At 38.3% G+C, this 288,358-nt stretch overlaps 2 protein-coding genes, 1 long non-coding RNA gene and 4 pseudogenes across 3 annotated transcripts; 3 read left to right on the top strand and 4 right to left on the bottom strand.

Moving 5' to 3' along the window:
- The first annotated feature begins 21,207 nt into the window (after nucleotides 1-21,207).
- LOC143664390 (glucosamine-6-phosphate deaminase 1 pseudogene) lies at nucleotides 21,208-22,065 on the top strand (annotated as a pseudogene).
- A 14,473-nt stretch (nucleotides 22,066-36,538) lies between these two features.
- On the bottom strand, nucleotides 36,539-75,760 carry LOC143664253 (uncharacterized). The gene is made up of 7 exons (XM_077137933.1): nucleotides 75,267-75,760; nucleotides 74,971-75,077; nucleotides 48,991-49,074; nucleotides 47,465-47,591; nucleotides 46,594-46,689; nucleotides 46,031-46,113; nucleotides 36,539-45,576 (listed from the first exon to the last, which is right to left on the bottom strand). The coding sequence occupies exons 3-7, from the start codon at nucleotides 49,000-49,002 to the stop codon at nucleotides 44,293-44,295; spliced, it is 1,602 nt and encodes a 533-aa protein (XP_076994048.1). The 5' UTR covers nucleotides 49,003-49,074; nucleotides 74,971-75,077; nucleotides 75,267-75,760; the 3' UTR covers nucleotides 36,539-44,292.
- LOC143664389 (ataxin-7-like protein 1 pseudogene) lies at nucleotides 69,692-75,551 on the top strand (annotated as a pseudogene).
- A 49,955-nt stretch (nucleotides 75,761-125,715) lies between the features above and the next one.
- On the bottom strand, nucleotides 125,716-201,236 carry LOC143664264 (uncharacterized). The gene is made up of 4 exons (XR_013166397.1): nucleotides 200,196-201,236; nucleotides 199,573-200,096; nucleotides 151,622-151,699; nucleotides 125,716-126,169 (listed from the first exon to the last, which is right to left on the bottom strand). It is a non-coding gene; the product is annotated as an uncharacterized LOC143664264 (long non-coding RNA).
- Nucleotides 126,300-127,221, bottom strand: LOC143664677 (Golgi SNAP receptor complex member 1 pseudogene; annotated as a pseudogene).
- Nucleotides 149,247-151,382, bottom strand: LOC143664676 (keratin, type I cytoskeletal 18 pseudogene; annotated as a pseudogene).
- Nucleotides 200,792-235,412, top strand: LOC143664254 (uncharacterized). The gene is given in 7 exon segments (XM_077137934.1): nucleotides 200,792-201,253; nucleotides 224,980-225,060; nucleotides 230,618-230,703; nucleotides 232,117-232,243; nucleotides 233,039-233,134; nucleotides 233,643-233,710; nucleotides 234,167-235,412. Coding segments are annotated over 6 exon segments (1,596 nt in total). The 5' UTR covers nucleotides 200,792-201,253; nucleotides 224,980-225,032; the 3' UTR covers nucleotides 235,358-235,412.
- Nucleotides 235,413-288,358: the final 52,946 nt, after the last annotated feature.

Here is a 288,358-nt window from a genome sequence, read left to right as displayed (position 1 = left end):
GAGGTACCAGATGTGGTAAACAAATCTGTAGAGACAAAAATTTAAGAAAATTTGACACTGAGGATCTATACATTTAAGCATTTCACCTCATCTGATACATAAATATAGAAGGTGAAATGTTTTCATAGTAAAATTGAAGACATGAGAATTATGTCTGTTTTCACCACTATAATTCCCATCTAATTTCAATTAAAGACTGAATTATTTACCTGTAAATTTAATGCTTGGCAAGAATGACTTCTCACTATTACAGCTCAATCATGCATGTTATTGGAAGTCTGAATCTTCTATTCAAGGAGAGGATACCTTTCATCACTGCATTTAATAAATAGTGGAGGACATAGAGAAGTGAATCAGAGAAGAAAAGGATAAAGCTCAGTAGAGGATAAGAAAAATGTATTTATTTGCTGAGGACATGGGTGAGTAGGTAAAAAACCACTATTACATCAGCAAAAATCTTTGGAAGTAGTAACTTATGAAAGTTACAGTGTACAAAATAAAAATAAAGTTTTGCTTAATTTTTACTAGCAATTAAAATGTAAAATGAAATACAGAAGCATTTATAACCTATCAAATGTGAGACAAAAGTGATTTTAAATGAAGATGTTTAAAACTCTATACTGTAAATTAAAATATTACTTAGATAATTTTAAAAAGATCTACATATATGTAAGATAAATGCACACATGGATTCCATCACTCAGTATTCAGGTATTGGTTTTACTTCAAATTATCTAGAGTCTGTGCATTTCTAATATATATCCATTTTGTCAAAAAGTATGGAAAGTATTAGTTCTCCAAATGGCACACAGATGTACTTTCTATAAATATATGAATACTAAAGAAACAAAAAGCACCTACCAAAAGCAAAGTATTTGTCAATGACACAAGTTTATTGGAGGAGCATGTAAGCATCCATCTCCTGCAGTGGACTCTGTGCAGATGGAAAAATTCCTAGTTTTTATTATCAAGCTATGATTTATAAATCCACACTATGAAATAATTTTCTTTGAATAAAGTTAAAAAGTGGAATATATATATAAAAAAAAGATATCCCTTCTAAGGGCAGCATCTGGCCCCACCCATGACCAAAAAAGGAGGCACAATGCCTAGTTGGTCTCTTTAGATTTGGGCCACAAAATATTCTTCATTTAGGTGTGCTATTCTGGTGCATTTTGAGTGACCAGAAAAGCTAATTTTGAGTGGGGGCCTGAACAAAAAGAGGCTCTGTGACAGGTCCAGGTTGCTGTTCAAGCTACTCTGCCACTTGGACTATAGGATCCAACGGATCTAATGGTGCTGGAAGTGTCAGTGACAAATGGTGATGTTGTCTGGAGCCTTTGGCAGGCCTCTATAGAAGAATCACAATACAGACTCTTAGGATTTTGGAGCAAAGGCTTACCATCAGCTGCAGATAACTACTCCTTTTGAGAAAGAGCTTTTGGCCTGTTATTGGGCCTTAGTAGAGACTGAATGCATAACCAAGGGCTACCAAGTTACCATGAAACCTGAGTTGTCTATCATGAGCTGGGTATTGTCTGACCCACCAAGCCATAATGTCAAGCATGTATAGCAGTACTCCATCATAAAATGCAAATGGTATATACGAGATAGGCGCACAGCAGGTCCTGAAGGCACAGATATGTTGCGTGATGAAGTGGCCCTTCTCTTTCCCAGACCAGAGCTATGGCCATTTAGGGAATTCTTTACAATGAGTTTATTGAGCAAAGAGAAACTCAGGCCAGGTTTACAGATGGTTCTACATGATAAGTAGGTACCACCTGAAAGTGGACAGCTGCAGCACTGCAACCCCTTTCTGGGATTTTCCTGAAGGACAGTGGTGAGGGGAAATCCCCCTAATGGGCAGAACTTTGAGCAGTGCACCTGGTTGTTCATTTTGCTTAGATGGAGAACTGGCCAGAGGTGCATTTTTATATTGAGTCATGGACTGATGATAATGGTTTGGTTGGAAAGTCAGTGACTTGGAAAGAGCATGATTGGAAGTTTGGTGACAGGTCTGGGGAAGAGGTACATGTTTAGATCTTTTTGAGTGGGCTAAAAACATGAAGATATTTGTGTCCCATGTGAATGCACAGCAGAATGACTTCAACAGAGAAAAGTTTTAATAATTAAGTGGATATGATAACCTGTTCTGTGGATATCGGTCAGCCTCTTTCCCCAGCAACTTCTGTCATTACCCAATGGGCTCATAAACAAAGTGATCATCATGGTAGGAGTGGAGGTTATACGTGGGCTCAGCAACATGGACTTCCACTTACCAAAGCTGACCTGGTTACAGCCAAGCCACTGCTGAGTGCCCAATTAACCAGCAGGAGAGACCCACACTCTGGGTCTCAACCAATATGGCACCATTCCGTGAGATGATCAGCTGGCTACATGGAGGTAGATTGATTCCGTTGGACCACTTAGATCATTCAAGGGGCAGTGCTTTTTTTCTAAGTGGAATAGATACATACTCTGTATATGGGTTTGCTTTCCCTGCACACAATGCTTCTGCCAAAACTACCATCCATGGCATGGACTTATGGAATGCCTTATCCATCATCGTGATACTCCACACAACATTGCTTTTTTTAAAAATTTATTAATTAAAAAAAATTTAACAACAAACGAACTAAAACATTAACGTGATCATTCCATTCTACATATATAATTAGTAATTCACAATATCAATTAGTTGGATATTCATCATTTCTTAGAACATTTGTATCAGTTCAGAAAAAGAAAGACAACAGAAAAAGAAATAAAATGAAAACAGAAAAAAAGACTATACATACCATACCCTTTACCCCTCATTTTCATTGATCACTAGCATTTCAAACTAAATTTATTTTAACCTTTGTTCCCCCTATTTATTTTTATTCCATATGTTCTACTCATTTGTTGACGAGGTAGATAAAAGGAGCATCAGACACAAGGTTTTCACAATCACACAGTCACATTGTGAAAGCTATATCATACAATCATCATCAAGAACCATGGCTACTGGAACACAGTTCTACATTTTCAGGCAATTCCCTTCAGCCTCTCCATTGCATCTTGACTAAGAAGGTGATATGTACTTACTGCATAATAATAACCTCCAGGATACCTCTTGACTCGGGAATCTCTCAGCCATTGACACTTTGCCTTGCTTCACTCTTCCCCATTTTGGTCGAGAAGGTTTTCTCAATCCCTTGACTGAGTCTCAGCTCATTCTATGATTTCTGTCCCACGTTGCCAGGAAGATCCACACCCCTGGGAGTCGTGTCCCACCTAGACAGGGGGAGGGGCACAGCATTGCTTTTGATCAGAAAACCCTCTTCACAGCAAATGAAATGTAGGAATGGGCCCATGCACATGGAATTCTCTTACCATGTTCTCCATCATCAAGAGGCAGCTGGGTTGACAGAAGGGTGGAATGGTTTTTTGAAAACTCAATTATGGTGCCAATTAGGTGGCGATACATTTCAGGGCTGGGGTGATGTTCTCCAGGAAGCTGTGTATGCTCTAAATTAGTGTCCATTGTATGGTGCTGTTTCTCCCATAGCCAGTACTCAATGGTCCAGGATTCAAGGGTTGGAAATTGGAGTGACACTACTCACTATTACTCCTTAGTGATCCACTAGGAAAATTTTTGCTTCCTGTCCTGCAATCTTTTTTTTTAATTTATTAATTTAAAAAATAGAGACAAAATAAGACAACATACATAATCAGTAATTCACAATATCATCACTTAGTTGCATATTCATCATTTTTTAGAACATTTGCATTAATTCAGAAAAAGAAAAAAAAGCAATAGAAAAAAATAAAACGAACACAGGAAAGGAAAGAAAAAAGATTATACCTACCATACCCCTTACCCCTTGCTTTCATTGATCACTAGCATTTAAACTAAATTTATTATAGCATTTGTTCAGCCTATTTATTTTTATTCCATATGTTCTACTCCTTTGTTGACAAGGTAGATAAAAGGAGCATCAGACAATGTTTTCACAATCACACAGACACATTGTGACAGCTATATCATTATTCAATCATCCTCAAGAAACATGGCTACTGGAACACAGCTCTACATTTTTTTTTTATTAATTAAAAAAATTAACACAACATTTAGAAATCATTCCATTCTACATATGCAATCAGTGATTCTTAATATCATCACATAGATGTATGATCCTCATTTCTTAGTACATATGCATCAATTTAGAAAAAGAAATAGCAAGACAACAGAAAAAGAAATAAAATGATAATATAGAGAAAAAATAAAAATAAAACTAAAAAATACAAAAATATATAAGAAAACAACTACAACTAGCTCAGATGCAGCTTCATTCAGTGTTTTAACATAATTACATTACAATTAGGTAGTATTGTGCTGTCCATTTTTTTTTAGAAATCATACCATTCTACATATGCAATCAGTAATTCTTAACATCATCACATAGATGCATGATCATCATTTCTTAGTACATTTGCATCGGTTTAGAAGAACTAGCAATATAACCGTAAAAGATATAGAATGTTAATATAGAGAAAAAAATAAAAGTAATAATTGTAAGAACAAAACAAAAACCTATAGCTCGGATGCAGCTTCATTCAGTGTTTTAACATGATTACTTTACAATTAGGTATTATTGTGCTGTCCATTTTTGAGTTTTTGTATCTAGTCCTATTGCACAGTCTGTATCCCATCAGCTCCAATTACTCATTATCTTACCCTGTTTCTACCTCCTGCTGAACTCTGTTACCAATGACATATTCCAAGTTTATTCTTGAGTGTTGATTCACATCATTGGGACCACACAGTATTTGTCTTTTAGTTTTTGGCTAGACTCACTCAGCATAATGTTCTCTAAGTCCATCCATGTTATTACATGCTTCATAAGGTTATCCTGCCTTAAAGCTGTATAATATTCCATCGTATGTATATACCACAGTTTGTTTAGCCACTCATCTGTTGATGGACATTTTGGCTGTTTCCGTCTCCTTACAATTCTAAATAATGCTGCTATAAACATTGGTGTGCAAATGTCCGTTTGAGTTTTTGCCCTTAATTCCTTTGAGTAGATTCCCAGCAATGGTATTGCTGGGTCGTATGGCAATTCTATATTCAGCTTTTTGAGGAACTGCCAAACTGCCTTCCACAGTGGTTGCACCATTTGACATTCCCACCAACAGTGGATAAGTGTGCCTCTTTCACTGCATCCTCTCCAGCACTTGTCATTTTCTGTTTTGTTGATAATGGCCATTCTGGTGGGTGTGAGATGATATCTCATTGTGGTTCTGATTTGCATTTCTCTAATGGCCAGGGACATTGAGCATCTCTTCATGTGCCTTTTGGCCATTTGTATTTCCTCCTCTGAGAGGTGTCTATTCAAGTCTTTTTCCCATTTTGTAATTGGGTTGGCTGTCTTTGTTGTTGAGTTGAACAATCTCATTATAAATTCTGGATACTAGACCTTTATCTGATATGTCGTTTCCAAATATTGATTCCCATTGTGTAGGCTGTCTTTCTACTTTCTTGATGAAGTTCTTTGATGCACAAAAGTGTTTAATTTTGAGGAGTTCCCATTTATTTATTTCCTTCTTCAGTGCTCTTGCTTTAGGTGTAAGGTCCATAAAACTGCCTCCAATTGTAAGATTCATAAGATATCTCCCTACATTTTCCTCTAACTGTTTTATGGTCTTAGACCTAATGTTTAGATCTTTGATCCATTTTGAGTTAACTTTTGTATAGGGTGTGAGATATGGGTCTTCTTTCATTCTTTTGCATATGGATATCCAGTTCTCTAGGCACCATTTGTTGAAGAGACTGTTCTGTCCCAGGTGAGTTGGCTTGACTGCCTTATCAAAGATCAAATGTCCATAGATGAGAGGGTCTATATCTGAGCACTCTATTCGATTCCATTGGTCAATATATCTATCTTTATGCCAATACCATGCTGTTTTGACCACTGTGGCTTCATAATATGCCTTAAAGTCAGGCAGTGCAAGACCTCCAGCTTCGTTTTTTTTCCTCAAGATGTTTCCAGCTCTACATTTTCAGGCAGTTCCCTCCAGTCTCTCCATTACATCTTGAATAACAAGATGATATCTACTTGATGCATAAGAATAACCTCCAGGATAACCTCTCGACTCTGGAATTTCTCAGCCATCGACACTTAGTCTCATTTCCCTCTTCCCCTTTTTGGTCGAGAAGGTTTTCTCAATCCCTTGATGCTAAGTCTCAGCTCATTCTAGGGTTTTTCTCAATCCCTTGATGCTGAGTCTCTGTTCATTCCAAGATCTTTGTCCCACGTTGCCAGGAAGGTCCACACCCCTGGGAATCATGTCCCATGTAGCCACACTGCTTGTGATAATATCAAGAATTCAACTTGGGGAAGTTGAATTTCTCCGTGTTCTCACCACTCCCCAAAGGGGGCTTTGCAGATACTTTTCCACTCACTGATCGAATCACTCTGGGATTCATCAGGGCATCACTCTGGACAAACCAACAAAATCTCATGTCCTACCTGAGATTCCAAGTACTTATGGCACTCAATCAAACTATCTACATAAGTTATATTAGGAAATGTACTACTCAAAATATAAATTTTGTAACTAATAAACATTTTTTGCTTTAGTCTCACACAGAAGGTGACATTTTAAAATATTAATTACCATCGTTTCAGTACTCTGCTATAATGACATTCCTTTGTTCTTCCTCGTGCAAAAACATTTTTAAAATTGTACCTTGTACATTTCACTGTTATTATACACTCTAGGCATTCCTAGATTATACCATCTCAATCTTTCACATCTATCTTTTTTTCTGATTTCATTTATGTCCCTAGCCCACCTCCCTCTATCATTCTCACATGCAGCTTCATTTAGTGTTTTAACATAATTATATTACAGTTAGGTAGTATTGTGCTGTCTATTTCTGTTTTTGTATCCAGTCCTCTTGCACAGTCTGTATCCCTTCAGCTCCAATTACCCAATATCTTACCCTGTTTCTATCTCCTGATGGTCTCTGTTATGAACAAAATATTCCAAGTTTATTCACTAATATCAGTTCATATCAATGAGACGATACAGTATTTGTCCTTTAGTTTTTGACTAGTCTCACTCAGCATAATGTTCTCAAGGTCCATCCATGTTGTTAGATACTTCATAAGTTTATTCTGTCTTAATGCTGCATAATATTCCATCATATTATATACCACAGTTTGTTTAGCCACTCATCTGTTGATGGACATTTTGGCTGTTTCCATCTCCTTGCAATTCTAAATAATGCTGCTATAAACATTGGTGTGCAAATGTCCGTTTGTGTCTTTGCCCTTATGTCCTCTGAGTAGATACCTAGCAATGGTATTGCTGGGTCATATGGCAATTCTATATTCAGCTTTTTGAGGAACCACCAAACTGCCTTCCACAGTGGTTGCACCATTTGACATTCCCACCAACAGTGAATAAGTGTGCCTCTTTCTCCACATCCTCTCCACCACTTGTCATTTTCTGTTTTGTTGATAATGGCCATTCTAGTGGGTGTGAGATGATATCTCATTGTGGTTTTGATTTGCATTTCTCTAATGGCCAGTGACGTTGAGCATCTCTTCATGTGCCTTTTGGCCATTTGTATTTCCTCTTCTGAGAGTTGTTTGTTCAAGTCTTTTTCCCATTTTGTAATTGGATTGGCTGTCTTTTTGTTGTTGAGTTGAACAGTCTCTTTATAAATTCTGGATACTAGACCTTTATCTGATATGTCATTTCCAAATATTGTCTCCCATTGTGTAGACTGACTTTTTACTTTCTTGATGAAGTTCTTTGATGCACAAAAGTGTTTAATTTTGAGAAGTTCCCATTTATTTATTTCTTCATTGCTCTTGCTTTAGGTGTAAGGTCTATAAAAATGCCTCCAATTATAAGATTTATAAGATATTTCCTTACATTTTCTTCTAATTGTTTTATGATCTTAGATCTGATGTTTAGCTCTTTGATCCATTTTGAGTTAACTTTTGTGTAGGGTGTGAGATATGGGTCTTCTTTCATTCTTTTGCATATGGATATCCAGTTCTCTAGGCACCATTTATTGAAGAGACTGTTCTGCCCAACTCAGTGAGTTGGCTTGACTGCCTTATCAAAGATCAAATGTCCATAGATGAGAGGGTCTATATCTGAACACTCTATCCGACTCCAATGGTCAATATATCTATGTTTATGCCAGTACCATGCTGTTTTGATTCATAATATGCCTTAAAGTCAGGCAGCGTGAGACCTCCAGCTTCGTTTTTTTTCCTCAAGACACTTTTAGCAATTCGGGGCACCCTAATAAATTTGCTTATTGGTTTTTCTATTTCTGCAAAGTAAGTTGTTGGGATTTTGATTGGTATTGTGTTGAATCTGTAAATCAATTTAGGTAGAATTGACATCTTAACTATATTTGGTCTTCCAATCCATGAACATGGTATGCCCTTCCATCTATTTATGTCTGTGATTTCTTTTAACAATTTCTTGTAGTTTTCTTTGTATAGGTCTTTTGTCTCTTTAGTTAAATTTATTCCTAGGTATTTTGTTCTTTTAGTTGCAATTGTAAATGGGATTCGTTTCTTGATTTCCCCCTTCAGCTTGTTCATTACTAGTGTATAGAAACACTAGAGATTTTGGAATGTTGATCTTGTAACCTGCCATTTTGCTGTACTCGTTTATTAGCTCTAGTAGTTTTGCAGTGGATTTTTCAGGGTTTTCGACATATAGTATCATATCATCTGCAAACAGTGAGAGTTTTACTTCTTCCTTTCCAATTTGGATGCCTTGTATTTCTTTTTCTTGTCTAATTGCTCTGGCTAGAACTTCCAACACAATGTTGAATAACAGTGGTGATAGTGGACATCCTTGTCTTGTTCCTGATCTTAGGGGGAAAGTTTTCAGTTTTTTCCCATTGCGGACAATATTAGCTGTGGGTTTTTCATATATTCCCTTTATTATTTTGAGGAAGTTTCCTTCTATTCCTATCCTTTGAAGTGTTTTCAACAGGAAAGGACGTTGAATTTTGTCAAATGCCTTCTCTGCATCAATTGAGATGATCATGTGATTTTCTGCTTTGATTTGTTGATATGGTGTATTACATTAATTGATTTTTTTATGTTGAACTATCCTTGCATACCTGGGATGAATCCTACTTGGTCATGATGTATAATTCTTTTAATGTGTTGCTGGATTCAATTTGCTAGAATTTTGTTGAGGTTTTTGCATCTATATTCATTAGAGAGATTGGCCTGTAGTTTTCTGTTTTTGTAATATCTTTGCCTGGTTTTGGTATGAGGGTGATGTTGGCTTCATAGAATGAATTAGGTAACTTTCCTTCCACTTCAGTTGTTTTGAAGAGTTTGAGCAAGATTGGTACTAATTCTTTCTGGAATGTTTGGTAGAATTCACATGTGAAGCCGTCTGGTCCTGGACGTTTCTTTTTGGGAAGCTTTTTAAAGAATGATTCAATTTCTTTACTTGTGATTGTTTTGTTGAGGTCATCTATTTCTTCTTTAGTCAAAGTTGGTTGTTCGTGCCTTTCTGGGAAGTTGTCCATTTCTTCTATATTGTTGTATTTATTGACATAAAGTTGTTCATAGTATCCTGTTATTACCTCCTTTGTTTCTGTGGGGTCAGTGGTTATGTCTCCTCTTCCATTTCTGATCTTATTTATTTGCATCTTCTCTCTTCTTTTTGTCAATCTTGCTAAGGGCCCATCAATCTTATTGATTTTCTCATAGAACCAGCTTCTGGTTTTATCGATTTTCTCAATTGTTTTCATGTTCTCAATTTCATTTATTTCTGCTCTAATCTTTGTTATTTCTTTCCTTTTGCTTGCTTTGGGGTTAGTTTGCTGTGTCCCTGAAATCTTGAGCTCTGCTGTTCTACAGCTTTGAAGTCCCGAAGGAGGAATGCTTACACCAGAAGAAACAATGATTCCAATGAACTGGAATCTAAAACTTCCACCTGGTCATTTTGGCCTACTCATGCCCCTGAATCAAGAAGCTAATAAGGGGATTACTTTACTGGTTGGTGTGATTGATATAGGATTGCAGATATGCAATAGAGGTAGAGTTTTCCTGGAATACAGGAGATCCCCTAGTGTGTCTTAGTACTACCATGCCCTGTGATTAAAATCAATGGGAATCTACAACACTGCAATCCAGGCAAGAATACCAATGGCTCTGAAACCTCAGGAATGAAGGTTTAGCCCCCCCCAACCCCAGACAAAGAACCACAGCCAGCTGACGAAAGTTGGCTGACAGTAAAGGGAACATGGAATGTGTTGTGGAAGAAGGTAATGATAAATATGAACTATGACCACATGATCAACTACAGAAATGAAGACTGTAAATGGTATGAATGTTTCTTATTTGCTTTTTAATTAGTATCTATGTATTTATATATAAATAAAATCTTTGCTTTTCTCTTTGTTGTGTCCCCTTTATTATATGACATAAGCTGTTTTGTTCATGTTATAATATTAAGATGTAGGATATCAAGTTTAATATTGAATGTTACTCAAAGACTTGCACCATATTCTGGAGAGATTTATTGTGTTTCTGGTTGTATGCAGGACACTTGCATATTGGGCAAGGAAAATGGGTTATTTTTTATTTAGAGATTAAATATGGTTTAAAGTGATATGTATAGCTGTCAAGTTGACCAGGGGTGGACTGTGATGGTCAGGTCAATATGTCAACTTGGCCAATCATGGCGCCCAGTTGTCTGGTCAGGCAAGGTCTGGCTTGTCTATTGGACATTTCATGGACTTAAATCATGACCAAATTGGCTGCACCTATAGCTGATTGCATTTGCTATCAGCTAAGGGGAGTGTCTTCTATGAGTGACGCTGTTTAATCTAATCACCAGAAGGCTTTTAAGGAGGATTCACAAGAGACAATAACTCCTCCTGCTTCAACCAGCCAGCCTCTCCTGAGAGTTCATTGGGGACCTTCATTGGAGCTGCCAATTTGTGGCCTGCTTTATAGATCTTAGGCTTTTACATCCCCATGGTTGCATGAGACACATATAAATTTTATATTTACAGATATCTCCTGCTGATTCTGTTTCTCTAGAGAACCCTAGCTAATACAGGTGGCAACACTGATGAAGGGTCTTGAACTCCACAAGCTCACTGGCTGAGGAAGTGGTGAAAATTTTATCTATTCAAAATTCTTTGGCTGATTGGATTAAATCCAACTGATTGGACTATCTTGTTTGCAGGAGTCATGCTCTTAGTTTATTGTAAATGTGATCAGCAGCAGCTGAAATAAACTGGCTGATGATTTAATAAACCAGCCTTCCAGTTTATCAACCAGCTACAAAATATCCTTGCAACAACAGGCCTGTGCTTGCTGACCAGACAACTGGGAATCATCATGTGGGCAAGGTAACACCAAAACCTAACCATCACACAGACATTTCTAGCTTGATCAGAGATGAAAGTGGGAAAGGGAGAAGGGGTGCAGGCCAGGTGAGCCTCAGTAGGAAGGATGGCAGATGGAGAGGTTCTTCTGGGAAAAGGGACAAACCCTGTTGCCCAATGGAGATTAGAGGGTACTGGATGAGAAAGGGAACTATGGGGAGAAAGTGGAGGTGTGGGTGGGAATAAGAAGAGGGATAGATCTCTATATAAATTAGTTTAATTTTGTTTGTAATGGACCAGATCCAGGAGATCTATATAGATATCTATACCTCTGGCATGTAAGCTTTGAGATACACCCCAGGAGGGAGTTTTCAATTTGTTACTGGGGAGTCCCAGCATGAGTAAAGGCCCCACTCCCAAGAGTTTCCATAGTTCTGCCCCTCACCTCCTGCATTTTCTCTCTAGGTCAACTGCAGATCAGCAGTGTCAACTAAAATAAATTATAATATGAAGGGAAATTACATTTTGCCTTATTAAATTATTAATAAATATTGTGGCTTGAAAATATTTCATACAATGTTTATAAAACATTTCCATTTTAAAAATGAAATAAGGAAAAATAGTGTGCTCAACTCTCAAGTTGTCATATAAATACTCCAGGCTTCTCTATTTTCAAACACCCTTATGATACCTACTATGTATAATAGCATGATATACACAGTAGGAGCTCATTAATACTCATAACCTCAATAAATTAAATGCTTTGAATCTTATCTCCATTTTATAGCTGAGGAAACTGAGGCACAGAAGGATTTAGTAACAAGGTCACAAGGTGGTAATGGTGGAGATTAGAACTCATGGGGATTCTTGCCAGGGTGGGGCCATGGATTGCCAACTTGTTTTCTGCTGATAGTCTGTCAAGCCCTGGATGAAGGTGCCAGGGTGGAAAATTGGCTGTTGATCGTCCTTACACATGACTTGACATTTTTCTACCCTGACTGCACCATAAATTTTTTTGTGGAGTTTCTCAAGCCTCACCCCAGGATGTTATTGGTTAATTGGCTTGGTGTGAGACCATTGTTTTGGGATCCTATCAGTTTGGAGAGAGGACAAGCCAGCTCAGTTCACCTGGGAGCACTTCCCTTTGAGGTCTAGATGAATGTGTTGTGTATTCTGGTTGGAGAGACAGGAATCTGGTGAAGGGAATATATTGTCCCATCTCTGGGGAAAAAACAGATACACCTTTAGTGAAACCTTTCATAGTGTTCAGTAATATCGCATTAACAAGGGCTTATAAATTGGCTTAATGGGGAGGGGATTTACTTTGCTGGAGATTTATTTTGTGGGCTGCTGTGTTGGGAGTCCAGTCTGTGGATGCTGTTTGGGGAGACTGGTGGGTGCCTAGTTCATGACTAACCTGGGTGAGGTGTTGGATATAGTCTTGGGAGGACATGCTGTGCTTTTCTGTACTATTTCAGGAATACTGTAACAATATCCAAGGTATTTTCCATGTCTGAGTGCAGAAATGCCTGTCTCTGGACTTCCCAAGGGCTAGGGCCACCCATAGATCCACCATATGTAGGTGGATCTATGTATATTCACCACCATGAACCTGCTAGTCCAGGGGCCTGGCACTCTGAGAACATTTGCAAGTGGGGCTGAAAGTAGTGTACCCCCAGGGCATGGATGGAAGCTGTTCTTGGTAAGAAGGAATGAGGGGGAGGTTGAGTTCTGTTGGAAGAAGGGGAGTCTTGAGATTGGAGGGGGATATATGCCTACAGGCTAGAAGGGAAGAATCTGGGGAAGCAGCTTTACAGGGTTGATAGAAGTTTTAGACAGTTCCCCCAGGAAAGTGGGATCTGGTGGGGGAAATCAAGAGAGGACAGAGTCAAGAGGGGAGCAGTGAACTGTGGTGTAGTGACAGGGCAGACTGCAATTGAGTAGGAGAAAGCTGAACTGAGGTGACCTGAGCACTGGGAGGTAAATGGAGAGGAAGCGACCTGACTCAGAAGAGAAGAGGGGTAATCTGTGGGAGAGAAGGAAACAAAATAAGGAGGGGAAAGGTGGAAGAAGTAGGGAGTTGTAGGGAATAGGGGGGAGGGTAAATGAGGAGAGATATGAACTTAGAGAAGAAGACCTGAGGAAAGCTGAAGAAAGGAAAAGGAAAAAATAAGAAGCTAGGGGATATCAGGAAGAAAAATTGAAGGGAGTGCAGGAGAGAGCAGGAGGAAGAGAGGAAGGGAAGGGAATTAGTGGGGCAAAAGCTGACCATGGGTCACTCGCTCAGGCTTCCCTGTTCAACTTGGGTTGGTCCCCTCCAAGGAGGTACTTATAAAAGTCTAGATTGGCTCATCCTAAATCTGGATGCCACCCATGCTGCAGGTCACCTGTGTTTTTCCTGTCTAACTAGGGTCTATCTCAGCCTCTAGAGGGAAATCTTAAAAACCTTTTAGGGATGTGCTTTCAATGATAGAAACATATTCAGGCCCATGGTCTTGCCCAGCACCTTCACATGGCCTCACTGGCCAGCAGAGCTACTTACCTTCACAGGAAAGAGACACAGAAAGATCTTTGGGGAGCATATTCAGTAATCAGGTCCAAAATGGGACCATGCTAGGGTCCCAGGTATCTGCCTTGCTCACTGGCTGACCCAGGCAGAGCTCACACTCCCGTGGGAGACTGAAAAAAAATTTTTAAGAGGCACATATGGAGACTAGGTCCCACCTACAACATAGCCTAGGTGCAGCTGCCCTCCCTGACTAGACCACCCTTGGCCAGTCCTGGCATCCAGAGAGGAAATTAAAAAAAGTTTTCTGGAGGTGCTTGCAATGACTGGAACTGCTGACTGGCTCAGAGGGCACTCCCTAAACAGCCTTGACCAGTCAAGACTGATTTCCACCTCCACAGGAAGATGGAATTTTTCAGGAGGTTCTTTTGGTAACAGGCCCCAACATGTAACCAAGACCAAGCCCCATTCCTGAGTGGCCTCCATGGGCATTTCTGCCTTGTCCAGGCTGGTACTTGTTATAAAGCAGGGAGTTATAAATGTTCTCTGGGTGGCTCTTTTCATAGCTGGGCTCCACAAAAGCCCCATGGTGGAGAGGTTTTTGTGGTCCTAAAATATGTAAGACTTGGGCTTGCCTCAGTGGGAGTGTTTGTTGATTTGGCATACAGAGACCTGGGTCTTGGTGCATACCCCATGAGCAGGCAGTAATTCTACACTCTCTAGGGTCTCTTTAATACTGGCAGGTTAACCAAGTCAAAGAGAAGTTTGCAGCCCTTTTTTTATGAGGTGCTTATATGAGAAATAATTGTCCAGTGTCTCTGTCAAAAATATCCTACTCATTACTAGGTTGGGTTTCTATTACATTGGTGTGCATTGAAAAGTAATACACCCTTTGGGCCACATGAGCTTTCTGATCAGTGAGACCATATGTGGGATAAGCAGAGAAGGGAAATTCAATGCTCTCAAGGGTTAAATAGAGAAAGTAGAGTCAGACTCCTTATGACAGTGGTATGTATGAGAATAAGCCGAGTCACACAGTGATTTCAAAGGTAAGCCAAGTTAGCCAAATGAAGATAAACCAAGGTGCAACAGGAGTGCATGAAGTTTGAGTCGAATAGCCCACAGTGAGTATGCAATGAGTGATTGTTGAATCAAGTAACCATAGATGTCACTGCCTGACTATGTAACATGTGCATGATGCATAGCCCAGAGAAAGGACACAGTATGTTGAAGTAGAAGATGGTTTACAGAGGATGTACAGAATTTTTAAAAATTTTATTAGATAAATTTGGGGCTTACAGATAGTTTAACGTAGGGTTCACTGTTGGTGTGGAAACATGGATTTAAAAATTTTTTATTCTATTATAGCATTTTATTCTGTACCATCTAATATTTCCCCTTTTGATCACATTCATATATATGTTTCAGTGTATTAATTAATTTTCAGAATTTTTTGGTACCATCATCACTATCCACTAACAAAACATTCATATTATTCCAAATAGAAAACCTGTGTATTTTAAACCTTCACTTCTCAAACCTTATTCCCATGCCATCACCTGGTAACCTATACTCTAGATTTGGATTTTAGGAATTTGCTTATTCTAAAAGTTTCAAATGAGTGAGATACAGGAGGACAGTGTAGTGGTTCCAGAGGAGACTAGATAGGGTTGTCATAGCATCCTGGAACACTTTAATAGGTATATATGTGGAAGAATTGAAAGCAGGAACACAAGTAGACATTTGTACACTGGTGTTTGTGGTGGCATCATTCATGATTAGCAGTGGATGGAAGTGGCCTGAGCATGCATCAAGTGATGAATGGAATGGGGAACTGTGGTATATATGCATGCTAGAATATTGAGCAACTGCAGGAAAGAATGAGGTGAGGCATGTGACTAGGTGAATGAAACTTGAGGACATTATGTTGAGCGAAATAAGCCAGAAACAAAAGGACAAAAATTGTATGGTTGTACTAATATAAACTAACTATAATGAATAAATTCTGAGTATTGAATTTAGGAGCATAGGTTAACAGGGGATAGGAAGTGGAAAGAGATTGAGCAATTGATGATTAAGAAGTGCAGAATGTTCAATAAGCCTTATTGTAAAGGTTCCTAGACTGTAAACTCTTACAGCAGTCACATCTATTACAGAGTTTTAACTGTTATTCCTAAATTCTGAGATGCTATGCTCTTTGTGTATAATCTGGTAGTTTCCCGGAACTTTGGGTATCTGTGTGACACCTGAGACTTGGGATTAGAACTCTGCAGATCTGAAAGTCAGCATTACTCCACATAGCAACTGTTAAAGAAGCTGAAAAAGAGATCAGACTTCAATTAGAAATATGAGTGAAACAGCCCCTTGGTTGTACTAAGGTAAATCAGAATACAGGGTAAAAGATGATATTGTCTGTATTTTATAACCCCAACTTCTGCGTGAGATCAAAGGAAGTGATGTTTATTTGTTCCAAGATTTAAATTTTCTATGGCAAATAAGCTAAGTTAACCTATCTTGTCAGCTTATTTAAACAACATAACTACATGGAACTTAGAACAGGAAATGAGGGCTTGTTATTCTGTACAAGTACAGGTACATAAAATGCTCCTAGAGTATATTAGGCAGAAAATAAATGGTTTTTGTAAAGTCCTCTTCAGGGGCTGGAGAAAAAAATGCAGAAATATTAAACTTTCCCACTGGGGGAATTCCTGATATTCTCGCAATCATTAGGGACTCACAATTTAATAATCAAAGCCTTTGATCTTGAGGCTTGCTCTTAGGAAACTTATTCTGCAATGGTGAAATTATGCCTAAGAGTCACCCCCAGAAAAAAAAACTCTTTTCTTGCCCAGATCTGGCCTCCATCTCTAAGCCAAATTCTGCAAATAAATTCACTATTCTCCCCCTTACATAAGACAGTTTTTCTAGTGGGGTCATGTCTCTCTGACAACATGGGACACAGCTTCCAGGGATGAGCCTGACCTTGGCATCATGGGATTGATAATACCTCAACCAAAATGGGGAAAATAAATGAAACAAAGTAAAGTTTCAGTGGCTAAGAGATTTCAAATAAGGCTGAGAGGCTATTCTGAAGGTTACTCTCATGCAGACTTCAGCCAGGTATTGCAAATTGCCACAGTATGCCAAGCCACAACTGACAGTATTCCTGAAAATCCTAAAGAATACCCTGTGCTCTAAGATTCCATAAATTTTTTTCTAAGTAAGTTTATTTTTTTCAGAAACCTAAGGCCTCCAGATTGTTCCTATGCCAGGTAAGCTCTGAAACCCAGATGTACCAGTCTCTCCAAGAATATCAACTAGTTTCATGCCTCTACCCCATAAGGTCAACATCCCTTTCCAGCATGATGAAGACAAAATTATCATTACTCAGAAATATTCCTGAAGATTGAGAGAATGATTAAATGAAGGGGAGGAGGTATAACTGAGAAATTAGGATTTAACAAATGGTTATAACTACTGACTCATCATATAGATATTTCTTTTTAATTTGTAGTGTATTAGAGTAGTTAGAAAGAAATACCTGAAACAGTTGAACTGTAATCCAGTAACCTTGATTTTTGATAATTATTGTATAACCAGATAGATTTTATCATGTGACTGTGTGATTATTCAACCTTATGACTGACACTCCTTTTATTCAGTGTATAGGCAGATAAGTAATAAAATAAAGACAAAAAATAATAATAAGGGAGCCTAGGGGGGAATGGAATAGTTGGGGTTTTCTTTTTCTTTTTCTTTATTTTTTGGGAATAATGAAAATGTTCCAAAGTAGTGGTGATGGATTTACAACTATATAATGATACTGTGAGCCATTATTTGTATACTTTGGATGGATTATATTATGTGTGAATATATCTCAATAAAATTGCATTAAAATAAGTGAGATAAAACAATGTTTGTTCTCTTGTGTCTTGACTATTTAACTAAGCATGATGTCTTCAAAATTCATTCATGTCATTGCATGTATAATGTATTCCTTTTTGTGCTTGAATAATATTTCTCACACTTTACTTATCCTTTCAACTGTTGATGGACTCTTAGATTGCTTCTATTTTTTGACAATTGTGAACAATGCTGCTAGGAATGTCAATTTGCAAATATTTGCTTGATTCCCTCCATTCAAATATTTTTGGGTATATAGCTGCTAGTGGGATTGCTGGGTCATAAGGTAGTTCTACACCTAGCTTTGATGAAACTGCCAAATCAGTTGTCCACAGCAGCTGTGCTATTTTACAGTGCCACCAGCAATGAATGAGTCCCTATTTCTCCATAGCATTTCCAACACTTATGCTCCATTTTTTAAAATAGCAGCCATTCTGATGAGTGTGAACTGGTATATTGTAGTTTTGATTTGCATTTCCCTGATGCCTAATGATGTTGAACTTCTTTTATTGTGATTTCTGGCCATTTCTATGTCTTCTTTGGGGAAATATCTATCCAAATCTTATGCATATTTCTTAATTGTGCTCTTTGTTTTTTTTGTTGTTAAGTTATAGGATTTCTTTATATATTCTGGAATATAAACGCTTATTGGAATTGTGGTTTCCAAATACTTTCCCCATTGAATAAGGTATTATTTTACATTCATGATAAAGTTTCTTGAGGTACAAAAGTTTTAGTATTGAAGAGGTCCAAATTATCTATGTTTTCTTATGTTTCTTGTGCAAAGATTTTAAGAGAGAAGCATATAGTGAATATAAAAATAGTGGTAGCCATTGAATTCTGCCATTCAAATAGTGGTAGCTGAATGGCAGAATATGGGTGTACAAGGAATGGAAAAGAAATTCACAAAATGGGAGTGCATAGGTAAAATGGAATTGTGGAAAGTGCATAGGAAAGGAATAGAAGTGAATGGAAGCATGGGGTTGTGCAAAAGTATAAGTTAATTAGCTCAAAATCAATGCAAAATAATTGGAAGTTTCCTGGCTCTTAATGGGAGTGCAAAATAATAACATCACACTGTGGGTTTTAAGATTGATAAAGAAATGGATCAGGTCAGTTTGACAGGAATTGATTTAGAGGATGAAATGGGTGTGGTAGGAATTCTTGAATTGAAAAAAAAGGTGACTCTTCAGAAGAGGCAGGGCAAGATGGTGGCATAGTGAGGTGCGGAATTTAGTTCATCCTTTTCGGCAGCTAGTACATAGCCAGGAACTGTATGGAATCACTGCTGGGGTGACATCAGTGACTGGACACACGGCAAACAACAGTCTGGAATGAGTAGAATGGCTGAGATCCCCCACAGAATTGCAAGTTCCCCAAGCCACAGATGTTGGCACCCCTACCCCATGATCATGGCAGGCTGGTTCCCCAAAGGGAAAGGAAACAGACTTTACTAGTATCAAGGGCTCAGCTCAACCAGGCCCCAATTGTGGAACTAATTAACAAATTCTGACTACTGAGGACAGGTTCCAAGCACAGATAAGCCTGGAATAAGCAATGAAGGAACCAGAAGTTTCCATCCCAGTAGAGAGGGGGCTGAGCTGATGGAGAAAAAAACAGATGCTTTTTTTAGTTGGACAACACAAAATACTGGAAAAGGGTTGGATCCCAAGAAAAGGGGGCACATAGAACCTGGGGACACATACAGACACATACCAAATCCAGCTTTTGATTGGCAAACTCAGGGAGCTGAGATCAAGCCCTTAAAATGCTTTTTTTTCATCTCTTAACAGCTCATTAGACAGAACTGCAAGCACTCTCAGGCTTTAGCCCTGCCCCAGGCAAGTGTGGAAAGAAGGCAAATTTGAGAGACAAAGCAACTAGTCAGGAGAAAGTAACTTATTCCTTAAAGGGCTTATCTTCACCAAAAAAAGGGAGGATGGAGTCCAGCTCAAGTGGAGGTACTCCTTAGGGAATTCAGGCCCCAGGGGCTAGAAAACAGAAGAAATCAAAGTCCACCTAGCCTCTGTCTCATCCATGCTCCTGGCAGAGTCTGCTTAAATTAGAGGCATCACATCACTTTATGTTTGTGGGAAGCTGTGGGCAGACAAGCATCACATGTTTGGTAGGATAGGGAAAGCAGAGACTTTATAGGAAAGTCTGAAAACCTGCTGGGTCTCAACCTCAGGAAAAATTGATGCTGGCTAGTCTCTCCTCCTGAGACATGGATCTATCTGGTCTGAGAAAATCTGACTGGGGTCAATAATATCTGAGGAGACCCTCCTGAAAAATAAGGTTCCATATAGTCAGGGTATGAGGCAGAAAAACAAGAACTGAAAAATTCTGATCCATTAAATGGAATCTATCGTAGAGGTCTAGAATAAGTTGGACCAAATGTCAAAGAACAGACAGAGAATAAAGCACCCAGCAAGAAGACTCTAGGTAAAATAGTGAAAGCAAGGCCCAGAATAAACTAATTAAGGAAATCAAATGTTAAATGTCAACAGAAAATGACAAGCCCTACTAGGAAAATCAAAGATATGGCCCTTCAAAGGAACAAACCAACACTTCAAATGAGATACGGGAATCGAAACAACTAATTCAGTATGTTTGAACAGACATACAAAATCTCACCAAAAATCAAATCAATGTGTTGAGGGAGGATATAAAAAAGGCATTGGGTGAACATAAAGAAGAACTCAAAATTTGAAAAAACAGATCACAGAACTTATGGGAATGAAAGGCACAACAGAAGAGATAAAAAATAATGGAAGGCTAAAACAATAGGTTTAAAGGAGAAGAAAAGATTAGTGAGGTAAAAGACATGATATCTGAAATCCCACACACACATATGGGAAAACATAAGCAGAACCTCAGGCAATTGAGTGACAACATGAAGCATGCAAATATATTTGTTCTGGGTGTCCCAGATGGAGAAGAAAGGGGGAAGAGAGTAGAAAGACTAATGGAGGAAATAACCACTGAAAATTTCCCATCTCTTATGAAAGACATAAAACTACAGATCCAAGAAGTACAGCATATCCCAAACAGAATAGATACAAATAGACCTACTCCAAAACACTTGGTAATCAGATTGTCAAATGTCAAAGACAGAAAGAATGTTGAAAGCAGCAAGAGAAAAGTGGACCATCGTGACAAGGAAATCTTGATAAGGCTATGAGTGGATTTACAAGCAGAAACCATAGAAGTAAGAAGGCAGTGGTATGATATAATTAAAATTCTGAAAGAGAAAAAGTGCTAACCAAGAATTCTATACCCAGAAAAACTGTCCTTCAAAAATGAAGGGGAGGGGGTGGGACATCAGTGTCATTGCTGCAGCATCCAGTGGAGATGTCCTCAACATGATGATGCTCATCATTCTCAACAATATTCTCAGGCCAGTTAGTGAGCAGCCATATATATCAGGAACCACATCATCCAGTTTAACCTACAGCCAAACAGGTACTTCACCTTGGGGCTCCCCACTGGGAGCATACCACTTGGCTGCTACAAGAAGCTGATTGAGCATTACAAGAACAGGGACTGTCCTTCAAATATGCAAAGACCTTCAACATGGAGAAATATGTGGGCCTTCCTCAAGATCAGCCAGAGAGTTACCACTCCTTCATGTGGAACAACTTCTTCAAGCACATTGACATCCATCCAGAAAACACCCATATTCTGGATGTGAATGCAACAGATCTGGAGGTAGAGTGTGCAGTCTTTGATTAAAAGTTCACAGCTGTAGGTGGCATTGAACTGTTTGTTGGAGGCATTGGCCCTGATGGACACATCACCTTCAATGAACCTGCCTCCATCTGGTGTCCAGAACCAATGTGAAGACACTGGCCATGGACACCATCCTGGCCAATGCTAAGTTTTTGATAGATCTCATCAAGGTCCCCACCATGACTCTGACAGTGGGTGTAAACACCATCGTGGATGGTGATAATCCTCATCACAGGTGTGCACAAGGCATTTGCTCTGTATAAGGCCATCGAAGAAGGGGTGAGCCACATATAGACTGTGTCTGCCTTCCAGCAGCATCCCCACATAGTGTTTGTGTGTATGAGGATGCAATCCTAGAGCTGAAAGTAAAAACCATCAAATATTTCAAAAGTTTAATGCTTGTTCAAAACAAGTTGGTGGACCCCTTGTCAGTATCAAAGAGAAGGAAGCAGAGAAAAGCCAGTCTTCCAAGAAACATTACAGTGATAAGCCTGTGTCTCACCTACTATCCATAGGTATGGGCAGGTTCTTCTGGAATGGTCTTTAGGAGAACATAACTGTATTTCATTAATCTAGTATTAATATTACAGATAAATGGGTAAACCTTTTGTTCTTGGCTATGAGGTTTGGAGCCTAGTCCTTTAGTTTGTTTACCTGGAGAATGACTTGTTTGTAACCTACTCTGATTCAGAAAAAAATCTCTGAAAAAAATGTACTCCATCATTTTGATGTCTGCCACACCTAGATTAAGAGTTTTTAACTTTTTCTTCTGCCTCTGACACTGTTCACATGAACAACATACTGTTTTAGGAACCTCTATCATTTCATGCACTTATTCTCAATTGAGAGGGAATTAGGGTCTTATGTATACTGGACAGAACTTCTTTGTAGATGAAATGGACAACTTCTTAGAAAGGCACGAACAACCAACACTATAGCCAACAGCTCCCAAAAAAGAAAAGTCCAGGATGAAATGGCTTCATAAGTGAATTCTACAAAGCATTCAAGAAAGATTTAATACCAATCCTGCTCAAACTCTTCAAAAACATTGAAGAGGAGGGAAAGTGACTTAAATCATACTATGAAGCTAATATCATCCAAATATCAAAGCCAAAGATACTACAAGAAAAGAAAATTACAGACTAATCTCTCTAATGAATGTGATGCAAAAATCCTTAACAAAATACTAGCAAATCAAATCCAGCAGCACATTAAAATAATTATATACCATGACCAAGTAGGATTTATTCAGGGTATGCAAAGATGGTTCAACATAAGAAAAGCAATTAATGTAATAGACCATATCAACAAATCAAAGCAGAAATATCACATGATAATCTCAATTGATGCAGAAAAGGCATTTGACAAAATTCAACATCCTTTTTTGATGAAAACACTTCAAAGGATAGGAATAGAGGGGAACTTCCTCAACATGATAAAGGAAATACATTAAAAACCCACAGCTAGGGGTACAGGGGGATTCAATGGTAGAATGCTCACCTTGCATGCAGGAGACCCAGGTTTGATTCCTGGACCATGCACCCCCCCTAAAAAAAAAACACGGCTATAATCACTTAATGGGGAAAGACTGAAAGTTTTCTCTATAAGATCAAGAAGAAGACAAGTATGCCCACTGTCAGCATTATTCTGCAACACTGTGCTGGAAGTTCTAGTCAGAGCAATTAGACAAGAAAAAAGGCATCCTATAAAAGGCATCCAAATTGGGAAGGAAGATGTAAAACTCTCACTGTTTGCACATGACATGATACTAAATGTCAAAAATCCCAAAACAAAAATCTATAGCAAAGCTACTAGAGCTAATAAATGAGCACAGCAAAGTGACAGGGTACAAGATCAACACCCAAAAATCAGTAGTGTTCCTATACCCTTATAAGCAATCTGAGGAAGAAGTCAAGAAAAAAAATTCCATTTAAAATAGCAGCCAAATATATCAAATATTTAGGAATAAATTCAACTATGGATATAAAAGACCTATACACAGAAACTACAAGAAATTGCTAAAAGAAATCATGGAAGACCTAAATAAATGGATGGGCATACCATGTTCATGGATTGGAAGACTAAATATAGTTAAGATGTCAATTCTACCTAAATTGATTTATAGATTCCAATACCAATTAAAATCTCAAAAAGCTTACTTTTCAGAAATAGAAAAACCAATAGTCAAATTGATTTGTTAGGGCAGTGCTCTAACTTGCTAGCTGCCAGAATGCAACACACGAGAGACAGATTGGCTTTTAATAAAAGCAAATTTATTTTGTTAGTTTTTCAGAGGAAAGGCAGCTAACTTTCATCCGAGATTCTTTCTTATGTGGGAAGGCTCAGGGTAGTCTCTGCTGGCTTTCTCTCCAGGCTTCTGGATTCTATCAACTTTCCCTGGGGTTATTTCTTTCTGCATCTCCAAAGGCCTGGGCTGAGCTGCGAGCACTGAGATGAGGTATGCTGAGCTGCTTGGGCTGTGCTATGTTGCATTCTCTCATTTAAGCACCAGGCAATTAAGTCAAACATCATTCATTGCAGCAGACATGCCTCCTAGCCAACTGCAGATGTAATTAGCAACAGATGAGGTTCACGTACCATTGGCTCATGTTCTCAGCAACAAAACTAGGTGCCTTCACCTGATCAAGTTGATAAATGAATCTAACTACCATAGGCAGGATGCCCTGAATAGTTAATAATGTCTTGAGAAATGAATATGAAGTTGGAGGTCTTACACTATCTGATTTTAAGGCATATTATGAAGCTACACTGGTCAAAACTGCATGGTTCTGGTATATACATATACTGACCAAGGGAACAAATAAATTGTCCCTGTCATCTATAGACAATTGATCTTTGATAAGGCAGTCAAGCAAACTCACTGGGGACAGAGCTATCTCTTCAAAAAGGTGTTTTGGGAATTGGATATCTTTATGCAGAAGAATGAAAGAGGATCATATCTCACACCTTGTACAAAAATTAACTCAAAATGTGCCCCGTTAAATCCCAGAGTGATTTGAACAGTGAATAAAAAAGTTTTTGCAAAGTCTCATTCAGGGAATGGTGAGAAAGGTGGAAAATTCAACTTTCCCAAGATGAATTCTTGATATTCTCACAAGCAATGCGGACAATCAAAGCTGTAGGCTGAGCCCACAATCTTGGGGTTTGTTCATATAAAACTTAACCCCACAAAGGATAGGTCAAGCCTACTTAAAATTAGGCCTAACAGTCACCCCCAAGAGAACCTCTTTTATTGCTCAGATGTGGCCTCTCTCCAGTCAACACAACAAACTCACCACCCTCCCCCTGTCTACATGGGACATGACTCCCAGGGGTGTGGACCTTCCTGGCAATGTGGGACAGAAATCCTGGAATGAGCTGAGACTCAGCATCAAGGGATTGAGAAAACCTCTAGGATGAGCAGAGACCCAGCATCAGGGGATTGAGAAAACCTTCTTGACCAAAAGAGGGAAGAGTGAAATGAGACAAAATAAAGTGTCAATGGTTGAGAGATTCCAGAGTCGAGATGTTATCCTGGAGGTTATTCTTACACATTAAATAGATATCACCTTGTTAGTCAAGGTGTAGTGGAGAGGCTGGAGGGAATTGCCTGAAAATGTAGAGCTGTGTTTCAGTAGCCATGTTTCTTGAAGATGATGGTATAATGATATAGCTTTCACAATGTGACTGTGTGATTGTGAAAGCCTTGTGTCTGATGCTCCTTTCATCTACTTTATCAGCAGATGAGCAAAACATATGGAATAAAGGTGAATAATAGGGGGAACAAATGTTAAAACAAATTTAGATTGAAATGCTTGTTACTGATGAGAGCAAGGGGTGGAGGTATGGTATGTATGCATTTTTTCTGTTTTCTTTTTACTTCTTTTTCTGAATAGGATGCAAATGTTCCAAGAAATGATCATGATGATGAATATGCAACTATGTGATCATATTGTGAATTACTGATTATATATGTAGAACGGAATGATCAAAAGTTAAGAATGTTTGCATTTGTTTGGTGTTTTTTGGTATTTAAAAATTTTTTTAATTAATAAATAAAAATAAAAATAAAAAAATTAACTCAAAATGGATCAAAGACCTCTCTTATCTTGGAGATAAGACCATAAAACTTTTAGAAGAAAATGTAGGGAAATATCTTATAAAATTCATAACAGGAGGTGGTTTCATAGATCTTACACCCAAAGCATGAGCACTGAAGAAAGAAATTGATAAATTGGAACTCTTCATTTTACTTTTGTACATCAAAGAACTTTGTCAAGAAAGTAAAAAGGCAGCCTATGCAATGGGAGACAATATTTGGAAAGCACATATCAGATAAGGGTCTAGTATCCAGAATATAGAAAGAGATTCTTTAACTCACTAACAAAAAGACAAACAACCCAATTAAATATTGGGCAAAAGACATGAACAGACATTTCTTAGAATAGGAAATACAAATGGCTAAAAGACCCATGAAAAGATGCTCAACTTCCCTGGCTATTAGGGAAATGCAAATCAAAATGACATTAGGATATCATCTGACACCTATTAGAATGGCCAGTATCAGAAAAAAACATAAAACAACTAGGGCTGGAGAGGATGTGGAGAAAGACTCACACTTATCCACTGTTGTTGGGAATGTAATATGGTACAACCGCTGTGGAAAGCAATTTGGCAGTTCTTCAGGAAGCTAGGTATAGAACTGCCATATGATCCAGCAATCTTATTGTATAACAGAACTGATTGTAAACATTCAGAAATGGATAGTGGAATACTATCTGATGGTAGCAGAATAATGCAAATACACTGAGTGAAGCTGAATGTGAGAATTAGAGAGAAGGGCTGGGGGCAGTTATGAAACCAGAAGGAAAGATAGACAATAAAGACTGATACAATATAATTTAGGAATGCTTAGAGTGCACAATGCTAGTGACTAAATGTAAAAATTAAAAAGTGTTTTTTCCATGAGGAAGAACAAAGGGATGCCAATATTGCAGGGTGTTGAAAATAGATAATCATTCATATCTTAAAACTTCTGTGTGTGACTAAAGTGAGAAATATTTATTTGATACAAAACTTACATTTTGACTAGTGCATTTCTTAATTTAACTTATATGGACAGTTTAATTGAACACCATAAGTACATGGAACCTGGAATAGGGCATGAGATTTTGTTGGTTTGTCCAGCTTAGGGTCATGCCCCAATAAATCCCAAAGTGATTTGAATAGTGAATAAAGAAGTACCTGCAAAGTATCCTTGGGGGAATATGGAGAAATGGGGAAAAATTCAACTTCCCCATTTGGAGAATTCCTGATATCCTTGCAAGCAGTGGGGACAAACAAATCAATAAGCCAAGCCCTCGATCGTGGCATTCACCCCCATGAAACTTATTCCTACAAAGGATAAGCTAAACCCATTTTAAATTAGGTCTAAGAGTCACCCCCAGAGAACATCTTTTGTTGCTAAGATGTGGCCTCCCTCTCTCAGCTGACATGGTAAATGAACTCACTGCTCTCTCCCCCTCCCCACCACATGCATCATGACTCCCAGGGGTGTAAACCTCTCTGGCAATGTGGGACAGAAATCCTAGGATGAGCTGGGAGTCAGCATCAGGGGACTGAGAAAAACTTCTCGACCAAAAGGGGAAAAAGAGAGAAATGAGACAAAAGAAAGTGTTAGTGGCTGAGAGATTTCAAATAGAGTCAAGATGTTATCTTGGAGGTTATTCTTATGTATTATCTGGATATCCCCTTTTTAGTTTATGGTGTATTAGAGTGGCTAGAGGGAAGTACCTGAAACTGTAGAGCTGTGTTCCAGTAGCCCTGATTCTTAAAGATGATTGTATAATGATATAGCTTTTGCAATGTGATTGTGTCATTGTGAAAACCTTGTGTCCGATGCTCCTTTTATCTATGATATGGACGGATGAGTAAAAATTATGGGTAAGAAATAAACAAATAGTGGGAATAAAAGTTGAAATAAATTATGTAGATTGAAATACTAGTGGTCAATGAGATGGAGGGGTAAGGGGTATGGTATGTATGAGTTTTTTTTATTTCTTTTTCTGGAGTGATGCACATGTTCTAAGAAATGATCATGGTTGATGAATATGCAGCTATGCAATGATATTGTGAGTCATTGATTGTAAACATGTCAAGAATGTTTTTATGTCAAGTATGTTTGTATATTTGTTTGTTGTTTACAATAAAAATACTAAGAAAAAAGTCTCAGAAGGAATGTCCCTTTCTGGGATGAGAACAAATAGGATAATCTTTTTGAAATTGAAATATAGAGATTTCTGATTCCAGGTAGGGTGTTGTGGTAGAGGCAAGACAAGTTGATAAATGCTTCAGTAAAACATGTAAGCTTTTAGGACTAGAGAATTATACAGAGCTACATGAACTAAGATTCCAGGAAGTGAAGAAACCTTATGAAGGGATGAGTGACCCTCAAACATTTCAACACATAGAAGAATTTACTTTGTGTAGACAGTGAAAATCAGAAGCAGAAAAATACTACTAGAGCATTAAAACTAGCAGATGGACAGGTGGACTGTTGTCATGTCAAGTTTGGATTGAAATCTAGAGAATCTTCAAACTTAGTGATGATTTTTGTGGCATGCTATGTTAACTGGGAGCTGGGCAAGAAAGCATCATACTCTTGCATTTCCATGGTTCTGTGGCGATAACATCCAACTACAGGAACATGCCTGCAATAAGTCAATCAGAAAATGAGCTTAAAGGTAAGTAGATTGACCGTAGTTAAAGCTGTAACCCACAGTGCAGTTCAATCCTGAGAGGAAGAAAGTGATAACCCCTGCCTTCTTCATTTAAGAGAGGGAAAAGCCACCTTTTTTGAGAAAAAATGACCTCTTCAATCCTGCCTGTTAATTAGACATTGACATATACTAAAACGTGTGCACAGCATCAGGGAATGTGATAAAAGAATAATAGAAAAAAGAGACAAGATTAACAGATAAGTTATATCTTGACATTGTCATTAGAAGAGAAACAATGTAAATTAATTGCTGTATCTGTAGCTGAAAGAAATGTTCTTAATCATAATCCATTCCTGGGGGTGCAAACCAATTCTAAAGAGGACCTTTTGAACATGTCATTTTCAGTTAAATTTTTGCAAATTGAGTGAGATTCAGCCTTAATCCTATTACTGGAGACTTTAGAAAAATGAACCCATGTGGAGGAAAAACTGAACATCATTAGAACCCATAAAATAAAGGAGAAGAAACCAACATGTGACAGTAAAGCCAAGGAACAGCAAAGATCAACAAGCCAGTACCAGAGCACCACAGCCTTTGGGGAGAAAGCAAAGCTTTTAACCTCTAAAGCCATGATCCAACAAATTTCTGTTGTTATGTCAATGCATTGTATGGTACTTCTAGCAACCTAGAAACCGGACAGTGGTACACAAAATTGAGCAAACGATTGAGATATATGAAAGAATGGAAGAGTACAATAATGAAAGGTTTACCAAACCATATTTTATGGATAACTCAATGGATAAGTTTAAGACATTACATATATACAACAAGATTACTGAACTTGAATATCCACCAATATGAAATATTCAAATAAAAAACACATAAATATAGGGAAGGCAGATGAGGGCATTGCACAAATCTTCATATGATTATAACTTCAAGGTTCTCATTTTATCACATGAGAAACAAGGATAATTATCAATTACAAATAAGTGCAAGAAACAGTTCTCTTTCTATCCTGATGGTAGAGAGGGATCCATCATTTTCTTTTCTAGTCTTCTGCATATGTGTATAGGAGGGCCTGGGATCACTCACAGGTGATATAAGGATTTATGAGTTCTGTTTCTCGGTAACATACATAACATTTTGTTGACACTAACCCTTAAGCTACAAACTCTAATATATGGGAATGATACACTGCCAGATTATAGATTCTGACAAATATTCTTGTCAATGTATGCATATTCTCTCCAGGGTTGAAACATGTTTATACTTAGATATTGTTAATTCTTTCTGAAGTTTGATGCCAATATTAAATCGCATTTGAAACATATATGACTTCTGTATAATCAGACTACAACCCTAATTTGCACATACATGTTGTAAGACAACATTTTATGTTCTACATCTTTCAGCTTATATTCAAAGTTATTTTCTGACAACAAAATATTTATTTAAAGCTACATAAAACTAAAACTTGCCCAAGTTATTAGATTTTAATGACTTTTGTTGCGTCCACGTATGCAAATACTAATCTAGTGAATAGAATCTCATTTCATAGTCTTGCAAAATTCTCCATTCAATATTCACATTCAATATTCACTTCAAAATATTACACTGCTTTATTACATATATTCAATCATAGGCTGTTTCAAAATTTTGGATTCTTTGCACAATTAGGTACCTATAAACTACATTATTGTCCAATCTGAATTTTCTGATGAGAAATTAGTCGACAGTTTACCTATTTCACCTTCAGGATGGTTACTTCCTCAGAGGAAGATTACTAATGCTACCAGGAAGTGAGTTCTCACAGATTTCTTTACTTCATTTGTGACCCTGGGAGTGCTTTAAATGTGAATTCCTACATGTCCTACAAAATGCTGGTGTATGAATAAATGATTTTTCATGATTTTCACTGAATAGCTTTTTTTAGCATGAATTATCTGGTGCTACCCTTATGGGTATTTTCCTTCAAATAGGCATTTCATGATTTTTTTTCAGTGCTTTTCTTACACTATTTTCTTTTGCACAAGGATGACCCACAACAAAAACTGTTGTACCAAATTGACTGCAAATTGAGTTTTTCTTTCCTATTGTTTTTACTCATTTCACTCATTACCCTTTTTTTCTTGATTAAAAATTTTATTAAATGGCTTTTCAGTAGTCTTTGAGGGATGTTTGGCACTCTTTTCCAGCTTGCAGTTGAAACAATCTCACTTCGTTAGAAGTTGTAGTAACACAAATATTCACGATTTTAAGAGAACAAGTACGATTTTCACTGAAATAATATTAACTTTTGGTTTATAAGAATTTAAGCCATGACAGCTTTCAGACAAGAATCCCTTGTGCAATTTGTGTTTTCTATTGTAATTAGAGCAAACATAAAATATAGAACACGTATTAATATTTATGGCAATTCTTTTCTGAGAAACACACTTAAAGGAAATGGAATGGTGAGAGGTTTGTCAGGATATTTTCCTCATTATGTCCAGGAAAACAGGAATACATAGAAACAGTTGTTTAAAGGAGAGTCTTAACTTAAAGCTAAGGGAAAGCTTATCTAAGATATTTCCAATGACAGCTCTGTAATATTTCAATATTCCTCAATTACTATGCCCATTAATAGATCACTCAATTAAAGGGCTTAAGTCCTTTGATTTTGGTGTTCAGATAAAAGGGTGTGGCTCATGGTTTGCTAAGGAGCACTATCATGCCAATCCAGGCAGGGAGCATGTGGGCACACTGGGTTTATATCATTAGCTTCAGGTTTTTCCTTCCAACCATTCTTTGACTTCATGAACTAGTTAGCAAACTATCCAAATTTGCATTAAAAATTTGGATTTAGTGTTAGAATATTTGGAAAAATAGATGGATGATTTTCATCCTTGAGAGACTCATTTGTGCAAGGGTGTGTTTGCATGTGAGGGGTGGGTCTGAAACAAAAATTGAACAGCTCAGGCATCACACTTCACAGTTTTCATAATCAAATTAACATAACTGATTTTGTAACATAGTTATTGTGAAGTTGTTGTGAAGGTCAAATGATATATTTATAAGGAGGCTTGTAAATTGTTTACACCAGCCATTCTTACAGGTGTGAGGTGGTATTTCATTGTAGTCTCGATTTGCATTTCCCCTGTAGCCAATGAAAATGAACATCTCTTCATGTGCTTTGAGCCATCTGTATTTGCTCTTCAGAAAAAGGCCTATTCATATCTTTAGACTATTTTATAATTGGGTTGTTTGTTCTTTTGTTGTTGAGTCATTTGATTTCTTTGTGTACACAGAATATGAAACCTTTTTGTCTGATATGTGATTTCCAAATATTTTCTCTCATTGAGTTGGCTGCCTGTTCACCTTTTGACAAAGTCTTTCGAGGTGCAGAAGCATTTGATTTTGAGAAGTTCCTATTTATCTGTTTTTTCTTTCATTTCTTGTACTTTGGGTGTAAGGTTTAGGAAGCTACCTCCTATTGCTATGTCTTGAAGATGTTTTCTTACTTTTTCTTCTAGAAGTTTTATGGTGCTAGTTCTTATATTTAGGTGTTTGATCCAACTTGAGTTCATTTTTGTACAGCGTGTAAGACAGGGGACCTCTTTCATTTTTTTGGCTATTGATATCCAGTTCTTCCATGCCCAGTCATTAAAAAGACCATTTTGTCCCAGTTCAGAGAATTTGGGAGCCTTGTCAAAAATTAGTTGGTCATAGATTTGGTGGTCTATTTCTGCAATCTCAAATCTATTCCATTGGTCAATGCTTCTGTCAATGCCAGTACCACATTGTTTTATTTATTTATTTTTTAGTACCATGCTGTTCTGACCACCACAGCTTTTTAATAGGTTTTAAAGCCAGGAATGTTAATCCTCCCACTTCATTTTTTCTTTTTTTAGAATGCTTTTAGCTATTTGGGGTTGCTTTCTCTTCCAGATGAATTTGGTAAGTAGCTTTTCCAAGTCTTCAAAGTAGGGTGTTGGAATTTTGGTTTGTATTGTGTTGAATCTGTAGATCAATCTGGGTCAAATTGACATCTTAACTATATTTAGTGTCCCTACCCATAAGCAGGGAATGTCTTTCCATCTATCTAGATCTTCTTTGATTTCTTTTAGCAATGTTATGCAGTTTTCTGTGCACAGAAAAAATCTATGTCCCTAGTTCATTCCTAAGTACTTGATCCTTTTAGTCGCTATTTTGAATGGAATTTTGCCCTTAATCAACTCCTCAATAAGGTCATTGCTTGTGTATAGAAATGTTACTGATTTTTGCACATTAATTTAAAATCCTGCCAGCTTGTTGAATTTATTAGCTTGCATAGGAAATTTTTTCCATTCTTTCACTTTCAATCTATTTGTATCCTTGTGTCTAAGTCTCTTGTAAGCACCATATAGCTGGATTATATTTGTTAATACATTCTGCCAATCTGTATCTTTAATTAGCATGCTTAGTCTGTTAACATTCAAAGTTATTTCTGAAAAGGCATTTCTTTAATTCACCAGCTTATCTTTTAAAATTTTGTTTGTCAGATCTATATATTCTTTTCCCTATTTCTCTTTTTATCCTTTAAGTTACTCTTACTGGTACCCTTCAATTCTGTGCCCTCCTCCAGACCTCCCTCTCCTGTCTTTTTTTTTTTTTAACTGGCAGAACTCCCTTTAGTACTTCTTGTAGGGCTGGTCTCTTGTTGACAAATTCTTTAAGGATTTGCTTGTCTGTGAAAATTTTAAGCTCTCCCTGTTTTGAAGGGCAACTTGGCTGAGTACAGAATTCTTGGCAGGAAGTCTTTTCCTTTCAGGATCTTACATATATCATACCACTGCCTTCTCACCTCCATGGTGCTAGTTGAGTAGTTTGAATTGTCTTATGTGGTTTCCTTGTATATGGTAGGTTGTTTTTCTCTTGCTGCTTTCAGAATTTTCTGCTTCTCTTCAACACTTGACAGATTTGTATGTGTCTTGGGAAAGGCCTATTTGGATTTATTGCTTGGAGTTCATTGGGCTTCTTTGACATGTATATTTATGTCCTTTATAAGGGTTGGGAAGTGCTCCCCCATTATATCCTCAACTACTCTTCCTACACCTTTTAATCCTCTCTTTGCTCCTTCTGGAATACCAATGATTCTTATATTTGCATGCTTTGTTTTGTCTATCAGTTCCCTGAGATCTAATTCAAAATTTTCCATCTTTTTTGCCATTTGCTGTTTGGAGTGTTCCAACTCAGTTATCCTGTCCTTTATATCGCTTATTCTTTCTTCTGTCTCTTCAAATCTGCTGTTGTGTGCTTCCAGTATGTTTTTTATTTGGTTAACAGAGTATTTAATTTCTGTGATACCTACTGTTTTTCTATTCTTTCAAATCCCTCATTATGCTCTTCTACTATCTTCACGATCTCCTTTATGTCACTAGTCATCCCACTTATTTTATTAAGTAGAGTTATATGAACATCTTTGATTAGTTGTTCCAGCATCTGTGTCACCTCTGGTGTTTTATTTTGGTCATTAAGCTGGCCTATATCTGCATGCATTGTGATCTGCTTAGTGATCTGTTGTTTTCATCACATGTAAATATGTTGATGGATTACTTTGGAACCTGATTTCCTTCAGTAGTCTAAAGCCTTGTGTTTGCAGGGTGGTGTTTAGCTGGATGCAGGGTACAGGGCGTGCACAACAGTGATGTGTTGCAGCGCATGTATAGGCACAGGTTGGGGACCTTATGTTGGTGCTGATGAATGTGGGCACCCAGCAGCCAGGGAGGATGTAGCTACACGGGTGCACAAGTCTGGAGGGCATAATTCTGGTGTGCACATGCAAAGAGTTATGGTCGCAGGTCAGCATTATGTTTTTCTGGGCTGGGGGCAGATGTGACTTGGCTGTGCAAGCGTTCTCAGAGCTGGGAACTGTGACTAAGGGCCGTGTGCATGCATGAGTCTAGGGGTGCCATAAACTGATGTTCCCAGAGCTGAAAGATGTGACTGGGGGCCATGTGCCTGCACAGGTCTAGGAGTGCTGTGAACTGATACCCCCAAAGCTGAGAGATGTGACTGGGGGTTGAGGGGATGCGCAGGTCTAGGAATGATGTAAATTGATGCACAGAGCTGGGGGGCGGGGAGGTGAGATTGTGCAACACTATGGGTTGTGGGCAGGTGTAGCCGGGGTATGGAGATTAGTGCCCAGAGCCTTTATGAGCTGGTAACAGACTGCAGGGAGCAGGGAGGGGGAAGTAGTGCTCTGAAGGGGTGCAAGATAGGTGGGTTGGGCTGCACTTGGGGTGGGGGTGGGGGGTGGGTGCATTCACTGGGGGTTTGTGGGTAGGAGCACTTGGAGCAAGGGGAGTGGGTGCAGGTGATGGGGTTTAGGTGTGGGGTGAGTCACGGATCATGGGGTTATGCTGGTGACGGTAGCACATTCAAGGAATGTGGCTTTGCTTACTTTCTAGTCTTCATCAACCTGTCCAGGCACTTCTGTGGGTTCCACATTTCTGGATTAGGCTACAGTTTTCTGCTTCTCAGCTCCTCAGTTGCTGCAACCAGGGCTGCCCTATGGGGTGCAGAAGACTCTCCCAGGTCAGTTGCACTCTTGAATCACCATCTCAGTTGCCCTCTGTCCCTTCTCTAACTTTTCCTTGGAGCAGGGCTAAATTCGACCTACCTATTAGGCTATCTTCCCAGCACCTCACTCACTATCCTTTAAAAGATGATATAAAAGAATTCCAACACTGATGAGAGATATAGAATTTCTCTCACACACCATTTCTCTGGTTTCTTTGTAAGTTAGAATAGTAGATGAAGACTCTTCCACTTTTATCAAATATATTGTTAGTTCACTCAATTTGTATATCATCAATCAATAGAAGGTTTTGTTTTGTTACATAAATGATATTTGTATGGATTCCAGTACGCATTTGCTTAGAATAGCTGAAATAGTAAAGATGATGCACATAAATACCATGCTGATTAAAATCAGTGTTTCTTTAGTGTGTGAGTTCAGTGGTTCCTTTTTAAAAAAATCTTATTGACATTTTTTATTGTGAAATATTGCATATATACAAAAAATTAATAAATTTCCAAATGCATTTTATCAAGCAGTTATAGAACAGAGTTCAAAGTTTGATATGGGTTACTTTCACAATTTTAGGTTCTCCCTTCAAGCTGCTCCAAGAGATTGGAGACTAAAAGGAATATCAATATAATGATTCAGTAGTCATACTCATCTGTTAAATCTATCTTCTCTGTTATGATCTTTTTCCTTTGATGCTTCTCCCAATCTTTAGGGATATTGGGCTATGCACATTCCAACTTTTCATGGTAAAAAGGGGTGTCAAAAATATAGGATAAGGAGATTGAACTAGTTGATGTTCTTGGAGAGGCTGGCCCCTCGGACTTTCAGAATTTATCTTAGAGCTTCACCTACTGAATGAAACCAAAGGAAGAGATGGTTATTTTGTCCACAACTTAAATTTTCTGCAGCACATAATCTAACTCAACCAGCCTGGAAAGGTTATTCAAACAACCCAAACACATGGAGCCTAGAATGGGAATGAGGGCTTCTAATTCTGTATAGCTTAATGTAATACATGGGTACATCCCAGAATATGGCCTAGAAACCATCTGAAGTAAATTTCTGCATGAAACTTCTGTAGAATCTCAGACAAGCCCTAGGTATTCCTTGGGGTTAACAGGAATTTTGTTGGTTGGGGGTTGGTAAACCAAAGAGCAATATCTAGCTGAAACTTGCATTAAGAGTAGCCTCCAGAACACCCTCTCAACTCCAGCTGGAATCTATGAGCCACTAATACCTTATTTCATTTTTTTCCTCCCTTTTGCCAGGAAGACTTTCACCTCTGGGTGTCATGTCACATGTACAAGGGGGATGGGGGTAATGAATTTCCTAGAAGAGTTGGGGTCAGAGAGAGGCCACATCTGAGCAATAAGAGATTTTCTGGAAGCAACACTTAGGCCTAGGTTTTCCACTACAGAAATAAGCTACATAAGAGCAAGCTTCAAGATTAAGGGCTTGGCCTATTAACTTGGGAGTCCCTAATGTTTGCAAGACTATTAGGGATTTCCCATTGGGAAACTTAATAGTACCATATTTTTTCTCCATCCACTAAAGGGACTTTTCCAATACTTTATCTGCTCAACATATTCTGGGATGTACCCATGTATTACATTAAGCTATACAGAATTAGAAGCCCTCATTCCCATTCTAGGCTCCATGTGTTTGGGTTGTTTGAATAACCTTTCCAGGCAGGTTGAGTTAGATTATGTGCTACAGAAAATTTAAGTTGTGGACAAAATAACCATCTCTTCCTTTGGTTTCATTCAGTAGGTGAAGCTCTAAAATACAGAAAATATGTTCCTTTGCACTGTATTCTGATTTACCTTAGATAATCTTCATTCTTACCTCTAATTGAAATCTGGTCTCTTTTTCAATTTCTTTAACAGTTGTTGTATGTGGCAATGCTGACTTTCAAAGCTGCAGAACTCCAACTTTATATCTTATGTGTTACACATGTACCCAAAGTTAGAGGGAAATACCAGATTATACACACACAGTACAACATCTGAAAATCTAGAACAACAGCTCCCAACTAAATGTAACTGCTATAAGAGCTTACAATCTAGGCCCCAATTTTCTCATAAGTGTTTTCTAAAAGAGACCATACAATATTTGTTAGTTTCTGGCTCATTTTATAAAATGCCTCCAAGGTTTATTTACTTCGTTGTATGCCTAATCACTTCCTTTCTATAGCTACACAATATTCCATCATATGTATACATCACAGTTCACCTTTCTGCCCCTCAGTCAATGTGTCCTTTGGCCACCTCCATTCATTTGGCATCACGGATAATGTCCAAAATAAACAATTCTGTATTATAGTATCCTAAGTTGTGCAATCATCAGCACTCTCAATTTTAGACAATTTTCATTTCTCTAAAGAAAAAATAACAGATAAACCCTCACCAAATACCAAAACTACACCTCCTAACACAAACATACATACACACATAATTATTTATCCTTGGTATTGCTGTAGTAGTTTTGATGTCCTCCTGTTAACTATAGGTCATAACACACAACAGTACTTTTCCCCCTACAACCCTCTATTACTGATGCCTTGTACAAGATTCATATCTTTGAAGTCATGCAACATTTTTATATTTGTGGTGTTAATCAGTGAGATACATGGCTCTAAAGAACCCCTTTCAATCATATTCACCTTCTATATAGCAATATTACTTATAATCCCACTAATGAACTATTATCACATTTATCCATTTTCTTACTAAGTGCAACTTCATTACGTAACCATTCACCCATTTTTAGCTTCTGTGTATCTCTAGGTCACCTATATTCTATATTATAGGTTTCTGAGTATACCTTTACACAGTCATAATGAAACCATACAGTATCTATACTTTTGCATCTGCCTTATTTCACTCAGCATTATGTCTTCAAGGTTCATCCATGCTGTCAAATGCTTCAGGACCCCATTTCATGTTTCTGCTGCATAATATCCCATCATATCTATATACCTCATTTTGTTTATCCACTCGTGAATTAATGGGCATTTGGATTCTTTCCATCTCTTGGCAATTGTGAGTAATGCTGCTATGAACTTCAGTGTGCAGATGTGTGGTTGAGTCACTGCTTTCAACTATTCTAGATATATATTGAATAGTTGCCAGGTCATAGGGAAACTTATTTAGTCTTCTGAGTAACTGCCAAACTGTCTTCCAAAACAGCTGTACCATTATACATTCCCACCAGCAGTGAAAAATGTTCCCATTTCTCCACATCCTCTCCAACAGTTGTAGTTTCCTGTTTATTTAATAGCAGTCATTCTCATAGATGTGAGGTGATTCATTGTAGTCTTGGTCCATATGTCCCTTATGGCTAATGAAGATGAACACCTCTTCATGTTTTTTCGCTATTTTATTTGCTCTTCAGAAAAATGTCTCTCATATCTTTACCCCATTTTATAATTGAGTTGTCCTTATGTTGTTGAGCTGTATGATTTCTTTATGTATACAGGATATTAAGCCTTTATTTGCTATGTGGTTTCCAGATACTTTCTCCCACTGAGCTCTCCCATTCACTTTTTTGACAAAGTCCTTTGAGGCACAGAAGCATTTTATTTTGAGGAGTTCCCATCTATCTATTCTTTTGTTGCTTGTGCTTTGGGTGTGAACTTTAAGAAGGTGCCTCTTATTATTAGGTCTTGAAGATATTACCCTATATTGTAAGAATTTTATGGTACTGGTTCTTATATATAGGGCTTTCATCCACAGTGACTTAATTTTTCTGGAGTGTAAGGTAGGGTTCATCTTTCATTCTTTTGGCTATTGATATCCAGTTCTGCCATGCCCATTTGTTGAAGACTGATCTGTGCCAGTTCAGTGGCTTTGGGGCCTTGTGAAAGATCAACTGACCACAGATTTGGTGGCTTGTCTCCACACACTTGATTCAATGGTCAATACATTATCTTTGTGCCAGTATTGTATTGCTTTGACTACTGTGACTTTATAGTAAGCCTTAAAGTCAGGAAGTGTCAGTCCTCACATTTTGCTCTTCTTTTCTAGGATATCTTTAGCTATTTGAGGTCTCTTTTCCATTCAAATAAACTGGATAAATAGCTTTTCCAAGTCTTCAAAGTAGGATGTGGGAATTTTGATTGGTATTGCATTGTATCTGACAGTCAATTTGTGTATATTTGACATCTTAAGTATAGTTAACCTTCCTATCTATGATTAGAGAAGGTCTCTCCACTTAAATATCAAAATGTTATAGTTTCCTGTGTACAGATTCTTTATATCCCTGGTTAAGTTTATTCCTAGATACTTGATTCTTTAAGTTGTCATTTTGAATGGAATTTTTTCCTTGTCTCCTTAATTAGGTCATTAATTGTGTATACAAACATTACTGACTTTTGTACATTAAGCTTGTAACCTTCCACTTTGCTGAATTTATTACAAGTAGCTTTGTCATAGAGGATTTTCCAAGTATAGGATCATGTCATCTATTAATAATGAAATATTTACTTCTTCTTTTCCAATTTGGATGCCTTTTAATTTCCTGCCTGATAGCTCTAACTAGAACTTCTAGTACAATGTTGAATAATTACGGTGGCAATGGGCATTCATCTGGAGTTCCTAATCTTAGGGGGAATGCTTTCAATCTCTCACTGTTATGTACGATGTTGGCTATGGGCTTTTCATTTTTGCCTCTTATGATATTAAGGAAGTTTCCTTTGAGTCCTACCTTTGAAGTGTTTTCATCAGAAAATGATACTGAATTTTGTCAAATGCTTTTTCAGCATAAATTGAGATGATCATGTGATTGTTACCTTTTGATTCATTACTCTGCTGTATTTTATTAATTTTGTGTTGAACCACCCTTGCATTCCTGGTATAAATCCAACTTGGTCATGGTGTATAATTCTTTTAATGTGTTGTTGGATTCAACTTGCTTGTATTTTGTTGAGAATTTTTGCATATATATGTTCACTAGGGAGATTGGTCTGTAGTTTTTCTTTCTTCATATGGTTTTGGTTTAAGAGTGATGTTAGCTTCATTAGGTAGTGTTTGTTTTTCCTCAATTTTTTGGAACAATTTGAGCAAGATCGGTGTTAGTTCTTCTGGGATGTTTGATAAAGTTCCCCTGTGAAGCCATCTGGCCCTGGACTTTTCTTTATAGGAACATTTATGATGACTTACTGAATCTCTTTGCCATTGGTTTGTTGAGATCTTTTATTTTCTCTCAAGTAGGTTGTTTGTGTGTTTAAAGGAATTTGTCCATTTCATCTAAGTTGTCTAGTTTCTGGGCATGTAGTTGTTCTTCATATCCTCTTATGACTTTTTAATTTTTTCAGGGTCCATAATAACTGCCTCCTCTCATTTCTGATTTCGTTTATTTGCGTCCTCTCTTTTTCTCTTTGTCAGCGCAGTTACCAGTCCATTGATTTTATATATCTTATAAAAAAACTTTTGGATTGATTCTAATATTTTTTGTTCTCCAATTTATTTCTGCTTTAATCTTTATTATTTCTCTTCCATTTGCTTTGGGGTTAAGTTTGCAGTTCCTTTTCTATTTCCTCCATGTGGGCAGTTAAGTCTTCAATTTTTGTGTTTTCTTCTTTTTTCCACATGGGCAGGCACTGGGAATTAAACCTGGGTCTCTGGAATGGCAGGTGAGAACCCTGCCTGCTGTGCCACTGCAGCTTGCACTTTCTTCATTTTTAATATATAGTAATAAATTTGCCACATCCCACAAGTACTTATATGTTGTATTCTCATTTTCCTTCATTTCCAGGTATTTATCAGTTTCACTACCAATTTCTTATTTGACCCCCCCTGGTTATGCTTAAGAGTGTGTTATTTAATTCCCAAATATTTGTGAAAGTTCTGGTCCTTTGGTGGTTAATGATTTCCAGCTTATTTCCAGCTTATTGTGGACAGAGAAAGTGCTTTGAATAATTTCCAAATTTTTAAATTTATAAAGACTGTTTTGTGCCCCAGCAGATGATCTATCTTAGAGAACAGAAGGAGAATATACATCCTGCTGTTTTTAGGGTGTAACTATCTATATATGTATGTTAGGTCTAATTCATTTATCATGTTGTTCAAGTTCTCTATTTCCTTGTTGATCTTTTGGTTATTTTACCTATAGAGAAGAGTGGTGTAATGAAGTTTCCCTTTATTATTGCTGAAATGTCTAATCCTGCCTTCAGTTTTGCCAATGTTTGTCTCATGTATTTTGGAGTTTCTTGATTAGGAGCATAAACATTTATGATTGTTATTTCTTCTTGGTGAATTGTCCCTTTTATTAACATTAGTGGCCTTCCTTGTCTCCTATAATATCTTTACAATTAAAGTCTACTGTGTCTGTTAATTACTATAGCTACCCATACTTTCCACTGGTTACAGGTTGCATGGAACATCCTTTTCCATCCTTTCACTTTCAATCTACTTTTATCCTTGGGTCTGAGATAAGCCTCTTGTAAGCAGCATACAGATGGATCATATTTTAATCCTTTTTATCCATCTGTGAATTTAGTCCAGTAACATGCAAAGTTACTACTGTAAAGACAGTAGTTCTTCAACCTGCCATCTTATCCTTTAGTTTTTGTCAGATCTATATTCCCACCTCCTTTTTTTTCTGCCTGGGCAGGTGCCAGGAATCGAGCCACCATGGCCCCCCTCTCCTCTTTCACTTTTTATCCTTTAAGTTACCCTTTCACAATGTGACTATATGATTGTGAAAACCTCGTGTCTGATGCTTCTTTTATCTACCTTATTGACAGACAAGTAAAACATTAAAAAAATTTTTCCTTATTGAAACTTCTCAATTCTGTCCCCTCCTGAAGACCCCTGTCCTATTTTTTTTCAGCTGACAGAACTCCCTTTAGTATTTCTTGTAGGAAAGATCTCTTGTTGACATATGCTCTTGACCTTAGTTTGTTTGAAAATTTTAATCTCTCCTTCACTTTTGAAAGACAACTTTGCTAGATAAAGAATTCTTGGCTGGAAGTCTTTCTCTTTCAGGGCCTTAAATATACCATACCACTGCCTTCTCAGAGTCATGGTGCCTGTTGAATAATCTGACCTCAGTGTTAAAGTTTGCTTTCTTTTCTCCTGCTGGTTTCAGGACTTTCTCCTTCTTTTCAACATTTGACAGTCTGATTAGTATGTATCATGGTATAGGTCTATTTGGCTTTATCATATTTGGGGTTCATTGGGCATCTTTGATTTGCATATTTGTATCTTTTATAAGGGTTGGGAAAATTTCCTGCATTATCTCTTCAACTAATCTCCCTAGCCCTTTATTCTTCTCTTCCCATTCTGAGACATTGATGATTCTTATATTTGCACACTTCATTTTGCCCATCATTTCCATGTGATCTAACTGAATTTTTCCTGCTTTTTGCCATTTCATCTTTTGTGCACTCAAATTCACTTGTTCTGTCATCTAGTTTGCTAATTCCTTCTTCTATTTCTTCAAATCTGCTGTTGGGTGTCTATTATCTTTATAAGTTGGTGGACAGTATCTTTCACCTCTGTAATATCTGCTATTTTTCTTATTCTTTCAAATTCTTATTTATGCCCTTTTAGTGTCTTTTTGATGTCCTTTATGTCATTAGTCAACCCACTGAATTTATTTAGTAGAGTTGCAGGAACATCGTTAATTGTTACAAATCCTGTGTCTCCTCCAGTGTTGTAATTTGGTCATTTGGCTGGGCCATATCTCCCTACATCTTTATGTACCTTGTAATTTTCTATTGCCTTTGAAGTATTTTATTATCTTGATAAGGTTTTTTGAAAGTTGATTTCCTTCACTCATCTAAGGTTTTGTATATGCTTTGGTTTGCATTTGAAAGTCTCCTTTTAGCACTTAGTCAGTAATTCCCCACCAAACCAAGGCTTGAACCTCATTGCAGGGGATGCAAATCTACTTGAGGATCTGTTCAAAGATAGTCATACAGGTAGCTTGCCAGACCGCACATTCTGATTTTTCTGAGAAGACAGTCCTCTTGGGAAAACACTTCTGCTCTGGTCCACCGCTCCCTGAATGCAGCAGCCAGTTGAGCTGAATGCAGAGCCAGTGCAATTCTAGCTAGTCACTAAAACACTGGTTTTAGTGTGCACTGAAAGCCACCAACCTTGGAAATGGGGGGGTGGGTAGTATGCACCACTTGTGGGCCAGCTGAGTCTGTTGCCCCCCAGGTTCCCACTTGGAATGAACTTGGGATACAGGATTGGGTAGTTCAGCTGCTCCTGCCCACAGTAAACCCAGAAATGCCTACTGGTTCTTGGCACAGTGTAACTCACAGTTCAGCACATGTCTTGGCATGCTGTCTCATTCCTGCCTCTCCCTTCATTCACACCTGAGGTGTCTGGTCCTCCATGAGGAAAGAGGCATAGTATCAGGACCCAATAAATTTCTTTCACTGGCTACACTCTGCATCTCCCCATCCTCCCAAAGGGAGGGTCTCCAGTCTCTCCCACAAAACCAGGCAACCAAGCAGCTTGTCTCAGAGGTCAGGATCAGGCACTGTGCACTGGCTGAATGGACTCTGTACACAGGAAAAGCAAGTATCCTGGCTTCCAGGTTCCCAACACATGATCAGTTCAAGTGTCAACTTGGCCATTGTTCTGTTGCCATAGACTTAAATCATCAGCTTGTGAAACTCATCTATAGCTGCTTATATCTGCAGTTGACAAAAAGGAGTGCCCTCTGCAATGAGTGACATTTAATTTAATCAGTGGCAGGTTTTAATTTAATTCAATTAGCTGGAGGCTGCAGAAGGGAATCACCCTGGGGAAAGCTGTTGGAACCCAGAAGCCAGGAGGGAAACCCAGCAGTCATCCAGCATGTGAGTTCCCATGTGACAAAGAAAGCCAGAGGAAAGTCACCTGTCTTTCCTCTGAAAAACTTTAAATTTGTAACTAAATAAATCCCTTATTAAAAGCTGATCCATCTTGTGTGTTGCATTCTGGCAGTTTTAGCAAACTGAAACACTACAGGAGCTCCTGGCTGCAGAGCTGTGAGGGTAGATTTTCTAAGCTAGCTGTAGGAGTAGGCTAGAGTACAGGGGTGCTCTGCTCCATCAGGTCCAACACTTTCATGCATGCCACCAACTGTCACTAGTGGGATTACAACCAAGCACACTCACCCCATTCTCTCTGTCCCAATTTCTCATTTTCACCCAGGGCCTCTCTATATAGTATAGATGATCCTCTCCAGCCATTTACACCTTGGAACTCTCAGTGGTTTCTTAAAGGTTAATTTTATAGCTGCAATCAATTCTATATGCAAAACATTCTCAGTGCTGTCATAATATATAAGGTCAGAAAATTTTCTCATGTTGTTTGCCTTATATGCCTTTAAACAGTTTCCCTCCAATTTGAGTTTTTTCATGTTTAGGTTTACAAAAATAAGTTTAAGGATTTCACACTCATACAAAGACATTCATACATTTCTTTCCTGTGTGAATCCTCTCATACACTCTGAGAACAGAATAAGACAAAGCTTTCACACATAGACCACGATCATGTGATTCCTACACACTGTGAATTTTCTCATGCTTTCTAAGGTCAGAACAATTTGTGAAGGCTTTCCCACATAGATGGCATTTATAGGGTTTCTCTCCAGTATGAGTTCTCTCATGGACTCTAAGATGCGAACATGTAGTAAAGGCTTTTCCACACAGATGGCATTCATAGGGTTTTTCTCCAGTGTGAATCCTCTCATGCTGTCTAAGACCAGAACAACCAGTGAATGCTTTCCCACATTGATGACATTCATAGGGTTTCTCTCCAGTGTGAATTCTCTCATGTTCTCTAAGGCTAAAACAGTGGGTGAAAGCTTTCCCACACAGATGGCATTCATAGGGTTTTTCTCCATTGTGAATTTTCTCATGTTGTTTAAGGTAGGAATGATGAGAGAAGGCTTTCCCACATCGATGACATTCATAGGGTTTCACACCAGTGTGAGTTCTCTCATGTTGTCTAAGGTGGGAACGATTGGTGAAGGCTTTCCCACATTGATGACATTCATAGGGTTTCTCTCCAGTGTGCGTTCGTTCATGATTTCTAAGATACGGACATGTCCTAAAGGTTTTCCCACATACATGGCATTCAAATGGCTTCTCTCCAGTGTGAATTCTCTCATGTAACCTAAGAGTAGAATGTTGAGTGAAGGCTTTCCCACAAAGATGACACTGATATGGTTTCTCTCCCGTGTGAGTACTCTCATGTTGTCTAAGGCCTGAATAATTGGTGAAGGCTTTCCCACATAGATGACATTCATAAGGTTTCTCTCCAGTATGTGTCCTCTCATGTTGTCTAAGGCTATAGCAGTGTGTGAAGGCTTTCTTACATAAATTGCATTCATATTGCTTCTCTCCATTGTGAATTTTTTCATGTTGCCTAAGGTAAGAACGATGCGTGAAGCTTTTCCCACATTGAGGACATTCATAGGGCTTCTCTCCACTGTGAGATATCTCATGTCTTCTAAGGGAAGAACAATGAGTGAAAACTTTCCCACATAGAAGGCATTCATAGGGTTTCTCTCCAATGTCAAATGTAGAACCATTGTACTGTCTAATGCCAGAGGCTTGAATAAAGGTCTTACCACTTACATGATATTCATATGATTTACTTCTAGTATGAACTTGCTTATGTTGAGTAAAAGATGACTGGTCAATGAGGGCTTTTCCAAACAGTTTGCCGAAATAAGGTTTCTTTCCTTTCTGAATTGACACAAGTTGAGAAACTGTGGATCTGAGTGTGAATTCTTCTTGCAAATCAATACAGTTAAGGAGATTCTTTGGAATGTGAGATCTCTGCATTTGGGAAATAGATGAGAGATTTAGAAGAGTTGTCCATATACATTCATTAAATGTTTTTACATTTTCTCTACATATGAATCTTGACAAATTTCTCCATGATACTCTACAATTAAAATCTTCCCCATGTTAGCTATATACACACACATCATTCTCCTGCATATACAGAAAAGTTCTCTTTTGTAACCACTGTACTCCAGAGCTATCAATTTAATTTTGAACATTGCATGATGCTTCAATGATTAGGTATATAAGCTATATTTATGCAATTGTCTTTTTATATAAACTCAGGTTAAGGTTCTGTGTTCAATTTCTCCCTAAATTCAAAATATAAAACTTTTTAATCAATTAGCTGTTAATACCAACTCCAATTACTTTGGTAAAGGATTCCCAACTTATTCCTTTTCAGTTAGCAATACGCAAAATGAAAATTTGCACTCATAAATCTTACCAATGACATGATGGTAGATGCATCTTTCTGGTAACTTTTTTGTATGGTTATTATTTCTTGTTTTTTATAGCCACTTTTCCTACCTGAGATAAAAGGAAAAGACAAGAAATTATTTGGGTAGTATCAGTAGAACAAAAATGATGAAAAGATTAAATCTCCCTGTGAGTATGTTTCAAACAATGACCTTCAGAAACAAACAAATATCAAATTAAGAAAAACTCAAAGAAGTAAAAAACATTATAGGACAACTAGAAAAGATTTTAATTTTGAAATATGAGAGAATAAAAAGAACATAGGATGTTGCAGAAGTAAAGGAAGGAAAAGCATTCAAGGAGCAGGACCAGGAAAAAGACCACTATGCAAAATCTTAACTCCAATAGTACACCATTTCCCTAAAGCCAAAGACACACAGATATTGATAAGTGTGTTGAAAATTTCTATAATATTCTCACCAAGACTTCTGAAAAAGAACTTAATTAAGGAATTCCAAGATCGATATTTCTAAAAACCCACTCAACTCAGCAGATTTCTCCTTGTACAGAGCATGGATTCCTGGAGCTCACCTGAACTTTGGTTTTGACAAAATCCTACTCTTTCTCTCCACAGTTCCTCTCCTTGCTTCAATTGGGAAAGCACATCTGATTTGCAGGCATGAAATCCTGATTCCAGGAAAAAGATAAATGGATTTGAGTTATGTGCAGATAACAATGGATGATTGTCAACTCCACAGCAAGCTACTAAAGAAGAATAAGATAAACATTCAAAGTCAGTCAACAGAACTGATCCTGGAATAGAGAATCATGATAATCCTTCACCATCAAAAGGCTAACACTTGATCTTGTGTCCAAATACAGTGAGGACCTCTGGTTGACTATTCCCATGCTCAAATTCATAGAGACTGCAGAATCCTCAATATTTCCAAACAGGGTGAAATTCTATAGCTCCACCATGGTTGGTTATTATTTTCAACATGAACCCAATAAACACAATCTCCACCAGAACTCTATAATTTCTACATGGAAAAGAAATGCTTGTTTTTACTACTATGGTATTAAGTCTAAGCATAGGCCACCAACACCCCCCAAGCAGAATATTTGTTGGAAAAATATTTAATCCACTTATTTATAATTTTAAAAACAATTCATTGAGTTCTCAGCCCTGTTATGAGTACTGGAGATAGAGTAGCAACAAAGACATGAAATTTTGGTCAAAAAGATCATATTCTAATGGGGTGAAAAACTACATATAAGTAAAAAACAAAGGAATAAATCACCTTAGGTAGCAGTTCATGTTATAGAATAATATTAAAATAAAAAATACATATTAAGATAAAGACTGTAAAACTATGGAAAACTGCTTTAAACATTTTCAGAAAAGATAATAGATGATACATAGATGATAAGTGGATACACAGATACATTTTGAGAGACTTACCCACTGAAACCAGATGATTGATGATCTCTGCCATCACATCTCTGAACAGCATTCTCTGTGATGTATCCAGAAGAGCCCATTCCTCCTGAGGGAAGTTTATAACTACATCTTTAAAGGCCACAGACTCCTAAAACATGATGGACATTTGGGTTCAGACAGAGTAACACCTACTAATGTTCTGAGCAGGATGTTCAAGATGACAGCACTGAAGAAGAAGAGACTGTATGTATATAGGAAGCTGAAAGTGTTTTGTGGATTTCAGTCAGATCATTCTTGGTGCTGAAGTGCCATCTGCATTTCAGATACATGCATGGACACATATACACAATGAATTTTTAAAACTCCATTATAAAGAAATATCACAAGATATATAGTGTGGTATATGCTGGAAAGTTCCCAGTAAGTGTAACCATGACCTCCAGATGAAGATTATGCAATTTACATTTGAGCGTTCATTAAAAAATACTCTTTTCCACTGATTTCATTTAAGTTTATAGACTCCTCATAAGGTGATCAATATCCAAAACATGCCACTTTTAAACCATAAATACAGTTAGGTTATTCCTCTAGATCATCTCCGTTTCCTCTCATTGAGGAAATTGTTTTAAAACATGTTAGAAATTTTGAAAGATCTATTGAGCTAATGTGCAAAGTACTTACTATCTAACAGACCTCACTGGTCATCAAAATGGCTGAGAACCTAGTAGGAAAGAACAGTATTCTGCATAACTAAACAGGTTCATATACAACTTGGAATTGTTAGGTGTTGCCTCACTCAGTTCTACAGAACTCAGATAATCAACATAAAATGGAAGTATGGACATCTCCCAGCACACGTTTTGGACCCTGGAGACTGCTCTACTGAACAACGGACCTAGACCATTACAGTACCATACAGTAGTATGAGACATTCCATTTTTGACTGTTCCTTGGGACCTCCAAACACCACTTTTCCTTATCTCTATTGTTATCTCACCTATTTTGTCAAGAGCAATAGAAATCCCTTCGTTGGTTCTGATCTCTCCAATGCTTCAAAAATTTTCCCAGGGACATACAATTTTTTCTAATTACTATAACTCTCCTGAATGCATAAACAAAATAAAGGAAACAATATCTCTTATTCATCGCTTTTGTTTATAAAATGTGAATAAAGTTATATGCAAAATTGGAAATTGGGCAATTAGGAGCAAGTGAGTAAGTAGTATTGTAGTTAACAGTTTTAACTTTTTCAAAATGTGCAAAACATTATTTAAAAAACCTTAAGAAAATTAAAGTTGAGGAAAATAAATGATTCTTTTTTACCTTCTATAACATAACCCTTAAATAACCTCTTTATAACAATGCATAGCCCTCTACCCCATCACCTGTACACTGGATTGATTAAACTCATCTGGTGAAACAGCTTCCATACTGATTGCAATCTTTTCTTTATCAGAGCCTTATCTAGCCTGTGAATGACTTTAGAACACCCAAACCAACAGGAACCTGACCATGCAATTTCAGTTAAGAAAGAATCCCATACTCACCAGTGGTTGCATTTCCAATAGCTCAGCAGATAATTGTCTTCCTCTGCACTTCCATTACAACCAGAAAATCAGTAGCAGAACAAACTGAGAATGGAGAAAGAAGCCATAAGGCTCCAGAATTGTTCACAATTACCAGACCCAATTGTCATGAATCCCAAGCCACTGCCTTCAAGTAACCATGTTTAATCAATAGAAACATGAAGTCTGCTCCAATTGAAAGATGGGGAGGACCCTCCTCTTCCAGGGTCAAAAATGAAAGTCTTAACCACTCTGGCTAATAAAGAAGATGTATAATTAAAAAAAAAATTAGAGAATTTTTTTTAATTAGAGAAATTGAAGATTTACAGAAAACTCATGCAAAAAGTACAGTGTCCATTTACCACCATATAACACACATAGTTGTCTTAATTATTTGTCTTATTAGTATGTAGCATTAGTGAGACACTAGTTAAAATCAATGATACAATGTTCACATTAGGTTTCACTGTTTTTGCTGTACAGTTCTATGATTTTTAAAAGTTTTCATTATGGTAATATATAAAAAATCTGAAATTTCTCATTTTACCTACTTTCAAATATACAATTCAGTGGTGCTAATTACATTCACAATGTTGTGCTACCACTGCAACCATACACTACTAAAACTTTTCCATCTCCAAAACAGAGATTCTAAGAATAATCTCCCAGTTCTCTACACAAATTTCCAGCCTCTAGTAATGTGTGTTCTGGTTTCTGAATTTATGCACATTGAGCTCTTACAATAGTTATCCTTTTCTATTTAGCTTATTTCACTCAACGTGCTGTCTTGCAAGTTCATCCCTATTGTAGCATGTAACATTTTATTTAGCTATTCATTTGTTGTTGGGCACTTGGGTTGCTTCCATTTTTTGGCTATTGTGAACAATGCTGCTATGAACATCAGTGTACAAATATGTTTGAGCCCTTGCTTTCAATTCTGTTGGGTACATATCCAGGAATGGAATTGCTGGGCCATGTAGGGATCCTACACTTGGCTTTCTATGGAACTGTCACACCTTTCCACAGTCACTCCATTTTAAATTCCCACCAACAATGAACCACTGTTGGTTCTATAAGCCACACTTCCTATATTCTGTTATTTTTAAGTACCTTTTGCCAACTGAATCATTTCCCCCACAAAAGGCATATTCAGTTTCCAACCCATGACCCTGCTCTTAGTATTGCTCACAATTTGCAAATAGGACCTCTGAAGAGATTATTAGTTATAGTATGCCCAAGCTGAATGAGGGTCTTGATTCAATATGGCTGAAGTCCTTATAAGCAAAGGAAATTGGAAACAAAGGAGGAAGTCAGGAGGAGCAGCCAGAAGCTTTAAGAAAATGAAGCACAGAGGATAAAGGAGAACACTCTGCTGTGTGCATTCCTATGTGATGGAAATGCATAGGGACCCCAAGAGTGCCAGTCAGCCAGCAAATACCTACCTGAGAGGAAGCAGCCCTTTTAGTTTCTGAAATTGTGAACCAATTAAATTTCTGTTATGCCAATCCATTTTATAGAATTTGTTTTAGGAACTAAGGAACTAACACAGTAGACATTTAGTGGTTAGGGAACTAAGACAGACATTTTAAAGGCTATTTCATTTTGGTTTTAACTTACATTTCCCTAATGGCTAACAATGTGGAGAAATCTTACACATGCTTGTAAGATTTTATTTGAACAATGCAAATAATACCAAATATTGTCTCCCACTTATTGGGATGCCTTTTTACTTTCATAAAATAGTCCATTGATAGGAAGGCTTAGTGTCATTAAGATGTCAATTTTACTCAAACAGAGCTATAGCTTCAATGCAACACCAATAAAAATTCCAACAACTACCTTGCAGAATTGGAAAAGTTAGTTATCAGATTTATTTGGAAGGGAAAGGGGTCTTGGATAGCCAAAAGCATCCTGATAAAGATTAATGAAGCAGATGGACTTCACTTCCTGAATTTAAAGATTACAAAGTCACAGTGGGCAAAACAGCACAGGCACAAAGATAAATATATTGATCAATGGAATCAAATTGAGAGTTCAGAAATAGAGCCTTAGTTCTATGGTCAATTGATTTTTGACAAGGCTCTCAAGTCCACTCAACCAAGACAGAAAGTCTCTCCAATAAAAGGTGTTGGGAGAACTGGATATCTATAACCAAAAGAATGAAAGAGGAACCCTTTCTCACACTCTATAGAAAAATTAAATAAAAACGAATCAACAGCCTAAATACAAGAGCTACTACCATAAAATTCCTAGGAGAAAATATAGGAAAATGTCTTCAAGACTTAGTACTAGTAGGTAGCTTCTCAGACCTTACACCCAAAGCACAAGGAATGAAAGGAAAAAAAACCAGAGAAATCCTCAAGAATGAACACTTCCATGCTTCAAATGATTTTGTCAAAAGGGTGGAAACACAGCCAGCTCAATGAGAGAGAAAACGTGGTAGCCATACACCTGGTAAGAGTTTGCTATCCAGTGCTGAGTGAAATAACCCAGACATGAAAGGACAGATATGTATAACTCCACTTTTATGACCATCGTAAAGGTAAAATCAGAGGCTTATAATACAGAATACAGGGGACTTTGAGATACATAGAAACTAGAGATGGTTGAATGGTTAGCTAATGAGATTGAACTCCAATGTAAGGGAATAGATAGAAGTGAAAGTGGTTCTCTAATGGGTCTATAAGTAATATTACCACATTGAAGGTGAACAAGTTTGAAAGGGGTTGTATAGACCTATGTGTCCCAATGATTAATGCTAGAAATATAAATGAGTTCTTGCAAGAACTACTTCAAAGGTATGATTCATGTTCAAAGAGTGTTTAAGTCCAGGGTAAAGGGGAAAAACTGCTATTGGATGCTATGAGCTATGTTTAACAGAAAAACATTAGCAATATCACAGCAACAGCAGGGGTAAATAATGGGTGGAGGGACAAGAATTAAGGGGAAGTTTAGACTTCCCATTTGGTGAGGATGTGTTCATTGGTTATCTTTCTCTGGGGAACAGTGAAATTATCTAAAACTGAGAGTACTGATGGACTGTGGACTTCAGGCATTATACATGATGTCTAATGAATGCAGGTGGCTAAAGGATGTACTGACTGAGAAGTAAATTGGTGAACAATGATGTATACATATAATCGAATATTGTGCTGCTACAAAAAGGAATGAAATCATGAGGCATGCAAGGATGTGAATGAAGCTGTGGGACGTCTGGTGAGGCAGAATAAGCCAGAAACAAAAGAACAATTACTGTATGGTCTCCTTTAGAAAATGCTCTTAAGAAAACAGGAGCTTAGATTGTAAAAGCTCTTATAGCAGACACATTTATATGTGGATTTTGAGAGGCTGTTTTGTATGTCTATGGCTTGGTGTTTGGAGATGGGAAAGAGGTCAATTAGGTTGGGATTGCGGTGTTTCACAGTGCAGGGGTAGGGAAGACTTTGTCTATGTTTTGGAGTCACATCTACTCTTTGATACAAGGGGAAGGAAGGGCTGTTTTGCCTGGGGTCTGGACTTTCTATAATGCATAATCTAACTCAGTCTGTCTGGATAGCTCATTTGAACAATTTAAACATGGGGAACTCAGAATGAAAAATGAGGGCCTTTAATCCTGTATAGCTTGGTGTAGTGCCTGCATACATCCTAGAATATATTAAGCAGATAATAAAAAAAAAAAGGCAAAGTCCCTTGGGGGATGGGAGAAACAATATGGAACTGTTAAACTTTACATAGGGGAGTCCCTTGATGCTGTGTCAAACATTAGGGATGCTCAGATCAGTAGGTCAAGCCCTTGATCTTGAGGCTTACTCTTGTGAAGCTTATGTAGGTAGTACAGAGGCTTAGCCTACCCATAGGTGTGCCTGACGGTTGCTTCTGGAGGACCTCTTTTATTGCTCAGATGTGGCCTCACTTTCTCTAAGCCCAACTCTGTAGGTGAAAGAATTGCCCTCCCCCATGCATGGGACATGGCATCCAGGGGTGAGGGTCTCCTTGGCGGTGTGGGAGATGGCTCCCAGGGATAAGTCTGGCCCTGGCACCATTGGATCAACAGTTTCATCTTGACCAAAGGTGGGGAAAGGTGTAACTAATGAACTGTCAGTGGCTGGGAGAGTTCAAATGGAGTCAAGAGACTGAGGGGTCACTCTTGCACAAGCTTCAGTTGAATATTGCTACCTATTGTGGCTTGCCAGACCCTGGCAAAGGCCATTCCAGCCAATTCTAGAGAACTCTTAGGGTGATATGTAAGACTCTGTAGAAGTTCCATACACTGGGGTGGCATTCCAGAGACTTGCAACCTCTGGGTGGGTCCTTGGACCAGATAAGTCCTGAAACCTAGAGGGCCCAACCTCTCCAGAACATTGGTGTGTTCTATCTCCCTATGCCAGATTGCTGACAGCCCCTTTCAACATGAAAAAGTTGGAATGGTCATGGCCCAAGTATCTAGGGAGTGGGATAGAAAGACCGGGGGTGATGGAGTTGTGCAGAGAGGGTAGGGTTTAATGGACAAATGTGATTGCTGAATTATTGAACTGATGTTTCTTTTGGTCTCCAGTGTCTTGGAGCAGCTGGCAGTAAAAACCTAGAGTTGTGGAGTTGCAGCCCATGCCAAACTCTGGAATCTGTTTTATGACTATTGTAGTGTGCTTTGAAATTCGTTGCTTTTTTGTAATATGGTATTTTTCACAAAAAAAGAAAAAAATTTGATGGTGATGATGAAAAAATATTATTCCTTCTAACCTCCTATATTCTGGAGTAGCTAGAAGGAAAAATCTGAGAGGATGATGTGGTGGCCCACGGCAAACTCTGGGATCTGTCCTGTGACAACTAGTTGAAGATTGCTTTGAAAACTATTGCTTCTTTTTTCTTCACTTTGTATATGTTATATTACACAATAAAGAAAGTTAAAAAAAAAAAAAGAATTATATGCAATGATCAAATGGAATGCATCCCAGGTATGCAAGGGTGGTTTAACATAAAATCAGTTAATGTAATGTATCACATTAATACAACAAAGGGGAAAAATATAAGAATCTCAATTGATACTGGAAAGGGCTTTTTAAAAAATCTAGCACCCTCTCTTGATAAGAGCCCTTACAAAACTGGGAACAGGAGGAAGCCTCCTCAACATGATAAAGCGCATATTTGAAAACCACCGCTGAACATCATACTAAATGTTGAAAAACTGAAAGCTTTCCCCTAACAGCAGGAAGAATATAAGGATGCCTACCATCACTGTTCTTCAACGTTGTCCTGGAAGTTCTAGGCAGAGCAAATAGGCAAGAGAAAGAAATAAAAGCATCCAAATGGGAAAGGAAGAACTAAACCTCTCAATATGCAGATGGCATGAACTTATACAAAGCTTTCCCCTTCCTCTCCCCATAGCTTTTACTACAGTTCTACAAATCCTTCAGATCACTCATATACATTTATTTGTTGTTACACATTTGTTTGCAAGTAGACTGGTGGAGGGCCAGTTTAATTGCAGAAAACTATTTCTTGAATGATATTAGGCAGGTTTCCCTATGAAAATTAATAAATAATGAAATCAGGGAAATTATATATCCACAATAAACTAGGCTGACCTCAAAATGCCTGGACTAAAACTTGTGCACTCAAATTCAACAATTAACTTCTGATTAAAATTCTTTTGTAAAATAAATAAGGGCAGAGTCTCCTGGTTAAAATTAACTCCTTTTCTCATCAGAACACCAAAAGAACATAAAGGCAAGCAATCTACATCTTATTGAGGATACTTTTATCACACTTCAGAGCTCAGAGTTTCTTTCTCTCTAAAAAAGCATCATTTTAGTGGTAGAGCTCTATCTATATGCAGCTCATAATATCATCAGTCCTATAATCCAAAATAGACACTGAGTAACTCAGGTCACAGTCAAGACAAAAGTAACTGAAGCATGCCTTATTGATCACAATCTTTTCCTTCAAATTAGGTAAATCACATAGCTACAATTAAGGAGAAAGACTGCCTTTAAGTCTTTATAAAATTCTCAAAATCAACTTTTGTCCCTTTTCCTAGAGTTCCTGCATTGTATAGTTATTGTTTGTGGTGGGCAGCTCTTTAGGGAATTTACAGCAAGAAGATACCTGCTACTCTTTATTTCTACCAGGACTTGAAATCCACTAATATTCCTCAGGTGGTAGAGATCACTGTATCTCTATTAGTAGATATATGTGAGCTAAAAACATATATTCAAGGAAAAATATTCTCATTGTTTTGAAGCATGCATATTTTACTACCGAATAAAGGAAAGACTATTGAGTGTACATGTCTTCATGTCAGATATAGCAGATGATCTAAGAACTGTAAAACCTAAGAAGCATCAAAATATATTTTACTTCACAATGGGAGGCAACATTTGGAAACGATATATCAGATAAAGGTCTAGCATCCAGAATATATAAAGAGATTGTTCAACTCAACAATAAACAGACAGACAACCCAGTTACAAACTGGGCAAAAGACTTGAACAGACACTTCTCAGAAGAGGAAATAAAAATGGCCAAAAGGCATATGAAAAGGTGCTCAACTTCCCTGGCTATTGGGGAAATGCAAATCAAAACCACAATGAGATATCATCTCACACCCACCAGAATGGCCATTATCAATAAAACAGAAAACGACAAGTACTGGAGAGGATGTGGAGAAAGAGGCACACTTATCCACTGTTGGTGGGAATGTCAAATGCTATAAATGCTGTGGAAGGCAGTTTGGCAGTTCCTCAGGAAGCTAAGTATAGAATTGCCATATGATCCGACAAAACCATTGCGAGGTATCTACTCAGAGGACATGAGGGCAAAGACACAAACAGATATTTGTACACCACTGTTTATAGCAGCATTATTTACAATTGCCAAGAGATGGAAACAGTCCAAATGCCCATCAACAGAAGAGTGACTAAACAAACTATGGTATATACATACAATGGAATATTATGCAGCTGTGAGACAGAATAAAGTTATAAAGTATGTAACAATATGGTTGGACCTTAAGGACATTATGCTGAGTGAGATTAGCCAGAAACAAAAGGACAAATACCGTATGGTCTCACTGATATGAACTAACATTAAAGAATGAACTTGGAGAATTTCAGTTAAGAACAGAGGTCATCAGGAGATAGAAATAGGGTAGATATTGGGTAATTAGAACTGAAGGCATACAGATGGTGCAGCGGGACTGATTGTAAAAATTCAGAAATGGACAGCACAATACTACCTATCTATAATACAATAATATTAGAACAGTGAGTGAAGCTGAATGTGAGAATAATAGAGGGAGGAGGCCTGGGGGCACAAATGAAATCAGAAGGAAAGATATACGATAAAGACTGAGATGGTATAAATCTAGGAATGCCTAGAGTGTATAATGATAGTGACTAAATGTACAAATTTAAAAATGTTTTGCATGAGGAAGAACAAAGGAATGTCAATACTGCAGGGTGTTGAAAATAGATGGTAATTAATATTTTAAAATTTTAACTTATGTGTGAGACTAAAACAAAAAATGTTATTTGGTACAAAATTTATATTTTGTACCTAGTGCATCTCCTAATATAACTAACTTATGTGGACAGCTTAATTGAATACCATAAGTACATAGAACCTTGAGTACAGCATGAGATTTTGTAGGTTTACCCAGAGTGTGCCTCAATAAATCCCAAAAGGATTTGAACAGTGAATAAAAAAGTATTTGCGAAGTTCCCATGGAGGAATGGTGAGAAAGGGGGAAAATTCAACTCCCCCAAGTGGAGAATTCTTGATATTCTCACAAGCAGTGGGGACAACCAAAGCAATAGGCTGAACTCCCAATCTTGGGGTTTGTTCATATGAAACTTAATCCCACAAAGGACAGGCTAAACCTACTTAAAATTAGGCCTAAGAGTTACCCCCAAGAGAAACTCTTTTGTTGCTCAAATGTGGCCTCTCTCTCTCAGCCAACACGACAAGCAAACTCACTGCCCTCCACCTCTCTACCTGGGGCATGACTACCAGAGGTGCAGACCTTCCTGGCAACATGGGACAGAAATCCCAGAATGAGCTGAGACTCAGCATCAAGGGATTGAGAAAATCTTCTCGACCAAAAGGGGGAATAGAGAAATGAGACAAAAATAAAGTGTCAATGGCTGAGAGATTCTAAACAGAGTCGAGAGGTTATCCTGAAGGTTATTCTTATGCATTAAATAGATATCATCTATTTAGTTATGGTGTAATGGAGAGGCTAGAGGGAACTGCCGGAAAATGTAGAGCTGTTTCCCAGTAGCCACGTTTCTTGAAGATGATTGCCTAATGATGTATCTTATGCAATATGACCATGTGATTGTGAAAACCTTGTGTCTGATGCTCCCTTTCAACAGACAAAATCTAAGGGTTAAAAATAAAGAATGGTGGAAAAATGTTAAAATAAATTTAGTAGAATGAAATGCTAGTGATCAACAAAACAAAGGATAAGGGGAATGGTATGCATGAATTTTTTTTTCTGTTTTCTTTTTATTTCTTTTTCTGAATCAATACAAATGTTCTAAGAAATGATCATGATGATGAATACACAACTACATGATGATTCTGTGAATTACTGATTATATATGTAGAATGGAACGATCATATGGTAAGAATGTGTTTGTCATTATGTTTAAAAAATTAGGTAAAAATATCAAATCAACAAATAGAGGGAGGATATAAAGAAGGCAAGGGATAAACAAAAAGAAGAAATCAAAAGTCTGAAAAAACAAATCACAGAACTTATGGGAATAAAAGGAGTAGTATAAGAGATGAAAGAAATAATGGAAACCTACAATTTTAGATTTCAGGCTGCAGAAGACAGAATTAGTGAACTGAAGGGCAGGACATCTGAAATCCAACAAGCAAAAGAAAATATAGGGAAAAGAATGGAAAATATGAGCAGGAACTCAATAACTGAATAACAACATGAAGGGCATGAATATACATGTTATGGATGTTCCAGAAGGAGAAGAAAAAGGCTAGGAAGGAGAAAAACTAATGGAGGAAATTATCACTGAAAATTTCCCAACTCTTAAGAATGACTTAAAATTACAGATCCAAGAAGTACAGTGTACCACAAACAGAATAGATCCAAATACGCATACTCCAAGACACTTATTAATCAGAATGTCAGATGTCAAAGAGAAAGAGAGAATCTTGAAAGCAGCATGAGAAGAGCAATCTATCATATATGAGGGAAGCCCAATAAGACTACGCATAGATTTCTCAGCAGAAACCATGGAGATCAGAAGACAGTGGCATGATATATTTAAGATACTAAAAGAGAAAAACGGCCAACCAAGAATTCTAAATGCAGCAGAATTTTCCTTCAAAAATGAGGGGGACATTAAACATTTGTGACCAAGAGGCCGCCTCTGCAAGAAATACTAAAGAGAGCACTAAAAACAGATAGGAAAAGACAGGAGAGAGAGGTGTGGAAAAGAGTGTAGAAATGAAGACTATTAGTAAGGGTAAAAAGAAGAAAAATTAGATATGACATACAGAATCCAAAATGCAAAATGGCAGAAGAAAGTACTGCCCTTAGAGTAATAACACTAAATGTCAATGGATTAAACTCCAAAATCAAAAGTCAAAGACTAGCAGAATGGATTAAAAAACAGGACCCATCTATATGCTGTCTACAGGAGACACATTTTAGACCCAAGCATAAACATAGGTTGAAAGTGAAAGGTTGGGAAAACGTATTCCATGCAAACAACAATCAGAAAAGAGCAGGAGTATCTATACTACTATCCAACAAATTTGACTTCAAATGTAAAACAAAAGAGACAAAGAAGGACAATATGTATTAATAAAAGGAACAATTCAACAAAAAGACATAACAATCATAAATATTTATGCACTGAGCCAGAGTGCTCCAAAATACACAAGGCAAACACTTAAAAGAGAAATACACATATCTACCTTAAATACTTGGAGACTTCAATTCCCCGCTCTCATCAATGGACAAAACCTCTAGACAGAGGATCATTAAAGAAACAGAGAATTTGAATATTACAATAAATGAGCTAGACTTAACAGACATTTATAGGACATTACACCCCACAACAGCAGGATACACCTTTTTCTCAAGTGCTCCTGGATGATTCTCAAGGATAGACAATACGCTGGGTCACAAAGCAAGTCTTAATAAATTTAAAAAGACTGAAATCATACAAAACACTTTCTCAGATCATAAAGAAATGAAGTTGGAAGTCAATAATAGGCAGAGTGCCAGAAAATTCACAAATATATGGAAGCTCAACAACACACTCTTAAACAACCAGTGGATCAAGGTAGAAATTACAAGAAATATTCAGTAAATATCCTGAGGCAGATGAAAATGAAAACACAACATATCAAAATTTATGGGATGCAGCAAAGGCAGTGCCAAGAGGAAAATTTATTGCCTGAAAATGCCTATATCAAAAAAGAAGGAGCAAAAATCGAGGAATAAACTGCCCATTTGGAAAAACCAGAGAAAGACCAGCAAACCAACCCCACAGCAAGCAAAAGGAAAGAAAGAATGAAGATTAGAGCAGAAATAAATGAAACTGAGAACATCAACAAAACCAGAAGTTGGTTCTATGAGAACATCAATAAGATTGATGGAATCTTAGCAAGGTTGAAAAAAGAAGAAGAGAGAGGATGTAAATAAGTAAAATCAGAAATGGAAGAGACATAACCACTGACCCTGCAGAAATAAAGGAGGTAATGAGAGGATACTCTGAACCACTTTATGCTAATAAACTAGGCACTGCAGATGAAATGGACAACTTCCCAGAAAGGTATGAACAACCAACATTGACTCAAGAAGAAACAAACAACCTCGACAAACCAATCACAAGTATATAAGTTGAACTAGTCATTAAGAAGCTCCCAAAACAGAAAAGTTCAGGTCCAGATGGCTTCACATGTGGATTGTCCCAAATATTCAAGAAAGAATTAGTACCAATCCTGCTCAAACTCTTCAAAAAAACTGAAGATGAGGGAAGGATACCAAACTCATTTTATGAAGCCAACATCACCCTCATACCAAAGTCAGACAGAGACAGTATAAGAAAAGTAGAGACCAATCTTTCTAATGAATATAGATGCAAAACTCAACAAAATTCTTGCAAATCGAATCCAGCAGCACATTAACAGAATTATACACTATGACCAAGTAGGATTCATCTCAAGTATGCAAGGATTTTTTGACATAAGAAAAACAATTAATGTAATACACCATATCAACAAATCAAAGCAGAAAAATCACATGATCATCTCATTGATGCAGAACAGGTATTTGACAAAATTCGACATCCTTTCTTGTTGAAAACACTTCAAAGGATAGGAATAGAAGGGAACTTCCTCAAAATGATAGAGGGAATATATGAAAAACTAAAAGCAAAAATCATCTTCAATGGGGAAAAAGTGAAAACATTCCCTCTAAGATTAGGAACAAGACAAGGATGCCCACTGTCACCATTGTTATTCAACCTTGTGTTGGAAGTTCTAGCCAGAGCAATTAGACAAGAAAAAGAAACAAAAGGGAGGAGGGGCAAAGATGGTGGCTTATCAATGTGCATGTTTTAGTTCGTCCTATAGAATAACTACTAAATAACCAGAAACAGTACAGAACAGCTCCCAGAGACACGTCAGTGACCGAACACATAGCATACCCCAGTCTGGACAAGCTGGACCAGCTGCGAGCCTCCCCAGAACCATGAGTTCCCCAAGTCGCAACAGCTGGCGCCTGGCGCCCCTCCCCCACAGGCGGCTTCCCAGAGGGAAAGGAAAGAGATTCTAAACCTGGTCAACTCAGGGGTCGCTCATTGAGCTAATGGAAAAAGAGGAAAGGGGAGGAAATGGAGGTTTTTGTAGCTGTCTTTCTACAGACGCTTGGCTGATTCTGGATTCAGCGTCAGGACTTCTTGGGCTGCAACTGCCCCAGGCAAAGCAGAAACAGACTGCTTTCAGGGCTGTCTCCCACCTGTGGCTTCCCCAGGGGTGGGGTGAAGCCCAACTCAGGTGTAATCCCTCCCTCAAGGAATTCAGACCCCAGGGCTTGGCAATTTGAAGCCATTAAAACCAGTCTACAGCCTCTCCTCTGTTCCCACCATGCCCCCAGCAGGGAGAACCTTCCAAACTTAAAGGTGCTGCAACATCTTTTGCTGGTGGGACCTGCAGGCAGATAAGCGCCACATACTGGGCAGGATAAGAAAAACAGAGCCCAGAGACTTCAAAGGAAAGTCTTTTAACCTGCCGGGTCTCACCCTCAGGGAAAACTGACAGAGGTGACTCCTTCCCCCTCATAGGAGGCCAGTTTAGTCTGGGAAAACCCGGCAGGAGTCTATAATACCTACGTAGACCCTCCTAAGGGTGGGGAGGGAAAAGGAACCATAGAAGCAGGGCAAGAAACAAGAAAACAAGAACTGAAAAATTACCCTCTGTTAAACAAAACCTAAACCAGAGGTCCAGAAAAAGTTGAACTGAAGGTCAAAGAACAGACAGACAACAAATTCATCTAGCAAGAAAACTCTAGGTAAGAGAAGTGAAAGCAATCTCCAGAATAAACTAATTAAGGTAATTAAATGTCTAGACACCAACAAAAAAATAAATCACACCAGGAAAATTGAAGATATGGCCCAGTCAAAGGAACAAACCAATAGTTCAAATGAGACACAAGAGCTGAAACATTTAATTCAGAATATACGAACAGACATGGAAAACCTCATCAAAAACCAAATCAATGAATAGAGGGAGGATATGAAGAAGGCAAGGAAAGAACAAAAAGAAGAAATGGAAAGTCTGAAAAAACAAAGCACAGAACTACAGTAGAAGAGATTAAAAAAACAATGGAAACCTACAATGGTAGATTTCAAGAGACAGAGGTGAGGGTTAGTGAACTGGAGGATGGAACATCTGAAATCCGACAAGAAACAGAAACTATAGGGAAAAAAATTGAAAAATATGAGCAGGGACTCAGGGGATTGAATGATAATATGAAGCGCACAAATATATGTGTTATGGGTGTCCCAGAAGGAGAAGAAAAGGGAAAAGGAGGAGAAAAACTAATGGAGGAAATTATCACTGAAAATTCCCCAACTCTTATGAAAGACCTAAAATTTCAGATCCAAGAAGTGCAGCGTACCCCAAAGAGAATAGATCCAAATAGACGTTCTCCAAGACATTTACCAGTCAGAATGTCAGAAGTCAAAGAGAAAGAGAGGATCTTGGGAGCAGCAAGAGAAAAGCAATCCATCACATACAAGGGAAACTCAATGAGACTATGTGTAGATTTCTCAGCAGAAACCATGGAGGCGAGAAGACAGTGGGATGATATATATAAATTACTAAAAGAAAAACTGCCAACCAAGAATTCTATACCCAGCAAAGATGTCCTTCAAAAATGAGGGAGAAATTAAAACATTTTCAGACAACAAATCACTGAGAGAATTTGTGACCAAGAGACCAGCTCTGCAAGAAATACTAAAGGCAGCACTAGAGACAGATACAAAAACACAGAAGAGAGAGGTGTGGAGAAGAGTGTAGATAGAAGGAAAATTAGATATGACACTTGCTTTGTGACCCAGCATATGGTTTATCTTTGAGAATGATCCATGAGCAGTTGAGAAAAAGGTATATCCTGCTGTTGTGGGGTGTAATGTCCTATAAATGTCTCAAGTCTAGCTCATTTATGGTAATATTCAAATTCTCTGTTTCTTTATTGATCCTCTGTCTAGATGTTCTGTCCATTGATGAGAGTGGGGAATTGACGTCTCCAACTATTATGGTAGATGTGTCTATTTCCCTTTTCAGTGTTTGCAGTGTTTGCCTCATGTATTTTGGGGCATTCTGGTTTGGTGCATAAACTTTTACGATTGTTATGTCTTCATGTTGAATTGTTCCTTTTATTAGTAGATAGTATCCTTCTCTGTCTCTTTTAACTGTTTTACATTTGAAGTCTAATTTGTGGTTCTATGAGAAAATCAGTAAGATAGATGGGCCCTTAACAAGATTGACAAAAAGAAGAAGAGAAAGGATGCAAATAAATAAGATCAGAAATGGAAGAGGAGACATAACCACTGACCCCACAGAAATAAAGGAGGTAATAACAGGATACTATGAACAACTTTATGCTAATAAATACAACAATGTAGATGAAATGGACAACTTCCTAGAAAGGAATGAACAACCAACTTTGACTCGAGAAGAAATAGATGACCTCAACAAACCAATCACAAGTAAATAAACTGAATCAGTCATTAAAAAGCTTCCCCAAAAGAAAAGTCCAGGACCAGACGGCTTCACATGTGAATTCTACCAATCATTCCAGGAAGAATTAGTACCAATCCTGCTCAAACTCTTCAAAACAACTGAAGTGGAGGGAAAGCTATTTAATTCATTCTATGAAGCCAACATCACCCTCATACCAAAACCAGGCAAAGATATTACAAAAAAAGAAAACTACAGACCAATCTCTCTAATGAATATAGACGCAAAAATCCTCAAAAAATTCTAGCAAATCGAATCCAGCAACACATTAAAAGAATTATACATCATGACCAAGTAGGGTTCATTCAAGGTATGCAAGCATGGTTCAACATAAGAAAATCAATTAATGTAATAAATAATATCACCAAATCAAAGCAGAAAAATCACATGATCATCTCAATTGATGCAGAGAAGGCATTTGACAAAATTCAACATCCTTTCCTGCTGAAAACACTGCAAGGGATAGGAATACAAGGGAACTTTCTAAAAATGATAAAGGGAATATATGAAAAACCCACAGCTAATACGATCTTCAATGGGGAAAAACTGAAAACTTTCCCCTAGGATCAGGAACAAGACAAGGATGTCCACTATCACCACTTTTATTCAACACTGTGTTGGACGTTCTAGCCAGAGCAATTAGACAAAAAAAAGAAATACAAGGCATCAAAATCGGGAAGGAAGAAGTAAAACTATCACTGTTTGCAGATGATATGATACTATATGTTGAAAACCCTGAAAAATCCACAGCAAAACTACTAGAGCTAATAAACAAGTACAGCAAAGTGGCAGGTTACAAGATCAACATTCAAAAATCTGTAGTGTTTCTATACACTAGTAATGAAAATCTGAAGGGGGAAATCAAGAAATGAATTCCATTTACAACTGCAACTAAAAGAATAAAATACTTAGGAATAAATTTAACTAAAGAGACAAAAGATCTATACAAAAAACTACAAGAAACTGTTAAAAGAAATCACAGAAGACCTAAATAGATAGAAGGGCATACCGTGTTCATGGATTGGAAGACTAAATATAGTTAAGATGTCAATTCTACCTAAATTGATTTACAGATTCAATGCAATACCAATCAAAATCCCAACAACTTACTTTGCAGAAATAGAAAAACCAATAAGCAAATTTATCTGGAAGGGCAGGGTGCCCCAAATTGCTAAAAGTATCTTGAGAAAAAAAAGAAGCTGGAGGTCTCACGCTGCCTGACTTTAAGGCATATTATGAAGCCACAGTGGTCAAAACAGCATGAGACTGGCATAAAGATAGACATATTGAACAATGGAATCGAATAGAGTGTTCAGATATAGACCCTCTCATCTATGGACATTTGATCTTTGATAAGGCAATCAAGTCAACTCACTGAGTTGGGCAGAACAGTCTCTTCAATAAATGGTGCCTAGAGAACTGAATATTCACATGCAAAAGAATGAAAGAGGACCCATATCTCACACCCTACACAAAAATTAACTCAAAATGGATCAAAGACCTAAACATTAGATCTAAGACCATAAAACTTTTAGAAGAAAATGTAGGGAAATATCTTATAAATCTTGTAAGAGGGGGCAGTTTCCTAGATCTTTACACCCAAAGCATGAGCACTGAAGAAAGAAACAGATAAATGGGAACTCCTCAAAATAAACACTTTTGTGCATCAAAGAACTCTGTCAAGAAAGTAAAAACACAGCTTACACAATGGGAGATGATATTTGGAAATGATATATCAGATAAGGGTCTAGTATCCAGAATATATAAGAGAGATTGTTCAGTTCAACAACAAAAAGACAGATACCCCAATTACAAGATGGGCAAAAGACATGAACAGACAATTCTCAGAAGTGGAAACACAAATGATTAAAGGGCCCATGAAAAGATACTCAACTTCCCTGGCTATTAGGGAAATGCACGTCAAAACCACAATCAAATATTATTTTACACCCATCAGAATGGCCATTATCATTAAAACAGAAAACGACAAGTGCTGAAGAGGATGTGGAGAAAGAGGCACCCTTATCCACTGTTGGTGGGAATGTCAAATGGTACAACCACTGTGGAAGGCAGTTTGGTAGTTCCTCAGGAAGCTAAGTATAGAATTGCCATATGACCTGGCAGCACCACTGCTAAGTATCTACTCAGAGGACATGAGGGCAAGGACACAAATGGACATTTGCACACCAATGTTTATAGCAGCATTATTTACAACTGCTAAGAGATGGAAAGAGCCCAAGGGTCCATCAACAGATGAGTGGCTAAACAAGGTGTGTTATATACATACAATGGAATATTATGCAGCTTTTAAGACAGAATAAAGTTATGAAGTATGTAAGAACATGGATGGACCTTGAGGACATTATGCTCAGTGAGATTAGACAGAAACAAAAGGACAATACTGTATGGTCTCACTGATATGAACTTAATGAACTTGGAGAATTTCTGTTAAGAACAGAGACCATCAGGAGATAGAAATAGAGTAGATATTGGGTAATTGGAACCAAAGGGATACAGATTGTGCAACAGGATTGATTGTAAAAATTCAGAAATGGATAACACAATACTACCTAACTGTGATACAAAAATGTTAGTACACTGAATGAAGCTGAATGTGAGAATGATAAAGGGAGGAGGGCTGGGGGCACAAATGAAATCAGAAGAAAAGATATACAATAAAGACTGAGATGGTAAAATCTAGGAATGCCTAGAGTGTACAATGATAGTGACTGAACGTACAAATTAAAAAATACTTTTGCATGAGGAAGAAGAAAGGAATGTCAGTATTGCAGTGTGTTGAAAATAGATGGTAATTCATATTTTAAAACTTAAACTTATGTATGAGACTACAGCAAAAAAAAATATTTGGTACAAAATTTATATTTTGACTAGTACATCTCCTAATATAACTTATATGGACCCTTGAGTAGGGCATGAGATTTTGTAGTTTTGTCCAGAGTGATGCCCCAATAAATCCCAGAGTGATTTGAACAGTGAATAAAAAAGTATTTGCAAAGTCCCCTTGGCGGAATGGCGAGAAAGAGGGAAAATTCAACTTCCCCATTTGGAGAAGGTCTGATATGCTCGCAAACATTGCAGACAACAAAAATCAATAGGCCAAACCCTCAATTTGGGGGTTCATTCATATGAAACTTATTCCCGCAAAGGATAGGGTAAGCCTACTTTAAATAAGGCCTAAGCCTAAGAGTCACCCCCAAGAGAATCTCTTTTTTGCACAGATGTGGCCTCTCTCTCCAGCCAACACAACAAGCAAACTCACCACCCTCCCCCGTCTATGTGGGACATGACTCCCAGGGGTGTGGATCTTCCTGTCAACGTAGGACAGAAATCCTAGAATGAGCTGAGACTCAGCATCAAGGAACTGAGAAAACCTTCTCAACAAAAAGGGGGAAGAATGAAAAGAGACAAAATAAAGTGTCAATGACTGAGAGATTCCAAACAGAGTCGAGATGTTATCCTGGAGGTTATTCTTACATATCAAATAGATATCACCTTGTTAGTCAAGATGTAATGGAAAGGCTGGAGGGAATTGCCTGAAAACGTAGAGCTGTGTTCCAGTAGCCATGTTTCTTGAAAATAATTGTATAATGATATAGCTTTCACAATGGGACTGTGTGATTGTGAAAACCTTACGTCTAATGCTCCTTTTATCTGCCTTATCAACAGACAAGTAAAACACATGGAATAAAAATAAATAATAGGGGGAACAAATGTTAAAATAAAATTAGACTGAAATGCTAGTGATCAATGAAAGGGACGGGTAAGGGGTGTGGTATGTATGAATTTTTTCTGTTGTCTTTTTATTTCTTTTTTTTGAATTGATGCAAACGTTCTAAGAAATGATCATGGTGATGAATATGCTCCTCAGATGTGGCCTATCTCTCAGTCAGTATAGCAAGCAAACTCACTGCCCTGTCCCTCTCTCTATGTGGGACATGACTTTTAGGGGTGTAAATCTCCCTGACAACATGGGACAGAAATCCTAGAATGAGCTGGGACTCAGGATCAAGGGATTGAGAAAATGTTCTTGACTGAAAGGGAGAAGAGAGAAATGAGACAAAATAAAGTGTCAGTGGCTGAGAGATTTCAAATTGAGTTAAGAGGTTATCCTGGAGGTTATTCTTATGCATTATATAGATAACCCCTTTTTAGTTTCAGGTGTATTAGAGAGGCTAGAGGGAAGTGCCTGAAATTGCTGTGTTCCAGTAACCATGTTTCTTTCAGATGATCATACAATGATATAGCTTTCGCAATGTGACATGATTGTGAAAACCTTGTTCTGATGCTCCTTTTATCTCCAGTATGGACAAATAGTAAAAAATATGGATTAAAAATAAATAATAGGGGGAACAAATATTAAAATAAATTGGTTAGAGGGAAATACTAGTGGTCAATAAGAGGGAGGGGTAAGGGGTATGGTATGTATGAGTTTTTTCTTTTTTTTTTTTGAGTGATGTAAATGTTCTGAGAAATGATCATGGTGATGAAGATACAATGATATGATGATACTGTGAGCCATTGATTGAGCACCAAGAATGTAATGTTCATACATTAAGAATGTTAGTATTATGTGTTGATTGGTTTTATTAATAAAAATTTTTTTTAATTAGGGGGAGCAGATGGAAGTCTCCCTCAAGACTATACCCTCCACTCCTTCTTGAGTTTGCAGCCTAAGGAATGGCCCAGCATCACTCTGACTAGTATTTCCAGCCTCCAGCCTGACCCACAGGATTCGAACTTGTGAACACCCACAACTACCAAGAAGATGGGGCAATGTGCAGACCTTCTCCCTCTCCAGTGTCTCCAGCCTCCAATCCCAGGATATCACTAGTGCAGATGAAAACAAAAACCTGCCTCAGTGCCAATAAGTCTGCCAGCAGCACCTCAAAGCCATTCAAAATGCCCAAAGACAATCTATTTACCGCCAGCAGCAAACAGCAAACAGTCTTTTCCATGAAAGGATCAAGGGATAAACCATGCATTCCAGTCCCTTAGTCAGTTTAGAGAAAATCCCTAACCTAGTAAAGGCAGATGCTGCCAATGTCAAAATTAACTCTCCAACCACTACCACATCCTCCTCCACCTCATCCTCTGCTGTCTCCACCCCACCTTTAATTAAGTCAGTTTTGATGTCCAAGTCATGCCACCTTCACAAAAGAAGATCTTAAATAGCAAAGGAATTCTGGCAGCTCTAATAGACTAGAAACACCAAAATGGTACCTGTTCTACTTTGCCAAAGCTGCGAGAATGCAACACACCACAGATAGACTGGCTTTTAATACAAGGGGATTTATTTAGTTGAAAATGTATAGTTCTTCAAAGGAAAGGCAGCTAACTTTCATCTGAGGGTCTCTCCTACAAGGAAGGCACAGGGTGATCTCTGCTGGCCTTGTCTCCAGGCTTCTGGGTTCCAACAGCTTTCCCTGGAGTGAATCCTTTCGGCATTTCCAAAGGTCTGGGCTGAACTGCAAGTGCTGAGATGAGGTATGCTGAGCTGCTTGGCTGTGCTGCATTGAGCTCCCTCTTTTAAGCTTGCCATGAATTAAACATCACTTATTGTGGAAGGCACTCCCCTTAGAGACTGCAGATATAATCAGCCATAGATAAGTTTCACAAGCTAATGATTCAAATACACAGCAACAGAACTAGGTACCATCACCTGGCCAAGTTGACACCTGAACCTAACTACCACAGTACCCAAAACAGCAACAAGCCTTACAGGAGACTTTCAGAGAGAAAATTTCACCCAAAAAAAACCAGAGTGGAGTATTGAATCCTGAGACATAGAAACCTTGCACAAGATCCCCCACCTGCAAGACACATTCAGTAAGTCATTGGAGGGCAGTCCCAGGCTGGAAACAGCAATTTGACCTCCTCCTGGTGGAACACAAAGCCAAATCCCAGGATAAAGAAGTTAAATACAAAGAGTGTCTCCTGACTTCAACAAGGGGAATATTTCCAAATCAATCTGGGCCCACACAGGATTCTCTTCCAAGATCTTCAGGGAACTCTGGACTAGAATTTAAAGTTGTGTCCCCTGAAAATCAAGGCCACCTAACTCTGCTTCTTAGACCATCATCTACAAATAGCATCAGTAGCAGCACATCTTCAAGTCACAGTGACTACACTCCAGAACTCCCCTTACATCCCATTGGAGGTAACCTCTCCAACTGACTGTCCAGTGATGAAGGGGAGATGGATGGAGCCAACAAATCTGGTAAATTAGACTGCAGTTCTCCACACACCACACCCAAGACCTCTTGCATTTTGCTCATTTAGGAGTCACCTCATGGGACAAGAGTACTATGTATTTGATAGAATATGGGATCGGTTTTGATTCGCACTAAACTCCACGGTAAAAAAAAAAAAACACTTGAATGCACAGATGTGGGAGATCCCTTCTGCAGCAGATAGCCCTCTGCCCTCACAGCAGCCCACATCACCACCCCTGTTCCAGCATCCGTTTTACAGCATTTCAGCAACCCCAGTGCAGTGTGTCTTCCTTCAGCTCCCGTCAGCTCAAGACCCACTTCTTCTTACATAATGACATCTGCCATGCTCTCAAACGCAGCTTTTGTGATATCGCTGGACCTGAGCACCCTCGTTTCACACACCAGTTTTACCTCATGTGGTTACAACCCTCAGCATCATGGACTCAACTTTCAAGGCCCCATTCACCATGTCCCCAATACCAGCTGTCAACTTTTCTGCATCCTACAAGCCTTCCAAAACCAAAACCAGCAAATCTTCAACAAAGACCTGCACCCAGAGAAATGAATCTCCAAGTAACAAAAAGAGGAAACCATAGTCTTCGACTTCCTCCTTCTTCTCTTCCTCTTGCTCCTCCTCCTCTTCCTCCTTCACATTGTCCCTGCAGACCTCCCTTGTGTCTCCATTATCAGGGCCGCGCAAAAAGAACTGTGTTTTGAATGCCACTTCAGCTGTGAAATCCTATCAGGCCACTCCTTCCTATAACAGTCTACTTGTGCACAACTCAAAGCCTCAGGATGGACCTTGCTGCCCGGCAGCCTCGCAGACTCAGGAAGACACATGCGTGCAGTGGGTGGCAGCGGTGATCCCTGTTCCCTCTCTGCACCCTCCCTCACACTCCATGCAGGGGACCTCACTTTGGCCTCACACAATGCTGTGTCTTCTCTGCCCCTCTCTTTTGACAAATCAGAAGGAAAAAAGTGTAAGAACTCGAATTCTAGTAGCAAAGTCTGTAAAATCAGTAAAATGTCAAGTATGAAATTTAATGGCGTTTGCCCTGCAGGTTTTCAAAACTGCTTGGGTCCAATATTCCCTGTGTTGTTTCCAATTTCTCCCTATGGAAATGGGAATTTGCATCCTATGACTGTCCCTCCATCGTACGTAGGCAGTAAATAACTTTGTGTTTTACAGGTCCAGAGCTAGAGCAGAATTTTGCCTCAGGAGAGACATGCCTATAGCTGACTTTGATGAGATTTTATACGATTTCTGACCTTGTGGTGTATTTGTATTGTTACCGAAATGGTTTAAGGCTTTCTGATATTGTTATGGAATGAATATATTTTGCATTTGGAAAGAAACATTTCTTCTTGGGGCCCAAAGGATGGAATGTGCTGGTGTGAAGTGATTATGTACCCCAAAAAAGCCATGTCCTTTAATCCTCATTCAATATTGCTGGGTGGGACCTTTTTGATTATTTCCATGGAAATATGGCCCTCCCAATTATGGGTGGTAACTTTTAATTAGACGGTGTCCATGGAGATGTATCTCCCCCCATTCAAGGTGGGGTTCCTTACTGGAGCCCTTTAAGAGAGAACTATTTTGGAAAAAGCTTTAGAGCCACCAGAACCAACAGAGCCCCAGGGAAGCCACTGAAGATTCCTAGAGAAAAAGCTAGCAGACTTCACCATGTGCCTTTCCAGTTGAGAGAGAAACCGTGAACATTACTGGCCTTCTTGAACCAAGGTATCTTTCCTGGAGGCCTTAATTTGAACACTTTTGTAGGCTTGCCTTCATTTGGACATTTGGATGCAATCAAGTAAATGAGTTCCTGAGGAAAGAAAGTGGTTCAAGGACAGAAACCTGGAAAAAATGCTTATACGTTTTAGAGAAAAAGCAGACAAGACAGAAAAGGAAAGGACAGTGGGGACAGATAAAAATGTAATATGAGAATGTGGTTAACCGGAGGCTAACAGATGGGAGCATTTCAAAAAGTAAAGAGGGAGCAAGAGTGTCAAATGTGTCTGACAAAGTAAATTAGAAGAAAACGAGAGGGAAAATTGGACTGTAGTGAAGGTTTCTTAAGTCTGTACCACTTACTAAAAGACATGAATTGTATAATTAAAACATGTAAATTTTAGGGCATGTAAATTATATCACAATACAGCTGTTCAAAAAAAATTGAAACCAAAACAGCCATGTGATTAATCTTTTTTATTCCCTGGTATTCACCTAGGGGAAATAAAATCATGTGTTTATAGCAAGGACTTGTACATGAATATCCAAAATATCCTTATTCATAATATCTCAAATTTTTAATGTTCACCAAGAGGAAAATGGATAATCATTTAATAATATCAAACGTCAATATTCAAAATACTAGTAATGCCAAAGTGAATCCATCAAGTAGCAGATATCTACAAATATACATGCATGGAAAAAAAGAAACAAAATGTATGGAGGAAAAAACTGACAGAATTGAAGGGAACAAGAGAGTTTCAACTGTCCAATTTCAAGAATGGATAGAACAAGACAAGAGGTCAGTAAAGAAGTAGAGGTCTTAAACAACACAACAAACCAATTAGACCCAGCAGAATATTTTTTTCTATACACATGGAACATTCCCTAGGTTAGACCATGTTACCCCACAACATATATAAAAAACTGAAATCCTAGGTATCTTCTCTGACCAAAATGGAAGGAAACTAGTAGTCCGTAACAGAAGGGCAACTGGAAACTTATAAATACGTGGAAACTAAACAACACGTGCTTAAATACCAATGGGTTACAGAATAAACCACAGGGAATTTAGAAACTACATTGAGACAAACAAATGAATATACAACATATAAAAACTTACAGGGTGCAATGAAAATACTGCTTATGGAAAAGTTTATAGCCATAAATAACTATATTAAAAAAAGAACAACTATCTCAATAATATAATTTTACACCTGAAGGAAATGAGCAACTTAAATTGTACACCAACGTAATACTTAGAAAAATTCCTAGAAATACACCAGACTTCTTTATAACATTTTACCCATGAAAATTTTTCATTCTAAATATTTCGGTGGATGATGAATGTGATTAACAGTAAAAACATAAAAAATTTCTTCCATGAACTAGAACAAATGTATGCAACAACTACAAGTTAATAGAGTGGTATATGGGGGGAAAATCCACCTATGGCAAAATTTAGACTATATTTAACAATAATATCTTAATATTATTTCATCAACAGTAATAAATATACCACACCAATGCTAGGGATCAATGATGGGGGAGAGTAAAGAGTATAGGATGTTTTGGGTTTTTTCTTTTCTTTTTTTGAGTAATGAAAATGTTTTTAAATTGATTGTGGTGATGAATGCATAAATATGTGATGACATTGTTAGCCAGTGATTGTAGACTTTTGATACATTGTACGGTATGTAAATATAGCTAAATAAAATTGCATTAAAAAAGAAAAAATCCTTAGACTAGAAGCCAATTTAATTGTAGAAACATATTTAGTTAAGAACCTTAGGGAATTGCATCCTTGATTTATTTCCTCACTGTACTCCAATCTCAAAAAGCCAAATTAACTGAACTTCTTAAAAATTGTAGGATGGCAGGTTCTTTAAAGTTTATTAATGACAAGAATTAAAAACACCATTTCCACTCTGATATTGGCTTGATGAATCAGTTTTCATTGTATATTAAAGCTGATTTTTTAAAAATTACTGTACTGAAAAAAAATGTAGTAGGTATTTAATAGCAGCTATTTTAGGTAATCGTGTATTACATTTTTATGTTATCTTTTATCTTGCCTCTCTAGTTACTTTGCAACATTCTGAGGCAAGAGAATGGGATTGCATTGGCAAATCAAATGATCAATCATCTGCCCTGCAGATTTTAAATTTAGTTTAGAAGTGATAATTTAGAGTAAAATGTCAAGTTAACTTTTGTATACAATACTGAGGGGCTTCATTTGTGGAGATGGGGAAAACCTCTTGGAAAGAACAAATATGTTACCTAAAACCCTAAGGATTGTCTAAGACTTAGGAACTTTGCTTGGGATAAGAATTAGCTTAATGGACACAGGTATAAAATTCCAGTGACAACAGAGAACGGGCTCTTCCCAGAAAGTGAAAGCAGAATGCACTGCAGTTCAGCTGGACTGAAAGGGATCATTCATCATAAATCCTATGGTCCTTGTTCTAAGGCCAGTGGAATCTACCTACAAAGCTAATGCAGGACAGACATGATGTGCTTTCTATTTCAAAGAGAGCCCTGTATGTGCAGAATTCATTGAAGTAAGTAAATACAACCAGGGAAAATTTTCAAATTTGAAAATGAAAATGAAATGATTTGAAAGAATCTGAAAATGGTGCACTGCCAGAGGAAAATACTGATTATATAGGGAATGAGGCATATAAAAATTGAGATTATATATGCGTTAATTTTGCCATTCAAATGGAGATATGCAAAATTAAACTAGATGATTTCAAATTTGGAATTTTTAACAGGAGAAATTTTGTTTTAATGAATACATCTGATGTACAAAAAGCCATCACTGCCTTGATTCTTTACACTATAATACAATTAAAGTCCTGGAGAAATTTCATACAAAATACTTTTAAGCAATATGCAATAGTATGTAAACTAAAAATCATCATCGTTTGATTTTCAAAAAATGATTTCACTTAATGCACGAATTTCATTTTGTGCAAACTTACCCTTGGAAGTTGCATATATAAATATATAGAGAAAAAGAGATGAGTTAAGTATATTTCAAAACTTTTATTGACAAGAGAGGATATAAATAAAACAAAATGGAGTAACTATGGCAAAAGATTTAAAATGGAGTCGGGAGGTTTTACAGGACATTACTCTTAGGCAGGTCTGAGCCAGGTTAACACAACTTTTCTAAGGTATGTAAAACCTTTCTGAAGACATCTGGATTCCACTAAACAAGAGAGAGAAATAAGTAAACTGTCTAACTTGAAGGACATCTGTGAAACCCTAAATATACCTACATAATTCTTTAAAAAGTTAACTAATCCTTTTCTTTAAAAATCCTTGCTTGGAAACCCAAAGACGGGACCAGTTCGGGTTGCTACAGAATCTGTGCTCCCCGAATTGCAATTCTAAAATCCAGAATAAACGCTTTTGTTGCCATACAGCTCAGTCTGTAATTTCTCGGTGGATACAAGTTTGCTTACATTAAATCCAGGAAAGTAAAAGTAAAATTATCGTAAATTTTGCTTTCCAAGAGTCGAAAAGATGTTTAAAATTAAAATAATTGGGAATTATAATACTCATATTTGCACATTTTTCAAATTTGTTTCAACTACCTCAGCATTATAGGATATAGTAACTGATTAAAAATTAATAAAAGCGCAGACAAAAGGGCACCATTTTCCCTTCTCTTGGGCTGCATCGTGTCTCAACGAAGACCATGCCCCAACTTACCCAATTGGCAATTTCCAATATTCTGCATATTCGTTTCAGTATTGGATATGCTTCTCCCCTTTCTCTGGATCTATGTTGGAACGATCTCCAGGAACAATCCTGACTCGCTAAAAAAAATAAAATAAAAATAAAACTAGAGTATGCCAGATTTTGCTGGTAACCCCTTCAGTAAAAACGGATACTTACGTAAACCAAGTCTAGCTAAAATATTACACAAGAAAGTAAATAATTCGCATGGCAACAATGAGGGAAATGAAGGTTCTGTTCTTGCTTTTTAAGGAAAAAAAACAACAAACCAGCTCGCAGGGGCCGCTGCGCAGCAGCCTCCCCAACGCCAGACTGCAAACAGGAAGCCTTCTCCCTGGGGACGTCCCGGGACTCGCGCCGACAGCCACCACACTCCCGGGGTGCGTCCGGGGAAATTGTGGGAAGGTCTGAGGCCGCAGGAGGAGAGCCCGAGGCTCAGGGTGCACAGGGCAGGCAGCCTCCGGCTCTCTCGGTTCAGGGTACCCAGCCCCGGCGCTCGGGCTGAACCCCTGAGACGGTGTCCGGTTACTCAGAGCGAGCGGCTGAGCCGGTGAAGGAGACACCTCAGCAGATTCAACATGGAAGGTCTGGAAGTAAAACTCAGCGGGGGAGTCTCCTCTCCGCGCCCAGATTTCTGGTGTCTCATCAATCCCGAGACCTGAGCTTTTCTCCTATCCCACGTCCACCTGGACAATCCCAGGATAAATCTCCGAACCCATTACAGTGGGCGGCTGTGAGCTCCCACGTGACTTCCCGCAGAAGCCCCGCCTGCTCTGCGTCCTCCCCTCCCCCATCCCACCGACCCTCCACCGGGTCCAGTTAGGCGATGTCCGCAGTTTATTGCTGAATTTATTGGGACTCAAGGAGAGTGACCTGTCCAGGATCTCACGGCCTGCTGGAGTTAGTGCTGGCCCAAGCCAGTGTTCCCAGCTCCAGGGGTAGAGAGCTGAAGTTGCACAAGCCCAGCAGGGGGCTGCTTAAGGACACGGTTGAGGCCCCTCCTCCCCCATATGCTCCTGGGAACCAACCCGAAGAACCCGTCAATGCGCTTGTTTGTGTGTGGATTGGGGTTTGGGGGGTGTTTCTATGCTGAGAGGAAAAGACGCTCTTTTGCATTCTTATGAATATCTCTCATAGACTCCTACTATGAAAAGTGAACATTGTCCCCAATCTGTGAAAAATTAAAAAATTAATTGGAATTGCAAAATTTGTTTTACACCAAGAAAATGAACTATGCTGCTGAAAGACTCCCATTAGGGGCTCTGATCCATCCCGCAGCACCTTGGAGCACACCCTGCAGGGTGTAATCAAGTGTCTTAGTAGCTGGACTGCTTGAGTATTGTTCTCCACCTGTCCCGGAGTGTGGAGACTGTCTTCAGCTTTCTCTGCCCCTCTGTCACCTCCTATATAAACAAGAGGAAAGTGGAACCTGTCTCAGAGGTTTGTGTGTGAACCAAAGAAACAACTGAGAATAACAGTTATGACCCCTATTACCTCTTTTATGATCAATTCTTATTTTTTTAAAAAACCTGTGAGCAAGTTTTAAATTAATTTGCCAAATAAGAGCTCCCCCTCATTTCATTTTGCTGCAATCCTTAATTTGGAGGTGTCATTTGTGGGGCTCATTAATGTTGCTACATCTTCCTCTTTGTAGTAGTGACAAGGCAAATGAAATCACTTAATCACATTACTGATATAGGTGTTTGAAAATTAACTAAGGATTTCCTATGGGAAGCAGCTGGGAGAGTGAGAATAAATCATTTAACTTGAATATTAATTATAAAAACCTGCACACATAGCAGTGTGTTGCAGTAACAGTAAATTGGGCCCATAACCCAGGATTGAAGAGTCAAGACAATATTCTACTAAGTCTTGGTCCTTAACACTACACTTCTATGTTTAACTAGACAAAAATGAGGGGCTGAATTGGCCGTGCAGCTCAGTGTTCCCTGATACCCTTCAGTTTTCCACCTGCAGTCTTGGACTGGGATACTTGAAGACAGCCCTTTAATGGAGAACAGCTTGAGGCTATATCACAAGATCCAACATGAGATTCTACATTTCAATACTCTGGATTTAAATAAAGTGATTTAAAATCAGCTGTTGGATTTGGGTACAAAGACAAGACAGGTGATCTTAAGTGGTGACGTAGACCTCTTTTTCACAGATAAACATCCACTGGAAGCTATCAGACAGGGTTAGAGCCTGTTCTGGAACTTGAAGTAAACTTCCTTGACAGCCTTCCATCTAAGCTCAGCCACTAAAGGAGTATCAAATAAAGTACAATAGCAAGACCTCTGGAGATAAATAATCCCTGTGTTGAATGATCACAGGAAAGGGAAGCCTGATGCATCTACCTCTACAGCTGATTTCCTTTTATCAGGGCACACAGACACCCAACTCCACCAGAAATCACCATGAAAGGAGAGAGATTCTATTTCCTGTGAAACGGGAGCATACGGGACTCCACCCAAGATATACTTGAGACCTGTTGAAGGCTGAAACATTTTGTGACTGAAATTCATGTAGTGTTTCAGTTTATCATTCAGTAGAGACACCTAAAGAGAAGTCAACCCACTCCAAGTCAGGCCTTTGAAGTCAGCCACACACAGCTATGGATACCATATCCTCACACAAAGGACACAGAGGAAGGGCACTTTGACTAGTAAGCATTGGTTCCTCATAGTCAGTGGATTTCATCCCACGGCCCACTCGGTGAAATGTTCTCTGTGGCAAGCAAATCTTTTCTTGGTTTGTGTGCCAAAGTGGAGGAACCAAGGCGGGCCACAGTGGCTCAGCAGGCAGGAATGCTTGCCTGCGATGCCAGAGGACCCAGGTTCGATTCCTGGTGCCTGCCCATGTAAAAAAAAAAAAAAAAAAAAAAAAAGTGGAGGAACCCAGCTCCCTCCCTAACCGAGGACAGATATATCTTAGAGTGAGAGCTGGATGTCATCAAACATGCTCACCAATATCAGACATGAATGTTTATATAACCTAGGGACAATGGGGAAATGAATATATTGGCAGCCTCTTATCTATAAGAAATGGTGTTTTATCATCCCAGGCCTATACCATAGTCTTGAGAATAGCATGTATTTCTGGGCCCCAGGGAAAGGAAGCAGCATTAGGCCTTTCTCCGACCATACAGGCAAAGTGGCTATAGTAGTGGGATATTTGGGCATGAGATTGATTCTGGGAAATCCCTTCCAGATTTCTTCCACTCTTCTACTAATGGGTTTTTCCACTTTGACTTTGAAAAAAGTGCAAGGGAGGCTTAGGACGGAGGTGGGACTTAAGAAATTGGAGGGATGTAGAGCCGCCACAACCTCAACCATGGTATCCTGTAAAGTATAAGAAAAAGGCCGGAGAGGAGGCAGCATGGTATCCATAGGTCCCCAGGTAAGAAAGAAGGGAGGATGGGATGCCACATGTGATTTTATATACACAAATGTCAAAGTTTTTATTGAACAGAAAAAAATCAAGGAAGGACAGATTAGCCCAAAGATACTTGCATTTTCTACCACAGCTCTGCATGTACTATATTAAAGAAGGTACACTAAATGTACCATGTGAATGCACTGTCAAGACACCACTTCTGCTGTCAGAGCTGAGCCACATAGGAGGAAAGCTAACCCAGAGGTGAAGCAGTGTGTACTATGACTCAGAGACCAGTTGTATGTTCTTTCCTTGTGGTGTGAAATCTCAGGATTGGTCTTGAAAATTTTATTTCATAGCTCACTTAACAGAGCATCGAGTACAGCTGACACTGAACAAGTATGTGAGAAAATGAAATAGAAAATATATATACACGTGTGTATTGTATGTGCAAATAAATAAATAGATAAATGTATACGTGCATGGATATATGTATGTATTTTGGAACAAAGAGTGAATCATTTTTACACCAGGTGATTTTACCTCTTTAAGATGAAGAGTATAGAAGATGTCATTTCCACTAATGTAATGGAGGGACTTGAAATTTTCACCCTACAAAGATAACAGAATACCTGGGCCATCCAAAATCATGCCTGGAACTTTGTCTCTTAAACATCCTCCTGACTTGACAATAAAGGAAATGCTGGGACCATAGTGGTATCTCTTGGTTTCTCCCTTTTTTCTGGGTTCCATTAATGTTTAGCTTCTTGCTTCCTGTGGCTTTTCATCTCTCTCAACTTCATTCCACTTATAAAATATTCCAGTAGCAAGATTAAGGCCCATTCTGATTGAGGTGGGTCACACCTCAACTCAAGTAATCTCATCAAAATTTCCTCCTCACAGTGGGTTCATACCCACAGAAGTGGATTAAATTTAGAGTATATTTTTTTATGGGACATATACAACTTCAACCCCCCACGTGGTGTTTCATAGATAGACTGGCATCTATAATCAGTTTATTGCATCTCGCAGATTGCATATTCAACCAACCAAGGAGATTGCCCTCAGCAATGTGGGGGACTGTCCTCATACACTCAGTTGGATTTCTTAAAAAGAAGAACTGAGGATTTCAGGACTCATAAAGAATAATTTCTGCCTCTACATCAGCAAGCCAGTTGCCCCTGGGGAATTCAACCTCACAGTTATTGCGGTTTTCAACTTTCAGCTCTCACAACAGAATTCTTATTTGCCAGTTCCCATAGTTCCCATAGTTGTATGAGTCAATTCCTATAAAAAAATCTCTTGATATTTGTATATATCTTGGCATTATTTCTCTGAAGAACCATAAAAAATACAGTCCTTAAAAGATCGAACAATGAGAAATGGAGGAATAAAGCTCCTACTGGACAATTAGGAAGTATATTCAAGATCAAGTTAAGAAAAAATAAAGAGGGTATGTTGGGAAGTAAAGAGAAGGGAATTCGTCACAGTTGAGGACAAGGACAAATGCCATTATGAAATAGTCAACTCCAGCATGTACATGTACTTTCCTTTCCTAAGGCCAATGTATTTACAGAAGGACATATTAATAGCAAATGATATGAGCTAAATATAATGATACTGTCTTTAAAATTCCACCCCAATGTCCTCGGTGATAATTCAGAAAATGTTATTCACCCAAGGATATCTAAAATTGACACTGCCAAGGTCCTGCATTGCCAATAATGAGGCTCTACTCATATTGAATCACAGATTCCTGGATTTCACCTGGACTCTTGTCTTGGCTAAATCCTCTTCCTTCCCTCCACAGCTCATTTCCTTGCTCCAATGGGGAAACTACATGTGTTTTACAGATTGGTACCCTGTACATAGATTGTGAGTTCAGTACTGAGGGGAATGCATGATCTTCAAGTCCCAGGCCGGCTACCAAGGAAAAATAAAAAGGTGAACATTAGTAGTCAGCATAGGGAGAAGCACCTTGAATATACAAAACCTTGATGGTCTCTCACTTCTGAAGGAAGCACACCTGGCAGTGTTCCAAAGATAATAATGTCCTCTGGTTGATGATGTTTACATCCAAATTCAGAGATATCATGTTTAGTCCTCAGTAACTTTAACCATGCAGAGGTTAAATTATTTTTAAAAGAATCCAATAAACATAAGCTCCACCATAACGCTATAAATTCTATGTGGGAATGGATATGACTGCTATTTTTACTAGTGTGAGCTCAAACCCCAGTTTAGTTCTTAAAGCAATAAAGTAACTTAATCTTAAACCCATTTACCTTTTTATTCAAAAAATATTCATTGATTTCCCAGCAAAGTCCTGGGTACTGAAGATTGAGGAGCAGGTAAGATCTGGCATTCTGTCAGGAATACTACATTCTAGTGAGGTGGTAAACTACCTCTAGGTAAATATGTACAAAAGAAATTTCCTTCATGTAGTTGTAAGTGTAAGAAAACCATTAGGGCAAGGAGTGAAGTGGAATATGGGGAAGCTGTTCTAAATATTGATTGATATATATGTATGTATATTTAGTAATTGACAGAATTACAGACAGAGACAAGATGGCATGTTTTCCAGCATCAGCATCACATCTCCAGTTTTTAGTTTTTAGTTTTTTTTTTTTGGCTGCATGGTCCAGCAATTGAACCTGGGTCTCTTGCATGGAAGGCAGACATTCTAACCACTGAACTACCCGTTCACCCCCTACCAGCCTCACATCTCTGCACAACTTTCTTTTGGATCTGCCAAGCGGGCCTACTCTTCCTGGGTGAAGTCTATCCCAGGCCATTATCAAAGGCCATTAACTCCTAAAACATAGTGGACATGGTAGTCAATCCAAGGCCATGCTTACCAAAGCTTGAAAGAGCATGATCATGATGATGGCATGGGGAAATTGTGCTATATTTATAGAAAACACAGACTATGTTTGAGATTCCTGTCAAATGTTTCTCTGGACTGATTTGGGACATGCATATTCCAAACAGATTTATCTTCATTATAAAGGAATTATACCTGAAATATTGTGTACTGTGTGAAATATCCTAGCCATTCCCCTAATAAACTTCCAATAAACCTATATCTTCCAAAGTATTGGTAATAAAATTTCTAATTTAAAATCCATAATTGATATATTCCTGCTCATCAATTTCAAGGAAATATAAATTTTCATCATAAGGCAAGCAGCATCCATGTCCTATAACTTGTATCAATTTCCATGGGTATATTTTTAGACTATATGATCCTCAAATTCCTCATTTGTGAAATGCTTTACCAATTTATTAAAACATTGAGAGATCCCATGAACTAATATGTAAAATGCATCCTATCTAATAGACACTTCCTATATAGAAGTGATAGGTCTCATTATTTTAAGTGGTAAAAACGCTGAACCAATATTCAGCATTCTTCAGACGTGAACAGATTTCCTAAAGAACTTTTTATCAACTGGTTTTCTTCTCTCATGTCTACACATCTGAGGTGTTCGTATTAAAGTGTAAGGGCAAAGAGCTTAGAAGTACAAGGCAGGGGCTCATCAGACTGCTTACTGAAAGACTGCCCTAGCTTAATGTAGTATGACATTTGCCATACTCAATTTTTCTGGGACCCATAAGGATCTATTAACATTGTTTTTCTGGCATTTTACTCCCCTATCTCTGATGAAGGATAATAGAAGTTTCTTGATTGGTTATGGTCATGGAAGTCTTCAAAAACTGACACAAGACCTTAAATTTTACTGTACCAACTATACTCTTTCTTTTCAATACCCATTCAGATTTAAAGAAATAGTACTCCATTTCCATTTCTTGTAGGTTTCAAGTTTGAATGAAGGCTAATAATAAAGAGTAAAATGTATGATCTTGGCCATGGGTAATATCAAGGATTGTCATTTGTGTTGCATTTTTTAAATTTTGAAATGTTCAAATATATTCTATACAAGCATTAATAAATTTAAAATTGTTAAAATAAATGATTAATCATGAAATTCTCTGGCATAAACTGCTTTCATGCTCCCCCCAACATGATACAGTCCTCTGACCTAACACCTGTAACATTAGGTTGGTTGAACTCATCTGCTGAAACATTGGCCTCCAAACTGACTCTAAACTTCTGCTCCTACTTATTTCTACATAAGTAAGTCCTAGAAATTAAGAAACCAAACTTCTAATATTTCCAAGTAGAAAAAGACAATTTGTAGAATTAAACCCTTATGTTTTGAAAGATTCAAGTTCACATATATCATATAAACTGTTTTCAATTTGTTAAGCTGCCAGAATGCAATACACCAGAAATGCAACAGCTTTTAAAAAGGGAATGTACTAAGTTACAAGTTTACAGTTCTAGGTCTATAAAAATATCCAAACTAAGGCAACCAGGGAAAATACCCAAGTCAAGAAAGGCCAATGGATCTGGAACATATTTGTTAGCTAGGAAGACATCTGGCTGGCTTCTGCATCCTCTTGTTTCTGGGTTCCACTGCTTTCAGCTTATGTTCCTGTGGTGGTTTCTCACTTTGTTACTCTGGTGCTGGCTTTCATCTCTTGGCTTCCCTTGGCTCTTTTCAGGTTCTGGCTTGCTTAACATCTCATGGGAAGGTTGATGGTGATGTCTGCTGGGCTCCAGGCATCTCCAAATATCCGTATCTCTTTTCTCTGAAGCAACTGCTCTCCAAGCGTCTACATCTGCTCTTTCTGCCAGCTCTGAGCTCTCTCCAAAATGTTTCCCCTTCTAAAGGACTTCAGTAAACTAGTCAAGATCCACCCTAAGTGGGGAGAGGCACACCTTGTCACATCTCCATGGAGATAATCTAATCATCTATTTTCAATGTACAGTGTTGAATTAGTATTAAAAGAAATGGCTGTGACCAGACACACAGAGCATGCCAGTTTGAACCAGCTGCACTGGCTATGAGCTCACCCAGAACTGTGAGTTTCCCAAGCAGCAGTGGCTGACACCCCTCCCCCACGGGCTGCTTCCCAGAAGGGAAAGGAAGGAGAGTTTACCAGCAGCAGGGGCTGAACACAACCAAATTCCAATTGTGGAATTAATTAACAAATTCTGACTACTAAAAATAAGCACCCAGCTCAGCTGAACCTCCAGTAAAAGCGGAGGTCACTGGAAGGTTTTTGCCCTGGTACAGAGGGGGCAGGGCTGATGGAAAAAGAAAAAAAAGAAAAAAAAAACACAGAGATTTTTTTGGATTTGAAAAGTTCTGGGCCCTGAAGGAAAGGAGGGGTCACATAGAACCTAGAGATACACAGAGCAACATACCAGCTTAAGCTCTTGATTGACAAACCCAAGGAATGGGGTCCTGCTCAGAAAAGGACCCCATTTTTCTCTTTCATTTTGGTGGCTGTGTTTCTATGGCTTGACTGCTCTTTGGATACATCTGCAAGACTTCTCAGGATCCACTGCCCTGGGCATAGGTAGAATTAAGCTAGTTTGAGTGTTGTTTGGAGACTATGCCTTCCCCAAGAGAGGGGTCAGGCCCAGCTCAGGTGGAATCCCTCTGTCAAGGAGTTCAGACACCAGGGCCTGGAGAAATGAAGTGATTAAAACCAGACTACAACCGCTCATCTGTCTCCACCACAACCCAGCAGAGAGAGTCTGTTGAAGTTAAGATACTGAATCACCTTATGCTGTTGGGACCTGCAAAAGAACAAGTGCCACATACCGAGCAGAATATCTAGTCAGAGAATCAATAAAGAAATAGAGAATTTGTATAATACAATAAACAAACTAGACTTAACAGACATTTAAAGAACATTACACCCCACAATACCAGGATACACCTTCTTCTCAAGTGCTCATGGATCATTCTCAAGGATAGACCATATGCTGGGTGACAAAGCATATCTCAGTAAATTTTAAAATATTGAAATCATACAAAACACTTTCTCAGATCATAAAGGAATGAAGTTGGAAATCAATAATAGGCAGAGTGCCAAAAGATTCACAAATACATGGATGCTCAACAACACACTCTTAAAAAAGAGTGTGGGTCAAGGTAGAAATTACAAGAAATATTCAGTAAAAATCTTGAGGCAAATGAAAATGAAAACATAACATATTAAAATTTATGGGATGCAGCAAAGGCCGTGCTAAGAGGAAAATTTATTGCCTTAAATGCCTATATCAAAAAACAGAAAAGAGCAAAAATCGAGGAATTAACTCAATTAATAACTGTCCACTTGGAAGAATGAGAGAAAGAACAGCAAACTAACCCCAAAGCAAGCAAAAAGAAAGAATGAATGATGATTAAAGTAGAAATAAATGAAATTGAGAACATGAAAACAATTGAGAAAATCAACAAAACCAGAAGTTGGTTCTATGAGAAAATCAATAAGTTGATGGACCCTTAGTAAGGTTGACAAAAAAGAAGAAGAGAGGGGACGCAAATAAATAAAATCAGAAATGGAAGAGGAGACATAACCACTGACCCCACAGAAACAAAGGAAGTAATGAGAGGATACTATGAACAACTTTATGCTTATAGACTCGACAATGTAGATGAAATGGACAGCTTCTTAAAAGGCATGAACAACCAACATTGACTCAAGAAGAAATAGACAACCTCAACAAACCAATCACAAGTAAAGAAATTGAATCAGTCATTAAGAAGCTCCCCAAAAAGAAAAGTCCAGGACCAGCTGGCTTCACATATGAATTCTACCAAACATCCAAGAAAGAATTAGTACCAATCCTGCTCAAACTCTTCCAAAAAATTGAAGAGGAGGGAAAGCTACCTAACTCATTCTGTGAAGCCAACATCACTCCCATACCAAAGTCAGACAAAGTTATTGCAAAAAACGAAAACTACAGACCAATCTCTCTAATGAATATAGATACAAAAATTCTCAACAAAATTCTTACAAATCGAGTGTATTTTTTTACATTATTTTTACATTATTCTTTTTCACATTAAAAGAATTATACACCATGACCAAGTAGGATTCATCCCAGCTGTGCAAGGATGATTCAACATAAGAAAATCAATTAATGTAATACATCATATCAACAAACTAAAGCAGTAAAACCACATGATCATCTCGATTGATGCAGAAAAAGCATTTGACAAAATTCAACATCCTTTCTTGTTGAAAACACTTCAAAGGATAGGAATAGAAGGGAACTTCCTCAAAATGATAAAGGGAATATATGAAAAATCCACAGCTAACATCATCCTCAATGGGGAAAAACTGAAACCTTTCCCCCTAAGATTAGGAACAAGACAAGGATGTCCATCATCACCACTGTTATTCAACATTGTGTTGGAAGTTCTAGCCAGAGTAATTAGGGAAGAAAAAGAAATACAAGGCATCAAAATTGGAAAGGAAGAAGTAAAACTCTCACTGCAGACGATATGATACTATATGTCAAAAACCCTGAAAAATCCACAGCAAAACTACTAGAGCTAATAAATGAGTACAGCAAAGTGGCAGGTTACAAGATCAACACCCCCAAATCTGTACTGTTTTTATACACTAGTAATGAACAATCTAAGGGGGAAATTAATAAAAAAAAAATTCCATTTACAATTGCAACCAAAAGAATAAAATATTTAGGAATAAATTTAACTAGAGAAACACAAGACCTATACAAGGAAAACTACAAAAAATTGTTAAAAGAAATCACAGAAGACCTAAATAAATGGAAGGGCATACTGTGTTCATGAATTGGAAGGCTAAATATAGTTGAGGTGTCAATTCTACCTAAATTGATTCACAGATTCAATGCAATACCAATCAAAATCCCAACAACTTACTTTTCAGAAATAGAAAAACCAATAACCAAATTGATCTGGAAGGGCAGGTTGCCCTAAATAGCCAAAAATATCCTGAGAAAAAAAAATGAAGTTGGAGGTCTCACACTACCTGACTTTAAGGTGTATTATGAAGCTACACTGGTCAAAACAGCATGGTACTGGCATAAAGATAGATATACTGACCAATGGAATAGAATAGAGTGTTCAGATATAGACCCACTCATCCATAGACAATTGATTTTTGATAAGGGGGTTAATCTAACTCACCAGGGACAGAACAGTCCTTCAATAAATGGTGCCTTGAGAACTGGATATCCACATGCAAAATAATGAAAGAGGATCCATATCTCACACCCTATATAAAAATTGACTCAAAGTGGATCAAAGACCTAAACATTAGCTCCAAGGTCATAAAACTGTTAGAAGAAAATGTAGGGAAATATCTTATAAATCTTATAATAGGAGGCAGCTTCCTACACCTTATACTCAAAGCATGAGCATTGAAGAAAGAAATAAATGGGAACTCCTCAAAATTACAGACTTTTGTGCATCAAAGAACTTCACCAAGAAAGTAAAAAGACAGCTTACACAATGGGAGACAATATTTGGAAACGATATATCAGGTAAAGGTCTAGTATCCAGAATATATAAAGAGATTGTTCAACTCAAAAACAAAAAAGACAGACAACCCAATTACAAAATGGGCAAAAGACTTGAACAGACATTTCTCAGAAGAGGATATACAAATGGCCAAAAGACACATGAAAAGATGCTCAACTTCCCTGGCTATTAGGGAAATGCAAATCAAAACCACAATGAAATATTTTCTCATACCCAGCAGAATGGTCATTATCAATAAAACAGAAAACAACAAGTGCTGGAGAGGATATGGAGAAAGAGGCACACTTATCCACTGTTGGTGGAAATGTCAAATGGTACAACCACTGTGGAAAGCAGTTTGGTAGTTCCTCAGGAAGCTAAATATAGAATTGCCATATGACCCTGCCCTAACCCTAACCCTAACCCCTAACCCTTGTTAGGCATCTACTCAGAGGACATGAGGGCAAAGGCACAAATGGACAATTGCACACCAATGTTTATAGCAGCATTATTTACAACTGCCAAAAGATGGAAACAGCCCAAATGTCCATCAACAGATGAGTGGCTAAACAAGCCATGGTATATACATATGATGGAACATTATGCAGCTGTAAGACAGAATAAAGTTATGAATTATGTAACAACATGGATGGACCTGAAGGACATTATGCTGAGTGAGATTGGCCAGAAACAAAAGGACAAATACTGTATGGTCCCACTGATATGAACTAACATTAATGAATGAACTTGGAGAATTTCAGTTAAGATCAGATGTTATCAGTAGATAGAAATAGGGTAGACATTGGGTAATTGGAACTGAAGGGATACAGATTGTGCAACGGGACTGATTGTAAAAATTCAGAAATGGATAGCACAATATCTTACATAAATGTATTCTTCAATACATGGTTCAATAATGTTAGTACACTGAATGAAGCTGAATGTGAGAATGATAGAGGGAGGAGGCCTGGGGGCACAAATGAAATCAGAAGGAAAGATATATGTTAAAGACTGAATAACCTAGGCATGCCTAGAGTGTATGATGATAGTGACTAAATGTGAAAATTTAAAAATGTTTTGCATGAGGAAGAACAAAGGATTGTCAATAATGCAAAGTGTTGAAAATAGATGGTAATTAATATTTAAAAACTTTAACTTATGTGTGAGACTAGAGCAAAAAATATTTATTTGGTACAAAATTTATATTTTGACTAGTGCATTTCCTAATATAACCTAAGTGGCCAGCTTAATTGAACAGCATAAGTACATGGAACCTTGAGTAGGGCATGAGACTTTGTAGTTTTGTACAGAGTGATGCCTTGATAAATCCCAGAAGGATTTGAGTAGTGACTAAAAAAGCATTTGCAAAGTCCTTGGGAGAATGGTGAGAAAGGGGGAAAATTCAACTTCCCCAAGTGGAGAATTCTTGATATTCTCACAAGCACTGGGGACACCAAAGCAATATATTGAGCCCCCATCTTGGGGTGTGTTAATATGAAACTTAACCCTGCAAAGGATAGGGTAAGCCTACTTAAAATTAAGACTAAGAGTCACCCCCAAGAGAACCTCTTCTGTTGCTCAGATGTGGCCTCTCCCTCTCAGCTAACATGACAAGCAAACTCATTGCCTTCCCCCTCTTTATGTGGGACATGACTCCCAGGGGTGTGGACCTTTCTGGCAACATGGGACAGAAATCCTAGAATGAGCTGTGACTCAGCACCAAGGGATTAAGAAAACTTCTTGACTGAAAGGGGGAAGAAAGAAGTGAGACAAAATAAAGTGTCAATGGCTGAGAGATTCCAAACAGAGTCCAGAGGTTATCCTGGAGATTATTCTTATGCATTAAATATATAACACCTTTTTAGTTAGGGCATAATGGAAAGGCTGGAAGGAACTGCCTGAAAATGTAGAGCTGAGACTTCCGGGTCAAGATGGTGGCTTATGGGTGGGCCACGGTGACTCAGCAGGTAAGAGTGCTTGCCTGCCATGCCCGAGGACCCGGGTTCAATTCCCGGTGCCTGCTCATGTAAAAAAAAAAAAAAATGGTGGCTTAACAATGTGTGCATTTTAGTTCGTCCTCCAGAACAACTACTAAATAACCAGAAACAGTACAGAACAGCTCCTGGGGCCACATCAGTGACCAGACACACAGTGTACCCCAGTCTGGACCAGCTGGACTGGCTGCTAGCACCCCCCAAAACCGTGAGTTCCCAAAGCTGCGGTGGCCAGCACCCCTCCCCCACAGGCTGCTTCCTGAGGGGAAAGGAAAGGACTTTACCAGCAGCAGGGACTGGGCACAATCAAATGCCAATTGTGGAACTAATTAACAAATTCTGACTACTAAAAATAGGCCCCCAGCTTAGGTGAACCTGATCAAAGCAGAGGTTGCTCATTTTTGCCCTGGCACCAAGGGGGCAGGACTGACAGAAAAAGGGGGAAAAAAGAGAAGGAAACAGAGGTTTTTGTGGCTGTGTATCTACAAAGGCTTGACTGCTTCTGGATACAGTGGCAGGACTTTTCAGGCAGCAACTGCCCCAGGCATAGGCAGAAGTGAGCTATAATGGAGGCTTATCTGGAGCCTGTGCCTTCCCTAAGCGAGGGGTGAAGCACCACCCAGGTGGAATCCCTCCATCAAGGAATTCAGACACCAGGGCTTGGTAATTTGAAGCCATTAAAACCAGCCTACAACCTCTCCTCTGTCTCCACCATGCCTCCAGCAGGCAGAGCCTGCCAAAGTTAAAGGTACCGCATCATCTTATGCTGGTGGGACCTGCAGTCAGACAAGCACCACATACTTGGCAGAATAAGAAAAACAGAGCCCAGAGACTTCAAAGGAAAGTCTTTCAACCTGCTGGGTCTCACCCTTAGGGAAAACTGACGCAGGTGACTCTTTCCTCCTGATAGGAGGCCATTTTGGTCTGGGGAAATCTGGCTGGGGTCTATAATATCTAAGTAGACCCTCCTAAGTGTGTAAGGGGGAAGACACCACACATGCAGGGCAAGAAACAAGAAAACAAGAACTGAAAAATTCTTCTCTGTTAAACAAAACTTAAGCTAAATGTCCAGATAAAGCTGAACTGAATGTCAAAGAACAGATAGACAACAAATTCATCCAGCAAGAAAACCCTAGATAAAAGAAGTGAAAGCAATCTCCAGAATAAACTAATCAAGGTAATTAAATGCCTAGATGCCAGCAAAAAATAACAAATCACACTAAGAAAATTGAAGATATGGCCCATTTAAAGGAACAAAACAACAATTCAAATGACATACAGGAGCTGAAACAATTAATTCAGAATATACAAACAGACATGGAAAACCTCATCAAAAACCAAATCAATGAATTGAGGGAGGATATAAAGAAGACAAGGAAAGAACAAAAAGAAGAAACTGAAATTCTGAAAAAACAAATCACAGAATTTATGGGAATGAAAGACACAGTAGAAGAGATGAAAAAAACAATGGAAACCTACAATGGTAGATTTTGAGAGACAGAACATAGGATTTCTAAACTGGAGGACGGAACATCTGAAATCCAACAAGAAACAGAAACTATAGGGAAAAAAATGGAAACATATGAGCAGGGACTCAGGGAATTGAAAGACAATATGAAGTGCACGAATATACATGTTGTGGGTGTCCCAGAAGGAGAAGAGAAGGGAAAAGGAGGAGAAAAACTAATGGAGGAAATTATCACTGAAAATTTCCCAACTCTTATGAAAGACTTAAAATTACAGATCAAAGAAGTGCAGCGTACCCCAAAGAGAATAGATCCAAATAGACATACTCCAAAACATTTAATAATCAGAAGTCAGAGGTCAAAGAGAAAGAGAGGATCTTGAAAGCATCAAGAGAAAAGCAATCCATCACATACAAGGGAAGCCCAATAAGACTACGTGCAGATCTCTCAGCAGAAACCATGGAGGCAAGAAGACAGTGGGATAATATATTTAAATCACTAAAAGAGAAAAACTGCCAACCAAGAATTCTATATCCAGCAAAATTGTCCTTCAAAAATGAGGGAGAAATTAAAACATTTTCAGACAAAAAATCACTGAGAGAATTTGTGACCAAGAGACCAGCTCTGCAAGAAATACTAAAGGGAACACTAGAGACAGATATGAAGACAGAAGAGAGAGGTGTGGAGAAGAGTGTAGAAAGGAAGACTATGAGTAAAGGTAAAAAGAAGGAAAATTAGATATGACATATAAAATCCAGAAGGCAAAATAGTAGAAGAAAGTACTACCCATGCAGTAATAACACTGAATGTTAATGGATTAAACTCTCCAATCAAAAGACATAGTCTGGCAGAATGAATTAAAAAACAGGACCCATCTATATGCTGTCTCTACTCAAAGGACGCGAGGCCAAGGACACAAATGGACATTTACACACCAATGTTTATAGCAGCATTATTAACAATTACCAAGAGATGGAAACAGCCAAAATGTCCATCAACAGACAGTTGGCTAAACAAACTGTGACATTTACATAAGATGGAATATTATGCAGCTGTAAGACAGAATAAAGTTATGAAGTATGTAACAACATGAATGGACCTTAAGGACATTATGCTGAGTGTGATTAGCCAGAAACAAAAGGACAAATACTGTATGGTCTCACTGATATGAACTGACATTAGTGAATAAACTTAGAATATTTCCTTGGTAACAGAGACCATCAGGAGATAGAAATAGGGTAAGATATTGGGTAATTGGAGCTGAAGGGATACAGATTGTGCAACAGGACTGAATACAAAAATTCAGAAATGGACAGCACAATATTACCTAACTAATACAATTATGTTAAAACACTGCATGAAGTTGCATATGAGAATGATAGAGGGAGGAGGACTGGGGCATAAATGAAATCACAAAGAAAGATAGACAATAAAGATTGAGATGGTGTAATCTAGGAATGCCTAGAGTGTATAATGATAGTAACTAAATGTACAAATTTTAAAAATGTTTTTGCATGAGGAAGAACAAAAGAATGTCATTACTGCTGTGTGCTGAAAATAGATGGTACTTAATAGTGTAAAATTTCAACTAATGTGTGAGACTAAAGCAAAAAATGTTTATTTGGTACAAATCTATACTTTGACTAGTGCATCTCCTAATATAACTTATGTAGATAGTTTATTGAACACCTTAAGTACATGGAACTTTGTAAAGGACATGAGATTTTGTTGGTTTGTCCAGGTGATGCCATGATGAATCCCAGAGTGATTTGATCAGTGAGTGGAAAAGTATTTGCAAAGTCCCCTTCGGGGAATGCTGAGAACGGGGGAAAACTCAACTTCCCCAAGTTGAATTCTTGATATTCTCACAAGCAGTGTGGACTACCAAAGCTATAGGCTGAGCCCCCAGTCTTGGGGTCTGTTCATATGAAACTTAACCCCAGAAAGTATAGGTCAAGCCTACTTAAAATTAGGCCTAAGAGTCACCCCCAAGAGAACCTCTTTTGTTGCTCAGATGTGGCCTCTCTCTCCAGCCAACACAGCAAGCAGACTCACCACCCTGTCTACATGGGACATGATTCCCATGGGTGTGGATCTTCCTGGCAGCATGGGACAGAAATCCCAGAATGAGCTGAGACCCAGCATCAAGGGATTGAGAAAACCTTCTCGACCAAAAGGCGGAAGAGTGAAATGAGACGAAGTGTCAATGGCTGAGAGATTCCAAACAGAGTGGAGAGGTTATCCTGGATATTATTCTTATGCATTAAGTAGATATCACCTTGTTATACAAGATGTAATGGAGAGGCTGGAGGGAACTGCTTGAAAATGTACAGCTGTGTTCCAGTAGCCATGTTTCTTGATGATGATTGTATAATGATATAGCTTTCACAATGTGACTATGTGATTTTGAAAACCTTGTGTCTGATGCTCCTTTTATCTACCTTGTCAACAGATGAGAGGAACTTATGGAATAAAAATAAATAATAGGGGGAACAAATGTTAAAATAGATTGTTTGAAATGCTAGTGATCAATGAAAGGGATCAGTAAGGGGTATGGCCGGTAAAAATTTTTTTTCTTTGTTTGTTATATTTTTCTGTTGTCTTTTTCTTTTTCTGAATTGATGCTAATGTTCTGGGAAATAATCATGATGATGAATATGCAACTATGTGATGATATTATGAATTGCTGAGTGTATGTGTTGGTAATGTTTGTGTTTCTTGTAAATTTTTTTTAATTAATAAAAAAATTTTTAAAATGTAGAGCTGAGTTTGAGCAGCAATGTTTCTTGAAGATGATTGTATAATGATATAGCTTTCACAATGTGACTGTGTGGCTGTGAAACCTTGTGTCTTGTGCTTCTTTTATCTACCTTATGGACAGATGAGTAAAACATATGGATTAAAAATAAATAAATAATAGGGGGACTAAATGTTAAAATAAATTTAGTAGATTGAAATGCTAGTGATCAATGAAAGGGAGGGTTAAGGGATATGGTATGTATGAATTTTTTTCTATTTTCTTTTTATTTCGTTTTCTGAATTGATGCAAATGTTCTAAGAAACGATCATGATGATGAATATACAGCTATGTGATAAAAAAGAATGTTCATATTGTATATTTATTGGTTTTATTAATAAATTTTTTTAAAAACTGAAAAAAAAAAAAAAGAAATAGCTGCCTCCACAAGATTGGCTCAGAATTAAACATGGCTTTTCTGGGGTGCATAATAGATTCAAACCAGCCATTATCCTTTGACAATCGGGACTAATTTAAAATTGTTAGTTAAATAAAAGCAGCTGTCATCTGAGTTATTAATGTTAAGTGGCATAGAAGCAAACAATTTTATTCTAATCAACTTAGGTTGTTTTGAAAAACTTTAAGTATAATTTTTTGTTTTATGGAAGGAGGTTTGACAACTGTTTCCAAGGTCCTTTTTGGTAACTTAAATATGTAAGACATAAGGAACGTGCTTTTTTTAAGGAAAAGGAGAACAATTTTCTTTTTCTTAAGTAAAATGATTGCTTGCTGCAGAATGAGAAACAGGAATGTGTAGGATAAAGCCGGAGAGTGGATATAGAAAGTTGTAGAAGATTTCTGGGAAAGGGATTTTATTTGTTGGGGTCAAGATTGGCTAAGATTCAATAGGTTTTTAAGATTTTTAAGAGTTGTCTTAATAGACTATATATTCAGGCAAAAGTAAGATTTCTTTTTCTCTGTGTTAAAATGGCAGTTTTCTTGGATTATTTGTTTGCTCTTAGTGAAAGGTTGTAAAACACTTAATCACCTGAGTAATCTGCCTAAAAGGAAAAGTTTCTGTTCTTATCAAAGTAATATCTTCATTGATTTTTCTGTTGACCTTATCATCCTTTATGGTTTTAGAGAACATGTGTTCTCACTTTTAAAAGAACTAAGTCTCCTCTACTTACTCTCAAAATCTTTTTCTTGTCACTTTGTTTAAATAGAAAATCAAATATTGTTTAAGAGTGACTCATGATCCTATTTAACAACATGTTTAAACCTGACAATTTTTTGGCATTTCGTCTCCCAAAACTCAAAGCCTAAATGATGTCTTATTGATCTCAAACTGTATTTGGGATTTTCTTTGTGGAAAATTACAAAGGATTTGTTCTTTCACTTAAAGACAGGTACTAGAGCTAGGTTTATTTGATATGCTATGAGTTGCATGGGTAATGCTGCCAAATTAAAAAGGATTTTCTAACTTTCTGTTGATTAAATTTGTATGGGTAAAATATTATTAATATAAACATTTCAGAAATTATATAAAGTTCTTAGAGATTTTCTAATGTCCTCACTAACCATGAAAGGTTGTAGTGTTAATTTGCTTGACTTAGACAAGAGTATAAATGTTATTGGTCATAATTTCAGTTTTTATTTAAAAGTGTTATATATCACAGAAACAACTGAATTTCTTCTCAAATTCTTTTTTTCTTTCTTTCTTATTTTTTTGCATGGGCAGGCACCGGGAATCAAACCCAGGTCTCTGGCATGGCAGTCGAGAACTCTGTCTGCTCAGCCACTGTGGCATGCCCATTGCATTTATTTTTGTAAGGAAATTTCATCAGAACTTTTACTTTCATAAAACAGTAATAAGTTAACCATGTCTTTTATCATCTAGAGAAAAATTTTATTTCCCCTTTTCACAGAAATCACTTCCAATCAACTACAGGCAAGAGTGCATCATGGTCAACAAAAGGGACTATCTCAGAAACCTTTGGAAAGGGCTCTTGCAGGTACTCTGGGACTCAGGCTTCAAATGACCTTTCTTAAATAACTTTGAGAACATACAGCTAGACTGAGTTAAGATTCAGAATCCTAATAAAGAAGACGAGGGGTTCAGGACGTTGCTAACACAACATTGAGCAAAACTAGGACTAATACCAAGAACTGAATAAACTGATAATGAGTAATTATTAGTTTAGATTACTACTGATGTTTTAATATTCTATTTTCTTATTAGACGATATTTTCAGGCAAAACTAGGATTTGGTCTTCCTTTAAGTGATCTATAATTCAGAAATTGTTTCTCTCTTTCTTCTTGCCTGGACCTTCCAGAATTTGGAAATTCTTATTGAATACTCTTATCTTAAGGGATAATAATTGTTTATAGAGGTTCAGTCAGAGTTCATCCTTCTTGTTAACAGGGCATAATTGGAGACACTGGTTATATAGCCAAATCTGGACTGGAATGTTATGTTTGAGAATGATGCTCATCAGGTCAAATGTGACCACACTTTTTTTTGAAAAATTTTTTATGAGAGATTAGGGTTTATAGAACAATCAAGCATAAAATACATGATTCCCATACACCTCCCCACCATCAACACTTGTGTTGGTGAGGAAATTTGTTACAATTGATGATAGCACTTTTTAAAATTCTATTTTCATAACAGTTACATTTATTTTACAATTGATGAAATATTATTAAAGTAGTACTTCATTATCCATGTATGTAGGGGTATTTCCCCCCATATTCCTATTCTATTTCTTTCATGCATGTCTTTATTTTGTTATTCATATACCCATTCCCTGGATAAAAGGGGTTTCAGTCACAAGGTTTTCACAATCATAAAGTCACACAATAAGAGTATGTAGTTATACAATCATTAATGTTCAAGAGTACTGAATTACAGTTCATCAATTTCAGGTGTTTCTTTCTGGCCACTCTAATAGACTAGAAACTAAAAGGAAATATCTATATAATGAGTCAGTACTCATAATCATTTTTAAATCCTAAGTTCTCAGTTAAAACTCTTCCTCTCATTTCATCATTCTCATAATCTTCAAGGATATCTGGCAATGAGCATTCTAGTGTCTTCATGCTTAACAGAGGTGTCAATATTATGAGGTAAATGAATGAAACTGGTTGATGTTCTTGGAGAGACTGTTGCCTCTGGGTTTCAGGGCTTGTCTAATATAGGAGCCATCTTGAGGCTTTAAATTTCTGAAAAATCTGAACGTAATAAATTTTTATAGAGCCTTAGATACAGCCCAGGGTATTCTTTGAGGATTTTCACTGTATGCCAAAGCCCCAACCTAGGGCTTTGCATACAGTGAAAATCTGCAATATTGGGCTGAAACTTGCATAAGTGTAACCTAAAGAATGACCTTTCAACTCTATGTGAAATCTCTTAGTCACTGAAATTTCATTTTGTTTCATTTCTCTTCCCACTTTTGGTCAAGAAGGCATTGTCATTTTAGAACTTGACCTACTGTATGAGATCAAAGGAAGAGAGGTTTCTTTTATCCAAAACCTAAATTTTCTGTAACCTCACAAGCAAACCTAACCTGTCTGGATAGCTCATTTAAACAACCCAAATACATAGAACTCAGAATTGGAATGAGGGTTTGTAATTCTGTATAGCTTAATGTAATACCCAGATATATCCCAAAGTATATTGGGATACTTTGGCCAAGTCCCTTAAGGGACTGGAGAAAAAAATATGAAACTATTTAACTTTATCACCAGGGAAAACCCCTGATACTGTCTCACATATTAGGGACTCCCAAGTCAAAAGGCTGAGCTCTTAATCTTGAGTCTTGCTCTTATGAAGCTTATTTCTCTAGCAGAGAAGTTAAGCTGACCTATATTAGGCCTAAGAGTTACTTTCAGAAAACCTCTTTTGTTGCTCAGATGTGGACTCTTTCTGAGCCCAGCCATGCAAGGAAAATCATTACCCTCCCCACTACATGGGACATGACATCCAGGGGTGAAAGTCTCCCTGGGAACATGGGACATGACTCCCAGTGATGAGCCTGGCCCTGGCACTGTGGCATTGACAATACCTTCCTGATCAAAAGGGGAATAAGAAATGTAACAAAATAAGGTATCAGTAGCTAAGAAAGTTCATATAGGGTCAAAAGGCTATTCTGGAGGCTATTCTAATGCACATTTCAGCTATATATTGCTAATTACCAAGGTCTGCCAAACCTCAACCAAAGCCATTCCTGTTGACTCTAAAGAACACATAGGACCCTCTGAGATTCCACAAAACTTTCATGTACTAAGATTACTTTCCAGAAACCAACAACCTCCAGATGGTTCTTAGGCCAGATAAGTCCTGAAACCCAGAGGGGCCACCCTCTCCAAGAACATCAACTAGTTCCATCCCCCATCCAATATTATTGACACCCCTTTCCAACATGAAAAAGCGAGAAAGGGAATAGTCCAAATTTCCCTAAAGATTATTAGAAGGATCAAAGGAGAGGGAAGAATTATAACAGAGAAGATAGCATGACTGCTCAATCACTATACTGATTTTTTTTTTTGCAGTTTGTTAAGCTGCAACATGCCAATACAGCAGAAATGGAACAGCTTTTTAGAAGGGAATTTAATATGTTACAAGCGTAATGTTCTAATTAAGAACATGTTCTGTGAAAATGTTCAAATTAAGGCACCAGCAAGAGGTTACCATCACTGAAGAAGGGCCAATGCCATCTGGAACACCTCTATCCGCTGGCAGGGCACATGGTTGGTGTCTGCTGGTCCTTGTTCCTAGTTCTGGTGCTTCCAGCTTCAAATGCCAGTGGTTTCCTCTCTAAATGTCTGTGGGCCGTCTCTTGACTCCTCTGGGACACAACTGTGGTCTGGGTTGCTTAGCATCTCATGAGAAGGCATATGAGGACATATTCTGGCTCTACTTGTGTCTAGGCATATGCTACCTCTGTCAGCAATCCAAGTTTCCACAAATATCCATGTCTCTGTCAGTTCTGAAGCAATTATTCAGCAAATGTCTGCATCTCTGAGCTTCTTGTTACTTCTGAGGTTTCTCCAAAGTATTTCCTTTTTTAATGAACTCTAGTAAACTAATCAAGACCTACCCTGAGTGGGTGGAGTCACATCTCCATCTAATCAAAAGGCCAAGCCAACAATTGCACACACCACGTATTCATGGAAATAATCTAATCAAAGTGTTTCTACCCTACGATATTGAATCAGGATTAGAGGATGCAGTAGTTAGGTTCAAGCGTCATCTTGGCCAGGTGAACATGCCCAGTTCTGTTGCTGTGGATGTGAGCCAATGGTACATGAACCCCATCTGTGCTCACTACATCTACAGTCGGCTAAGAGGCATGCCTGCTGTAATGAATGATGTTTGATTGAATTGGCTGGTGCTTAAATGAGAGCTCATTTAATGAGAGAGCACAGCCCAAGCAGCTCAGCATACCTCATCTCAGCACTCATAGCTCAGTCCAGGCCTTGGATATGCCAAAAGGAATCACCCTGGGGAAAGATGTTAGAACCCAGAGGCCTGGAGAGAAGGCCAGCAGAGATCACTTTGTGCCTTCCCACATAAGAAAGAACCTCAGTTGAAAGTTATATGCCTTTCCTCTGAAGAACTAATGAAATAAACCCCCTTTTATTAAAAGCCAATCCATCTCTGGTGTGTTGCATTCTGCCAGCTAGCAAACTAGAACAGATTTGGTACCTGAGAACTGGTATGCTGCTGTGGTTTGCAAATACCAGATATGTTGGAATGGTTTTCTGGATGGATAAGGGGAAGATTTGGGAGTAAGTGTGAAGAGAATGATGGAGAAGTCCTGGAGTGCTTGAAGAAGACTGTATAAATAGGACCACTGCCAATCTGGACAAAGGGGGACACAAAGGGTCGAATTGGAGTTTGCAGAGTGAGGATCATGGAAGCTCAGGTCTGAAGCCAAGAAATCTTGGCCAGGAGAGTGGATTCACCCACATACATGGAGAGGATGAGTCTCTCATCTTGTTGCAGTGGAAGAGTTGTGCCACCTCAGGCCTTAGAAAAGGTACAGCATGCTCCTTGGGGACAAGGGAGAGCCTGGCTGCCACCACATGGAATGGTTGAGCGTGTGCCCCAGAAATGGCAGAAATCCCAGGTGTGGCCCCGATACCTGGAGAGAGTGGAGCTGAGAAAAAAGGTGTGTTAGGGTTCTCTAGAGAAATAAAATCAATTACAGACACTCACAAATATAAAATTTATAAAAGTGTCTCATGTGACCATGGAACACAGAGCCCAAAATCCGTAGGGCAGGCTGTGAAGCTGACAATACCAAATGGAGGGTCTGGATGAACTCCACAAGAGAGGTTTTTCAGCTGAAGCAAGAAGAGAGCCTGTCTCTTCTGAATCCTCCTTAAAAGGCTTCCGGTGATTAGATTAAGCATCACTAATTGCAGAAGACACTCCCATTGGCTGATTACAGATGGAATCAGCTGTAGATACAGCTGATGTGATCATGACTTAATTCTATGAAATGTCCTCATTGCAACAGACAGACCAGCACTTGCCCAACCAGACAAACAGGTAACACCACTTGGCCAAGTTGACACATGAACCTGACCATGACAGTCCACGCCTTGTCAACTTGGCAGCTATACATATCACCTTAAACCATACCTAATTTCTAAATAAAAAACAATAAAACACACACTTTTTCTTTCACCTAACAGTACTCAACTGTCCTGCATATAACTGGAAACACATTAAATCTCTTCAGAAGAGGTGCAAGTCCTTGGGTAATATTCATTCTTAACCTTGATATCTTACAACTTAAATTGATTAACAGGAACAAAACAGCATTACAGTCCCCATTTCTGTAACTGATTACGTGATCATGGTTCATATTTATCACTACCTTCTTCTACTACTCATTCCATGTTCCCTATCCTCAGCAAGCACTTCAGCTGGCCGTGGTTCTTTGCCTGGTTAGGTGACCCAAACCTTCATTCCTGAAGATTCAGAGCCATTGGTAGTTCTGCCTGGATTATTGCAGTTTTCCATTGATGTTAATCACGGGGCATGGGAGTACTAAAAGATGCCCTAGGGGATCTCTTATATTCCAAGAAAACTCTTCTTTACCTCCATTGTTTAGTTGCAGTCCTATTTCCCCCTTAATAGTCAGGGTCAGTCACCCCAGACAATAATGTAATTCCCTTCTTGGCTTGTTGATCCAGGGGCATAAGTAGTCCAAAGTGACCAGGTGGAAGTCTTAGATTTCAGTTCAATGGGATCATTATTTCTCCTGGTGGAAACACTCCCCATTTTGGACCTAAATTCTGTAGACCAGCATGGCTCAGGGTCACAGCAACAGGAAGCAAAAATTTTCCTAGTGGATCACTAGGGGTAATAGTGAGTGGTGCCACTCCCAGTTTGACCCCTTGGTTCCTGGACCCATGGATCCTGGCTATGGGAGAAATAGCACAATACAGCAGATGCTGATTAGAAGTATAGAGCTTCCTGGAGAACATTACCCAAGCCCTTCAAGGTATTGTCACCTAGGTGGCACCATATTAGAGTTTCCAAAAGGCCATTCCACCGTTCTATCAATACAGTTGCTTCTGGGTGATAGGGAACATGGTAAGACCAGAGAATTCCATGAGTACCTGCCCATTCCTTCACTTCATTTGCTGTGAAGTGTGTTTCTTGGTTAGAAGCAATGCTGTGTGGAATACCATGACGATGGAAAAGGTATTCTGTAAGCCCATTGATGGTAGTTTTGGCAGAAGCATCGCATGCAGGGAAAGCAAACCCATATCCAGAGTATGTGTCTATTCCAGTTAGAAGAAATCACTGCTCTTTCTGTGAAGGGAGTGGTCCAATGTAATTAACCTGCCATCAGGTAGCTGGCTGGTCACCTTGGGGAATGGTGCCATATTGGGGGCTGAGTGTGGGTCTCTGCTGCTGGCAGATTGAGTACTCAGCAGTGGCTATAGTCAAATCAGTCTTGGTGAGTGGAAGTCCATGTTGCTGGGCCCATGCATAACCTCGATCTCTACCACCATGACCACTTTGTTCATGAGCCCATGGGTAATGACAGGAGTTGCTGGGGAAAGAGGCTGACTGGTATCCACAGAATGAGTCATCTTATCCACTTGATTATTAAAACCTTCCTCTGCTGAAGTTACCCTCTGATGCACATTCATATGGGACACAAATATCTTCATATTTTTAGCCCGCTTAGAAATGTCTATCCACATACTTCTTCCCCAGACCTCTTTGTCATTAATTTTCCAATTATGGTCTTTCCAAGTCCCTGACCATTCAGCCAAACCATTAGCAACAGCCCATGAGTCAGTATACAAACGCACCTCTGGCCAGTTCTCCTTCCAAGCAAAATGAACAACCAGGTGCACTGCTGGAAATTCTGCCCACTGGGAGGATTTCCCCTCACCACTGTCCTTCAAGGACAACCCAGAAAGGGGTTGTAGTGCTGCAGCTGTCCACTTTCAGGTGGTTAGTACCTGCATATCATGCTAAACCATCTGTAAACCAGGCCCGAGTTTTCTCTTCCTCAGTCAATTCACTGTAAGGAACTCCCCAAGAGACCATAGCTCTGGTCCAGGAAAGAGAAGAGAATGTGGCAGGAGTGGAGACCATGGACATTTGGGCCACTTCTTTATGTAACTTACTTGTGCCTTCAGGACCTGCTCTGGCCCTATCTTGTATATACCATTTCCATTTTACAATAGAGTGCTGCTGTGCATGCCCAACTTTATGGCTTGGTGGGCCATACAACACCAGGTCCATGATAGGCAACTCAGGTCTAAACTTGATGGCCCATGGTTAAGCATTCAGTCTCTACTAAGGCCCAGTAGAAGGCCAAAAGCTGTTTCTCAAAAGGAGAGTAGTTATCTGCAGCAGATGGTAAAGCTTTGCTCCAAAATCCTAGGGGTCTGCGTTGTGATTCTCCTATAGGAGCCTGCCAAAGGCTCCAAACAGCATCTCTATTTGCCACTGACACTTCCAGAACCATTGGATCTGCTGGATCATACAGCCCAAGTAGCAGAGCAGCTTGTACAGCAGGCTGGACCTGTCGCAGAGGCTCCTCTTGTTCAGGTCCCTACTCAAAATTAGCAGCTTTTCTGGTCACTCGATAAATGGGCTGGAGTAGCATACCCAAATGAGGAATATGTTGTCGCCAAAATCCAAAGAGACCAACTAGGTGCTGTGCTTCTTTTTTGGTCATAGGAGGGGCCAGATGCAGCAACCTATCCTTCACCTTAGAAGGGATATCTTGACATGCCCCACAGCACTGGACACCCAGAAATTTCACTGAGGTGGAAGGCCCCTGTATTTTTGTTGAATTTATCTCCCATCCTCTAACACACAAATGCCTTACCGCTAAGTCTAAAGTAGTTGCTACTTCTTGCTCACTATGTCCAAACAACATGATATCACCAATATAATGGACCAGTGTGATATCTTGTGGGAGGGAGAAATGATCAAGTTTCCTGCAGACAAGATTATAGCATAGGGCTGGAGAGTTGATAAACCCCTGAAGTAGGACAATGAAAGTATATTGCTGACCTTGCCAGCTGAACGCAAACTGTTTCTGGTGGTTCTTACTAACAGCTATTGAGGAAAAAGCATTTGCCAGATCAATAGCTGCATACCAGGTACCAGGGGATGTATTGGTTTGCTTAAGCAATGATACCACATCAGGAAGAGCAGCTGCAATTGGAGTTACCACCTGGTTGAGCTTATGATAATCTACTGTCATCCTCCAAGACTCATATTTTTTTCTGCACAGGCCAAATAGGAGAGTTGAATGGGGATGTGGTGGGAATCACCACCCCTGCATTCTTCAAGTCCTTAAGAGTGGCAGTAATCTCTGCAATCCCCCCAGGAATCTGGTGTTGCTTCTGATTTACTAGTTTGCTCAGTAGGGGCAGTTCTAGTGGCTTCCACTTGGCCTTTCCCACCATACTAGCCCTCACTGAATGAGTTAGAGAGCCAATGTGGGGATTCTGCCAGTTGCTCAGTATGTCTATTCCAATTATACATTCTGGAACTGGGGAAATAAATACAGAATGGGTCCAGTGGCCCACTGGACCTGAGCTAAACCTCCATTGATCACCTGGCCTACACAAGCCCCCACTCTGATGGTGGACCAGAGTGACGTCTTGGATCCCCTGAAATTAATGTTATTTCTGAACCAGTGTCTAATAATCCCCGAGATATCTGATCATTTCCTTTTCCCCAATGCATAGTTACCCTTGTAAAAGGCTCTCAGTCTCCTTGGGGAAGGCTTGGAGGAATATTAGGAGTATCAATTTGTGACAGTGTAACAGGGTTCTCCCCCAAAGGGACCTGGCCTCCCCTTCATTCAAGGTGCTCTGGGTCTGTAAACTATCTCAAGTCTGGAAATTGATTAAGGGGCTGTGACTCTGTGTTTTTATAATTCAGATTAGACTTCCATTCAGTTGACCTAGAACTCTTTTATTTATACAGCTTGAATAAGAATTTAGTAGACTACCCTTCTATTATGTTTCTATGTACCCCACGATTTACTAGCCAATGCCACAAATCTCTGTGAGTCATATAATTTTGACTCCTGCTTTGAGTTTGCTATCTATTATTATAGCCACGTCTACCCTGTCTTTGGCGATTAAGTGCTGCCACCTTGCTTCTGCCAACTCAGGATCCAGTCATTCCCATTGTGTTTAAGGATTCCAGCTCAGTTACAGCAGTTCCTACAGTAATATCTGACTTACAGAGAAGTGCAACGACAGAGCTCTTCAGGGATGATGGGGCTAGTCTCACAAATTTATTTCTCACTGTCCTGGTAAAAGGTTCATCCTCTGGAAATTCCTGGGGTGTAAGAGCAGGCGTTGCATGATAAATCCACTCTAACATTCCAATCTCTCTAAACCTCTGGATCCCCTCATCTACATTATACCAGGGCAGTTCTGAAACTTCAGCCTCAGGTAATGTTGGCCACCTTTTGTTCCGTGTTTCAACCAACCATCCAAACAAACTGTTAATACCTTCTCTAACCCCTCGAGCTATAACACTGAATGCAGAATCTCTGCTTAGTGGGCCCATATCAATAAATTCAGCCTGATCCAACCTTATATTCCCACCATTATCACACACCCTTAAAATCCATTGCCACACATATTCCTCTGATTTCTGTCTACATAAATTGGAAAACTCACACAGTTCTTTTGGAGTATAACATACCTCCTCATGTATGATACTTTGTACCTCACCTTTAGGGGCCTCTTGGGATTTTAGTCTAGATATAGGTCTGGAAGGAATGAGAGGTAGTGGGGATGGGTCATGAAAAGAATTAGAAATATCTTCCAAGCCATTTGCTTCAGGGCATTCATTTGCAGTTTCATCTGGTGAAACAGGATTTATCACTCCAGAGCTAATCCTTTCATGAGAAGGTTGGGTGGCCAACTCCTCAAGGCAGGCTGGAGGTGGTGGCCGTGTCCTCAGGGCAGACTATTACAGGGTTATCTAGAGAAGACTCAGCATAACCTAGGGTTTCAGCCTCACCCCCGACATCATCATCAATCCATATGTCACCATCCCATTTTTCAGGGTCCTGCTCCTTTCCAATCAATGCCCTCACGTTAATGGCAGATACCATGCAACGCTGAGATTTCAGTTTATGTTGTAAAGTTGCTACTCGAACAACAAGATTCTAGTCTAATTTTCAGAGATCCCAAGTCTACTGCTAAAAGAAATATGATTTTCCTTCAGGATATTCATAGAAACTTCTACATCTGTCAGACAATGCTTAATTTCTCCTTTGAAACCTTAAGCCCATCCCTTTCACTCTGTAATGTATCCAGTGTATCTAACAACAACCAGCCAACATCTCTATAACTCTTATTTCCACAAAACTCTGTAAAGCTGTCAAAAACATTATCCCCCAGTGCCTTGCTTCATACAAGTGAAGCTTTAGGAGAATTGAAGGGTGATATTTTGACTATCTCTTTTGCCAACTCACTCCATGGATTGGCAGTGACATTCTGATTATGGGAATCAGAGTCCTTAGTGCCTTTGAGTCCAGTCAGTTTAGAAAACCATTCATAAAAACCTATTTTTAAGATTCCGTTTCTTAAAACCCCACTCTTGGTACCAAATTGCTTTAGTTAGCGTTCTCTAGAGAAACAGAATCAACAGGGAACACTCACAAATATAAAATTTATAAAAGTATCTGACACGACCATGAGAACACAGAGTCCAAAATCCACAGGGCATACTGTGAAGCCAATGATTCTGCTGGAAGATCTGGATGAACTCCACAGGAGAGGATTGCCAGCTGAAGCGGGAAGAAAGCCTTTCTCTTCTAAATCCTCCTTAAAAGGCTTTTAGTAATTAGATTAAGTGTCACTTATTGCAGAAGACACTCCCCTTGACTGATTACAAATGAAATCAGCTGTGGATACTGCTGACGTGATCATGATTTAATTCTATGAAATGTTCTCATTGCAACAGACAGGCCAGCACTTGCCCAACAAGACAAACAGGCACCACCAACTTGGTGGTACCACTTGGCCAAGTTGACACATGAAATTGACCATTACAGGTGGTCTCCTCAATGTCCCCTGAGATTGATTTGGAAAGAGAGGGGCCACTGCATAGGCCCTTGTAAGAGTGGTACTGCCACTTTCTAAAGCTGAAGGAAAAATGACTTTCAGACTTTGAAATCCAATGGTGTTTGCCCTCCAGGTTTTCCTTCCAATTTCACCCTATGGATCCTGTGACTGTTCCTCCATTGCATATTGACACCAGATAACTTGTTTTTGAGATTCATAGATTCACAGCCAGAAGTGAATTTGTGCCACTTTAATATAATTTAAGGTGATGCATATAGTTGCCAAGTTGACAGGGGGTGGACACATGGTAGGCAGGTTCAGGTGTCAACTTGACCAGGTGAACATGCCTAGTTCTGTTGCTGTGGCCATGAGCCAATGGTATGTGAACCGCATCTGTTGCTCATTACATCTGCAGTCATCTAAGAGGCATACCTGCTGTAACGAATGATGTTTGATTTAATTGGCTGGTGCTTAAATGAGAGAGCTCAACATAGAACAATCCAAGCAGCTCAGCATACCTCATCTCAGCACTTTCGGCTCAGTCCAGGCCTTTGGAGATGCAGAAAGGAATCACCCTGGGGAAAGATGTTGGAATCCAGATACCTGGAGAGAAGGCCATCAGAGATTGCCTTGTGCCTTCCCATGTAAGAAAGAACCTCAAGTTAGCTGCCTTTCCTCTGAAGAACTAATGAAATAAATCCCCTTTTATTAAAAGCCAATCCATCTCAGGTGTGTTGCATTCTGGCAGTTAGCAAACTAGAATAGAGGACATGTTTTTCTAGGGTAAACAACACTTTCAAATTAGCACAACATCCCATTTTCAACACCTTGTAACATTGAAATTCATTTGTTCACCCTCATGCAAAAAATTCTTTGTACATTTTATCACCATCATTATCCACTATTGGCATTCCTAAGTTATACCATCTCAGTGTTTATCCCCTATCTTTCCTTCTGGTGTCATACATTCCCCTAGCCCTTCTCTCTCAATCATTATCACATTCAGCTTCATTCAGTGTACTATTATTGTTGTGCTACCATCAGATAGTATCAAGCTATCCATTTTCGAATTTTTACAATTGGCCCTGTTGCACATTCTGTCCTCATTCAGCACCAAAGGCCCAATCACTACCCTCTATCTGTCTCCTGGTAACCTGCATTCTTAACTTTAAATACCAAAGTTCACTCAATAATGTTAGTTCATATTAATGAGACCAACAGTTTTTGTCCTTTTGTTTGTGGCTAATTTTACTCAGCATAGTGTCCTCAAGGCTCATCCACATTGTTACATGCTTCATGACTTCATTCTGCATAGTATTTCCACTGTACATATATACCATAGCTTGTTTAGCCACTCATCCATTGATGGACATTTGGGCTGTTTCCATCTCTTGGTAATCATAAATAATGCTGCTCTAAACATTGGGTGCAAATGGCTATATGTGTCTTTATCTTCAGTTCCTCTGAATATATAGTTAGTAATGGGATTGCTGGATCATATGGCAATTCTATACTTAGATCCCTGAAGAACCATCAAACTGCCTTCAAGAGTGGTTGAAAGATTCTAAATTCTCACCATCAGTGGATAAGTGTGCCTCTTTCTTCACAAGCTCTCCAGCACATGTCATTTTCTTTTTTTCTTTTATAATGGCCATTCTAGTGGGTGTGAGATAATATGTCTATGTGGCTTTGATTTGCATTTCCCTAGTAGCCAGTGAAGTTGAGCATCTTTTCATGGGTCTTTTAGCATTTTCATTTCTTCTCCTGAGGAGTGTCTGTTTATGCCATTTGCCCATTTTTAAATTGGGTTGTCTTTTTGTTGTTCAGTTGAGAAATCTATTTATATATTCTGGATACTAAACGCTTATCTGATAGGTGGTTTCCAAACATTGTCTCCCATTGTGTAGGCTATCATTTTACTTTCCTGAAAAATTTCTTTGATGTGCAAATGTATTTAATTTTGTGGAGATCCCATTTATTTATTCTTTTTTCAATTTTCATGATTTGGGTGTAAGGTCTAGGAAACCTCCTCCTATAACAATATTTATTAGATATTTCCCTATATTTTTTTCTAATAGCTTTATGGTCTTAATTCTAATGTTTAGGTCTTTGATCCATTTTGAGTTTAAATTTTTATAGGTTGTGAGGTATGGATCTTCTTTCATTCTTTTGCATATGGATATCCAGTTCTTCAAACACCACTTATTGAAGAGGCTGCTCTGTCCCTGGAGAGTTGGCTTTACTGCCTTAACAAAGATCAATTGTCCATAGATGAGAGGGTCTATTTCTGAACACTCAATTTGATTCCAATGTCAGTATATCTATCTTTATACCAGCACCATGCTGTTTTGATCACTGTAACTTCTTAATATGATTTAAAGTCAGGTAGTGTGAGACCTCCCACTTCATTTTTCTTTCTGAAGGTATTTTAACTATTTTTTTCTATTTCTGCAAAGTAAGTTTTTGGGATTTTAATTGGTATTGCATTAAATCTATAAATCAATTTGAGTAAAACTGACATCTTAACTATATTTAGTCTTTCAATCCATGAACACTGTATGCCCTTCTATTTTTTTTTTCAGGTCTTCCATGATTTATTTTAGCAATTTCTTATAATTTTCTATGTACAGGTTTTTTTGTATCCTTAGTTAGATTTATTCCTAAATATTTGATTCTTTTAGTTGCTATTGTAAGTGGATTTGTTTTCTTGATTTCCTCCTGAGATTGCTCATCACTAGTGTATAGAAACACTACTGATTTGGGGGTGTCGATCTTGTACCCTGCCACTTTGCTGTACTCATTTTTTTTTTTTTTAGCTCTAGTAGCTTTGTTGTAGATTTTCCAGGATTTTTGTCATGTTGTTCTTTTAATGTGCTGCTGGATTTGATTTGCAAGTATTTTGTTGAGGAGTTTTGCATCTATATTCATTCAATAGATTGGTCTGTAGTTTTCTTTTCTTGTAGTATCTTTTTCGAGCTTTGGTATCAAGGGTGATGTTGGTTTCATATGAGTTAGGTAGCTTTTCATCCTCTACAATTTTTTTGAAAAGTCTGAGTAGTATTGGTACAAAGTCATTGTTTATGGCTGGTAGAATTTACATGTGAAGCCATTTGGTCCTGGAATTTTTTTTTGGGAGTATCTTAATGACTAATTGAATCTCTAATTATTTGTGACTGGTTTGTTGAGCTTATCTATTTCTTCTTCAGGCAATGTTGGTTGTTCATAGTTTTCTAGGAATTTTCCATTTCATATATGTTGTCTAGTTTATTAGCTTATTGTTGCTCATAGTATCTTCTCATAACCTCTTTTATTTCTGCAGGGTCAGTGGTTATGTCCCCTCTCCCATTTCTGATTTTGTTTATTTACATCCTATCTCTTTTCTTTTAACCTAGCTAAAGATACACTGATTTTATTGATTTACTCAAAGAACCAAATTCTGTTTTTTTCTCTATTGTTTTCATAATCTCAATTTCATTTATTTCTGCTCTAATTTTCATTATTTCTTTCCTTCTGTGTGCTTTGCATTCTTTTGATGTTCTTTCTCTAGTTCTTCCAGGTGAACAATTAATTTCGTGAATTTTGCGATTTCTTCCTTTTTTTGAGTTTTTAAAGTAGTTTATTTTGATTGTACAGTCATGGAAACAGTTATTTTCCATTTCTTTGTATCACTGCAATGTTAAAAAAAGGGAAAAAAAGGAACAAAAATGACAGAAAAGAAAAGCAAGCAGAAAAAGAAAACATTCTAAACATACTTGAGACACCACAAAGGTTACTGATTGAAATATCAATTCTTACACATTCCACAACTAAAACTGGCAACGTAAATGGGATGGAGGCTTACATGTCACAAGAATTAAGCTACAAGCAGGGCTTTTAAATCAATGACATGATCTCTCATAACCAGTAGTAGTATACGGGAGTGTTTCCTAAAGGCAGGAAATAATCACAGCAAATGCCCCATTCAAAGTTTAATGAGCAGGACAACCAGTGACCCCCAATCCTGAGTCATTGTGACTCTGTTTCTTCTCTCCAGGTACACCGGGTGCTGTGCTGCCATCAATAATCTGCAGACATGAGTTCCGATGCTGAGATGGCCGTTTTTGGAGAGGCTGCTCCCTACCTCCGAAAGCCTCTCTGCTGAGTTTTGATTGTGATCGTGGTTACTGCTGCATTAGATTGACTTCTTCCTCTGTTTGGTCCTGACAGTGGAGAATCCGGGGCAGGAAAGACTGTGAACACCAAGCGTGTCATCCAGTACTTTGCAACAATTGCAGTGACTGGAGAGAAGAAGAAGGAGGAAACTACTTCTGGCAAAATGCAGGTGAATATGATATTAATCAAGGTATAGTTGTTATTTATTTACATCTGATCCAAGTACCTTCTGACATTTCTGCGTCTCTCATAGCATGGGGATGATTTGTGACTCTTCTTTTCTCCAGGTTTTCTTCAAAGCTGGCCTTCTGGGTCTCCTGCGATGCCAGAGGACCCGGGTTCGATTCCCAGTGCCTTGCCAGGTTCTGGAAGCTCCAACATGAACTGGAAGAGGCCGAGGAGCGGGCTGACATTGCTGAGTCCCAGGTCAACAAACTGCGGGTGAAGAGCTGAGAGGTTCACACAAAAATCAGTGCCGAGTAAACACACCTATCTGATGCTGTCAAGTGGAGCAACTTGGATGAATCTCAAAATAATTAATCTGGGGTGGGCCACGGTGGTTCAGTGGCAGAGTTCTTGCCTGCCATGCCAGAGACCTGGGTTCGATTCCCGATGCCTCCGCACCGACCCGGCCATGATGAGGCCACTTCCGGCTTTCTCTTCCCTCCGTGGGGCAATTCCCATGATCTCTTCCTATTTAATATAAACATTTAGGGCAATAATTTTCCCTCTCACCACTGCCTTTGCTGCACCCCAAAAGTTTGGGTATGTTGTGTTTTCATTTTCATTTGTCTTAAAATATTAAGTGATTTCTCTTCTAATTCCTTCCTTGACCATCTGGTTGTTTAGGAATGTGTTGTTTAACGTCCACATATTTTTTAATTTTCTAGTGCTCTGTCTGTAATTGATTTCCAACTTCATTCTATCATGATCCAAGAAAATGTTTTGAATAATATCAATCTTTTTAAATTTATTGAGACTTGCTTTGTGAACCAGCATATGGTCTATCCTTGAGAATAATCCATGTGCACTTGAGAGAAAATATGTATACTGCTGTTGTGGGCTGTAATGTTCTGTAAATATCTGTTAAATCTAGTTCATTTATCAAATTTTTCAAAATCTGCTTCCTTACTGGTCCTCTAAATGTTCTATCCATTGATGACAGTGGTGAATTGAAGTCTACATCTATTATTGTACAGGTGTCTACTTCTCCCTTCAGAGTTGTCTGTGTTCATCTCATGTATTTGGGGGCACCCTGGCTCATTGCATAAATATTTATGATTGTTATGTCCTCTTCCTTTTATTAATATATAGTGTCCTTCTTTATCCCTTTCAATTATTTTACATTTGAGGTCTGATTTGTCTGATATTAGCAAGGTTGTTGCTTGCATGAAAAATCTTTTTCCAACCTTTCAGTTTCAATCTATTTTTGCCCTTGGGTCTAAAGTAGGTGTCTTGTAACAGCATATAGATGGGTTCTGTTTTTTATTCCATTCTAGCAAGTGTATGTCTTTTTATTGGGGATTTAAATCCATTAACACTTAATGTTATTACTGTAAAGGTAGTACTTTCTTTTATAATTTTTTCTTTTGGATTTTATATGCCATATCATATTTTTTTTCTCTTTTTACCTTCAACCAATATTCTTTTTTTTCTACACTATTCACCAGGCCTAACTCTCTCCTTTCTTTTCCTATATGCCTGTAGTACTTCTTTTAGTATTTCTTGTACAGCCAGTTTCTTAGCCACAAATTGTCCTGGTGAACATATTCCGAATATATTCTAAACTCCCCTCATTTTTTTTAAACTTTTTTTTATTGTATAGTATAACACATATACAAAGCAAAGAAATAAAAAAGCAATAGTTTTCAAAGCACTCTTCAACAAGTGGTTACAGGAAGATCCCAGAGTTTGTTATGGGCTACCATATGATCCTCTTATATTTTTCCTTCTAGCTGTTCCAGAATATAGGGGGCTAGAGGACTTAAATGCTTTTTTATCATCACAATCAATTTTTTTCCTTTCTTTTTTGTGAACAGTAACATATATACAAAAAAGCTATAAATTTCAAAGTAAAGCACTACACATAGTTGTAGAACATATTTCAAAGTTTGACATGGGTTACAATTTCATAGTTTTAGACTTTTACTTCTGGCTGTTTGAAGAGATATCAGTTTAATGATTCAGCATTCATATTCATTTGTTAAGTCCTATCTTCTATGTATAATTCCACCATCACCTTTGAGCTTTCTATATTTCTCTTTGGGGTTGTTTGGGCTATGGCAATTTTAAATTTTTGATATTGGAAAGGTTTGCACTAATAGGGGTAGGGAGATGGAGCTATCTGATATTCTGGAGAGGCTGAACTAGGTTTCAGGACTGATCTGAACCAGGGACCCATCTGGAGGTTGTAGGTTTCTGAAAAGTTGCTCGAGTGCCTGGAACCCTTGTGGAATCTTATATATTGCCCTAGGTGTTCTTTCAGATTGGCTGGAATGGTCCTGGTTGGGAGTCAGCAGGTTATGATAGGTAGCAAGGTCTACCTGAAGCTTGCATAAGAGCAACTACCACAGAGTAGCCTCTCAACTTTATCTGAACTCTCTCTGCCACTCTTACTTTATTAATTGCACTTCTTTTTCCCATTTTGGTCAGGATGGAATTGTTGATCCCATGATGCCAGGTCTGGATTCATCCCTGGGAGTCCTCTCCCACATCACCAGGGGCACTTTCACCCCTGGATGTCATGTCCACATAGCGGGGAGGGCAGTGATTTCACTTGCAGAGTTGGGCTTAGAGAGTGAGGCCACATTTGAGCAACAACAGATCCTCCAGAAGTAACTCTTAGGCATATCTATAGGAAGTCTAAGCTTCTTTGCTACCTACATAAGCATCACAAGAGTAAGCCTCATGATCAAGGGCATGGCCTATTGATTTGGGTATCCCTAAAGTTTAACAGAGTATCAGGGGATTCCCTGATGGTAAGATTTAATACTTCCATATTCTTTCTCCCCTCCCTCAGGGGACTTTGCCAATACTTTTTGATTTTCTGCTTCATATACTCTAGGATGCTTCCAAGCATTACAATAATCTATGCAGGATTAAAGGACATCTTTCTCATTCTATGCTTCCTGTGTTTCAATTGTTCAAATGAGCTATACAGGACAGGTTGAATTAGATTACACCCAACAGAAAATTTCAGTTCCAGGTCAAATAAACCTTTTTTCCATTGGTCTCAAAGAATATGTGTGGTTCTAAACTATAGACACTGTCTTCCTTACCCCTATGTTCTGAATGACTTTGCTCTAAAAACTTACAATCTAGGCTCCTGTTTTCTTATAAGCATTTTCTAAAGGTCACCATACCATTGCTGTTTTTTTTGTTTCTGGATTTTTTTGTCTCACCAAATGTCCCACATGTTCATTCACCTCATTGCATGCCTCATGACATTGTTCATTTTTGTAGCAGCACAACCTTCGTTCATAAGTATACACCATCGTTTGTCATTCTACTTCTCCATCAGTGCATCCTTCAGCCATCTGCATTCATTGGGCATCATGTAAGGGGCCCAAAGTCCACAGTGCATCAACATTCTCAATTTTAGATAATTTCATTTAAACTCTGCTCATTTTTGAAGGAGATTGTTGCTAGGTTTTGAATTCTTGGTTGGCAGCTTTTCTCTTTCAGTTTCTTAAATTTATCATACCTCTGCCTTCTTGCCTCCATGATTTCTGCTGAGAAATCCACACATAGTCTTATCATGCCTCCTTTGTATGTGATGGATTACTTTTCTTTTGCTGCTTTCAGAATTCTCTCTTTTTTAAACATTTGACAATCTGATTAGAAAGTGCCTTGCATTAGGTTTATTCAGATCTATTCTGTTTGGTGTATGTTGTGGCTCTTTGAGCTGTAATTTTTTTTAAACTTTTTTTATTAATTAAAAAAATAAACAAACAAAACATTTAGACATCATTCCATTCTACATATACAATCAGTAATTCTTAATATCATCACATAGTTGCATAGTCATCATTTCTTAGTACATTTGCATCGATTTAGAAAAAGAAATAAAAGGACAACAGAAAAAGAAATAAAATGATAATAGAGAAAAAAAAAAGACTATATGTACCATACCCCTTACCCCTGGCTTTCATTTACCACTATTTCAAACTGAATTTATTTTAACATTTGTTCCCCCTATTATTTATTTTTATTCCATATGTTCTACTCTTCTGTTGATATAGTAGCTAAAAGGAGCATCAGACATAAGGTTTTCACATTCACAGAGTCTCATTGTGAAAGCTATATCATTGTTCAATCATCATCAAGAAACATGGCTACTGGAACACAGCACTGCATTTTCAGGCAATTCCCTCAAGCCTCTCCACTACATCTTGAACAACAAGGTGATACCTACTTAATGCGTAAGAACAACCTCCAGGATAAACTCTCGACTCTGTTTGAAATCTCTCAGCCATTGACACTTTGTCTCATTTTACTCTTCCCCCTTTTGGTCGAGAAGGTTCTCTCAATCCCTTGAGGTTAATTCTCATGAGCTATAATTTTATGTCCTTCATAAGAGTAGGGAATTTTCAGTGATTATTTCCATTATTCTTTCTGTCTAGTTTCCCTTTCCTTCTCCTGATAGCACAACCAGAACACATATATTCATGTGCTTCATGTTGTCATTCAATTCCCTCAGACACTGCACATATTTTTCCATCTCTCTCTCTCTCTCTCTTTTTTTTTTTTTGGCATGGGTAGGCTCCATGATTTGAACTCTGGTCTCCAGCCTGGCAGGTGAGAATTCTGCCACTGAGCCACCATTTCACCACCCCATCTGTTCTTTTGTGTGTAGGATTTCAGATGTCCTGTCCTCTAATTCACTAATACTTTCTTCTGCTTCTTCAAATCTGCTGTTGTAAGTCTCCATTGCTTTTTACATCTTTTCTAGTGTTCATTCCATTCCCATAAGCTCTCCCATTTGTTTTTTCAAACTTTTGAGTTCCTTATATTCATCCTATGTTTTCTCTTACATCCTTCATCTCTTTTGCCGTATCTTCCCTCAACTTGTTGATTTGATTTTTGATGTGATTTTGCATAACTGTTTGAACATCCTTAAATGGGTGTTTCAACTCCTGAAATGTTGAAATATGGCCTATATCTGGGCCATGTCTTTGCTTTTCCTGGTATGGCATTATTTTTTGCTGGCATCTAGACATTTGATTAGTTTATTTGGGGGGTCATTTTCACTCTTTTATCTAGGTTTTCCTTGTTGGTTGGATTTGTTCTCTATCTGTTGTCTTGTTTTTCTGGTTCTCACCCTGCCTAATTTGGAACCTTTTTAGAAGGGGGTCTCCTTAGGTATGGTTGACCCCAGTCAGATTTTCCCAGACCAAACAGGACCAGGTCTCAGGAAGAGGGTGTAACCAGAATCACATTTCCCTGAGGGTGAGATGCAGCAGTTTGTCAGACTTTCCTAAGAAGATTCTAGATCTGTGCTCTTCATATCCTTCCCAGAAAGTGGCACTTGTCAGCCTTCAGCTTCCTACCAGTGTAGGGTAATGTGGTGCCTTTAATTCTCAGCAGCCTCTCACTGCCAGTGGTGTGGTAGACAGAGTCTGAGGTAGGAGGTGGGCTTTAGGTTGCTTCTGTTTTCCAGGCCCTGGGGCCTGAATTCCCTTAAGGAGGGCCTCCACTTGAACTAGGCCCCACCTCCCTTTTCTTGGGGAAGATACACTTTTTATGGTATCAACCCCATTCACCTGACTAGTTACTTTGTCTCTCAGACCTGCCTTAATTCTGCCCTTGCCAGGGGCAATGCAGAAGCCTGAGAGTGACCACAGTTCTAGTAAACGAGCTATTAATTTAAGAAAGAGAGAGAGAATAAAAAGCCTTTTCAGAGGCAGGCCCCAGCTCCCTCAGTTTGCCAATCAAGGGCTGGAATTGGTACATGCCACTATGTGTCCCCAGGTTCCTTGTGGCCTTTTTTTTTAAAACATGGGCAGGCACCAGGAATCGAGTCCTGGTCTCTGGCATGGCAGGTGAGAACTCTGCCTGCTGAGCCATGTGACCCACCTTTTGTGGCCCTTTTTTCTCTGGACCAGAACTTTCCCAGTATTTTGTGTTGTCCAATTCAAAAGCCTCTGTTATTTTGTTGTTTTCTCCCCCATCAGCCCCAACCCCTCTCTACCAAGGCAAAAACTCCTTGTTTCTTTAGTGCTTACTCCAAGTTTTTCTTTGCTTAGGGCCTGTTTTTAGCAGTCTGAATTTCTTAGTTAATTCTGCAATTGAAGCTTGGTTGACATTTTTCCTAGTAGAGTCTGTTTCTTTTTCCCTCAGGAACCAGTCTACTGTGCCTTTCAGGGAGGGGTGCTGGCTTACATGGCTTGGGAAACTTACAGTTCGGTGTGGGATTGGCCATTCCACCCATTCCAGACTGATGTACCATGTGCGTCTGGTCACTTATGTACCCAGAACATTTGTTCCATTCAGTTCCTGGCTCTCTACTAACTACCCTGGAGGATGAATTAAATTCCATACCTCATTACACCATCATCTTGCCCCACCTCCTGCAGTGTTTTTATCTGACTTTGGTATTGGGTGATATTGGTTTCATAGAACTAGTTAGGTAGCATTTCCTTTTCTTCAATATTTTGGGAGAGTTTGAGTAGAATTTGCATTAACTATTTTTGGAAATAATGAAATTTACATGTGGAGCCATCTGTTTGGAAATCCTCTAAAATTCACATGTGGAGCCATCTGGGCCCGCGGTCCTGTGTTTTTTGGATTGGGAGGTTTTTGATGACTGATTCAATTTGTTTACTTACGATTGGTTTCTTGAGGTCCTCTATTTCTTCTCAAGTATGTTGTTTGTGTGTTTCCAGGAAATTGTCCATTTCATAAGTTGTCTATTTTCTTGGACTCCTGAAATCAGAAAAGGTAAGTGATGATATACATGGGGAGCCACATGAGGCTAGTTGCTGACTTCTCCTGAGACACCATGGAGGTAAGAAGGCAGTGGTATGATATATTCAAGATACTCAAAGAAAAAATTTGCCAGTCAAGAATTCTTTTTTTGTATACATATTTTCATAGCAGCCTTATTTATTATAGCCCAAATCTTAAGCAACCTAACTTTCATCAAAGTGGTAAATAGGTAAACAAATTGTAGTATATCCACATGATGGAATTAAAAAAGTAATAAAAAGGAAACAAACTGCTGATACATGCAACAACATGGATAAATCTCCAAAGCATTATACTAAGTGAAAGAGGCCAGACACAAAGGATCACATATATGCATACACACTGTAACATTCCATTTATATATTTTTTTCTAAATGCCATACTGAAATCCAAGTAAATTTATTTTCTCACATTTTTTATTTAAGAACAAAAACATAGACTGGCACAATTTAACTTTATAGAGTCATGGTAATTTCTCTTTTCCCTTTTTAAGAAAATGTTTATAAATAATACTTTATATTACTATAAAATAATTCTAACACATTTACTGACAATGATGACAAATATTAAAATTCAGAGTACTCTAACAACTAAGAGAATATTCCAAAAATTTGGGAGATTTTGATTTAAAAATAGCAATTCAAATATGCAGAACTAGAAGTTTTCATATAAATTTACAAAGTGAGAACTTTTGTAAGGGTTTCTAGGATGGGGGCCATTTGACTTTGTGCTTTCTACTATTTTGTATTTTTTTAATTGTGAAAAATAACTTATATACAAAAAATAATAAATTTAAAACCACACTGCCACAATTAGTTATAGAACAGATTTCAGAGTTTGGTATGGGGTATGGTCCCACAATTTTAGGTTGTTCCTTCTAGTTGCTCCAAGACACTGGAGGCCAAAAGAAATATCAATATAATAACTCAGCAGTCATACTCATTTGTTAAATCCTATCTTCTTTGTTATAATCAAAGAACATTTCTCCCATTTCCAACTTCTATTTTGGATGTGGTTGGTGGGGTAGTGTGTTCATGATTCTAAATTGTAAACTTATTTCTGATCCTGAATATATGAGAAATAACTTGAGAATGAGAGAGAAAAATGTGGAACAGCAAATTCACCAATTTTATCACATTAAGGAGAAGGTGGGGCTGGGTGAGGAGCTGAGGTGGAGGTACAGGGATCAAAGGAGGGGTGAAATTCTTGCAGGTGAATTCAGACAAGTTGGCATGGGTTTATGTTTGGAAAGGTCAGTAATGTTCTATTAAGTCCTTAGAAGTGAAACAAACAAAAAAAATGAAATAATTGTGTCTTGGGATTGTTTCCTAGAAGGGGCTTTGCTCCTCCTGATACCAGACAAAGGCAGTGAATTCTCTGCTTGATGGCTCAGATGACTAATTCCTGAGACACTGGGATTTCAAAGAGAGAAAGAGTTTGTTAGGCACGAAGCAGAAGATCAGATGCCCTAGTGGCCCAAAAATCTGTCTCCCGGAGATTAGGGGTTTCAAGGTGTTTATAGATTCTAACAAGGGGAAATGAAATGATTACAATTTCAACAGTAAGCAGAGAGGAAGAAAGACAGTTATTGTTTTATTAGCAAGTGCAAACAAAAAGGAAGAAAGACAGAGTTATCATTTCAATTACAAGTGTAAGCAGAAAAAATTTAGAAATGTAAAGGAGTCAAGTTGGAACTGGATCCAGTTAATGCCTGATCCAGTTAATGAAGAAATGGCCTTCATTAACATTAAGGCATTTGCACTCACAAATTTCTAAGGTAAAAAAATTGACAAATCTATAAGATAAGGGCTTTAGCAATCATTCTTATGGATCAAGGAAGCTGGATCACAGTACAGAGATTTATACTAAAATAACAAAGAAAAGAGAATACTTGTATAGTCATAATTTTTCATTAAATCATAATTCTGCAGTTGCAATCTCTCTCTGTCATTTGGTAATTCCTCAATCTTGAGAGCTTTCTGGATAATGACTGCTCTGACTTCATTTAGTTGGAAAAAAGTGGCAATGACATCATGACATAGAGGGATGAAACTGGTTGTTGTTCTTGGAGAGATTGGTATTTCTGAATTTCAGGGCTTACCTGGCATAGAAACAATCCAGATGCATTAAACCTATGAAAAACAAACAATAAGTAAAACTTTTATAGAGCCCAGGGTATCCTTTAGGGTTTCCAGGAACACTGTTGTTGGTCTTGTGATGCTATGGCAGCATCATATTCCATCAATTGGAATATTCGGCTGAAACTTGCATAAGAGTAACTTCCAGGATGACCTTTTGACTTGATTTGAAATCTCTTAGCTATTGAAACTTTATTTCCCCCCACTTTTGGTCAACTAACCTCATGATGCCAAGACCAGGCTTATCCCTGGAAGTCATGTCTCATGTTGTCAGGGTCAAGCTTATCCTTGAATGTCATGTCCCACATTGACATGGAGACTTACACCCCTGGAAGTCATGTCCCACATGGGTGGAAGGTCAGAGTTTGGGCTATGGACAGACCATATCTGAGTAACAATAGATATTCTCTGGAGATGACTCTTAGGCATAATTATAATTAGGCTTAACTTTGCCATTATAGAAATAAGTTTCATAAGGACAAGACTCAAGATCAAGGGCTTGGATTATTAAATTGGGAGACATTAATGCTTAAGAGAACATCAGGTGGGGAGTTCCCCAGGTGGGGGAGTTTAATAGTTTTACTCTTTCTTCTGTCCCTTAAAGGACTTTGCAAATACATTCTAATTTTCTGCCTAAAATCCTCTGAAATGCATCAGGGTAAAACTGTATCTTGTACACAATATAATTAGGTTGTTTAAATAAACTGACCAGACAGGTTAAATTAGATTTTGTGCCACAGAAAATGTAAATTTTGGACAAAATAAACATCTTCTTGTGGTCTAACACATAAGTTAATGTTTGCAAATACAGATTACATTATCTTTTACCCTGTATTCTGGTTTACCTTAGTTTTAACCAGATTAGCTTTACTCACATCTTTATTTGAAGCCTGATTTCTTTTTCAGTTCTTTAAACAGATGCTTTATGGAGTAATGCTGACTTTCAGAGGTATAGAACTTTATCTTCGAGTCTTAGGTGTTACACAGATGTGTAAAAGCTCCAGGGAACTACCAAGTTATACAAACCACAAAGCATCTTAGAATTTAGAAATAACAATTAAAGCTCAAGAGTAAATGTGACTGCTGTAAGAGCTTACAATTTAAGCCTTAATTTTCTTATAAGCAATTTTAAGTGAAGCTACTTTCAGAAATAAAAACACTTGGCAGTTATCCTATAATGACAAATTATAGCAGAGGTTTGTATTGTTTTACCTTTGCACATTTAGAGTTATGTTAATTAGCAGGTAAAACATAAATTTATGTTTGTCCTGCCTTCTTTTAAAGTTTTCCCTTGTTGCAGATGAAGCTCTGACTTACAGTTGACCACAGATACTTTTTAGGAAAGCATAAGAGTAAAGCATTGTGATTGACAAGTAAATTTGGCTGTTTCCATGATTTGTAACTTTCTTCTAAGAATAGCTATAACCATGACTACAAACATTATGCCATTGTTTAACATCATATAGATCAGTATTAGTACATAACATGGACAGTTAGAACGTTGTTATGTTTATGGAAATTTTATACAATTTCTAAATATATAAACAATTTTTTACCCATACAAATTTAACCAACAAAATGACAGAAAATCCTCTTTCAGGGATTTATCTCTGAGAAAAAAACTCAAATTTTTTCAACATTATTCCCAAGTACTACATAATACCAGGAATATATTAGTTCCCAAAATTAAGTTATAGCTTTTTTAAAAACTAGCTCAAAGCTCTATTTATTCAAATGCTACTTTCCTATTATAGATCTTACAAGTGTCATATTTTCTATGGGGTCTTCTTAGGTCATTCTTTATCTGCCTGCTTAAATTTCTCCAGTATTTTTCTACCTTTATTACTACTACTGACTTATACTATTCCCTGGTACAAATAGATTCTAGATAGAATATAAACTCTTTGAAGCTAAGAATTATGTCTTCCCTACTCATGACAGCACTTACCAACAAAAATGTACTGATTGACATTAACAAAGCCACTACAAATTCAAATTCTTCTACATACTGAGGGAACAAATGATAACATAACTAAAAAGCCAGCTTTTTTGAAATCTGGATAATCAAGGTTATAAAAAGTTTCATTTTTAGTTTTTACTAAACTTAACTGATTTTTAAAATAGGATAAGTTTTTCAACAGGAAGGGAGGAGAAGAGAACAACACTTTACAAAGGAGATTTTTCGGAGTTTTGTATGCACAAGCAGGCTGAAGCCCAAGATGGTGACAGCACTGAGCAGGGAAAGGGATACAGCTTAATATAGGATGGTTGTAGGAATTAGGGAAAGGGAGGTGGTGGGTTTTCTTTGTCTAGCAAGACGTTGGCAGGTTTCCATTGGTTTTGGAAGCAGAAGGCTAAGTTGGGAGTTGACAGCTTTTCATTGGTGAGGTTTAAAATTTAAATGCCACTATAGTCATGCAGGGCTGCAACTACTGGAGGGTGGAGGTCAGGTAACAGGAGTTTATCACAAGATTACAGCTGCTAGAGGGCAAGAGGACATGGGCTGGGGTGGGCTCAATGGGTTTTCTGGAAATCATGGGTGGAAGAAACTTCTTGGAATATTTGTTAAGGGTTGGTCACATGATGGGGGAAGGGGTTCTACCTAACAGGATATATTTTAAGCATTAGCATATTCACATTTTGTTATATTATGTAAATATCATTATTACCAGGTGATTGCTCAGTTTATGCAATCTCTCTAGTTAGGCTGTTTTTTCTTTTTCTTTTTCTTTTTTTTTTTTGCGTGGGCAGGCACCAGGAATCAAACCTGGGTCTCTGGCATGGCAGGTGAGAATTTGGCTACTGAGCCATAGTTGCACCACCCTAAGCTGTTTTTAAGAGGAATTTTAAGAATGAACACATATTACTAGTTTATCAGTAAACTTGTATAAATTTGGGGAAAACATACCTAAGCAGAATAAAATTACATTTGTTTAATACAAAAATTCATCATAACATTCCTTTCATTGGAGGTTAAAAATTTCTTTGTTTTCATAATATCTTAAAATTACAAACAACTTTAAAAATACATCGTCTATCAAGTTCTGGAAAACATACCGCAATTGTTTAATTTATTCTAAGCTTAAATGCAGGAAAATTTTTCTGTACTTCTCGAGAACCCTTCATTATACTTCCTAAAATTTGGCAATTAGATCTTATTCAATTACTTCTATCCCAAAACTATTCATATTTTAATAATGATCTGATTACTATAGTTACCATTGCAAAAGTAGTATTAGGAAAAAATAACTTTAGTAAACATAGTCTGTTCCAAAGCATTTTTTCTATGTTGAACATTTCTAAATTACAGGCCCAGTTGAAAGAATTATAAACTGCACCCAGCCCCTCCCTCACATCTGCTTTAGGTGGTTAGGCCCTGGGGGAAGAGATAGGTGAGACAAGGGAAAAAATGAGCTTCAGTCTGTTGAATTTGGTTTTAAAAATTTTAATTGAGGATTGTGGGGTTTGAGATTTTCTGTACCCTTCTTTTAATTATTTTCAATTATTAGATCTACTTCACTTAAACCTGTGACCTGGAAATTGGAAAAGGTTTTTGCCTTTTTCCTGAGGCAGCCCTCTGGTAGCTTAGAGAAATTCCAAGGGCAGCCTCTCTCTACTGTCCAGGTTTGTTTATAGCAATCACAAAAGTTAAGGCTTGAACCCTGCTGCCCAGAGGGTTTTTCTTTTTCTATTTACCTCAGAAGTACTAATTTACATATTTATATGAAAGCACTTACTTTTTAAGATTTCTAATTTATTATTAAATTACCTAACAAAGCTTCTCTACTGTCAGAAAATGCACATTAGAGGAGAACAAAAATTAAGTACAAATGCAATAAAATTGTTTCGTAGAAGCTATTTTAAAAGCAAAAATTAAAAAGTCCATTTGGAAAAGAATAATTTTTAAAAATCTGAATTGGGATTTTTCATGAGGAAACATCTGCCATCACGGTAAAGTGTGATTGGAAACGATTTTCTTCCCTAAGAGTTAACTGGATGGAAATGGATGCAAATACTTTGTTACTAAAGTAAAATATTAAGTATTAAAAAAAAACATGAGAACGATCCCTCAGAACATGGCTCAGTTTTGTCTCCACTTCCTATTATTAATATTCACATCCTTAAAATTCAATTGTTCCGCTCATTTTTTCCCTTATGAAACCTAAGAATATGTAGGTCTATAAAGGAATAACAAAATTAGTTTATCAAGACCATGATGAAAAGTCGCATCTTTTGTAGAGACCAGGCTAAACAACCCCTAACCTAAAAAGAGACTGGAAGACATCATTGTGATTTTCTGAGTAGTGGAACCCATTTGTTCTTTAGTTATATTTGCCATAAAATGCAGTGTTCCTTTTATTCCCAATATTTCAAATGAGAAAATTCAAACAGTTCCCCCAAATCATATCTGGCTAGTGATTAAACATCAGGTATCAGAAACCAAAAAAGCTAGACCAGTTCTTAAAAGTCATTTTTATCAGGTTGAAATTAACAGTGAAATAGAGAATTAATGGTGAGAATGAAAGTCCAATTTCTTACAGGGTAAAAGTCATTAATTGATTTGCATCAAAAGCTTCCATAAGTATGTATATTTTTTTCTATTCAGATCAGCTATATTCAGCATCCAGTAGGAAAGATTAAGGTAAATATTATCTGATTCCAGGTACAAAAAGTGCCCTCATAATGTGTCCTCTTATCATTCGTCTCCATTATCAGGGTTTTTGCCCCATTTCTGATCTGAGTACTGGGCAGTATAGAAAAAGGCATTATCTATAAAAGCGAATTTTGAAAAAAAAAAGTAATCCAAACCCTCCCCCAAGAAGTGAATTTTGATACAAAGCGGAGAAGAATAAATAGTGTGTCTTTCAGCATCAATCATAATAATAATATATGAAGATTGCCAATATGTATGGATGAAATTAAAGCACCTAGATATCTGGGCTTGCATATGAGTAACAGATTTATTAAATATCTTTACTAAGACAAGGTCATCAGTACATAAAAGACAAAAATCTCAGACATATACCTTTTGGAATTTTCTGTCCTTTTGGTTGCCATGGTTTTTCATATTAGTTAGGGAAATGAAAAGTTATGAGTCATTACTAGACAGATCTACAAAGGAAAGATTCACTATATAAGACAATCACTAAGGGAGAATAATTTTCTTTGAGGTAATATTTATTTGGAAGCAGGAATAGAAAATTCCTTCTGTTCTCTTGATTCTGACTGTATAAACAAATAATTTATTGTTAAACCCTGAGCCTAGCAAGTGGCCTGTAAAAAGGACAGCAAAAAAGGGAGAAGACCAAGATGGTTAATAAAGAAATGGTCAAATGGCATGAAATTGAAGGAGAGCTCAAATTGAGCCCCTTCCTATAAATGGCACACACAAAAAAATCATTTTTTTGTTTTGTTTTGGGGTTTCTTTCTACAAGTGCCACAAAAGGTAAGGAAGAGCACTCTCTACCTACATTTAGACCTGGGGCATCTCATGGGCTACAGTACTGGCAGGTTTGTCAGAGCTATCTGACACCAATATCTATACCAAGCATTTCCAACTTCCTTGGAAGAATTGGTTTCTTGATTTTCATAAAGAAAATAAACAAAAAAACTCTATTACTTCATATAACTCTAATGGAAAGGCTCACCAGCCATCAAAATTGTTTGCTTAGTTGCAGCAAAATAGATCAGCTCCTGTCCTCATTTTGCTCTCATACAATCAACTTTAATGAATGCACCAAATAATCAGACCACTAAAAAAGATTGGCAGTATAATTAAATAAATAACTTTATTTATGATACTTCAAATTTTATAAATGCCAAGTATTTAGCAACTGAAAGTCCTAAAAATTCTAGCTGAGGTACAACCACAAATCAAAATCAAATAGAAAAATCAAAGATAATAAAGTTTCAGGGGAAAGAAGTTTTTTCCTCACAACAGAGGATTTAATAAATGAATTAACTTCCCTGATCCTTTAAGGTTCACATTGAAAAAACTTAACTTCCTTTAAGGGTATCCCTAAGTAACTACTTGGTCAATCAACCCATATTTAGAAAAGTAAACCCCATAATTTAAAAACATATATCAAATGCCCTTCATTCTGAGGATGTAACAAAATTTTGACATCAGAATGAAAAACCTCTATAGCCGCTTTATCACACTGGGTGTCAGTCTACTCATCAGCCTGCATATCAAGTTCACATGAACAACAGCATCTACACAGCATGATGCAGTTAAGAATTACATGCTGATATCCTTTTATTCCCTGTGGTAGTTGGAAACCTAAACCATAATAAATTCCAATGGTGTACAGCAGCCTTTTTTCTTGGTGAGAAGCATAGATGTTGAAAGTCTTCAAACTATTTCTGGTAGTTCAGTTAGATAAGACATATAATAAATTCATAGAAACTGAGAAAATGGTTAAACATGGAAAGAATTCTGATGGCTGGTTTAAAATTTTGTCACTGTCCAGAGATGGTAATAGAAGATAGGTACAGATGGAGACAGATTCTATCACAAGCACCTTAAAAAATGAAACCATTCTTTGGATGTTTGGAAAAGCTTAACAGGTTTGGAATGAACAGGTTTTCACAGAACACAGAATTCTTAGCACATTAGGCAGTAGTACTCAAACTTTTGCTCTTTAATTGTGGTGCATTTACAAATGGAATTATTTGGATGGTTGTTCCTCATTGTTTTTATTCACATGGCTTGTCAAATAGATCTCTTTGAAAATTGGCCAGTCTCCTCACTCAGTATCTGTTAATCCTAATTTGATGAGGGATAGTTTGGGGAAAATGACAGACATTTGGCTAGTAGTTTCTCTCAACATGGTAGAGCTGATTTCTAATTTTCTTGTAGTAGCATATAACAATCCAATGGAAGAAATAAAAAATCAAAATGATTGCCTTTTTAAAAAAAATCCATCATTCCTTATGTTTTTCCAGTGACAAATTTAACCCCAGTGTGCACACAATGAAAAAGAAAGAAAAAAGCTTTTTATTGAAGTTTGTCCTCTGTTTACAGACTATTTTAGCCATGCTGAGATTGACCTGTCAGCATCTCAAAGAATGTGAAAAGTGGGATTTTCCTTAAATACCAAAAGGATTCGGGGCATGGACTAGAAATCTACAGCATAGATTATCAAGAACTGATTTGTTATTTCTTGTCATTTCTTGTCTCAAGTGGAAAATACAAGGATAAGAATTACTTTTACTCAGAACCTGATCTGGTGGCTGAAATAAAAACAGCCTTTGAATACAAAGAAACCTCTTTTCTGGAAAGTCCAGCGATGGGATGTGTCTTGTGATCAGATTGCAACACTATCTCTGAAGCACAGAATCTCAGTGTCTGATTGATTCATTTACCTAGGGAGACAAAACCAACTGAAGACAAAAAGAAAACAAACAGGGAGAAACAGGTGTTAGAAAAGATAGCACAGAAAAACTGGCTTCAACTCAACTTGACCATGTCACAAAGTTTATCAATAGCAGTCTTGAATTATTCTTGCTGGTCAGGCTTAATTATCAGGACAATCAATTGCTCCCTCCCTCTTTTCCTTATTCCAGATCAGGGTGTGAAAGTGGTTGCCTAGGGTCCCTAGAGATGTCCCATCAATGGAAAGCATATAGCAGCAACAGAATAGCACAGATACCAAAACAGCATCCAAGATGAGTGAGTCTCACTGCTTCCCAAGGTTTGTCTGCTGTGTTAGGCGGTTCACAGCAGGGAGGCAATTGGCCAAAGTGTTCATTCTGTTCTGAATTGACTTTAACATTCCTCTCTGTGAGCTCATATATATTTTTTGTTGCCATAAAAATGCTTATTGTGTCTCCTATCAGATGATCTGAGTTTCAAAGGTGGTCACGTTCTTTCAAAAATAGTTCTGTTCTTCCATTGTTTGCTCCAGACCCACTTTTATATGACTCAATATCCTTTTGTGCTAAATCCATGAGATTCTGCCTTTTCCATATTGCCATAAAGCTTGCTTGGGTTTTATGGAATTCATGTGTATAATCCTGCAATATGTCTCTATGTTGCTGTAATGTATACATCTGTGCTGCATTTCAAGGAGGGGACACCTGCCCTGCTGGCATATTCTGCCATTTTATCATTTACTCCCATAAGCCTTGCCAAAAGCTGTTCAATCTAAATTACTATGGCTTCAAACTTTCTGTCCTGGCTTGATCCATGTCAGAACTATCATGTCTCCCATCTTGAGTACAGCTGTGACTGTAACTTGTACATAGTTAACTGAAAGAAATACTTTCAGGTCAAGTTCATTTTCCAGCTGTCAAGACTTTTTCCTTATATCTTCCCAATAGTTGCAGGTTCCTGCTTCCATCTCTGCTGTCCAACATTAGTCGGGACAGGTACCTTTTTATTTTTAAGCAATGTGAATAGAGCTCTTTAGGAATTTTCTGTTAATTTGCTTTTACTATCCAAAGGCACAAGAATATGTGTTGAATAAGCAGACAGACAAAACAGAAAGTTAATCACATAGAAACAGAAATAGTTCTTGAGAGGGACAAATAAAGATTGAATATGCATGCTCTCATCCCATTTCTACTCTTTTGCAGAACAATTTTTACTGCAATATAGTATTTTTCCTTAAAGCCATTCTCAGGCCATTTTTCTTTTGATTCTAAATCATATTATGCATTAAATCCTAATTCCTTGGTTACATGCCTGTGTAGAATGAAATGACCCAAGTCTGGTACCTTGGAAGCCATCCACTCCCTGCTTTATTATTTCTACTTATCACTTATGTATGTCTCACAAAACGGGGGTAATTTATATGGCAATTTATACCTCTGGGATGTAAGCTCTGTGGCTCTCCCAGGAAGGATCATGGACTTTGTTTTGGGAGTATCTCAGTGTGAGAATGAGCCCCACTCCCAAGAGGTGCCCAGGTCCTGCCACTCACCTGGAGATTCAGAAGGCCTGAGGGCAAGACACCAGGGGGCTCTCTAGGTCTATTGTGTACCAAAAGTCACAGCTAAAATCAATTACAATACGAGGGGACATTACATCCTGCCTTATTAAACTATTAACAAATGTTGTCACCCAATCATATGTCATATAGTGATTATAAAATTTTTCAATTTAAAAATGAAACAAGGAAAATGGTGTATTCAACTCTCAAGTTAATTCATAAAATATTATAGAACTTCTCTATTTCCAAATACTTGTAAATGCCAACTACCTATGAAAGCATGGCGTATACAGTAGGCAGTCATTAATACTCATAGCACTAAAATAATGATATGAGTCCCATCTTTTAGAAATGAGGAAATTGAAGTGCAGAAGTCTTCACTAACAAGGACACAATGTGATAATAGAGGGGTTTAGATTTTTACCAGGGTTGAGCCCTAATTACTGGCTTGTTCCCTTGTTATCCACTATTGACATCACATCAACCACTGCCTGATGGTGCCAAGATGTTGAATTGGTTGTTCTTTATCCACACACATGACTCAGTGTTTTTCCCTTCTGCATGCACAATAAAATTCCTTGTGGAAATTCTTAAAAACAATGGTGTCTCAGCCTCACCCAGGGATGATGTTGTTTAATTGGCCTGGGGTGAGCCCATGGCCTTGGGGTTCTGTCAGTTTGGAGAGATACAAGTCAACCTAATTGATTTAGGAGCATCTCCCTTTGAGATTTAGGTTATTGTGTATGTATTCAGGGTGGGGGAGGGGTGGGGAGGGAAGTGGCTAGTGAAAGTCAATACATTGTCTCACCCCAGGGGACAAAGCAGGGGTTTCTCCTTTTTGTGAAAACTTTCATACTGTTTGGGAACACTGCATAAATTAAAAACAATAGGGGCTTATTGGGTAGCTTCATTATTAAAGGTTTTACCTTGCTGGAGATTTATCTTGTGGGCTGGTGTGTTGGGAGCCCAGCCTTTGGCCCTATGTTGGGAGACTGGTAGATGCCTAGCTCAGGACAGGCTTGGAGTTGGTGTGGGGTGTGACCTTAGGGTGAACTACTTTGATCTTCTGAACCATTTCAGAAGTGCTGGAACAATATTCAAGCAAAGTTCCTTGTCTATGAGGGCAGGATTGCTTGTCTCAAGATCCAGCTGGCTGCCTGGGGGAAGAGCCCAGGGCTGGAGTACATGCAAAGATTCAGGTAGAATGTTTGGATGCTACTCCCATCAACCTGCTAGACCAAGGGACTGGCCCTCTGAGAAACATGGTAAGTAGGGCAGAAGGTATTTGTAGTGTCACTCCCAGGGCATAGATTGAGATAGCTGGGTTGATACGGAGAAAAATGAGAGAAGCTGAGCTATGCTGGAGGAAGAAGAATCTCAGAGAATGGGGTGAAGGGCTTGCCACAGCCTAGGAGGGAATAATTTAGTGAAATGGCTATTTCAGGACTGGCAAAGTATGAGACAGGCCCCAGGGCTATGCAACTGGGCTGTTGTGGAAGACTAAGGGATGGTGGATGTCAAGAGGGGAGGAGTGGGCTGTGATGCAGTGATAAGGTCAGTAGCAATCAAAGACTAGTAGGAAGGAGCTGAGCTGATGTGACCTGAACAAGAGGAGGTGAAGGGAGAGAAGGTGACCTGATTCAGGAGGGAGGGGAAGTAAATTGAGGAGAGAAGGGAACTGAATAGGGGACAGGAGGGCCAATGAGGAAGGGAGAGGTGGGGAAAGGAAGTAGGGAATGGAGGGAAGAAGAGGGAAGGGGGAGTGCAGAGAGATGTGAATTGAGAGGAGAATACAGGAAGTGAACTGAGGGAAGAAGAAGAAATTAGAGAAGGGAGAACAGAAAGAAAAACTGAAGGGAACTTGGAAGACAGCAAGGGGAAGAATAGGGGGAAAGGGGAGGGGATGTGAACTGGGGTGAAGAGTTTGCTGTGTGTCACTCTCAGGTCTCCATGTCAATTGGGTAGGTTCTCACTTCAGAGGCCATTTAAACAAATGCTAGATTGGCACATCCTAAAACTGTATCCAGATAGTGCTGAAGGCTGCCCAGGTTCTGCTTTTCTCTGTCTTTTTGGGGCCCATCTCCGCCTCTGGAGGGAAACTTCAAGAACCTTTTTGGGATGGTCTCCCAATGATAGGAACCTATGGAAGCCCATGACTTTGTTCATTGCCTCTGTGTGGTCTCACTGGCCAGGCAGTTCCATTACCCTTACTGGAGAGATTTTGGGAAGCATTTCCAATGACCAGATTCAAAATGGGACCATGAATGGGACCCATGTATCCCATCAGGGCTCACTGGCTAACCCAGACAACTGCCCTACAACTGTAGGAGACAAAAATTTTTCAAGAAGCACATCTGGAGATATGACTGCCCTGAAAGAGAACCTGGCTAGGGCCTATCCCACTCTCCAGATTTCCCTGCTCATCACTAACTAGACCTGGCTTCCAGAGGGGGAATTAGAAAAATTTTTCCAGAAGTGGTTGCAATGATTGAGACCCATATAGAACTGCTGCCAAGCTTACTAAATATCCCTGGCTGGTCAGTGCTGATTTCCATCTCCAGAGGGAGATATAGAAAATTACTCTGGAGGCCCTTTGGAAGTCAGGTCCAAAAATGGAATCATGACAAATTCCCATTCCTGGGTGTCCTCTCTGGACTTCTCTGTCTTGTCTAGTTGGATACTTGTCTCAAAACAAAGATTTATACATATTCTCTGGGTAGCACTTTCCATGACTGGACTTCATGAATGACACATGATGGGGAGGGCTGTGTGGCACTAAAAGTTGTAAAACTTGGGCTTGCCTCAGTGGAAGGGTTTGTTGCCTTGGAATGTCTTGGTACATACCCCATGAGCATCCAGTAATTCTATGCTATCCAGGACTTCTTTCATAGCGATGGTTAACTAATCATATAGCTTATTCTTATGAGGTGATCATATGAGAAATAATTGCCTAATGTCTATGTTGAAAGGATCTTATTCATGTTTGGGTTGGGCTTCCATTCCTTTGGGGTGTTTGGCAAAGTAATTCTCCCATTTGGCCATACTAGTTGTCTAATCAATGGGCCCATATATGTGAGAGAGGCAGAAAAAGGAACTTCAATACTATCATGAGTTAAACAAAAAAAGTGGAATCACACTATTTTTTTACAGTTATCTGTGTGAAAATAAGTTCAGAGTCACATGATGATCTCAAAAGTAATGTCTTAATTCAATTTAACCTAGTGAAGACAAACAAAGGCACAGCAACAGTGCATGTTTAAGTTGAATAGCCCATGGTGGAGGTGCAATGAGTGATTGCTGAATGAACCCAGTGAAGGTTGGCTATTGCTGGGTTGTGCAATATGTGTATGATGAGTAGTACAGACACAGGGTACAACGTTTTGAAGTAGGGGACAACTATAAAAGGATTTTTACATTGATTATCACATTGTGGGTATAGAAGTATGGAATGTGTTGAATAGATGAAATTGAATTGCAGAGACTGGGAAGGAAAGGAATGAAGGGGAATTGTGATATGGGATTTTGTATAATGGGTAAGTTAAATAGCTCAGAATCAGTGAACAATTATTGGAAGTTTCATGGTTCTGAGTGTAAGTGAAAATATATAACTTGAAATATCGCACAATGGGTTGTAAGACTGATAGGCAAGTGGATGAGTTCAGCATGCAAGAATAGGTTATGGGTGTGGTAGCAATTGCGTAATTGAAAAAAGTGACTGCATGTAGTGATAATTAAATGGCACAGAGTTGGTGTGCAGGGAACAATGTGATTGTACAACAGATGTAAGTTGGATAGAACAGAGTTGAGTTGCACATGCAGTATGTGTAAAGAATGAATGGCAGAGTAGGTGTGCAAATAGCATATTTTTGTTTTGCAGAATGAATAAGCAAGGAATGGAGGTGGCTGCACACACAGCATGTATTCATGCAGAGATGGATGAAAAGTGCTGAGTGAGTGTAACAAAAAGTTCAATTCCATTTTTTGATGTTCGATTGCTAACATTTTAAATCTCACCCTTTTCCCCCCTTCTGCTTCATATCTCAACAAGCTGATTAAAAATTGTGGTTGCTCAAAGGGAGAGAAGTTTATTTGGTGCAAAATTTATATTTTTGGTAGTGCATCACCTAATTTGACTTGTATGATCAGGTTATTTGAACACCATAATTATATGGAATCTTGAATAGGGCCTGAGATATTATTGGCTTGTACGGGAGAGTGTGATGTCCCAATATATCCCAGAATAATTTGGAAAGAGAATAAAAAAGTATTTGCAAAGTCCCCTTGGGGGACTGTAGAGAAAGGAGGAAATACTTAACTTTCCCATCTGGGGAATTTCTGATATTCTTGCAAACAGTGGGTACAACCAATTCAATAGGCTGGGCCCTTGATCTTGGGGTTTGCCCCTATGAAACTTATTCCTGCAAAGGTGAAGCTAAGCCTACATATGATTATGCCTAAGAGTCATCCCCCAGGAACCTCTTTTGTTGCTCAGATGTGGCCTCTCTCTCTAAGCCAACTTGGCAGGTGACCTCATTGCCTTCTGCCCCATGTGGGACATGATCCCAGGGGTATAAATCTCCCTTGCCACATGAGACGGGACTTCTGGAATGCACTAGGACATGGCACCATGGGAATGAGAAAGCCATCCGGACCAAAAGGGGAAAAGTGAAATTAGACAAAATAAAGTTGTAGTGGTTGAGAGATTCAGAGTCAAAAGGTTATCCTGAAGGTTATTTTAAAGCATTATATAGATAACCCTTTTAAATTTATGGTATATTGGAGTGACTAGAGGGAAGTACCTAAAACTGTTGAAATGTGTTCCAATAACTTTGTTGAAGATGTGTATAACTATAGAGCTTTTACAATGTGACTATGCAATTGTGAAAACCTTGTGTCTTTTGCTCCTTTTATCCAGGGTAGAGACAGATGAGTAAAAAGATAAGGATAAAAAAATAAATAATGGGGGTGGGGTAAGAGGTAAAAAAAAAAAGTTGGGTAGATTAAAATACTTGTGGTCAATGAGAGGGATGAGTAAGGGATATGGGATGTTTAATATTTTTCTTTTTATTTGTTTTTCTAGAGTGATGCAAGTGTTCTAAAAATGATCATGGTGATGAATGCACAACTATGTGATATTGTGAGCCATTGATTGTGTACTATAGATGGACTGCATGTGTGTGAAGATTTCTCAATAAAAATACATATATTTTTAAATCATGGTTGCTCCATTCTTTGACACCAATGAGAGGTCCGAAACACCCAAGCTCCTGACCGCACACTGAAACTATCACCCAGGCCCTACTCCCTGACCACCATACAAACTCCAAGCCAGTCACCCTTTCCTGCTCTCCTAATTAGAAAGTTTGTCCTACTCTCCCAAGAAAGTCTCACTATGTGAGTAATGTACTTTTACATGTCTTTGTCTTCTGTATGCCATCAGTCTCACCATCTGAATGAAACTGTGATGGAGTTTCCTTTTCTTTCTTTGGGGTGGCTACAACAAGCAGGTTGTCTAGGAGAAGGCCACCATTAATGAAGGTCTTTCTTCTCTTGCTCTGGCATGTTAAATAACTCTGCATCCTATGGGCTAGCTTGCACGTTGAACTGTATTGCCTTGTGCTGTATTAGCTGAGTGCCAGCAAAGCCTCCTTTATAACATTCGTCAACATAAATAGGAAGATTTGGTAATTAATTGTTATTTATGGAAAGGAGAGTGGCATTGTGGTCTTCCCTAAAGTGGCCCTGGGTCATATGACTCAATCTAGACCTACCTGTGTGTTTAGCTGTGATTGACCCTAGGCTCAGGAAAGACTCTTACTCTGGAATGATTGGTTTGTGTGTCAACATTTTATAGAATGTTCAGGGACATACCATGTGTGATATGTGGGCCCATTGGGTGGTTGCTCAAGTGGTGGAAGAATACTCACTAGGATGCTAAAACATGCCTCTGCTGCTCCCTTGTCTATGCTTCTATTGACACAAAGATCCTGAACATCAGAATTGCAGAGGAAAAAGCTCCATTGCAGCTCTATGTATAGCAAAGGTGTTAATTCAAACCCAAGTAAAGCCTGAGGTCCTTAAAGCAACCATGGCCATGAAGGGAGGCCCTAATCCTGACATTATGGATTTGAGGGTCTCTGGAGGAAGGAACATGAATCTTGGCAGGGTATAAAATATAACTCCTCTGGCTCATGAAGTCTGTCCACAAAGAAACAAACAACAAAAACTTAAAACTCTGAATGCAGGAGGAGGGAATAAAAAACTGAAATAAAGATCAACAGTTAGATCCAACTGGACATCCAAGTTTTATTGAAATAATTTATATAATGAGGAAATTAAAGGATCCTAATGGACTTCTGTACCTCTACAACATGTGTTCTGAATTAACTTCAGCATCTGCTGAAATGCATTCACTGGCCACACTTTTAGGCCTTAATAATGGGCTAAAATTACTTAAACACCATACCCCCCTATAGTCTTAGGGGAGTTGCTGAACAAAAAATAGATGAAAGAAAGGTATGCCTCATCAGAACCATTAGAATGAAAGCCTAACCAAAATGTTCCATGGTCATAACAGCCATGGCCCTAACATATCCCATAATGTTCATGAGCACTCTGACTCAATGAGTAATTGGTTAAAATTAAATTGTCTTTAGCAATTACAAATTGTTTGAAAAAAACACAGCCCCATGGACTATTCTCCCTACTCCTCTCCAGTTAAAATAATACAGCCCAATGTAAATCAAAACAGTTCCTTAAAGGATTGAAACAAGACCTATTTAGAGAAGAGGTAATTATCCCCAAATGCCCCTGCATTTAGCAGTTCAATTTGATCTGTTCTTGATCTTTAAAAGGATGAATGATGCCCCCACAGTGTATCACCACAATCTTAATGCTATGGCCCATGCCTAAAGGCCCTCACATGCAGTATGTAAAATTTCTGCCTATATTCCATCAGCAACTTATAAATATTTTGCTTTTATAATCTTGGGTAGTTATGGTCTGTTCAGTACCTATTTAACAAGCTCACAGTTTCAGTTCTTTCAACCCTGAAGAGACACAGTACATGTTTGCAGGCAATATTTTGGGGTGCAAATTTGTTCTGGAACCCAGATATGAGATTACATTGATGACATCTTTCTCCAAGGAGATCCATTTGAACCTCATTCAGGATTGAGGAGGTGGACCCCAAGACTATCCTTATGTTCAATGATTCACTAGAAGGACTCACAAAACCCAAGAAAGCTATTGTACTCACAATTATAGTTTATTACAGTGAAAAGACAGATTAAAATGAGCAAAGTCTAAGTGACAAAGCATAGACTCTGGGAAAGACAAGGCACAAGCTTCCAATTTAGTTATACGAACAGCAGTTATTCTCTAAGAAATGATGTGAAAATACTTAAAAAGTGTTACCATCTAGAGGACCTCACATGATCCTTGGTATAAAGGGTTTTAACAAAGGCTTAGTCAGTCATATAGTCTAGTGCACTCATGATACTGATTTTATTTACTCAGTTTCAGGTTTCCTAGGACTATCCCCTAGTGCTATCATCAATTGTTACAAATGTTCCTCACAAATTCAAGGTGTTGATGTGAGATGGTATATTGGAATCCTGTATTCTATACATGATTGTTTTGTAAGCTCACAACTTAACTAATAAAAACAGCGAACAGAGTCCATACACTTTATGGATGTAATAACCACCATCACACTCAAATCATAACGTCACTACAAAGCTGTGGTTTTTCATCCTTTAACTGGAATGTTCTAGAGAAAAGATGGAACCCAACGCTCAACACAACCTTGAAGATTGGCCAACCTTCCAGCAGTCATCTTAGTTCTAGATTTCTTAGCCAACTATAAGCCCTATCTGCACATTTTTACAGACTCTTGGGCCTTTGTCAATGGTCTGGCTATCTTATCCAGCCAATGACAGCGAGAAGAATTTATGATATAAGGTTTCCTTTTTTGGGGTAAAGAACTCTAGGAATAACTTTTCTCTTTTACTGACAGTATAAATCAAAGTCACATATATCTCTACCAAGATAAAATCACAATATTTATGCTGAGTGAGACTAGCCAAAAACAAAAGGACAAATATTGTATGGTCTCACTGATATGAACTGACATTAGTGAATAAATTTGGAATATTTTGTTGGTAACAGAGACCATCAGGAGATAGAAATAGGGTAAGATATTGGGTAATTGGAGCTGAAGGGATACAGATTGTGCAACAGAACTGAATACAAAAACTCAGAAATGGACAGCACAATACTACCTAACTGTAATACAATTATGTTAAAACACTGAATGAAGCTGCATGTGAGAATGATAGAGGGAGGAGGGCTGGGGGCGTAAATGAAATCAGAAAGAAAGATAGATGTTAAAGATCAAGATGGTATAATCTAGGAATGCCTAGAGTGTATAATAATAGTGACTAAATGTACAAATTTTAAAAATGGTTTTGCATGAAGAAGAACAAAGGAATGTCATTATTGCAGGGTGCTGAAAATAGATGGTAATTAATATTTTAAAATGTCACCTTATGTGTGAGACTAAAGCAAAAAATGTTTATTTGGTACAAAATTTATATTTTGAAAAGTGCATTTCCTAATATAACTTATGTAGATAGCTTGGTTGAACACCATAAGTACATGGAACCTGGAGTAGGACATGAGATTTTGTTGGTTTGCCCAGAGTGATGCCCCGATGAATCCCAGAGTGATTCGATCAGTGTTGGAAAAGTATTTGCAAAGCCCCGTTCGGGGAATGGTGAGAATGGGGAGAAATTCAACTTCCCCAAGTTGAATTCTTGATATTCTCACAAGCAGTGTGGACAACCAAAGCTATAGGCTGAGACCCCAGTCTTGGGGTTTGTTCATACGAAACTTAACCCCACAAAGGATAGGTCAAGTCTACTTAAAATTTAGGCCCAAGAGTCACCCTCAAGAAAGCCTCTTTTGTTGCTCAGATGTGGCCTCTCTCTCCAGCCAATACAACAAGCAATCTCACCACCCTCCCCCTGTCTATGTGGGACATGACTCCCAGGGGTGTGGACCTTCCTTGCAACATGGGACAGAAATCCTAGAATGAGCTGAGATTCAGCATCAAGGGATTGAGAAAAACCCTAGAATGAGCTGAGATTAGCAGCAAGGGATTGAGAAAACCTTCTTGACCGAAAGGGGGAAGAGTGAAATGAGACAAAGTGATAATGGCTGAGAGATTCCAGAGTCGAGAGGTTATCCTGGAGGTTATTCTTATACATTAAGTAGATATCACCTTGTTATTAAAGATGTAATGGAGAGGTTGGAGGGAACTGCCTGAAAATGTAGAGCTGTGTTCCAGTAGCCATGTTTCTTGAGGATGATTGTATAATGATATAGCTTTCACAATGTGACTGTGTGATTGTGAAAACCTTGTGTCTGATGCTCCTTTTATCTACCTTGTCAACAGATGAGTAGAACATATGGAATAAAAACAAATAATAGGGGGAACAAATGCTAAAATAAATTTAGTTTGAAATGCTAGTGATCAATGAAAGTGAGGGGTAAGGGGTTTGGTAGGTATAATCTTTTTTTTTTCTTTTCTGTTTTCATTTTATTTCTTTTTCTATTGTCTTTTTCTTTTCCTGAATTGATGCAAATGTTCTAAGAAATGATGAATATGCAACTAAGTGATGATATTGTGAATTACTGATTATATATGTTGACGTTTTATTTGGTTTGTTTAATTTTTTTAATTAATAAATAATTTTTTAAAAATCACAATATTTGGTCTTACCAAGTGTGGTGGTTTGAAAGGATGTATGTCCCCTAGAAAAGCCATGTTTTAATCTAAATCCCATTTCATAAAGGCAGAATAATCCCTATTCAATACTGTATGCTTGAAACTGTAATCAGGTTATCTCCCTGGGGATGTGATTTAATCAAGAGTGGTTGTTAAGCTGTATTAGGTGATGACATGTCTCCCCCCTTTTGGGTGGGTCTTGATAAGTTTCTGAAGTCCTATGGAAGAGAAAACATTTTGGAGAATGAAACAGATTCTGAGAGAGCAGAGAATGCTGTGGCACCACGAAGCAGAGAGTCCATGAACAAGCGACCTTTGGAGCTGAAAAAGGAAAATGCCTCCTGGGGAGCTTCATGAAACTGGAAGCCAGGAGAGAAAGCTAGCAGGTGACGCTGTGTTCACCATGTGCCCTTCCAGCTGACTGTGTTCACCATGTGCCTTCTCACTTGATAGAGAAACCCTGAACTTCAACGGCCTTCTTGAACCAAGATATCTTCCTGGATATCTTTAATTGGACATTTCCATAGACCTGTTTTAATTGGGACATTTTCTCAGTCTTAGAACTGTAAACTAGCAACTTATAAATTCCCCTTTTTAAAAGCCATTCCATTTCTGGTATAGTACATTCCAGGAGCAACTAGAACACCAAGACATTCCTTATCCCCTTTTTTAGTTTCAAATGTTATTGATATTGACCAAGACACCTATTTCACTTCTCAGAAGGTGCATTTCTGGGTTCTTCAAGATTTTCAACAGAACTGTCATCTTCCTTATAACCTTAAGTATACAGGTTTCATAGAGTACCTTAATGGCTAACTTAAGTTCAAATGTGATTAAATTAAACCTGGTATATTTTAGTCATCAAACACCAGGAATGGAATCTCTAAGTCCATTTTTGGATGTTTGTTGATATCTTGTAAGCCTCATCCTTCCATCTTCCCCTTCTGCCCTTCATCTAGACAGACTTGTAAGAAAGCCTTGTTGCTCCCTCCTTTTGCACCAGTGGGAGATTCAAAATATACAAGCCCCTGACTATACAAAGGAGCCCTCATTCTAGTCAGAAACCTTAGCAACCACTAAAGTCCCAACCCTTTTCTTACCCTTTCAAGTCATTTTGGGACTTGCTTGGGAACCCTGCCCTGCTTTTCTCAGAAAGCCTCATTATGTGAGTAACAAACTTTTCCATACCCTTTTGGTATGTATATGGCAATATCCATTTCATTACTAGGACACAGTTTTGCATGGAGTCCATCCTGTTTTAAAATGTGGCCATAAACTGTGTAAAAGGAGTAATGTTGGATGTTGCAGAACGGGTTGCAATGTGTGGATGCTTAAATGCACATTGTGCGTGTGCAAAGACTGATTGATGAATGACACTGAAAAGGTATGCAAAAAGTTGGATTTGGATGGAATGGAGGGAAGGTGCAGGAATATTTGTTAAATTGCAAATAGCAAGTGTTCATGGTGTAAATGGCATAATGTGGGTGCAACTTTCACCTGTTGTACATAGTTATGCTATTAAATTTTTTCTTGTTGCACAAATTGATGCTATAGCCTTCCAGTCCTTGCATACCCATTGTGATGGTTTGGAAGATTTATGGATCCCAGCAAAGCATGTTCTTAAATTTAATCCATTCCTGTGGGTGTAGACGTATTGTAGGTGAGACCTTTTGATTAGGTTGTTTCAATAGAGATGTGAATGCCCTCCACTCGATATGGATCTTAATCCTCTTATTGGAGTTCCTTATAAGAGGATAATATAAAAATTGCCCAGAGAAATTGAGAGGCAAGGACATACAAACAGAAGCTGAGAAAGGAAGCTACTGAAGACAGAATATGGAAGCAATGAAATCTGAGAGAGAGAACCTAGCAGATGTCACCATGTGCCTTGCTGTTTGATAGAGGAGCCCAAGCTTGCCAATAACTGCTTTTCAGAGAAGGTATCATCCTGTCAATGACTTAATTTGGACATTTTCATAGCCTTAGAATTGTAAACTTGTAAGCTAATAAATCCCTCTGTTAAAAATCAGTCCATTTCTGATATGTTGCATTTTGTCAGCTTTAGGAAACCAAAATACCTGCTCTGTCCCTTACAACTATCACTCAATACACCCTCTCTCTCTGCAGTTCAACACTCATAGCTTGCTCACACATTCTGCACAACCCAACCTCTTGTCTTGCACTTTGCCATTCAAACATTACTCCTTGCTCATCTACCATGTGCTATTTGACCATCATTCTCTGCAAGCCCACTATATTCTACTCTTACAATTGCTGTATATCCATTGTGAGTCATCCAAATTTTGTTTCCTGCACTCCTCTCTGTGCTATTCAAACCTGTTACACAGCCATACTTTCACCTCTATGTCTACTCTATGCAATTTAGTCCTGAGCCATTCAATTTAAGTCCTATAGGGGCACCTTTTGAAAATCAGCATTACCTTGAACACACATTTTTCATCATCCAAATGTGATTTCTTGCATACCCAGATGTCCTAACCACCTGGCAAACTTGTATTCCCATTGAATTATTATTTTTAAAAATTTTATTTATTAATAAAAAATTTAACAAACGAACAAAAACATTCTTAACATATGATCATTCTGTTCTACATATATAATCAGTAATTCACAATATCATCATATAATTGCATATCATCATCATGATCATTTCTTAGAACATTTGCATCAATTCAGAAAAAGAAATAAAAAGATAACAGAAAAAGAAAAACGAAAACAGAAAAAAAAATTATACATACCATACCCTTTACCCCTCCCTTTCATTGATCACTAGCATTTGAAACTAAATTTATTTCAGGATTTGTTCCCCCATTATTTATTTTTATTCCATATGTTCTACTTGTCTGTTGACAAGGTAGATGGAAGGAGCATCAGACACAAGGTTTTCACAATCACATAGTCACATTGTGAAAGCTATATCATCATACAATCACCTTCAAGAAACATGGCTACTGGAACACAGCTCCACATTTTCAGGCAGTTCCCTCCAGCCTCTCCACTACATCTTGACTAACAAGGTGATATCTACTTAATGCATAAGAATAACCTCCAGGATAACCTCTTGACTCTGTTTGGAATCTCTCAGCCATTGACACTTTATTTTGTCTCATTTTGCTCTTCCCCATTTTGGTCAAGAAGGTTTTCTAAATCCCCTGATGCTGAGTCTCAGCTCATTCTAGGGGTTTTCTCAATCCAGCTCATTCCAGGATTTGTGTCCCAAACAACAGGTGTGTTGCCAGGAAGGTCCACACACCTGGGAGTCATGTCTCATGTAGACAAGGGGAGGGTAGTGAGTTTGCTTGTTGTGTTTGCTGGAGAGAGAGGCCACATCTGAGCAACAAAAGAGGCTCTCTTGTGGGTGACTCTTAGGCCTAAATTTTAAGTAGACTTGACCTATCCTTTGTGGGGTTAAGTTTCATATGAACAAACCCCAGGACTGGGGGCTCAGCCTATAGCTTTGGTTGTCCACACTGCTTGTGGAAATATCAAGAATTCAACTTGCGGAAGTAAAATTTTCCCCTGTTCTCACCATTCCCTGAAGGGGACTTTGCAAATACTTTTCCAACACTGATCAAATCACTCTGGGATTCCTCGGGGCATCACTCTGGACAAACCAACAAAATCTCATGTCCTACTCCAGGTTCCATGTACTTATGGTGTTCAACCAAGCTATCTACATAAGTTATATTAGGAAATGCACTTGTCAAAATATAAATTTTGTACCAAATAAACATTTTTTGCTTTAGTCTCACACATAAGTTGAAATTTTAAAATATTAATTACCATCTATTTTCAGCACCCTGCAGTAATGACATTCCTTTGTTCTTCCTCACGCAAAAACATTTTTATAATTTGTTCATTTAGTCACTATCATTATACACTCTAGGCATTCCTAGATTATACCATCTCAATCTTTATCGTCTACCCATTGAACTATTTTTCCAATTTTTTTTTTACATGGGCAGGCACCGGGAAACAAACCTGGGTCTCTGGCATGGGCAGGCGAGAACTCTGCCACTGAGCCACTGTTGCCCATCCCCTATTGAATTATTCAAGTTATACACCTTGCAACCCTTTGTGAACTGTTAAATTTCTGATCACAGCAATTATCAATCAACTATTCAACCTACAATCATTATAGAACTAGGATGTGCCATCTCTTTGAACTGCTTGAACATTCACTCTGTCCCACTGAATTATAACTCCTCTCACACTGTTCGTGACTAAACAGCCACTCCTTGCATACTTAATAAACATTGCCTGATGTTCACTTTTGCTTAACTGATCTCTAATATTAAAAAATCACTCCTTAAAACTCACTATGACCTATTTGACCATCATCCATGGCATACCCATTATGTGCTACCAAACATAAATTATTACAACATTCTCTACAAACCATCTGACTCCAAATCATGGCTTGCATTACACAATTTGGCTATGCCATCCAGCTATACTCCCTACACACTCATTTCATGCTATTCAATTTTCACTTCTTGTAACCCATTTCTCTGCTTTAATTCCGTGCATATCTAGTGTTCTCCACACTAATTCTATTTGGCACAACATATACCTTCACCCTCTACACAGCAAATTTATGCTACGCCCTTCTTTCCTTGTACATCTACACTGTGACATCACCACATGAACACTTTCTGTGTATTTCACAAATGCTCTGGACACACCAATTTTTTGTTTATTCCTCTGTCATTCCTTGCATACTTAAATGTGTTATGAAATTTTACTTCTTATATATCAATTCTGCAACACATACATGATTTGCATACTCATTCTGTGCCATTCTACCTTTACATAATCCTTAGAACCCACTCTGTTACTCACTTCTATGCCATTCAATTACACCTGTCGCATAACCACAGTTTCCTTAATACTATTCATTACACACATACCCTATGCCACTCAACTATTACTCTTTGCCCAGTCACTGTTTACAATTAAACACTTTGTCCTTGAACACCCAATCTCTTTACTCCAAGAACAAGTCCTTGTCATCCAGCTGTTCCATTCATCTACTGTTCTTTCTTTGAAAGCTGTTTTATTCACACACTACACAAACTACCCAATGTGTATAATCAATGCCTCTCAGTATAGTCACACAGTCATTCTTTCTTCACCACAATCAATTTTACAGCATTTTCATTGCTCCAAAAAGAAAAATTCCAAAAACCTTAGACCCCCTATAACTGATACTTCACATTGGTGTATGGTATCTTTGTCATAATTGATGGAAGAATATTATAATATTACTGCTAACTACAGTACATAGTTTGCATTAGGTATATTTTTTCATATAGTACTCTATTAACATCTTGTAATTTTTTTGGAAATTCAGATATTTATTGATGGATTACAAAATATTTTTGTCAAAATTTCATAGTTAAAATGAGCCCTTCTTTAAATTACCTTTTAAAAATGTGCATGGGGAAGAATGTGCCTGGGGGCACTTCTCAAGCTTTCAAATGAGCTCTTGTTGGTGACAAGTTCACCAAAGGACTCTGATGCTCAGGTAATGTAAATTAAAAGTCCTGTCATTTATGGGTCCATAAAATACTATCATTGGGATTTGATTATGAAACAAGTTTTTAAAAAAATGCTGCTAGGGGAGTCCTTGAAAAATACTTTATTTATTACCCCATTTGATACTGCTGGGAGGTAGACAAGTATTACCAAAACTCAAAGAGAACTCATTTACTCAAAACTACAACAAATCAAAAACAAAAAACTTCCACAAATTATGAGAGCAGCACTTACACCATCTCTGTTCTAAGGAATTTGCCTACAATTAACTTATTTAAAATTCACAAGCTAGAGGGGAAGATTTTCTTATCACCTATAGGTAGAAAATGAAATAAAAGCACAGAGAGATTAAAGTAATTTCTCTTGTCTAACAGAACATAGCCAGTTTGTTTTAATTAATTAAAATTTTTTTTAAATACCAAAAAAATCCCCACCAAAAGCAAACATTCTAACTTTTGATCATTCTGTTCTACATATATAATCAGTAATTCACAATATCATCACATAGTTGCATATTCATCATTGTGATCATTTCTTGGAACATTTGCATCTATTCAGAAAAAGAAATAAAAAGCAAACAGAAAAAATTCATACATACCATACCCCCCACCCCTCCCCCTCACTGATCACCAGCATTTCAATCTAAATTTATTTTAACATTTGTTCCTCCTATTATTCATCTTTATTCCAAATGTTTTACTCATCTGTTGATAAGGTAGATAAAAGGAGCATCAGATACAAGGTTTTCACAATCACACAGTCACATTGTGAAAGCTATATCATTATACAATCATTTTCAAGAAACATGGACATAGCCAGTTTTTAACAAAATTTCTGTTAGAACACAGGTAAAGTGAATCAATAGTCCAGTCATTTAACCACTGCACTTCAGATCCTGCCTCTTCCTTCTTTCACTCATCCAGTTTTCAGGAGCAGAATTGCTGGATGTTTTCAGATTCACCACATAGTGCCAAGTAGCAGTTCAAAGCAACTGTACAGATTAACAATTTTTATTACTTTTGTTTTCAAAGTACCAATCCCACCTCCTCCAGAACTTGTAATAGGGACCGATATAAGAAATATTGTTAAAATGAAAGGGTCTGTATACGATATTGCCTTAGAAAGATAGCTAGGACATCTTTTATCTGAAAATAAAAGAACTATTTGAATATTTTTATGTGTAAGGTAACCCATCTCTGTTAAAATGCAAACTGTGTGCAAGATAATGGGAGGACACACATCATAGGGCTTACAATGGTTAGCTCAGCAATGTGAATTTAGAGTATGCTGCCTAACACTCTTCACATTGTGGAGAGCTTTACTCTTTTTAATAGAAGCAACAGTTTTTTTTAACTTGAAGTGTGTTATCTTCAAGAATACTAGGAAGTACAGATAGAAGTTGCTGCCTTTAATTGAAAAATGTCCGATAGTTATCATAAGAAAAACCAGATTAGCCTGGGGCAATCAGATGCTCAGCTGGATATCTTCAGATTTGTTGACCCTGGCCACACACCCACAAGTTGACTCAGATCAACATTCTGGATTTGCAGACAACAGCTGTCATCTAATGTGGAATGGTGGGAGCAGTACACCTGCTCCAGCAAAGGATCCTTCTGGTCTCTTTCAAGTGCACAGCTGAGGCTACAGCTCCATTGGAAACTCCTGCCTTTAATGAAGAAACCTCAGTAGCCTCCATGAAGGGGCTCTGTCTTTTGGATGAATGGAGGCCAGGCTGATGATATGGATCCTTCATAGCCAGTGCCCTGGTGGAGCTAGCTGCTGGAGGAGATATTGCTGCTGTCCTGATAGGTCATGGCCCATGTCCTGTAGATGCTGATCTGGTCCATGGATTATAGGGCTTTGTGGCAGCAACCCTGGAGACCTCCCATCCAAAAACAATGGGATCCAGGATTCTCTTGAACTTCTTATTGGATATCTAGCTTCTAAGGAGGACACCAACTAAGGCAGCGACTATCCAAGCAGGAATTGCAGGTTTTGCAACTACTTTTGTTTGGGGGATCAAGACTGCAGCCTTCGCAGTTTCTGAATTTTCACTCTATGCTCTAATAGACTCTGGGCACTTCCAGGGAGAGGGGATGGAATCCACATAGAGGCTTCCAAAGGGATCAATAGCTCAGGAAGCATTCCTAAAGATGGCTTAAAAAATTTTTTTAGGCTGCTGAAAAGATCTTTGGCTCATAGCTGCCTATTGCTCTCTCAACCCAGGCTTCATTTTCTGTGGTTACTTCTCTGGTCCCTGAGTGCAGACAATTGGAGCAGAGAGGACTCCTCAGCCCAATGCTGCTGCATTTGGGCCCTGGGTTGCTCTGCAACTCCTTGCTGAAAATCTTGCCCCAAAGGCAATAGTGGTGACCTGACCATTCTTCCTGTTGTAGCTGTGAACACAGGAACTGTCTGTTATTTTGAGGATACTGACTCTGCTGCTGTGACTGAAGGGAGGGATATCCCTGCCCTAGATTCCCATGCCTCAGGTGCTTCAGAAGCTGTTCCTGGAACAGTGGCTTCTCTTGAAAATTCTGAGGCTGTCGAAGCTGCTGCAGATGAAAATACGAGTCATTCTGCTGCTGTCCTTGCAATGGTAAGTAATGACAATGAGCTATATTTTGCTCCTCCTTCTGCTCCCCCACCCCATGTATACTATGAACAGAGTTCAAAAGGAAGGAGCTTGCATCCTGGCTTCTCCCTGCCTCAGGTCTGTACCTGTCAAAATAATTCATGGAAGGTATAGGAGGCTGAGTTCATATTGATGAGCTGTAGCTTGATAAAGGATAGGCAGGAGAAGGTCTTTTTCCTTTATCATCTTGATAATTTTTAATTTTTGTATGAAGTGTGAGATAGGTATCCTTTTTGATTCTTTCAGACATGGATATCCTGTTTCCCCAGTACCATTTGTGGAAGAGACCATTCTTTCCCAGTGAGTGTAATTGGCCAGCCTTGTCAAAAAACCAATTGACCATGAATGTGCTGGTCTATTTCTTAACTCTTAATTCAGTTCCATTGGTCAATGTGACTATCTTAAAGTGTCTTTTTCATTTTTCAGCTTGAGGGCACTCAATATCATTTTTGAGTTTTTGTCCAACATTGTTAGCTGACTTTTGTTTTGCAAGGAAAGTTGAACACTTCTCAGGTCTTCTTTAAACCTTCTCATATTGTTATCATTTCTCCCTGGAAATTTACTGATTCCAGCCCAGTGATGCCTCAGGGATTAAGATGCTCTCTTCCATTTACAACATGACACCCCAGGTGTTTCTTTCCACAGTTTCCCTTGCCAGTGTAATCTGAGCAACAAAAGAAGTTCTCAGGGGGTGACTCTTAGGTCTATTTTTAAGTAGGTTTAGCCTATCCTTTACAGGAATTAAGTTTCATAGGGGCAAACCCCAAGATCGAGGGCTTGGCCTATTGATTTGGTTGTCCCCACTGCGTGTGATAGTATTAGAAATTCTCCAAATGGGGAAGTTGAATCTTTCCCCCTTTCTCCCCATTCCCTAAGGGGACTTTGCAAATACTTCTTTATTCACTGTCCAAATCACTCAGGGATTTATCAGGGTATCACACTAACCTGGACAAACCAACAAAATCTCATGCCCTATTCAAGGTTCCCTGTACTTATGGTGTTCAACTAAACTGATTATACGAGTTAAAAATGCACTACCCAAAATATAAATTTTGTACCAAATGGACATCTCACCCTTTAGTCTGAAATTGAGATTCTTTTGCCTTACTGTCCAAAAGCAACTGTGAGTACATGTGGTAATGGAATCTACCTGGACCACACACCCAGGGATGACATGAGTGTTGAGGATGAAAATTGGTGCAGGAAATTGGATCATGCAACATGGAGAGGTTGAATGAGATTGTCCTATTAAATCAAGATCTTCAAAGGAGACCAAATGAGAGAGAGAACTAAAGAAATCTGCCCACCAATTTGCCTCTCTCTCCTGTGATCTCAGCAGGAAAAAATGTTATAAGAAATAATTGCTGCAGATAAGTTTCTAGTAATGGGATTTCTCTTTCATAGTCCTCTGTAACACATAAACATATATATATATATATGTTTCATATATATAAATATAAATTTCAATTATACCCCATCCAGGCAAGAATCCCAAAGCTGAGAAATTAGAGAAAAATGGTCCCTAACTGGTGCACCTCTCAGCATCTGGAAGAATTAAAAGGAAAATCAGACTGAAATATCTTTCACTTAGAACCTTCAAAATTTTCCCATGGTCAGTTGAACAATATATGGACACACAATAAAATTAATTACTAAACATACAAGGAAGAAATAAATGCCCAGTAACAACTCCCAAACAAAAGCAATTGGTTTAGTTTCCTATGGAATTCAGATAGTGAATATGAAATAAGATAATAAAAAACTATATCTGCTTGAATCCTTCTACAGCCTCACCATCAATTCCTTATTCAAAATGAGAAGTCCAATTCACATCACATTACACATAAAACTCAGACAATCTCCCCAACCACAACCAAAATTTCCAGACATATCAAGGTATATAACAGAAAAACACTTACTCAGTGAAGTGCTACTTCCCCATAGACCATCATATCAGAAGATGCCAGTTACTCCTGGTGGTTTTAAAATTACCGAGCCTCATTCATAACAATTGGGAACCATTACTTATTGGCTTATCTAAATCTTGATTATTGAGACAATGATACAAAACAAACTAAACATTCCTGTTCTTAGCATTTGATGTACAATATGAAGTCATTACTTTTTTCTTAGAATACTTGCAGATAATGAATAAATGAGACATCATGTTGAATGAAATAAATCATACACAAATGGACAGATATTGTATGATTCCATTTGCTAAAATATGCAAATTCATAGAGACAGAAATAGAATACAGGTTACCCAGGAAAGGGGAGAGGCACAATAGGGATGTAATGCATAAAGGATAAGGGTATAGCATTTCTGTTTTGAGTGATGGGAAATTTCAAGGAGTAGATGTGGTAAGGATAGTGCAACATTATAAATGTGATTAATGCCAGTGAATGCCACTGAATAGTATCCATGGGATACAAGATGGGAAAGTTTATGTTACAAATTCTCCAGAATTTTAAAAAATAAGTGTCTAAAAAGGTCAATTAATTGTAATACATGATACTGGAGTATATTTAATAATGAAGGAGCCCAAAAGGACCACATGGGGGCGTATGGAAAAATGGAATATAGACTGTAAGTTTGTATCTATATTAAATTTCTTGAACTTGATAACTGCACTGAAGGTCATTACATAAATGAATCACCCCATTCTTAGGAAATGTACATGGAAGTACCAGGGTTTCAAAAAGCATGATGTATACCACCTATTATCAAAGTGTTAGAAAATAGATAAATAGGTAGATTAGATTAGATAGATAGACAGATGGATAGATAGAATGTTACAGCAAAGGTAGCAAAATTAATGTTGTTGGATATGGGTATCTGGATGGAAGGTATTTTCTCTATACCAATTTAGTATTATATTTGTAGATGACCTGTAAGTTCGAAATTGCTTCAAAATCAAAAGTATAAAGAAATGTCATATACCCTAAAATGGAATATTATTTAGCAATAAAAAGGAATGAAGTACTGATATATACTACAACATGGATGAATTCTGAAAACATTATGCTAAGTGAAAAAATCCAATCATAAGACACTATATATCTTATTAGTACAGATTTATGAAGTGTCCAGAATAAGGAAATCTATAGAGATTGAATATAGACTAGTTGTTACCTCAGTCTGGGGTAGTTTTGGAAAATATGGAGTGATGGCTATTGCGTAGGAGGTTTCCTTTAGAGGTGATAAGCATATCCTAAAACTAGTTGTGGAGATAGCTGTGAAATTCTGTGAATATATTAAAGACCATAAAATTGTACACTTCAAATGAATGAATTGCATGGCATGCGTATTTTATCTCAATAAAACAGTTTCTTAATTAAAGATTACACTCAGTCACAGACATGGAGAATTTACAGTGAAATGAATATTTCTTCCCATTGTTTCTTTGGCTTCCTTCTCTCCAGAGTTGTGGCCATTTCTCCTTCCACACTACAGTCCCCAGTGTTATGACCCTGAGGAATGAATTGATTTAGCCTATAACAAAGAAGTAGAGAAAAGCAGACACAGAAATACCCTGTTCAACCTGGCATAAGTATAGAATTTTCCTTTGTAAAAAAATAGGTTAGGAGTGGGGAAAGCTGCTATTAGTTGCTCGACAGTCTTAAAAGACTGTCTTTGACACATCTTACCTCATATCTCCCCTTGAATCCGGGTCACCTTAGTGACTCACTTGTATAAATACAATGCAATGGAAATGAAGCTACATAACTTTGAAGGCTAGCTGAGAAGAGACTGGAGTGTGTTTGCCTAGTTCTCTGAAGACATTTGCCTCTGGAAACCTGAGCTGCCTTATAAGGTGTCTGACTCCCCTGAAGCTGCTATGCTGTGAGGAAGTATATGCCATATAGAGTGGCTCTGTGTAGATATACCTGGGAGTCCAGATGAAGGTCAAGATGATAACTTCTTGATTAACCGTAGACATCTGAGAAAGGACATCTCCAAATTATTCCAACTTTTGTCAAGTTCCTTCCAGCTTTTAAGTTTCCCTCTTGAGGACCCAGATGTTGTGGAGATATGCCATTCCATCTGAGCCCTGTCTATGTTCTTTTTGTTTTTGATGATGCAGAAATTTCTATTGGCCACCTGTTCCCCAAAGGGCACCCTGAGTCTGCTGCCTCAATTCCTCAGACATTTTGTGTAATTGGTCTTAGATACCACTTTGCCAGCAATGATGCTGCAGGTGGTGGTCTTGTGGATGGTTTGCATGGAGTTGCTGCTGCCCAGGGCATCACTGAGACTGAAGTCCTCCTCATATTCCAGCAGGCAGTGGTAGGTGGTGATCTCAGCCTCCAGCTTGACCTTGATGTTCATACTCCCGGGCCTGACACTGTGCCTTTGCCCGGGTCTGTGCCAGCTCTGATTCCAGGTACAGCAGGACCCTGCTGAGCTGCTCCATCTGCAGAGCATAGCTGGCTTCCACCTCCCACAGGTTGTTCTCCAAGCTGACATTCAGATTTCTCATGGAGTCCAGGTCAGTTTTGAAGGACTGGACAGTACATTTCAGTTACATGAGTGTCATCTCAACAGTTCCTATCTCCACAGACTAAGAGGTGGTGACTGTGGTGCTCTCTTCAATTTACTGAGACCAGAACTTGTCCAGCTCCTCTTGGTTCTTCTGAGTCAATTCATCATACTGGACCCAGATTTCTCCCAGCATCTTGCTGAGTTTCTGATACTTGGGGGCATCCACCTCCATGGTCAGCCCTGAGCTAGCAATCTGGGCTTGCAGGCCCTTTACTTCCTCCTCATGGTTCTTCTTCATGAAGAGCAGCTCCTCTTTGAGAATCTCAATCTCCATCTCCAGCTGCAGCTGAGTGATGTTGGTGTCATCAGTGACCTTGAGGAGCCCATGGATGTCATTCTCCACAGACTGGCACATAGCCAGATCAGTCTCATACTTGACTCAGAAGTCAGCAGCAGCCAGTCAGACATTGTCAATCTGCAAGATGCAGGCACTGTCCATGGAATTTTCAAAGATCTGAGCCCTCAGTTCCTTGCTGGTCTTCAGGTAGTTGCACCAGTCCCTGACCTGGGTCACTGTCTCTCCAGGTGTTCCCAGATTTTGCCTTCCAGCCTCCCATTCTCAGTCTCCAGGGTCCTCCCCATGCCCAGGTAGGAGGTCAGGTAGTCATTCAGGGTCTGCATGATCTCCTTTTCACACTGGATGCCCTCCATTCTCACCAGACTCCCAGCCATCCCACTGGCCAAGCCCCCAGACACCCAGCTCCCCCAGGAGCTAGAGAAGTGGGACACAGAGAACCCAAGCAGCTGGTGCTGGCATACATGCTGACTGCCACTGGTTGGCAAGACTCAGTGGCTGGGCATCCATTTGGATTGAGCCCAGGGATTGGTAGTTGGTGGAGACAGTGGTGTTATAACTCATACTGTCTGAGGAGGATATGGCTGCAGATTCCTTATCTGAATTCTTGATCCACATTATCTATAAGCATAATAAAATGGCTATTTTGTGCTACTGAGTTTTGTGACAGTTTGTTATACACCAATAGTAACTGTTGCAAACTTAAGTGAGCCACATAATCCTTACCTATGAATCATTCAGAAATACCACCATATGCCCCCCAAAATGGCCAAACCCTCCTGATGTCCCATCACATAAAACTCTTCTCTTGGCTGCAATTATCTCAATTATCACCCAAGAACCCCAGGTCTCCTCTGGCACCAAGTATATATAAAGAAGGGCAGTTACACTCAGTTACTGCAGTGCGAAGTAGTTATGCATTTTTTTTTTTAAATTTTGTGAAGGGAAGAAAAAACTTCAGTACCTGGGTAAATAATAAAATAAGGCTTAATTGCAGTTGAGAAAGGTTTTATATATAATTTCCAGGGTTTTTAGTTGTATTTAGCAGGAAGATTAGAGAAAAGTGCATCTACTCCACCTTGTCAGATGTGGAAATTCGTAGACTTTTTTTTAACTTCATGATATTGCATTTCTTAATTAGATTAAGTATTCCTTGCTGCGAATAAAGAAGAAAAAGATATAATACGTATCTAGTTACATTAGACATTGCTTCCCCTCTTGAGTTTTATTTATGTTTGAGCATTAAAGCAAAATTATCACATTATCTGATGTGATTATCAATGTCTGTAGAGGAAATGTTTCAGACAATTAAATAATAAATGGGGTAGGGCAAAGGGACATAAAGGGAAGTAGGATTGCTACAGTAAACTTCAAATGTAAAATTTTAATAACAGTAAACAATGATGTTATATATAATTTTCATCCTGAACAACCATTACAAAGGCTAACAGAGTTATACACAAAATAATTAAAACTAGAATTCAAAATAGTTTTGAAATATTCAAGTAACTCAAAGGAAGTAAGGAAAACAAAAACAGAATTGAAAAGAGAGGGAACAGAGAAAAGTGCAAAAAATAAAATGGCAAGCTTAATTCTTGATATGTTAAAAATACAGTAAATATTTAGGATCTAAATATACCAATTAAAAGAGAGACTATAAGAGTAGATTAAAAAACATGATCCAGCTATAAGTTTGCACAAGAGACTCACTTCAAGTATAACAAAATAGTTAGGCTGACAGCGAAAAGATGGAAAATGTATGCCTGCAATCATTCATCAAAAGAAAATTGAGGGACTTCCGGAGAAGGTGGCGGCTTAGTAAGACGCGCGGATCTTAGTTCCTCCTCCAGAACAGCTACTAGGGGAGTAGAAACGATACAGAACAGCTGGCGGAGCCACAACAGAGACCAAGAAGACAGCGTACCCCATCCTGGAACGGCTGACTGGCTGAGAGAACCCGCTCCGGTGAGATCGCTGAGGGGCGCGGGCTTCCCCGGGCAGGGCGGCAAGCGGCCGGAGTCCTTCCCTTCCTCCTTCCTGGGCCAGATGGCAGAATTGGGCAGGCGGTCCCCTCAAGCCACAGCGGCTGGCGCCCCCACCACGCGCGGCCCCCCAGACCAACTGAGAGAATTGGATCAGAAATCCCCAGGCCACGGAAAAGAGTGACCGGGGGGGTCCCATCCAAACATGTGGCTCCCCGGTCCGGCTGGGAACAGTGCACTCTCCCGGGCCGCAGCGGCTGGTGCCCTCTCGCCACGCTTGGTGTCCCGGGCCAACTAGGAAATTCGGACAGGTGCTCTCCCAGGCTGCGGCGGCCGGCGACCCTCCCCGCATTCGGACCCCCGAGCCGGCTGGCACTCTTCCAAGCCGCTTCGTCTGGCGAACCTCCCCCATGGTGAGAGTTTTCCAAAGTTAAAGGACCCACAGCACCTTTTACTGGTGGGACCCGCAGACAAACGTGTGCCACGAGCGCCACCTGCTGGGCAGGAAAATAAAAACAGAACCCAGAGATTTCACAGAAAAATCTTTCAACCTGTTGGGTCCAACACCCAGGGAAATCTGACTAAATGCCCAGATGCCAGCAGAAGATAACGGATCACGCTCAGAAACTTGAAAATACGGCACAGTCAAAGGAACAAACCAATAGTTCAAATGAGATATAGGAGCTGAGACAACTAATGCTGAATATACGAACAGAAATGGAAAATCTCTTCAAAAACAAAATCGATAAATTGAGGGAGGACATGAAGAAGACATGGGCTGAAAAAAAGAAGAAATAGAAAAACTGAAAAAACAAATCACAGAACTTAAGGAAGTGAAGGATAAAGTAGAAAAGATGGAAAAAACAATGGATACCTACAATGACAGATTTAAAGAGACAGAAGATAGAATTAGTGATTTGGAGGATGGAACATCTGAATTCCAAAAAGAAACAGAAACTATCGGGAAAAGAATGGAAAAATTTGAACAGGGTATCAGGGAACTCAAGGACAATATGAAGCGCACAAATATACGTGTTGTGGGTGTCCCAGAAGGAGAAGAGAAGGGAAAAAGAGGAGAAAAACTAATGGAAGAAATTATCACTGAAAATTTCCCAACTCTTATGAAAGACCTAAAATTACAGATCCAAGAAGTGCAGAGCACCCCAAAGAGATTAGACCCAAATAGGCATTCTCCAAGACACTTACTAGTTAGAATATCAGAGGTCAAAGAGAAAGAGAGGATCTTGAAAGCAGCAAGAGAAAAACAATCCATCACATACAAGGGAAACCCAATAAGACTATGTGTAGATTTCTCAGCAGAAACCATGGAAGCTAGAAGACAGTGGGATGATATATTTAAATTACTAAAAGAGAAAAACTGCCAACCAAGACTCCTATATCCAGCAAAATTGTCCTTCAAAAATGAGGGAGAAATTAAAACATCCTCAGACAAAAAGTCACTGAGAGAATTTGTGACCAAGAGACCAGCTCTGCAAGAAATACTAAAGGGAGCACTAGAGTCAGATATGAAAAGACAGAAGAGAGAGGTATGGAGAAGAGTGTAGAAAGAAGGAAAGTCAGATATGATATATATAATACAAAAGGCAAAATGGTAGAGGAAAATATTGTCCAAACAGTAATAACACTAAATGTCAATGGACTGAATTCCCCAATCAAAAGACATAGACTGGCAGAATGGATTAAAAAACAGGATCCTTCTATATGCTGTCTACAGGAAACACATCTTACACCCAAAGATAAACATAGGTTGAAAGTGAAAGCTTGGGAAAAGATATTTCATGCAAATAACAACCAGAAAAGAGCAGGAGTGGCTATACTAATATCCAACAAATTAGACTTCAAATGTAAAACAGTTAAAAGAGACAAAGAAGGACACTATATACTAATAAAAGGAACAATTAAACAAGAAGACATAACAATCATAAATATTTATGCACCGAACCAGAATGCCCCAAAATACGTGAGGAATACACTGCAAACACTGAAAAGGGAAATAGACCCATATACCATAATAGTTGGAGACCTCAATTCCCCACTCTCATCAATGGATAGAACATCTAGACAGAGGATCAATAAAGAAATAGAGAATCTGAATATTACTATAAATGAGCTAGACTAAACAGACATTTATAGGACATTACATCCCACAACAGCAGGATACACCTTTTTCTCAAGTGCTCATGGATCATTCTCAAAGATAGACATTATGCTGGGTCACAAAGCAAGTCTTAACAAATTTAAAAAGATTGAAATCATACACAACACTTTCTCGGATCATAAAGGAATGAAGTTGGAAATCAACAATAGGTGGAGTGCCAGAAAATTCACAAATACGTGGAGGCTCAACAACACACTCTTAAACAACGAGTGGGTCAAAGAAGAAATTGCAAGATAGATTAGTAAATACCTCGAGGCAAATGAAAACAAAAACACAACTTATCAAAACTTATGGGATGCAGCAAAGGCAGTGCTAAGAGGGAAATTTATTGCTCTAAATGTCTATATCAGAAAAGAAGAAAAGGCAAAAATGCAGGAATTAACTGTCCACTTGGAAGAACTGGAGAAAGAACAGCAAACTAATCCCAAAGCAAGCAAAAGGAAAGAAATAACAAAGATTAGAGCAGAAATAAATGAAAGTGAAAACATGAAAACAATAGAGAAAATCAATAAGACCAGAAGTTGGATCTATGAGAAAATCAATAAGATTGATGGGCCCTTATCAAGATTGACAAAGAGAAGAAGAGAGAGGATGCAAATAAATAAGATCAGAAATGGAAGAGGAGACATAACTACTGACCTCACAGAAATAAAGGAGGTAATAACAGGATACTATGAACAACTTTACGCTAATAAATACAACAATTTAGATGAAATGGACGGGTTCCTGGAAAGACATGAACAACCAACTTTGACTCAAGAAGAAATAGATGACCTCAACAAACCAATCACAAGTAAAGAAATTGAATCAGTCATTCAAAAGCTTCCTAAAAAGAAAAGTCCAGGACCAGACGGCTTCACATGTGAACTCTATCAAACATTCCAGAAAGAATTAGGACCAACTCTCCTCAAACTCTTCAAAAAAATCGAAGTGGAGGGAAAACTACCTAAATCATTCTATGAAGCCAACATCACCCTCATACCAAAACCAGGCAAAGATATTACAAAAAAAGAAAACTACAGACCAATCTCTCTAATGAATATAGATGCAAAAATCCTCAATAAAATTCTAGCAAATCGTATCCAACAACACATTAAAAGAATTATACATCATGACCAAGTAGGATTCATCCCAGGTATGCAAGGATGGTTCAACATAAGAAAATCAATTAATGTAATACACCATATCAACAAATCAAAGCAGAAAAATCACATGATCATCTCAATTGATGCAGAGAAGGCATTTGACAAGATTCAACATCCTTTCCTGTTGAAAACACTTCAAAAGATAGGAATACAAGGGAACTTCCTTAAAATGATAGAGGGAATATATGAAAAACCCACAGCTAATATCATCCTCAATGGGGAAAAATTGAAAACTTTCCCCCTAAGATCAGGAACAAGACAAGGATGTCCACTATCACCACTATTATTCAACATTGTGTTGGAGGTTCTAGCCAGAGCAATTAGACAAGAAAAAGAAATACAAGGCATCAAAATTGGAAAGGAAGAAGTAAAACTATCACTGTTTGCAGATGATATGGTAGTATACGTCGAAAACCCGGAAAAATCCACAACAAAACTACTAGAGCTAATAAATGAGTACAGCAAAGTAACAGGTTACAAGATCAACATTCAAAAATCTGTAGCATTTCTATACACTAGTAATGAACAAGCTGAGGGGGAAATCAAGAAACGAATCCCATTTACAATTGCAACTAAAAGAACAAAATACCTAGGAATAAATTTAACTAAAGAGACAAAAAACCTATATAAAGAAAACTACAAAAAACTGTTAAAAAAAAATCACAGAAGACCTAAATAGATGGAAGGGCATACTGTGTTCATGGATTGGAAGACTAAATATAGTTAAGATGTCAATCCTATCTAAATTGATTTACAGATTCAATGCAATACCAATCAAAATCCCAACAACTTATTTTTCAGAAATAGAAAAACCAATAAGCAAATTTATCTGGAAGGGCAGGTGCCCTGAATTGCTAAAGACATCTTGAAGAAAAAAAACAAAGCTGGAGGTCTCGCGCTGCCTGACTTTAAGGCATATTATGAAGCCACAGTGGTCAAAACAGCATGGTATTGGCATAAAGATAGATATATCGACCAATGGAATCGAATAGAGTGCTCAGATATAGACCCTCTCATCTATGGACATTTGATCTTTGATAAGGCAGTCAAGCCAACTCACCTGGGACAGAACAGTCTCTTCAATAAATGGTGCCTAGAGAACTGGATATCCATATGCAAAAGAATGAAAGAAGACCCATGTCTCACACCCTATACAAAAGTTAACTCAAAATGGATCAAAGATCTAAACATTAGGTCTAAGACCATAAAACAGTTAGAGGAAAATGTTGGGAGATATCTTATGGATCTTACAACTGGAGGCGGTTTTATGGACCTTAAACCTAAAGCAAGAACACTGAAGAAGGAAACAAATAAATGGGAGCTCCTCAAAAGTAAACACTTTTGTGCATCAAAGAACTTCATCAAGAAAGTAGAAAGACAGCCTACACAATGGGAGACAATATTTGGAAATGATATATCAGATAAAGGTCTAGTATCCAGAATTTATAAAAAGATTGTTCATCTCAACAACAAAAAGACAGCCAACCCAATTACAAAATGGGAAAAAGACTTGAACAGACACCTCTCAGAAGAGGAAATACAAATGGCCAAAAGGCACATGAAGAGATGCTCAATGTCCCTGGCCATTAGAGAAATGCAAATCAAAACCACAATGAGATATCATCTCACACCCACCAGAATGGCCATTATCAACAAAACAGAAAATGACAAGTGCTGGAGAGGATGCGGAGAAAGAGGCACACTTATCCACTGTTGGTGGGAATGTCAAATGGTGCAACCACTGTGGAAGGCAGTTTGGCGGTTCCTCAAAAAGCTGAATATAGAATTGCCATACGACCCAGCAATACCATTGCTGGGTATCTACTCAAAGGACTTAAGGGCAAAGACACAAACGGACATTTGCACACCAATGTTTATAGCAGCGTTATTTACAATTGCAAAGAGATGGAAACAGCCAAAATGTCCATCAACAGATGAGTGGCTAAACAAACTGTGGCATATACATACGATGGAATATTATGCAGCTCTAAGACAGAATAAACTTATGAAGCATGTAATAACATGGATGGACCTAGAGAACATTATGCTGAGTGAGTCTAGCCAAAAACTAAAGAACAAATACTGTATGGTCCCACTGATGTGAACCGACATTCGAGAATAAACTTGGAATATGTCATTGGTAACAGAGACCATCAGGAGTTAGAAACAGGGTAAGATAATGGGTAATTGGAGCTGAAGGGATACAGACTGTGCAACAGGACTAGATGCAAAAACTCAAAAATGGACAGCACAGGGCAGGCCATGGTGGCTCAGCGGCAAGAATGCTTGCCTGCCATGCCAGAGGACCTGGGTTTGTTTCCTGGTGCCTGCCCATGTAAAAAGAAATAAATAAAAAAAAAAAAAACGATTCTCTTGTGACATTTGCCCCCCTCCCCTTTTAAAAAAAAAAAAAAAAATGGACAGCACAATAATACCTAATTGTAAAGTAATCATGTTAAAACACTGAATGAAGCTGCATCTGAGCTATAGGTTTTTGTTTATTTATTTATTTATTTAGTTTTTAATTTTTTTGTTTTTTTTGTTTTTGTCTGTCTGGTTGTCTTTTTTTTTTTTTTTACTATTATTATTACTTTTATTTTTTTTCTCTATATTAACATTCTATATCTTTTTCTGTTGTGTTTTTAGTTCTTCTAAACCGATGCAAATGTACTAAGAAATGATGATCATGCATCTATGTGATGATGTTAAGAATTATTGATTGCATATGTAGAATGGTATGATTTCTAAATGTTGGGTTAATTTCTTTTTTTCCGTTAATTAATAAAAAAAAAAAAAGAAAAGAAGGAAGCTGTAGCATAGAGACGATGACTATGTAGCCCTGATTTACATAACTAGGAAATTATACTGGCACTGTACTGCTATTATTAGACCTAATATATATTAGGACATCTTTTAAGTCCTTCACTCAAGTCTTATGATTTTCTCAATAAAGCTCTTACACATCTTTCAAAAAGAAAAAAGAAAATTGAAATGTCCTAAACACAATAAGGACATATGTGAAAAATCCATACCTAACATCATATCTAATGGTGAAAGACTGAAAACTTTCCCCCAACATTAAGATCAAGACAAGGATAGCCATTACAGCACTGCTATAAAAAATTGTACAGGAAATTCTATCCAGAGAAATTAGAAAACAAAAAGAAATAAAGGTCATCAAAACTGAAAAGAAGAAACAAAGCTATCTTTATTTGCAGGTGTCATAATCCTATATAAAGAAAATCCTAAACAATCTACAAGAAAGCTACTAGAAGTAGTAAATAAATTCAGCAAATGGCTGGGGTACAAGATCAATATGCAAAAATGACATATTTCTTTTAACTTATGTGTTAGACTAAAGCAAAAATGTTTATTTGATACAAAATTTATATTTTGACTAGTGCATCTCCTAATATAACTTATATGAACAGTTTTATTGAACACCATGAGTACATGAAACCTTGAGTAGGACATGAGATTTTGTGGGTTTGTCCAGAGTGATGCCTTGATAAATCCCAGAGTGATTTGAACAGTGAATAAAAAGCATTTAAATGCAAAGTCCTCTTGGGGGAATGGTGAGAAAGAGGGAAAATTCAACTTCCCCAATTGGAGAAGGCCTGATATTCTTGCAAGCAGTGAGGGTAACAAAATCAATAGGCCAAACCCTCAATCTTGGGATTTGGTCATATGAAACATATCCCAAACAAAGGATAGGCTAAGCCTACTTAAAATTAGGCCTAAGAGTCAGCCCCAGAGAACTTCTTTTGTTGCTCTGATGTGGACCGTCAGCCAACATGGCAAGCAAACTCACAGCCCTCCCCCTCACTATGTGGGATGTGACTCCCAGGGGTGTAAACTTCCCTGGCAACATGGGACAGAAATCCTAGAATGAGCTGGGACTCAGCATCAAGGGCTTGAGAAAACCTTCTCAACAAAGGGGAAGAGAGAAATGAGACAAAATAAAGAGTCAGTAGCTGAGAGATTTCAAACAGAGTCAAGAGGTTATCCTGGAAGTTATTCTTATGCATTATATAGATAACCCCTTTTTAGTTGAAGGTGTATTAGAGAGGCTAGAGGGAAGTGCCTGAAACTGTAGAGTTGTGTTCCGGTAGCCATGTTTCTTTAAGATAACTGTATAGTGATACAGCTTTTGCAAAGTGACTGTGTGATTGTGAAAACCTTGTTCTGATGCTCCTTTTATCTATGGTATAGAGAGATGAGTAAAAAATATCGATTAAAAATAAATAAATAATAGGGGGAACAAATGTTAAAATAAATTGGGTAGAGGGAAATACTATTTGAGAGGGAGAGGTAAGGGGTATTGTATGTAGGAGTTTTTTCTTTTTTCTTTTTCTGGAGTGATGCAAATGTTCTGGAAATGATCATGGTGATGAATATACAAGTGTATGATGATATTGTGAGCCACTGATTGCACACCAAATATGGAATGTCCATATGTTGAGAATGTTCATGTTGTATGTTGATTGATTTTATTAATAAAATTAAAAAAAAATTACTTGTATTTCTATACCCAGCAAGGAACAATTGGAAATGGAAATGAAGAGAACAATTCTATTTATAATAGCATTAAAAAAGAATAAAATATCTAAGAATAAATTTAATAAATGATGTGAATTACTAATATACTGGGAACTATAAAAAATATTGTTTAAATAAATTAAATAAGTTCTAAATAAACTGAAAGACATCTGTGCTGGTTTGAAATTGTTATGTACCCCCAGAAAAGCTTTGTTCCTCAGTACTGTAGGGTGAGGCATTTTGATTAGCTTGTTTCCATGAAGATATAAACCACTCAGTTGTGGGTGTGGCCTTTAAATTGGACTGTTGTCATGGGGATGAGACGAACCCAACTGTAGGTGTGAACTTTTAATTAGATGGAGATGTGACTCCACCCATTTAAGTTCTTGATTAGTTTACTGGAGTACTTTAAAAGGGGAAATAATTTGGAGTTGCTTCAGAAGTGACATAGACACAGATTTTTGGAGATGTTTGGCATGCTGAAGGAGATAGAGAGAGTAGACACCTGGCCATAGACATTTGAAGAGGCAAAGCCCAGCTGACATTGCCATGTGCTTTCCCATGAGGTGTTAATTAAGCCAGAATCCAGAGTTGTGTCCCAGAGGAGTTAAATGAGGGCCCACAGACACTCAGAAAGGAAACCACTCACATCAGAAGTTGGAAGCAACAGAACTGGGAGCAAAGGCCAGAAGATGATAACCATATCTTTCCTTGAGACAGACTTCAGACTCCTTGAGTCAAGGCATCTTTCTCTGGATGTCTTAGTTTGGACATTTTTAGAGCCTTAGAACTGTAATCTTGTAATTTAATAAATTCTCTTTTTAAAAGTCATTCCATTTCCAATATATTGCATGTCAGGAGCATTTAGCAAATGAACACAGCAGCCCATGTTTATGAATTGGAAGAATTAATGATTAAGATGTCTACAGTACCCAAAGCAATGTACAGATTTCATAAAAACCAATAAAATTTACAGCAGTCTATTTTGCAGACATGGACAAGCTGGGTCTGTGTTCTTAATTCTCATATTTTCTGCTCTGATTCTTCAGCCAGAAGTTTTTCTTACAGGTAAAATTTGTTTAATTTTTTAAGTGCAGTTTTATTGAGATATATTCACATACCCTATAACCATCCAAAGTGTACCATCAGTGGTTCACATTATCATCATATATAATGATGTACATTCATCACCACAGTCAATTTTTGAACATTTTCATTACTCTAAAAAGTTAAAATAAGAATAAACTAAAAGTAAAAAAGAACACCTAAAACATCCCAAACTCCTTGTCACAATCCTATTATTAATCTACTTTTTACCTTATTTTTACTCATCTGTCCATACACTTCATAAAGTTAGAGTCAGCCACAAGGTTTTCACAACTGCATGGATTGCACTCTATAAACCATATAGTTATATAATCATGTTTAAGCATCAAGGCTACTGGATTACAATTCAATAGTTTCAGATATTTCCTTCTATCTATTCTAATACACCAAAAACTAAAAAGGGATATGTATATAATGCATAAGAATAACCTCTAGAATAATTTCTAGTCTCTATTTGAAATCTCTCAGCCACTGAAACTTTATTCTGTTTCATTTCTCTTCCCCTTTTTGAACAAGAAGACTGTATTAATTAGGGTTCTCTAGAGAAACAGAATCAACAGGGAACACTCGCAAATACAAATTTATAAAGGTGTCTCACGTGACCATGGAACACAGAGTCCAAAATCTGCAGGGCAGGCTGTGAAGCTGACAATTCCGATGGAGGGTCTGGACAAACTCCACGGGAGAGGCTCACCAGCAGAAACAGGAAGAGCCTGTCTCTTCTGAGTCCTCCTTAAAAGGCTTCCAGGGATCAGATTAAGCATTACTCATTGTAGAAGACACTGCCCTTTGGCTGATTACAAATGGAATCAGCTGTGGATGTAGCTGACATGATCATGATTTAATTCTATGAAATGTCCTCATCGCAAAAGACAGGCCAGCACTTGCCTAACCAGACAAACAGGTACCACCACTTGGCCAAGTTGACACATGAACCTGACCATGACAAAGACTTTCTCAATCCCATGATGCTGGGTCCAAGCTCATACCTGAGAGTCATGTCCCATGTGGCCTGGGAGATTTTACATGCCTGGGAGTCATTTAGACAGAATTTTTACTTTCTATTGAGTCAGAGTTTCTGAGTTTTCAGCACTGAGAGCACCATCTTGGAAGTTGATGAACTTTGCCTGTTGTTTTTTCTATGCACAACTAGAGCTGGAAGGGCTTTGAGTATCCTAAGGCTCCCAGGAGAAAAATAATCCCTGTGGGCAACTGTTCTAGTTTGCTAGCTGCTGGAATACAACACAGCAGAGATGGATTGGCTTTTAATAAAAGGGGATTTATTTTGTTAGTTCTTCAGAGGAAAGGCAGCTTTTGACTGATGTTCTTTCTTACGTAGGAAGGCACAAAGTAATCTCTGCTGGCCTTCTCTCCAGGCCTCTGGGTTCCAACATCTTTCCCCAGGGTGATTTCTTTCTGCACCTCCAAAGGTCTGGGCTGAGCTGCCAGTGCTGAAATGAGGTATGCTGAGCTGCTTGGGCTGTGCTACGTTGTGCTCTCTCATTTAAGCACTTGCCAATTAAGTCAAACATCATTCATTGCAGCAGGCACGTCTCTTCACTGACTGCAGATGTAACGAGCAACAGATGAGATTCAGGTATCATTGGTTGATGCCCAGAGCAACAGAACTGGGGACGTTCACCTGGCCAAGTTGACAACTGACTCTAACTACCACAGCAACATTGTTATTATTCACTTGAATATTTTTCATCTAATTAACCTCTCACTATTGTTTAACCTTCATTGTTTGATCACTAATGGTTTTGAGTATGTCTTTATATATCTTTATATACTTTTTGTTTCAATGAGAAAATGTGTCATCATAGCACATTCTTCAGGGCTGTCTGATTAAAACTTATTTTTTTAAATCTGTTTTGTAACTCTTTGAAAGTTTCAGGTAACTGATGGATATGTAAATTCCATCCAATCTGGTAGAAATTAATTTGCCTTCCTCCTGAGTGTGGAAAAACAGTTTGTTCCCATTTGTAATCCATCTCCATGTTTCTTCAATCTATATAAATCTGTGAATCTTTGACTTTTCTGTGAATTAGTCATAACATCTATCTGCTTCCCTCATATTATTTAAGTAAAATAAATTATTTAACAAGTGTTCATTTTTTTCTTCTGTGTGAGAGTAAAGATTTTACCTTTTTCTGAAAATTGTCTTTAAAAACCACTTACTTTTTATTGATTTCTAGATTTTTCAACATACATTAAGATTAAACTATTAGCAGTTTTTGACATTGCAAATATCTTCTTTCTTTCCATTTTCTATTAACTTTTCCAAGGAGCCTTATATGTAAAAGAAGACCTTATTTTTTATATGAATAAATTCATCATGTTTTATATTTGTCCCTTTTGATATTGATATTTTGCTTAATTAGTCTTATTTTGCCCATAGTCACAAAGATATTCTCTAACTTTGGGTCTTTAAACAACAGCTACACCCCAATTTGGCTGACTGTTCATGTGCAGGTCTCCTCCTCCACCAAAGTCCAAGACATGGAACCAGACCATGTTGCTTTCAGGGAGGAGATTGAGCACTGTTCACACCCCACCCAGAGTCCCTGAGGACTCATTATCAGGGTTGGATGGTCTGCCTGTAATAATTCCAGGGGCAGGGACAAGGTCCTCCTCTAGTTCCACATCAGCCTTTTATATGGCCTCCCTCTCCTCACTTTCCATTTGTGGTCTGATTCAACTATACTTTCATGTAGTACTTTCAGCATTTGTTCAGAAGTTTCCTGAGAAATATGTTCCTGAATTCATTGTAGATGTAGTGAGGATGTTATGAGATACATTGTGTAATATTAGTATATTAATTCTCTTTTTGAATATTTATTTAACAGCTAGATTCTACCATGAATAAGACATTAGGGAAACCCAGGTAAGAAAATTTTGTCACTTACCAGTCTAGGGAATAATTGGATTTCCCTGAACCTCTAGTTTCTTTTGAACAAAAGTGCTTGATAATTATTACTATTATTCCCCTACAGGAATAAGACAAGGAATGTGCATCATCTTGTGACATAGGTAAAGAATTCTGCAGCCAGAGACTTTCTACCCAGGGACTTTACCTGACCTCCCGTGGGACAGCATCACATATTGAACCCCCTATGTCATTTATTACCCATAAATAACAACAGTTAAACACTTCATAGGTCTGAGTTCTCCCTTTTTGGTGTCTTGGGTAATCATTAACATATACAGCATGTTCTGAATTGGTAAGTTGGATTTTAAATCTGGGTCTGGAGAACGTCAGGTGCACAATAGGAAACTGAGTTCACAATGCATGAAAAAAATAGTTACTTGTAGGTTACAGAGAGAGAGAGGGTGTCAAGAGAGGTCAATTGGAAGTGTGATTAGTTCAGATGGCTCAACTAGCAGTTGGGGAGCACACAGCAGAGCAAGAGAGATCTGTAGCTTCTGCCTTTATTGTGGTCCAGGTGTTAGTAGATTTCCTGTAAGAAGTAAGGATTGGTTGGTTTAAAGCAAATTCACATGGCAAGGAAAAGGGACTGGGGCTCTAAATGGCAGTATGGATGATTAGCTTATCATTTAAGACCAGCTGTGGGTTTTGAATGAGGTATGTAGGTGTGGTGGTATGGGTGGTGTCCAGAGATGTGGGTTTAGGTTCTGGGAGAGTTTTTGCACCCTGGCTAGAAAGTTGTTCATTAACTACACAAAAGTTCAGTGTTGATGCAAGTGGCTTAGCATGAAAGTAAGTTGGATTCAGAGGAAGTATGCAAAAAAATGATAGTGTTAACACAGGTGATGTCTGACAGAATTAGCACAGTGCTGTCATCTCCTAGACAGAAAAGGTCTTGTGTTCTGTTGAATTGTTCAGCATGACTTAAACTCTTTAATGCTGCTAATGGGGAAGAGTTTCAGGGGAAGCTAAATTGTGAAAATGTTTCATTTCTGGATAGTGCACATTTGTTTACATAAATTGTATGTAAAGTTATTGCTCTAGTTTGCTAGCTGCCAGAATGCAATATACCAGAAACAGAATGATTTTTAGAAAGGGGAATTTAATAAGTTGTTAGGTTACAGTTCTAAGGATGAGAAAATGTCCCAATTACACTAAGTCTATAGTAATATCCAATCAAAGGCATCCAGGGAAAGATACCTTGGTTCAAGAAGGCCAATGAAGTTCAAGGTTTCTCTCTCAAGTGAGAAGACACATGGTGAACACATTCACAGTTTCTCTCTCAGCTGGAAGGGCACATGGTGAGCAAAGCATCATCTGTTAGCTTTCTCTCCTGGCTTCCTGTTTCATGAAGCTCCCCAGGAGGGATTTTCCTTCTTCATCTCCAAAGGTGGCTTGTGGGCTGTCTGCTTCTAATGGCTTTGTCATTCTTCTCTGCTCTCTCTGAATCGCTCTCATTCTCCAAAAGGTTTCCTCTTTTATAGGACTCCAGAAACTTATCAAGACCCACCCAAATGGGTGGAGACATGTCATCACCTAATCCAGTTTAACAACCACTCTTGATTAAATCACATCTCCAGGGAGATGATCTGATTACAGTTTCAAACGTACAATACTGAATAGGAATTAGAAGAAATGGTTGCCTTTACAAAATGGGATTAGGATTAAAACATGGTTTTTCTAGGGTACACACACCCTTTCAAACCAGCACAATTATATAAATAAAATGGGTTGACAAAATGTGAATCACAAGTGCTGCCATGTTTCTGGTTAGCTACACCATGCTAACAGCCTCTAATCCAGGTATACCTGAAGCCTCCACTTTTTCCACTATTTAGTGGTGCTTTTGGGGAAGAGCTCCTGGGGAAGAAAGATTGTCAGACTCTAAAAACATGAAAATCTAGGGGTTGTAAAAATTTTGCTCATAACTAAAACGAAGAAACTGCCTAGAATATACTGTATATTGGAAAGGATATTTAGAGATCATTATTGAAAATTTCATAGGCCATCTCTTCATTGAACCCCATTAAAGCTTATGGCTTTGCATAAAAGAAGCATCATATTTTATGAATGGCAGGCAGATTGTTTATCTCCAATTTCACTGTCATAAGTTGTAATAGGATGGTGGCAGTGAATTTAGATAGCTGGGTCCCAGTTCTGAACCACTGTATTGGCTTGCCCAAGAAAGGGAAGGCTGTGGCCATAGTTTCAACCCCACATACAACTGGAGATTTGAAAAAGCAGAGTAAAGAACAGTGAACTACAGCAGAATACATTTGAAATCTTACAGACAGAAGAACAGAGGAAAGAATTTTTTTTAAATGAACAGGGACACAAGTAAGTGAATGACAGTGCAAAAGGCATAAATATACCCCTCAAGCGTGTCCCAGGAGAATTACAGTGGTAGAGCCCATGGAGGTTTAAGATGCACTGACTCCTTAGAGCCCTAGTGAACAGTTTGCTGGGAAGGCCAAAACATTGCAGTCTCAGGTAGGTGACACGGGCTTTTTGGTATCTTTACTGACTTTCTTCCTAGAGCCTATGAAACTGATCTGTACACTTCATGTGTGTCCCCAGACCTGCTTTGGCTGGAAAATAGCAATTTTGGAAAGTTTTCCCCAGGGTGACCTCTTCCTAGAGTTTTCCTTCCAAGCAAAAGCAACTATATGTAATGAAAGGAGAATAAAAATATATGTCAAGAGAGTCTAAATGAAAACAAACAGAACAGTTAAAGACTCCTGGAGAGGAAACAGATGAAAGGAAGATTTCTTCTGAAGGTGAAGCAATTGCACAAATAGTACAATCTTAAAAATTTGTACCTTCTATTCAGGACAAGAATCAGAGGAAGAAGAGATGAATAAAATTCAATTAAACACAGGCAATTCTAAAGGTTAGAATAAATTGAACCAAATGTAACCCAAGCCAATCAACAATAAAAAGATTTGAAAATATAAAAAGAAACAATAGAACTTATGGAAAAGAAAGACATAATTGAAAAGATTAAAAATACACTAGCAGCATACAATGGGAGATTTGAAAAAAGCAGAATAAAGAATCAGTGCACTACAAAAAAGACATTTGGAATCTTGCAAACAGAAGAATAGATAAAGGAAAGAATCATAAAAATGAAGAACAGGGTCTTTAGGAAATGAATGAAAGTACATAAATATACCACTTGTGGGTGTCTCAGAAGAAGAAGAGAAGAGGAAAGTGCCAGGAAGAATATTTGAGGAAATAATGGCCAAAAATTTCCCAACTCTTACGTAAGAAATAAATATACATGTCTAAGAAGCATAATATACTCCAAACAGAATAAATCCAAATAAATATACTAACAGACACATACTAATCAAAATGTCAGATGCCAAAATAAAGAGAAAATCCTGAGGGCAGCAAGAGATAAGCAATTTATCACATATAAGTGAGACACAATAAGGTGATGTGTTGATTTTTTATCAGAAACCATTAAAGTGAGAAGGCAGTGGTGTGACATATTTTAGGAATTGAAAAAGAAAAACTGCCAGTCAAGAGTCCTTTATCCAGCAAAACTCTCCTTCAAAAATGAGGGGGGTTGTAGGGAGTGATCAAGCCTAGGAGACTTATCACCCTCCTCTCTCTGCCCAGAAGGTCTGAAGAGCCCTTATTTTCCTGGAAAGATTCACCAGAAGCTGGGAGATTTTGCTTTGGGCATGGTCACCAGCCCCAACAAGGAAAAAAGGGATTTGCTAATCTGCGTTGGGTGAAACCCTGGAGGCTGTATCTGGAAGGAGGTCCAGACACCAGCAGTGGACAAGTAGGTATGCAGGTAGGAGCTAACTGGCAACACAGACCCCTCTACAACCTCTGATATTCATCCTCCCCCCAAAAGGAGGCCCTGGTTGCAAAAGCTGAAGAATTAAGATGCAGAGAACCAGTTCATGCAAACACCCTAATGGGCTCTTTTCGAAACAGAGGCCCAGAGCTCTCAGAAGTGCATGGACAGGGAGATAGGGTCTAAGAAGTAAGCCAAACCACGTTCCTTGAATGCATTACATCTATGTGCACTGCCCCTCCCTTCATGACCCATGACTCCCCCCATACTCCATGCACCTGAAAACTGTCACCCAACCCCCCAGTATGCTCAAAACAACCCCCCCCAGCCACACTGCCATACAGCACACATATGCACACCTGCCCCAGTCTGACCCGTATCTCCCATGCAAGCACACAATCTCGCCCTGCCCCTTCTGAGATATGTGCACCCATGTCAGCCCCTTGATGCTCATCTCCCATTCTCTGCCCCTTGCAGGCAGTCACCTTCACATCTGGACTCCAGGTCTTCACTTTCATACTCAGGCCACACCTGCCCCCAGTTCATATAGTCATGCACACTACACTGCCCACCCCAAGCTCCACACATGGGTACATAAGGGTCTAGCCTGAAGATCTATGCATGCTGTGCCTCCCACCTCTGGTCAAGCACTGACCTGTGCCTTCAGGCCACACCCATCCCCAGCCCATGCAAGTGCCATCCCACCCCACTCCATACACACCAGGAACCTGTCCCCTACACCAGCACACATGCACAGCCATATCCCCTCTGCCAAATATGTTTGCATCCGTACACAGATCTCCTGACCCCTGCACCCCAACCACCCTGCCACCTGCACATTCTTGTCCCAATCCCCAGCACAAGCACCCTGCCCCCAAAACAGAAATGTGCTCACATGCACACTTCTGCCACAGAGACCCCACCTGTGGACCTGCCCCCCCCCCACATGCATACCTACAACCCACCCAAGCACAACCCACCCCTGACCCATGTCCTGAAACCATGTGCCCTGCCCCTGCACAATGTTGCATCCACACCCCGGTCCCCCAGCTCCTCCCCCTGCGCAAAGATGCACCTGTGCCCTACCCTTATGTTGCCCTGACCTCTGTGCCTCATACCCCACACCCTGAAACCCAAGGCCCCCACACTCCACGCATACACCCATAGCCTACCTAAGCACCAGCACCCATGCATTTGTACGGTCCCCCCATCTGCCTCCTGCCGTACCGAGCCCATGACACATCCTGTTCCTGAACCCCAAGACCTGCCTGAGCTGCACCTCACACCCATGGCATCTGCACCATACCTCCACAGCCCTGAACCCCACATCCCATGCTCACAGGCACCACCATGCCTGTACCTGTAACACAACCTGTTACTGCACTGCTGTGGCCTACCCCATGTCCCACATCCTACTCCATACCTATCCCCAAAATACAAAGCTTTAGACTAATGAAGGAAATCAACTTCCAAAGTAACAATATCAAGATATTTACATTCCTTAAGGGCAACAAAAGATCACTAAGCATATGAAGATGCAGATAGATATAGCCCAGCACAGAATTTGGAAAGACTAATCAAAGATGTTAATTTAACTCTTCTAAATACAATCAGTGAGTTGGATAATGACATAAAGGAGATCAAGAACACACCAGAAGAGCATAAAGCGGGATTTGAAAGAATAATAGAAAAATAGCAGGTATCACTGAGCTTAGAGCTGCTGTAGACCAAATCGTAAATATAGTAGAGACACACAATAGCAGATTTGAAGAGGCAGAAGAAAGAAAAAGTGAACTAGATGATAGCACAACTGATTCTGAACACACAAAAGAGCAAAAGGCAAAAAAGATGGAAAATTTTGAATTGGATCTCAGGGAAATGGACAAAGTACACAACCATAAGAATCATCAAAAATCTTCCTACAAAGAAGGAAGACCCATTCCAGGTGGGTCTTAATTACTTTACTAGAGTCCTATAAAAGAGGAAACATTTTTGAGGATGCAGGAGATTCAGAGAGAGCAGAGAAGAACAACATAGCCATGAGAAGCAGAGAGTCCACTGGCCAGCGACCTTTGGAGATGAAGAAGGAAAATGCCCCCCAGGGAGCTTCATGAAACAGGAAGCCAGGAGAGAAGGCTAGCAAACGACGCCTGCCGTGTTCACCATGTGCCTTTCCAGATGAAAGAGAAACCTTGACTGTGTTCTCCATGTGCCTTCTTACTTGGGAGAGGAAACCCTGAACTTCATCAGCCTTTTTGAACTGAGGTATCTTTCTCTGGGTGCCTTAGATTGAACATTTCTATAGAATTGTTTTAATTGGGACATTTTCTCAGCCTTAGAACTGTAAACTAGCAACTTATTAAATTTCCCCTTTTAAAAGCCATTCTGTTTCTGGTATGTTGCATTCTGGCAGCTAGCAAACTAGAATAAGACTATACTTGAAAAATCCTGAGAAATCTACAACAGAGTTATTTAAGTTAAACACATTCAGCAAGGTGATGGGATATAAAATAAATGTGCAAAAATCAGTAATGTTTCTACACACAAGCAATGACATAACTGAAGAGTCAACTACAGGAAAAAATTCATTCAAGATAGCAACTAGAGAAATCAAGTATCTAGGAATGAACTTAACTAAGGATGTAAAGGGCTTATACATAGAAAACTACATAACATTGTTAAAAGAAGTAAAAAAGACCTACATAGGTGGAAAGACATTCCTGCTCATGAATAAGAAGGTTAAATGTAGTTAAGATGTCAATTCTACCCAAATTGATTTACAGATTCAATGCAGTACCTATAAAAATTCCAACAACCTACTTTGAAGATTTGGAAAAGCTAGTACCAAATTCATCTGGAAGGTAAAGAGACCCTGAATAACTAAAAATATCCTAAAAAAGAAGAACCAAGTGGGAGGATTAACAATTTCTGATTTTAAAACATTATAAAGCCACAGTGGTCAAAACAGCATGGTACTGGCACAAAGAAAGAAGTATTGACCAATGGAATCAAATCAAGAGTGCAGAAATAGAGCACCAAACCTGTGGTCAGCTGATATTCTACAAGGCCCCTAAATCCACTGTAATGGGACAAAATGTTTTTTCAATAAATAGGCATGGGAGAACTGGATGTCAATAACTGAAAGAATGAAAAAGGACCTTACCTTACACCCTTTACAAAAATTAACCCAAAGTAGATGAAACACCTAAATACAAGAAGCAGTGCCATAAAGCTCCTAGAAGAAAATATAGGAAAACATCTTCAAGACCTAGTAATAAGAGGTAGCATCTTAAACTTTACAGCCAAAGCACAAGCAACAAAAGAAAAAAAAAAAAACCAGATAAATATAAACTCAAAATCAAATACTTTTGTGCTCCAAAGGACTTTTTCAAAAGCTGAAGAGGCAGCCAAATCAATGGGAGAAAATATTTGGAAATCACACATCAGATAAAGGTTTGATATTCTGTACACATAAAGAAATCATACAACTCATCAACAGAAAAACAAACAACCCAATTATGTAATGGGGTAAAGAAATGAATAGGCATTTTTCTGAAGAACAAATACAGATGGCTGAAAAAACACATGAAAAAGTGCCATTTCCATAAGCTATATAGGAAATGCAGATCAAGACTACAGTGAGAGACCACCTCCCATCTATAAGAATGGCAGCTATTAAACAGGAAACTACAAATGTTGCAGAGAATGTGGAGAAATTGGGACACTTAGGTTGCTGGGAATGTATAATGACACATCTGCTATGGAAGACAGTCTAGCAGTTCCTCAGAAAACTAAATATCAAGTTACCCTATGACCCAGCAATACCACTACTTGCTATATACCCAGAATAGCTAAAGCAGGAACACAAACAGATATTGGCACATAGATGCTCATAGCAGCATTATTCACAATCACCAAAAGATGGAAGCAATGCAAGTGCCCATCAACAAATGAATGGATTAACAAAATGTTTGTGTATACATATGATGGAATATTATGCAGCAGTAAGATGAACTGGCATCCTCAAGCACCTGACAAGATGTATGATTCTTGAGGACATAATGCTAAGTGAAATAGGCCAGACACAAAAGGACAGATACTGTATGATTCCACTTTTATGAACATGCAAGGGTAAAATCAGAGGTATATAATACAGAATATAGAAGACCTAGAGATACATAGAAGCTAGAGATGGGTGAATGGTTAGCTAGTGAGGCTGAACTTAAATGTAAGGGAATAGATAGAAGTAATGGTGTTTCACTAGGTGGGTCTATAAGTAATATTATCATATTGAAGGTGAACATGATTGAAAGGGGTTAAATAGTCCCATGTGTTCCATCAATTAACACTACAAATATAAATAAGTTCTTGTATGAACTACTGCGCAACAACGAAAGCACAAATAACCCTATTATAAAATGAGTAAAAATAAAATGAATAGACATTTTTCCAAAGAGGAAAGATAAATAACCAAAAAACACATGAAAAGATGTTCATCTTTATTTGCTGTCAGGGAAATGCAAATCAAAACCACAATGAGTTATCATCTCACATCTATAACAATGGCTGCTATAAAACAACCAGGAAACAACAAATGTTGGGGAGGATTTAGAGGTATTAGAACATCTATTCATTGCATGTGAGAATACAAAATAGTATAGTCACTGTGGAAGACAGTTTGGAAGTTCCTCAGAACACTAAATATCTAGTTGCCCAATGGCCCGGCAATTCTGCTACACAGTATATTACATCTGAAAGCCATGACATGAACAGACATTTGCACACCAATGTTCACAGCAGCATTATTAACAATTGCCAAAAGATGGAAACAATCCATGTGTCCACCAACAGATGAGTGGGTAAACAAAATGTGGTATATACACATAATGGAATATTATTCAGTTGTAAGAAGGGACAAAGTCCTGAAGCATGCAACAACTTGTATGAACCTTTAGGACATAATGCTGAGTGAATTAAGACAAACACAAAAGGACATGTATTGTATGATTTCACTATTCTGAACCATCTAGAAAATGTCAACTCAGAATCTTAAAATGTAGAATATAGGAGACCTTAGAGATAGACAGAAGTTAGAGAAGGAGAAGTATTTGTCTAATATACACAGAATTGTTAAGGAGGTTGAACTTAATTGTACAGGAATGGATAGAGGTGATGGTAGTTCATTTTTGGGATTACACGTAATAGTGTCATACTGAAGGTGGATTTGACCAAAAGGGGTTGTTTAAAGTCATGTATCTCACAGATAAACACTACAACTATAAATAAACTCATGCATGAACTACTACAAATCTATGGCACTTGTGCAAAGAGTTAATAATAGAATGGTATATGGGGTAAACTTCCCTATTACATGTTATGGACTATATTTAACAGTTATAACTTATTAATACCAAACCAATAATGGGAGTAAATAATTGGAGAGGGTAAGGGATATGGAGTGTTGGTTTTCTTTTGTGTGAGTGTGTGGGCATCTACCACTTATTTTTCACTTTGAAACAATGAAAATTGTCTCAAATTGAGAGCGAAGATGATTGCACAGCTAAGTGAGGATACAGTGAAAACTTTGGACAGAATATATGGTACATGAATACATCTCAACAAAACCTGAAGAGTCAAGAGATAATAAATAAACAAACAGAAGGATATAAGTGCTGGAGAATATGTTGAGAGATATATATATTTATTCAATATTGGCAGGGAAGTAGAAAAGTGCAACCCCTCTGGAGGTCAGGAGGATTCACAGGAGGCTAAACATAGGGTCATTATATGATCATGCAATCCCATTACTAGGTATAGACTCAGAAGAACAGAAAGGAGGTTCATGATTAGACATTTGCACACTGATGTTTATGGTGGCATTATTCATGATTGCCATTGGATGTGGATGATTGAAGGGTTCTGAGGAGCAGAAGGGTGAACCGTGGTGTATACATATTATGCAATACCCTGCAACTATGGGAATGAAGTCATGAGGCAGGCAATGAGATGAATGAACCTAGAGGACATTATGTTGAATGAAATAAGCCAGAAACAATATGACAACTCTTCTACAGCCTCATTCAGAAAATGCTTATAATAAAATTAGGGCCTATGTTGTATGTTCTTACACTGATCACATTTATTCCTGAGTTTTGATTCTTATTTCTTAGACTCAGAGTACTTTAGTTTGTTAATGCTGCTAGAAATATACAAGAAATAGATTGGCTTTTATAAAGGGAATTTTAAAGTTACAAGTTTAGAGCTTTAGGGCCATGAAAATGTCCAAACTAAGGCATCCAGAGAATGAAACCTTGACTCAAGAAGGCCAATCTCAGAAGGCACATGGCTAGCAACTGCTGGTCCTTTGGCTTCTGGTTTCAAACAGCTTCCCCAGAGGCATTTTCTTTCTGCATATCCAAAGGTCTCTGTCTGTGTTGCCTCTGAACACTTTAAAAATGATTCCCTCTCAAAGAACTCCAGTAAACAGATTAAGACCCATCTTGAATGGACAGAGACACATCTTCATGGAAACAATGTAACCAAAGCTTGTACCATAAACAATAGGTATGCCCCCACAAGTGTGGATTAAGATAGAAAGAACATAGCTTTTCTAGGGTACACAACAGGCTGAAACCAGCACACAGAATTACCATCCTGCAGCTCTGAGGGTCAGCATTACTTCAAAGAGTAAGAAGCTGAAAACGAGATCAAATTTCAATTGGAGATATGAAGCTGATTTGGTTAGAGCTAAGGTAAAGCAGAACATAGAGTAAAGTATGACATTGTCTGCATTTTAAATCTACAACTTCTGTGAGACTAAAGTAAGAGATGTTTATCTTGTCCAAAATTTAAATTTTCTGTAGCACACTATCTAACTTAACCTGTCTGGTCAGATTATTCAAACATCCTAAATACATGGATCTTAGAGTAGAGAATGAGATCTTGTTATTATGGCAAAGCTAAGCCTTCTCATAATTATGATTAAGAGTCACTGAGAGATCCTCTTTTGTTGCTAAGATCTGGCCACTCTCTTTAAGCCAAACTATGCAAATAAACTCATTTCCCCCCTCCCTCCTTGTGGGACATGACTCCCAGTGTATAAGTCTCCCTGGCAATGTGTGACATGACTCCAGTGATGATCTTTTTCTAGAACTGTGGGATTGACAATGCCTTCTTGACCAAAACAGGGAAAAGAAATGAAACACAATAAGATTTCAGTGACTAAGAGATTTCAAATAGAATTGAGAGGTCATTCTGGTGGCTACTCTTATGTAAGCCTCAAACAACATTATTCCTGAAAAATACACGCTGGGCTCTATCTAAGACTCTACAAAAGTTTTACTTATTAAGTTCATTTTTTTAGAAATTTAAAATCCCCAAATTGTTTATATCCTAGATAAGTTCTGAAACTCAGAGATATCAGTCTCTTCAAGAACATTAACCAGTTGCATTCTTTTACCCCATAATGTTATACCCCTTTTCTGCATGAAAAAGTTAAAATGGTCATTGCCCAAATATCTCTGAATATTGAGAGATTAATCAAATCAGAGGGAGCAGTTGTAATAGAGAAGTTAGGGTTTAACAAATGATTATCACTACTAAATCATTATAAGGATATTTCTTTTTAATTTCTAGTGTATTAGAATGGCCAGAAAGATATTCCTGAAATTGCACTGCAACCCAGTAGCCTTGATCTTTGATAATGATTTCATAACTATATAGCTTTTATCTTGTATCTGTGTAATTATAAAGACCTTGTGACTGATACCCCCTTTATCTATCTATGATGAAATGAGCAATATATTAAAGACATGAATGGGGAAAATGTAGAATATAAGGTACCTAGAGATAGACAGAAGCTAGAAGGGGGAGAAGTTACCTAATATGTACAGAGTTGTTAATGAGATTGAATTTAAAAGTTTGGGAAAGGATAGAAGTGATGGTAGCTCATTTTTGGAATTATAAGAAAAAGTAACATATTATAGGTAAATTTGATTGAATGTGTATGTTTAAAGTCATGTATGTAAATAAGTTCTTGCATGAGCCGGTACAAATGTAAAAAATAACAGAGGGGTGGGTGGGCCATGGTGGCTCAGCAGGCAGAGTTCTCACCTGCCATGCCAGAAACCTGGGTTAAATTCGCAGTATTTGCCCATGCAAAAAAGAAAAAATAATAGAGGGATATATGGGAATAAAACAGCTATTGAAAATAATGGACTATAGGTACCAGTAAATTTTTAATATTCTTTCATAAATAGTAACAAATGTACTACCACAATACTACTGGTCAACAAGAAGGTGGGATAAGGGGTAGGGGAGGATTTGGTATTTACTATTTTATTCCTATTTCTGTTCTGGGGTAATGAAAATGTTCTAAAATCAGTCATGGGGGATGTATGCACAATTATGTGATGATACTGTGAGCCAGTGATTGTATACTTTGGATGGTTTGTGTTGTGTGTGAATATATCACAACAAAATCGGAAAAAATAATGCAACCATTACTCCTTATCTGCTTCCAAATCTCTTGAGACCATGCTAATCTGGAACTCTTCAAGGACAGAAATTCTAGAGTTGCATAAGTCAGTTAGAGCAACATACAAGGAAATGGCAGTGGAAGACCTTCCAAATGAGGAAGGAGACCAGGTTCCCAGCCAGAATGACTACCCAGGGACTGATGTTGCTGTGTGTTCTAGTTTGCTAGCTGCCAGAATGCAACACACCAGAGACGGATTGGCTTTTAATAAAAGGGGATTTATTTTGTTGGTTCTTCCGAGGAAAGGCAGCTAACTTTTCACTGAGGTTCTTTCTTACGTGGAAGGCGCTAGATGGTCTCTGCTGGTCTTCTCTCCAGGCCCCTGGGTTCCAACAATTTTCCCCGGGGTGACTTCTTTCTGCATCTCCAAAGGCCTAGGCTGAGCTGCAAGTGCTGAGATGAGGAATGCCGAGCTGCTTAGCTTTGCTACATTGCGATCTCTCATTTAAGCACCAGCCAATTAAGTCAAATGTCACTCATTGCAGCAGACACGCCTCCTAGCCGACTGCAGATTAATTAGCAACAGATGAGGTTCACGTACCATTGGCTTATGTCCGCAGCAAAAAGACTAGGTATGCTCACCTGACCAAGTTGACATCTAATTAACACACTGTGTGACTTTAGGAAAGTCTCCTAACCCCTCTGAGCCCCATTTTCCTTGTAGAGAAATAAAGTTTCACTATGATCCCTACAGGGTTCTGTTGCTTCTCACACTCATGTCAGCCTAGATGTTGCTTTCATTACAATACAGAATCCCTCACCATCAAAATGGACAAACCCTTTGCTAGACTGACAAAGACAAAAATAGAGAAGGTGAAAATAAATAAAACCAGAAATGAGAGGGGGCTCATTATCATGGATCCCATAGAAATGAAAGAGATCATAATAGTATGCCAATGAATGAGACAACTTAGATGAAGTGGAAAACTTCCTAGAAATGCATAAACAACTTATACTAACTCAAGAATAAATAAAAGACCTCAACAAGCCAATTACAAGCAAAGAAATGCAAACAGTCATCAAAATCCTCCCGACAGAAATCAGATTTCCAGGAAGATGGTGGAATAAGGAGAGGCAGAACTCACTCGCCCTCCAAAAAATACCTAGTGAACAGGCAGAAACTGTCCAAAGTAGTGGCTCTGGGGGCCAGGAGACCAGGAAGTACCATTTAACACACAAGGAATAGCTGGACAAAAAAACAGAGAAAGTACAACTGAAAAAATGTGATGAATGGCCCCTGCCGTCCATCCTCCACCCCCTGAACCCAGCAGGAGTTGGTTGTCCTAGTACTCAACTAACTGGCAAGACCCACAACTGTCCTGTTCCAATTGTTGGCCAGCAAAGTTAACCTCTGGGTGCTGCAGCCTTGAGCCATTTCATGCAGGGGCCCAGGTTGCCTGCAGTTTCATTCTTTCCACAGAGACTGCAGCAAATGACTAATCTCCAATGTGTTTCCCAGCACCCATCACAACCACTGAGGTTGGCAGCTGTGTGTCTGCCTGGTTCTTTCTGGCTGGCTGTTGTAGTCTTTGAGAGACAGGGAGGCCATTCCTCTGGGAAAAGAGGGGATGTGGCACAGTCCTGGGCCAACTGTTTGATGGCAAAGGTGACCCACTGGATCCTGAAACTTTGAACCTTTCCACACAGGAGACTATGGTGCTCATGGCTCTACTATTTTTACACACTGAGAAGCTTCAGTGAGTGACGAGCTCCATCATAGTTTCCAGTGCCCACCCTCCGCCCGCAAGCTTGGCAGATTATGGTTGGTGTGTTTCCTACCTGGCTGCTGCAGACTGGGAGAGATTGGAAGTCCCTCCAACCAGGAAAATAGGGGAATGCAGTGCAGTTCTGATCCAACTGTTGGCCAGTGAGGTTGACCCTCTGGGTCCCACAGCCTTGATCCCTTCTAGGCTGGAGACTGGGATGTTTGCAGTGCCATTGTTTCTTCACACAGAGAAACTGCAGTGAGGGTCTCAACTCCTCCATGGCTCCCAGTGCCCTCCCCCACTCTCAAGACCAGCATCTTCTTGTCAGCTGGACCTTGCCCAGTTGGCTACTATAGACCAGGAGAGTTGGGTAAGCCCTTCCACCCAGGAATAGGCAGGGATGCAGCACAGTTCTGATCCAACTGTTAGCTGCTGAAATTGAGCCATCAGGGGCCTTGATCTTAACTATCAGGCACTTGCAATACTATGAGGCCATTATTTCTACCTGTCTCAGAATCACAAGAGTCCAAGGGCTGAAAAATAACTTACCTATGTAGGGCTCTGGGGAATAAGTTGCTGAAGGGTGCCTTCTGTTGGGAAGGCAGGGAAAATGCAGTCTTGGGAAGCTGCTTTCCTGAACTTCTCTCCTGGATCCTTTGGAAATGGTCTGCACCTCTTGTGTGGCACCCTGACTATGTTTTGGCTGGGAAATGCTGATTAATCAAGTGCCAAAGAAGACTTTAATATTAATCCTATGAACAAAAAAATCTTGGACAAGAGAGGGAAACCAACTCTCAAAATAATTTTATCAGGATTATCAGATGCCCAGATACCAGCCAAAAATTATTAGACACACTAAGAAATAAGTAAATATGGCCAACCCAAAGGATCAAATTTAAAAGTTGGAGGAGATATAAAATTTGGAAAAAAAACTAATCAAAGATGTTCAAACAAATCTCAATAATTTCAATGAGATCGCTAAAGAGTTAAAGACATTAGGAGAGAAGAGACTTCCTGGAAGATGGCGGCTTAGTAAGACGCGCGGATCTTAGTTTCTTCTCCAGGACAGCTACTAGGGGAGTAGAAACGATACAGAAAGTGCCCAAAGCCACAACAGAGATAAAGAAAAATAGCGTACCCCATCCTGGAACGGCTGGCTGGCTGAGAGAAGCAGCTCGGGTGAGACCGCCGAGGCGCGCGGGCCTCACCGGGCAGGGTGGCAAGCGGCGAGAGTTACTCCCTTCCCCCTTCCCGGGCCGGCTGGGAGAATTGGAGAGGCGGTCCCCTGAAACCAAGGCAGCTGGCGCCCACACCACGCGCAGCCCCCCGGACCAACTGAGAGAATTGGATCGGAAATCCCCAGGCTGCGGAGAACGATGACGTGTGGGGGAGGCCCCTTCCAAACCCGTGACTCCCGGGGAACGTGCACCCTCTCGGGCGGGCTGCTGCCGCTGGCGCCCAGGGCCAACTAGGAAATTCGGACGGGCTCTTTCCCGGGCTGCGGTGACCAGCAACCCTCCCTGCGTTCGGACCCTGGGCTGGCTCAAGCCGCTTCGGCTAGCGAACCCCCTGGACGGCGAGAGTTTTCCAAAGTTTAAGGTCCCACAGCACCTTTTACTGGTGGGACCCGCAGACAAACGTGTGCCACGAGCGCCACCTACTGGGTAGGATAAGAAAAACAGAACCCAGAGATTTCACAGGAAAATCTTCCAAACTTTTGGATCCAATACCCAGGTAAATCTGTCTAAATGCGCAGACGCCAACAGAAGATAACGGATCACGCTCAAATAAGTGAAAATATGGCCCAGTCAAAGGAACAAACCAATAGTTCAAATGAGATACAGGAGCTGAGACAACTAATGCTGAATATACGAACAGAAATGGAAAACCTCTTCAAAAACAAAATCGATAAATTGAGGGAGGACATGAAGAAGACATGGGCTGAACATAAAGAAGAAATAGAAAAACTGAAAAAACAAATCACAGAACTTATGGAAGTGAAGGACAAAGTAGAAAAGATAGAAAAAACAATGGATACCTACAATGATAGATTCAAAGAGACAGAAGATAGAATTAGTGATTTGGAGGATGGAACATCTGAATTCCAAAAAGAAACAGAAACTATCGGGAAAAGAATGGAAAAATTTGAACAGGGTATCAGGGAACTCAAGGACAATATGAAGCACAAAAATATACGTGTTGTGGGTGTCCCAGAAGGAGAAGAGAAGGGAAAAGGAGGAGAAAAACTAATGGAAGAAATTTTCACTGAAAATTTCCCAACTCTTATGAAAGACCTAAAATTACAGATCCAAGAAGTGCAGCATACCCCAAAGAGATTAGACCCAAATAGGCGTTCTCCAAGACACTTACTAGTTAGAATGTCAGAGGTCAAAGAGAAAGAGAGGATCTTGAAAGCAGCAAGAGAAAAACAATCCATCACATACAAGGGACACCCAATAAGACTATGTGTAGATTTGTGTTTGAGGTGTTTGCTGTTTCGATGATAATATCTTTAGAGTAGAAGCCTGTAAGGAATGGTATGCCTGTAAGTGCTAGGCTCCCGATGATGAGGGAGGAGGTGGTTAGTGGTAATGCATTAAATAGCCCTCCTATTTTTCGGATGTCTTGTTCATTGTTTAGGCTGTGGATGATGGATCCTGAACATAGGAATAATATTGCTTTGAAGAAGGCGTGTGTACAAATGTGCAGGAAGGCTAGGTATGGTTGGTTGAGTCCAATTGTTACTATTATCAGTCCTAATTGGCTTGATGTTGAAAATGCTACAATTTTTTTAATGTCATTTTGTGTTAGGGCGCATATAGCGGTGAATAGTGTGGTTATAGCCCCTAAGCAAAGGGTTATTGTAAGGATTAGTTGGTTAGTTTGTAGTAGCGGATGAAATCGTACTAATAGAAATACCCCTGCTACTACTATAGTACTTGAGTGTAGTAGTGCTGATACTGGAGTTGGACCTTCTATTGCAGATGGGAGTCATGGGTGGAGCCCGAATTGGGCTGATTTTCCTATGGCAGCTAGGAGTAGACCTATTAGTGGAATTGGGGTTATATTTGGGTTAAGTATGAAGATTTGTTGTATGTCCCATGAGTTAGAGTTGAGTATAAATCAAGCTAGGGCTATGATTAGGCCAATGTCTCCGATTCGGTTATATAGGACTGCTTGTAGTGCTGCGGTGTTGGCATCGGCTCGTCCATATCATCATCCGATTAGTAGGAATGATATAATGCCAACTCCTTCTCAGCCGATAAATAGTTGGAATAGGTTATTGGCTGTTACTAGGATAATTATTGTGATAAGAAACAGTAGTAAATATTTAAAAAATTGATTGATGTACGGGTCTGAGTGCATGTACCATATGGAGAACTCTATGATGGACCATGTTACGAAAAGTGCGACTGGAACAAATATTAGTGAGAAGTAGTCTATCTTGAAGCTTATGGAGAGTTTTATTGTTTGTACTGTGATTCAGTGTCAGTTTGAGATAATGGTTTCTTGGTCTGATATTAAGAATATAGTGGTTGGGATTATGCTGGTTGTGAAGGCATATATAATTGAGGTTTTTACGTGATAAGGATATATTGTTTTGTCTGTTAGAATGGGTGTTATGATTGGGAGAATTAAGATTATAATAGTTGTTATGGTAAATAGTGTGAATGCATTTATTACTTTTATTTGGAGTTGCACCAAATTTTTGGTTCCTAAGACCAATGGATTACTTTTATCCTATAAAAGTAAGAAAGCCATATTTTTATGAATGGGTGCAGGAGTTAGCAGTTCTTGCATTGGTCTTTCTCGGTGGATAAGAGTTTTTATATTCTGTCTCTAGATTCACAATCTAGTGTTTTGTGTAAACTATATCCGCAGTAGGATAGGCCGAGAATTAGTTTTGGGTGGATTGATAGCAGAATTAGTGGTAGAAGGTGTATTAGCATGAGGCTGTTTTCTCGTGTGAAGGTTGGTTTGATTATGTGGGCATGTGATGTTGGTTTTCCTCGTTGGGTTATGATTAGCATATAAAGTGAATATAAAGCTGTAATTACTACGTTTAGGCCTATTAGTAGTATTGTGAAGTTTGATCATGCGAATGATGGGATTATTACGAATAGCTCCCCGATCAGGTTGATTGATGGTGGTAGGGCTAGGTTTGTTAGACTTGCTAATAGTCATCAAGAAGCTATTAATGGGATGATTGTTTGAAGGCCTCGTGCTAGGATTATAGTGCGACTGTGAATTCGTTCATAGTTTGTGTTGGCCAAACAGAATAGTATGGAAGATGTTAGTCCGTGAGCGATTATTAGTACGGACGCTCCGATGAAGCTTAGTGGAGTTTGGATTATAATAGCTATAATTACTAGTGCTATGTGACTTACTGATGAGTAGGCGATTAGGGATTTTAGATCTGTTTGACGTAGGCAGATTGAGCTGGTTATAATTATGCCTCATAGGGATAATATAATAAATGGGTAGGCTATATATTCTGTAAGCGGATCTAGTATTACAGTGATACGCAGCATTCCGTAGCCTCCTAGTTTTAGCAAGATAGCTGCTAGAACTATGGACCCTGCAATTGGTGCTTCAACGTGAGCTTTTGGGAGTCACAGGTGTAGGCCATAGAGTGGTATTTTGACCATGAATGCTATAATACATGCTAGTCATAGAAAATTTGATGCTCATTGTATTGGTAGTAGCTGGGTTAGATATTTTATTGTCAGTAGATTTAGTGAACCTGTGTTATTTTGGATATATGTTAATGCTACTAAAAGGGGCAGCGAGCCTATAAGGGTGTAGAATAAAAAATAAATTCCTGCATTTAGTCGTTCTGTTTGGTTTCCTCATCGGGTGATGATGATAAGGGTTGGGATTAGTGTTGCTTCAAATAGGATATAGAATAGAAGTAATTCTGTGGCTGTGAAGGTTATAATTAGGAGTATTTGTAGTATAATTAGTATTGAGATATATAGTTTTTTTCGTGTAATTGTTTCTTTGGAGAGGTGAGATTGGCTTGCTAGAAGTATTAAGGGTAGTAGTCATATGGTTAGTGCTAGTAATGGGGTTGATAATGGGTCTGCGAAGAAAGTAGTGGAGAAGTTTAGGCTTAGGTCGAATGGTTGATAAAATAGGTGTAGGCCAATTAAGCTGATTAACAGGCTGTGAATGGTTGAGTTAATTCATAGTGTTTCTTTCTTTGAGAGTCAAGTCAGTGGGAGTAGTATTATAGTTGGGATAATAAGTTTTAGCATTGTAGTAGATTAAGGTTTTGTACATAGTCTAGTCCATAGGTGTTCGATACTGTGACCAGTAGGGCTAGGCCTACAGCAGCTTCGCATGCTGCGAATACTATTAATATTACTGGTATTATACTTGATAGTGTGAATGATATATTTAGTATGGTTACTGTGCTAAGAATAAATAATGATAATATTATGCCTTCTAGGCATAGTAGCGATGATATTAGATGGGATCGGTATATCAAAAGTCCGAGTAGAGCTATAGTAAATGCTAGTAGGATGTTTATGTAAATTGATGACATATGATAATCATGTATTGGATCATGATTTAATGAGTCGAAATCATTTGTTTTAAGTTAAACTAATTATCATATTCTGTTCATTCTAGTCCTTTTTGGATTCATTCGTAAGCTAAGCCCAGTCCTAGTAAGGAGATTAAGAATAAGGCCGTGATTAGTACTGGTTCGAGTTGGTTGTTTTGTGTTGCTCAGGGGAGTGGTAATAGTAGGGCAATTTCTAGGTCAAAAAGTAAAAAGGTAATTGCGATTAGGAAGAATTTTATTGAGAATGGAAGTCGGGCTGATCCTATCGGGTCGAATCCGCATTCATATGGGCTTGATTTTTCAGAATAATTATTGAGTTGTGGCAATCAGAATGCAATAGTTACTAGTAGTAGGGCTAGGGTAATGTTAGTTAGTAGGGTTAATACTATATTAATTACCCTTTTCCAGGTTTGTCTGGAACTTGCTAATTGGAAGTCAGCTGTACTTGTTTTTACTAAAAGGGTAAGATCCTCATCAATAGATTGATATGTAGAGGAATAGTCAGACTACATCTACAAAATGTCAATATCAGGCTGCAGCTTCAAAGCCAAAATGGTGATTTGATGTGAAATGGAATTTTAGTTGGCGGAAGAAGCATACAATTAGGAATGATGAGCCAATAATTACGTGCAGTCCGTGGAATCCTGTGGCCATGAAGAATGTTGATCCGTATACTCCGTCGGAGATCGTAAATGGGGCTTCAAAGTATTCTGATGCCTGGAGTAAGGTAAAGTAGACTCCTAGTGAAATAGTAATGAATAGTGCTTGAAGCATGTGTGTGCGATTTCCTTCTATAAGACTGTGGTGGGCTCATGTAATGGATACTCCTGAGGCTAGTAGAACGGCTGTATTAAGTAGGGGTACTTCTAGTGGGTTGAGTGCTAGGATTCCAGTTGGAGGTCAACATCCTCCTAGCTCAGGGGTTGGGGCGAGGCTTGAATGGTAAAAGGCTCAAAAAAACCCTGCGAAGAAGAATACTTCTGAGATAATGAAGAGAATTATTCCATAGCGTAACCCTTTTTGCACTGTTGATGTGTGGTGGCCTTGAAAGGTGCTTTCTCGGATTACGTCTCGTCATCATTGGTATATTGTTAGGAAGTTTGTTAGTAGTCCTAGCGCAAGGAGATTTATAGAGTTAAAATTGAATCATATTGCAAGTCCAGAAGTTATTAGTAGTGCTGATAGGGCTCCTGTTAGTGGTCAGGGCTTAAAAGCAGCCATCAATAAAGAAAGCGTTCAAGCTCAACAATAAGCTCTACAAATACCACTAGATACTAACAACTCCTAATATACTACTGGACCAATCTATCTTAATAGAAGAGATAATGTTGACATGAGTAACAAGAATACCTTTCTCCACGCACAAGTTTATATCAGACCGAATAACTCACTGATAGTTAACAACTAAACTAAGCTCACACACAAAATATTCTATAGTTACACCAATTGTTAGCCCAACACAGGAGTGCGTAATGGAAAGATTAAAAGAAACAAAAGGAACTCGGCAAACACAAACCCCGCCTGTTTACCAAAAACATCACCTCTAGAATTACAATTATTAGAGGCACTGCCTGCCCAGTGACATGCGTTTAACGGCCGCGGTATTCTGACCATGCAAAGGTAGCATAATCATTTGTTCCTTAATTAGGGACTAGTATGAAAGGCTTGACGAGGGTTTTACTGTCTCTTGTTTCCAATCAGTGAAATTGACCTTCCCGTGAAGAGGCGGGGATAATAATATAAGACGAGAAGACCCTGTGGAGCTTAAATTACTGGCCCAATTATATCCAATTAGCCCCTCAGGGTCAACATATAATAAACTGGGCTAAAAATTTCGGTTGGGGTGACCTCGGAGTAAAAAAAATCCTCCGAATGATTTATAACCAGACCTAACAAGTCAAGTTAGTAACTCATCATCAATTGATCCAAGAAATTGATCAACGGAACAAGTTACCCCAGGGATAACAGCGCAATCCTATTTTAGAGTTCATATCGACAATAGGGTTTACGACCTCGATGTTGGATCAGGACATCCAAATGGCGCAACAGCTATTACTGGTTCGTTTGTTCAACGATTAAAGTCCTACGTGATCTGAGTTCAGACCGGAGCAATCCAGGTCGGTTTCTATCTATATGCTTACCTCTCCCAGTACGAAAGGACCAGAGAGACGGGGCCAACTTGGACCAAGAGCCTTAGGATAAAATAGATGAAATCATCTAAACCTAGTTAACCAAGCAAAAATCAGCCCGATACAAGGGTTTGTTAAGGTGGCAGAGCCCGGTAAATGCATAAAACTTAAACCTTTATTCCCAGAGGTTCAACTCCTCTTCTTAACATATGTTTATAATTAATATTGCATGCCTGATCGTTCCAATCCTTTTAGCAATAGCATTCCTAACACTAGTTGAACGAAAGACTTTAGGATACATGCAACTACGTAAAGGACCAAACATCGTAGGACCACACGGCTTGCTACAACCATTCGCAGATGCTGTAAAATTGTTCACTAAAGAGCCTCTCCGCCCACTAACATCATCAAAACTACTATTTATAGTAGCACCTACACTGGCACTAACACTAGCACTGACCATGTGAGCCCCACTTCCAATACCTTACTCACTTATTAATCTTAACCTAGGGGTACTATTCATCCTGGCAATTTCAAGCTTAGCCGTATACTCCATCTTATGATCAGGCTGAGCATCAAACTCAAAATACGCCTTAATTGGGGCCATTCGAGCAGTAGCGCAAACCATATCCTATGAAGTAACTCTGGCTATTATCCTATTATCCATCCTACTAAGAGATTAGACCCAAATAGGCGTTCTCCAAGACACTTACTAGTTAGAATGTCAGAGGTCAAAGAGAAAGAGAGGATCTTGAAAGCAGCAAGAGAAAAACAATCCATCACATACAAGGGACACCCAATAAGACTATGTGTAGATTTCTCAGCAGAAACCATGGAGGCTAGAAGACAGTGGGATGATATATTTAAATTACTAAAAGAGAAAAACTGCCAACCAAGGCTCCTATATCCAGCAAAATTGTCCTTCAAAAATGAGGGAGAAATTAAAACATTCTCAGACAAAAAGTCACTGAGAGAATTTGTGACCAAGAGACCAGTTCTGCAAGAAATACTAAAGGGAGCACTAGAGTCAGAACCAAAAAGACAGAAGAGAGAGGTATGGAGAAGAGTGTAGAAAGAAGCAAAGTCAGATATGATATATATAATACAAAAGGCAAAATGGCAGAGGAAAATATTATCCAAACAGTAATAACACTAAATGTTAATGGACTGAATTCCCCAATCAAAAGACATAGATTGGCAGAATGGATTAAAAAACAGGATCCTTCTATATGCTGTCTACAGGAAACACATCTTAGACCCAAAGATAAACATAGGTTGAAAGTGAAAGGTTGGGAAAAGATATTTCATGCAAATAACAACCAGAAAATAACAGGAGTGGCTATACTAATATCCAACAAGTTAGACTTCAAATGTAAAACAGTTAAAAGAGACAAAGAAGAACACTATATACTAATAAAAGGAACAATTAAACAAGAAGACATAACAATCATAAATATTTATGCACCGAACCAGAATGCCCCAAAATACGTGAGGAATAAACTGCAAACACTGAAAAGGGAAATAGACACAAATACCATAATAGTTGGAGACTTCAATTCCGCACTCTCATCAATGGACAGAACATCTAGACAGAGGATCAATAAAGAAATAGAGAATCTGAATATTACTATAAAGGAGCTAGACTTAACAGACATTTATAGGACATTACATCCCACAACAGCAGGATACACCTTTTTCTCAAGTGCTCATGGATCATTCTCAAAGATAGACCATATGCTGGGTCACAAAGCAAGTCTTAACAAATTTAAAAAGATTGAAATCATACACAACACTTTCTCGGATCATAAAGGAATGAAATTGGAAATCAATAATAGGCGGAATGCCAGAAAATTCACAAACACCTGGAGGCTCAACAACACACTCTTAAACAACGAGTGGGTCAAAGAAGAAATTGCAAGAGAAATTAGTAAATACCTCGAGGCAAATGAAAATGAAAACACGACATATCAAAACTTATGGGATGCAGCAAAGGCAGTGCTAAGAGGGAAATTTATTGCCCTAAATGCCTATATCAGAAAAGAAGAAAAGGCAAAAATGCAGGAATTAACTGTTCAATTGGAAGAACTGGAGAAAGAACAGCAAACTAATCCCAAAGCAAGCAAAAGGAAAGAAATAACAAAGATCAGAGCAGAAATAAATGAAATTGAAAATATGAAAACAGTAGAGAAAATCAATAAGACCAGAAGTTGGTTCTATGAGAAAATCAATAAGATTGATGGGCCCCTATCAAGATTGACAAAAAGAAGAAGAGAGAGGATGCAAATAAATAAGATCAGAAATGGAAGAGGAGACATAACTACTGACTTCACAGAAATAAAGGAGGTAATAACAGGATACTATGAACAACTTTACGCTAATAAATACAACAATTTAGATGAAATGGACGGGTTCCTGGAAAGACATGAACAACCAACTTTGACTCAAGAAGACATAGATGACCTCAACAAACCAATCACAAGTAAAGAAATTGAATTAGTCATTCAAAAGCTTCCTAAAAAGAAAAGTCCAGGACCAGATGGCTTCACATGTGAATTCTACCAAACGTTCCAGAAAGAATTAGTACCAATTCTCCTCAAACTCTTCAAAAAAATCGAAGTGGAGGGAAAACTGCCTAATTCATTCTATGAAGCCAACATCACCCTCATACCAAAACCAGGCAAAGATATTACAAAAAAAGAAAACTACAGACCAATCTCTCTAATGAATACAGATGCAAAAATCCTCAATAAAATTCTAGCAAATCGTATCCAACAACACATTAAAAGAATTATACATCATGACCAAGTAGGATTCATCCCAGGTATGCAAGGATGGTTCAACATAAGAAAATCAATTAATGTAATACACCATATCAACAAATCAAAGCAGAAAAATCACATGATCATCTCAATTGATGCAGAGAAGGCATTCGACAAGATTCAACATCCTTTCCTGTTGAAAACACTTCAAAAGATAGGAATACAAGGGAACTTCCTTAAAATGATAGAGGGAATATATGAAAAACCCACAGCTAATATCATCCTCAATGGGGAAAAATTGAAAACTTTCCCCCTAAGATCAGGAACAAGACAAGGATGTCCACTATCACCACTATTATTCAACATTGTGTTGGAGGTTCTAGCCAGAGCAATTAGACAAGAAAAAGAAATACAAGGCATCAAAATTGGAAAGGAAGAAGTAAAACTATCACTGTTTGCAGACGATATGGTACTATACGTCGAAAACCCGGAAAAATCCACAAAAAAACTACTAGAGCTAATAAATGAGTACAGCAAAGTAGCAGGTTACAAGATCAACATTCAAAAATCTGTAGCATTTCTATACACTAATAATGAACAAGCTGAGGGGGAAATCAAGAAACGAATCCCATTTACAATTGCAACTAAAAGAATAAAATACCTAGGAATAAATTTAACTAAAGAGACAAAAAACCTATATAAAGAAAACTACAAAAAACTGCTAAAAGAAATCACAGAAGACCTAAATAGATGAAAGGGCATACTGTGTTCATGGATTGGAAGACTAAATATAGTTAAGATGTCAATCCTACCTAAATTGATTTACAGATTCAATGCAATACCAATCAAAATCCCAACAACTTATTTTTCAGAAATAGAAAAACCAATAAGCAAATTTATCTGGAAGGGCAGGGTGCCCCGAATTGCTAAAAGCATCTTGAGGAAAAAAAACGAACCTGGAGGTCTCGCGCTGCCTGACTTTAAGGCATATTATAAAGCCACAGTGGTCAAAACAGCATGGTATTGGCATAAAGATAGATATATCGACCAATGGAATCGAATAGAGTGCTCAGATATAGACCCTCTCATCTATGGACATGTGATCTTTGATAAGGCAGTCAAGCCAACTCACCTGGGACAGAGCAGTCTCTTCAATAAATGGTGCCTAGAGAACTGGATATCCATATGCAAAAGAATGAAAGAAGACCCATCTCTCACACCCTATACAAAAGTTAACTCAAAATGGATCAAATATCTAAACATTAGGTCTAAGACCATAAAACAGTTAGAGGAAAATGTTGGGAGATATCTTATGGATCTTACAACTGGAGGCGGTTTTATGGACCTTAAACCTAAAGCAAGAGCACTGAAGAAGGAAATAAATAAATGGGAACTCCTCAAAATTAAACACTTTTGTGCATCAAAGAACTTCATCAAGAAAGTAGAAAGACAGCCTTCACAATGGGAGACAATATTTGGAAATGATATATCAGATAAAGGTCTAGTATCCAGAATTTATAAAAAGATTGTTCATCTCAACAACAAAAAGACAGCCAACCCAATTACAAAATGGGAAAAAGACTTGAACAGACACCTCTCAGAAGAGGAAATACAAATGGCCAAAAGGCACATGAAGAGATGCTCAATGTCCCTGGGCATTAGAGAAATGCAAATCAAAACCACAATGAGATATCATCTCACACCCACCAGAATGGCCATTATCAACAAAACAGAAAATGTCAAGTGCTGGAGAGGATGCGGAGAAAGAGGCACACTTATCCACTGTTGGTGGGAATGTCAAATGGTGCAACCACTGTGGAAGGCAGTTTGGCGGTTCCTCAAAAAGCTGAATATAGAATTGCCATACGACCCAGCAATACCATTGCTGGGAATATACTCAAAGGACTTAAGGGCAAAGACACAAACGGACATTTGCACACCAATGTTTATAGCAGCGTTATTTACAATTGCAAAGAGATGGAAACAGCCGAAATCTCCATCAACAGAAGAGTGGCTAAACAAACTGTGGTATATACATACGATGGAATACTATGCAGCTTTAAGACAGGATAAACTTATGAAGCATGTAATAACATGGATGGACCTAGAGAACATTATCCTGAGTGAGTCTAGCCAAAAACTAAAGGACAAATACTGTATGGTCCCACTGATGTGAACAGACATTCGAGAATAAATTTGGAATATGTCCTTGATAACAGAGTCCAGCAGGAGGTAGAAACAGGGTAAGATAACGGCCAATTGGAGTTGAAGGGATACAGACGGTGTAACAGGACTAGATACAAAAACTCAAAAATGGGCAGCACAATAATACCTAATTGTAAAGTAATCATGTTAAAACACTGAATGAAGCTGCATCTGAGCTATAGGCTTTTGTTTTGTTTTGTTTTGATTTTACTATTATTACTTTTATTTTTTTCTCTATATTAACATTCTATATCTTTTTCGGTTATGTTGCTAGTTCTTCTAAACCAATGCATATGTACTAAGAAATGATGATCATGCATCTATGTGATGATGTTAAGAATTAATGATTGCATATGTAGAATGGTATGATCTCTAAATGTTGGGTTAATTTCTTTTTTTCCGTTAATTAAAAAAAAAAAAGAGAAGGGATAATTGGAGCTGAAGGGATACAGACTGTACAACGGGACTGGATATAAAAACTCAGAAATGGACAGCACAATACTACCCAATTGTAATGCAATTATGTTAAAACACTGAATGAAGCTGCATGTGAGCTATAGGTTTTTTGTTTTTGTTTTTGTTTTTGTTTTTTTTCTTTCTATTGTTTTAATTCTTATTCTGTTGTCTTTTTATTTCTTTTTCTAAATCGATGCAAATGTACTAAGAAATGATGAATATGCAACTATGTGATGTTATTAAGAATTACTGATTGTACATGTAGATTGGAATGATTTCTAATTGTTTTGTTAATTCTTTTTTTAATTAATAAAAAAATTAATTAATTAATTAATTTAAAAAAAGACATTAGGAGAGACTAAAGATGAATTTGAAAGAATACATATAAAAATAGCAAATCTTATGGAAATGAAACACACTGTAGATGAGATTTAAAAATATACTAGAGACACTCAACAGGACATTTTAAAAGGCAGATGAGAGGATTAGTGAACAAGAAGACAGAGCAACCAAATTTGAACACACAAAAGAACAAATGGAGAAAAAAAAAGGAAAAAATTGAGCTGCCTCTCAGGTAAATGATTGACAACATGAAAAGCACAAATATATGCATCATAGTTGTCCCAGAAGGAGAGCTGAAAATAGAAGAGCCAAGAATATTTGAGGAAATAATAACTGAAAATTTCCCAACCATTATAAAAGACATAAATATGCAAATCAAAGAAACCCAATGTACTATAAATAAAATAAATCTAAATAGACCCACTCTAAGTGGGGATTAAACTCTTCAACTCTTCAATTAAAAGACACAGAATGATAAAGTATCTTTAAAAAAAGATCCATCTATAACCCATTTACAAGAGACTCACTTTAAACCCAAAGATACAAATAGGTTGAAACTGAAAGAATGGAAAAAGATATTCCAAAAAAAAAAAAAAAAAAAAAACAGTAATGAAAACAAAGCTGGGGCAGCTATACTAATACCGGACAAAAAAATAAGACTTTAAATTTTAAAATGTTATGCTATAAATAAGGACACTATATATCGATAAAAAGGGAAGATTGTTTTTGCAACTTTTTTCACATAATATATATATATTTCTGATTTTTAGCATTTCTTTGGAGAAATTTTTATTTTGGTGGCAGAAGCTTTGCTGTAATTTGTTTGCATCACTTCCTGTGCATGCCTTCCCTTGTGGCGTGTCTGGGCATATCTGTACTTTGTGTTCTTGGGATCTTTCATCTCATCAGCTGGGGACCTGTAGACACTAGCCCCTGCCATCCCCCCATGGACTGAGCCTTCATTTCAGGAGTCTCAGTACTGCATGATTCACAGGCAAAGGGTTGCTGTGGGAGCTTAGGCTGGATCAGCTTGGAGAGACAAAATCCACTACAAGCATATTTCATTAAAAAGGAGCAAAGAATAAAAACAAAATACCAAAAATGATTGGTGTCTAATTTGACAGATTGCTGCATTTATATTTCTACACGTCATGGTGATTTTAAAATAATGTTTACAATCATCTGTTCCAAGTAGGCCACGGTGGCTCAGCAGGCAGAGTTCTTGCCTACCATGCCAGAGACCCAGGTTCAATTCCTGGTGACTGCCCATGCAAAAAAAAAAACAAAAAACATCTGTCCTTTTGTAAATTATTTTGTATGATCTATAAATTTTAAAATATTTTTCAGTGAGGGCTTTTAACAAACCTTAGCTTCCTCATTGCCAGGGAGATTAATTTTGCCTTTTGAGAACATTCAACTCATTGAATTTATGAGAAATATAAGATGAGAACTCCCTAAGTGCATTTATAAACTGATGTAGTATACAGAATTAAAATCGAACAAGGTAAGAAGATACAGCTACAGAAAATATTTAAGTAATGGGAAAATACAGTTGTGAGTAGGTCATTTTGTTAATATTTTTATCTTAATCTTGGTTTTCACAAAATGACAGAATGTATATAAATAAATAAATAAAAGTAATTTTGCTGTGTTTTAGACAGCATAGAATATATTGCTCAACACAGAAAAATATATTTGAAATTTGATCAACCAAAAGTGTGGTTTCAATGAATATTTTGTGAATCTTTCTTAAAAGCTCAAATTTGTAGACTTCTAAATATAATAAACAGTTGCAGTAAAAAAAAAAATAAAAGGGGCAATTCACCAAGAAGAAATAACAATCATAAATATTTATACACCTACTCAAAGTGCCCCAGGTATATGAGACAAACAGTGGCAAAACTGAAGGAAATAAAAGACATCTCAACAATAATAGTGAGAGGCATCAACTCACATTCTCTTCAATAGACTGAATGTTTAAACAGGGAATCAAGAGAGAAACAGAGAACCTAAATGATGTGATTAATGAAGTAGACCTAAAAGATATATAGAGAGCATCGCACATCAAAACAGCAGGATGTACAACTTCTCAAGTACACATGGAACATTCTCCAGGATAGACCACATGCTGGGGCACAAAAAAGTTCTCTATAAAATAAAAAGTTTGAAAGTATACAAAGCATTTTCTCTGAATAATGGAATTAAGTTTGAGATCAATAACAGCTTGAGAACTGGAAAATTTGCAAATAATCAGGATGAAACAACATGCTTTTAAACAATCAGTGGTTCAAAGGAGAAATTGCAAGAGAAATATCTTGAGACAAATGAAAATGGGAAAATAACATATCAAAACTTATGGATGCAGGACATCATCAACATGGCAATGTAAACAGCTATTGAAATCTCCCCAGAGACTCAGTGAAAGAATAGGACAATTCTCACTTGTTCAGAACCCTGTAGGAAGGTGTAAACTGGAGAAAGATTCCACAAATGCTTAATTGAAGAAAGAGAAAAATACCAGGTAGGAAAATTCTGCCTGGACTGGCCAGTACCCCCTCCCCACTCAGTCCCACGCAACACAGTCTCAAAGGCAGCAGCTAGGATCCCTCCTATCTCCCAGTAGGGACACAGACTACAAAATCTCTCACAGCAGTGAGGCAGATCCACACTCACATCAAGATACAGAGAACCACGCCCAGAGGGATCCATGGCAGGACCTAGGATGCTGAGGAGGGAAGAGTGTTATAAAAGGGCAACAGGGAGGAGTTTTCAAAATGGAGGCTTAGGGAGGGAACGGCAGAATTTTTCCCCAAAGCAGCAAATAGCCAGGTAGAAGAAGCTGTCTGAATCAACTGTTTGAGAACCGGCAGACAAGGGTTGACACCTCAAGGCCCAGGTCAGTAAGGGACGAAGACTCTGAGAAAATGAGTCTTCATTTCTCAGAGACAGGGACTGTATCTCCTTGTACCCATCCCCCACCCTTGAGAGAAACAACAGTGGGCAGCCAAATCCTTGCCTGAGAGACAGCTATAGACCGGGAAAACTGGGGGAATCCTCTACTGCACATAAAGTGGGAGACACAGGCCCAACAGAGACAGACTTTGGCCAGCAAAGTGAGGACACAGGAACTCCACAGTTTCAGCCCTGACGGGTTAGACACTGGCGGGGATCCAGGAGCTAAACAGCTACTGAGGACAATAAAGCCACTGAACACCTCCAACTACTGGGTAGGCTAGAAAGTGCAGGCGAAAACTTCAGGGCTTTTCAGAGCCTCTCCAGACCCAATCCCAGGCTCATCAGAGCTGGTCTATACCCACTGCACAGGTACCAGTCTCTGTTTTGCTGAGAAATGATGACCCAACTATCAAAGCAGTGTCCTAAAACAAACCCAGACAACAACTAAATCCTAGACAAAAGAGAACAACTGACATTCAAAATAGGCCAATCATAATAATAATATTATCAGAAAACAGCAAAAAACAAACAAACAAAAAAACACACAAGGCATACCAAAACTAAAGAAGAAATAGCCCAAGCAAAGGAACAAATCAAAAAGTCAGAGGAATCATAATCTGGAAAAACTAATCAAAGGAGTGCAAATAAATAATCAGTAAATTTTCAGTTACTACACACTTTATCATCCACTTATGATTTTTAATTAAATCATTTTAGCCACTTAAATATATATATACTGCAGCACACAACAGCAGATTTGAAGAGGCAGAAGAAAGAATCAGTGGGCTAGAAGACAAATCATCACATTCAAACAGAAAAAAGAGCAAATGGAGAAAAAAATGGAAAATTTTCAGCAGCGCTTCAGGGAATTGATTGACAGCACAAAGCATACAAACATATGCATCGTGGGTATCCCAGAAGAAGAAGGGAAGGGAAAAGGGCCAGGAAGACTGACAAAGATGAAAAGTGAGAAGTTTCAAATAAACAAATAAACAAAATCAGAAATGAGAGGGGGACATTACCATGTTACTATGAACAACTGTATGCCAACAAACTAGATAATTTAGATGAAAAGGACAATATCACAGAAACACATAATATATAATAACTAGAGAAGACTAGTAGACCTCAAAAAAAATCACAAGTAAAGAGATTCAATCAGTCATCAAAAACTACAAAGAAAATCCCAGACCCGATGGCTTCATAGGAAAATTTTGCCAAACATTCCAAGAAAAATTAATACCATTCTTTCTCAAACTCTTCCAAAAAACTGAAGAAGAGAGACAACTACATAACTTATTCTACAAAGCCAGCATTACCCTAATATCAAACCTGGATAAAAATCCTGCCAGAAAAGAATGTAAAAACAATCTCTATGAATCTAGATACAAAATTCCTCAACAAAATACTTGCAAATTGAATCCAATGGCACATTAAAAGAAATACACACTCTGAGCAAGTGGGTTTCATCCAAGGTATGCAAGGGTGGTTCAACACACAAATAAAACCCCACTAATACACCACATTAACAAATAGAAAGGGGGAAAACATATAATCATCCCAATTGATGTTGAATTAGCATTTTGTGAAATCCAACACCCTTTCTTGATAAAAAAACACTTCAAAAGATAGGAACAGAAGGAAACCTTCTCAACATGATAAAGGGCATGATGCAAAACCCACAGTTAACATCGTACCCAATGGGGAAGGCCTGAAAGCTTTCATTGTAAGATCAGGAACAAGACAAGGATGCCCACTGTCACAACTGCTATTCAACACTGAGCTAGATGTTCTAGCCAGAACAATTAGACAAGAAAAAGAAATGAGGTATCTAAATTAGAAAGGAAGAAGTAAAACTTCCACTATTTGCAGACAGCATACTATATTTAGAAACCCCCCTAAAACTATGATAAAGCTGCTGAAGCTAATAAACAAGTTAAGCAAAGCAGTGGATACAAGATCAACACACAAAAATCAGCAGTGTTTGTATACACTAGTGATTAGCTATCTGAGGAGGCAATCAAGAGAAAATTCCATCCACAATAGCAACTAAAAATTCAATAAAATTAACCAACCTTCATCAGACTATCAAAGAATAAAAGAGAAAAGAAACAAGTAACTAAATGAAAAAGAAAATGGTGATATCACTACTGAACTTGAAAAAACTAAAAAGGATTTTAAAAGAGGGTGGCAGGACAGGGAAGACGGCTGAATAGATTAGCTCAAGATTAGCCCTGCTCCATGGAAAAGTTAGCGAAGGGACAGAAGTGTGATTGAGGTGGCGATTCAGGAGTGAGGCTGACCTGGGAGAGCCTTCTGCACCACCTAGGGCAGCCCTGGTTGCAGAGGCCAAGGAACTGAAAGGCAGAAAGTTGGAGCCTGGCATAGAGGCACAGAGCCCACGGGAGTGAATGGATGGGAACTGGGGACTAGGGAGTAAGCCAGGCCATGTTCCTTGGGTGCACTACTCTTACTGGCACAGCCCTGTGACCAGCAACTCATCCCACATCCATGCACCCAAACTCCATCACCCACTCCCATTCCTGATGCCCCAGGCACCCCCACCCCACCAGCCCCCAGTGCATGTACCTACCCCACACCCTTGTCCTAAGTGCAGCCCAATGCACCTCTCCTGCACCCCTCCCTAGCACTACTTCCTTCTCCCTGTTCCCTGCAGGCTGTTGCCAGTACATAAAGGCTGTGGGCGCTAATCTCCATCTCCATACCAGGCTACCCCCACCTCCCGGCCCATAGTGTCACACAGCCTCACTCTTCCCCTCCTGAGCTCTGCATATCAGTTTATAGCACTCCTAGACCCACATATGCATACAGGCCCCCAATCATATCATTCAGCTCTAGGAACCTCAGTTTACAGGAGTCCTAGAACCACTCATGCTCACAGCCCTCAGCCTCACTTTCCAGCTCTGAGAAAGTGCTGACATGTGCTGTCGGCTCCATCTGCCCCCAACCCATGAAGGCATAATGCCAACCTACTGCCACAGTTCTGCACATGTGCACAAAGAGCCCTGTACCCTAGGCCACTGCACAGCAGGGTTATGCTCCCCAGACTGGTGCACCCCCGCAGCTTCATCCTCCCTGGCCACTGGGTGACCACATTCACAAGCATTAGCATAACATCCCCAACCTATGCTATACCTGCCCTGAAACAAATCACGGCACTGAGTGCCCCACCCCATACCCTGCTTCCTGCTGCTGTACATTCATCCTGCAAACACATGGCCTTAGACTACGGAAAGAAATCAACTTCCAAAGTAAATCATTCAAGATATTTACATGCCACGAAGACAGCAGAAGATCACTAAGCATATCACAATGCAGAAAGATATAGCCCTGCCTAATGGCCAAATTAAAACACCAGAGGAGACACAAACATTGGAACAACTAATCAAAGATGTTCATACAACTCTACTTAATAAAATAAGTGGAATGGCAAACGATATAAAGGAGATCAAGAAGACAGTAGACCAGCATAAAGAGAAATTTGAAAGAATAAATAGAAAAATAGCAGATATCACAGAGATTAAAGAATCTGTTGACCAAATAAAAAACATACTAGAGGCACACCACACCAGATTTTAAGAGATAGAAGAAAGAATAAGTGATATAGAGGATAGAATAATTGACTTTGAAGACTCAAAGAGCAAATGGCAAAAAAGATGGAAAATTGGAATTGGATTTCATGGAAATGATAGACAAAATGAAGTGCACAAATAGAAGAATCACTGGTGTCTGTTCTAGTTTGCTAGCTGCCAGAATGCAACACACCAGAGATGGACTGGCTTTCAATAAAAGGGATTTATTTAGTTAACGTATAGTTCTTCAGAGGAAAGGCAGCTAACTTTCAACTGAGGCTCTTTCTTATGTGGGAAGGCACAGGGTGATCTCTGCTGGCCTTCTCTCTAGGCTTCTGGGTTCCAACAACTTTCCCTGGGGTGATTCCTTTCTGTATCTAAAGGCCGGGGACTGAGATGAGGTATGCTAAGCTGCTTTGGCTGTGCTACATCGAGCTCTCTCATTTAAGCACCAGCCAATTAAATCAAACTTCATTCATTGCAGCAGGCACGCCTCCTATCCGACAGCAGACGTAATCAGCAACAGATGAGGTTCACACCCCATTGGCTCATTTCCACAGCAGCAGATCTAGGCACCTTCACATGGCCAAGTTCACACCTGACTCCAACTACCACAGTGTCCCAGAAGGAGAACAGAGCAGTGAAGGGCTAGGAAGAGCAGTTCAGGATATAATAGGGGGAAGCTTCTCAACCCTTATAAAAAACATACATACACAAGTCAAAGAAGCCCAACAAACTCCAAACAGAATAAATCCAAATAGGCTTTCCCCAAGACACATACTAATCAGTCTGTCAAATGTTGAAGAGAAGCAGAAAATCCTGAAAACAAGAGAAAAACAATCTACTACATACAAGGGAAACCATATAAGACTGAGTTCAGACTACTCAACCAGCACCCTGGAGAGTGAGAAGGCAATGGTTTTCCATACTGCTAATGCTGGAAGAAATCTAGTATAAGTGGTTATTCATTTCAGGAGATGTGATGGATCTTAAAGTATTATCTGCCTTCAACTTTGGACATAGAAGGAAAAAAAGAACTGGATAAGTTTGCATGTAACTCCATTCTAACCAAAAGAAGCAAAAATACCTTATGCAGCTCCATATGACTTTTGGTCTTTTACATTGTGTAGCTCCATTTTTTGGTAAAAGCATAAATAATGTTTTTCCTTTGACTGACAGGAGTACTTAGATATTTGGTTTCTTTTCCTAGGTGATAGTGGTAATGTTAGGGTGAAAAACTAGGATTCAGATAATTCTTTTCCTAGTTGAACTGGCTTCTCATTAGGAAGTGGCATCAGAAGCAATGTTCCCAAACTGTACTTAGGTAGTACACAATTACCACATGGCTCAGCAATTCCACTTCCAAGTGTGTCCCCAAAGAAAATGAAGGCAGGATCTTAACAGATACTTCAACATCAGTGTTTATAGCAGCATTAACCCCTACAATCAACAACTGGAAGGAAAGAAAAAAAAAAAAGAAATTGGAGGTCTAAGGAAAAACCCTTAAAGAACAAGAAAAATAGTTCCAAAAAGAAATCCGAATCTTCCTTTCTTTCCTTTAAAAATTTTACCATATGATGATCAGACTGTAGTGAAAAGCTGTTCTTGTTTCTGAAACAGAAGACCATTGTATGAACTGTCAAATCTTTACAAAAGATTTATTTAAAGCTTAGATGAAATTAAGAACAGATAAATCATCTCTTTACTTACTCTACCGAATGTCTACTCATATCCACGCTTGTTTTTATGTTGGGAATTTATAGCAGATTTGCAAAAATTGGCAGTCCAGCTCCTGACATGCTCTCTTTTAGAGTACGGTTATTAGGTGCTCCAAGGTGCTGGGAGATGTATCAAATACTCTGATGAAAAGCCTTTTAGCAACATAGTTCATTTTCTTCGTGTAAAACATTTGCAATGGCAGTTCATTTTTCACTTCCTGGGATAAGGACAGTGTTCACTTGCCATAATTGGAGTCTATGGAAGAAATTCGTAAGAAAAAACCCCCCAAATCTCATCTACTTCTCCCATAGATACGCCCCACAGCGAGCACTGACAGAGTCTTCTGGGCAGGTTCCAAGGAGCAAATGGTTGAGGAGGGGCCTCAACCACCTCCTGTGCTTAAGCGGCCCTCGGCTGGGCTTAGGGAATCCCTGTTCTGCTGCCTGCGCTGGGAACCCTGGTTCGGATCAGCACCGCTTCCAACCGGCGGTGTGGTCTCCTCCACACACTGAGCAACAGGCCGCGGACACTCCCCTCCGGTCAGAGCTGAGGAGAGGCGCGGAGGGGAGGGGAGGACGCCGAGCGGGCGGAGCTTCTGCGGGGAGAGACGAGCGCAGTCCAGGCACCCTTTGTGACGCACCCGGAGCTCTGTCCCGGGCTCGCCCAGGTGGGAGCGGGCGGGGGGTAAAGCCCAGCTTCCAGCGTTGAGGCTGGCAGAAGAGTCTGGAGATGGAGACGGGACCACCCTGCTCCTCAGGCGGCTGATTCTTCTTTCTGGACCTTGAGAATTGAATCTGCTGAGGCGTCTACTTCACCAGGCTCGGTCACTGGCACTGAGGAATCTGACACCATCTCAGTGATGAGCCAGAGGGCCGGGACAGGGTGCCCGACCCGGAGAGAGCAGAAGCTCCCTGCGCTGCGCACCCACGGCCTGGGGCACCGGGGCACCCACGCTCTCAACCTCTCTGCGGCCGCAGACTCCCCGGACACATCCCCGGGATCCATCCGCCGGCGCTGGGCGCGCTCGGACGAGTTGGGCGACGTCCGCAGTGAGTGAAAATTTCCTGTTGGCAGCAGGATTCGGGGAGGGGTTTCTCCGCGGCTGCTGTGTGATGTTTTTTTTCTTAAATAGCGAGCCAGAGTCTTCACTTTCTTCATTGTCACGGTGTGAATGATTCTTTACTTTGCATGTAATATTTTAGCAAGATTTATTTTACCTAAGTGTTCATTTACTGAGGGATCGCGACATCTGACGTACTGTAGGGATTTTTATTTTATTTTATTTTTTAGCGTGTTAGGATTGTTCCTGAAGATAATTCCAATACAGATTCAGAGAAAGGTAAAAAGCATATCCAATTCTGAAAGGAATATACAAAATATTGGAATCTTCCAATCGACCCACATTGCAGCCCGAGGGGAAAGGGAAAATGGTGCCTTTTTGTCTATGCTTTTACTGATTTTTTTTTTTTTACCAGCTGCTATAGCCTGCAACACCAACGTCGTTTTTTTTTTTTTTTTTTTTTTTTTTTTTTTTTTTAAGGAAAGACAGAGAGAAGGAAGGAAGGATAGAAGGAAGGAAGGAAGGAAGAAAGGGAAACATCTCCAAACATTTTCTTGTTTTATTGTATTTTGTTTTTCTGTTTTTGTTACATGGGCTGGGGCCGGGAATCGAACCGAGGTCCTCCGGCATAGCAGGCAAGCACTTTGCCTGCTGAGCCACCGCGGCCCGCCCCCAACGTCGTTTTTTAAATGTTGAAAAATTTGCAAGTACCTGTATTAGAACTCCCAACTTATTTTAATTTTAGGTATCTTTTTCCCTCTAAAGATGAAATTTATTTCAATTTTACTTTCCTGGCTTTAATGGGAGCAAACTTGTGTTGAAGGAGAAATTACGGACTGAGCTGAGTTGTATTATAACAAAAGTGTTTGGTCTTAGAATTGCAATTGGGTGAGCAACCCAAACTTGCTTCCGGTTTTGGGACTTTAATTCAAGGGTTTTTGGAGAAAAAAAAATAGAGATGACTTAAATTGTTTGTAAAGAATTATGATTGGATAGTTAGGGTTTTCTAAATGTCCTTCAACTTAAATAGTTTACTGATTTCTTTAGCTTGTAGTTGTTTGGTGCCTCCTGAAACGTTGCTTTTGGTTTTGCATACCTTGGCAGGTTGTAGGATCTGCTGAGACCTGCATAAGAGTAACCTCCTGGATGACCTCCGTATTCCTTAAATCGCTAAGCTATGGTAACTCCATTTTGTCTCAGTTTTCTCACTTGTCAATGGAATGTTTGAAATATACTTAATTCATCCCTTTTTCTCTGTATAGTTGTTTATGCTGCTTCCAAATCAGAATAGGTTTGCACGAAGTAAAATTCATGCATTAAGAGAAATTATACTGCTTAAAATTTCTGGAGGGCTTTAAATTGTTGCTATAATTAAGAGCCAAGCGGTCACTGACTACTTTTTGTAGATATATTCATTAAAGCTAAATTTTTTCTGTTAAAAATTCAGAGTCTGAAAGCACTTAGTTTAATTTTGCGTATCTCCATTTGGATGGAAAATAAGTACATCTATAATTTCCATGTTTATATGCCTATTTCCCATAATTAATATTTTCATCTGATAAGTGAATTATTTTGAAATTCTTTTCTTTATTCTCTGTTTTCAAATTTAGAAAGTTTTCTCTGGTTGTATACACTAGTTCTTCAATGAAAAACTCTGAAATCTGTTCTATAACTAATTGTTGCGATGTGCTTTGAAATTTATTGCTTTTCTGCATATGTTATTTTTCTCAATTAAAAAAGTAAGAGATCTAATGTAAGAGAAAAAGAAAAGCAGTTAAGGCTAAAAAGTTAAACATTTACATGTGGTGTTTGAAAGGATCAAAAGAAAAAAGAATTTAGTTAAACTTTTTAAATATAAAAGAGAAACTGAAAGCTATGGAAGCCAAACCAATAACCAATAAATCTATGCTACTAGCTAACACACCAATGTTAATAATATAACAAAAATAATTTCATTATTTAAATCAATAAAAATATTAAAGACAAACTTAATATGAGGGTCTGGGAAAGAACAATGTGTGAGGTTAAACCAATATGACACAATAAAAATGAACAAATTCCCCTCACATTGTAATTCACAGAGAGTTATTACTTGAGCATCAGTACAAAAAAAAATTAAAAACAACTCAAGCAAAGTATGGAGCAGATTTATGAGCTCTACAGGATGAAATACTCAAGAATGCCTCCAGAGCCTTTATAGAAACCAATTATGACCTTTATAATGTTATAAAAAAGTAACTTCTTCCTCAAATATTTCTGCAGGTGATGAAAATAGAGAACTCTTGTATGTATATGCTAACCCAGAGAAAACTGAAAATAATTTATTTGATCAAATATGGACTGTGACCAGGATGCAAATTATGAGAAGGGAGTCAAAGTAGACTCATTTCACAGTCCATTCTAATATAGAGTCAATGGAAATGCAGTGTTAAATGTATTACAAGCAAAATACATGGTCATTCTTGAGGAGAAGTAACAGTTTTTTTAAAGAGTATTTTTATTAAGATACCTTCACACATAAAATCCATTCAAAGTATGCAATCAATGGCTCACACCATCACATATGATCACTATGATCATTTTTAGAACATTTGCATCACTGCAAAAAAAGAAATAAGAAGAAAAAAGGAAAAAAACTTATACATCCTATACCCCTTACCCCTCTGTTGCTGGTTTGAAAGGATGATGCATGCCAGAAAAGCCATGCCCTAATCCTAATCCAGTTTTGCAGGAGCAATCATTTCTTTTTTATTTTTTTTAAACACCAAAAAAAACACACCAAACAAACGCCAACATCCATAACCTCTGACCACTCCGCTCTACATATACAATCAGTAATTCACAATATCATCACATAGTTGCATATTCATCATCATGATCATCCCTTGGAACATCTGCATCTACCCAGAAAAAGAAATAAAAAGAAAACAGAAAAAAATTCATACATACCATAACCCCCACCCCTCCCCCTGACCGATCACCAGCATTTCACTCTAAATTTATTTAAACGTTTGTTCCCCCATTATTCATCTTTATTCCATATGTTTTACTCATTTGTTGATAAGGTAGATAAAAGGAGCATCAGACACAAGGTTTTCACAATCACGCAGTCATATTGTGAAAGCTGTATCATTATACAGTCATCTTCAAGAAGCATGGCTACTGGAACAGAGCTCTACATTTTCAGGCAGTTCCCTCCAGCCTCTCCATTACACCGTAACTAAAAAGGTGATGTCCACTTAATGCGCAAGAATAGCCTCCAAGATAACCTCTTTCGACTCTGTTTGGAAACTCTCAGCCATTGACACTTTATTTTGTCTCATTTCACTCTTCCACCTTTTGGTGGAGAAGGTTTTCTCAATCATCCGATGCTGAGTATGAGCTCACTCTGGGGTTTTTCTCAATCCCTTGATGCTGAGTCTCAGCTCATTCCAGGATTTCTGTCCCACGTTGCCAGGAAGCGCCACACCCTTGGGAGTCATGTCCCACGTAGACAGGGGGAGGGTGGGGAGTTTGCTTCTTGTGTTGGTTGGGAAGAGAAGCCACATCTGAGCAACAAAAGAGGCTCTCTTGGGGTGACTCTTAGGCCCAATTCCAAGTAGGCTTGACCTATCCCCTGTGGGGCCAAGCTTCATATAAACAAACCCCAAGATTGGGGGTTAGCCTATAGTTTTGATTGTCCACACTGCTTGTGAGATATCAAGAATTCAACTTGGGGAAGTTGAATTTTCCCCCTTTCTCATCATTCCTCAAAAGGGACTTTGCAAATCCTTTTTATTCGCGGTTCAAATCACTCTGGGATTTATCGGGGCATCACTCTGGACAAACCAACAAAATGCCATGCCCTACTCAAGGTTGCATGTACTTATGGTGTTTAATTAAGCTATCTACATAAGTTATATTAGGAAATGCACTAATCAAAATATAAATTTTGTACCAAATAAACATTTTTTGCTTTAGTCTCACACATAAGGTAAGAGTTTTTTTAACATTTGTTCCCCATATTATTTATTTTTGTTCCATGTGTTCTGTTGACAAGGGGCATCAGACACAAGGTTTTCACAATCACACAGTCACATTGTGAAAGCTATATCATTATTCAATCATCATCAAGAAACATGGCTACTGGAACACAGCTCTACATTTTCAGGCAGTTCCCTCCAGCCTCACCATTACATCTTGACTAACAAGGTGATATCTACTTAATGTGTAAGAATAGCCTCCAGGATAACCTCTCGACTCTGTTTGGAGTCTCTCAGCCATTGACTCTTTGTCTCATTTCACTCTTCCCCCTTTTGGTCGAGAAGGTTTTCTCAATCCCTTGATGCTGAGTCTCAGCTCATTCTAGGATTTCTGTCCCACGTTGCCAGGAAGGTCCACACCCCTGGGAGTCATGTCCCACGTAGACGGAGAGGGTGGTAAGTTTGCTTGTTGTGTTGGCTGGAGAGAGAGGCCACATCTGAGCAACAAAAGAGGCTATCTTGAAGGTGACTCTTAGGCCTAAATTTTAAGTAGGCTTGACCTATCCTTTGTGGGGTTAAGTGTTTCATATGAACAGACCCCAAGACTGGGGGCTCAGCCTATAGCTTTGGTTGTTCACACTGCTTGTGAGAATATCAAGAATTCGACTTGGGGAAGTTGAATTTTCCCCCTTTCTCATCATTCCCTGAAGGGGACTTTGCAGATCCTTTTTTATTCACGATTCAAATCACCCTGGGATTTATCGGGGCATCACTCTGGACGAACCAACAAAATGCCATATCCTACTCAAGGTTCCACATACTTATGGTGCTTAATTAAGCTGTCTACATAAGTTATATTAGGAAATGCACTAGTCAAAATATAAATTTTGTACCAAATAGACATTTTTTGCTTTAGTCTCACACGTAAGGTAAAATTTTAAAATAGTAATTACCATCTATTTTCAGCACCCTGCAGTAATGACATTCCTTTGTTCTTCCTCATGCAAAAACATTTTTAAATTTGTACATTTAGTCACTATCATTATACACTCTAGGCATTCCTAGATCATACCATTTCAGTCTTTATCATCTATCTTTCTTTCTGATTTCATTTATGTCCCCAGTCCTCCTCCCTCTATCATTCTAATATTCAGCTTCATTCAATGTTTTAACATATTTGTATTACAGTCAGGTAATATTGTGCTGTCCATTTCTGAGTTTTTACATTCAGTCCTGTTGCACAATCTATATCCTTTCAGCTCCAATTACCCAATATCTTACCCTATTTCTATCTTCTGATGGTCTCTGTTACCAATGAAATTTTCCAAGTTTATTCACTAATGTCAGTTCATATCAGTGAGTCCATACAGTATTTGTCCTTTTGTTTCTGGCTAATCTCGCTCAGCATAATGTCCTTACGGTCCATCCATGTTGTTACATACTTCATAAATTTATTCTGTTTTACAGCTGCATAATATTCCATCATATGCATATACCACAGTTTGTTTAGCCACTCATCTGTTGATGGATATTTTGACTGTTTCCATCTCTTCACAATTGTAAATAATGCTGCTATAAACATTGGTGTGCAAATATCTGTTTGTGTCCTTGCCCTCATGTCGTCTGAGTAGATACCTAGCAATGGCAACCATTTCTCTTTAATCCCTATTCAATAATGTAGTTTGGAATCTTTTTTTTTTTTAACATGGGCAGTCACCAGAAAGCGAACCTGGGTCTCCAAGCATGGCAGGAAAGAACTCTGCCTGCTGAGCCACCATGGCCCAACTGGTTGGACTCTTTTGATTAGATTATCTCCATGGAGCCGTGACATGCCCAGTTGTGGGTATTAACATTTTTGATCAGATGAAGTTGTCACTCCACCCATTCCAAGTAAATCTTGATTAGTTTACTGGAATCATTTAAAAGAGGACACATTTTGGAGAAAACTTCAGAATGACCAGAGCCACGAGAGCACACACAGCCAGAGACCTTTGGAGACAAACAAGGAAAATGCCCCTAGGGGAGCTTCATGAAACAAGAAGCCTGGAGAGAAAGCTAGCAGATGTTGCTGTGTTCACCATGTGCCTTTCCAGTTGAGAGAAAAACCTTGAACTTCTTCAGCCTTTCTTGAGTGAAGGTAACCTCTTGTTGGTGCCTTAATTTGGACATTTCTATAGACTTGCTTTAACTTGTTTTATTACATTCTTGCAGCTAGCAAACTAGAACCCTTTATCTCCCCCCATTATTCAATTTTTTAAAATCATTTTTAACTGATCTGTCCATATTCTGGATAAAAAGAGCATCAGACACAAGGTTTTCATAATTACATGGTCACATTATAAGAGCTGTACAGTTAAACAGTCATCTCCAAGAATCAAGGCTACTGGAATACAGTTCAAAAGTAAAGTTTTTAATGCTTCCAAATTATTACTCACATATTCATTCAAAAGTATTTGGTACAAAAAAACAAACAAACAGGTATTCTGCTACCTCAATATCACTTTAATGTTTACAAGCATTCCTTACCATGAAGAGGCAGGTTTGTGGTTGTTTTTGGTGGACAGTCCTGTTTATTGCTGCGACTTGATGTTAGGGACCTTTGTTTCTACCCAACACAACTATGTCCTTCAACATCTCTGTCAATAAATAATCTGATAGCATTTACATGTCATTTGCCACCTTTTACAGTAATGCAGTGGGCAAAAGAGTTGTTATTAGGTGGAGGTCCTCTCAAATCTCAGCACCAGTTATAGGCTAGGCACTAGTCCATGTGCTTTGGAAAGTTATGGACAGTTAAAATGAAATGCTTGCCTTCTTGCTTCTTGCATTCTGTCAAGTACATAGAAAAGCAAATACCAACCATGAAATAAAAGGAAATAGCTTTAATATGAAAAAATTATTAAGCCCTAACAAATACATCTGCCAGTTAATTATATAAATGGTAAACCTAGCATCTCAGATTGGATCTTATCAAACCCAACATCTTAGTCAACATACAGTAAACCCAAAGAAATTCAGTAATGTTGAAGGTAAAATGAATTCTTCAATTACTCATCTAATTATTTGCGATAGTACAATCTCCTGAAAGGGGAAATCTCTTTAAGAGTGTCTAGACTCTGCATTTAAATGATTCATATAGTAGGGTGGAGGGAAATCTCAAAAACTTGAAAGGAAAACTCAAAATTACCTCTTCAGAAGGAAATGAAACCAGAAAATGACACATTTAAATGTGCAAAAGCTATTTTGGCAAAGATAGAAAAGCTATGTTGGCAAAGATAGAAAAAAATATATTAAAAAATATAATACATTACATAAAAGTACCAATGGCACAGGCTAAACCAATGTTTATACGAACCTTATTTGTCTAATATTAAGGAAGATACTTACTACTTTAAAGACATAACTAACATGAATGATATAAGCACCTACCTTAATGTAAAAGAAATACAATGAAAACAGTCGAGGAAAGGCATTGAAGGGAATTAATAGAGCATAAAAAAGAAATATTTATAAGCAAAAAATGGAATATATACGTAAGATACATATCAGCACATGTAATAGTACTTTCTCTAATGAAGGTTATGTTCTTTTACACAGTCCATTATAGACATCATTTGCCACATGTGGCTATTGAGCACTTGGAATTTGGCTAGTGCTACTGAAGAATTGAATTTTTAGTTTTAATATCTCCATGGAAGCAATCAAAAAGATCCCCCAGCAATAATGAATGAGGATTAAAGGGCATGGTTTTTCTGGGGTACATAATAGCTTCAAACTGGCACACTGATTTTCAGATTTCACACAAATACCTGAAGTTCCAGGGAAAAACCAGGTTATTCACAAATAGCTCAGCATCTCAGAATTTAGAAATAACAGTTACAAGATGTGACTGATGTAAAAGCTTACAATCTAGGACCCTTTACAATAGGCTCCAGCCTGATAACCCCATGCTGTCTGCTTCAGTTCTCCAAGTTGGTATATTATACATAGTCCATAGGAGTGAGGCATGATAATATTTGTCATTTTTGATTCTGACATTTCATTCAACATACTGTCTTCAAGGTTCATTCACCTAGTTGCATGCCTTACAACTTCATTCCTTCTTGCAGCCCCTCAGTAGTCCATTGTATTTATATACCACAGTTCCCCCTTTCATTCCTCAGTTGATATACCCTTAGGCCACCTCCATCCAACACAGGTCACAGATACTGCTGCCATAAACACTAGTGTGCAAATTTCCATTCCTGTCCCCACTCTCTGTTCCTCCAAGTATATATTTGGCAAAGGGGTTGCAAGATCATACGGCAACCCCACCCTTAGCCTCCTGTGGAGCCACCACACTGCCTTTCAGAGGGGCTGCACAACTCTGCTTTCCTACCAACTGCGAATAGGTACATCTCTTTCTCCATATTTTCTCCATCACTTCTATCTCTATTCATTTTTAAGCAGTTTTATTCCCACATCATACAATCCAACCTAAGTAAAAAAATAAAAAAGTTCCTGTTATTATCATATAGCCATGCTTTCACCACCACAATCTATGAGATTATTTCCTTTTCTTCCACAAAGAATCCTATGCCCCTCTCCCATGTCCCCCTACTTTATTGACATTTAGTTTTGGCATGTTGTCTTTGTTATATTCAATGGAAGCATATTGCGGTGTTACTTTTAACTATAGAACCTAGTTTGTGTTGATGTTATTTTTTCCTGTATATCATCCCATTTTCAACACCTTGTGATTTTGACAGTCATTTGTTCTCCCTCAGGCAAAAACATTCTTATATTTGTATACATAATCACCATCATTATCCACTCTAAGCATTCCCAAGTTATACCATCTCGGTCTTTATCCTCTATCCTTCCTTCTGTCACACATGCTCCCAGCCTTCCCCTCAACCATACTTACACTCATCTTCATTCAATGTACTTATATTATTGTGCTACTGTTAGATAGTTTTGTGCTATCCACTTTTGGTTCTTTGTGATCAGCCCTGTGTAACATTCTGTACTCCTTCAGCATCAAAGCAGCATCCTTTCTTGATATAAACACTTTGAAAGATAAGAAAGAAGGAAACTTCCTTAACAAGATAAAGGCATATGTGAAGAACCCTCAGCTAACATAATGTCCAATGGTGAAAGAGTGAAAGCTGTTCCTCTAAGATCTGGAATAAGACAGGGATGCCCATTGTCACCACTGTTATTCAGCATTGTGCAGGAAAGCATAAGCAATTAGAGGAGAAAAAAAATGTACCCAGATCAGAAAGGAAGAAGTATTACTTTGACTATATGCTTGGGTTCTTTGTATGAGTTTTGTATTATTTTTGCCAATGGCCTGTAAGTATGAAATTATTTCAAAATCAAAGTTATACAAAAAATATCTTGGGTTTACACAAAAACCTGTATGTACATGTTCATAGAATTCTAAAGATAGTAGATAAAAAGAATATATTAGCATAGTGTAAAAAAATGATCCTATGAAATATATTGACCAAGAAATAGCCAACTGAGCAGCAAGACAATAAAAGTTTCTATTTCAGTCTTAGAATTGCAATTCATGGAGCACAGATTCAGTCAGTAATGCAAATCATGTTCTGTCTTGGGTCTTCCAGGCAAGGATTATTTATGTATTTATTTATTTTTGAACAATAGCATATATACAAATAACAATAATTTCCCAAGCACGCAATCAGCTATAAAACAGATTTCAGAATTTGCTATGAATAACAGTTCCACAATTTTAGGTTTTTACTTCTAGGTGCTACAAGACACTGGAGACTTAAAGAAATATCAATATAATAATTCCCCAGTCAGTCATACTTATTTGTTAAATCCTATTTTCTCTGTTATAACTCCACCTCCTCCTTTGATCTTTTTCCGTTTTTAGAGGAATTTTGGCTACGCCCACTCTAACTTTTCATTTTGGAAAAGGCTCTTGATAATATGGATTAGGGAGATGTACTTGAAGAGGCTGGCCTTTTTGGGTTTTAGGACTTATCTAGCCTAAGAACCCATCTGGAGGTTTTAGGTTTCTGAAAAGTAATCATAGTGGATGGAACCTTTGTAGAATCTCAGATAGAGCCTTAGATGTTCTTTAGGGTTGGTAGGAATGGTTTTGTTGGGGGTTGGGAAACCATGATAAATATTAGTATCTAGCTGAAGCTTGCATAAGAGTAGCCTCCAGAGTAGCCTGTCAACTCTACTTGAGCTCTCTTAGCTACTGATACCTTATTTGTTACCAGCTTTGCCATTCCAATTTAATTTGTTAATTTTTCACTTCCCTGATGGAGGTCAGTGTTCACTTATCATTGTAGGAGCCTAAGGGAAAAATTCACCAGAATGAAAAAGAAAGAGATTCTTTACCTCTACCATAGAACACCTCCCCACCCCCCCTCCACCTCTGACAGTGACCACTGGTATGACTCCTTGGGCAGGTCACCAGGAGCATATGGTGGTGGAGGGGCCTCAACCATGTCCTGTCCTTAAGCAGACCCGCTGCTGGGCTTGTGGGACTCTTGCAGCTCTTTGTGGTCTGGGCTGGGAATACTTGCTTGGTATTTAAATAGCTTTCTGCTGAATTATGAAGCTGGATAGGTCACCCTCCTTGCAATTTTATTGAGATATATTCAAATACTATACAATCCACCCAAAGTGTACAATCAGTGGTTCACAGTATCATCACATAGATGTGTATTTATCACCACGATCAATTATGAAAATTTTCATTATTACAAAAATATGTATAAAAATACACAATGGCCAAAAATGGGAAGATACCCTAGTGTCCCTCAACTGATGAATATATAATAAACAATATGTAGTATATACATACAATAAACATTATTCACAAGTGAGAAAGAATACAGTCCTGAAGCATGTGACAATATTGATAAACCTTCAGGACATTGTATTGAGTGTAATAAGTCAGACAAAAAAAGGGCAAATGTGGTATGATCTCAGTAATATGAACTCATTATCATTTGTGAGAGATAAAATCTAGAATATAGGTTTTCAGGACATAAAAGGAGGCTAGAGAATGGGGAACAGAGGGTTAATGTGTGCAGAATTTTTAACAAGGTTGAATTTAAATGTTTGGGAATGGCGATTGTTATTTGCATGAATATTCCGGCAAGATTAGATCATGTGGTCAATCTATTACCAAGGAATCAGAAATCTGTAGCAGCTAAAAGGGTGGAAATTTAAATAATAGGTAGCAGGACAAGCCTTGGTAAAGCCAGCAGTGGCCCCTTAACAATAAAGAACATTCCCAAAATGAGTGGCATCAGATGGCACATGGGAGATAGGTCCTTCATTTATCCGTAAAGCTGTGATCTATGATCTCCTGTCAAGATTGATTTGAGGATTAAACAAGATAATAATAACAGTTTAACACAAGTCCAATTGCCAGGACCTGTTTAAAGCATGTTAAAAAGAGAAATCTTTCAAAGTCTCTGAGGTGAGCACTATTGTCATCAATCCCAGTTTGTGAAGAGCAAGAAGAGGGGACAGAGAGTGTAAGCAAATTGCCCAGTGGCTCCTCTAAGAAGTGACATCTGGGTTGAAAAATCAGGCAATGCAGTTGTAAACACGGAGTATTTAATGATATGCCAGCAAGTGCCTTCCCAGCTTTTCTTTTATTGCCAAGTCAAATTTGCAGGCATGGCTTGGGTAGTGCAGGTACCCTCAGTTATCCTTGGAGGGTAAAAATTTCAAATCTCTCCATTACATCAGTTGAAATGACCTCGTTATACTTCTCATCTTAAAGACATAAAAACTCTGACCTTGGGAGTTGGGACCTGTGGAGGCCATGGCTTTGTGACCTCCTTCTCAGCTATATTCTGGAGGTTGCAGGCTCCCAGATACCACGTGGTTGGGCCTCCACATCCCTCCAATTTCTCAACCCCCACCTCCCTGTGCGGCCTCCCTTGCACTTTTCTCAAAGTCAGAGTGGAAAGATCCATTAGCGGAAATATATGGAAGGCCTTTCCCAGACTAAATTTCATGCTCAAATATTTCACCATATGGCCACTTTGCTTGTGTAGTAGGGGACACTCCTAGTTCTGCTCCCTTACTCTAGGACCCTTATAAACATGTTCTGGGTGGAGACCCTGCATACTTCCACTTTGAGAATGAGAACCTCATTCCTCTTCTCATGGTAAGATTTCTGGTGGAAGTGGGTGCCCGTGAGCCCTGATAAAAGAAACCCACCTGTGGTGATGCATCAGGTTTTCCTTTCCTGTCTCCAGAGAGCAGGTCATAGCATTGTATTGGATACTCTCTCCAAAGTGTCTGAGCTCAGATGTCAGGCTCACAAGGCAGATTAGTGCAGGTCCAGAACAGGCTCTTAACCCTCAGTCAATAGGGAACTAAGCCTCCCCTTAAATTCTCTTGTTTTGCCTTTGTTCCCAAATCTAACAGTTGATTTTAATCACTTTATTCAAATGCTGAAAGGGAGAAGTTCAAACTGGGTTTTGTGATATAGCCTCAGGATCTTCTCCAGTAAAAGGCTTTCCTCAACTACCCTAGTCCTAGACTGCAGGTTGAAAATTGAAGGATCTGAGAACACTGAACAATGGGGCCAGTCCAGCCCCTTATTTCTTTTAACCCAGAAAATGTCCCCAAGTCAATTGAGAATCATTGACGTGGAGGGAAACATTTTCCTTTACATTTCTTTGTAAGTGACCAGATCAAAGGAATGCTGAGCAAATTATCTTGGCATTTTAGAGTGCATAGTTAAAACACTGAAGCACATAAGTACCAAGCCTAGCACAATATTATTTTGGCTGTTCAGCCCTGGATTATGGGTCTAATTTACTCCTGCTGCAACACTCTGCCATATGTGCAGGTTTTTATCATCAATCTTCAGGTTAAATGATTCACTCTCATTCTTCCAGATGCCCTGGATTATGGGTCTAATTTACTCCTGCTGCAACACTCTGCCATATGTGCAGGTTTTTATCATCAATCTTCAGGTTAAATGATTCACTCTCATTCTTCCAGATGCTTCTAATTTCATATCCCTATAACAGTAACCTGTTCAATTTATTTCATTCACTTGTCACTGCTACAAAGAGGAATATGTAAAAACATTGATAAACTCCACGAATGGCACCTCCAAATTAATAATTGTGACAAAATGAATTGAGGGGTAACTTATTTGGGACATTAATTTTGAACATGATTAGTTTTTTAAAAAAATCAGAATAAATCATAAAACAAGGAGCACGAGTTTTATTCTCTACTATGTACTTGTCACATATGAACCTCACAGTAGCTCTGTGAGTCAATTTACATTTTCTTCCTGTTGTATATTGTGGTGACAGAGGATCAGAGAGAGCCGAAGACACTCTCCAGACACTGGGAGAGGTGGCGATCAATACTAACGCAGTCCAGCTCCTTAGAGAGTCGATTATAGTTGTTGGGTGTGGGCATTATTGTTCCAATATGTTGGGGATAGACATATCCCCTGAAGGAATGTGTTTTACATTTTCTCCATGTAAAACAAGCTTTGCAATTCCAATTATTTTGTTAATTTTTCACTTCCTGGGATAGAAGCAGTGTTCACTTATTATAGTAGGAGGCTATGGGAGAAATTCACAAGAGTGAGAAACAAGAGATTCTTTACCTCTACCACGAACCCTTGCCCCTCACCCCCTCCTGGAGTGAGCACTGTAAGGGAGTCCTAGGGGCAGGATCAAAGGGGCACAGGTTAAAGGAGAGACCTTGACCACCTACTATGCCTAGTGGACCCCCTGCTAAGCTTGTGCAACCCCTGTAACTAACTTGGTGTGCCATGACCTGAGAATGCTGGCTTGGGCCTTAACAACTTTCAGCTGGGTGTGTGAAGCTGGACAGGTCACCCTCCTTGAGCCCTGATAAATTCAACAACAAACTGTGGACATCTCCTGACTGGAAAAGGTGGAGCATTGGTGGGATTCGGGAGAAGAGCAGGTGGGATTTCTGCAGAATCAAGTGGAAGGCAACTGGCACTCATTGTAATGCATCAAGTGCCTTATCTGAGGCTTGCCCAGATGTCAGAGGGTGAGTAGAGAAGCCCAGGTACCAGGCAGTTTCTGGGCTGGGAGAATATTATGCTCCTCTTTGAGTTTATTCTTTCCAGACCTTCAGTGTGAATCTACTGAGGAGTGTATTTCTCTGGGGCTTAGTCACTGGCATCAGGAAATCTGAACATCATCTCAGTGATTCAGTCAGAGGGCCAGGAGAAGGTGCACTAAGAAGAAAGAGCCAGAAACATCCTGCCTTGCCATAACTAGTGCTTCCAGATGTAATCAAAGGCCTGCTGACACCAGAGCCAGCTGAGCCTCAATCCAAGTTCAGGGAGTGCTGATTGCCAGAAAGAATTCAGTGATGAGATCACAGTATAATATGTAGTAAAATTTATTAGAGAGAAAGAGTACATGTTAAAAAATTAACATGGATGTACTCAAGGTAAAGACATGCCCCGAGTACACATACATGTCTTGCTTGCTGTATAGGAAAGCTTTGCAGCAGACATTTTCTATCTCAAACTTTGAACACCATGTGTCTTTTTGTTCCAGGAGAAGATAACAATTGGCGCATGTGGAGCTTTGTCACAAACTCAGAATATGTTTTTGGGCAGATGTTTAACAATTTTTATGACTTCATGCTTTCTGTTATTGACTAAGAGTCTTCTTCAGGTCCATGATTTTACGAGCTTTATGATTTGGGGAGGTTTCAGGGATTTAGGGTAAAATTTTGTCCCATGAAATTTGCAGCTATGTATTAACACTTTTGGTGCTGGTTAGGAGCCAGGGACCATAACCTCAATGCCCTATCTATCCTGCCTCACAGCACCCCTGCTGTGCCCTTGGACTTCCCCAGGATCCACTCAGAAAGTGCCAGTAGCTGTGGGACAAGTAAGCAACATCCACAGTGAACAAAAGCTTCTTTCCTGTCTGATGTTGGAGAGAGAGCTTTTTCATGGCTACTGTGAAATATCTTTTTTAATTAAACCTTTATTTTCGTCACTGTTGTGGTGTGAATAATTCTTTCCTTTCTCATGAAATGTATTTTTTAAATTTTTATTGATGAAACAATGTACAAGCACATACATTCTTAACATACAAATACAAATATTCCACACATCGTGTACAATCGATGGCACACAATATAATCACGTACTAGTATATTCATCACCATGATCATTTTTTAGAACATTTGCATCATTCCAGAGAAAGAAATAAAAAGAAAAAAGAAAAAACTCGTACATACCATACTCCTTACCCTTCCCTCTCATTTATCACTAGTATTTCCATCTACCTAATATATATATTTTTTAATTTCAACATTTGTTCCCCCTATTATTTATTTATTTTTGATCCATATGTTTTATTCATCTGTCCATACTGTAAATGAAAGAAGCATCAGACACAAGGTTTCCACAATCACACAGTTACATTATGAAAGCTATATCATTATACAATCATATTCAAGAAACATGGCTACTGTAACACAGCTCTACAGTTTCAGGAACTTCCTTCTAGCTAATACACATCTCTCAGCCACTGACACTTTATTTAGTCTCATTTCTCTCTTCCCCCTTTTGGTCGAGAATGTTTCCTCAATCCCTTGATAGTGAGTCCCAGATCATCCTAGGATTTCTGTCCCATGTTGCCAGGGAGGTTTGTATCCCTGGAAGTCATGTCCCATGTAGAGAAGGGGAGGGCAGTGAGTTTGCTTGCCATGTTGACTGAGAGAGAGATAGGCCACATCTGAGCAACAAAAGAGATTCTCAAAGGGTGACTCTTAGGCCTAATTTTAAGTAGGCATAGCCTATCCTTTGTGGGATAAGTTTCATATATACAAACCCCAAGATTGAGGGCTCAACCTATAGATTTGGTTGTCCTCACTACTTGCAAGAATATCAGTAATACTCCAAATGGAGAATTTAAATTCCCCCCCTTTCTTGTTGTTCACCCAAGGGGACTTTGCAAATACTTTTTAATTTATTGTTTGGGATTTATCAGGGCATCACTCTGTACAAACTTACAAAATCCCATGCCCTATTCAACGTTCCATGTACTTATGGTATTCAGTTAAACTGTCTGTATAAGTTGTATTAGGAGATGCACTAGTCAAAATATAAATTTTGTACCAAATAAACATTTTTTGCTTTAGTCTCACACGTAAGTTAAAGTTTTAAAATATGAATTACCATCTATTTTCAACACCCTGAATTGTTGACATTCCTTTGTTCTTCCTCATGCAAAAACCTTTTCAAATTTTTACATTTAGTCCCTATCGTTGTACATTCTAGGCTTTCCTAGATTGTACCATCTCAGTCTTTATAATCTATCTTTTCTTCTGGTTTCATTTGCACCCCAGTCCTCCTCCCTCTATCATTCTCACATTCAGCGTACCAACATTATTATGCTACAATTAGGTAGTATTGTGCTATACATTTCTGAATTTTTACAATCAGTCCTGTTGCACCATCTGTATCCCTTCAGTTCCAATTACCCAATATCTACCCTATTTCTATCTCCTGATAGCCTCTGTTCTTAACTGAAATTCTCCAATTTCATTCATTCATTAATGTTAGTTCATATCAGTGAGACCGTACAGTTTTTGTCCTTTCATTTCTGGCTTATCTCACTCAGCTTAATGTCCTCAAGGTCCATCCATGTTGTTGCATGCTTCGTGAGTTTATTCTCTCTTACAGCTGTGTAATATTCCATCGTATATATACACCACAGCTTGTTTAGCCACTTGCCAGTTGATCGACATTTGGGCTGTGTCCATCTCTTTGCAACTGTAAATGATGCTGCTATAAACATTGATGTGCAAATGTCTGTTAGTGTCCTTGCCCTCCTGTCCCCTGAATAGATACCTAGTGTTCTAGTTTGCTAGCTGCTGGAATGCAATATACCAGAAACGGAACGGTTTTTAACAAGGGGAATTTAATAAGGCCAAGAAAATGTCCCAATTAAAACAAGTCTATAGAAATGTCCAATCAGAGACATCCAGGGAAAGATACCAGCTCCCCGGGAGGCGTTTTCCTTCTTCATCTCCTAAGGTCACTGGCTGGTGGACTCTCTACTTCATGGTGCTGCAGCATTCTCTGCTCTCTCTGAATCTCTCATTCTCCAAAATATTTTCTCTTTTATAGGACTCCAATAAACCAATCATGACCCACTCATATGGATGGAGACATTTCATCCCCTAATCCAGTTTAACAACCATTCTTGACTAAATCACATCAACCAGGGAGATGATCTCATTACAGTTTCAAATATGCAGTATTGAATAGGAATTATTCTACCTTTATGAAATGGAATTTATATTAAAACATGGCTTTTCTTAGGGGGCATACTTCCTTTCAAACCAGCACACCTAGTAATGGTATTGTGGGACCATATGGCTATTCTATACTTAGCTTCTTGAGGAAACACCAAACTGCCTTCCACAGTGGTTGTACCATTTTACATTCCCACCAACAGGGGATGAGTGTGCCTCTTTCTCCACGTCCTCTCCAGCACTTGTTGTTTTCTGTTTTATTGATAATAGCCATTCTGGTGGGTGTGAGATGATATCTTATTGTGGTTTTGATTTGCATTTCCCTAATTGCCAGGGAAATTGAGTATCTTTTCTTATGCCTTTTAACCATTTGTATTTCCTCTTCTGAGAAGTGTCTGTTCATGTCTTTTGACCATTTTGTAGTTGGTTGTTTGTCTTTTTGTTGTTGTTTGAACAATCTCTTCATATATTCTGGGTACTAGACCCTGATCTGATATATCATTTCCAAATATTGTCTCCCATTGTGTAGGCTGTTTTTTTACTTTCTTGACAAAGTTCTTTGATTCATAAAAGTGTTTAATTTTGAGGAGTTCCCATTTATCTCTTTCTTTCTTCTATGCTCATGCTTTGGGTGTAAGATGTAGGAATGTCTCCTCTCATAAGATTTATAAGATCTTTCCCTTCATTTTCTTCTAAAAATTTAATGGTCTTAGTCCTAATGTTTAGGTCTTTGATCCATTCTGAGTTAATTTTTGTACAGGATGTGAGGTATGGATCCTCTTTCATTCTTTTGCATGTGGATATCCAGTTCTCTAAGTACCACTTACTGAAGAGACTGTTCTATCCCAGGTGAGTTAGCTTGACTGCCTTATCAAAGATCAATTATTGACAGACGAGAGGGTCTATATCTGATTACACTATTCAGTTCCATCAGTCAGTATATCTATCTTTATGCCAGTACCATGCTGTTTTGACCACTGTAACTTCATAATACACCTTATTAAGTCAGGTAGTGTGACCTCCCACTTAATTTTTCTTTCTCAAGATATTTTTAGCTATTCAGAGCATCCTGCCCTTCCAGATAAATTTAGTTATTGGTTTTTGTATTTCTTAAAAGTAAGTTTTGGAGATTTTAATTGGTATTGCATTGAAAGTACAAATCAATTTAGGTAGAACTGACATCTTAACTATATTTAGTCTTCCAATCCATGAACATGGGTTGCCCTTCCATTTATTATGGTCTTCTGTGATTTCTTTTAGCAATTTCTTGTAGTTTTCTTTGTATAGGTCTTTTACATCCTTAGTTAAATTTATTCCTAAATATTTTAATTTTTTGGTTGCATTTTTGAATGGAATTTTTCCTTGATTTTCCCCTCAGATTGTTCATTACTATTGTATAGAAACACTACAGATTTTTGAGTGTTGATCTTGTAACCTGCCACTTTGCTGTACTCTATTATTAGCTCTAGTAGTTTTGTGTGGAGTTTTTGAGGTTTCCAACATATAATATCATATCATCAGCAAACAGTAAGAGTTTTACTTCTTCCTTTCCAATTTTGATGCCTTGCATTTCTTTTTCTTGTCTAATTGCTCTGGCTAGAACTTCCAAACCAGTGTTGAATAATAATGGTGATAGTGGACATCCTTGTCTTGTTCCTGATCTTAGGGGGAAATTTTTCAGTTTTTCCCCATTAAGGATGATGTTAGCTGTGGATTTTTCATATATTCCCTTTATCATGTTGAGGAAGTTCCCTTCTATTCCTGTCCTTTCAAGTGTTTTCAACAGGAAAAGATGTTGAATTTTGTCAGATGCCTTTTCTCCATCAATCGAGATGATCCTGTGTTTTTTCTGCTTTGATTTGTTGATATGGTGTATTACATTAATTGATTTTCTTATATTGAACCATCCTTCCATACCTGGGATGAATCCTACTTGGTCATAGTTATAATTCTTTTAATGTGCTGCTGGATTCAATTTGCAAGAATTTTGTTGAGGGTTTTTGCATCTTTACTCATTAGAGAGATTGGTGTGTAATTTTCTTTTCTTGTAGTATCATTGTCTGGCTTTGGTATGAGGGTGATGTTGGCTTCATAGAATGTGTTAGGTAGCCTCTCATCTTCAATTTTTTTTGAAGAGTTTGAGCAGGATTGGTACTAATTCTTTTTTGAACGTTTGGCAGAATTCGCATGTGAAGTCATCTGGTCCTGGACTTGTCTATTTGGGGAGCTTCTTGATGACTGATTTGATCTCTTTACTTTGATTGGTTTGTTGAGGTTGTCTATTTCTTCTTGACTCAATGTTGGTTGTTCATGCCTTTCCAGGAAATTGTCTATTTCATCTATGTTGTCTAGTTTGTAGCATAAAGTTGTTCATAGTATCCTCTCATTACCTCCTTTATTTCTTCAGGGTCAGTGGTTATGTCTTCTCTTCCATTTCTGATTGATTTGCATCCTCTCTCTTCTTCTTTTTGTCAGCCTTGCTAAGGATCCATCAGTTTTACTGATTTTCACTTAGAACCAACTTCTGGTTTTGTTGATTTTTCTCAGTTGTTTTCTTGTTCTCAATTTCATTTATTTCTGCTCTAATCTTTGTTATTTCTTTCCTTTTGCTTGCTTTGGGGTTAGTTTGCTGTTCTTTCTCTACTTCTTCCAAATGAACAGTTAATTCCTCAATGTTTGGTCTTTTTTCTTTTTGATGTAAGCATTTAGGGCAATAAATTTCCCTCTTAGCACTGACCTTGCTGCATCCCATAAATTTTGATATGTTGTGTTTTCATTTTCATTTGCCTCAAGATATTTACTTATTTCTCGTATAATTTCTCCCTTGAAGAAATTGTCTAAGAGTGTTTTGTTGAGTCTCCATATATTTGTGAATTTTCTGGCCCTCTGCTTATTATTGATTTCCAAGTTCATTCCATTATGATCCAAGAAAGTGTTTTATGTGATTTCAATCTTCTTAAATTTATTGAGATTTGCTTTGTAACCCTGCATATGATCTATCCTTGAGAATGATTCATGAGCACATGAGAAAAAGGTGTATCCTACTGTTGTGCGGTGTAATGTTCTATAAATGTGTAAGACTAGTTCGTTTATTGTATTATTCAAATTCTCTGTTTCTTTATTGATCCTCTGTCTAGATGTTCTGTCCATTGATGAGAGTGAGAAATTGAAGTCTCCAACCATGATGGTAGATGTGTCTGTTTTTCTTTTCAGTGTTTGCCTCATGTATTTTGGAGCACTCTGGCTCATTGCATAAATATTTACGATTGTTATGTCTTCTTGTTGAATTGTTCCTTTTATTAATACATAGTATCTTTCTTTGTCTCTTTTAACTGTTTTACATTTGAAGTCTAATTTGTTGAATATTAGTATAGCTACTCCTGCTCTTTTCTAATTGTTATTTGCATGGAATATCTTTTCCCAACCTTTCACTTTCAACCTATGTTTATCCTTGGGTCTAAAATGCATCTTCTGTATAGATGGGTCCTGTTTTTTAATCCATTCTGCCAGTCTATGTCTTTTGATTGGGGAGTTTAATCCATTAACATTTCGTGTTATTACTGCACAGGTAGTACTTTCTTCTACCATTTTGACTTTGGATTTTATATGTCATATCTAATTTTTCTTCTTTTTACCTTTACGAGATAGTCTTCATTTCTACAGTCTTCTCCACACCTCTCTCTCCTGTCTTTTTGTATCTGCCTCTAGTGCAGATATTTCTTGCGCTAGAGGCAAGATTTGTATCTGCCTTTTGTATTTCTTGCAGAGCTGGTCTAATGATCAGAAATTCTCTCAGTGATTTTTTGTCTGAAAATGTTTTAATTTCTCCTTCATTTTTTGCTGGGTATAGAATTCTTGGTTGGCAGTTTTTCTCTTTTAGTAATTTAAATATATCATCCCACTGTCTTCTCGCCTCCATGGTTTCTGCTGAGAAATCTATGCATAGTCTTATTGGGTTTCCCTTGTATGTGATGGATTGCTTTTATCTTGCTGCTTTCAAGATCCTCTCTTTCTCTTTGACCTCTGACAATCTGATTAGGTAAGTATCTTGGAGTACACCTATTTGGATCTATTTTCTTTGGGGTATGGTGCACTTCTTGGATCTGTAATTTTAAGTCTTTCATAAGGGTTGGGAAATTTTCAGTGATAATTTCCTCCATTAGTTTTTCTCCTCCTTTTCCCTTCTCTTCTCCTTCTGGGACACCCACAACACGTATATTTGTGTGCTTCGTATTATCATTCAATTCCCTGAGTCCCTACTCATATTTTTCCATTTTTTTCCCTATAGTTTCTGTTTCTTGTCAGATTTCAGATGTTCCATCCTCCAGTTCACTAATCCTATCCTCTGCCTCTCAAAATCTACCATTGTAGGTTTCTGTTCTAGTTTGCTAGCTGCCGGAATGCAACACACCAGGGATGGATTGGCTTTTAATAAAAGGGGATTTATTTTGTTAGTTCTTCAGAGGAAAGGCAGCTAACTTTCCACTGAAGTTCTTTCTTACATGGAAGGCACAGGCTGGTCTCTGCTGGTCTTCTCTCCAGGCCCCTGGGTTCCAACAACTTTCCCCGTGGATGACTTCTTTCTGCCTCTCCAAAGGCCTGGGCTGAGCTGCAAGTGCTGAGATGAGGAATGCTGAGCTGCTTAGGCTGTGCTACATTGTGTTCTCTCATTTAAGCGCCAGCCAATTAAGTCAAACGTCATTCATTGCAGCAGACACGCCTCCTAGCCAACTGCAGATGTAATTAGCAACAGATGAGGTTCACGTACCATTGGCTTATGTCCACAGCAACAAGACTAGGTATGCTCACCTGGCCAAGTTGACAACTGAATCTAACTAACACAGTTTCCATTGTTTTTTTCATCTCTTCTGCTGTGTCTTTCATTCCCATAATTTCTGTGATTTGTTTTTTCAGACTTTCCATTTCTTCTTTTTGTTCATTCCTTGCCTTCTTCATATCTTCCCTCAATTCATTGAGTTGGTTTTTGATGAGGTTTTCCATGTCTGTTCGTATATTCTGAATTAATTGTTTCAGCTCCTGTATCTCATTTTAATTGTTGGCTTGTTCCTTTGACTGGGCCATATCTTCAATTTTCCTAGTGTGATTCATTATTTTTGGCTGGCATCTAAGCATTTAATTACCTTAATTAGTTTATTATGGAGGTTGTTTTCACTTCTTTTACCTAGGATTTTCTTGCTGGATGAATTTGTTGTCTATCTGTTCTTTGACATTCAGTTCAGCTTTTTCTGGACCTCAAGCTTAGGTTTTGTTTAACAGAGCAGAATTTTTCAGTTCTTGTTTTCTTGTTTCTTGCCCTTTCTGTTTGGTGCCTTTTTCCTCCACCCTTAGGAGGGTCTATTTATGTATTTAGACCCCAACCAGAATTTCCCAGACCAAACTGGCCTCCTGTCAGGAAGAAAGAATCACCTGCATCAGTTTCTCTGAGGGTGAGACCCAGCAGTTTGAAAGACTCTCCCATGAAGTCTCTGGACTCTTTGTTTTTCCTATCCTGCCCAGTATGTGGCACTTGTCTGCAAGTCCCACCAGCATAAAGTGATGTGGTACCTTTAACTTCAGCAGAATCTCCCTGCTGGGGGCATGGTGGACATAGAGGAGAGGTTGTAGGCTGGCTTTAATCGCTTTAGTTTTCCTAAGCCTGGTGTCTGAATTCCTTGAGGGAGGGAATCCACCTGAGCTGGGCCCCACCCCTCTCCTGGAAAAGACACAGGCTCCAGACAAACTCTCAAAAAATACTGTTTCCACCTATGCCTGGGGCAGTTGGAGCCTGAGAAGCCCTGCTGCTGTATCCAAAAGCAGTCCAGGCTTTGTAGAAGCACAGCCACAAAGAAGAAAGAGAAAAATCCTTCTCAGAGTAGGACCCCTGTTCCTGTTCATGTCTTCCATTCTTTTCTCTGTGTTCTTTTGTGTGTAGGGTTTCAGTTGTCCTGTCCTCTAGTTCACTAATCCTTTCTTCTACCTCTTTAAATCTGGTATTGTAGGTCTCCCTTGTTGTTGTTGTTTTTATCTCTTCTGTTCCTTTCATTTCCATAAGTTCTGCCATTTATTTTTTCAAACTTCTGAGTTCTTTAGTTTCACTCAATATATTCTTTATATCTTTCATGTCTTTTGTCATATCTTCCCTCAACTCATTGATTTTATTTTTGGTGTGGTTTTGCATGTCTGTTCAAACATCCTAATTAGATGTTTCAACTCCTGTATCTCATTTGAAATGCTGGTTTCTTTCTTTGACTGGGCCATATCTTCAGTTTTCCTAGTATGATTTGTTATATTTTGCTGGCCTCTAAGCATTTGATTTCTTTGATTCATTTATACTGGAGGTTGTTTCACTTTGACCTAGAGTTTTCTTATTGGTTGGCTTTGTTCTCTATCTATTTTTATGCATTCCATTCAATTTATTCTAGAATTCTAGCCTAGCTTCTCTTTAACTGATCAGAATTTTTCACCCCTTGTCTTCCAGGTTCTTAACTGCCTATTTGGAACATTGTTTTGAGGAGGAGGATCTCCTCAGATATGATTGACCACAATCAGATTTTTCCAGGTAAGAAAGACCCATGTCTCAGGAGGAGGGTGTAACCTGTATCAGCTTTTCCTGAGGGTGAGAACGAGTAGATTGTCAAGCTTTCCTGTGAAGCCTCTAGACTCTACTTTTCCTATCCTGCCCAGCATGTGGTAGTTATCTGCCTATAGCTTCTTACTAGTGTAAAATAATGTGCTGCTTTTAATTTCAGCAGACTGTCCCTGCCAGGGGCATGGTTGAGACAGAGGTGAGGTTGTAGGCTGGCATTAATTGCTTCAGTTTTCCAGTCCCTGGGGCCTGAATTCCTTGAAGGAGAAATTCCACTTGAGCTGGGCCCCACCTTTCTCTTGGGGAACATACAACCTTTGGGGAATTAACTCCTTTCACCTGCATAGTTACTTTGTTTCTTAGACAAGCTTAATTCTGTCTTTGCCTGGGACAGTGCTGGAGCCTGAAAGAAGGCTTCTACTTTTATCTATTGCACCACTAAGGAGTAGGGGAAAAAAGCCTTTTCAGAGCAGGACCCCTGCTCCTCAGTTTTGTCAATCAAGAGCCTAAGTTGTATATGGCTATATATACCTCCAGGCTCTAGATGCCCTCTTTTCTTGGGGGCCAGCCTTTTTGAAGTATTTTGTGCTGCCGGACTCAAAATTCCTCTTTTTTCCATCAGCCCCGCCCCCTCTCTGTCTGGACAAAAGCTCCTGGTATCTTTAGTGCTTTTTCCAGGTATGTCTGTGCTGGGAACCTATTTTTGGTAGTCAGAATTTGTAAATTAATTCTGCAAGTGGCGCTTGCTTGAGCTAAGCCTTTGCTGCTAGTAAAGACTGTTTCCTTTCCCCTCAGATCAGCCTGCCATGCCCATAGGGGAGAGGCATTGGCCTCCATGGCTTGGGGGACTTATAGTTCCGTGTAGGGTCTTAGCTGGTCCCCCTGGTCCAGACAGGTATGCACTGTGTGTCTAGTCACTGAAGTAACCCCAGCAGTTGTTCTGTCCTGTTCCTGGTTATTTACTAACTGCTCTGGAGGACATACTAAATTCCACACTTCACTAAGTCACCATCTTGCCCTCCCACATAGGTTTTTTTTTCTGCCTAAATTTTTGAACGTTATGTTTTCATTTTTATTATCTGAAGATATTTCTTAATTTCCTCCAGTGATTTCTTCTTTAGTCTACTCTTTGCTTAACACTAGGTGGTTATGTTTATTCGTAGATTATTAAAGTTTTTCTATTGCTATTGTAAATGGAATTTTTTTCTTGAGTTCTTCTTCAAATTGCGTATTACTAGTCTAGAAACAGTACTGATTTGTGTACATTGATCTTTTACCCCACTACATTAGTGAACTAATATATTTCTTGTGATTTTGTTCTAGATATTTCTGGACTTTCTAATTCTAGGATCATGTCCTCTGCAAATGTGAATGTTTTACTTTATCCTTCCCAATCTTGACGCCTTTTATTTCCTTTTCTTACCCAGTTGCTCTAGCTAGAACTTCTAGTACAGTGTGGAATAAAGGTGTTGACAGTGCACATCCCTGTTTTGTTTCTGATATTAGATCAAAGTTTTCAGTCTTTTGCCATTAAGCTCTGAGCTTAGAGTAATGTATATCAGGAGAAGGAAAACTAAAAGATGAAACAAGGAACTGTATAAACTATAGAACCCTCTTGTGGATAATGAAGGTGGTTAATAGCACAAACATGAGAGTATTCTTCCATGAAGTAGAACAAATGTATGTCATAATTGCAAGGCATTAATATAGGATAGTAAATGGGGTTAAAGTACATGTAATGCAAACCAATGATTATAGTTAACAGTAATACTTTACTGTTCACCATTCAGTTGTAAGACTAAGCATCAAAAGAATTGTATAAGGGGCATGGGATTTTTCTTATTGAAGCTATGAAAAATATTCTAAAGTTGATTGTTGTGATGAAAGCATGGTTCTGTGATTATTCTAAAAGCTATTTGTTGTGCACTTTGCATGAATTGTATGGCATATTAATAAAGTTATTTTGGGAAAAAAGTGGTTATTTTAATTTCTAAATATTTATGAAATTTCCAGTTCTCCCTCCATTATTGTTTTGGGGCTTTATCCCATTGTGGTTGTAAAGCATATATTGTATGAATTCAGTAGTTTTAAAATGTTTTTATTGTGAAATATAACAAATACAAAAAAAACAATAGTTTTCAAAGTGCATTTTAAAAAATATTTTTATTGATAAAACTTACAAACATTCTTAACATACAACTATTCCATACATGGTGTACAATCAGTGGCTCACAATATCATCACATAGTTGTGTATTCATCACCCTGATCATTTTTTTGAACATTTGCATTACTCCAAAAAAAAAAAGAAAAAAGAAAAAACTAATACAGCCCCATATCCCTTACCTCTTCCTCTTATTGACCACTAGTATTTCAATCTACTCAATTTATTTTAACTTTTGTTCCTCCTATTATTTATTTTTATTCATATTTTTACTCATTTGTCCATACCCTAGATAAAAGGAGCATCAGACACAAGGTTTTCACAATCACAAAATCACATTGCAAAAGCTATATCATTATACAATCATCTTCAAGAAGCAAGACTACTGGAACACAGCTCTGCAGTTTCAGATATTCCCCTCTGACCACTCCAATGCACCTTAAACTAAAAAGGCGATATCTATATAATGTGCAATAATAACCTCCAGGATAACCTCTAAACTCTGTTTGAAATCTCTCAGCCACTGAAACTTTATTTTTTTCTCATTTCTCTCAGCCCTTTTGGTTGGAAAGGTTTTCTCAATCCTTTGCTGGGTCCCGACTCATTCCAGGATTTCTGTCCCATGTTCAGGGAGATTTATACTTCTGGGAGTCTTGTCCCACATAGCAGGGGGAGGATAGTAAGTTCACTTGCCATGTTAGCTTAGAGAGAGAGGCCACATCTGAGCAACAAAAGAGATTGTCTGGGGTGACTCTTAGGCCTAACTTTAAGTAAGCTTAGTCCATTCTTTTCAGGAATAAGTTTCATAGGGGTGAACCTGAAGATCAAGGACTTGGCCTACTGATTTGATTGTCCCCATTGTTTGCAAGCATATCAGAAATTCTCCAAATGAGGAAGTTGAATTTTTCCCCCTTTCTCCCTAGTCCCCCAAGGGGACTTTGTAAATACTTCTTTATTTACTGTCCATATTACTCTGGGATTTACTGAGGCATCACACTAACCTAGACAAACCAACAAAATCTCACGCCCTTTTGAAGGTTCCATGTATTTATGGTGTTCAACTAAACTGACCATACAAGTTAAATTAGGAAATATACCACCCAAAACATAAATTTTGCACCAAATAAACATCTCTTTTTGGTCTCACACAAAAGTTGAAATTTTAAAATATGGATGATTACCAAGTCTTCTGATACACCTTAGTCCCATCCAGATCAGTTTCATTCATATACCTACTTGATGTCTGGTCACTTATAGTACATTTTAACAAGTATTTTACATTTATTTAAATTTTTTTGTGGCATAGACTAATATCTATCCTGTAGAATGACCTATGTGCCCAAAGAAGAATGTTTGTTCTATAGTTGTTGGTAAAATGTTCTAAGTCTAGATGGATTATAATATCATTCAGGACTTCTGTGTAGCTATTGATCTTCTGTCTAGATGTTCTCTGCATTATTGGGAGTAGTGCAGTTGAATTGTCTTACTGTTAATTTTTTTAATTAAAAAAATTTTTTTAAACATAACAGCATACAAACATGAACATTCTTACCATATGATCATTCCATTCTTGGTACATAATCAATAACTCACAATATCATCACAAAATTGTTTATTCATCACTATGATCATTTGCATCAATTCAGAAAAAGAAACAAGAAAAAAGAAAAAACTCATACATGCCATACCCCTTATCCCTCCCTCTCATTGACTGCTACTATTTCCATCTACCCAATATATTACTATTAATTTGTAACCAACTATTTCTTCCTTAATACCTGTCAGTATTTTCTTCATATACAATGTCTTTGCTGTTCTATATATGTGTGTTATTTCTTGTTGAATTGATCCCTTTTTCAGTATATTCAGTTTGTTCGTTGAAGCAGTTTTCTACTTAAACTCTGTTTCATATATAATGGAATTATTATCCCATATTTTCACATCCAGACAACTGTGTGTATGAATAAGTTGAGTCTCTTATAAACAGCATATAGTAGGGTCATGTTTTTTCATACATTCTGACACCCTCTCTATTCTTATTGGTACATTTAATTCATTTACATTTAAAGAAGTGGCTGGAAATGCAAGACTTTGTTTTGCCATCTTGCTACTTGGTCTTTGTAAATTTTAATCATTTGTTTTTCAATTCTGTTCTTTCTTACTTTCCTATTTTTGACACTTGTAGTGTACCATTTTGAGCCCCTTCTCATTTCCTTCTGTATGTATTTTTCAGATATGTTCTTTGTGCTTACTAGCACTTAATTTAAAATCCTAATTCTACAATAATCACATTTTATTCTATCCAAATTCAGCATACAAAAATACTGTATCAATACCCCTCTGTCTCTCCCCACTTCTATTGTACTTAATACAAAACATTGAACTATAAAATTTATAGAAGAAAACAAGGAAATCTCTTCATTACCTTCTTTTAGGCAATGGTTTCTTATACTTCACAACAAAAGCACAAGTAGCAAAGGAAACCAGAAAAATAGGACATCATGAAAATTTAAAACGTGTATCCAAACATAAAGTAAAAAGATATCCCAGAGAATGGGAGACAATATTTGGAAACCACATCTGTTAATGGTTTAATGTACTTAATGTGTAAAGATTAAGAGAGATAACTATTATATGAGCTCACTTAAATGAAAATATGAAAAATGCATAAATTTAGAAACTAGAATACGGGTTACCAGAGGCTGGGGTAGGGGTAGGAAATTGAAAGTTTATGCTTAGAGTTTCTGTTAGGGAAGATGGAAAATCTTTAGTAATGGATGGCTGCAATGGTAACACCACATTGAGAATGTAATTAGCACTGCTGAATTGTATAATTTGAAATAGTTTAAAGTGGGAAATTTCAGGTTTTCTAATGTTACCAGAACAAGAACTTCATAAAACCATAGAATTGTACTGCATAAATGGTAAACCCTAATTTAAATATTAGATTACAGTTAATATTATGATAAATTTGTTTAATCAATTTTAACTAAAATTCCACACTATTGCTACATATTAATAAGAGAAATAATCGGAACAACTATGTGGGTTAGAGTGGTGGTGTATGTGCAATATGTACTTTCTCCATGGTTTTTCTGAGTCAACAACTTCTCTTATTGAAAAAAAATAAAGTTTTATCTGTATAGCAAAATTATTAATACCTGATTTGTTAGCTCAAGTCGAAATGACCTTTTTAATTTTGACTCTGGAAAAGTAGGGTCTGCATCATATTTGATTTGGAGTATACTTCATGTTCCTAGTGATTATGTGGTGTTACCCCCAGGTGACAGCTTGGGATTCATGAGAGGGGGATCTGGAAATTGTGCGCTAGAGACTGCAGTCTCATGGCTTCTTTCTCCATTCTCAGTTTCCTTGACTACTGCTCTTTTCTGGTTGTAATGGAAATGAAGAAGTAGAGTGCTGTCAGTTGAGCTATTGACAATGCATCCACTGGTGAGTATGGAATTCTTACTCAACTGAAATTACACTTGTGTTGCCAAAAATGGTCTGGTTTCCCCTGTTGGCTTGGGTACTCTAAAGGCATTCAGTTTTTTTCATCAGCCCATGGCCACATTTGTGAAATAATGCACTCGTTGATAATGTCAGTGCCTCCGATTGACTTAGAAATGTTTTTTAAATAGATGACAGATAAATATGAGCAGAAGATTACACTCAGAAGGGAGACTGATGTTTAACCAGGTGAGTTTAATCAGTCAAGTGTTACATATGCTAGGATGGAAGGCTGTGTATTATTGAGAGGAACATGACGGTAGATAATAAAAGGAAAAGAGGACTCCTTTCTTTCCCCCAATTTTAATTTTCTTAAGATTGATAGATTATAATTGTACATTTGAAAAACTTATAAAAAGTATAACTACAATTCTACTGAGCCACTGGTCACCAATTGCCCAGTTTCCAATTTTGTATTTGACTTTATTAACATTTTATAAAAAGAGTCAATGAAGAAGTATTTCCTTTATTTTGTTTATGCTTTTAAGAGCACTATAGTAAGTAGAATAAAATTCATATCCCTGTGAAAAATTTTTAAAGAATTAGGGAGACCAGAACAAATGAGAATTATTTTACTCTTGAAAAGATAGGTGAGATGAGGATAAAAAGAGACAATGAAAACTGGTGTTTGGAAGTCCCAGGGAAAGTATAAAATGGAAGATCTCACACTACTGTAATGGTCTAGGGCCATTTTTCAGTAGAACAGTTTCAGGAGTCCAAGATGTGTGCTGGGGGCATATTGTGATCACCTGTTGTGAATTGTTAAATGAGGTAGCACCTACCAATCCCAAGTGGTATATGAAACCTTTTTAGTTGTGTAGAATACTGCTCTTTTCTGCAAGGTTTTCTGCCATGTTAATGAATAATAGACTAATTTATTGTGTTTAGATAGGAAGTACTTTGCATATTAGCTCACTGAATCTTTAAAAATTCTTAATATGTTTTTAAACAATTTCCTAGATAAGAGGCAACTGAGATCATCTATGGGAATAATATAACTAGATTCATGGTTTAAAAGTTGCATATCATGGACATAGATTACCTTGTGAAGAGTCCATAAATTTACATGAAATTGGTGGAAAAGAATATTTTATACAAATTCCAGCTTATATCATGCCATGTCTTCATATTCCTTTATAATACAATTTTTGTTCTTAGTATGTGTATGCATCATTGTGTATATATGAAATGCAGATGTCACTTCAGTGCTGAGAATGAACTGACTGAAACTCACAAAAGTGTTTGAGCTTTCTATATACATACAGCCCCTGCTTACTCAGTGCTGTGATCTTGAACATCATGCTCTGCATTGGTAGGGGTGACTTTGTCTGAACTCAAATGTCTGTGATGTATTAGGAGTCATTGGCATTTAAAGATGTAGCTATAGACTTCCCTAAAGAAGAATGGGCTCTCCTGGACACATCCCAGAGAAACCTGTTCAGAGATGTGATGGCAGAGATCATCAGTCATCTGGTTTCAGTAGGTGAGTCTCTCAAAATTTATCTAAGTATCCATTTATCATCTATATGTCATCTATCCCATCTGTTCTGTAAATGTTTAGAAAAGCTTTTCCATATTGCTTAATATTTTTATTTTTTATGCTTTTCACCTTTAATTTTAGTATTATTTTATAACATGAAACACTACCTAAGACAGTCTATTCCTTTACAAATTTCCCATAGTTACCCAATTAGAATATCATCTTTTTAACTACAGTTTCAAAGTTTTTGTTGCTACTTCATCTCCAACACTTTGAACAGTGCTGAGAACTCAATGAATATTTTTTGAAATCATAAATAAGTAGATTAAATATTTTTGCAATAATTATTCTATTTGAGGGAGTGCTGTGAGGCTTTATGCCACAGTAATAAAAACAATACGCATATTTTTCTTAACATTGAAACTATATAGTTCTAGTGGAGATTACATTTGTTGGATTCTTTTTGAAATAATAACCAACTGCTGTGGAGATACAGAATTTTTTTTTACTCTGATTGGAAATCATCCAGAAATGGATGATTCTGCAGTCTCTTTAAATTTGAGCATGAGCATATAAAACCAGAGTTCTTCCCTGTATTTGGACTCAAAATCAAGAGTTAGCCCTTTGACTGTGAAGGACTGTCTTGATTCTGTATGCTAGGTACAGTTCCCTTGGCTGGATTTCAAAGTTTACCTTATTCTTCTTTGGTAGCCTTCCCTGGACTTGATTATCATCCACTGTTCTCTGCACATGACTCAAATCTCCATTTATCTCCATTTATCTTTTCCCTGCAAATAGGATTTCAAGTCTGCAAATCAGAAGTCCTTTCCCAATTGGTGCAAGGAGAGGAATTATGGAGAGAAGGAGTAGGATTTCTTCAAAACCAGAGTTCAGGTGAGCTCTAGGAACCTGTGCTTCTGTACATGGAAAAATCTGCTCAGGGAATAAGAGAGTCTTTGGAAATATCAATTGCAGAATTACTTAATATGTTATATTTTCAGAGATGTAGCTGAGGATATCAGGGCAATTTTCCTCACATGTGGTAATTTCTCCATACATTTATCATGTCTACTTTATATGTTTTTGGGTTTAAGGAAGTGATTATTCACATAACATTGGAGTTAAGCTTTCACTTAATAGCCCTTGTCCTGGTCCCACCTTTGAATATTTCCTTTCTCTTTACCTCTCCACCACCCTATGTTGTTTTTATTTTTCTCATATTTCAAAATGAAAATTCTTACTATTTGTCCCAAGTTTCCTCTGAAGTATTCCTTAATTTTATATTTGTTCCTCATTAAGGATATATATTTAAAGGATACTCACCGGGACATTTGGGCTTTTTCATCATTTTAATTCCTCTAATGCTTCAACAATTTGTTGTGTATTTTTTCTATCATCTCAGACAGGGAACAAGAACAAGTGCCCATACAAAATACCTGCAGAAAAGAATCATCTACCATTACATCGTTGGTAAGTTGCATGGATGTAAATTTTAATCTTCCAAATTGATAACTGGTAATGTGATAAATTAGGAATTCATTACAATCACTTAAGTAATTGTAGGTTACATTAAAGACTAACTGAGCAAAAAGACTGGATGTTTTCAATTTAGGGAATATCATCTTGAACACATAACCATAACCTGAATTCTTATAAAAAGACAATTGCATAAGTATGTCTCATATACCTAATCATTGAAGCATCATGCCAACTTCAAAATTAATCAGAAAGCTACATAGTTGTAATGCTGCAATAGACAAATTCTCTGCATATGAAGGAGAATGATGTGTATATATAGCTAACATGGGAAAAATTTTATTGGGGAACATTACTGAATGATTTGTCAAAAATTCATAAGTAGAGAAAGATTTAAATGAATGTATATGGACAAACCTTTTAAATCTCTCATCTGCTTCCCAAATGCAGAGCTCTCCAGTTCCACAGAATCCCTATAAATTTAATGATTTGGAAGAAGAATTCAGACCCATGTCCACAGTTTCTCAACATGTGTTAATTCAGAAGGAAAAGAAACCTTATTTCCACAAACTTTTTGGAAAAGCCTTCAATGACTGGTCACCTTTTCATCAACTTAAGCAAGTTTACACTAGAAGTAAATCATCTAAATATGATGTAGGTGGTAAAGCCTTTATTCAAACCTCTGGCCTTAGGCGATCCAATAGATCCAACATTGGAGAGAAACCCTTTGAATGTCATCAGTGTGGGAAAGCCTTCACTCATCATTCTTACCTTAGACAACATGAGAGAATTCACAATGGAGAAAAACCCTATGAATGCCATCTATGTTGGAAAGTCTTCACCCACTGCACTAGCCTTAGACAACATGAGAGGACACATACTGGTGAGAAACCCTATGAATGTCATCTGTGTGGGAAAGCCTTCACCAATTGTTCTGGCCTTAGACAACATGAGAGTACTCATACAGGAGAGAAACCATATCAATGTCATCTTTGTGGGAAAGCCTTCACTCAGCCTTCTACACTTAGATTACATGAGAGAATTCACACTGGAGAGAAACCATATGAGTGCCATCTATGTGGGAAAGCCTTCAGGACATGTTCTTATCTTAGAAACCATGAGAGAACGCACTCTGGAGAAAAACCCTATGAATGTCATGTATGTGGGAGAGCATTTACTGATCGTTCCCACCTTAGACAACATGAAAAGACTCATACTGGAGAGAAACCTTATGAATGTCATATATGTGGGAAAGCCTTCACTCATCGTTCTTACCTTAAACAACATGAGATAATTCACAATGGAGAGAAACCATATGAATGCCATCTCTGTGGAAAAGGCTTCACCCGTTCTTCTGGCCTTAGACAACATGAGAGGACTCACACTAGAGAGAAACCCTTTGAATGTCACCTATGTGGGAAAGCATTCACTGCTTGTTCTGGTCGTAGACAACACGAGAGGACTCACACTGGAGAGAAACCCTACGAGTGCCACCTATGTGGGAAAGCGTACACTACATGTTCTCATCTTAGAGTTCATGAGAGAACTCACACTGGAGAAAAACCATATGAATGTCATTTATGTGGGAAAGCCTTCACCCGTTGTTCTGGCCTTAAACAACATGAGAGGACTCACACTTGAGAGAAATGGTATGACTGTCTGTGTGAATAGGAAAACCTTAATTTTTTTTGTAACCTTAAGCAATCCTAGGGAATTCCAAGTTGAGGGGCACCCTATAAAAGGCATGTAAATGGAAAGTTATGAGACAGTATTTTGACCTTAAATGGTATGACAGCACTCAGTAACAATTTTCTGTATATAAGAGATTGCAGCCATAAAATTAACCTTTAACAGCCCACAGAACTCAAATTGAAGAAATGCTATGTTTGTAGTCAACAAGAAAGAGTTTGTTGTCATCTTTGCTACTTAAGCTATTATAAGTGATTTCATACTTAAAAAAAACTCCATATAAATGTCATCTGTGTAGCAAAACCTTGTGCTGATGGTTTGATGGTATACAAAATTAGTGAACTAACACTATATATATAGAAAAGTAGAAGTCCTCACTAATGCTCTAAGACATAAACAAACCAGAGAAATTCCACCTCTGTAATCAGTGTGGGAATGCCTAAATTTATATTAACCTTTAAAAAAATGAATGAACACAACAGGAGAGAAACATAAGGCTTGTAATCCATGTGTACAACCATTTAGTCAAGGACAAACCTTGGTGTATGAAAGAAAATTTAATATAAGGAAGAGCACCAAAAATTATCATGAAAAATTTTTATTGAAAGTACACAACCCTTAGAGGGAGCTGAATAATTTATGCTGGAAGTCATTCAATGAGAATCAATATAAATCATTTATTCATACTTCATTTGTAGGATATGTAGTAATTCTCATTTGTTGGATGTGTAGTAATTTAAAACACACTTGGGATCATAAATGAAGGAAAATCTTCAGTGAGCACTCAATTCCTAGTAGCATTAATGTTGTTTCACTGAAGCGGAAACATTCCTGAGGGTGAAATAGGTAAAAAACATCAGCTAGATTTCACATCAGAAAATGCAGACTGAAAATAATACAATTTATAGGTATCCAATTCATCAAAGAATCCAGAATTTTGAAAAATCTTTGATTGAAAATATGTAGTAAAGTAATGTAGGATTGTGAAGTGACCTGGGAATGTTTAATGAAGAATTTTGTAATAATGTAAAATTAGATCAACTCAATAGATTATCATTTGCACATATGGAAGCAACAAACGTCATTACTAAAAAATCTAATAAGTTGACTGAGTCCTAGATTTTTATGTAGCTTTAAACAAATATTTTTGCAAGTCAGAAAATAAATTTGAATATAAACTAAAACATAGAAAACAGAGTTATAGCTTACTATTATCTTAATATTACAACATATATGTACATACATGGGATGTAGACAAACATGGAAAGAAACATACTTCAGAAGTCTGATTTACATAAACTCGCCCTTTTATGCCATTTAATAGTGGCATTAAGACTTAAGAAAGAAATAAAAATATTTAAATGAAAGAAAAAACATTTGAGCCCTGGAAAATTGTGCATACAAGGGCAAGAAAATTTGTCAGAATCTAGAATTGGGCAGAGTATCATTCCATATAGTAGAATTTTGTTAGAGAAGGGCTAGTGTTAACAAAACATTATAAAGCAAGGATGTGGAAGTACACTGAAGTTGTGAGGAGTGTCCAAGTTATAAAATGCCTGAAATCCTTATACTAATTTACTTAGAACTAAGAACCGCTCCTGTGAAGATAAGCAGAACATTGTCACACAACACCAAGAAAACAGAAGTCATGAGTATCTGATTTAATGTTTATTTCCCAGAACCAAAGCTCAGGAATCATCAGATGTCTCCTAGGAGTGACTCCCAGCCCCTCCTATATATGGGTGCAGAAGTCTAGGAAAGAAAATGGTTTTATCTCTCTACTAACATGATGTCAAGAAAAGTCCTGTTCTTTCTACTCATTTATAATTGATAATTATCCTTGTTTCTCAGATGCTGGAAAATGAAAACCTTGAAGTTTATACTTAATTCCTCATCCATGCCCATTTATTTATGTGTTTTTGTTTGAATATTTCATATTAATAGATACCCAAGTTCAATAATCTTTGCTTTTATGTGTAATGTCTCTTGTTTTATGACAGTTTTATTCACACACCATACAATCCATCCTGAGTGTACAACCAGTGGCTCTTGGTAGAATCCATAGTTATGCATTCACCACCACAGTAGTAGAACATTCTCATTTCTTCCCCCCCCCAAAAAAAAACCTCATAACCCTGATATCCCTCTATCATTGACATTTCTATAGTGATAGGCAGGTTGGTTTAGTGCCTTTGTTAAAATTAATGAAAGAATATCACAGTTACTATTAACTATAGACCTTAGTTTGCATTAATTTTTCTCATGTACCACCCTATTATTCACACCTTGTAATAGTGACATATATTTGCTCTAGTTCATGTAAGTTCTTATATTTCTGCAATTAGCAGTTGATTCTAGGTTTCACTAAATTATACAGCCCTGGTTTTGTCTCTAGCTTTCCTCCTAGTGACATACGTAATGCTGTCCTTCCTCTTTTAACCATACTCAAACTGAGCTTTGTTAATTACACTTAGGGTATTATGCTACCATCACAAACAGTATTGGGCTGTTTCTGAACATTTACAATCAACATTATTAAACATTCTGTACTCCTTAAGTATCAATTGCCCAATCTCTACTCTCTTTCTATCTCCTGATAATCTATGCTCTTGAATTTAACTCCTTGAGTTTGTTCCTTATTAGTTAGTTCATATTAGTGAGACCATACAATATTTGTCCTTTTGTTCCTTGCTTGTATCATTCAACATAATGTCCTCAAAGTTCATCCACATTGCCTAGATCATACCTTCATTCCTACTATGGCTGCATAATATTCCATTGTGTATTTTCCATGGTTTGTTTATCCACTAATCAGTTGATGGACATTTCGATTATTTCCACCCATGGCAATCATGAATAATGCCACTATAAACATTGGTGTGCACATCTCTATTTATGTCTGTTCTTTCAGATCTTCTGTGTATATACTTAGTAATGGAATTTCCAGATCATGTGGCAATTTAATACTACTTAGGGAGCCACCAAACTGACTGCCAAAGTTGCATCTTTCTAAATTCCTATCAACAGTGAATAAGTATACCTGTTTCTCCACATCCTCTTTTTTTTTTGTTTTTTTACATGGGCAGGCACCAGGAATTGAACCTGGGTCCTCAGGCATGGCAGGCAAGCATTCTTACCTGCTGAGCCACCGTGACCCACCCTCTCCACATCCTCTTGATAGCTGGAAAATAGCCTATTACTTTTTGTACTCATTTCTCATGGGTACATTAACCAGACTGTCTCAGTTCTGCTTGCAGGGATAAGCAGAACTGTTTTTCTCTTTGTTCTCCTCAAAGAACAAATATTTGACATTTCTTAGCAGTCAGTTAAAAAAGAGCCGTGAAGTCTCTGCACATTGGAGCTTGCACACTGAGTGAGTTTGCAAGCTGCTGGAATGTAATATACCAGAACTGGACCAGCTTTTAAAAAGGGGAATTCAATAAGTTATAAGTTTATACTTCTAAGCCTAAAAAAATTTCCAAACTAAAGCATCCAAGGAAAGATACTTTAATTCAAGGAAGGCCAATGGGTCAGGAACAGCTCTGTCAGCTGGGTAGTACATGGCTGGCATCTGCTAGTTCCTTGCTTCTGGGCCCCATGGCTTTCAGCCTCTGTTCCTATGGGGCTCCTCACTTTGCTTCTCCAGGGCTGGCTTTCATCTTTTGGCTCCCCTTGGCTCTCTCCAGGTTCTGGCTTGCTTCACATCTCATGGCAATGTCAGCTGGGCTCCAAGCATCTCCAAACATCTGTGTCTGATCTCTAAATGTGGGCATCTGTTTCAGCTCTGCTCTGAAGTTTCTATTGGCTCTGTTATTTCATGGATCTCTCCAAAATGTTTCTTCTTTTATAGGAGTCTAGAAAACTAATCAAGAACCACCTTGAATGCATGGAGTCGCATTTCCATCTAATCAAAAGGTCACACCCACAATTCGGTGTGTAACATTTCTATGGGGATAATCTAATCAAAAGCTTCCAACATACATTCTTGAACCAGGATTAAAAGAAATGGCTACCTCCACAAGATTAAATCAGGACTAAAATATGGCTCTTCTGGGGTACTTAATATTTTCAAACCAGCACACATATCAGTATCTAAGCATATTTAAACTAATGTTGATGGATTACTAAAACTGGAACAACAGAACCTAAGTATATTTAAACCATAGTTGATGAATCACTGAAACTGGAGCAACAGGACATGTGTGAGTCAACATGGGATTGAGAAATTTGCCCATGCCTTTCTTACAAAGATCACCATCATCACTGACCTGACAAGAAATTGTCAGGTCACCATTCCTTACTTTTTGACACCTACTCTCTTTCCTTTGCCTATAAAATTCCTAACTAATTGTGCTAGTTTGAAACTGTTGTGTACCCCAGAAAGGCCATGTTCTTTAATTCTGATTTGACACTGTTGAGTGGGATCTTTTTGATTAAGTGGTTTCTATGGAAATGTGACCCACACAATTGTGGATGGGACCTGTTGATTAGGTGGTTTCCATGGAGATGTGCCTCCAATTATTCAAGGTGGGTCACTTACTAGATTTCTTTAAGAGGGAGACTTTTTTGGAAAAAGTTTTCAGAACTAACATACTCAGAGACCTTTAGAGATGCAGGAAGAAAGCAACCCTGGGAAAGCTGTTTGAAATGAGAAGCCAGGAGAGAAAGCTAGCAGAGATTGCCTTGTGCCTTCCCAGCTGACAGAGAAACACCAGTATCATGAGCCCTTTCTTGACTCAAGGTATCTTTCTCCAGATGCCTTAGTTTGGACATTTTTATGACCCTAGAACTGTAAACTTGCAACTCAATGAATTCCTTTTTTAAAAGCTGTTCCATTTCTGGTATATGGCATTCTGGAAGTCTTTAACAAACCAAAACACTCACATCATCACTTCAAACTAGGTTTAGGAAGATTCTCCTATTCCTTGTTTGTGCACTCACAATAAATCACCTTCCCTCTAAGAGACATGTTTCTCCTTTGTAGCACTGGATTGGGTGGGCCTTGCTATTAGAAATAACTGTACTTGTGGTATCAATTTGGTGGCTCGACCAGGACCCATCCAGCTCTGATATGCATCCCTGTTCCATGTCTGCTGTCCATGGGGCTTCCCCAGGACCCTCAGCTACATGCGTAGCAACTACCTAGTGATTTCTCTGGAATACCAGAGCTAGAAGTTCTGAGCAAGTCTTCTGCCTTAGGCAGACACTACATGCATTTGGGTGAAAATGATTTTAAACATAGGACTTTCCCTGTGCTAAGTAAGTGTATGACATCTTCTTTTCTGGTCTTTGTTCACTTTCACTTTGGCAGTCTGCTTTTGCCAAGGGGACTTTTCAATTGACCTGAGCTTGTAAATACAAACTCAGTGGATTTGACCCCCACTATCTGTGACCTCAGATTTCTAATTCTCCTGTTGCCTTTGTATATGTGTGTTTTTTGCTTTTGAATTGAAGAACCTCTTGACTTTACAGAACTCCTGTCAGTAATTTTTGTTAGTGTTGCCTAGCCATTGGAAACTTTCAAGATATGTCAATGATATCTTCCTTTAAGATGTAACTTGGATAATTAGTCTAAATTCAGAGGGACATCCTTAAGAAAAAGAAATTGATTTTCTATTGTAATGCTGCCTGACCACAGTATAAATTAGATGATGGTGAAAAATAGCCTAAGAATGGAACTTTAGACATTAATATCTAGCAATTAAATTTATTTTGTAAAAAGAATCACAAATGGGATGAGGTAACTTATGTTCAAATTTTTTCAAAATTTTATAGTGGTTATAAAAAGATTGTATATTAATGTTTCAAAAATGCATTAACTATCCTGGTGCCTGCCCATGCAAAGAAAGAAAAATGCATTGACTGTTTTAAGTATTTAGCACTGTTGGGATAAGTTTGATTTTGATGGTAATTGTATGTTGTAAGATGTTTACTTTAAAACGGTTTCCAGAATCATTTTGGTAACTTAAGTATGTTAGTTAATGATCTGCATAATATAAGAAAAAAAGATAAAGTTGCCAACCATAGGTTTAAGTTTTTTTTAAAATGTTATGTGTTGCAGAAGCAGCTAACATAGCCCCAGTAAAACTATGAAGAAGAATTTAAACCTCTGTTTTAACTAAACTGTATGCATATTTAAACCAGTCTCTAAATACTGCACATAGTGTTTCCCCATTTTGAGTTATTAGCAAGGTGTTCTAGTTTGCTAGCTGCCGGAATGCAACACACCAGAAATGGATTGGCTTTTAATAAAAGGGGGTTTATTTTTTAGTTCTTCAAAGGAAAGGCAGCTGACTTTCCACTGAGGTTCTTTCCTATGTGGAAGGCACAGGATGGTCTCTCCTGGTCTTCTCTCCAGGCCCCTGGGATCCAACAACTTTCCCCAGGGTGACTTCTTTCTGCATCTCCAAAGGCCTGGGCTGAGCTGCGAGTGCTGAGATGAGGAATGCCAGCTGCTAGGCAGTGCTACATTGCGTTCTCTCATTTAAGCACCAGCCAATTAAGTTAAACGTCACTCATTGCAGCAGACACACCTCCTAGCCGACTGCAGATGTAATTAGCAACAGATGAGATTCACATACCTTTGGCTTATGCCTGCAGCAACAAGATTAGGTATGCTCACCTGGCCAAGTTGACAACTGCATCTAACTATCACACAAGGCCTCCAAAACTGTAAAAGTATCTGCCACACCTTCTGGTCATGTCCCCAAACTAGTTAAGAACACTTTGCTACTATCAGTATCTTGTCTTCATAATCTTTGTTAGTGTTAACTATGTCTCCTTTAAGGTGTAACTTGGATAATTAGTCTAAATTCAGGGGGGCACCCTTAAGAAAAAGAAATTGATTTTCTATCTGTAGCTCTGCCTACTGGAACGTCTCCATTGCCTTAGGTCTTTGATGAATAAATACTCCCTCCAAACTGGCTCTGTTGCGTAGTACCAGAGAGTACCATAGGACCGGCCAATAGAAGCCTAAAGCCAATCTTCCTATTCTCAAGGGGACTGACAATCTTACAATATAAAGGATGCACAAAAAATGTATCTGCTGAGGAAAGAATAGCCAGAGCTATGTGGTTAGAGCCTAAAAACACGCAATAGTCACTAAAGCCTCCTCCTATGGAGAGACAGCTTGTATGTTCTTGTAAGCCTAACACCTGCCTATTATTGGCAAGATATCCTAGACCCTATATGACAAAGTTCTATGGTAATTTTGCTCATAGGAAAAGACTTTTTCGTTTGATTACCCACTAAACATTTGTATTTGAGTCTCTAGGCTTCTTTACTGCTTCATCTAAATTCATCTGCCCTCCTTGTTTCAGCTGCAAACATAGCAGCACTCCACAACCAGACTGGCAGTATCTGAGCATGCAGATATGTACCAGTTTCAAGTAGCTCTAGGCTCCCATGGAATAGTCTTACACTGTCTTTAGTTAACTGGAGTAATTGGATAATAACTGTTAACCACACATATCCCCCAAAGTGGCAAATACCTAATTTTACTGTTTTTTATGACTCTCTTGAGCACTACCTTTATTTTGCTTGCCATATGCTTGACTTACTTGTTGCTCCCTATATTGTCTTTGTAAGTTTATGTCCAGAGCATCCTCAAAAATTATGTTTTCTTTGTCCATGATCAGAAAGAAGTAGAACTTTGTCCATTTTCCTTACATGAGTAATAAGCACAAAATATACCTTCTTAAGAATAAGAAGAGTGCAAATACAAGGGAAGACTTGATAGGCATAAAATAGCCTGTTACTCTTTGTGCTTAATTCCCAGAAGGACATTAAATGGTTCATCTCAGTTCTGCTTAAAGGGATAAGATAACATCTTTAAGTAAATCAGATAGAATGACATTAAGAGCACCTGTATCCAGTAGATCAGCAGTGACTGAAAGGGAAACATCTTTGACATTCCTGAGCAGTGAGTTTAAAAAGAGTCCTGAAGTCTCTGCATGTGGAAACTTGCACGTGAATCTAAATTTTAACTATAATTCATGAGTCACTGAAACTGGAACGAGAGGATGTGCTTGAGACAACACAGGATTGAGAAATTTGCCTGTGCCTTCTTCACAAAGGTCCATCATCATGCTGAACTGACAAAAATGCATCATGTAACCATTACTTAATTTTTGACCCCTACCCCCATTCCTTTATAAAAATCCTAGCTCACATACTCACTTCAAACTAGTTTTAGGAGGGTTCCCCCAGTTCATTGCTTATGCACTCACAATAAATCATCTTCCCACTAAGTGACATGTTTCTCCTTTGTAGTGCTGTTTGAGGTTGGCCCTGCTATTAGAAATAAGATCGCTTGCAGTATCACTCTCTAGCACTTGTATTTTGCTTTTTTTTATAATAGCCATTCTAGTAGGCATAAAATGGTATCACATCATCATTTTGATTTGCATTTCCCTAATAACTACTGATTTGGTTTCCCTAATAACTACTGATTTGGTTCCCTAATAACTACATAGGCTTTAAAATGGAAAAATGTTATGAGACAAGGAAAGACACTATTTATTAATAAAAGAGGCAATTCACAAAGAAAAACTGAAATCAATAAATATTTATGCTCCTAATCAACTTGCCCCAAATTACATGAGACACACACTGGCAAAACTGAGAAGTAAGAGAGGTCTCTACAATAATAATGGGAGACTTCAACAAACCACTGTCCTCAGTATATGGAACATCTAAACAGGATGTTTAGATTGGGAAACAGTGAACCTAAATAATATGATAAATGAATTAGATATAACAGACCTATATAGAAGATTGCACCCCAAAACAGCAGTATATACATTCTTCTCAAATGCTCATGGGAGAGTCTTCAAGACAGACCACATACTGGGGAACAAAACAGGTCTTTAAAAACTTAAAAGATTGAAATTATGCAAAGCACTTTTTCTGACTGAAATGAATAAAGCTGAAAATCAATACAGGTGGAGAAACTGAAAAGTCATAAATACATGAAGGTTAAAAGAAACACTCTTAAGCAATCAGGCTGAAGAAAGTGCAAGAGAAATCAGTAAATATCTTGAGGCAAATGAAAACAACACAGCATATCAAAACTTATGGGGGTAAATTGAGTAAAACATGGAATAAAGATGAATAATAGGGGGAACAGATGTTAAAATAAATTTAGACTGAAATGCTGGTGATCGGTGAGGGAGAAGGGTGGGGGGTATGGTATGTATGAATTTTTTTCTGTTTTCTTTTTATTTCTTTTTCTGAATAGATGCAAATGTTGCAAGAAATGATCATGATGATGAATATGCAACTATGTGATGATATTGTGAATTACTGATGATATATGTAGAACAGAATGATCAAAAGTTATGAATGTTTGCATTTGTTTGGTGTGGTTTTTTTGGTATTTAAAAAAATTTAAAAATTAATTAAAAAAATAAAATAAAAGAGAAAAAAAATTATGGGGGTCAGTGAAGGTAATGTTATGAGGGAAATTTATATCCCTAAATGCCTACATTAAATAAGAAGAAAGCCAAAACCAAAGGCCTAACTAAACAACTGAAGAAACTAGAGAAAGAGCAGCAATCAAATCCCAAAGCAAGAAGAAGGAAATAAATAAAGATTAAGGCAGAAATAAATGAAGTGGAGAACAAAACAATAGAATCAATAAAAACCAAAAGTTGGTTCTTTGAGAAGATTAATAAGATGAATAAATCCTTAGAGTGACAAAGTAAAAAGGAGAGAAGGTGCAAAAAAATCAGAAATGAGATAGGGGTAACACTACAGATCCTGAAGAAACAAAAAAATATCATAAGAGGGTACTATGAAGAGTATATGCCAATAGATTTTTGACAAGGCAGCCAAGTCCACTCAACTGAGACAGAACAGCCTTTTCAGCAAATAGTGCTAGAAGAACAGGATATCCACATTCAAAGGAATGAAAAAGGATCCTTATCTCGCATCTTATATAAAAATTACAAAATAGATCAAAGCCCTAAACATTAGAGCTCAGACCATAAAACTCTTAGAAGAAAATGTAGAGATTCCTTTAAATTCTTGTGTAGGAGGTATGTAATATAGTTTGCCACATCCTGTGCTATTGTACTTTGCCATCTTTTCATATATTTTAATCATTTTCTCAATTTTACGTAATATTGTTTTGTGGAGTGTGCTGGTTTGAAAATATTATTTACCCCAGAAAAGCCATGTTTTAACCCTGATTCAGTCTTGTGGAGGCAGCCATTTCTTTTAATCCTGGTTCAAGAATGTATGTTGGAAGCTTTTAATTAGATTTTTCCATGGACATGTGACTCACCCAATTGTGGGTGTGACCTTTGATTAAGTGGAAATGGTGGGTCTTGATTAGTTTACTGGAATCCTTTAAAAGGGAAAACATTTTGTAGAGAGCCAGAAATAACAAAAACCTCAGAGCCATCAGAAACTTCACAGCAGAGCTGATACAGATGCAGACATGTGGAGAATGGAAACACAGATGTTTGGAGATGTTTGGAGCCCAGCAGATATTGCCATGAGATGTTAGGCAAGCCAGAACCTGGAGAGACTAAGGGAAGCCAAGAGATGAAAGCCAGCTCTAAAGAAGTAAAGTGAGGAACCCCCACAGGAACAGAGGCTGAAAGCAGTAGAGCACAGGAGCAAGGGAACAGGAGATGCCAGCCACATGACTATCCAACCGACAGAGATGTTCCTGACTCATCAGCCTTCCTGAATTAAGGTATTTTTATCTGGATGCCTTAATTTGGACATTTTTATAGGCTTATAACTGTTAACTTGTAACTTATTAAATTCTCCTTTTTAAAAGCTGTTCCAGTTCTGGTATATCATATCCCAGCAGCTTGTAAACTAATACATGGGATAATGAAAGTGTTCTAAATCTGATTGTGGTACTGAATACACAATTATGTCATAATAGTGTGAACCACTGATTATATACTTTGAATGGATTACATGACTTGTGAATATATCTCAATAAAACTGCTTGAAAGATTGGAGATGATGTCATTTTCCCAAAAAAGGGTTGCTATGTGAGTGGTAGGACTTATCACTTTCTCCCTCTCAGAAATTGAACTGCACTCTGGCTGCATTACAGTTTTGATTGCAGTCAATCTAATCTAATTGTCTTTAAGGTCATTTTCTTGTGAATTTATTGCAGACAGATTCCTTTAGTAATATGTTATCTCTATAGAACCATGGAACTCCAGGAGATATGATGCTGCCATCCTTGTGTGGCCATGTGGAGAAAATCATCAGGAGTTTGGGGATTTTTTAGGTTTCTAACCTTGGCATGCTAAAAGTCCACCTGTTCATCTGCTTGTTTTATTGCCTATGTCATGTCTTTCTGCCTATGATTTTCTGCCTGTCTACACAAAGCAAATTCTTCCATGTGTAGAAATGTTTGGAGATCTCTCCCTGCCTCACAAGTTCTCTTCCATTTCTGAAATCTTCATTCATGTCATTTTTTTCTGTTTGCGTAATTCACTTGTCCTTAAACCATGCATATTTTAGTGAATCATTATTTATTTACTTATCTTGTACTTACCACCACATCTTATCTGGAATCAGTTTTTCCTATATTTTGTTCACAAAAATGTCATCCCATTTGTCCTCAGCCAAGAAAGTCTGCTTCTTCTTACTGGGACTTTTTAATCTCACTCTGAAAATGTCAAATGCTTCAGCAGAAAAGCCAAGTAGACTTGGCACTCACATCATTGTGCTTCTGCTTTTCTCAAACATCTACAAATACTATATATACTAGTTGTTCTCCAATGCCTTCAAAATGTTTTTTTGACAATTTTATCTGGGTTTTATCATTTCATGTGGACAAGGTCTAATAAAGAGTACTTAATTGTGGTCATCAGTGTGGTGGTCTGTATGGATGTGTGATAATCAAAGTATATGTGTGTATTTTCAGGTTTTGTGTGTAATCATTTAGAAGCTCTATGTGTGTTTGCATGTATGTTTTCACCATATCTGTGTGCTCAGGGAGTGGATGGGTCTTTGTATGAAGCCATATATATTTGGTATGTCATATGGGTATAGAGACAAGAATGGACTTGATTAGATTATCTGCATGGAGAAGTTCTGGCTCAATTGTGGGTATTAACTTTTGATTAGATGGCTTCCGTTAAGTTGTGACTCCACCCATTCCAGGTGGTTCTCGATTAGTTTACTGGAATCACTTAAAAGGGGAAACATTTTGGAGGGAGTCCCTTTTTAGAACCAGGGAGAGCCACGAGAACCATGAGAGCCCATGCAGCCTGAGACCTTTGGAGCTGAAAAAGGAGAGCATCCCCAGGGGAGCTTCTTGAAGCAAGAGGCCTGTAGAGGAAGCTAGCAGACGTCTCCGTGTTTGCCATGTGACTTTATGGTTGAAAGAGAAACTCTGAACTTCACCAGCCTCTCTTGACTGAAAGTAACTTCTTGCTGGTGTCTTAATTTGGACATTTTTTTAGGCTTACTTTAATTGGGACATTTTCATGGACTTAGAACTCTAAACTAGCAACTTAATAAATTCCCCCTTTTAAAAGCTGCTCCATTTTTGGCGTATCACATTCCAACAGCTAGTAAACTAGAACGCCATCTAACCAAAAGTTACCACCTACACTTTGGTGGGTCACATGTCTATGGGAACAATAAAAGAGATAATACCCAGAAATATTGAGTGAATATTAAAGAACATGGCTTTTCTGGGGTACATGCCAGTTTCAAACCAGCCCCATGCATTTAAACAAAAGATTGTGTGTATGGATGAGTTGTGGAAGTCAGTTATAGAAATGCTGTAGGTTTGGGGATTCAAGAATGTGTGAAATCTTTAATTTTGGTGGCGTCTATGGTAAATGAATATGTCTGATTGGGACAGCACATTAGGTAGTTCTGATGAGTCAGTCAGTGATGGTCATCTTTAGGCCAGTGATTAAACAGTTGAAGTTAAAGCAGGTATGTCTGCCTAGTTGCTGATATTATAGAGAATGATACTTCATCAGAGAGAGCAGAGACTTCTTCAGTTGGTGGGAGGGTCCTGCACTCAATAGATCACTGAGGCAACCAGAAATCAGGGTGGTTCCCATTATACTTCACTAATGGCCCATTAGGGAGTGCCAGTAAGAGCTCACTGCAAGAATCATGTCTTGTTAGTATTCAAAGAAAGATTACAATTCCCAAACCTACAAGACCTAATGACAGTGCCATTATGACGGAACAGTTGTGAAAGACCAGATCATGAAAACATTATATTTGTAAGAATTTTGATTCCGAGCATGAATGTATGTAAGCCTCAAAGCTCACAAAATATATAATTTCAAAAGACTGGGTGTTTTCCTACTGAAATTGTGACCATGAGAATTATGTCTGTTCTCACCATTACCACTCATACCTTAAGTAATATTGAACAACTGAATGGTTTGCCTACAAATTTGAAACCAGGCAAGGGTGGCTTCTCAGAATGCTACAACTCAATCATGTATAATGTTGAAAGACTAAATGCTTTACCATGCATTGAGACCAAGAATATATCCTCTCTCATCACTGCTATTTAATATATAGTGGAGAACTTAAAGCAGTACACTAGAGGAGAAAATAGGTTAAGGAGAAGAAAACTATGTCCTGAGAACATGTTTGGGTATGTAAAAAATGATAATATATAAACAAATATTTCAGAATTTAGTAAACTTAGGAAGGTCATTGTGCTAGTCAGCATTCTCTAGAGAAACAAAACCAACAGAAGAGATCTAAATTGAGATTTATAAAGATGTCTCAAGCAGCCATGGGAATGGAAGAGTCCAAAATCTGTAGGGCAGGCTGTGAATGAAGGCTCCAGTGAAGGGTCTGGATGAACTTCACAGTAGAGGCTTGCTAACTGAAAAGGGAGTGAAAGTCTCTTCTTCCTTAAAAAGCCTTCACTGATTGGATTATCTCACTGTGGGAAATGCACCTTAATTGGTCACAGATGTAATCAACCACAGATACAATTAACTGACTGATGGTTTAATACACCAGCCTTCCAGTTTATCAACCAGCCACAAAATGTCCTTGCAGCAATGGTCAGGCCAGTGCTTCACTGACCAGACAACTGAGCATAATCTCTTGGCCAAATTCACATCAAAACCTAATTATCACAGTCCACTCCTTGTCAACTTGGCAGCTATACACATCACCTTGAAACACACCTAATTTCCATATAGAACACGATAACAGACATATGTTTCACCTAACCATACTCAACTGTCCTGTGTACAAATAGAAATGCACTACATCTCTCCAGATTAGGGTGCAAGTCCTTAGGTAACATTCACTCTTAAACTCCATATCCTATGACTTAAATAATATAACATGAACAATATAACTTCTATCATATGATAAAAGGGAAACAAGATATTTACCTATGTACAAATACAAACATACCCATGGCAAAACAGGAAGGAAATAGGCATACAATCACAGTCTTTCAATTCTCTACTTGGTCATGTGGTCATAGTTCATATCTACCACTAACTTCCACTACCCATTCCATGTTCCCTTTACTTTCAGCAAGCACTTCAGCTGGCCATGGCTTTTCATCAGGTTGGGTGACCCAGACTTTAATTCCTGAAGTTTCTGGGCCACTGGCAATCCTGGCTGGATTGGATTGTTGCAGTTTTCCATTGACTTTAATCACTGGGCATGATACTACTAATGGATGTCTTAGGAGATCTCTTGTATTCCAAGAAAATTCTTCTTTACCTCCACTGTGTAGTTGCAATCCTATTTTCCCTTGATTTTCAGGATCAATCACCTCAAACAGAACAGTAATCCCCTTTCATGCCTGTTGGTTCAGTGGCACGAGAAGCCCAAGGTGGCCAGGTGGCAGTTTTAACTTCCACCTCAATGGAATCATTCTTGTTTGGAAATAAGATCAGTAGAGCAGAAGAGCATAAGATTTCAAGGGCAAGAAGCAAAAATTTTCCTATGGGATCACTATAAATGATAGTGAATGGTGCCATTCCCATTTCTGCCCCTTAATTCCTGGACCCATGAATCCTGGTTGTGGTAGAAACAGCACCAGAGAGTGGAGGCTGATTCAGAGCATACACAGCCCCCAGGAAAATATTGTTCCAGCCCTGCAAGATAGAGCCACCTAGTTGGCACCATAATTGCATCTTCAAAAGTCCATTCCACCATTCTATCAACCCAGCTGTCTCTAGATGATAGGGAACATCGTAAGACCAGAAAATTCTATGAATATGTGCCATTCCTGCACTTGACTTGCTGTGAAGCAATGCTGTGTGGAATAAGATGATGGTGGATAAGGCATCTATAAGTCCACAGATGGCAGTTTTTGTAGAAGTATTGCATGCAGGAAATGCAAGGCCATATCTAGAGTTGTGTCTATTCTTTTAGAAAAAAAATGCTGTCCTTCCACGATGGAAATGGTCCAATGTAATCAACCTTCCACCAGGTAGCTAGCTGATTACCTCAGGGAATGGTGCCATATCAGAGACTAAGTGTGGGTGTCTGTTACTGGCATTTTGGGAACTTATCCATGGCCTTAGTCAGGTCTGCCTTGGTGAGTGGGAGTCCATGACACTGAGCCCATGTATAACCTCCGTCCTTACTACCATGCCCACTTTGTTTATGAGCCCATTGGGCAATGGCAGTTGTGGCTGAAGGAACAGGATGACTTGTACCCACAGGACACATCTTCTTAGCCACTTGATTATTAAAACCTTCCTCTGCTGGAGTCATCTTCTGGTGAGCCTTCACATGTGACACAAATATCTTCAATTTCTTGCCCACTCAGAAATGTCTATCCACATACCTCTTCCACAGACCTCTTTGTTACCTATTTTATAATCATGCTCCTTCCAAGTCCCTGACCATCCAGCCAAACCATGAGGAACAGCCTATTTTTCAGTATATAAATGTACCTCTGGCCAGTTCTCCTAAGCAGAATGCACTGCTCCTGATGAATGCACCCCACCTGATGAAAAGCCATGGGCAGCTGAAGTGCTTGCTGAAGGTAAAGAGAACATGGAATGGGTAGTGGAAGTTAGTGCTAAATATGAACTATGACCACATGACCAGGTAGAGAATTGAAGGACTGTGATTATATGACTATTTCCTTCCTGTTTTGTCATGAGTGTATTTGCACCAGGTGCACTGCTCAACATTCCTCCCACTGGGAAGATTTCCTCTCACCACTTTTCTTTAAGGACATCTCAGGAAGGAATTGTTGTGCTTCAGCTGTTCAATTCCAAGTGGTCCCTGCATGTCGGGCAGAACAATCTGCAAACCAAGTCTGAATTTCCTCTTCCTCAGTCAACTGAGTATAAGGAACTCCCCAAGAAGCCATAGCTCTTGTCTGGGAAAGAGAAGGTAATGAGGCAGAAATAGGGGTCATAGACATTTGGTCTACTTCTTCATGTAACTTATTTGTGCCTTTGGGACCTGCTCGAGTCCTATGTCTAATATACCATTTCCATTTTGTAATGGAGTGCTGCTGTGCATGCCCAGCTTTATGGCTTGTGGGTCAGACAGCACCCAGCTCATGATAGGCAATTTAGGTCTCATGGTAACTTGGTGGCCCATGGTTAAGCGTTCAGTCTCTACTAAGGCCCAGTAGCAGGTCAAAAGCTGTTTCTTAAAAGGAGAGTAGTTATCGGCAGCAAATGATAAGGCTTTGCTCCAAAATCCTAAGTGTCTGCATTGTGATCCTCCTTTAGGGGCCTGCCAAATGCTCCAGACAGTATCCTCATCTGCCACTGACACTTTCAGCACCATTGTATCTGCTGTTTCACATGGCCCAAGTGGCAGAGCAGTTTGCACAGCAGCCTGGTGATGTCACAGAGCCTCCTTTTGATCCAGTCTCTACTGACAACTAGCAGCTTTAATGGCCACTTGGTAGAAGGGCCAGGGTAGTACACCCAAATAAGCAATATGCTATACAAAATCCTAAGTGGTTGATAAGGTGTTCTGACTCTTTTTTGGTCATAGGAGGGACAAGATGCAACAGTTTATCCTTCACCGTAGAAGAGATATCTTGGCATGCTCCACACCACTGGACACCTAGAAATTTCACTGAGATGGAAGGCCCCTGTACTTTTTTGTTGGATTTATCTCCCATCCCTTGACAAACAAATGCTTTATAAAATCAACGGGCCACTAGCAAAGCTGACAAAGAAAAAAAAAAAGGATGCAAATACACAAAATAAAAAATGGAAGGGATATTGTTATCAAAGACCCTGAAAATAATTTTTTAAAAATCATAAGAGGGTACTATGAACAACTATATGCCAAGAAACTAGAAAACTTAGATGAAATGGACAAATTCCTGGAAACACGGGAACAAGCAATGCTACTCAAGAAGAAATAGATGTCAAAAAAACAGTCACAAGAGATTTAATGAGTCATCAGCAATCTTCCTACAAAGAAAAGCTCATGGTCTTCATGAGCTTCACATGGCTTCACAGGGGGATTTTTATCAAATATTTCAAAAAATAACTATCACCAATCCTCCTCAAACTTTTCAAAAACATTGAGGTGAAAGGAACACTACCTAACTCATTTTATGAAGCTAACATCACTTTAATACCAAAGCCGGGTAAAGACGCTACAAGAAAGAAAACTACAGGCCAATATCCCTAATGAACATAGATGCAAAAAAATTTTCAGCAAAATACTAGCAAATTGAACCCAACAGCACATTAAAAAAAATTATACACCATGATCAAGTAGAGTTTATATGAGAAATGCAAGGATGGTTCAACCAATAAAATCAATTAATGTAGTACAGTAACATTAACAAATCAAAAGGGAAAATCACATGATCACCTCCATTGATGCTGAAAAAACACTGAATAAAATTCAAAATCCTTTTCTGATAAAAACACTTCCAAAGGTAGGGACCACAAGTAGCTTCCTCAATATGATGAAGGACACATATGGAAATCCTACAGTTAGCATTGTACTCAATGGTGAGAGACTGAAAGCTTTCCTGCTAAGATTGAGAATGTGACAAAGATGCCCTCTGTCACCACTATTATCCAATATTGTACCAGACATTCTAGCTAGAGCAAACATGCAGAAAAAATAAATAAAAGCATCAGATTGGAAAAGAAGAAGTAAAATTGTCATTATTTGCAGGTGACATGATATATGGAAAACCCTGAGAAATCCACAAAATAAGTTACTTGAGCTAATAAATTCAGCAAGGTGGCAGGATGTAAAATTAATGTGCAAAAATCAGTAATGCTTCTATACACAAGCAATGACTTAACTGAGGAGTCAATTAAGGAAAAAATCCATTCAAAATATAGCAACTAAAATCAAGAAAGAATTAGTGCCAATCTTGCTCAAACTCTTCAAAAAAAAAATTGAAGAGGGGGAAAACTACCTAATTGATTCTATGAGGTCAACATCACCCTCATACCAAAGCCAGACAAAGATACTACAAGAAAAGAAAATTACAGACCAAAATCTCTAATGAATATTAATGCAAAGATCCTCAACAAAATTCTTTCAAATTGAATCCAGCACCACATTAAAAGAATTATACACCATGACCAAGTGGGGTTTATACAAAAAATGCAAGGATGGTTCAACACAAGAAAATCAACTAATGTAATACATCATATCAACAAATCAAAGCAGAAAAACCACATGATCATCTTAATTGATGCAGAAAAGGCATTTGACAAAATTCAACATCCTTTCTTGTTGAAAACACTTCAAAGGACAGGAATAGAAGGGAACATCTTCAATATGATAAAGGGAATGTATGAAAAACCCATAGCTAAGATCACCCTCAATGGAGAAAGAATGAAAGCTTTCCCTCTAAAATCAGTAACAAGAGAAGGATGCCCACTATCATCATTGTGGTTCAACATTGTCCTGAAAGTTCTAGCTAGAGCAATTAGACAAGAAAAAGAAACAAAATGCATCCAAATTGGAAGGGAAAAAGTAAAACTTTCACTGTTTGCAGATGACATGAAATTGTATGTTGAATTCAGTGTAGCTACAGCAAAGCTACTAGAGCTAATAAATGACTACAGCAAAGTGGCAGAGTACAAGATTAACAAACCCAAGTCAGTAGTGTTTCTATACACTAGTAATGAACAATCTAAGGAAGAAATGAAGAAAAAAAATTCCTTTACAATAGTAACCAAATAATGAATATTTAGGAATAAATTTAACTGAGGATACAAAAGACCTATACACAGACAACTACAAGAAATTGCTAAAAGAAATGTGGAAGACCTAAATAGATGGAAGGGCATATCATGTTCATGGATTGTAAGACTAAATATAGTTAAGATGTCAATTCTACCCAAATTGATTTGTAGATTCCATGCAATAACAATTAAAATCCCAACAACTTACTTTGCAGAAATAGAAAAACCAACAACCAAATTTATTTGGAATGAAGGGGTGCCCAGAATAGCTAAAAATCTTCTAAGAAAGAAAAATGAAGTGAGAGGTCTCACACTACCTTACTTTTAAAGCATATTTTGAACCTACAGTGGACAAAACAGCATGGTACTGGCATAAAGATAGATATACCAACCAATGGAATCAATCAAGTATTCAAATATAGACCCTCTCATCTATGGACAATTGATCTTTGATAAGGCAGTTAAGTCAACCCACCTGAGACAGAGCAGCCTCTTCAATAAATGGTGCTTAGAGAACTAGATGCCCATATACAAAAGAATGAAAGAGAATCTGTATCTCAAGCCCTATACAAAAATTAACTCAAAATGGATCATGGCTAAGACCATGAGACTTTTAGAAGAAAATGTAGGGAAATATCTTATGAATCTTGTAATGGGAGTCAGTTTCCTAGGCTTTACACCAAAAGGACAAACCTGAGAGAAGAAATAGATAAATGGAAACTTCTCAATAAACACTTTTGTGCATCTAAGAACTCTGTCAAGAAAGTAAAAAGGCAGCCTACACAATGGTGACAATATTTTGAAACCACATATCAGATAAGGGTTTAATATCCAGAATATAGAAAGAGATTCTTCAACTCGACAACAAAAAGACAAACAACCCAATTAATAAATGGGCAAAAGACATAAACAGACACTTATCAGAAGAAGAAATACAAATGGATAAAAGGCACATGAAAAGATGCCCAACTTCACTGGCTGTTAGGGAAATGCAAACCAAAAACCACAATGAGATATCACCTGATACCCACTAGAAAGGCCATTATCAAAAAAACAGAAAATGACAAGTGCTGGAGAGGATGTGGAGGAAGAGCACACTTATCTACTTTTTTTTTTAATTTTTTTTATTAATCAAAAAAAAAGAAAAGAAATTAACACAACATTTAGAAATCATTCCATTCTACACATGCACTCAGTAATTCTTAGTATCATCACATAGATGTATGATCATCATTTCTTAGTACATTTGCATCGATTTAGGAAAAGAACTAGCAAAACAGCAGAAAAAGATATAGAATGTTAATACAGAGAAGAGAATTAAAATAATAATACTAATAAAAAATATATATATAAAAAAGGAAAAAGAAAAAAACAAAAACAAAAGATACAAACAAACAAACAAACAAAAAACTATATTTCAGGTGCAGCTTCATTCAGTGTTCCAACATAGTTACATTACACTTAGGTATTATTGTGCTGTCCATTTTTGAGTTTTTTATATCTAGTCCTGTTGCACAGTCTGTATCCCTTCAGCTCCAATTGCCCATTATCTTACCCTGTTTCTAACTCCTGCTGGTCTCTGTTACCAGTGATATATTTCAAGCTGATTCTCGAATGTCGGTTCACATCAGTGGGACCATACAGTATTTGTCCTTTAGTTTTTGGCTAGACTCACTCAGCATAATGTTCTCTAGGTCCATCCATGTTATTACATGCTTCATAAGTTTAGTCTGTCTTAAAGCTGCATAATATTCCATCGTAGGTATACGCCACACTTTGTTTAGCCACTCGTCTGTTGATGAACATTTTGGCTGTTTCCATCTCTTTGCAATTGTAGATAATGCTGCTATAAACACTGGTGTGCAAATGTCCGTCTGTGTCTTTGCCCTTAAGTCCTTTGAGTAGATACCTAGCAGTGGTATTGCTGGGTCATAATCCATTCTGCCAGTCTATGTCTTTTGATTGGGAAATTCAGTCCATTAACTTTTAGTGTTATTACTGTTTGGATAATATTTTCCTCTACCATTTTGGCTTTTGTATTATATATATCATATCTGATTTTCCTTCTTTCTACACTTTACTCCATACCTCTCTCTTCTGTCTTTTCGTATCTGACTCTAGTGCTCCCTTTAGTATTTCTTGCAGAGCTGGTCTCTTGGTCACAAATTCTCTCAGTGACTTTTTGTCTATAAATGTTTTAATTTCTCCTTCATTTTTGAAGGACAATTTTGCTGGATATAGGAGTCTTGGTTGGCAGTTTTTCTCTTTTAGTGATTTAAATATATCATCCCACTGTCTTCTAGCTTCCATGGTTTCTGCTGAGAAATCTACACATAGTCTTATTGGGTTTCCCTTGTATGTGACAGATTGTTTTTCTCTTGCTGCTTTCAAGATCCTCTCTTTCTCTTTGACCTCTGACATTCTAACTAGTAAATGTCTTGGAGAACGCCTATTTGGGTCTATTCTCTTTGGGGTGCGCTGCACTTCTTGGATCTGTATATTTAGGTCTTTCATAAGAGTTGGGAAATTTTCAGTGATAATTTCTTCCATTAGTTTTTCTCCTCCTTTTCCCTTCTCTTCTCCTTCTGGGACACCCACAACACGTATATTTGTGCGCTTCATATTGTCATTCAGTTCCCTGATTCCCTGCTCAAGTTTTTCCATTCTTTTCCCTATAGTTTCTGTTTCTTTTTGGAATTCAGTTGTTCCATCCTCCAGTTCACTAATTGTAGCTTCTGTCTCTTTAGATCTACCATTGTAGGTATCCATTGTTTTTTCCATTTTTTCTTCTTTGTCCTTCACTCCCACAAGTTCTGTGATTTGTTTTTTCAGATTTTCTATTTCTTCTTTTTGTTCAGCCCATATCTTCTTCATGTCCTCCCTCAATTTATTGATTTGGTTTTTGAAGAGTTTTTCCATTTCTGTTCGTATATTCAGCATTAGTTGTCTCAGCTCCTGTATCTCATTTGAACTATTGGTTTGTTCCTTTGACTGGACCATATCCTCAATTTTCCGAGCCTCATCCATTATTTTCTGCTGGTGTCTGGGCATTTGATCAGATTTCCCTGGGTGTGGGACCCAGCTGGTTGAAAGGTTTTTCTGTGGAATCTCTGGGCTCTGTTTTTCTTTTCCTGCCCAGTAGGTGGCGCTCGTGGTGGTCGTTTGTCTGCGGGGCAGTCGGCCCGGGAAACCGCGCGTGGAGGCGGGGGTCGCTGGCCGTGGCTTGGGGGAGTGCCGGTCCAAATTGCCCAGCTGGCCCGAGACGCCAAGTGTGACGGAAGGGCCCCGCTATCCAATGTTCCCAGTCAGACCGGGGAGCCACGTGCGTGGAGGGGACCCCAGACGCCAGCCACCCCAGCCGGGAAAACGTGCACCCCTCGGGTATCTCACAGCAGTGGATTCTCCCTACCCATTCAGCCGTTCCAGAATGGGGTACGCTGTCTTTTTTGGTCTCTGTCGTGACTCCGGGAGCTGTTTTGTATTGTTTCTGTTTCTTTAGTTGCTTTTCTGGAGGAGGAACTAAGACCCGCGCGTCTTACTAAGCTGCCATCTTCTCCGGAACAATTTCTCCTTCATTTTTGAAGGACAATTTTGCTGGATATAGGAGTCTTGGTTGGCAGTTTTTATCTTTTAGTAATTTAAATATATCATCCCACTGTCTTCTAGCTTCCATGGTTTCTGCTGAGAAATCTACACATAGTCTTATTGGGTTTCCCTTGTATGTGACAGATTGTTTTTCTCTTGCTGCTTTCAAGATCCTCTCTTTCTCTTTGACCTCTGACATTCTAACTAGTAAGTGTCTTGGAGAACGCCTATTTGGGTCTGTTCTCTTTGGGGTGCGCTGCACTTCTTAGATCTGTAAATTTAGGTCTTTCATAAGAGTTGGGAAATTTTCAGTGATAATTTCTTCCATTAGTTTTTCTCCTCCTTTTCCCTTCTCTTCTCCTTCTGGGACACCCACAACACGTATATTTGTGCGCTTCATATTGTCATTCAGTTCCCTGATCCCCTGCTCAAGTTTTTCTATTCTTTTCCCGATAGTTTCTGTTTCTTTTTGGAATTCAGATGTTCCATCCTCCAGTTCACTAATTGTAGCTTCTGTCTCTTTAGATCTATCATTGTAGGTATCCATTGTTTTTTCCATTTTTTCTTCTTTGTCCTTCACTCCCATAAGTTCTGTGATTTGTTTTTTCAGATTTTCTATTTCTTCTTTTTGTTCAGCCCATGTCTTCTTCATGTCCTCCCTCAATTTATTGATTTGGTTTTTGAAGAGTTTTTCCATTTCTGTTCGTATATTCAGCATTAGTTGTCTCAGCTCCTGTATCTCATTTGAACTATTGGTTTGTTCCTTTGACTGGGCCATATCTTCAATTTCCCGAGCGTCATCCATTATTTTCTGCTGGTGTCTGGGCATTTGATCAGATTTCCCTGGGTGTGGGACCCGGCTGGTTGAAAGGTTTTTATGTGAAATCTCTGGGCTCTGTTTTTCTTTTCCTGCCCAGTAGGTGGCGCTCGTGGCGCTCGTCTGTCTGTGGGTCCCACAGTCTGTCAGCTGTGGCTCCTTTAACTTGCCAATCCGAATCTCACAGTCGGCCCGGGAAACTGCGCGTGGAGGGGGGGGGTTGCCGGCCGCCATGGCTTGGGGGAGTACCGGTCCAAATTGCCCAGCTGGCCCGAGATGCCAAGCGTGGTGGTAGGGCCCCGCTATCCAACGTTCCCAGTCAGACTGGGGAGCCACGTGCGTGGAGGGGACCCCAGTTGCCAGCTGCCCCGGCCGGGAAAACGCGCGCCCCTCGGGTATCTCACCGCAGCGGATTCTCCCTGCCCGTTCAGCCATTCCAGAATGGGGTACACTGTCTTTTTGGTCTCTGTCGTGGCTCCGGGAGCTGTTTCGTATTGTTTCTGTTTCTTTAGTTGCTGTTCTGGAGGAGGAACTAAGACCCGCGCGTCTTACTAAGCCGCCATCTTCTCACACTTATCTACTTTTGATCGGAATGTAAAATGGTACAACCACTGTGGAAGGCAGTTGGAAGTTCCTCCAGAAGCTAAGTATAGAATTGCCATTTTATCCAGCAATCCCATTGCTAGGCATCTACTCAGAGGACTTGAGGGCAAGGACACAAATGGATATTTGCACTACAATGTTTACAGCACCATTATTTACAGTTGCCAAGAGATGGAAACAGCCCAAATGTCCATAATGGACAAGTGGCTAAGTAAGCTGTATATATATACGATGGAACATTATGCAACTGTAAGAAAGAATAAAGTCATGAAGCATGTAACAATGTGGATGAGCCTTGAGGACCTTATGCTGAGTGAAATTAGCCAGAAACTAAAGGGCAAATGCTGTGTGGTCTCACTAATATGAACTAACATTAATGAGTGAACTTGGAGAATTGAAGTTAAGGACACAGAGAGAAACAATTGCTAGAGAAAATTTGGAGAAAGAGATGTACTTATTCATTGGCAGTAGAGAAATGGAGAGATGCAACCCCTTCAAAGGCAGTGTGGTGGTTCCAAAGGAAGCTAAGGGTGGGGTTGTCATAAGATCTTGAAACCCCATTGCTCAGTATATAGCTGGAGGAACTGAGTGTGGGGAAATGAATGGACATTTGCACACTGGTGTTTATGGTGGCAGTGTTCTCAACCCACAATGGATGGAGATGGCCTAAGGCTACAACAACTGAGGAATGAACAGTTGTTCAGATATAGACCCTCTCATTTATAGACAACTGATCTTTGATAAGGCAATCAAGTGAACCCCCCCTAGGACAGAGCAGCCTCTTCAACAATGTTGCTTACAGAAGTGGGTATCCACATGCAAAAGAATGAAGAGGATCCATATCTCACATCCTGTACAAAAATTAACTCAAAATGGATCAAAGACCTAAACATTAAAGCTAAGACCATAAAACTTTCAGAAGAAAATGTAGGGAAATATCCTATAAAACTTGTAATAGGAGGTGGTTTCCTAGACTATACACCCAAAGCACAAGCATTGAAGAAAGAAATAGCTAAATAGGAAATCCTCAAAATTAAACACTTTTGTGCATCAAAGAACTTTATCAAGAAAGTAAAAAGGTGACCTATGCAATGGGAGACAATATTTGGAAACTACATATCAGATAAGGGTTTAGTGCCTAGAATATGTAGAGATTCTTCAACTCAACAATGAAAAGATATCCAACTATAAAATGGGGGAAAGACATGAACAGACACATCTCAGAAGAAGAAATACAAATGGATAAAAGGCACATGAAAAGACGCCCAACTTCACTGGCTGTTAGGGGAATGCAAACCAAAAACCACAATGAGATATCATCTGACACCCACTAGAATGGCCATCATAAAAAAAAAACAGAAAACGACAAGTGCTGGAGAGAATATGGAGAAAAAGGCACACATTCACTGTTGGTGGGAGTGTGAAATAGTACAACCATTCTGGAAGGCAGATTGAAGGTTTCTCAGGAAGCTAAGTATAGAATTATCATATGATCCAGCAATCCTATTACTAGGTATATATTCAGAGAAACTGAGGGGAAGGACGCTAATGGACATTTGCACACCAGTATTTATAGCAGCATTATTTACAATTGCCAAGAGATGGAAACAACCCAAGTGTCCGTCACAGACTAAACAAACTGTGGTATAGACATAAGATGGAATATAATGCAGCTTTTAAGGCAGAATAAAGTCATGAAGCATGTAACAACCTGGATGAACCTTGAGGACTTTATGCTGAATGAAATTAGCCAGAAGCAAAAGGGCAAATGCTGTATGGTCTCACTAATAAGAACTAATATTAATGAGTGAACTTAGAGAATTGAAGTTAAGAACACAGGTTACCAGAGATAAAAATTGGTTACAGACTGAGCAATTGGTGCTGAAGGAACACAGACTGTGCAACAGGCCTGATTGTAAAAGTTTAGAAATGGATAAGCATGATACTATGTGACATAATAATATAAATAATAAATGAAGTTGAATGTGAATATAAGAGTGGGAGAAGGCCTGGGGGCATGTATGAAACCAGAAGGAAAGATGAAGGATAAAGACTGAGATGGCATAATTTAAGAATGTCCTAGAGTGGACAAAGATGGTGATTAAATGTACAAAGAAACACAGTTTTGCATGGGGGAGAACAAATGAATGCCAATATTGCAGGGTGTTGAAAACCGAGAGTATATGGGAAAATGTACAATCAATTCAAGCTAGGGTCTATAGTCAACAGTAATATTGTAATATGCTTCCACTGAATTTAATAAAGGCATTATGCCAAAACTAAATGTAAACAGACAGGGGACATGGGGAAGGGGTATGAATTCTTTGTGGAAGAAAAGGAATGTCTTCATATAGATTATGATGACAAAGGCATGACTATACACTTAGGATAGATTGTATTATGTATGAATAAAATGCTTTTAAAAAATGAACAGAGAGAAATAAGTGCTTTGAGAAAATGCAGGGGAAGATATGTACCTATTCACTGTTGTTAGGGAAACTGAGAGATGCATCCCCTTGAAAGGCTGTGGGGTGGTTCCACAGGAGGCTAGGGGTGGGGTTGCCATTTGATTCTGAAACCCTATTGCTCAGAATATACCTAAAGGAACTGAGTGTGGGGACATGAATGGACATTTGCACACTGGTGTCTATGGCAGCAGTGCTCGCAATCCACAATGGATAGAGGTGGCCTAAGGGTACAACGACTGAGGAAGGGAAGGGAAAACTATGGTGTATATTTACAGCGGACTACTGAGCGGCTGCAAGAAAGAATGAAATTGCGAAGCATGCCACTAGGTGAATGAACTTTAAGGATTGTATGTTGAATGAAATGTCAGGACAAAAAGACATATATTATCATGCCTCACTCATATTGATTAACCATAAATAAAATCTCAGTAAATTGAAGTCGAGAGCATGGGTTATCAGGTTGGAGCCTATTGTAAAGGGTCCTAGATTGTAAGCTCTTACAGCAGTCACTTATTATTCAGTAGTTGTAACTGTTATTTCTAAATCTCAAATTCTGAGATACTGAGCTGCTTGTTTGTAACCTGATTATTCCCAGAAACTTCAGGCATTTATGTGACACTTGAGACTCAGAATTAGAGCTCTAAAGCTATGAAAGTCAGCACTACCTCATATAGGAACTGTTTAAAAAGTTGAAAAGGGAATTCCGGAGAAGATGGCGGCTTAGTAAGACGCGCGGATCTTAGTTTCTTCTCCAGGACAGCTACTAGGGGAGTAGAAACGATACAGAACAGCTCCCAAAGCAACAACAGAGAAAAAAAAGACAGCGTACCCCATCCTGGAATGGCTGGCTGGCTGAGAGAAGCCGCTCGGGTGAGATCACCGTGGCGCGCGGGCTTCACCGGGCGGGGCGGCAAGTGGCCAGAGTCACTCCCTTCCCCTTTCCCGGGCCGGCTGGGAGAATTGGAGAGGCGGTCCCCTGAAACCGCGGCGGCTGGTGCCCACACCACGCGCAGCCCCCCGGACCAACTGAGAGAATTGGATCAGAAATCCCCAGGCTGCGGAGAACGGTGACGGGTGGGGGAGGCCCCTTCCAAACCCGTGACTCCCCGGGAACGTGCACTCTCCCGGGTGGGCCACTGCCGCTGGCACCCTCCCACCACGCTTGTCGCCCCGGGCCGACTAGGAAATTCGGACGGGCACTTTCCCGGGCTGCGGCGGCCAGCAATCCTCCCCGCGTTCGGACCCCGGGCCGGCTCGCACTCTTCCAAGCCGCTTCAGCTAGTGAACCTCCCGGATGGCGAGAGTTTTCCAAAGTTAAAGGTCCCACAGCACCTTTTACTGGTGGGACCCACAGACAAAGCTGTGCCACGAGCGCCACCTACTGGGCAGGATAAGAAAAACAGAACCCAGAGATTTCACAGAAAAATCTTCCAAACTTTTGGATCCAATACCCAGGGAAATCTGTCTAAATGCGCAGACGCCAACAGAAGATAACGGATCAGGCTCAAATAATTGAAAACATGGCCCAGTCAAAGAACAAACCAATAGTTCAAATGAGATACAGGAGCTGAGACAACTAATGCTGAATATACGAACAGAAATGGAAAACCTCTTCAAAAACGAAATCGATAAATTGAGGGAGGACATGAAGAAGACATGGGCTGAACATAAAGAAGAAATAGAAAAACTGAAAAAACAAATCACAGAACTTATGGAAGAGAAGGACAAAGTAGAAAAGATAGAAAAAACAATGGATACCTACAATGATAGATTCAAAGAGACAGAAGATAGAATTAGTGATTTGGAGGATGGAACATCTGAATTCCAAAAACAAACAGAAACTATCGGGAAAAGAATGGAAAAATTTGAACAGGGTATCAGGGAACTCAAGGACAATATGAAGCGCACAAATATACGTGTTGTGGGTGTCCCAGAAGGAGAAGAGAAGGGAAAAGGAGGAGAAAAACTAATGGAAGAAATTATCACTGAAAATTCCCCAACTCTTATGAAAAACCTAAATTTACAGATCCAAGAAGTACAGCGCACCCCAAAGAGATTAGACCCAAATAGGCGTTCTCCAAGACACTTACTAGTTAGAATGTCAGAGGTCAAAGAGAAAGAGAGGATCTTGAAAGCAGCAAGAGAAAAACAATCCATCACATACAAGGGAAACCCAATAAGACTATGTGTAGATTTCTCAGCAGAAACCATGGAAGCTAGAAGACAGTGGGATGATATATTTAAATTACTAAAAGAGAAAAACTGCCAACCAAGACTCCTATATCCAGCAAAATTGTCCTTCAAAAATGAGGGAGAAATTAAAACATTCTCAGACAAAAAGTCACTGAGAGAATTTGTGACCAAGAGACTGGCTCTGCAACAAATACTAAAGGGAGCACTAGAGTCAGAACGGAAAAGACAGAAGAGAGAGGTATGGAGAAGAGTGTAGAAAGAAGGAAAGTCAGATATGATATATATAATACAAAAAGCAAAATGGTAGAGGAAAATATTATCCAAATAGTAATAACACTAAATGTAATGGACTGAATTCCCCAATCAAAAGACATAGAATGGCAGAATGGATTAAAAAACAGGATCCTTCTATATGCTGTCTACAGGAAACACATCTTAGACCCAAAGATAAACATAGGTTGAAAGTGAAAGGTTGGGAAAAGATATTTCATGCAAATAACAACCAGAAAATAGCAGGAGTGGCTATACTAATATCCAACACGTTAGACTTCAAATGTAAAACAGTTAAAAGAGACAAAGAAGGACACTATATACTAATATAAGGAACAATTAAACAAGAAGACATAACAATCATAAATATTTACACACCGAACCAGAATGCCCCAAAATACGTGAGGAATACACTGCAAACACTGAAAAGGGAAATAGACACAAATACCATAATAGTTGGAGACTTCAATTCCCCACTCTCATCAATGGACAGAACATCTAGACAGAGGATCAGTAAAGAAATAGAGAATCTGAATATTACTATAAATGAGCTAGACTTAGCAGACATTTATAGGACATTACATCCCAAAACAGCAGGATACACCTTTTTCTCAAGTGCTCATGGATCATTCTCAAAGATAGACCATATGCTGGGTCACAAAGCAAGTCTTAACAAATTTTAAAAGATTGAAATCATACACAACACTTTCTCGGATCATAAAGGAATGAAGTTGGAAATCAACAATAGGCGGAGTGCCAGAAAATTCACAAATACGTGGAGGCTCAACAACACACTCTTAAACAACGAGTGGGTCAAAGAAGAAATTGCAAGAGAAATTAGTAAATACCTCGAGGCGAATGAAAATGAAAACACAACATATCAAAACTTATGGGATGCAGCAAAGGCAGTGCTAAGAGGGAAATTTATTGCCCTAAATGTCTATATCAGAAAAGAAGAAAAGGCAAAAATGCAGGAATTAACTGTCCACTTGGAAGAACTGGAGAAAGAACAGCAAACTAATCCCAAAGCAAGCAAAAGGAAAGAAATAACAAAGATCAGAGCAAAAATAAATGAAATTGAAAACATGAAAACAATAGAGAAAATCAATAAGACCAGAAGTTGGTTCTATGAGAAAATCAATAAGATTGATGGGCCCTTATCAAGATTGACAAAAAGAAGAAGAGAGAGGATGCAAATAAATAAGATCAGAAATGGAAGAGGAAACTTAACTACTGACCTCACAGAAATAAAGGAGGTAATAACAGGATACTATGAACAACTTTACGCTAATAAATACAACAATTTAGATGAAATGGATGGGTTCCTGGAAAGACATGAACAACCAACTTTGACTCAAGAAGAAATAGATGACCTCAACAAACCAATCACAAGTAAAGAAATTGAATCAGTCATTCAAAAGCTTCCTAAAAAGAAAAGTCCAGGAACAGACGGCTTCACATGTGAATTCTATCAAACATTCCAGAAAGAATTAGTACCAACTCTCCTCAAACTCTTCAAAAAAATCGAAGTGGAGGGAAAGCTACCTAATTCATTCTATGAAGCCAACATCACCCTCATACCAAAACCAGGCAAAGATATTACAAAAAAAGAAAACTACAGACCAATCTCTCTAATGAATATAGATGCAAAAATCCTCAATAAAATTCTAGCAAATCGTATCCAACAACACATTAAAAGAATTATACATCATGACCAAGTAGGATTAATCCCAGGTATGTAAGGATGGTTCAACATAAGAAAATCAATTAATGTAATACACCATATCGACAAATCAAAACAGAAAAATCACATGATCATCTCAATTGATGCAGAGAAGGCATTTGACAAGATTCAACATCCTTTCCTGTTGAAAACACTTCAAAAGATAGGAATACAAGGGAACTTCCTTAAAATGATAGAGGGAATATATGAAAAACCCACAGCTAATATCATCCTCAAAGGGGAAAAATTGAAAACTTTCCCCCTAAGATCAGGAACAAGACAAGGATGTCCACTATCACCACTATTATTCAACATTATGTTGGAGGTTCTAGCCAGAGCAATTAGACAAGAAAAAGAAATACAAGGCATCAAAATTGGAAAGGAAGAAGTAAAACTATCACTGTTTGCAGACGATATGATACTATACGTCGAAAACCCGGAAAAATCCACAACAAAACTACTACAGCTAATAAATGAGTACAGCAAAGTAGCAGGTTACAAGATCAACATTCAAAAATCTGTAGCATTTCTATACACTAGTAATGAACAAGCTGAGGGGGAAATCAAGAAACGAATCCCATTTACAATTGCAACTAAAAGAATAAAATACCTAGGAATAAATTTAACTAAAGAGACAAAAAACCTATATAAAGAAAGCTACAAAAAACTGTTAAAAGAAATCACAGAAGACCTAAATAGATGGAAGGGCATACCGTGTTCATGGATTGGAAGACTAAATATAGTTAAGATGTCAATCCTACCTAAATTGATTTACAGATTCAATGCAATACCAATCAAAATCCCAACGACTTATTTTTCAGAAATAGAAAAACCAATAAGCAAATTTATCTGGAAGGGCAGGGTGCCCCGAATTGCTAAAAACATCTTGAGGAAAAAAAACGAAGCTGGAGGTCTCATGCTGCCTGACTTTAAGGCATATTATGAAGCCACAGTGGTCAAAACAGCATGGTATTGGCATAAAGATAGATATATCGACCAATGGAATCGAATAGAGTGCTCAGATATAGACCCTCTCATCTATGGACATTTGATCTTTGATAAGGCAGTCAAGCCAACTCACCTGGGACAGAACAGTGTCTTCAATAAATAGTGCCTAGAGAACTGGATATCCATATGCAAAAGAATGAAAGAAGACCCATCTCTCACACCCTATACAAAAGTTAACTCAAAATGGATCAAAGATCTAAACATTAGGTCTAAGACCATAAAACAGTTAGAGGAAAATGTTGAGAGATATCTTATGGGTCTTACAACTGGAGGCGGTTTTATGGACCTTAAACCTAAAGCAAGAACACTGAAGAAGGAAACAAATAAATGGGAGCTCCTCAAAATTAAACACTTTTGTGCATCAAAGAACTTCATCAAGAAAGTAGAAAGACAGCCTACACAATGGGAGACAATATTTGGAAATGATATATCAGATAAAGGTCTAGTATCCAGAATTTATAAAGAGATTGTTCATCTCAACAACAAAAAGACAGCCAACCCAATTACAAAATGGGAAAAAGACTTGAACAGACACCTCTCAGAAGAGGAAATACAAATGGCCAAAAGGCACATGAAGAGATGCTCAATGTCCCTGGCCATTAGAGAAATGCAAATCAAAACCACAATGAGATATCATCTCACACCCACCAGAATGGCCATTATCAACAAAACAGAAAATGACAAGTGCTGGAGAGGATGCGGAGAAGGAGGCACACTTATCCACTCTTGGTGGGAATGTCAAATGGTGCAACCACTGTGGAAGGCAGTTTGGCGGTTCCTCAAAAAGCTGAATATAGAATTGCCATACGACCCAGCAATACCATTGCTGGGTATCTACTCAAAGGACTTAAGGGCAAAGACACAAACGGACATTTGCACACCAATGTTTATAGCAGCGTTATTTACAATTGCAAAGAGATGGAAACAGCCGAAATCTCCATCAACAGAAGAGTGGCTAAACAAACTGTGGTATATACATACGATGGAATACTATGCAGCTTTAAGACAGGATAAACTTATGAAGCATGTAATAACATGGATGGACCTAGAGAACATTATGCTGAGTGAGTCTAGCCAAAAACTAAAGGACAAATACTGTATGGTCCCACTGATGTGAATAGACATTCGAGAATAAATTTGGAATATGTCATTGGTAACAGAGTCCAGCAGGAGGTAGAAACAGGGTAAGATAATGGGCAATTGGAGTTGAAGGGATACAGACGGTGTAACAGGACTAGATACAAAAACTCAAAAATGGACAGCACGATTATACCTAATTGTAAAATAATCATGTTAAAACACTGAATGAAGCTGCATCTGAGCTATAGGTTTTTGTTTTGTTTTGTTTTGTTTTGTTTTGATTTTACAATTATTACTTTTATTTTTTTCTCTATATTAACATTCTATATCTTTTTCGGTTATGTTGCTAGTTCTTCTAAACCGATGCAAATGTACTAAGAAATGATGATCATGCATCTATGTGAGGATGTTAAGAATTACTGATTGCATATGTAGAATGGTATGATTTCTAAATGTTGGGTTAATTTCTTTTTTTCCGTTAATTAAAAAAAAAAAGGGAAGGGGTAATTGGAGCTGAAGGGATACAGACTGTACAACGGGACTGGATATAAAAACTCAGAAATGGACAGCGCAATACTACCCAATTGTAATGCAATTATGTTAAAACACTGAATGAAGCTGCATGTGAGGTATAGGTTTTTTGTTTTTTTTTTCTTTTTTTCTTTCTATTATTGTTTTAATTCTTATTCTGTTGTCTTTTTATTTCTTTTTCTAAATCAATGCAAATGTACTAAGAAATGATGAATATGCAACTATGTGATGTTATTAAGAATTACTGATTGTACATCTAGAATGGAATGATTTCTAATTGTTTTGTTAATTCTTTTTTTAATTAATAAAAAAAAAACCAAAAAAAAAAAAGAAAAGTTGAAAAGGGGATATGACCTTGAGTAGAGACATGAATGAAGCTGATCTGGATAGGACTAAGGTAAATCAGAATACAGGATAAAGGATGATATAGTCAACATTTTAAAACTTCAATTCCTATGTGAAATCAAAGGGAGAGATGTTTATTTGGTGCAAAATTTATACTTTTGGTAGTATATTTCCTAATTTAACTAGATCATATTAATTGAACACCATAAGTACATGAAATCTTGAGTAGGGCAAGAGATTTTGTTGGTTTGTCCAGGTTAGTATCATGCCCCAATATATCTCATAGTAATTTGTGCAGTGAACAAAGATGTATTTTTTGAGGTCTCCTTGTGGCACTGTGGAGAAAGGAGGAAATAATAAACTACACCATTTGGAGAATTTGTGATATTCTCACAAGCTGTGGAGACAACCAATTCAATAAGCCAAGCCCTTGATCTTGGGGCTTGCTCCTATGATACTTATTCCTACAAAGGCTAGGCTAAGCCTTCTTAAAACTAGGCCTGAGTCATCAGAGAACCTCTTTTGTTGCTCAGATGTGGCCCCTCTCTCTAAGCCAATGTGGAAGTGTACTCACTGCCCTCCCCAACTATGTGGTACATGATTACCAGGGGTATAAATCTCCTTGGCAATGTGAGACAGAAGTCCTGGGATGAGCCATGACCCAACATCAAGAGATTGAGAAAACCTTCTTGACCAAAAGGTTGAAGAGAGAAATGAGACAAAATAAAGTTTCAGTGGCTGAGAAATTTCAAACAGAGTTAAGAGGTTGTCTTGGAGGTTATTCTTACACATTATATAGGTATCCCTCTTTAGTTTATGGTGTATTGGAGTGGCTAGAAGGAAGTACCTGAAACTGTTGAGCTGTGTTCTGGTAGCCTTGATTCTTGAAGATGATAGTATTATGATATAGCTTTCACAATTGGACTGAGTGATTGTGTAAACCTTGTGTTTGGTTGCTCCTTTTATCCAAAGTATGGACAGATGAATAAAAAATATGGATAAAAAATAACCAAATAATGAGTGGGACAAAGAGTAAAATAAACTGGGTAGCTGGAAATGCTAGTGGTCAATAAGAGGGAGGGGTAAAAGGTATGGTATGTATGAGCTTTTCCTTTTTGCTTTTGATTTCTTTTTCTGGAGTGATGCAAATATTCTAAAAATGATAGAAATGATCATGGTGATGAATACATAACAATATGATGATATTGATTTTACAACATGTATGGAATGTTTGTATGTTAAGAATTATAAATAAAAAAATTTTAAAGGTAGAATACATAGAGAGAGCTCGCATCTGACACAGAGAGCAGAGAGATGAAACCAAGAGTCAGACATTTGATGATGTTAAGCAAAGAGAGAAAAACCAAAGTCTGCCCCAGATTAGCTATGTGAGGACCTCCAGATGCTTAGAGGGAAAGCCACTGGAATCAGATGCTGAACCCAGAGTGCAGGACAGAAGGATAGCAGACATCACCATGTGCCTTCCCATGTGACAGAGAAATGCCAGATGCAATCGGCTTTTGTTCAGACTCAAGATATCTTTCTCTGGATGCCTTAATTTGGGCATTTTCATGACCTTAGGATGGTAAATTTGTAGCATAATAATAAATCCCATCAAAAAGCCCCCCCCAACAAACAAACAAAAAGAAGCAATGGAGCAATGCTTTCAACCATTCCTCTAAATTCAGCCAAATAATATTAAGTATAAAGATAGAATAAATGTGATGATACTGATTGTACATTTTGGATAGATTGTATGGTGATGCAAATAAATCTCAATAAAAATGCATTTTTAAAACCAGAAAAAAATATCAACCAAGAATCAAGTATCTAGGAATGAACTTAACTAGGGATTTAAGGACTTGTACACAGAAAACTACATAACAATGTGAAAAGAAATCAAAGGAGATCTAAATAAGTGGAAAGACATTCCCTGCTTATGGAGAGGAAGTTAAGATATCTATCCAAATCGATCTACAGATTCAATGCAGTACCAATCAAAATTCCAACAACCTACTTTGAAGACTAGGAAAAGTTAGTTACCAAATTCATTTGGAAGGGAAAGGGACCCAAAATAGGTAAAAGCATCCTAAAAAAGAAGAACAAAGTGGGAGGATTAACACTTTCATATTTTAAAACTTATTACAAAACCACAGTGCTCAAAACAGTATGGTACTGGTACAAAGAAGTATTAACCAATGGAATTAAATTGATAGTGCAGAAATAGACCACCAAATCTATGATCAACTGATCTTTGGCAGGGCTCCCAAATCCACTGAACTGGGCAAAAGAGTCTTTTCAATAAGTGGGCATGGGTTAACTGTGTGTCAATATCCAAAAGAATGAAAGAGGATACTTACCTTATGCCCTGAAAAGCCATGTCCTTTAATCCTCATTCAATATTGCTGCCTGGGAGCATTTTGACTGTTCCCATGGAGATGTGACCTGCCCAATTGTGGGTGGTAACTTTTGATCAGAAAGCTTCCATGAGCTGTGACTCCACCCGTTACTCCTTTAAAAGAGGAAACATTTTGGGGAGAGTCCTTTTCTTAGAGCCATGAGAAAGTAGCAGATGCCACCATGTTCACCATGTGCCCTTCCATCTGAGAGAAGAATGCTGAACACCATTGGCCTTCTTGAACCAAGGTATCTTTCCCTGGATGCCTTAGATTGGACATTTCTATAGACTTGTTTTCATTGAGACACTTTCTCAGCCTTAGAACTATAAACTAGCAACTTATTAAATTCTCCTCTTTTAAAAGCCAATCCATTTCTGCTATATGGCATTCTGGCAATTAACAAGCAAGAACACACCCTATGCAAAAATTAACTCAAAATATATTAAAAACCTAAATATAAGAACCAGTACCATAAAGCTCCTAGGAAGAAAATGTAAGGAGATAGCTTCAAGACCTAATAATAGGAGGTAGCTTCCTAAACTTTACAAAGCACAAGCAACAAAAGAAAAAATAGATAAATGGGAGCTCCTCAAAATCAAATGCTTCTGTGCATCAAAAGACTGTCAGAAAGTGAAGAGGCAGCCAACTCAATGGGAGAAAATATTTGGAAATATGATATCCTGTATACCTAAAGAAATCATACTCAACAACCAAAGAACAAGCAGCCTAATTATAAATGGGCTAAAGATATGATTAGGCATTTTTATGAAGAGCAAATACAGATGGTTAAAAAGTGCATAAAGAGATCCTCATTTTCATTAGCTATAAGGGAAATGCAGATCCAGACTACAATGGGATACCTCCTCACACCTATAAAAGTGGCTGCTATTAAACAACAGGAACCTACAAATGTTGGAGAGGATGTGGAGAAATTGGGGCACTTACACACTGCTGGTTGAAATATATAATGGTACAGCTGCTATGGAAGACAGTTTGGCAGTTCCTTAGAAAACGAAATATCAAATTGCCCTATAGCCCAGCAATACTACTATTCAGTATATACCCAGAAGAACTGAAAGCAGTGACACAAACAAACATTTGCATACTCATGTTCATAGCAGCATTATTCACAATCACCAAAAGATGACAACAATCAAGTACCCATCAACAGACCAGTGGATTAACAAATGTGGTAAATAAATATGATGAAATATTTTGCAACAGTGAGATAAAATGATGTCCTGAAGCACATGACAAGATATATGAGCCTTGAGGGCATAATGAAATAAGCCAAACACAAAGGGATAGATACTGTATGATTCCACTTTTATGACTTTGGCAAAGGTAAAGTCAGAGGTTCATGATACAGAATGTAGGGTACCTAAGAGATACCCGAAAGCTAAGATGGGTGAATGGCTAGCTAATGAGGTTGAACTTAAATGTAATGGAGTAGATGGAAGTGAAGGGGATTCGCTAGTGGATCTATAAGTACTAGTACCATATTGAAGGTGAACATGTTTGAAAGGGGTTATAAAGGCTCATGTGTCCCACTCATTAAAATTACAAATATAAATAAGTTTTTGCATAAACTACTGCATAGTATGAATTTTGTACAAAAAAATGTATAAGTTTGGGGAATGGGGAGAGAATTGCTATTGTATGCTATGGGCTATGTTTAACGGGAAAATTTCAACAGTACTACAGCAAAATCAGGGTAAATTATGGAGGGAGGGACAAGAGTTAAGAGAAAGTTTGGATTTTTCTATTTAGTGAGAATGTGTTTACTGGCTATCTTTCTCTTGAAACAATGAAATTAGCTAAAATTGAGAGTGTTATGACCTAGATTGTAAGCACTTATAGCAGTCACATTTGGTCCAGAGTGGTAATTGCTATTTCTGGATTTTGAGAGGCTGCTTTATGTATGTATAACCTGGTATTTAGAGATAAGAATGGAGCTGATCATATTGGGATTGAGGTAATTTAGAATAGAGGTGTAAGGAAGACATTGTTTGTATTTTAGAACTTCATCTACTCTTTGAGACCCAAGGAAAAAGGTTTATTTTGTCTAGAACCCAAAATTTCTGTGGCACATAATCTAACTCAACCTGTTTAGATAAATCATTTAAGCAATCCAAACACAGGGAGCCCAGAATAAGAATGAGGGCCTTTTAATCCCGTATATCTTAATGTAATGCCTGGAAACAAAATATATTGGCAAAGTCCCTGAGGTAAGGGAGAAAAAAATATGAAACTATTAAATTTTACCAGTGGGGATACCCTTCATACTTTGTCAAACATTAGGGACACAGAAATCAATAGGCCAAGCGCTTGATCTTGAGGTTTGCTCTTGTGAGGCTTTGTATGTAACAGAGAAGCTTAGCCTACCTATAGGTTTGCCTAAGAGTTATGTCCAGGTAACCTCTTTTGTTGCTCATATGCAGCCTCTCTGTCTCTCTCTAAGCCCAGCTCTGCAAGTGAAATCACTACCCTCCCCTATTTGGGACCTGACATCCAGGAGTGAAAGTCTCCCTGGTGATGTGGGAGTTCCAGGGATGAGCCTGGCCCTGGCACTGTGGGATCATCAATGCCATCCTGACCAAAAGGGGAAAAGAAGTGTAGTAAATAAGGTATCAGTGGCTGAGAGAGTTTATATATTCAAGAGACTACTCTGGAGGTCACTCTTAAGCAAACTTCAGTTAGACATTGCCACCTATCATAGTTTACCAAACCCCAACCAAAACCATTCCTGCCAATCCTAAAGAATACCTTGGTCATTATATAAGAATCTACAAAAGTTCCATACACTAGAGTAACTTTCCAGAAGCCTACAACCTCCAGATGGGTCCCTGGACTAGATAAGTTCTGAAGTGCAGAGGGGCCAGCCTCTCCAAAACATCAGCTAGTTCCATCCCCCATCCCATATTATTGTCAGCCCCTTTCAATATGCAAAAGTTAGAACGGGCATAGCCAAAATACCTCTAAAGAGTGGGACAAAGATCAAGGGAGATGTTGGAGTTATATGGAGAAGGGTTAGGGTTTGACAAATGAGTATGATTTGCTGAATCATTACATTGATATTTCTTTTAGTCTCCAGTATCTTAGAGCACCTAGAAATAAAAACCTAAAATTGTGTAATTGTAACCCATACCAAATTCTGAAATCTGTCTACAACTAATTTTTGTGATGTGCTTTGAAATTTATTGTTTGTTTTTTGTTTGTTTTTTTTGTTCTTGTTTTCACAAAAAAGAATTCCATTTACAATTGGACAAAAAGAATAAAGTATTTTGGAATAAATTTAACTAAGGAGACAAAAGAACTATACAAAGAAAACTACAAGAAAATCTTAAAGGAAATCACAGAAGACCTAAATAAATGGAAGGGCATACTGTATTCATGGATTAGAAGACTAAATATAGTTAAGATGTCAATTCTACTGAAATTGATTTACAGATTCAATACAATACCAATTAAAATCCCCAAAACTTACTTTGCAGAAATAGAAAAACCAATAACCAAATTGATCTGGAAGGGCAGGGTGCCCCAAATAGCTAAAAGCATCCTGAGAAAGAAAAATTAAATGGGAGGTCTCACACTACCTGACATTAAGGCATATTATGAAGTTACAGTGATCAAAACAGCATGGTAGGGGCATAAAGATAGATATACTGACCAATGGAATCAAATACAGTGTTCAGATATAGACCCTCTCATCTATTGATAATTGATTTTGATAAGGCAGTCAAGCCAACTCACCTGGGACAGAACAGTCTCTTCAATAAATGGTGCTTAGAGAACTGGATATTCACATGCAAAAGAAAGAAAGAGGATCCATTTCTCACACCCTATACAAAAATTAACTCAAAATGGATCAAAGACTTAAACATTAGATCTAAGGCCATAGAACTTTTAGGATAAAATGTAGGGAAATATCTTATAAATCATATAATAGGAGGCAGTTTCCTAGACCTTACACCCAAAGTACAAGCATTGAAGAAAGAAAGAAAGAAATAGGAACTCCTCAAAATTAAACACTTTTGCGCATCAAAGAACTTTGTCACGAAAGTAAAAAGACAGTCTACACAATGGGAGACAATATTTGGAAAAGATACATCAGATAAAGATCTAGTATCCAGAATATATAAAGAGATTGTTCAACTCAACAACAAAAAGACAGACAACCCAATTACAAAATGGGCAAAAGACTTGAACAGACACTTCTCAGAAGAGAAAATACACATGGCCAAAAGGCACATGAAAAGACGCTCAATTTCCCTGGCTATTAGGGAAATGCAAATCAAAACCACAATGAGATATCATCTCACACCCACCAGAATGGCTATTATCAATAAAACAGAAAATGACAAGTGCTGGAGAGGATGTGGAGAAAGTGGCACACTTAGCCACTGTTGGTGGAAATGCCAAATGGTACAACCACTGTGGAAGGCAGTTTGGCAGGTCCTCAGGAAGCTAAGTATAGAATTGCCATATGACCTGGCAATACCATTGCTAGGTATCTACCCAGAGGACACAAGGGCAAGGACATAATCGGACATCTGCACACCAATATTTATAGCAGCATTATTTACAATTGCAAAGAGATGGAAGCAGCCAAAATGCCCATCAACAGATGAATGGCTAAACAAACTGTGATATATACATACAAGGGAATAGTATGCAGCTTTAAGACAGAATAAAGTTATGAGGTATGTAACAACATGGATAGACTTTGAGACATTATGCTGAGTGAGATGAGCCAGAAACAAAAGGACAAATACTGTATGGTCTCACTGATATGAACTAACATTAGTTAATAAACTTGGAAAATTTCATTGGTAATAGAGACTCTAAGGAGATAGAAATAAGGTAAGGTTGGTTAATTGGAGCTGAAGGGATACAGATTGTGCAACAGGACTGATTGTAAAAACTCAGAAATGGACAGCACAATACTACCTAACTGTAATGCAATAATGTTAGAACACTGAATGAAGCTGAACGTGAGAATGATAAAGGGAGGAGGGCTGGGGGTACAAATGAAGTCAGAAAGAAAGATAGATGATAAAGACTGAGATGGCATAATCTAGGAATGCCAAGATTATATAATGATAGTGACTAAATGCACAAATTTCAAAATGTTTTTGCATGAGGAAGAATGAAGGAATGTCATTACTGCAGGATGTTGAAAATAGATGGTAGCTAATATTTAAAAATTTTAACTCATGTGTGAGACTAAAGCAAAAAATCTTTATTTGGTACAAAATTTATATTTTGATTAGTGCAGTCCCTAATATAACATATGTAAACACCTTAATTGAACTCCATAAGTTCATGGAACCTTGAATGCGGCATAAGATTGTGTAGGTTTGTCCAGAATGATGCCCCAATAAATTCCAGAGAGATTTGAACAGTGAATAAAAAAGTATTTGCAAAGTCCCCTTCAGGGAATGGTGAGAAAGGGGGAAAATTCAACTTCCCCAAGTGGAGAATTCATGAGATTCTTACAAGCAGTGGGGATGACCAAAGCAATATACTGAGTCCCCAATCCTGGGTTTTGTTCATATGAAACTTAACTCCCTGAAGAATAGGTCAAACCTACTTAAAATTAGGCCTAAGAGTCACCCCCAAGAGAAGCTCTTTTTTGTGCAGATGTGGCCTCTCTCTCCAGCCAACACAACAAGCAAACTCATCACCCTCCCCCTGTCTACATGGGACATGCCTCCCTGCGGACCTTCCTGGCAATGTGGGACAGAAATCCTAGAATGAGCTGGGACTCAGCATCAAGGGATTGAGAAAACTTTCTCGACCAAAAGGGGGAAGACAAAATAAAGTGTCAATGACTGAGTGATTCCACACAGAGCTGAGAGGTTATCCTGGAGGTTATTCTTACTCATTAAATAGATATCACCTTGTTAGTCAAGATGTAATGGAGAGGCTGGAGGGAACTACCTGAAAATGTAGAGCTGTGTTCCAGTAGCCATATTTCTTGAAGATGCTTGTATAATAATATAGCTTTCATAGTGTCACTGTGTGATTGTGAAAACCTTGTGTCTGATGTTCCTTTTATCTACCTTATCAACAGATGAATAAAACATATAGAATGAAAATAAATGGGAGGAACAAATGTTAAAATAAATTTAGTAGATTGAAATGCTAGTGATCAACAAAAGGGAAGGGTAAGGGGTATGGTATGTAGGATTTTTTTTTCTTTTTATTTCTTTTTCTGAATTGATGCAAATGTTCTAAGAAATGATCATGATGATGAATATGCAACTATGTGATGATATTGTGAATTACTGATAGAATGATCATATGTTAAGAATGTTTGCACTTGTTTTTTGTTATATTTAAAAAAATTTTTTAAATGTGCTATCAAATGTTCTAAAAAATGGTCATGTTGATGTATCCACTAATATGTGATGATATGGTGAGCCATTGATAGTATACCATGTATAGAATGTTTGTATGTTGAGAATGTTCATGTATGTAAGTTGTTTTGGCTTGCCAATTAAAAAAATTTTTTTAAATGTGCTACCATCAATTATAACAAATGTTCCACACCAATATAAGGTGTTAATAATAGGGTGGCATATGGAATCCTATATTTTATTCATGATTGTTCTCTAAACCCACATTTTCTCTAATAAAGAAAAAATGTAGTGAACAATTAATTTTTTAATTTAAAAAATGCCTTTCACATCCTCTGCAAGCCATCCCCTACTTCAAAACATTGTTCACTTTCTTTGTGTCATGCATGGGACACATGTTACACAGCCAGGCAGTGCCAGCAACCTTTACTTGATACAGCAGCCACTTACTGCATGCTCACTGTGAGCTGTTTAACTCTAACTCCACCTTTCCTATTAAGTCATCATGTTTGAGCACACTGTATGATGCTGGGCTTATTTTCACACATACTACTCTAATAAAGAATGTGACTCTTCTTTCTCTGTTTAACTTTTGGCAGCATTAACTTTGCCATCTCTGAAGGTAGGTTATAACAAATGAGTATGATTGCTGAATCATTTATACTGATATTTATTTTAGTTTCCAGTATCTTAAGGCAGCTGGAAATAAAAATCTAAAATTTTGGAATTGTACCCATACCAAACTCTGAAATCTGTACTACAACTAATTGTTGCAATGTGCTTTGAAATTGATTGCTTTTTTCCATACATATTATTTTTCATAAAAAAGAAAAAATTCAATTGTGATGATAAATGCACAGCCATATGATGAGATTGTAAACCATTGATTATACACCTTGTATGATAATATATAATATATACCAAAAAAAAACATTTTTAAAAATTTCCCCTCTCTGCCTCTCCCTGGTATAAGCTTACTGTTCAGAAATTTCATATGGACCAATAGGTGTATTACTTTTCCAAGCACATGAATGTAATAGAAGCCCAACTCAGTCATGAATAGGATCTTTTCAATATAGACACTGGTCAATTATATCTCATACAACCCCCCCCAATTATAAGGCTGCATGATTTTCATTGTTTAGTTAACCTGTCACTATTAAAGAGGCTGTATATGGCATAGAATTCCTGTCTGCTCATGAGGTAAGTATTCATCAAGACCCAACTGTTTGTATTCCAAGGCAACAAACACTCCAACCAAGGCAAGTCCAAATTTTACACCTTTAAGACCACAAACCCTCTCCACCACAGGGCTCCTATGGAGCCCAGATGTGAAATGAGCCATCCAGAGAACATTATAAATCCCTCTCTTGTGGCAAGTACCAGTGAATACCAGGAAGGGATGCCCAGAAACAGCACCTGAGAATGGGACTTGGTCTGGCTTGCATATCGAGACCTGTCACTCAAATAGCCTCTTGAAAAACTTTCCATCTCTTTATGGAGTTGGAAACCAGACTTGGAAGACCAGGGATGTTTAAAGGGTGCCTCCAGAGCCAGTCAGCAGTCCCATGTGGGTCCCAATCATTGCAAACACCTCCAGAAAACTTTTTCTAATTCTCTCTTTGGATATCAGGACTGGCCAGGAATTAGCCAGTGGCAACTCCAGCCAGGCCATGTTTCAGGTGGGGTCACATTTTCAAATGTGTCTCTTGAGAATTTTTCTGTCTCCACAGGCATATGGACCTTGCCTGGGTCAGCCAGTGAGCCCTGAGGGGGATGCCCGAGTCCCTATCATGGTTCCATTTTGGGCCAGTTATTGATTGTGCTTCCCAAAGATTTTTCTGTTTTTCTCTCCAGAGAGGTTAATTAGCACTGTTGGCCATTGAGGTCATGTGAAACACTGAACAAGGTGGTAGGTCTGTACCTGGTGGTGCAGGTGGTTTCCTGTTGTTGGGAGAATTCTGACAAAGATTTTTAAAGTTTCCCTCCAGGGTGGGCCATGGTGGCTCAGTAGGCAAGAATGCTTGCCTGCCATGCCAGAGGACCTGGGTTCGTTTCCCAGTGCCTGCCCATGTAAAAAAAAAAAAAAAAAATTATCTCCCTCCAGAGGCTGACAGCAAAAAGCAGAACTTAGGTGGCATGTGACACAGGATGGGGTCCAGTTTTAGGATTTGCCAATCTAAAATGTTTATATGTACTCCTCCAAAGAGGAGACTTAATTGAGTTGAATAAGGAGGATTGAGAGAGTTATCCATGTCCAGTTTTTCACCCTTAGTTCCTTCCCTTTCCGTCTTTTCCTCTGTTCTCTTTCCTCCAGCTCTCTCCTGACTTCCCTTCAGTTTCATTTCTGACCTCTCCTTTCCAGTTTCTCTCCTTCTTTCCCAGTACACCTCCTCTGTCTTCCCTTCTCTCGGTTCATGTCTCTCCTCACTTCCCCTTCTCTCATTTTCCCCTGAATTTCTTACTTCTTACCCCAAATCATCTCCTCCTCACTGGACCTCCTTTCCTCTCTTCAGTTCCCTTCTCTCTCTCAATTTAACCTTCCTCTGTCCTGAGTCAGGTCTCCTCATCTCCCTTCAACTTCTTTTGCTCAGGTCACCTCAGTTCATCTCCCTCTTATTTATCCTTGATTTCTACCTGCCGTATCACTGCACCAGTGTCAATTCCTCCTCTCTTGACCCCCACCCTCTCTTGATCTCACCCTCCAGCCATCAGTTACCTGAACTTGGGCCCTGCCTCAAACTTTAGCCAAACCTTTATTCCATATGGGGACCACTTCCCCATGTGCTTCCCTTCTAGCCTGTGGACAGGTATCTCCCCCACTCTTTGAGACTCCTCTTCCTCCAACAGAGTTCAGCTCTTCTCGTTCCATCTCCTCACCAACACCAACTATCCCCATCCATGCCCTTGGGTGACACTGCAAATACATTCAGCCCCACTTGCCAAGTTTCTAAGAAGACCAGGGCCCTGGTGTAGCAAGTTCATGGGGATAATAACCCTATATTTTGCTTGTTTTTTGGGTGGCCCCAGGCCTTGGGGGAACCACAGGCAGTTCTGCCCTCATAGACCTGGAACTTTCCTTGGATTTTGTTCCAAAGTTTCTGAAATGGTCCATGAGAACATAGCTGTTTATCCTAAAACCAGACCCCACACCTACTGCAGGTTATTCCTGAGTTAGGAACCCACAGCTCTCCCCACTCAGAGCCATAGGCTGGGCTCTCATCATAGTAGTTCACAACATAAATCCTCAACAAGGTAGAGCCCCTACCCATTGAGCCACCAAAAAGCCCTTATGATTAATTTAATGCAATGATCCCAGACACTATGAAAGGTTTTGCGAAAAGACCATCCCCTGCTTTTTTCCCTGGGACAGGACAATATATTCCCTTCACCAGTCTCCTACCTCTTCACACCCACCCCCAACACACACACGCACTAGACCTCAAGGGAAAGTACTCCCAGATCAACTGGGCTGGCTTGTGCTATTTCCAAACTGACAAGATCCTGCAGGCATGGGCTCAACCTAGACCAATTAAACAATCACATCCCTCAATGGGGCTGAGATATTATTGTTTATAAGAATTTCCACAAGGAATTTTATTGTGCAGTTAGGGTAGGAAAATGGCATCATGTGTGAGGATGATGAACAACCAATTCAACATCCTGGTGCCCTTAACCAGGGGTTGATGGGGTACCAACAGGGGACAAGCCAGTTGGGAGTTTGTCCCAAGTGTCCTCATCACCACCATTACCACCTTGTGTCCTTGTTACTGAACACTTCTGTGCCTCAGTTCCCTCAAATCCAAAACAAAGACAGGATCAGTATCACTATTTTATTGTTGTTAAGAGTATTAATAAGTTCTTACTGTATATGTCATGCTGTTTTAGGTAGTAGGCACCTCATGAATATTTGGGTATAGAGAAGCCCTGTAATAGTCTATTAATTAAATTGAAAGTTGTATACAACATTTTCCTCATTTAATTATTTTATATTAAAACTTTATATAATCATTTTCTGAAATATTGTCAAGCCACAAAATTTATTAATAGTTAATAAAACAATGTAATTTCCCCTCAAGTTGTAATTAATTTCCACTGTTGCTGCTGGTCCACAGTTGACCTGGAGAGCCCCCTGGTGGCTCCCCCAGGAATAACGTTCTCATTCCTACCGAGTCTCCAGGAGGTGAGCGGTAGGGCCAGGATACCTTCCCCATGCTGGGACTCCGCACAAACAGAGCCCATGTTCCCTGCTGACAGTAGCTCACAGCTCAAATCCTAGAGGTGTATATCTCTCTCTGTATTACCTCACTTTTGCCAGGCATAGATAAGTGCCAAGAAGAAATAATAAAGCAGGAAGGGGATGCCTTCCAGAACACCAATGACTTGGCCACTTCATCCTCCACAGACTGAGAACGAAAGCTGCTTCTAGGAAACAATCCTAAAATAGAAATGAGAGATGATGTCCTTGCTTTTCTTTTTATTTTACTTCTAAGGACACCCTCAAACATGACTGACTTTACCACACACGAGGTCATGCCCACTTGCCTGAATCACCTGCAAGCGTTTCATCCCGTCTCTGATCACTGCACCCCAGCCTCGGCGCCTCACATGCCCAAGCCTCAATGTGACCAAATTAGTGAATTTGCCCCCCATTTTTCCTCATCATTCTCAAGTTATTTTCATATCTTCAGGATTAGACATCAGTTTACAATTTGGAATCAGGAACACCCCACTCCCAGTCCTACATCCTGAATGGAAGTGGGAAATGGGAGAAATTCTATTTGATTACATTTAAAGAGATTGCTCCATAACAAAACAATAAACATTGTAAACAAAAGAGCGAATCTCATACGTTCTCATTTAGAAAATATTTATGAGAAAATTGGATCTTAGATTGTAAGCCCTTATAGTAGTCACATTTAGCTCGGAGCTGTAACTGTTATTTCTAAATTTGAGAAGCTGTGCTCTAAATGCATAACCTGATATATTCCTGGAAATTTGGGTATGTGTGTGACACTTAAAACTCAAAGTAAGAGTTCTGTAGGTCTGAAAATCAGCATTGCCACATACAACAACTGTTAAAGAAATTGAAAAAGAGATCAAGTTTCAATTGGAGATAAGAATTAGGCCAATCAGGTCAGGACTAAGGTAAATCAGAGTACAGGAAAAAGGAGGACATTGTCTGTATTTTAGAATGTCATCTACTTTTGAGACCAAAGAAACAGAGGTGTATTTGTCCAAAACCTAAATTTTCTGTAGCACATAATCTAGTTAGATCTACACAGATCATTTAAACAACCCAAGCACGTGGAGCCCAGAATGGGAATGAGGGCTTGTAATTCAGTATAACGTAATGTAATGATTGAATACATGCCAGAGTATGTTGAGCAGATAATTTAAAAATATTTGCAAAGTCCCTTGAGGGATGGAAGAAAAAATATTGAACTATTAAGCTGAACCACCAGAGAAACCCCTCTAAGAATAGCTTCCAGAGAACCTTTTTTGTTGCTCAGATGTGGCCTCTCTCTTTCTCTAAGCCAAACTCTGGAAATAAAATTATTACCCTCTTCCTATGTGGGACATGACATCCAGATGTGAAAGTCTCCCTGGCAATGTGGGACATAACTCCCAGGAATGAGCTTGGCCCTGGCACCATGGAATTGACAATGAAAAGGGGGGAAAGAAGTGTAACAAATAAGGTACTAGTGGCTGAGAGAGTTCAAATAGAGTTGAGAGGCTACTCTGGAGGCTAATCTTACACATGATTTAGCTAGATAATGCTACTTATCATGGCTTGCCAAACCTCAAACAAAACCATTTCTTCCATACCTAGAGAACACCTACAGCTCTATCTGAGATTCTACAAAGGTTCCAAGCACTATGATTACTTTGCAGAAACCTACAGCTTCCAGTTGGGTTCTGTTTTAGTTAATAAGCTTCAGAATGTGATACACCAGAAATAGAACAGCTTTTAAAAAGGGAAATTTAATAAGTTACAAGTTTCAGTTCTAAGCCTATGAAAATGTCCAAATTAAGGCAAAGCTATAAAAATGTCCAAATTAAGGCATCCAGGAAAAGATACTTTCATTCAAGGAGGCTGATGATGTTCATGGTTTCTCTCTCAACTGGAAGGGCACATGGTAACATCTGCTAGCTTTCTCTCCAGACTCTTCAGTGGCTTCCCTAGGGCTCTGTCTGTTCTATTGCCTCTGCCATCCTGTTGACTCTTTCCATTCTCATAGCTCTGAAACTTTCCCAAAATGGTTCCCTCTTAAAGGGCTCCAGCAAGCAACCACACCTTGAATGGGTGTAGACACATCTCCATCAAAACCATCTAATCAAAAGTTATTACCTACAATTGGGTGGGTCATATCTCCCTGGAAACAATTAGAAAGGGGCTACCCAGCAATATTAAATGAGGATTAAATGATATGGCTTTTCTAAGGTACATAATAGCTTCAAACCAGCACATTCTGTCCTTTGGACCCCAAAAGACATGTTTTTTTTCCAAATGCAAAATGCATTCATTCCATCACAATATCAGAAAGCCTTAAACCATGTCAGCAACCATACAAATACAATATAAAGTCAGAAACAGTACAAAATCTCATCAAAGTCAGCTATAGACATGGTCTGTCTTAAAGCAAAACTCTCTTGGGGCTCTGGATCTGTAAAGCTCAGAACAAGTTGTCTGTTGCCAAGAACATCCCCAAGAACAGAGAGAAACATGGCAGTGTTGATCCAGACATAGGCCAGTGACTTTTAACTGCTAGATCCCACAACCTTGGCTCATCTTTGACAGGTGATGTCACACTGTTGCTGCCACCCATATCAGTAGCAGAGTCCACAGAGGGTAAAATACCCTACGTCCATAGCACTATAGGGAATAGGTGGCTGGACAGGGCAGAAAACTGCACAAGTGGGATGCCATCAAAAAGGCTTCTTGTTAAAGAGTGACATCTGCTGGGCATGCCAGGAAAGCACAACTGACAAAAAAGGCTTTCTGGAATCCTTTCCAACCATCTTATCAGGGACCTTTGGAACTGGTCTGAGCCCCCTGCGTGGTTTCCTGGCCCTGTATTGGCTGGGAAATACTGATGAATCAAGTGTGATAGAATAGACTTAACACAAACCCAATTAATAACATCATCCTAGATAAGAGAGACGCCAGTTGTTTTAGCTTACAAAAGCTGCCAGAATGCAATATACCAAAAACAGAATGGCTTTTAAAAAGAGAATTTAATTAAGTTGCAAGTGTACAGTTCTATGGCCACAAAAAATGTCCAAATTGAGGCGTACTGAGAAAGATAGCCTAAGTCCAAAGAAAGGGCCAATGATGGTTGGGGCACCTCTCTTAACTGGGAAGGCACAAGACAACATCTGCTAACTTTCTTTACTGGCTCCTTCAAACAGCTTTCCTGCGGACATTTTCTTTCTGCATCTCCAGAGGTCCCTGGTTGTGTGGGCTCTGAAGCTTTTTCCAAAATGGTTCCCTCTTAAAGGACTACAGTGAGTAACACCACCTTGAATGGGTGGATGTATCTCCATGGAAATCACTTAAATGTCCCATCCACAAATTGATGGACCATACCTCCATGGAAACAACTTAATAAAAAAATTCCCACCCAACAATATTGAATGAGGATTAAAGAGCATGGCTTTTATGAGGTAATGACAGTTTCAAACCAGCACACCAAATTTCAGAATAATCTAATCAAGATAATCAGATCCTAAATTTTCTGTAGCATACAATCCAACTCAACCTGCCTGGATAGCTTATTTAAATAACGCAAAGACATGGAGCCCAGAATGGGAATGTGTGCTTATAATTCTGTATAGCTTAATTTAGTACCCAGATAGCACCCAGAGTGTATTGGGCACATATTTAAAAAGGATTGGCAAAGTCCCTTAAGGCACTAGAGAAAAATATATGAAGCTATTAAACTCTCCCACCTGGCTAAAGACATGAACAGACACTTTTCAGAAGAGGAAATACAAATGGCTAAATAGCAGATGCAAAGATACTCAACTTCACTGGTTATTAGGGAAATGTAAATCAAAACCACAATCAGATATGATCTCACACCCACTAGAATGGGCATTATAAAAAAAAAACAGAAAATGATGCATGCTGGAGAGGATATAGATAAAGAGGGATAATATCCACTATTGGGGGAATGCAAAATGGAGCAAACATTCTGGAAGGCAGTTTGGTGGTTCCTCAGGAAGCTAAGTATAAAATTGCATGTGATACAACAATCCCATTATTGGTTATATATTTAGAGGAATTGAAGGTAAGGACATAAACATTTGCACACCTATGTTTAGAGCAGCATTATCTATGACTGCCAAAAAATGGAAACAGGCCAAATGTCTATCAACAGACATAACTAAACAAGTTGTGGTGTATATGTACAATGAAATATTACACAGCTGTAAAACAGAATAAAGTCATGAAGCATGTAATAATGTGGATGAAACTTTAGGACATTATGCTGAGTGAAATTAGCCAGAAACAAAAGGACAAACACTGTATGTTCTCACTAACATGAACTAATATTAATGAGTGAAATTTGTGAGAAAAATTAAGAACACAGGAGATAGAAAAAGAGCAGAAATTGGACATTTGGTGGTGAAAGAATACAGAAGGTGCAACAGTACTGATTGTAAAGATTCAGAAGTGCATAGCAAAATACTATCTGATGTAGCACAAAAATGTTAGGAAAGTGAATGAAGCTGAAGGTGAGTATGGTTGAGGAAGAAGGGCTGGGGGCATGTATGGCACCAGAAAGAAAGATAGAAGATAAAGAGTGGAACAGAATAACTTAGGAATACCTAGAATGGACAGTGACGATGATTAAATGTACAAATAAAAAAACAGTTTTGCATGAGGGAGAACAAATGAATGTCAACATTGCAAGTTATTGAAACTGGAATGGTATTTAGGAAAAAGTGCCATCAAGGCAAGCTATTTCTATAGTCAACAGTAATATGGCAATATGCTTCCCTTGAATGTACGAAGGCATTATGCCAAAGCTAAATATCAACAAGTGGGGGTTATGGGAAAGGGGTATGGATTCATTACAGAAGAAAAGGAAACGTCATCATTTCCTTTTGGTGGCAAAGGTATGGCTATTTACTTAGGTTGGATTGTATAATGTGCAAATAAAAACTCTTTAAAAATGAAGAGAGAAACAAGTGCTAGAGAAAATGTGAAGAAAGAGATGTACCCATTCACTATTGGTAGGGAAATTGAGAGGTGTAGTGTGGTGGTTTCACAGGAGGCTAGGGGTTGGGTTGCCATAGGATGCTGCAACCTGGAGTAACTGAGTGTGGGAACATGAATGGACATTTGCAAACTGCCATTTATGCAGTTAGTATTGTGATTCATGATGGATGGAGGTGGCCAAAGGGTACAACACCTGAGGGGTAGAAGGGGAAATAGATTATTGAGTGGCTGCAAGAAGGAATGAAGTTGAGAGGCATGTAACTAGCTGAATGAAACTTTGGGACAGTATGTTGACTGAAATATCAGAAACAAAAAGACAAAAATTATCATGCCTCATTCATATGGACTAACTATAATATACAAACTTGGAGTATTGAAGTTGAGAAGATGGGTTATCAGGTTGAGGACTATTGTAAAGAGTCTGAGATTGTAAGTTCTTACAGCAGTCACATCTATTCAAGATTGTAACTGTTATTTCTAAATTCTGAGATACTGAGCTATTTTTATATAACCTGGTCATTCTTTGAGACTTTGGGTATTTATGTGACACCTGAAATTCTGAGTTAGAGCACTGAAGCTTTGAGTGTCAACAGTACCCATACAACAAGTTGAAAAAGTAATCAAACTTTGACTAGAGATATGAATGAAGCTGATCTGGACAGAGCTAAGGTAAATCAGAATACAGGGTAAAGGATGATAGGGTCAACATTTTAAAACTTCAACTTCTGTGTGAGACCAAAGGGATAGATATTTAGTTGGTGCACAATTTATATTTTGGGTGGTGCATTATCTAATTTAAATTATATGGTCAGTTCATTCAAACACTTTAATTAAATGGAATATTGAAAAGTGTGTGAGATCTTGTTGATTTGTGCAGATTAGTGTGATGCCCCAATATATCACAGAGTAATTTGGACAGAGAATAAAAATACTTGCAAAGTAAACTTGGGGGACTGGGGAGAATGGAGGAAATGTTAAACTTCTTTATCTGAGAAATTCCTGATATTCTGTCAAGCAGTGGGGACAGACAATTCAATACGCTGAGCCCTTGATCCTGGGGTTCACTCCTATGACATTTATTCCTGCAAAGGATAGGCTAAGCCTACTTATAATTATGTCTGAGTTACCCCCAGAAAACTTCTTTTCTTGCTCAGCTTTGAACTCTCTCTCTCTCTAAGCCAACTCATCAGGTGAACTCACTGCCCTC

The sequence above is a fragment of the Tamandua tetradactyla genome, chromosome 20, assembly GCF_023851605.1.
Source record: "Tamandua tetradactyla isolate mTamTet1 chromosome 20, mTamTet1.pri, whole genome shotgun sequence".
Taxonomy (NCBI): Eukaryota; Metazoa; Chordata; class Mammalia; order Pilosa; family Myrmecophagidae; genus Tamandua; species Tamandua tetradactyla.
Note: the sequence above shows the minus strand (reverse complement) of the source record. Positions and strands in the feature narration are given on the sequence as shown.

What these genes read in the sequence shown, in the direction of transcription:
- LOC143664253 (XM_077137933.1), bottom strand. An exon ending in CAATCATCTGGTTTCAGTGG is followed by an intron (nt 46,690 to 47,464) that starts GTAAGTCTCTCA and finishes TCCTGGAATCAG; the next exon opens with GATTTCATGCCTGCAAATCA. An exon ending in TTGTCAAAACCAAAGTTCAG is followed by an intron (nt 46,114 to 46,593) that starts GTGAGCTCCAGG and finishes CTTTTATCTCAG; the next exon opens with GTAGGAAAAGTGGCTATAAA.